The 288358-nt window shown below is 45.2% G+C and overlaps 3 protein-coding genes across 3 annotated transcripts; 2 read left to right on the forward strand and 1 right to left on the reverse strand.

Annotated features, from left to right (window-relative positions):
* The first annotated feature begins 48320 nt into the window (after window positions 1-48320).
* On the forward strand, window positions 48321-84308 carry LOC149445065 (vomeronasal type-2 receptor 26-like). The gene is made up of 6 exons (XM_089654242.1): window positions 48321-48580; window positions 55072-55363; window positions 59962-60744; window positions 64811-65044; window positions 69739-69862; window positions 83121-84308. The coding sequence occupies exons 1-6, from the start codon at window positions 48321-48323 to the stop codon at window positions 84017-84019; spliced, it is 2592 nt and encodes an 863-aa protein (XP_089510368.1). The 3' UTR covers window positions 84020-84308.
* Window positions 84309-85369: 1061 nt separating this feature from the next.
* Window positions 85370-189437, forward strand: LOC149445066 (vomeronasal type-2 receptor 26-like). Its single transcript, XM_089654243.1, has 6 exons — window positions 85370-85412; window positions 93928-94139; window positions 101310-101418; window positions 101512-101573; window positions 186309-186432; window positions 188545-189437. Exons 1-6 carry the CDS (start codon window positions 85370-85372, stop codon window positions 189435-189437), a joined length of 1443 nt encoding a protein of 480 aa, XP_089510369.1.
* Window positions 189438-210449: 21012 nt separating this feature from the next.
* On the reverse strand, window positions 210450-211793 carry LOC149445067 (vomeronasal type-2 receptor 26-like). Its single transcript, XM_089654232.1, has one exon. It carries the CDS (start codon window positions 211791-211793, stop codon window positions 210915-210917), a length of 879 nt encoding a protein of 292 aa, XP_089510358.1. The 3' UTR covers window positions 210450-210914.
* Window positions 211794-288358: the final 76565 nt, after the last annotated feature.

The following is a 288358-nucleotide window of genomic DNA, read 5'->3' on the forward strand; positions in this document are numbered from 1 at the left end:
AGCGTGTCGGGACGGGCAGCAGAGAAGCAGAGGTCATCTGGATACTTCCACGGAGAAACAGGTCTTCTTCCAATAAAGTGGGAGGAGGCTCCGGGGGAACAAAAAGGACAGGGACAATGGAAGACAGACGACTCAGAGGCCCACATCAGATTGGAGTGCGTGGGGGTCTAGCTCATAGGGCAAGTCGGTTCGAGGTCCGTTGGGTAAACCGGGATGCTGAATGTCGACAGAGAAGAGAAAGCTGAAGATTAGGTCATCTGTCCAGGAGGAGGAGCCATTCGTATGATGTATAGATCTCCTCTGACCACGGCGTAGAGACGATCAATAGGGGGCTCACAGAAATCCACCATCCGTTAGTTGCGGAGCAGACCTCAGGGGCATTGATTCCCTTTTGGGAGGTCAGATAGTGAAATGAAAATAATGAAGGTCCACTGATCATTGCGTGGGAGAGCGAGGAATCGCCGGGACTCATGTGGAAAAATGGTATAGAAACAGGAGAACAGTAAAACTGCAGGCACCTGATAAAAAAAATGCGCATGAGTTGCAGAAGTAGATGAGGATGAGGTAGGATTAGGTCTCGTGCCGAGACTTTCTATGCGCAGGCGAGGCCGTAGGGCTAGGAGCAGCCGCAGTACCCCCTGTGGGGTGTCTTGGAGGAGTCGACGGGACTGTCCGACGTCTACGATGGGAATGGCCTTGCCAATCCATTGAGTCTTCCGCAGATCCCGTGTCCAGGGCCGGCTGCAGTCCCAAGAGACCGTACCAATCTGGCAGGTCTATCGATGGGATGTTCAAAGAGGAACAGAAAGACGGTAGATCTTCAGGGTTTCTCAAATTAAAGGTGTGAGCACCAGCCTGTACTGAGAGGCAAAAGGGAAATCTCCACCTATAGGACAGATTTCGGGAGCGAAGCGTGTCTAGTAATGGACGCAGAGCTCGCCTTTGGCGTAAGGTCATGCTGGATAAGTCCTGGTACAGTTGTATTTCCGCCCCTTTGTAAATTATATGTCTTCTGTCTCTTGCACATCTGAGGATATCCTCCTTGATTGGGAAGCTGACAATGCAGCATACAACATCCCTGGGTGGGGCCGCGTCACCCCCCCTAGGCCGGAGGGCCCTATGTACGCGCTCGATGTCAATTGGAGTTGCTGGCGGGCGGCCTAGGAGGTCATTAAAGATGGTAGTTACGGCCTTCGGAATGTCAGTGGCTTCCACGGATTCCGGCATGCCACGGATTCTGATATTGTGTCTACGGCCACGGTTGTCTAAATCCTCAATATGCTTGTAAAAATCCCGGATAGTCGAGGTGTGCGACTCTGACTGTCGCTGTAAATATACTATGGCGGTCTTAGTTTGCCTAGCGCCCAGCTCTACTTGTTCCATTCTGGACCCCATAGCGCGGATATCCTCGCGCAGGTCATTAAGGGCAGTGGTCAGTGTAGTGGTTAGTGTGACCTTAATGTCTGCAGCCACAGCCTGTAAGTCCCTTAATGAGAGGGACTGTGTGGCAGAGGAGACATCATGTTGTGGCACTGTATCCTGGCCAGCGTGTGTCTCAGAGCAGGGAGAGCAGCCTGTGTCCTCGGCTGCAGAGGGAGGGGGAGAGGGGGGCGGAGAGAGAGAGGGAGAAGGCTGCGGCCCTGTTCTCTGCTGATGGGAGCTGAACAGCTCCCTTATGTTCCTCCCAGTGGAGCTAGGGCCCCTTGGGGACCGGGACCGTGCGCCGGAGGGCATCCTGTCGGGTTTCCCCATAACGAAGGGGCACTGTCTCACCCTACTCCTCTGTGCGGTGTGGTGGATCGGTCCGGCCGGTGGGAGCTCCGGATTTAAGCAGCCATTCTCGTCGGCGGCTAGCCACGCCCCCCTTTGGTGGTATTTAATCACCTCTAGGTGTTTTATTTTTAGCACTATAAACAAAGAAAGAGCAAAACATTTAAAGAAAATAGTGATAGCACTGACTGGGAGCACTGATGGGCACTGATGGGTGGCACTGCTGGGCAGCACTGATGGGTGGCACTGATGGGGGGCACTGCTGGGCACAGGTGAGTGGCACTGCTTGACACTTGTGGGTGGCACTGCTGGGCACTGATCATCAGGGCAAAGATCATCAGTACCCTGATGATCAGTGCCGATCTGTTTTCTGTTTTCCGGTTATCGGCAGTACTTTCCTCATGCTGTGACACCGTGAGGAAAGTGCAGCAGAAAACTGGCAACTGCATTTACCCTGTGAGATGCTGCGTCATTGGACACGGCTGATCACATGGTAAAAGGCCACTGTGATTGGCCTTTTACCACATCACGTGATCAGCTGGGTCTGTAGGAGGACGTCATATGATGCCAACCCAGGACTGGACAACCGCATTGTAACCGTCATTCGGCTATAGTGCGGTTGGAAAGCGGTTAATAATGGCAGCAATGCCAAGCTGCGGGTTCTAAAGCGAGCAAAATCCTCTTGTATTAGGAGAGGTATAGTCTCCAGACAGAGAGATATCCCCCCCTCCCCCCCGGGTACAAACCATTAGTAAGAACTCATCTGGAATATGCAGTTCAGTTTTGGGCTCCAATACACAAAAAGTACATTGGGGAACTGGAGAAAGTACAGAGAAGGGCAACCAAACTGATAAGAGGCATGGAGGAGATCAGCTATGAGGGAAGATTAGAGGAACTGAATGTATTCTCTACTGAGAAGATGAGATTAAGGGGGGATATGATCTCCATGTATAATACATAAGGGGGGGATATAATCTCCATGTATAATACATAAGGGGGATATGATCTCCATGTATAATACATAAGGGGGATATGATCTCCATGTATAATACATAAGGGGGGATATGATCTCCATGTATAATACATAAGGGGGGATACGATCTCCATGTATAATACATAAGGGGGATATGATCTCCATGTATAATACATAAGGGGGGATATGATCTCCATGTATAATACATAAGGGGGGATATGATCTCCATGTATAATACATAAGGGGGATATGATCTCCATGTATTATACATAAGGGAGTTGATATGATCTCCATGTATAATACATAAGGGGGGATATGATCTCCATGTATAATACATAAGGGGGATATGATCTCCATGTATAATACATAAGGGGGATATGATCTCCATGTATAATACATAAGGGGGGATATGATCTCCATGTATAATACATAAGGGGGGATACGATCTCCATGTATAATACATAAGGGGGATATGATCTCCATGTATAATACATAAGGGGGGATATGATCTCCATGTATAATACATAAGGGGGGATATGATCTCCATGTATAATACATAAGAGGGACATGATCTCCATGTATAATACATAAGGGAGGATATGATCTCCATGTATAATACATAAGGGGGATATGGTCTCCATGTATAATACATAAGGGGGGGATATGATCTCCATGTATAATACATCAGGGGGGATATGATCTCCATGTATAATACATAAGGGGGATATGGTCTCCATGTATAATACATAAGGGGGGGATATGATCACCATGTATAATACATAAGGGGGATATGATCTCCATGTATAATACATAAGGGGGATATGATCTCCATGCATAATACATAAGGGGGGATATGATCACCATGTATAATACATCAGGGGGGATATGATCACCATGTATAATACATAAGGGGGGGGGATATGATCTCCATGTATAATACATAAGGGGGGATATGATCTCCATGTATAATACATAAGGGGGATATGATCTCCATGTATAATACATAAGGGGGGATATGATCTCCATGTATAATACATAAGGGGGATATGATCTCCATGTATAATACATAAGGGGGATATGATCACCATGTATAACACATAAGGGGGGATATGATCTCCATGTATAATACATAAGGGGGGTATGATCTCCATGTATAATACATAAGGGGGATATGCTCTCCATGTATAATACATAAGGGGGGATATGATCACCATGTATAATACATAAGGGGGATATGATCTCCATGTATAATAAATAAGAGGGGATATGATCTCCATGTATAATACATAAGGGGGGATATGATCTCCATGTATAATACATAAGGGGGGATATGATCTCCATGTATAATACATAAGGGGGATATGATCTCCATGTATAATACATAAGGGGGGATATGATCACCATGTATAATACATAAGGGGGATATGATCTCCATGTATAATATATAAGGGGGGATATGATCTCCATGTATAATAAATAAGAGGGGATATGATCTCCATGTATAATACATAAGGGGGGATATGATCTCCATGTATAATACATAAGGGGGGATATGATCTCCATGTATAATACATAAGGGGGGATATGATCACCATTAGAGATGAGCGAATCGAAGTATCCGAAGTGGAATTCGAGTCGAATATCGGAAAAATTTCGATTCGTGCCGAATCCGAAAAACAGCCTAATTCGGACGCGCGAATCGAAATTTTTCCGAAAATGGCGGCTGACATGTGCGGCGACGGAGCGGGGATGTCGGGGAAGGCGCGCAGACAAGGCGCGCTGCCCCATAATGCATTCCTCAACGACATGTGATCGCATCAGCCAATCAGCAGCCAGCCAGCCAGCACTGTGTAATGGTCGAGGTATATATAGCGGCCATTTTGGAAATCTTCATTTGCCTGCAGTCATTGAACAGAGGCAGACCGCTCTGTACTAGGGACAGGGACAGAGTTAGGGCCACAGAAACGAGAATTGGGGACAGAGAGAAGTTACTTAGGGACAGAGAACCATTACTCAGGGACACAGACTTGTTAATGAGGGCCACAGAATCGTTATTTAGGGACAAAGAAACGCTAGTTAGGGCCACAGAATTCATACTCAGGGACAGACAGAATTGTTACTCAGTGCCAGAGAATTGTTACTTAGGGCCACAGAAACGTTATTAGGGCCACAGAATTTTTACTCAGGGACAGACAGAATTGTTACTGAGTGCCAGAGAATTGTTACTCAGGGACAGACAGAATTGTTACTGAGTGCCAGAGAATTCTTACTCAGGGCCACAGAATTCATTCTCAGGGACAGACAGAATTGTTACTCAGGGACAGACAGAATTGTTACTGAGTGCCAGAGAATTGTTACTCAGGGACAGACAGAATTGTTACTGAGTGCCAGAGAATTGTTACTCAGGGACAGACAGAATTGTTACTGAGTGCCAGAGAATTGTTACTCAGGGACAGACAGAATTGTTACTGAGTGCCAGAGAATTGTTACTCTCACAGACACAAAATTGTTACTTGCACAGACACAGAATTGTTACTTGCACAGACACACAATTGTTACTCAGGGCCACTGAATTCATACTCAGGGACAGACAGAATTGTTACTGAGTGCCAGAGAATTCTTACTCAGGGCCACAGAATTCATACTCAGGGACAGACAGAATTGTTACTCAGGGACAGACAGAATTGTTACTGAGTGCCAGAGAATTGTTACTCAGGGACAGACAGAATTGTTACTGAGTGCCAGAGAATTCTTACTCAGGGACAGACAGAATTGTTACTGAGTGCCAGAGAATTGTTACTCTCACAGACACAAAATTGTTACTTGCACAGACACAGAATTGTTACTCGCACAGAGACAGAATTGTTACTCAGGGCCACAGAATTCATACTCAGGGACAGACAGAATTGTTACTGAGTGCCAGAGAATTGTTACTCAGGGACAGACAGAATTGTTACTGAGTGCCAGAGAATTGTTACTCTCACAGACACAAAATTGTTACTTGCACAGACACAGAATTGTTACTTGCACAGACACACAATTGTTACTCAGGGCCACAGAATTCATACTCAGGGACAGACAGAATTGTTACTGAGTGCCAGAGAATTCTTACTCAGGGCCACAGAATTCATACTCAGGGACAGACAGAATTGTTACTCAGGGACAGACAGAATTGTTACTGAGTGCCAGAGAATTGTTACTCAGGGACAGACAGAATTGTTACTGAGTGCCAGAGAATTGTTACTCTCACAGACACAAAATTGTTACTTGCACAGACACAGAATTGTTACTTGCACAGACACACAATTGTTACTCAGGGCCACAGAATTCATACTCAGGGACAGACAGAATTGTTACTGAGTGCCAGAGAATTGTTACTCAGGGACAGACAGAATTGTTACTGAGTGCCAGAGAATTCTTACTCAGGGCCACAGAATTCATTCTCAGGGACAGACAGAATTGTTACTCAGGGACAGACAGAATTGTTACTGAGTGCCAGAGAATTGTTACTCAGGGACAGACAGAATTGTTACTGAGTGCCAGAGAATTGTTACTCAGGGACAGACAGAATTGTTACTGAGTGCCAGAGAATTGTTACTCAGGGACAGACAGAATTGTTACTGAGTGCCAGAGAATTGTTACTCTCACAGACACAAAATTGTTACTTGCACAGACACAGAATTGTTACTTGCACAGACACACAATTGTTACTCAGGGCCACAGAATTCATACTCAGGGACAGACAGAATTGTTACTGAGTGCCAGAGAATTCTTACTCAGGGCCACAGAATTCATACTCAGGGACAGACAGAATTGTTACTCAGGGACAGACAGAATTGTTACTGAGTGCCAGAGAATTGTTACTCAGGGACAGACAGAATTGTTACTGAGTGCCAGAGAATTCTTACTCAGGGACAGACAGAATTGTTACTGAGTGCCAGAGAATTGTTACTCTCACAGACACAAAATTGTTACTTGCACAGACACAGAATTGTTACTCGCACAGAGACAGAATTGTTACTCAGGGCCACAGAATTCATACTCAGGGACAGACAGAATTGTTACTGAGTGCCAGAGAATTGTTACTCAGGGACAGACAGAATTGTTACTGAGTGCCAGAGAATTGTTACTCTCACAGACACAAAATTGTTACTTGCACAGACACAGAATTGTTACTTGCACAGACACACAATTGTTACTCAGGGCCACAGAATTCATACTCAGGGACAGACAGAATTGTTACTGAGTGCCAGAGAATTCTTACTCAGGGCCACAGAATTCATACTCAGGGACAGACAGAATTGTTACTCAGGGACAGACAGAATTGTTACTGAGTGCCAGAGAATTGTTACTCAGGGACAGACAGAATTGTTACTGAGTGCCAGAGAATTGTTACTCTCACAGACACAAAATTGTTACTTGCACAGACACAGAATTGTTACTTGCACAGACACACAATTGTTACTCAGGGCCACAGAATTCATACTCAGGGACAGACAGAATTGTTACTGAGTGCCAGAGAATTGTTACTCAGGGACAGACAGAATTGTTACTGAGTGCCAAGAATTGTTACTCTCACAGACACAAAATTGTTACTTGCACAGACACAGAATTGTTACTCGCACAGAGACAGAATTGTTACTCAGGGCCACAGAATTCATACTCAGGGACAGACAGAATTGTTACTGAGTGCCAGAGAATTGTTACTCAGGGAAGACAGAATTGTTACTGAGTGCCAGAGAATTGTTACTCAGGGACAGACAGAATTGTTACTGAGTGCCAGAGAATTGTTACTCTCACAGACACAAAATTGTTACTTGCACAGACACAGAATTGTTACTCGCACAGAGACAGAATTGTTACTCAGGGCCACAGAATTCATACTCAGGGACAGACAGAATTGTTACTGAGTGCCAGAGAATTGTTACTCAGGGACAGACAGAATTGTTACTGAGTGCCAGAGAATTGTTACTCTCACAGACACAAAATTGTTACTTGCACAGACACAGAATTGTTACTTGCACAGACACACAATTGTTACTGAGTGCCAGAGAATTGTTACTCAGGGACAGACAGAATTGTTACTGAGTGCCAGAGAATTGTTACTCAGGGACAGACAGAATTGTTACTGAGTGCCAGAGAATTGTTACTCAGGGACAGACAGAATTGTTACTGAGTGCCAGAGAATTGTTACTCGCACAGACACAAAATTGTTACTTGCACAGACACAAAATTGTTACTTGCACAGACACAGAATTGTTACTCGCGCAGACACAGAATTGTTACTCAGGGCCACAGAATTCATACTCAGGGACAGACAGAATTGTTACTGAGTGCCAGAGAATTGTTACTCAGGGACAGACAGAATTGTTACTGAGTGCCAGAGAATTGTTACTCAGGGACAGACAGAATTGTTACTGAGTGCCAGAGAATTGTTACTCAGGGACAGACAGAATTGTTACTGAGTGCCAGAGAATTGTTACTCGCACAGACACAAAATTGTTACTTGCACAGACACAGAATTGTTACTCGCACAGACACAGAATTGTTACTCGCACAGACACAGAATTGTTACTCAGGGCCACAGAATTCATACTCAGGGACAGACAGAATTGTTACTGAGTGCCAGAGAATTGTTACTCAGGGACACCTAATCGTTGAATTAAATAGTATGTCAGACAACATGCAGAGGAGTGGCAGAGGAGGCAATGTTTTAGGAGCGAGCAGACGTGGCAGCAGAGGAAGGGGTCGAGGCAGCAGTATTCGCAGCCAGAGGCCAGTGCTCCCGGTGTCATCCAGCGGTCGTGTCTCCACCGACAACCCTGCCGTCATTGATTGGTTGGCTCGGTCGTCTTCCTCTTCCCAGGTCACCTCTGACACCTACAGCCAACGGTCGGTGGGTACGTCAGACACAACCGTTAGTTGGCATGGCCCGGGACCAAGCCCACTGAAATCACGTGTCCTCTACCTGCCCCTGTCCTTTGCTGTTCCCTCACCAAGCGAAGTATCGCATGCTGTGGGCTCAGCCCCACTGTACAGTGAGGAAGAGCTAACAGAGGGCGGTCAGGAACGGGGGGAGACATCGGCCTTTTCAGCAGCCAAGCGAACAAGTACTGGCGAGGAGAGTGGCTCGGTAGCCGGTCTAGAGACAGGTCTGTCTCCTGACCCAGACGCAGCCGAGGGGGCTAGTAGTGAGGCGGAGACCCTACTTGATGATGAGGAGGTTGATCGCACTTGGCAGCCTCGTCGTCATCAGGCAATTTCTTCCGCATCATCAGGAGAAGAGGGTGGCAGCTTGGCAGCGAGCAAAACAGTCGGTGGGTTGCCCAGGAGACAGCAGCAGGGTCGCATCAGTGTCAGTGGAGCCAAACGTCCACGGAGTAGAGCACCAGCTCCACTGCAGCCTACCACCACGGCCAGTAGTGGTGCCGGTGCGCACGGAGGAAGTAGCAGTCAGCCAGTGAAGAGTAGCGGGGGCAAAGTTTCCTACTCGGTGGTGTGGCAATTTTTCCTCAAGCCGCCCGAGGAAGTAAATGTAGCCGTATGTCGACTATGTGGCCAGAAATGCAAGCGTGGCCAGGGGGCCCATGTTGGGACTACAGCGTTGCGTCAGCATATGCAGCGTCACCATTCGGTGGCCTGGGAAAACCGTGATAAACATACGGCGGTTCTGCCTGCCCCAGCCCCCGCTCCATCACCCGCTCCGTTACTTGCTCCGTCACCCGACGTCGTCAATCGCCCTCTATCAGCCAGTCAAGGCTCCAACACCTCTGCTGAGGGAGTTGTCGCTCATTGGCATCTTCCGCTCGTTCAGATGCTCCTTCTCCTGCTACTCCTCTTCTCGGATTCCGTCAACAGTCTTTCTTGGAATCCGTATCCAAGAGACAACAGTTTGCGAGCACGCACCCGACGGTGCAAAAGCTGAACGTCCTCCTGTCCAAGTTGCTGGTGCTGCAGTCCCTCCCTTTCCAACTGGTGGACTCAGCACCTTTCCGAGAAATGATGGCTTGTGCCGCGCCGCGGTGGAGAGTGCCAAGCCGTCATTTCTTTGCCCAAAAGGCAGTGCCAGCCCTGCATTCACATGTAGAAGAGATGGTGGGCCAGTCTTTGAGCATGTCGGTCTCTGCCAAAGTGCACGGCAGCGCCGACGTGTGGAGCTGTAACTACGGTCAGGGACAGTACATGTCATTTACGGCCCACTGGGTGAACGTGGTGCCGGCACAGCCGCACCAGCAACTTGGACAGGTCACGACGCTTTTGCCTCCACGTTTGCACGTCCTTGGTCCAGCAAGCATGTCCGCCTCTACCACCTCTTTTTCCGCCGTGTCCTCAGCCGCCACCCCCGTGCCAAGTCCCATTACCCGACCGGCATATCACATGTGCAGGGCGCAACGGTGTCACGCTGTGCTGCACCTGGTATGCCTTGGCGAACGTAGTCACACAGGGGAGGAACTGCTGAGTGTAATGAACAGAGAAATCGACAGATGGCTGTCTCCGCGCAAACTAAAAATCGGAACCATGTTGACTGACAACGGAAAGAACATGGTGTCTGCTCTGCGTCAAGGAAGGTTGTGCCATGCGCCATGCATGGCTCACGTGTTCAATCTGGTTGTCAAGCGGTTCCTAAAATCCACCATCCCACTGCAAGACATCCTTAAAATGTCACGTAAACTGTGCATGCATTTCAGCCATTCCTACACCGCAAAGAACACCCTCATTGAGCTGCAGCGGCAGAACGGAATTCCACAGCATCGCCTGATCTGCGACGTTGCAACAAGGTGGAATTCAACCCTACACATGTTAGACCGCCTTTACGAGCAGCGAAAGGCCATCACCGATTTCCTGATGTTACAAGCGGATAAAGGTACTCCCCTGTGTAACTTAGATGTCAGCCATTGGCAGCTCATGCGTGACACCTGCCGCTTGCTCAGGCCCTTTGAGGAGGCCACGCTATTCGTGAGTCGGCAGGACTATGGGATGAACGACGTCATTCCTCTGTTGCACGTCCTGGAACAAATGCTGTTAACAATGGCTGGTCAGGGTGCGGTAGACGTGGCGCACAGATCTCAACGCCACATGACCCCTGTGGGGGCAGGACAGGAAGAAGAGGAGGAGGTAGAGGAGGACATTTGTGCTCAGGAATTATTGAGTGAAATGGGTGGTTTTTCCACTCAGCGGACAGGAGTGGAGGAGCAGGAGCATCTGGTAGAGGAGGAGGAGGAGGAGACAGAGGACCCAGACGCACCGTGGCAGTATGCTGTGGAGATGGAGGCAGGGAGTCCCTCGCATTCCTTGGCACAAATGGCCCATAGCATGCTCGGTTGCTTGCGTAGCGACAGCCGAATAATAACCATCAGACAGAGGGATGACTTTTGGCTGTCCACCTTGTTGGACCCTCGCTACCGGTCCAAAATGGTGGCCTTTTTCACACCTGCTGAGAGGGAGGCCAAAATTACGTACTATAAAAACCACCTATGTAGTCAGTTGGTCTCTGCCTTTGTGCGCCATCGTCCATCCTCAGACACTGTGGGCCCTGTGCGCTCGCGTTCCGCTGGCATGGCAGCAGGGGAGGGGTGGGGTGGTAGGAGCAGTGGCAGCTCCACCAGCAGCGGCTGCCTCAGTCTGCAGTCGATGATGAGTAGCTTTCTTCACCAGCGCAGTGAGGAAACTACTAACCAGCCGCAGCAGCAGCAGCAGCATCAGGTGGACCTGGAGCAGGAGCTCAAACAACAGGCTTGGGCCTACTTGGACAGCACCCTGCCAACCGAGGTAGACAATCCCCTTGACTACTGGGCAACGAAACTTGACCTTTGGCCCCAACTAGCTGAATTTGCCCTTGAAAGGCTGTCATGCCCGGCCAGTAGCGTGGCATCGGAGCGCGTGTTTAGTGCGGCAGGAGGTATTGTAACTCCGCGGAGGACACGACTGTCCACCCAAAGTGTGGAGAGACTCACGTTTGTGAAAATGAATCAGGCGTGGATTAGTCTGGATTTCAAACCACCAGTTCCTGACACAACTGACTAAATCCGCCATGAATCATGCCTCAAACATGTGCCACTTTCAGGTCTCCTCACACTGCTGGTGTGTTGAATTTTTTGACATAGGGTGCTGGCAGATTACGGGCCTCCTATAGCTGCTGCCAGGCCCCTAATCTGCCATAGGCCCCTATATACCACCTCCTCCTGCTGCTGCCAGGTCCAGAGTCTCTCATGGGTCCCTGTACGGCCTCCCATTGCTGCTGTCTCCATCGCCACACTCTGCTGCCATGTGCCACTTTCAGGTCTCTTCACACTGCTGGTGTGTTAAATTTTTTGACATAGGGTGCAGGCAGATTACGGGCCTCACATAGCTGCTGCCAGGCCCCTAATCTGCCATGGGCCCCTATATACCACCTCCTCCTGCTGCTGCCAGGTCCAGAGTCTCTCATGGGTCCCTGTACGGCCTCCCATTGCTGCTGTCTCCATCGCCACACTCTGCTGCCATGTGCCACTTTCAGGTCTCTTCACACTGCTGGTGTGTTAAATTTTTTGACATAGGGTGCTGCAAGATAACGGGCCTCACATAGCTGCTGCCAGGCCCCTAATCAGCCATGGGCCCCTATACCGCCTCCTCCTGCTGCTGCCAGGTCCAGAGTCTCTCATGCCATGTGCCACTTTCAGGTCTCTTCACACTGCTGGTGTGTTAAATTTTTTGACATAGGGTGCAGGCAGATTACGGGCCTCACATAGCTGCTGCCAGGCCCCTAATCTGCCATAGGCCCCTATATACCGCCTCCTCATGCTGCTGCCAGGTCCAGAGTCTCTCATGGGTCCCTGTACGGCCTCCCATTGCTGCTTTCTCCATCGCCACACTCTGCTGCCATGTGCCACTTTCAGGTCTCTTCACACTGCTGGTGTGTTAAATTTTTTGACATAGGGTGCAGGCAGATTACGGGCCTCACATAGCTGCTGCCAGGCCCCTAATCTGCCATGGGCCCCTATATACCGCCTCCTCATGCTGCTGCCAAGTCCAGAGTCTGTCATGGTCCCTGTACGGCCTCCCATTGCTGCTGTCTCCATCGCCACACTCTGCTGCCATGTGCCACTTTCAGGTCTCTTCACACTGCTGGTGTGTTAAATTTTTTGACATAGGGTGCAGGCAGATTACGGGCCTCACATAGCTGCTGCCAGGCCCCTAATCTGCCATGGGCCCCTATATACCGCCTCCTCATGCTGCTGCCAAGTCCAGAGTCTGTCATGGTCCCTGTACGGCCTCCCATTGCTGCTGTCTCCATCGCCACACTCTGCTGCCATGTGCCACTTTCAGGTCTCTTCACACTGCTGGTGTGTTTAATTTTTTGACATAGGGTGCAGGCAGATTACGGGCCTCACATAGCTGCTGCCAGGCCCCTAATCTGCCATGGGCCCCTATATACCGCCTCCTCATGCTGCTGCCAAGTCCAGAGTCTGTCATGGTCCCTGTACGGCCTCCCATTGCTGCTGTCTCCATCGCCACACTCTGCTGCCATGTGCCACTTTCAGGTCTCTTCACACTGCTGGTGTGTTAAATTTTTTGACATAGGGTGCAGGCAGATTACGGGCCTCACATAGCTGCTGCCAGGCCCCTAATCTGCCATGGGCCCCTATATACCGCCTCCTCATGCTGCTGCCAAGTCCAGAGTCTGTCATGGTCCCTGTACGGCCTCCCATTGCTGCTGTCTCCATCGCCACACTCTGCTGCCATGTGCCACTTTCAGGTCTCTTCACACTGCTGGTGTGTTAAATTTTTTGACATAGGGTGCAGGCAGATTACGGGCCTCACATAGCTGCTGCCAGGCCCCTAATCTGCCATGGGCCCCTATATACCACCTCCTCCTGCTGCTGCCAGGTCCAGAGTCTCTCATGGGTCCCTGTACGGCCTCCCATTGCTGCTGTCTCCATCGCCACACTCTGCTGCCATGTGCCACTTTCAGGTCTCTTCACACTGCTGGTGTGTTAAATTTTTTGACATAGGGTGCTGCAAGATAACGGGCCTCACATAGCTGCTGCCAGGCCCCTAATCAGCCATGGGCCCCTATACCGCCTCCTCCTGCTGCTGCCAGGTCCAGAGTCTCTCATGCCATGTGCCACTTTCAGGTCTCTTCACACTGCTGGTGTGTTTAATTTTTTGACATAGGGTGCAGGCAGATTACGGGCCTCACATAGCTGCTGCCAGGCCCCTAATCTGCCATGGGCCCCTATATACCGCCTCCTCATGCTGCTGCCAAGTCCAGAGTCTGTCATGGTCCCTGTACGGCCTCCCATTGCTGCTGTCTCCATCGCCACACTCTGCTGCCATGTGCCACTTTCAGGTCTCTTCACACTGCTGGTGTGTTAAATTTTTTGACATAGGGTGCAGGCAGATTACGGGCCTCACATAGCTGCTGCCAGGCCCCTAATCTGCCATGGGCCCCTATATACCGCCTCCTCATGCTGCTGCCAAGTCCAGAGTCTGTCATGGTCCCTGTACGGCCTCCCATTGCTGCTGTCTCCATCGCCACACTCTGCTGCCATGTGCCACTTTCAGGTCTCTTCACACTGCTGGTGTGTTAAATTTTTTGACATAGGGTGCAGGCAGATTACGGGCCTCACATAGCTGCTGCCAGGCCCCTAATCTGCCATAGGCCCCTATATACCGCCTCCTCATGCTGCTGCCAAGTCCAGAGTCTGTCATGGTCCCTGTACGGCCTCCCATTGCTGCTGTCTCCATCGCCACACTCTGCTGCCATGTGCCACTTTCAGGTCTCTTCACACTGCTGGTGTGTTAAATTTTTTGACATAGGGTGCAGGCAGATTACGGGCCTCACATAGCTGCTGCCAGGCCCCTAATCTGCCATGGGCCCCTATATACCACCTCCTCCTGCTGCTGCCAGGTCCAGAGTCTCTCATGGGTCCCTGTACGGCCTCCCATTGCTGCTGTCTCCATCGCCACACTCTGCTGCCATGTGCCACTTTCAGGTCTCTTCACACTGCTGGTGTGTTAAATTTTTTGACATAGGGTGCTGCAAGATAACGGGCCTCACATAGCTGCTGCCAGGCCCCTAATCAGCCATGGGCCCCTATACCGCCTCCTCCTGCTGCTGCCAGGTCCAGAGTCTCTCATGCCATGTGCCACTTTCAGGTCTCTTCACACTGCTGGTGTGTTTAATTTTTTGACATAGGGTGCAGGCAGATTACGGGCCTCACATAGCTGCTGCCAGGCCCCTAATCTGCCATGGGCCCCTATATACCGCCTCCTCATGCTGCTGCCAAGTCCAGAGTCTGTCATGGTCCCTGTACGGCCTCCCATTGCTGCTGTCTCCATCGCCACACTCTGCTGCCATGTGCCACTTTCAGGTCTCTTCACACTGCTGGTGTGTTAAATTTTTTGACATAGGGTGCAGGCAGATTACGGGCCTCACATAGCTGCTGCCAGGCCCCTAATCTGCCATGGGCCCCTATATACCACCTCCTCCTGCTGCTGCCAGGTCCAGAGTCTCTCATGGGTCCCTGTACGGCCTCCCATTGCTGCTGTCTCCATCGCCACACTCTGCTGCCATGTGCCACTTTCAGGTCTCTTCACACTGCTGGTGTGTTAAATTTTTTGACATAGGGTGCTGCAAGATAACGGGCCTCACATAGCTGCTGCCAGGCCCCTAATCAGCCATGGGCCCCTATACCGCCTCCTCCTGCTGCTGCCAGGTCCAGAGTCTCTCATGCCATGTGCCACTTTCAGGTCTCTTCACACTGCTGGTGTGTTAAATTTTTTGACATAGGGTGCAGGCAGATTACGGGCCTCACATAGCTGCTGCCAGGCCCCTAATCTGCCATAGGCCCCTATATACCGCCTCCTCATGCTGCTGCCAGGTCCAGAGTCTCTCATGGGTCCCTGTACGGCCTCCCATTGCTGCTTTCTCCATCGCCACACTCTGCTGCCATGTGCCACTTTCAGGTCTCTTCACACTGCTGGTGTGTTAAATTTTTTGACATAGGGTGCAGGCAGATTACGGGCCTCACATAGCTGCTGCCAGGCCCCTAATCTGCCATGGGCCCCTATATACCGCCTCCTCATGCTGCTGCCAAGTCCAGAGTCTGTCATGGTCCCTGTACGGCCTCCCATTGCTGCTGTCTCCATCGCCACACTCTGCTGCCATGTGCCACTTTCAGGTCTCTTCACACTGCTGGTGTGTTAAATTTTTTGACATAGGGTGCAGGCAGATTACGGGCCTCACATAGCTGCTGCCAGGCCCCTAATCTGCCATGGGCCCCTATATACCGCCTCCTCATGCTGCTGCCAAGTCCAGAGTCTGTCATGGTCCCTGTACGGCCTCCCATTGCTGCTGTCTCCATCGCCACACTCTGCTGCCATGTGCCACTTTCAGGTCTCTTCACACTGCTGGTGTGTTAAATTTTTTGACATAGGGTGCAGGCAGATTACGGGCCTCACATAGCTGCTGCCAGGCCCCTAATCTGCCATGGGCCCCTATATACCGCCTCCTCATGCTGCTGCCAAGTCCAGAGTCTGTCATGGTCCCTGTACGGCCTCCCATTGCTGCTGTCTCCATCGCCACACTCTGCTGCCATGTGCCACTTTCAGGTCTCTTCACACTGCTGGTGTGTTTAATTTTTTGACATAGGGTGCAGGCAGATTACGGGCCTCACATAGCTGCTGCCAGGCCCCTAATCTGCCATGGGCCCCTATATACCGCCTCCTCATGCTGCTGCCAAGTCCAGAGTCTGTCATGGTCCCTGTACGGCCTCCCATTGCTGCTGTCTCCATCGCCACACTCTGCTGCCATGTGCCACTTTCAGGTCTCTTCACACTGCTGGTGTGTTAAATTTTTTGACATAGGGTGCAGGCAGATTACGGGCCTCACATAGCTGCTGCCAGGCCCCTAATCTGCCATGGGCCCCTATATACCGCCTCCTCATGCTGCTGCCAAGTCCAGAGTCTGTCATGGTCCCTGTACGGCCTCCCATTGCTGCTGTCTCCATCGCCACACTCTGCTGCCATGTGCCACTTTCAGGTCTCTTCACACTGCTGGTGTGTTAAATTTTTTGACATAGGGTGCAGGCAGATTACGGGCCTCACATAGCTGCTGCCAGGCCCCTAATCTGCCATGGGCCCCTATATACCACCTCCTCCTGCTGCTGCCAGGTCCAGAGTCTCTCATGGGTCCCTGTACGGCCTCCCATTGCTGCTGTCTCCATCGCCACACTCTGCTGCCATGTGCCACTTTCAGGTCTCTTCACACTGCTGGTGTGTTAAATTTTTTGACATAGGGTGCTGCAAGATAACGGGCCTCACATAGCTGCTGCCAGGCCCCTAATCAGCCATGGGCCCCTATACCGCCTCCTCCTGCTGCTGCCAGGTCCAGAGTCTCTCATGCCATGTGCCACTTTCAGGTCTCTTCACACTGCTGGTGTGTTTAATTTTTTGACATAGGGTGCAGGCAGATTACGGGCCTCACATAGCTGCTGCCAGGCCCCTAATCTGCCATGGGCCCCTATATACCGCCTCCTCATGCTGCTGCCAAGTCCAGAGTCTGTCATGGTCCCTGTACGGCCTCCCATTGCTGCTGTCTCCATCGCCACACTCTGCTGCCATGTGCCACTTTCAGGTCTCTTCACACTGCTGGTGTGTTAAATTTTTTGACATAGGGTGCAGGCAGATTACGGGCCTCACATAGCTGCTGCCAGGCCCCTAATCTGCCATGGGCCCCTATATACCGCCTCCTCATGCTGCTGCCAAGTCCAGAGTCTGTCATGGTCCCTGTACGGCCTCCCATTGCTGCTGTCTCCATCGCCACACTCTGCTGCCATGTGCCACTTTCAGGTCTCTTCACACTGCTGGTGTGTTAAATTTTTTGACATAGGGTGCAGGCAGATTACGGGCCTCACATAGCTGCTGCCAGGCCCCTAATCTGCCATAGGCCCCTATATACCGCCTCCTCATGCTGCTGCCAAGTCCAGAGTCTGTCATGGTCCCTGTACGGCCTCCCATTGCTGCTGTCTCCATCGCCACACTCTGCTGCCATGTGCCACTTTCAGGTCTCTTCACACTGCTGGTGTGTTAAATTTTTTGACATAGGGTGCAGGCAGATTACGGGCCTCACATAGCTGCTGCCAGGCCCCTAATCTGCCATGGGCCCCTATATACCACCTCCTCCTGCTGCTGCCAGGTCCAGAGTCTCTCATGGGTCCCTGTACGGCCTCCCATTGCTGCTGTCTCCATCGCCACACTCTGCTGCCATGTGCCACTTTCAGGTCTCTTCACACTGCTGGTGTGTTAAATTTTTTGACATAGGGTGCTGCAAGATAACGGGCCTCACATAGCTGCTGCCAGGCCCCTAATCAGCCATGGGCCCCTATACCGCCTCCTCCTGCTGCTGCCAGGTCCAGAGTCTCTCATGCCATGTGCCACTTTCAGGTCTCTTCACACTGCTGGTGTGTTAAATTTTTTGACATAGGGTGCAGGCAGATTACGGGCCTCACATAGCTGCTGCCAGGCCCCTAATCTGCCATGGGCCCCTATATACCGCCTCCTCATGCTGCTGCCAAGTCCAGAGTCTGTCATGGTCCCTGTACGGCCTCCCATTGCTGCTGTCTCCATCGCCACACTCTGCTGCCATGTGCCACTTTCAGGTCTCTTCACACTGCTGGTGTGTTAAATTTTTTGACATAGGGTGCAGGCAGATTACGGGCCTCACATAGCTGCTGCCAGGCCCCTAATCTGCCATGGGCCCCTATATACCGCCTCCTCATGCTGCTGCCAAGTCCAGAGTCTGTCATGGTCCCTGTACGGCCTCCCATTGCTGCTGTCTCCATCGCCACACTCTGCTGCCATGTGCCACTTTCAGGTCTCTTCACACTGCTGGTGTGTTAAATTTTTTGACATAGGGTGCAGGCAGATTACGGGCCTCACATAGCTGCTGCCAGGCCCCTAATCTGCCATAGGCCCCTATATACCGCCTCCTCATGCTGCTGCCAAGTCCAGAGTCTGTCATGGTCCCTGTACGGCCTCCCATTGCTGCTGTCTCCATCGCCACACTCTGCTGCCATGTGCCACTTTCAGGTCTCTTCACACTGCTGGTGTGTTAAATTTTTTGACATAGGGTGCTGCAAGATAACGGGCCTCACATAGCTGCTGCCAGGCCCCTAATCAGCCATGGGCCCCTATACCGCCTCCTCCTGCTGCTGCCAGGTCCAGAGTCTCTCATGCCATGTGCCACTTTCAGGTCTCTTCACACTGCTGGTGTGTTTAATTTTTTGACATAGGGTGCAGGCAGATTACGGGCCTCACATAGCTGCTGCCAGGCCCCTAATCTGCCATGGGCCCCTATATACCGCCTCCTCATGCTGCTGCCAAGTCCAGAGTCTGTCATGGTCCCTGTACGGCCTCCCATTGCTGCTGTCTCCATCGCCACACTCTGCTGCCATGTGCCACTTTCAGGTCTCTTCACACTGCTGGTGTGTTAAATTTTTTGACATAGGGTGCAGGCAGATTACGGGCCTCACATAGCTGCTGCCAGGCCCCTAATCTGCCATGGGCCCCTATATACCGCCTCCTCATGCTGCTGCCAAGTCCAGAGTCTGTCATGGTCCCTGTACGGCCTCCCATTGCTGCTGTCTCCATCGCCACACTCTGCCATGTGCCACTTTCAGGTCTCTTCACACTGCTGGTGTGTTTAATTTTTTGACATAGGGTGCAGGCAGATTACGGGCCTCACATAGCTGCTGCCAGGCCCCTAATCTGCCATAGGCCCCTATATACCGCCTCCTCATGCTGCTGCCAGGTCCAGAGTCTCTCATGGGTCCCTGTACGGCCTCCCATTGCTGCTTTCTCCATCGCCACACTCTGCCATGTGCCACTTTCAGGTCTCCTCACACACTGCTGGTGTGTTGAATTTTTTGACATAGGGTGCTGGCAGATTACGGGCCTCCCATAGCTGCTGCCAGGCCCCTAATCTGCCATGGGCCCCTATATACCGCCTCCTCATGCTGCTGCCAAGTCCAGAGTCTGTCATGGGTCCCTGTACGGCCTCCCATTGCTGCTGTCTCCATCGCCACACTCTGCCATGTGCCACTTTCAGGTCTCCTCACACACTGCTGGTGTGTAGAATTTTTTGACATAGGGTGCTGGCAGATTACGGGCCTCCCATAGCTGCTGCCAGGCCCCTAATCTGCCATGGGCCCCTATATACCGCCTCCTCATGCTGCTGCCAAGTCCAGAGTCTGTCATGGGTCCCTGTACGGCCTCCCATTGCTGCTGTCTCCATCGCCACACTCTGCCATGTGCCACTTTCAGGTCTCCTCACACTGCTGGTGTGTTGAATTTTTTGACATAGGGTGCTGGCAGATTACGGGCCTCCTATAGCTGCTGCCAGGCCCCTAATCTGCCATGGGCCCCTATATACCGCCTCCTCATGCTGCTGCCAAGTTCAGAGTCTGTCATGGGTCCCTGTACGGCCTCCCATTGCTGCTGTCTCCATCGCCACACTCTGCCATGTGCCACTTTCAGGTCTCCTCACACTGCTGGTGTGTTGAATTTTTTGACATAGGGTGCTGGCAGATTACGGGCCTCCTATAGCTGCTGCCAGGCCCCTAATCTGCCATAAGCCCCTATATACCGCCTCCTCATGCTGCTGCCAAGTCCAGAGTCTGTCATGGGTCCCTGTACGGCCTCCCATTGCTGCTGTCTCCATCGCCACACTCTGCCATGTGCCACTTTCAGGTCTCCTCACACACTGCTGGTGTGTTGAATTTTTTGACATAGGGTGCTGGCAGATTACGGGCCTCCTATAGCTGCTGCCAGGCCCCTAATCTGCCGTAGGCCCCTATATACCGCCTCCTCATGCTGCTGCCAGGTCCAGAGTCTCTCATGGGTCCCTGTACGGCCTCCCATTGCTGCTGTCTCCATCGCCACACTCTGCCATGTGCCACTTTCAGGTCTCCTCACACTGCTGGTGTGTTCCATTTTTTGTCATAGGGTGCTGGCAGATTATGGGCCTCCCATAACTGCTGCCAGGCCCCTAATCTGCCATGGGCCCCTATACCGACTCCTCATGCTGTGACGTTGCAACAAGGTGGAATTCAACCCTACATATGTTAGACCGCCTTTACGAACAGCAAAAGGCCATCACAGATTTCCTGATGTTAAAAGCAGATAAAGGTACTCCCTGTGTAACTTAGATGTCAGCCATTGGCAGCTCATGCGTGACACCTGCGCTTGCTCAGGCCCTTTGAGGAGGCCACGCTATTCGTGAGTCGGCAGGACTATGGGATGAACGACGTCATTCCTCTGTTGCACGTCCTGGAACAAATGCTGTTAACAATGGCTGGTCAGGGTGCGGTAGACGTGGCGCACAGATCTCAACGCCACATGGCCCCTGTGGGGGCAGGACTGGAAGAAGAGGAGGAGGTAGAGGAGGACATTGGTGCTCAGGAATTATTGAGTGAAATGGGTGGTTTTTCCACTCAGCGGACAGGAGTGGAGGAGCAGGAGCATCTGGTAGAGGAGGAGGAAGAGGAGACAGAGGACCTAGACGCACCGTGGCAGTATGCTGTGGAGATGGAGGCAGGGAGTCCCTCGCATTCCTTGGCACAAATGGCCCATAGCATGCTCGGTTGCTTGCGTAGCGACAGCCGAATAATAACCATCAGACAGAGGGATGACTTTTGGCTGTCCACCTTGTTGGACCCTCGCTACCGTTCAAAAATGGTGGCCTTTTTCACACCTGCTGAGAGGGAGGCCAAAATAACGTACTATAAAAAACACCTATGTAGTCAGCTGGTCTCTGCCTGTCTGCGCCAACGTCCATCCTCAGACACTGTGGGCCCTGTGCGCTCGTGTTCCGCTGCCATGGCAGCAGGGGAGGGGTGGGGTGGTAGGAGCAGTGGCAGCTCCACCAGCAGCGGCTGCCTCAGTCTGCAGTCGATGATGAGTAGCTTTCTTCACCAGCGCAGTGAGGAAACTACTAACCAGCCGCAGCAGCAGCAGCAGCATCAGGTGGACCTGGAGCAGGACCTCAAACAACAGGCTTAGGCCTACTTGGACAGCACCCTGCCAACCGAGGTAGACAATCCCCTTGACTACTGGGCAACGAAACTTGACCTTTGGCCCCAACTAGCTGAATTTGCCCTTGAAAGGCTGTCATGCCCGGCCAGTAGCGTGGCATCGGAGCGCGTGTTTAGTGCGGCAGGAGGTATTGCAACTCCGCGGAGGACACGACTGTCCACCCAAAGTGTGGAGAGACTCACGTTTGTGAAAATGAATCAGGCGTGGATTAGTCTGGATTTCAAACCACCAGTTCCTGACACAACTGACTAAATCCGCCATGAATCATGCCCCAAACATGTGCCACTTTCAGGTCTCCTCACACTGCTGGTGTGTTCCATTTTTTGTCATAGGGTGCTGGCAGATTACGGGCCTCCCATAGCTGCTGCCAGGCCCCTAATCTGCCATGGGCCCCTATACCGCCTCCTCATGCTGCTGCCAAGTCCAGAGTCTCTCATGGGTCCCTGTACGGCCTCCCATTGCTGCTGCCTCCATCGCCACACTCTGCCATGTGCCACTTTCAGGTCTCCTCACACTGCTGGTGTGTTCCATTTTTTGTCATAGGGTGCTGGCAGATTACGGGCCTCCCATAGCTGCTGCCAGGCCCCTAATCTGCCATGGGCCCCTATACCGCCTCCTCATGCTGCTGCCAGGTCCAGAGTCTCTCATGGGTCCCTGTACGGCCTCCCATTGCTGCTGTCTCCATCGCCACACTCTGCCATGTGCCACTTTCAGGTCTCCTCACACTGCTGGTGGGTTCCATTTTTTGTCATAGGGTGCTGGCAGATTACGGGCCTCCCATAGCTGCTGCCAGGCCCGTAATCTGCCATGGGCCCCCGTACCGACTCCTCATGCTGCTGCCAGGCCCGTAATCTGTCATGGGCCACTGTTGTCGCTTGTTGGCATATTCCGCTCGTTCAGATGCTCCTTCTCCTGCTACTCCTCTTCACGGATTCCGTCAGCAGTCTTTCTTGGAATCCGTTTCCAAGAGACAACAGTTTGCGAGCACGCACCCGACGGTGCAGAAGCTGAACGTCCTCCTGTCCAAGTTGCTGCTGCCAGGCTCGTAATCTGTCATGCGCCCCTGTACCGCCTCCTCATGCTGCTGCCAGGTCCAGAGTGTGTCATGGGCCCCCGTACCGACTCCTCATGCTGCTGCCAGGCCCGTAATCTGTCATGGGCCCCTGTACCGCCTCCCCATGCTGCTGCCAGGTCCAGAGTGTGTCATGGGTCCCTGTACGGCCTCCCATTGCTGCTGCCAGGCCCGTAATCTGCCATGGGCCCCTGTACCGACTCCTCATGCTGCTGCCAGGCCCGTAATCTGTCATGGGCCCCTGTACCGCCTCCTCATGCTGCTGCCAGGTCCAGAGTGTGTCATGGGTCCCTGTACGGCCTCCCATTGCTGCTGTCTCTATCGCCACACTCTGCCATGTGCCACTTTCAGGTCTCCTCACACTGCTGGTGGTTTCCATTTTTGTCATAGGGTGCTGTATGGCCTCCCATTGCTGCTGCCTCCACCGCCACACTGTGGCTCCACACTCTGGTTTTGGCCCCGTGACTGCCCAAATGAGTGAAGTGTGCGGTGATTCTAAGATCGACGGCACTCATCTGCATGTCATACTGACTGACAGTATTATTTCTCTTCCCCAGCAGACTCCAAGGGCATTTAAATTAAAGGTACAGTGTTCTGCACTAATATTAAGTCTCTCTGAAGCCTAGAAACACCCTTTTTTAAGTTAAATTCACAGCGAATTTATTCGACTCGAATCGAATATTGTCCACGAATTCGCCGAATCAGTCGAATCGAATTTTTCATTTCTTCGCTCATCTCTAATCACCATGTATAATACATAAGGGGGGGATATGATCTCCATGTATAATACATAAGGGGGGTATGATCTCCATGTATAATACATAAGAGGGGATATGATCTCCATGTATAATACATAAGGGGGATATGATCTCCATGTATAATACATAGGGGGGATATGATCTCCATGTATAATACATAAGGGGGGATATGATATCCTTGTATAATACATAAGGGGGGATATGATCACCATGTATAATACATAAGGGGGGATATGATCTCCATGTATAATACATAAGGGGGATATGGTCTCCATGTATAATACATAAGGGGGATATGATCTCCATGTATAATACATAAGGGGGGATATGATCTCCATGTATAATACATAAGGGGGGATACGATCTCCATGTATAATACATAAGGGGGATATGATCTCCATGTATAATACATAAGGGGGGATATGATCTCCATGTATAATACATAAGGGGGATATGATCTCCATGTATAATACATAAGGGGGGGTATGATCACCATGTATAATACATAAGGGGGGATATGATCTCCATGTATTATACATAAGGGGGGATATGATCTCCATGTATAATACATAAGGGGGGATATGATCTCCATGTATAATACATAAGGGGGGATATGATCTCCATGTATTATACATAAGGGGGGATACGATCTCCATGTATAATACATAAGGGGGATATGATCTCCATGTATAATACATAAGGGGGGATATGATCTCCATGTATAATACATAAGGGGGGGTATGATCACCATGTATAATACATAAGGGGGGATATGATCTCCATGTATTATACATAAGGGGGGATACGATCTCCATGTATAATACATAAGGGGGATATGATCTCCATGTATAATACATAAGGGGGGATATGATCTCCATGTATAATACATAAGGGGGGATACGATCTCCATGTATAATACATAAGGGGGATATGATCTCCATGTATAATACATAAGGGGGGATATGATCTCCATGTATAATACATAAGGGGGGATATGATCTCCATATATAATATATAAGGGGATATGATCTCCATGTATAATACATAAAGGGGGGATATGATCTCCATGTATAATAAATAAGAGGGGATATGATCTCCATGTATAATACATAAGGGGGATATGATCTCCATGTATAATACATAAGGGGGGATATGATCTCCATGTATAATATATAAGGGGGGATATGATCTCCATGTATAATACATAAGGGGGGGATATGATCTCCATGTATAATACATAAGGGGGGATATGATCACCATGTATAATACATAATTGGGGGATATGATCTCCATGTATAATACATAAGGGGGGTATGATCTCCATGTATAATACATAAGAGGGGATATGATCTCCATGTATAATACATAAGGGGGATATGATCTCCATGTATAATACATAAGGGGGGGATATGATCTCCATGTATAATACATAAGGGGGGATATGATATCCTTGTATAATACATAAGGGGGGATATGATCACCATGTATAATACATAAGGGGGGATATGATCTCCATGTATAATACATAAGGGGGATATGGTCTCCATGTATAATACATAAGGGGGGATATGATCTCTATATATAATACATAAGGGGGGATATGATCTCCATGTATAATACATAAGGGGGATATGATCTCCATGTATAATACATAAGGGGGGATATGATCTCCATGTATAATACATAAAGGGGATATGATCTCCATGTATAATACATAAGGGGGATATGATCTCCATGTATAATACATAAGGGGGGATATGATCTCCATGTATAATACATGAGGGGGATATGATCTCCATGTATAATACATAAGGGGGGATATGATCACCATGTATAATACATAAGGGGGGATATGATCTCCATGTATAATACATAAGGGGGGATATGATCTCCATGTATAATACATAAGGGGGGATATGATCTCCATGTATAATACATAAGAGGGGATATGATCTCCATGTATAATACATAAGGGGGATATGATCTCCATGTATAATACATAAGGGGGGATATGATCTCCATGTATAATACATAAGGGGGGATATGATCTCCATGTATAATACATAAGGGGGGATATGATCTCCATGTATAATACATAAGGAGGGATATGATCTCCATGTATAATACATATGGGGGGATATGATCTCCATGTATAATACATATGGGGGGATATGATCTTCATGTATAATACATAAGGGGGGATATGATCTCCATATATAATACATAAGGGGGGATATGATCTCCATGTACAATACATAAGGGGGTGATATGATCTCCATGTATAATACATATGGGGGGATATGATCTCCATGTATAATACATAAGGGGGGGGATATAATCTCCATGTATAATACATAAGGGGGGGATATGATCTCCATGTATAATACATAAGGGGGGGATATGATCTCCATGTATAATACATAAGGGGGATATGATCTCCATGTATAATACATAAGGGGGGATATGATCACCATGTATAGTACATAAGGGGGGATATGATCTCCATGTATAATACATAAGGGGGGATATGATCACCATGTATAGTACATAAGGGGGGATATGATCTCCATGTATAATACATAAGGGGGGATATCATCTCCATGTATAATACATAAGGGGGGATATGATCTCCATGTATAATACATAAGGGGGGATATGATCTCCATGTATAATACATAAGGGGGGATATGATCTCCATGTATAATACATAAGGGGGGATATGATCACCATGTATAATACATAAGGGGGGATATCATCTCCATGTATAATACATAAGGGGGGATATGATCTCCATGTATAATACATAAGGGGGGATATGATCTCCATGTATAATACATAAGGGGGGATATGATCTCCATGTATAATACATAAGGGGGATATGATCTCCATGTATAATACATAAGGGGGATATGATCTCCATGTATAATACATAAGGGGGGATATGATCTCCATGTATAATACATAAGGGGGATATGATCACCATGTATAATACAGAAGGGGGGATATGATCTCCATGTATAATACATAAGGGGGGATATGATCTCCATATATAATACATAAGGGGGTATATGATCTCCATGTATAATACATAAGGGGGGATATGATCTCCATGTATAATACATAAGGGGGGGATATGATCTCCATGTATAAATACATCAGTGGTTCATATAGGGAACTCGGTGTAGTTATTCTCCCTGAGGTCATCACAGAGGACAAGGGGGCGCTCTTGACTTCTGGAGGAAAAGAAATGTAATCTCCAAACACGGAAAGGTTTCTTCACAGTGAGAGCTGTGAGAATGTGGAATAGACTCCTTCAAGAGTTTGTTCTGGCCAGCTGAATAGATTGCTGTAGGAAAGTCTTGGATTCTTTCCTAAATGTACAGAATATAACTGGATAGAACATTTATAGGTAAAGATGATCCAGGCAATATCCAAGTTCCTCTCGGGGGATCAGGAAGGAATTTTTTTCCCCTGCAGGAGCAAATTGGGTCAATTTTTTTTCCTTCCTCTGGATCAACTATGAGTATAGGATTGTATACATTTTAATTTATTTTTTTAAACTATGTAACTTGCAACAAGCCCTGTTCTTTGGATACACCATGGAATGCACCACTTAGGAAGAGACTTCAGCCCGGGCAATTAACAGTTAAGATTATCTTTACTGAAGAGCGGCACACTTACAGGAACAGTCTTGTAAAGCAGCTTCTGACATAAAATCCTGTAAAGAGTTCTCTAAGTGCCCCATAAAGTGACTGTACCTTAGGTAGGAGGCAAGTTCGTCAAAGCAATTCTTTCAAGGCAAAAGTTCATTTCGGCAATAAATCCACAAAGGCAGTGACAATTCCTGTAGAGATCATGATTGGCAGTAATCCGTAAAGGCAATAGGTCCATAGCTGGTGGCTGAAAGTCCATAAGAGTCCTCAGGTTCTCAGCCTGCTAGGGCATCCCGACTGCCCCCCCAGATGGTGGTACAGACTGACAGAGTGACAGCCTACATCTTGGCAGTGTTTCCGCAGGTAGTTCTCCCACGGTACAGAAAAGACCCTTTTTTATGTCGCTCTGTAGAAAACTGGTGGGAAAATCTAACCAATGAATTCCTCAAATCCACCACACATCTACATTGTAACAGTTTATTTATTTATTTATTCATTTCAGGTACTTATATAGCGCCGTCAATTTTACCCAGCGCTTTACATATATATTATACATTCCCATCAATCCCTAACCCTCAATGGGCGTACAATCTAAGGTCCCTAACTTACATTCATACAATGGGGCCAATTTAGAGAGGAGCCAATTACCTACCATTATCTTTGGAGTACAGTTTCGCAGAGAAGATAGCAGGCTTGACCCAGATAGCTGAAGAGCACAGAAAAAACATCGACCCTTCTGAAGGCACCCACCTATATCGCTTTCATGTCCTAGGGGTCGGATAGCAGGAAGTAATGGAGGAGTTTTCTATAGGATACACTGGAGGCTGAGGTAAGGCCCGCTCCAGAACATAAAGAAAGCTTTAACAGAGGTACATTCAAGGTATATTAATATATAGGGGAGCTGGAATTTAGGAAAAAAGGTGAACTTAGCCTTTAAAGACAGAAACACAAGACTGAGGAAATTGTCTTAAAAGAAAAAAAAAAACCAGTCCCTTGGGGTTAATGCCAAATTCTGGGCTGCTGTTAGGTGTACCCATGCAGGGGGATCCGCTCGGCAGTGCAGGGAATAAACACCAGTTTGGCTAGGGAGGAAAGGGATGAGTAAAAAAATCTGACCTTCTTCCTCACTCCTCTGGGTAACCTGGCACAATGCAGGTATAGATACAAGGTAGGTGATGACATCAGGGAGCAGAAACTGGCTCATCGGTGATGAGAAGTGGTTTCAGGAAACCTGACACATGGAGAAAAGGAAGACTATGGAAGCCAAGCAAGCATTTAAACCATACAGTTGGGCTGTACAGTGATTGTAAAGGCTCAGATTTTTTTTTCTTTTTTTTTTAATAGACATGCTATACTTGCTCTGTCATGGTTTTGCACAGGGCAACCCCAATCCTCCTCTTCTGGAGTCCCCTGCTAAAGCTCTTGACAACCCCCCCCCCCTTACAGAGTGCCCCCAGAGCAAGCTACTTGCTATGCGGGCACTTGGAGCCAGCTCTGATAGTCTTTTGACACACAGGGTGCAGCTCAGCCCTACCCCCTCCCTTCTCACTGGCCGTGATTGACAACAGCAGGAGCCAATGGTCCCTGCTGCTGTCTCTGAGCCAATGAGGAGAGAGACACTGCTCTGGTGCACAACGCTGGATGGAGATGGGGCTTAGGTAAGTATTTGGGGGGGCGTTGGGGGGGAACTGCATTTGGAAGGCTTTTTACCTTAAAAAAATCTTCGGCCTTTAGAACCACTTTAAGTAAGTTAAGACTGCCCAGTGACACTACTATTTGGCAGCAAAATGCAGAGAGAGAAGCCACAGTGAGGAGTAGGGATGAGCTCAGGTATGTTCTGATCATGTATCCCGCCAGAAATCTGTCATTGCCAAAACATTTAGAAAAAATTATATTTTCTACTTTCTGTTATAAAACATATCCAATAGAAAAAAAAATCTAATTTCTTCATAAATTTAGGCCAAAATGCACTGTTTCATGCCTTTGGTTAAAAAAGAAAAAATCCCAAAAATGTGTATATTAATTAGTTTGTGATAAAGTTAAAGCATCTAAAAACAATTTTATATATAGTGGAATTTATGCAGCTATGAACGCTATACCGTAATGGTTTGCATGTTCTCCCTGTGCCTGCGTGGGTGTCCTCCGGGTACTCCGATTTCATCCCACACTCCAAAGACATGCTGGTAGGTTAATTGGATCCTGTCTAAATTGGCCCTAGTATGTATATGTATGAATGTGAGTTAGGGACCTTAGATTGTACACCCCTCGAAGGGTTAGGGACTGATGTGAATGTACTATATATATATATATATATATATATATACAGGGGCGGACTGACAACTCATGGAGACCCCGGGCAATAGGGGATCATGGGGCCCCTGTGTCCTTGCTCAAACTCAAAAAAGCCCATGAAAAAGGTACCAGGGGCATCTCATGGGGCCCCCTACTGACCCCAGGCCCTCAGGCAGTGACCGAGTTTCCAAATGGTCAGTCCGCCCCTTATATATATATATATATATATATACAAAGACATGCTGGTAGGTGAATTGGCCCCTGTCTAAATTGGCCTAGTATGTGTATGTATGAATGTGAGTTAGGGACCTTAGATTGTACGCTCCTTGAGGGTTAGGGACTGATGTGAATGTACAATATATATGTAAAGCACTGTGTAAATTAACGGAACTATATAAGTACCTGAAATAAATACATATATATGTGTGCAAAGCACTATGTAAATTGACATGCTATATAAGTACCTGAAATAAAAATAAATAACGGTGGCGATCACCGACTTAAAGTGGGACTGTAATAGTGTGGTGGGCAATCTGGAGCTAGCTGATGCTGGCTGAAAGGGACACTGACAGTAGCGTTGCTAGTGTGACACTAATACAGTGATCAGTGTTAATACTGTACACTGTCGCTTTACTAATGACACTTGCTGGGAAGGGGTTAACATCGAGGGGCAATCAAGGGTTTAAGTGTGTGCCTAACAACGTGTAATACAGTATGTGTAATGTGTGCTGCTTTTACTTTACTTTCTGACTGGGTTTCCTTCCTGCTTTACAGGGAGAAAAAACAGACAGATCGCTGTTCCCTGTGTTTTTGTAAACATAGAGCTCTGTGTGTGATTGGACACAGCCGGTCAGCTGATTTCAGCCAAAATCATTGGCTGAAATCAGCTGTCAAACCAGGGGCGGACTGACAACTCATGGGGCCCCCGGGCAATAGGGGATCATGGGGCCCCTGTGTCCTTGCCCAAACTCAAAAAAGCCTATGAAAAAGGTACCAGGGGCATCTCATGGGGCCCCCTATTTACCCTGGGCCCTCGGGCAGTTCCTGAATTTCCAAATGGTCAGTCTGCCCCTGTGCCGAACTCATGCCGGAAAAAGCCTGACCGTGTACATGTATGTGGCTCTGCCTGCATCTGCTGCCCCCTCGTAGTATATTTACTGTGAGCAGCCAGCAGGTGGTGAAAGAAAACTTTACAGTGAAATATGAAATCTATTGGCAGATGATCATTATAAATGCATTCTTTATTGCAAGTTTTCCATCAAAGAGAAGAAAATGAGAAGTTCAGAGAGAAAAGCAATAAAAGTCCCAACAGAAAGTTGGGGAAAGGATGAGTTCCACAATGAGATGTAGAGCCTGGAGGACGGTGTGTGCGGCACACATGGAGGACGGTGTGTGCGGTACACATGGAGGACGGTGTGTGCGGTACACATGGAGGACGGTGAGTACGGTACACATGGAGGACGGTGAGTGCGGCACACATGGAGGACGGTGAGTGCGGTACACATGGAGGACGGTGTGTGCGGTACACATGGAGGACGGTGAGTGCGGTACACATGGAGGACGGTGAGTGCGGTACACATGGAGGACGGTGAGTGCGGTACACATGGAGACATTCAATATCTACTGACTTCTACTAGAAGGAGATACAAACCCAGCCAGGAGGAGAACAGGAATTCTGGGGTCATGGAATCACAGTCTAGTATGGTCACCCATGACATCCCGGAGAGTCAGTGAAATGGAGTGTGATAAGTAGGTGCCCACTATGGGAAAGAACAGGAGATGTAGAGAAACGTACGACCGATTCATATTTCCCCGAGGTGAGCCGATGAGGAGCGTCAGGATACAATAAGGAGAACATTGGATGCACTGCTTGGGACCTTTCCAGTCTTTCACTGGTGGTGAATCAGTCATTGTTATTTAAAACCCTGGCAACCTGGAGTTTCACCTGCAGTGGATGTTTGGTGGAATGTAACAATCACAGATTTATAATCATGGCCTTACATTAGGACCGGAATTATTTACTTCTACACTGTGAATACCCTTTATTGTGACCTGAACAGTAGACCATCATACACACAAGCTATTGAATGCCAGCATACCTCCCTCCCCCCTCCCTCCTGTCAGAGATGAGACCATCTGGACGTTCAATCTGCAGGAGCCGTACATGACATGACTATCAGAGACCCCATGAAGGCCTGAAGACCAAGTATGATGGAAGCCCCGTGTATTACATGTATTGTTAATGAAACAAAGCCTGGAATCTAATAATGAGGATCAAGAAATACATTATTATTACATTATATACATTTGTACATTTTCATCAAATATTACAGTGAGAGGGAAGAGTTAGATATGTTATTTGTTGATTTATACAGAGGAGAGCAAAGATGAGAAAAAGAGACTTACCAGTCACACAAGTCATGGTATTTAGGTAAATTACGGAAATGAACCATTTTATATTTAACACCTAACACATATTTGAGGAAACGGTGAGCAGCGATCAGTCCTCCGATAATGACATCTCCCTCCTTGTAATATTCATACTCAAACATCGATACATTTTGCATTTCAAGTCTACAAGGAGATGCTGAGCTCCGGGTCAATACGACCCCATAGTATGTGATGGGGAGGATGAGGATCAGCAGGTAACAGACACAAAGGAGCGGAGACCATCTCATGTCACACAGCAGATCCTCTCAGTCACCGGCAGATCTGCCCAGGAGGAGACACAATCACCAGAACTTTATACACATCGACTGAGACCGATTTACACTACAGAACCAAGAATGGAAGAATAGAAACATCGACTGAGACCGATTTACACTACAGAACAAAGAATGGAAGAATAGAAACATCGACTGAGACCGATTTACACTACAGAACAAAGAACGAAAGAATAGAAACATCGACTGAGACCTATTTACACTACAGAACAAAGAAGGGAAGAATAGAAACATCGACTGAGACCGATTTACACTACAGAACAAAGAACGGAAGAATAGAAACATGGACTGAGACCGATTTACACTACAGAACCAAGAAGGGAAGAATAGAAACATCGACTGAGACCGATTTACACTACAGAACAAAGAATGGAAGAATAGAAACATCGACTGAGACCGATTTACACTACAGAACAAAGAACGGAAGAATAGAAACATCGACTGAGACCGATTTACACTACAGAACAAAGAAGGGAAGAATAGAAACATGGACTGAGACCGATTTACACTACAGAACAAAGAAGGGAAGAATAGAAACATGGACTGAGACCGATTTACACTACAGAACAAAGAATGGAAGAATAGAAACATGGACTGAGACCGATTTACACTACAGAACAAAGAACGGAAGAATAGAAACATCGACTGAGACCGATTTACACTACAGAACAAAGAACAAAAGAATAGTAACTTCAGTCTGTAAATATGAAATCTATATCAGAAAGTGTAACTGATCCAATAAAGTTGGTTTATTCTTATATTTCATATTTAGTACACTCTCGGTAGTTAGATATAATTATTCATTTCCAAGATATTCTTCCCTAAAGATTAGATTGTTTCTGGTAAAATATTTTTACATCACAGAGCTAAAAGTGAGAATCCAATAGAGCTGAATGAGTCACTCATGATTTGTAGGGCTCTGCCGGGGAAAATCCACAACAAAAAATGAATTAAACATCTGTATTTGTAGAGAATTACTGAACCCCATTGTACAGGATTGGGGGATCATTTCTGAAGTCTTTCTAGATGTTCATTCACTTTAATACTGGAGACTTTTACCCCTTCCTGCCCAGACTAATTTTCAGCTTTCAGTGCTCTCAAACTTTGAATGACAATTGCACGGTTATGCAACACTGTACCCAAATTAACATTTTATCATTATTTTCACACATACAGTGGAGCAAAAAAGTATTTAGTCCCCACCAATTGTACAAGTTCTCCCACTTAAAAAGATGAGAGAGGCCTGTAATTGGCATCATAGGTAGACCTCAACTATGAGAGACAAAATGAGAAAACAAATCCAGACAATCACATTGGCTGATTTGGAAAGAATTTATTTGCAAATTATGGTGGAAAATAAGTATTTGGTCAATATCAAAAGTTCATCTCAATACTTTGTTATATATCCTTTGTTGGCAATGACAGAGGTCAGACGTTTCCTGGAAGTCCTCACAAGGTTGGCACACACTGGGCTGGGCAACACGGACTTTCAACTCCCTCCAAAGGTTTTCTATGGGGATGAGATCTGGAGACTGGCTAGGCCACTCCAGGACCTTGAAATGCTTCTTACGAAGCCACTCCTTCGTTGCCCGGGCGGTATGTTTGGGATCATTGTCATGTTGGAAGACCCAGCCACGTTTCATCTTCAATGCCCTTGCTGATGGAAGGAGGTTTGCACTCAAAATCTCACGATACATGGCCCCATTCATTCTGTCCTGTACATGGATCAGTCGTCTTGGTCCCTTTGTGGAGAAACAGCCCCAAAGCATGATGTTGCCACCCCCATGCTTCACAGTAGGTATGGTGTTGTTTGGATGCAACTCAGCATTCTCTCTCCTCCAAACACAACAAGTTGTGTTTCTACCAAACAGTTCTATTTTGGTTTCATCTGACCATATGACATTCTCCCAATCTTCTTCTGGATCATCCAAATGCTCTCTAGCAAACTTCAGACGGGCCGGACATGTACTGGCTTAAGCAGGGGGACACGTCTGGCACTGCAGGATCTGAGTCCCTGGCGGCGTAGTGTGTTACTGATGGTAGCCTTTGTTACGTTGGTCCCAGCTCTCTGCAGGTCATTCACTAGGTCCCCCCCCCCCCGTGTGGTCCTGGGATTTTTGCTCACCTTTCTTGTGATCATTTTGACCCCACAGGGTGAGATCTTGCATGGAGCCCCAGATCTAGGGAGATTATCAGTGGTCTTGTATGTCTTCCATTTTCTAATTATTGCTCCCACAGTTGATTTTTTCACACCAAGCTGATTGCCTATTGCAGATTCAGTCTTCCCAGCCTGGTGCAGGTCTACAATTTTGTTTCTGGTGTCCTTCAACAGCTCTTTGGTCTTCACCATAGTGGAGTTTGGAGTGTGACTGAGGTTGTGGCCAGGTGTCTTTTATACTGATAACAAGTTCAAACAGGTGCCATTGATACAGGTAATGAGTGCAGGACAGAGGAGCCTCTTAAAGAAGAAGGTACAGGTCTGTGAGAGCCAGAAATCTTGCTTGTTTGTAGGTGACCAAATACTTATTTTCCACCATAATTTGCAAATAAATTCTTTCCAGATCAGCCAATGTGATTGTCTGGATTTGTTTTCTCATTTTGTCTCTCATAGTTGAGGTCTACCTATGATGCCAATTACAGGCCTCTCCCATCTTTGTAAGTGGGAGAACTTGCACAATTGGTGGTGACTAAATACTTTTTTGCCCCACTGTATAGGGTTTTCTTTTGGTGGCAATTAATCACCACTGTTTTTTTTAATTTTTTTGCTAAATAAATGAAAATAGACTGAGAATTTGATAAAAAAATGTGTTTTTATTCATTTCTCAAACAGCAGGACGATACAACAACAGCAAGAAACTCTACTGCACGCTGGACAGACTGCAAGCAAACACCCTGGGAAACATCTCTTACAAGACTGAGTCCCACTCCGTGTACCTTTTAATATGTCCCCTCTACTCCTCCTTTTCATATTACTTTCCTGCGTGCCCAAAATCTCACTTCTTTACCCCTCTGCTCCACCCCAAAATTTGTAAATATCACTCAGGGATGGTCTGACAACTCATGGGGCCCCCAGGCAATAGGGGATCATGGGGCCCCTGTGTCCTTGTCCACACTCAAAAAACACCCAAAAAAGCCTGTAAAAAGGTACCTGGAGAATTTCATGGGGCCCCCTACTGACTTCGGGCCCTCGGGCAGTGATCGAGTGCTCAAATGGTCAGTCCACCCCTGATCTCACCCTCACTGCTACCATCTCCCTACTACTGCTCTCATCACCTCCTGCTGACACTTCACTCTCCTGCTGACCCAAACACCAGGGCTGGAAGGCATGTACACTCGTGTACAGCCTGCTCCCATGTTACTTTCCTCACCCTTCTTCTCCTAACCTCTGGGGATATCTCCCCAAACCCTGGTCCTCCACTATCTCACCCCCACACCAGACATCCTCCTTCTCCTAACCTCTGGGGATATCTCCCCAAACCCTGGTCCTCTAGTATTTCACCCACACACCAGGTATCCTCTTTCATCCGGGAATAGCCGCAATCTCTTCAATTTAATATCAGTCCCCGTGCTCCCAAAAACCACTCTCCCTTTTTCATGTGCGTTCTGGAATGCCCGCTCTGTCTGTAATAAGCTCACCTCTGTCCATGACCTTTTTGTCTTCCGCTCCCTTAATCTACTAGCAATTACAGAAACCTGGCCCAAAGCAGCAGATTCTTCTTCCCCCGCAGCACTTTCCCATGGAAGCCTCATCTGGACCCACTCACCCACAGCCAGTGGTCGGAAAGGTGGAGGGGTTGGTTTGCTTCTATCCCCACTGAGCACCTTTCAAGTCCTCCCTAACCCTCCCTCTCTATCCTTTTCTTCTTTTGAGAGTCACTGCATCCGGCTGTTTTCTCCCATTTCTCTGAGGATTGCAGTGACCTATCGTCCTCCTGGACCGGTGTCCCGCTTTCTTGATGATTTCTCCACCTGGCTACCCTACTTTCTCTACTCCGAACTACCCACTATCATTCTTGAAGATTTAAACATCCCTATTAATGTCAACAACCCGGCTACATCCCAACTCTTCAACCTAACCTCATCTTTTGCATTAGCACAGTGTATACAGTTCTCCACTCACTGTGATGGGAATACATTAGACTTTATTTTCTCCCATCGTTGCACTCCCTACAACCTCACAAACACCCCCTTTCCTCTCTCTGATCACAATCTCATCACCTTCACAGTCTCCTCGTCTTCAAACACCTATCCCTCCAAGCAGCAAACAATTACCCACAGAAACCTTCACAACTTGAACCCTTCTCCTTTCCACTCTGCAACTGACCAACTCTATGACAGAATCTCTCCCCTGTCCTGCCCTGACCTGGCCACTGCTGTCTACAACAGTTCGCTTTCATCCACATTAGACTCGCTTGCTCCTCTAACAACGCGAAGCATCAGGCCCCGACCATTGCAACCTTGGCAGACTGACGACACGAGAAATCTTTAACGACATAGTCGTGCGCTGGAGCAATTGTGGCGTAAAGCCAAATCCCAGCAAGCATTCACCCGATATAAATCTGCTTTCTTCACATACAATTCCTCCCTTTATGCTGCCAAACAAGACGACTTTGTCACTCTCATCAATAGCTTGTCATCCAGTCCTCGTTGTCTCTTCTCTACTTTTAACTCTACTTTCTTCACCTCTACCCAGTACCTCACTCACTGCTCACGAGATTGCAAATCATTTCAAAAACAAGATTGATGCAATTCTTAGGGGCATCGCCACTGCACAGACATCCATCCCTCAACAATTTCTTCTTCTGACCTTGCTACTACCAAAGAGGTCACTAAGGTTTTCTCAGAATCTCATCTCACTATCTGCCCCCTGGATCCTGTCCCCTCACAACTACTACGGTCACCCTCTTCTTCCATCCTATGCTCCCTCACTCATATCTTTAATCTTTCCCTCTCTACTGGTGCCTTCCCCTCCCCTCTAAAGCATGCGCACATCACTCCCATACTTAAAAAGCCCTCCCTGGACCCCACCAACATGAACAACTTAAGACCCATCTCCCTGCTGCCATTTACCTCTAAACTCCTAGAACGCTTAGTCTACAATAATCTGAGCTCCCACCTCACTGACAACAACCTTCTTGACCCTTTACAGTCTGGCTTTTGCTCACTGCCCTACTAAAGCTCACTAATAATCTACTAACTGCTAAAACCAATGGCCACTACTCCGTACTCATCCCAACCAATGGCTACTACTCTGTACTTATCCCAACCAATGGCTACTACTCTGTACTTATCCCAACCAATGGCCACTACTCCACACTCTTACTACTTGACCTCTCTGTGGCTTTTGATACGGTTGACCATCCCCTCCTCCTCAAAAAAACTCCACTCTCTTGGTCTCAGAGACTCTGCTCTCTCCTGGTTCTCCTCTTATCTATCGCAGCACTCCTTCAGCACTACCTATAACTCTGCCTCCTCCTCTCCACTTCCTCTTTCTGTAGGGGTCCCTCAAGGTTCTGTCCTTGGACCTCTTCTCTTCTTTATCTACACCTCCTCCCTTGGTCACTTGATAAACTCCCATGACTTTAAGTACCATCTCTATGCTGATGACACACAAATCTATCTTTCTACTCCTCACCTCACCCCTTCAATCTCCTCTCGCATTACTAACCTACTAAGCAACATATCTGCATGGATGTCACGCCACTTCCTCAAACTCAATCTTTCCAAAACTGAGCTCTTAGTATTCCCTCCAGCCTGTGCACCCTCCCCTGACTTCTCCATCCAGATCAATAACACAATCATCATTCCCTCCCCTCATGCCAGGGTACTAGGTGTAATCCTAGACTCCCATCTGTCCTTTCACCCCCAAATCCAATCACTGTCCAAATCTTGTAGACTTCACCTCTGCAACATCTCCAAGATACACCCGTTCTTAACCTCGGAAACCACTAAGCAACTTATTCACTCCCTTGTTATATCTCGCCTTGACTATTGTAACTCCCTCCTCATTGGCCTACCGAATCGCAGGCTATCCCCTCTTCAGTCTATTATTATTATTATTATTATTATACAGTATTTATAAAGCGCCAATGGTTTGCTCAGCGCTGTACATTACAAAGGGGGACAGAACATGTGACAGAACAGTAACAATACAATGCAAAACATGAGGGGATCGAGGGCCCTGCTCTTTCAAGCTTACAATCAAGGAGGGAGGGGATAGTGGTACAGGATGAGATAGCTGTGGGGGATGGAGTGGTAGGAAGAGTGGAGGAGGTCGGCAAGTTAGCAGGGGGTAGGGTAGGCTTCCCCGAAGAGATGGGTTTTCAGGGTGCGTCTAAAGGAGAGGAGAGTAGGTGATAATCTGATGGATTGGGGCAGGGAGTTCCAGAGGATGGGTGACACCCTGGAGAAGTCTATCATGAATGCTGCTGCCAGACTTATCCACCTTCTTAACCGTTCTGTATCTGCCAATCCCTCCACTGGCCTCCACTCAGTGTCCTCCACCCCTCTCTGCCAATCCCTCCACTGGCTTCCCATTGCCCAACGGATAAAATTCAAAACATTAACAATAACGTATAAAGCCATTTATAACTCCCCAAATTACATCAACGATCTTGTCTCTAAATATCACCCAAACCGTACTCTCTGCTCCTCGCAAGACCTCCTGCTCTCTAGCTCCCTTGTCTCCTCCTCCCATGCTCGTCTCGAGGACCTTTCCAGAGCTTCCCCCATCCTCTGGAACTCTCTACCTTAATATATCAGACTATCACCTACTCTGCTCACTTTTAGGCGATCTCTGAAAACCTCTCTCTTCAGGGAAGCCTATCCTGCCCTCAGCTAATAATGGAATCTTCTACTCTTCCAACCAGTCCATCCCCCACAGTTACTACCTTTTGTACCACTAGCCCCTCCCTCCTATAATAATAATAATAATAATAATTTCTGAGAAATAATCTTTCTTCATAAATTCAGGCCAAAAGGTATTTTGCTACATGTCTTTGGTGAAAATAACACAAATCGGTGTACAGTATATTATTTAGTCTGTAGAAAAGTTATAGAGTCCACAAACTATGGTATGTAAATATACACTATATTGCCAAAAGTTTTGGGCCGCCTGCCTTCCCACACACTTGGGTCTTAGTCTGTAGGGTTCAATATTGAGTTGGCCCCGCCCTTTGCAGCTATAACAGCTTCAACTCTTCTGGGAAGGCCGTCCACAAGGTTTAGGAGGGTGTCTATGGGAAGGTTGGACCATTCTTCCAGAAGCACATTTGTCAGGTCAGGCACTGATGTCGGGGGAGGAGGCCTGGATCACAGTCTCCACTCTAATTCATCCCAAAGGTGTTCTATGGGGTTGAGTTCAGGACTATAGAAGTTACACTAACAGGTCTATAATTACTTGGTAAATATTTTGGTCCCTTTTTAAATATTGGCACCACATTGGCCTTACGCCAGTCCAGTGGTACTATGCCAGTCATTAAAGAGTCCCTAAAAATGAGAAACAATGGCTTTGAAATGACAGAGCTAAATTCTTTAAGGACCCGTGGGTGTATGCTATCCAGTCCAGGTGCTTTATTCACCTTTTTTCTGTCTAAATATTTCTGGATCATATCAATTGTGAACCAATGTAGATCATCTGGAGCTATGTCAGTACCACGCCCATTATGGACAAGAGATCCCCCATGCTCCTTTGTATATACAGAGCTGAAGAAGGGATTTAATAAATTTACCTTGTATAATATTACCCTTCATAAACGCTTTATGCTCATTACATAGGGTGCAAGTGTCTGAAATTGATGGTGCTTTAATATGAAAATATTACTAGAGGCTCTGAGAGACCACAATTTTGTTCTCAGTAATTTTGACACTCCTTGTGTTGCAAAACATTAAATACACTGGGGCACAGGTATCCTTCTCATCTACCTTTATAGTAATCACCGTCTGGTCTGACCACATTATGTTGGAAATAGTAGAGGAGGATATCCCTTTGAAAAAGCCATATATCAACCACAAACATGTTGATGCATGAATATGAGCTATATATGAGCGAATATGTCTAGGCGAAAAGAAAGTAAAGTCTCTTTCATTGTTGTGGAGGTAATGCCATACATCATATATATCATATACATCCTCCATGTGGAAAAGGGCCTTCAACAAAGGAGTATGACATTTTCCTGGAGAAGTGGTGTCTAACTGAGGGTCCATAGTGAAATGAAAGTTTCACAAATAATAAGGTTGACTATTTTAAGGGTTGCCTTTAACAGTTTGCAGAGAAAATGCAGTTGGTGGGTATTGCGTGCATAAATGTGGGTATACGGATTACCATTAATATCACAAAGTAGAATAATACACTGATTCATTGTCAAGCAGGGACTCACTTATGGTAAAGAGAACCAGTTTATTTTTTGCAGGAGCAAAGAGAAGTGCAAAATCTTCTGGATACTCTTAGGAGTGGCATGAAAGTGAGCCTCTAGGACACATACAAAGTCCACTTGGGTACTACGTGCTGTAACAAACTAGCTCATCAGAGTTGGAAGAGGAGTTCTTCTTTTTCTTGTTCTTTTCTGTTATTTGAGGTATTCCTCGATCACTCCTCACATCCCCCCTTTCCAGTCCTGAGAGGCAAACGTTATCTCCTGACAGATGGTGTAGGTCAACCGGGGTAAGACATCCCTGGTGGTGCCAGTGGTCTGGGAAAGCTGTCACCTTTCTCACCTACGTCTGATAAGGCAGCATTTCTCAGAGGGCTGGGAAGCATTGACCCAAAACGGCATAAGCCCACACATTATCAAACTGACCAGAGTAATTGCACATTCCTCAGGTCAACCATATGTTTCATGTCATGTATTATGAAGCTGTGGTTAATACAGAGTTTCCCACTGACCACTCCCAAAATGTGTAGTCAGAGCCCCCCCTTTGAGAGGGACTTTTAAGAAGAGACAAGTGAGTTAGAGCTTGTCTCACACAGAGATCTCCCAGCAACATCGTAACAAAAGGAGATCAAGAAATCACCCTGCTCTACAACTTGGATCTGCAAACCCAGGCATATGGGCAAGTGACTTAACCCTGTAATCTTCTTCCTAATTATCTCTTTGCTGTGTCTTTATATACATATATATATATTTTTGTGACATCTCTTTGTAAATATTGTATCGCACCTGTTTGACCCTTTTAGTAATAAATCTTTCTTTCTGAAAGTGTTAAACTGTTTCTAAGCGCTTATTTGCAATTCACGAATCCCTGCCTTTGAAGAGACTCTACTGTTTGGTATATCTCTGTATAACAGGTCCGTGGGCCGTGCTATATAGATCAATATTTCAATCATTATAGTGTATATTTGATAACGGGAGTTTCCCAGTCTCCAACAAAAGTGGTGGTGGCAGTAGAGGGTTAGTTGCGTAATTAACCCGACCCAGTAACAAGCGGATTTAGGCTGCAGGCACCGATTGTAGTCCATTAGCTGGGCAATCGCTGTGCTGGGTGCAGCTGAGTGTGGCCTTGTTACGCACGTCACACTGCGGTTTTAGATCGGCCAGTCCTTTGGTCACGGGTTTGGTGAGAAGGTCTGGGGTCTGACGCCGTGGGCGTGACATATTACTGTTAGTCGCGGTCGTGCGATTGTCGCATGTTGGTGGCGGCGATCGTGGATCCGTGACACGTGCCTCTTGCCAAAGACAAAAGTGCTTGGGCGCCAGGAGTTGAGACACATAATTTAGAATCCCATTTAGGTGGGGGGTTTAAATGAAAATTGGATATTCCTTTTGCATCCTGGAGCTTAAAAGAAATGAGGAGGCCTTTATGAGAAATGTCCATTAAGTGACCCAGTAGTGTGCTTTGGTATCCCTATCCAAATTGCAAAAAGTGCCTGTGAGTCAGAAAAATAGGAAAAAAAAAAGTATTTTTCTGCAATAAGGCAAAATAAATTGTTGCAAATTATTGAAGTTCAATTTGAGAAAACTTACAAACAAGAAAAGAACACAAGGAAAAACACAGTCGAACACTACAAAGGAGGATCTTAGGGAAGATCTGTATACAGTGTTTGTCACTGCAAACCAAATCACTTAGTGGGTAGTGTAGGATGGAAGCTACTCTCTTATCCAGGAAGCTTGAGATTGCTCCAAAATCTATTGTACGGAGTTCAGGATGGATGGATGGACGTTTGTGTGACACTATCTGCCAATCCAATGTCATTGATGAAGGCTTTAGTGCGTTAGAAAAGGGTGGTGAAGGATCTTGATTATACCCCAGTCGCAAAGCAGTTGGAAGCCTTAGTCCAGTGTGGTGATTGCAGATGCATTCCCATTGTGCATGATGACCAGTTTGGCTGGTTACTGCCATCTATGGAGGATCTTGTATTTTCTTAAGGCCTTGGTAATGGTCAGAAGATTCTTGCATCTTTGCAGTGCATGTTGGGAAATATCAGGATGCAATTGTAGTACAGAACATTTTTCAGTTGGTCTGCCTGGCCTGTCTGTTCAGAAAATAGAGCTTAGCGTAGTGTCACTTATAGTAGTCCCCATTCCTATAAGCCAAGAAGGTCTACTGGTACATAGCTGCCCCCAGTAATGCCATGTTTACAAGCTATCAATTACAGAAAGCTGAAGAAATGAAGACCAAGAGTTCCTGTGGTTCCAGGAGTGCAGGAACGTAGTTAGTTGGACATGCAGATGGCTCAGTTCAGGGGACATACTGAGACATAGTCAGCAAACATGTAAAAGACCGGTCCAGGAAGCAGGCAGAAATGTGGACAATAAACAGGACAGGGTCAGTAAAGGCAGCACGTAGAGGCAACGTTGCACTGAGTGGTGGTGATCAGGAACAGTGTTGCTGGTTGCACTGGTCTGGTGGCACTAAGACTGGTGTGATGGTGATCAAGAACACTTTTGCTGGATTACCCTGGCCTGGCAACACTAAGGACTAGTGTGTTACCAATCAAGGATACCGTTTCTGGCTGCAATGGTCTGGTGTGGCCTCCCTATGTTTCCTGGTGCTATTAAACACCCCCACATTTCTCCTCTGGATTGACCTCTCAATCCTGCGATGCCAGGTCTTCCCTTAACCTCTGATTGGCAAAAATCTCCAAAGAATTAGGCACCTGGCTGATGTCCCAATATGAACATGGAGCTCTACCATTCAATATGCTCTTGTTGTTGTTCCTGCTGCCATACACATTGCCTTATGCTACTTTCCACTATGAGTAGTAGTTGGAGTATTTTTCCATTTCTTGTGGTTTCTTTTGTTCAACTTCTCTTCCTGCCGGGAGTGGTTACCAGTTGTTTTGCAACATATGGGATTGAAATAACGTGCCATTTAAATCTTTGCTGGTACTACCGTTTCACTTTTTTAAGTGCCCTCAGCGTTAATTAAATTTTTTTCACCCGGTTTCCCAGGTTTATCCTCAAAACATCTAATGAAGTTGAGCAAGGCATGACGCCTGTTGATCTCAGAGCTTTGCCCTGATGATGTGGAGAAATTCACTGCTCGTTCCTGACGCTTTCTCCTCTCACCAATGCATTACTTCATCTCTGAACAAACTGAGGTGCTTTTTCTCAGAACCTTTCTCAGAACATTGACCACTTACTCCTCTCTTTGCAACCCATTTCTGCCTAAAAGTTTGAATAGTCCTATTTTAGGAACTTATCACAGGCAAGATTGGCCAATAGCTAAGCACTTTGTTGACTCATCCTCCAGACTCTTTATATCTTCGGCTTCAATTAGGGTTTATAGACTGGCTTACGAGATTTCAACTTTCATCATTTTGTAAATCCCTCTTTTCTGTGAAAGCGTTCATAGACAGGCCCGGAATGGGACACAAAATAGGCCCATGCATTTTAGACTGAGCAGTCCCAAGCTTGGGGACCTTATCCTTGGAGCCTGGTGGAGAAAGAAAGAAAAAAAGAAAGAAGACACAAGACTGCCAGGGAGTGTGGGTGGGGCAGACACAGGAGGAGGAGGGGCAGAACCAACTTTCTCTCTCTCCTCTCCCATATGTGGTGGTGTTGGAACTGTCAGTGCTGACTCTGGGTTGTGGGAGAGAGTTTATACTGACAGATCCCCCACAGCAGCCACAGGGATGGGGGAACCAAGCGGCGTTGTGGGCAGGGGCGGACTGACAGCTCATGGGGCCCCTGGGCAATAGAGGATCATGGATCCCCTGTGTCCTTGCCCAAACTCAAAAAAGCCTATGAAAAAGGTACCAGGGGCATCTCATGGGGCCCCCTACTGACCCTGGGCCCTCGGGCAGTGCCCAAGTTTCCAAATGGTCAGTCCGCCCCTGGTTGTGGGGCATGTGGGGGTGTGCGGCCGCTGTAGGAGTATACAGGAGTTCTGGGCAGCAGAAGATGGATAGGAGATGTGCCAGTCCATGCATTTCTCTCCTGGGGTGGCATAGAGGTACTGGTCCAAGCATTTCTATCCTGAAACTGCTGAATGCCTGCAGGAGGGATAGGAGGAGAAGTGGGCATTCAGTGGCTGCAGGAGTGAAATGCACAAATCGTTTCCTCTATGTGCCGCCCGGCCACCCCTCCTAATCAGGCTGCTCTTGACTTGCTACTGTCTGCCCTTCCTCGTGGCTGAAAGATTTCACCACTCCATTTTCTGCTGCCTGCCCTTCTCCCTGCACTGTGGAAGAGCAGGTAGTCTACAGCTTTGTTATATTCCCCTGCAGTTATGCCCATACTTGCCCTTACCATAATATAAAATAAATATAAAAACATACAGATATAAGGAAAAACTCAACTCAAAACTGCACATGGATTAGACCAAATCAGCAGTGCTGGAGCCACCTGCTCATGTGAAGCAACCTGGAGTGATGAATGGTGCCATTTTGGACTGATACTTGGGTGGTGCAGCTTTTACTCTGTGCTACCAGGTTCCTGGGATACCCACAACTGTCTTACATATCAATCGTTTTTTGGATTACCAGTGCATATTTTTTCTCCTTCTTTTTTGTGTCATGTTCTACAGTAGAGTAGCAGATACCCATTAGAGATGAGCGAATCGAACCAGGCGAAGTGGAATTCGATTCGAATTTCAGGAAAAATTTGATTCGCGTCGAATCCGAATATTAGCCTACTTCGGGTGCGCGAATCGGATTTTTCCCGATCAGCCGGCAAAAGTGTCCCTGCAGAGAGCTCCGCTATTTCTGACAGTTCTCTGACAGTTCCTTCACATGTACAGCAGTTGAAACATTGTATCTATTTGTTTCCATTTAGGATACAGATGTTTTTATTCGGAAACAGATACAATGTTTCAACCGCTGTAAATGTGAAAGTCAGAGAACTGTCAGAAATAGAGGAACTCTGCAGATACACTTTTTGCCAGTTTGGAATTATTCTTATTTTCATCCTACTTCTTCTTCTTCTTCTTCTTCATCCTCATCCTCAGAAGAAGAAGAAGAGGATGAGGATGAAGAAGAAGAAGAAGAAGAAGAAGAAATAGGATGAAAATAAGAAGAATTCCAAGCCGGCAAAAAGTGTATCTGCAGAGCTCCTCTAAGTGTATCTGCAGAATAGAGGAGCTCTGCAGATACACTTTTTGCCGGCTTGGAATTCTTCTTATTTTCATCCTACTTCTTCTTCTTCTTCTTCTTCCTCTTCATCCTCATCCTCTTCTTCTTCTTCTGAGGATGAGGATGAAGAAGAAGAAGAAGAAGAAGAAGAAGAAGAAGTAGGATGAAAATAAGAAGAATTCCAAGCCGGCAAAAAGTGTATCTGCAGAGCTCCTCTATTCTGCAGATACACTTAGAGGAGCTCTGCAGATACACTTTTTGCCGGCTTGGAATTCTTCTTATTTTCATCCTACTTCTTCTTCTTCTTCCTCTTCATCCTCATCCTCATCCTCTTCTTCTTCTTCTGAGGATGAGGATGAAGAAGAAGAAGAAGAAGAAGTAGGATGAAAATAAGAAGAATTCCAAGCCGGCAAAAAGTGTATCTGCAGAGCTCCGCTATTTCTGACAGTTCTCTGACATTCACTCCATACAGCGGTTGAAACATTGTATCTATTTGTTTCCATAAATGGAAACAAATAGATACAATGTTTCAACCGCTGAGCTCTGCAGATACACTTAGCGGAGCTCTGCAGATACACTTAGCGGAGCTCTGCAGATACACTTTTTGCCGGCTTGGAATTCTTCTTATTTTCATCCTACTTCTTCTTCTTCATCCTCATCCTCATCCTCAGAAGAAGAAGAAGAGGATGAGGATGAAGAAGAAGAAGAAGAAGTAGGATGAAAATAAGAAGAATTCCAAGCCGACAAAAAGTGTATCTGCAGAGCTCCGCTAAGTGTATCTGCATCCGCTATTTCTGACAGTTCTGTGACATTCCCTCCATACAGCGGTTGAAACTCCTTCTTCTCATCCTTCTCCTTCTTCTCATCCTTCTCCATCTTCTCATCCTTCTCCTTCTTCTCATCCTTCTCCTTCTCCTTCTCCTTCTTCTCATCCTTCTCCTTCTTCTCATCCTTCTTCTCATCCTTCTCCTTCTTCTCATCCTTCTTCTCATCCTTCTCCTTCTTCTCATCCTTCTCCTTCTTCTCATCCTTCTTCTCATCCTTCTCCTTCTTCTCATCCTTCTCCTTCTTCTCATCCTTCTCCTTCTCCTTCTTCTCATCCTTCTCCTTCTTCTCATCCTTCTCCTTCTTCTCATCCTTCTCCTTCTCCTTCTTCTCATCCTTCTCCTTCTTCTCATCCTTCTCCTTCTCCTTCTTCTCATCCTTCTCCTTCTCCTTCTTCTCATCCTTCTCCTTCTTCTCATCCTTCTCCTTCTCCTTCTTCTCATCCTTCTCCTTCTTCTCATCCTTCTCCTTCTCCTTCTTCTCATCCTTCTCCTTCTCCATCTTCTCATCCTTCTCCTTCTCCTTCTTCTCATCCTTCTCCTTCTCCTTCTTCTCATCCTTCTCCTTCTTCTCATCCTTCTCCTTCTCCTTCTTCTCATCCTTCTCCTTCTCCTTCTTCTCATCCTTCTCCTTCTCCTTCTTCTCATCCTTCTCCTTCTCCTTCTTCTCATCCTTCTCCTTCTTCTCATCCTTCTCCTTCTCCTTGTCCTTCCTCATCTCCAAGGGCATTTAAATTAAAGGTACAGTGTTCTGCACTAATTTAAAGGCTCTCTGAAGCCTAGAAACCCTTTTAATAAGTTAAATTCGTAGCGAATTAATTCGCATCAAATCGAATTTCTTCCTCAAATTCGGCGAATCAGCCGAATCGAATTTTTGAATAATTCGCTCATCTCTAATACCCATCCATCAATATTTTGACTCAAAGTTCAAGCCAATGCCATTATTTTCCTGTCCCTGTCCTCTGTCAGCATATGGGATGCCATAAGGCAGCAGGAAGAAAAAGGTGGAATATGATGATGATGATATGAAGAAGAAGAGTGTTGGGGTGCGGAAGGTTAGGAGGAGAAGTGTTGGGGTGCTGGCAACAGCAGGACATATAGTGGGACATTGTAAGGGAGATGCTTCACCCCTTCTCAATACAATGGAACATTCTGGTGGATCTACAGCCATCACCCCAGAGGGAAACCAAGTAGAAGAATGACTGTAGACAAGGGCCAACAATAGGTAAGCAAAGATGGGCTTCTTTTACAGGCCGTACTTAGTTTACAGGGTCACTATAAGATAACATACAATATTATATGTCATATAGAACAGTTATGGTCATTGTTATTGTAAGTGGAAGATTCATTCTGATATTATCTGGTACTATCTGTGTATTTCCATTGTATGATTCCTTCGGCATACAGAATATTTAGCACAATTCCTTGTTGAATAGAGTTTATTCTGTGTCTTGGTTTAGAGTTGTAAAAATAACATGAATAACATAAACTTATCTGCTCACAAATAAACCACCTGCACAAACAACTAAAACTAGATAGAAGACAATGTCAGTATATTCAGAACAAAGAGAGATGTATCATCCTGAACTGTATAAAAAGAGGGAGGGAAGCCAGCTGATTGTATTGACATTGCAATACACACGCTGCAGAGGTCTGCGTACCAATGGAGAAATGCGGGCTTTAATTAATGAAGAGTCCAGTGATCAGAGTTATGTTCATGGCATATGCCTACACTACATCTTCCAGATCTGTGTGATCCTCCAATGTATGACACTCTGGAGGTCAGGAATGCAGAGTCCAGCCTGTACCCTCTGTTCTACTAATGTATTTAATGAATTCCAATATTTTCAGGATGGAGATTTGATCATTGGAGGAGTTTTCACTGTGAGGTCAAAAAAAGACAATTTAGATACACCTGAAATGGAATACAGGTACGTAACTTACTTGCTTGGAAGAGAAACAGTGATCAGGGTGACAAAGAACAACAAATAGAACTTTATTTGTGTGATGGAAATATTATAAAATGTATATAATGGATATAAAATGTCTCCACATTTACATGCAAACCAAGCTGTCCATAAAGTGACCGGGGCTGGGTGACGGTGACACGACTGGTGACAGACTAGAACACTGACAGGGTGTTGGAGAAGCTGCTGGAAGAGTCTTTTCTTTAAATCTGACAATTGGGGGGATTCCTCCATCTACTCTGTCTGTATCGTGCAATCTGTTACTTTTTTTTTTTTAGTGATCAATTTAAAGTTGTCCATAGGTGATTCATTTTTTGCATTCTGACATTGGGACTCTCCAATCTCAGAATACATTGATTTCTGTACTACAAGGCCTCTGCTTTCAGAAAATATATTATGTTCTGGGGTTTCAGGTCATTTTATAACCAAAAGTGTAGATTTTATCAAGTGTCCAAAAAAATAAAACAATCGCTTTAAAAAATGTTTAATATTAAAAATTAAATTTACATTTTAAAATAAGAACATTTTTATTCCCAGAAAGAATTTTTTGTGTAAACTGATTAGTGCGCTCACACTTTAATCAGTTGTTATGTTACCATTCTTTATAGCACCACGCATACAATCTGTGCCGATTTTTGTTTTTTTATATACAAACTCCAGCACAGGGCAGAGTAGAGGGTTTCTATATTAAATCCCTGCTGTGGATCGGCCACCCAGACTGTTTGCATGTCCTTTATGGTGTATTCATATTTTAGAGGTCTTAAAGCTGAACCCCAGGCAGATATAAAAGATACAAATGAATGCAGCTCTGTATACAACCCAGGGGCGGACTGACCATTTGGAAACTCGGGCACTGCCCGAGGGCCTGGGGTCAGTAGGGGGCCCCATGAGATGCCCCTGGTTCCTTTTTCACAGGCTTTTTTGAGTTTGTGCAAGGACACAGGGGCCCCATGATCCCCTATTGCCCGGGGGCCCCATGAGTTTTCAGTCCACCCCTGAGTACATCATTACATTGGTGTAAGTGCCGACATTTTACCTGGGGAGAGACAAGACCTGTAAGTGTTTCTGAACTGCAGCAGAGAAAAATCAGGTCTCCTGTCAGACGGAGCTGTGTGGCAGAGATGTGTATTTATCAGAACCAGATGGACCGAAATACAAATTCTATGGCAGGTGTAACGGACATGTAAGATTTATTGTAACGGACATGAAAGATTTGAGTGGAAATATGGTATCATAGCCATGACAGGTTGAGTAGATTAGATTATGTCAGGCCCTTTCATTGCAAAGGTGTGTGCAGGAACAGTCTGGTCATTAAGGATGTACACTGAGCCCCTGGGCAGTAGGGAAATGAATAGAAGGTACAAACAAATTGTCTGGGATCAGATGTGTATGTATACACAATTACTCCATAGGCCTTACAGACCCAATCATCATTTAGCATTAATTAGTCTAAAGCCAGGTTCCTGGAGGTGACAACTTTTGTGTGTCAATCAGGTTATCACCTTCTGGGAAAACCAGTGACAGCAGACAGACTGTCTGCCTTTTGTGGAAAGCTCTATAAGTAATATTCACATCAAAGAAGTATGTTTAATCTCTTATAAAAGCCAAAATATTAGTTGGAGAGATATGAACAAGCTTCCTTTGTGCAGGCCATTCTGTACGCTACATTTACATATAAGAATCATATTTGTGGCTTGGGGAGAAAGCCAGGGAAATGCATGGAAGGGTTAGATGACGCGGGGGTGCGACAGTCGGATGGTGTTTGATACTGCTGCGATCGGGCTGACACGCTGGTGTCAGAAATCCAATCCCCGACTTGGTGTTCAGGCCAGTCTCGGCCCAATTGAACTTGGGCAGGTCCATACACAGTACCTCTTGTGGACAGGTCAGGACCATCTCCCCCAGGGTCAATTGGCCGAAGACTAATATCCCACCCATGTCCAAATCGCAATAAATTGAACGCACGGACATTTGGACAGGGTGATCCGTACGGAGCTCGTTCGATTGACTAGCGGATTGACGATTTCTGGCTTGCTCCAGCCGCAGGGTAAAGTGTTATTCTGTCTTTTTATTCCCTTTTATTTTATAGTAATTAGTCATTTGTGTGTCTTCTTATATCTTTTGTATTTTATGTAACTTGTTATATTTTGTACATATTTTATGCGCTGCCCACTTTGGGAAATTAAATCTTAAAATTAATTAGTGAACTTCTGTGTATTTAAGCACGTGCTCATATCTTCGGAGAGACTAGATTGGAGAGATTAGATTGGGTTATATTGTATTGTATTTTAGTGCCTTTAAAACGCTTGGTTAAGCTCATTGCCAATCTGTATGCAACTGCACTGTGAGTGGGCAGATTGCACGCAGATTGCAAAGGTAACAGATCTGCCAGACGGAGATCTGTGTGTGTGTGGTGTCTCAACAGACCGTTCTGCGGATAAACTGTTGGGTGGTGGCAGGCTACCTTTGTGGTGCGTCTGGTGTGGGCGTGTGTGGACAGTGGAAGGGTTATCATGGGTTCATGCTAGGATAGCTGAAGGGACCTTAGAAGGGTGTGTGATAACTAAACTGGTCCTCAACTCTAATCAGGGCACCAGGTTGTATGTAAGATCGTATCTGCCAGTGCGTGGTCAACCAGCTGGATTGGAGTGGAGTCTCCATCTGGTGGTGGCCAGAGGTAGTGCGGGCTGTGAAAAGGTATCACGGCTGATCTTATATACGGTTTGAGATATTTAAGTGTAAATCCCTTTATTATCCCCTCTTTACCACCCTGTTGTGGCCGCACGCGTGCGTCACGGTTAGCTAGTCGCTGTGGGCGTGGCGTGTGGTGGACACATGACAGGGTGATCGTTTAATGAATCCTTGACAGCAGGTAAAACAGCTCCCATGTATGCCTTTCATTTGTATATTCCATTATTTGCCTGGAGTTCGACTTCAACGCTGCCTCTGCCAGATCAGTTTTTGGTCACTGACATGTTAAAATGGACATTTTAGGTTTGAAAATTACTTTAAGCTCCCCAAACATGATGCAGTATATTTCTGAAAGCAAAGCGTGCTCATCCTGTTCCTCCTTGCACAAAGGAGCAGATACCGGTCCTGCGGATGGGTTAAGGACCTTCTATGGCCCTGTCCAGCTCTCCTAGAGTAACTACCTGTCTCCTGGAATCTCCTCCATGCTCTTGAGACTGTGCTGGGAGACACAACAAACCTTCTGGTAATAGGACATTTGATGTGCCATCCTGGAGGAGTTGGACTGCCTGTGCAACCTCTGTAGGGTCCAGGGATCATCTCATGCTACCAGTAGTGACACTGACCCTATCCAAATGCAAAACTAGTGAAAAACAGTCAGAAAAGATGAGTGGGGAAAAAAATAAAATATTCTTTATTATTAGAGCAGTAAAAATGTGGAACCCCCTTTTCCAGAATGTAGTACCAGCTGAGGGTGCAGCTTCAAAAACTTATGCTGGGGTGGGCCTAGACCCCCCAGATTTCAGTTGTGCCACCCCAAAGACCCTCAGCTGATGCTGTTCTGGCTCTGCCCAGTGCCCTGTCAGCAGTGACTTCTGCCCTCTGCCCTGCTGATCCCTATCCTTGGTTCAGTTGACCCCTGTACACTGCCCAGCTGATCCCTATCTTTGTCTCTGGTGACCCCCATCCACAGCTCTGCTGATCCCTGTCCTTCACTCTGCTAACCCCTGTCCTCTGCTCTGCTGACCCCTGTCCTCTGCCCTACTGAAGCCAGTTACATTGCCTAACGTTTTTCTGTACACTCCCCTGCTGAACTCCCATCCTCCACCTTGCTGATCCCTGTCCCCTGCCATGCTGATCCCTGTCCTCTACCCTGCTGACACCCTGTACACTATTGTACAAACTACTAGCTCTATCCTCTGCCCTGCTACCCCCCCATACACTGTCCTGTTGACCTCCCATCATCTGCCTCTCTGAAATTTTTTCAGACAGGCTAGATCCGTCCCTGCAGGCATCATGTGGCTTATGTCCAAAGTTAGAAAAGATATAGACAATAGGAAAAGAGCTTTTATTAAATATAAAAATGAAGGAACGCTATCATTGTTTAAACATTACAGAGAATATAACAGAATATGCAAAAAGGAAATAAAGGCGCAAAGGAAGGAAACTGGGGAGGGGGGAGGTGTAGGCAGACATACTGCAGGTGTGGAAGCTCCAGGGACATAACAATTATAATCAGCCCCGAAAAGGGTATAAGCATGAGTCAGACAATCAGGTGCATTGAACATGAGGGTGTCTCGCTCCGACCAGCGTAAAGGGTAGGAAAGAATATCTCAACAAACTTAAAAAGGTAGAGGGGCGATGTGATGAAGAAAACAATGTGGGAATGCAGGTTCGGCACAAAGTCAAGTGGAAAGGCTCATAAGGGAACGGTATTCGGAGGTCGTTTGAAATTGAGTCCAGTAAGACCAGATATGGGAAAATTTAGTTGGGTTATCTTGTGATGAAGCAATCAGCTCCTCCATCTCCGCAACTCTTCCCAGATTTGTGAGCCAATCTCGTATTGAAGGGGGGTGGGTAGATCCCCAAAGAACAAGTAGACAGAGTCTAGCCGCGTTGAGCATATGCATAGCGAGTGATTTGAAATCAAGGCATCTGGGGAGAGGGGTATAGTGGAGGAGAAATTGGGCAAAAATCGAGAGGTATAGTGGATACTGATGAGGTTATATGGTGAATCTCCTGCCAGAAGGGTTATTTAGGTAAGACCACCAGATATGGAGAAGAGAGCCATGGTGTGCTCCGAATCTCCAACATGTGTTCGGCAGAGAGGGATTATAGCGATGGTTTCTAGAGGGGGTATTATACCAGTGGGAGGCTAGTTTGTATCCATTTTCTTGCGTTGATACATTCAGTGAGCATTTGTGGGAGTATGTAAACATTTGGTCCCAGTCCGAGGAGAAGTCTATTTCCAGGTCTCTACTCCAAGCTCAGCAGGCAGGGAGTGAGTTAGGATTCCCATCGCCAACTAGGAGGAGGTAAGCTAATGAGATTAGGTGCCTCTGGGGTTCGGCTTTAGAGCAAATAGATTCAAAGATTGTAAGAGGCCGGATCCATTTGTGACGCTGTGCATGAGATTGAAGAAATTGCCTAATTTGAAGGTAAGCCCAAAAGGAGAAGGTGTAGTCCCTCATGAAACCTGCCAAAGAGGAGTAGGATTTCAGTTGGCCTTTTTGGAAAAAGTGTTCTGCTTTCATCTGGCTATGTGGCCAATGTTTGGACAGAAAGGCCTTGCATGCCTGGGGGAAATCCGGGTTTAAGCGGAGAGAGGTTAAGAAAAGGGTTAAGAGCATCCGAAATGGAGGCCAACTTGCAGGCAAATGGAAGATTTTCAGGGTAGGTCCAATCAGTGGATGTGTGAGGAGGGCTTGAGGGGTATGTTTCACCAGAAGCCAGGGGATCAATGTTATGGGGGAAGGGGAGAAAGAGTTTTCTAAATTCACCCAAGCTTTGGTGGTCGAATGAGCATTCCAATCTATGATTCTGGAAAGATGGCAAGCCCAGTTATGTCGTTGTAAGTCTGGGAGCCCAATTCCTCCTTTGGACTTGGGGAGAACCAATTGGGAAAACAAAATGCGAGGACGCTCGAAAACTCATAGACATTTACTATCTGAATAATGAATACTTATGATTCCATTGATCGTGTTTTTCTGTTGGTGCCATTATTGCTTTGCCTACCCTCTTACCTATCTTGCTCATACACTTAATTTTTATGCCTTACATGATTGTACCCTTTTGGAATGTATATTACAGATGTGCCTTGTTTCTGTTTTATATTTTACTTGATGCTGTAATGTTGTCTTTGCAGCCTATTTCATAGAAAAATAATAAAATCGTTTTTAAACATAGAAAAATAATAAAATCATTTTTAAACAAAAAAAAAAATTTGTACCAGAGCCAAAAAGTCTGGAATGTATTTCCTGGGGGACCTCATGCATTTTTTTGTGTGACATACTCCTTTAAAATCCATAAAAAGACTCAAAGGGTTTTAAAAAAAATCATTGCTCCTGACTGAATAGATTTTTTAAAATTTTTTTTTTATAGGTTCATGTTCTCCAAGGCCAAGCACCCCATGCCTACTAGCACAGAAAAAAGGCATTATTAATTTAATTGGTTTTAGCAGAGTTCACCAAATTTCTGCTGAACTGAACTCAGGGCAAGGGCACAAGTGTTCTTGATCTACAAAGGTCACATGATGCTTAATCGTCTAGTAGTGAGACTTTCATTTACAGGCCTGCTGTGTAAAACTTAGCATTTCCTCAACATTGCTTCTGCTGTTTTATATATCTCCCAGGAAGCATTGCCTAAAAGTATTTCCCTCTGTAGTTAATGTTAAGCTGATCAAATAAATAAACATTTTAAAAATATTTGATATTTATATAGAAATTGTCAACTTATTGTTTTGTTAAAAATAAAAAACTTTTTTGTAGCCCATCTCTCCAGTATTACATGAACCTCGTAGCTTTCCTTTCTGCAATTGATAACGTTAACCAGGATCCAGACATCTTACCCAACATCACTCTAGGCTTCCATCTATATGATTCATGGCTGGAACCCCGGAAAGCTGTACAGAATGTTCTGCAGATCTTATCTGGACCAAATGGGACAATTCCTAATTATTCCTGTAAAGGACATGGCGAGCTGGCTGGTGTTATTGGAGATCACTATTCATCCACTACAATCCCAATCGGCCAAATCCTCGGATTGTACAGATACACACAGGTCAGTGAAAACTACTTGTAAACTATTCTAAGTCAGCGGAGACAACAAAAACATGCCAGTCTGTGAAAGTTAAAGTGCATGTAAACTGTAACAGTTAAAGTGTTTGTAAATGCAAAGTCAGCCAAACAAATAAAAACTCACCTGGCACTATCAGTAAGGATTTTGCCCCAGTTTTCATCATTAAAATCCAATGCAATTACCTTTTTTAAGGCTTTTATCTATAGCAGGGGCCTCCAAACTTACCAAGCAAGGGGCCAGTTTACTGACCTTTAGGCTTTAGGAGGGCCAAACAGTGGCCAGTGGAAGGAGACAATGCCCTGATACACTGCCCCATCATTGGTTTTAATGGGAGGAATAATGTCCCATTGTTGATATCAATGAGATGTATAGTGCCCCATTGATGGTGTCAGTAGGAGGAATGGTGCGCCATCATTGGTGTCAGTTGTTGGAATAGAGCTCCAGGGGCCAGATAAAGGCAAGCAAAGGGCCACATCCAGCCCTGAGGCCATAGTTTGGAGACCATTGATCTATAGTCATAAGACAGCTCGGTCCCTTCTTCTTCTGCTGCTTGGAGGACTAGGAACAGAGAGTGCAGAGGACCTTCAAGAGCTGCTGCCAATTACAGTGGTGAGGATTAGGCTATAGGATAGGATCCACTGGTAATCTTATACCTTTACTCACCATCATTAGGCTTCCATTTGACTTCTTCACAAAGAGCACGGTTTAATGGAGGGGGTAGAGGTATTTGACAGTGGCTCCTCCTGTCATTACTACGCACAGCAGGGCAGAGGTCCTGTGTACCACCAGGGCCATCCAGAGTGATAAGTACCTTAGACACCTGGAGTATGTACACAAGTGGTGGCAATGCAGGACAGAGGTCCCCCCACTATCCAGGTTATTCTGAGAACAGGGTAAGTAGTAGACACCTGGAGCATGCTCACAAGTGGTGGCAACACTGCAGTTGGTAGAAAAGCCCGCAGACCATTGCCACTGCCAACAATCAGGAAAACGTGACTGGCAGGATCAACAAGTATTTTAATTAGAATTAAATATTTTAAACAAAATAGAAGGCATACAATGACAGACACATTTATTGTAGATACTTTTTTTTTTTTGGGGGGGGGGGGGTTACTGACACTTTAGCTTCTCTTATTTGGTCCATTTAAGTTTGATAAATATACCACTGAGAGCATTTTATTATATCTATACAAAAAATACCTGATTCTCCTGTGAGGACAAGTCTGGTCATTACTGTGCATGCCGCCTCAGGCTCTGGTTTTCTTGTTCAAACGTTTATTAACAGTAAAACCAATGTAACAGGGGCAGAGAGACATCATCAATATACAACAGAAATTGTACTGATAACATAATGTTAGGAATAGACAACACAATGACAGAGTCACAATAATGAGAACGAAAGAATATATCGCAAAAACAATGCAAAGTTTCTAATGATAGTAGAAAGTCGGGGGTTGTCAACGATGGATTCATATTTTCGATCAGTTAGGATAATGACTCACTGGTACGTTGTGGAAAAAAAAGGGGGCTTTAGAGGAGGGTAGAAGAGGGGGTAGGTGAGGACAAGGGGGAGAAAGAGGGTGACAGCAGTGACTCCATGAGCGGTAAGGAGGAGCATGGTAACAGCATGGGCATCATATAGGGTGGGCCAAGAACAATGTCCAAGGCACTCTGTACGAAAATCAAGGAAAAAGAAGGGATTCGTCAAAATTAGGTGGGAGAAAACATTCTACCCAGGGGCTCCAAACATTCAAGAATTTAGGGATCGTGTCAAGAATCGTGGCTTCCACCTTTGCGTGTATCATAGCTTGCGTTATTCTAGATTTAACAGCTGTGATGTTTAAGCTGGGGGATTTCCAGGATTTCGCTATGACCTGCTTGGCCGCCGTAGTGACATGCAGAAGAAGTTTGAATTCTGAATTGGTAATACCCGGAGGGCGTTGATTGAGTAGGGCTGTGGCTGGATTGGGTTGTAACTTGGTGGCTCTGAGTGCGGATAATATATGGAAGATTTCAATCCAGAAAGCTTGAGTGACTGGACAATCCCACCATATGTGGAAATGTGTACCTAGGTCCGTACAGCCTCTAAAACAATTGGGTGAGTAGTTAGGAGTATACTTTGCAATTCTCGCTGGGACCAAATACCATCGCGTTAAAACTTTAGAATTGGTTTCCAGTGCAACAACGTTCTGAGATGACGATTTTGTATTGGCCCAAATGTGTTCCCACTCTGAAAGGTCTAATTGCCTACATAAGTCTGTTTCCCATCTACGGGTGTATGGAGGAAGGGGTGTTGTGACCGTAGTTGTGAGGTGGGAGTATAAGCACGAGATGAGGCCCCGTCCGTGTGGGTCTTTGCAACATGCCCGTTCGAAGGGAGACATGGTGCTGGGTTGGCCCTTTGTCGTAGCGTAGGGGGCATAGAAGTGACGTAGTTGTAAGTATTTAAATATTTCGGAAGCAGGGAGGCTATAAGTTTCCTGTAGCGAGGCAAAGGATTTAAACTTATTTCTCTGTAGGAAGTGGTGTGTACGGATCAGGTTAGCAGCGGTCCATGCTTTAAATGAGAGGGGCGTCTGCCAGGCCGGGGGAAAGGCTGGGTTTCGAAGGAACGAGAGCAGGGGGTTGTGAGGAGATTGAAGGAGATAGCGAGTTTTTAGTTTATCCCATAATGATAGGAAGTGGGAGGTGATGGGATTTGTTATTGAGCGGCGATCCACTGGCCTTAACCAGAGTAAGTTAGCTGTAGAAAGGGGATCACTCTCAACCGCTTCAAGAACCACCCATTGGGGAATTTCGAAAGTCGCGTGATATTTTGGAAGCTGTGCTAAGTGCGCTGCTTGATAATATTTACCAATATCGGGGAGGCCTAGACCTCCATTAAGCAGGCTCTGGTTTTCCAGGCTCTTGCTGCTAAAAGATGATTGCTGCTAAAAGGTCTCATTTGCCTGTTTTAAAAAATCCTTTGAAGAATAATTGAAGGTCTATGTTTGTGGATTACTTTGATCTGTCTTTACTGATTGTTCTGGAATACAAAGGCCTCTTAAGTGAATGAGACCCACCATTTTTAAATGATATAGTGTTAAATGCCTCATTATGTATCTTCAAACCTCTTTATCACCACACTTCCCCCCTTTTACAATAGGTAGAATGGGGTGTTCTGTAGTCCAGACAAACCTTGCATTCTACATATACAAGACTGCACTAAATATAATAGACTCAATGGCATTTACAGGTTTCCAAACAACTGTAAAATACTTTCCTTACCAATTCTCACCTCTGTAACTCTATTCCACATCCCACTTGACAGCTTTTCAATTAGCAAAGCTCCCCCTGCCTAAAAAAATCTGTTGATTGGAGTACTGAGCTGGGGTGGAGGTGGCAGAGACATGGACCACTGAATGGTGCATTGAGTAGTTGTCCAGGTCTGCACAATTCTGCCAACACAGAGCATAAAAGGAGGCTTCAACTGGGCTTCAAGCTGAATGGAAAACAAAGAGGTATTAGAGCTTGTACTGCTTTTACTGGGCTCCCTGATTCATTTTTTATACACTGTTCGCTTTTAAAATTATAAATATAAAGTACATCTTCATACACATGTACTGAGAGACACATGTAGACTAAGCTGGCCTCTTTCTGAAAATACTGGTAAATTGGCTTTTCTGGCTGGCCAGAATCAGTGATCCAGAGCAAGCAAATCACAAGAAATGTCAGGTCGCAGGCAGGTCCCATGATTTGCATAGTTTTTCTGGTGTTGTATAATTAACCTGAGTGGAAAGCCTGTCCCCTGCCAGCCTGCAGAAGGGTCTCTGTTCTCTGTATGAAAGCAATGGTCTCTCTGCAGAGGTCCAAAATGCCCACTGATAAGTCTGAACTATAGCTAATAATATATAATACCCTTGCTGATTGGAGAGCTATAGATCTGACCAGGGGCGGACTGACAACTCATGGGGCCCCTGGGCAATAGGGGATCATGGGGCCCCTGTGTCCTTGCCCAAACTCAAAAAAGCCTATGAAAAAGGTACCAGGGGCATCTCATGGGGCCCCCTACTGACCCGAGTTTCCAAATGGTCAGTCCGCCCCTGGATCTGACACTGCAAATACAATACACCCCTTCTGGGGCCAGTCTATAGCTTCAACTCAGAGAGCAAAGATCCTTCTCTACAGCATGGTGGCTGGGGGCAGGCATTTCTGCTCAGGCTCTGGCTGAATTTTATATAGAAAAAAAAGTAAGCCCCGGTTCACATCAATGTGACTTGTCATGCGACTTGTGAGTTCAAAGTTGCATCCCTCGTCCCATATTGGAACCATTCTAATCACTGCGACTCAAAAAAATTTTCCTGCACTCTTTTCTTGTGACTTCATTGCGGCCATCATTCATTCAAGTGGCAGCAAGCTGCAATGAAGTCACACATCATAGTCGGGCTTCTAAGTCGCACAACTTTAATCTGAAAGATCAGTTGTATTTTTAAATATTTGTACAGTGCGGTCTCTAAAGATAATTCCAATGGCAGCTGGGTATGAATGTAATCTGGAAGTATAGTCACATTATAGTTATTTATTAATCCTCCTCTTTGTAGATCAGCTATGGAGCCACCGATCGTTCATTAAGTGACAGACGGCTTTACCCGCATGTATTCAGGACCGTTCAGAATGATAATGTCCATTATTTAGCAATTTCCAAACTAGTGAAATATTTTGGCTGGAATTGGGTTGGAATACTTTTATCAGACAATGATAGCGGGGAGAATGAAGTGCAAATTCTGAAAAAACATTTGGCTTCCCAGGAGATTTGTGTGGCTTTTGAAAATAGAATGACTGAGGATCCTGCTACATATTATCAATGGAAGGAGACGCTTAGTAAAGTACCTTGTAAAGTTTTAATATTTTGTGGCTCCTTCACAAATGCTGCCTTTCAATACCTCCTTGCCTACTCTAGTATCAATGAAAACAATATGATTATCCTTCCCCCAGGCTGGACTTCAGATGAACTCAGGATGATAACACTATTCATCAGTTTTATAACAAGTTTGTCTTTAAAGTTTTTTGATCCACCAATTCTTAGAGATGAAATTGTGTTTGATGACGATCTATTGTCAAGGCATTCACAAACTAGTCTGCTGATGGATGATCTGACCATTTCATTGTACAACATGACATCAACTCAAAATGGAAACAATATTTATTTCCAAAATATTACAAGTTTTATACGTAGTTTCTTAATTTTCTTTCCTACAAAAATTGACAGAAGGATGCTTCACAGGGAACATGTACGAATGTATACTGCATTAGAAGCTATGGCTGAAGCTATACAGTTTTTGAACAAGTTTAATCACAGTTTTAATATTAACAGATTTAGTCAGGTAAAACAGTGTAGTGCTACAATTTCTCAATTATTTCATTGAATTTTTATATATAAACATAAGAAGGTTTTTTTAAGAATACATTGACCACACATTTCATTAACATTATTATACAGGATTTATATGGTGCCAACAGTTTGCTCAGCGCTTTACAATATAACGGGTGACAATACAGCAACAGTACAGTTAAATACAAGAGGGTTAGGAGGGCCCTGGGAGCTTACAATCTAAGAGGGAGGGGCTGGGGGTACAACAGGTAATAACTGTGGATGATGAACTGATAGGAGAAGTAGAAGATTCTGTTTCTAGCTGAAGGCAGGATAGGCTTCCCTGAAGAGATAGGTTTTCAGAGATCGCCCAAAAGTGGGAAGAGTAGGTGATAGATGGATATATTGGGGGTAGAGAGTTCCAGAGGATGGGTGAGGCTCTTGAAAAGTCCTGTAGAAAAGCATTAGGAGGAGATAAGGGAGCTGGAGAGCAGTAGGTCATGGGAGGAGCAGACAGGATGGTTTGGGTGATGTTTGGAGACAAGATTGGTTATGTAATTTAGGGCAGAGTTGTAAATGGCTTTATATGTTATTGTTAACTTTTTGAATTTTATTTGTTGGGCAATGGGAAGCCAGTGGACGGATTGGCAGAGAGGGGTGGAGGACACTGAGTAAAAATACTGCTTGAGGTAAGACTTGTCTCATGGTCTTACCTCAGTTATATTCTGCAATATTGGGGTTTTGGAACTCACTTCTTAACCTGGATCCCTTCTCTATAACCCCTCAGCTAGTGTTTGTTATTTGGATCACAAATCGGCCCTTTTCACAATATCTCAAGGCACCTGCCAAGGATGTCCGCTTTCACCATTACTCTTCACCCTAGCTATTGAACCTCTAGCCGTTTTGATCAGAGCGGATCCTGATATACGTGGACTTGAGATCGGTGGGTCTCACCACAAACTTTGTCTTTTCGTGGACGATATACTCCTTTTTTTGACTTCTCCACTGACCTCCGCCCCCACCTTACTCCGGCTTTTACAAGACTTTGTTAACATCTCCGGCCTTCAAGTTAACCCCCAAAAGTCGACGGTACTGAATATCTTCCTCTCCCCTCAGCAAATCTTGCATTTACAACAGGTTCCGCCATTTTTGTGGTCCCACCAGTCTATCCCCTATCTAGGCATTAAACTGACAGCTGACCTATCGGGCTTATATTCCACCAACTATTTACCAATGCTCACCCATCTTACTGGCCTTTTGCATAAATGGTCTTCATTGCCGCTGGCATGGATGGAAAGAATCACAGTGGTTAAAATGTCCATCTTGCCTAAGATACTATACCTATTTAGAGTCCTTCCCATCCCTGTCCCAGCACACTTTCTTTGCATTCTACAATGGAGTACCTACGCATATATCTGGGGTCCTATTCGCCCTCAAGTACCTTGTTTTACCATTCACAAGACCAAATTAATGGGTGGTCTAGGCCTCCTAGACTTTGCCAAATATTATCAAGCCGTGCATCTTGCGCAACTTCCGAAATATCATGCGAGACATGAGATTCCACAGTAGGTTGTTCTCAAATCAGTTTAGTGTGATCCTCTCTCAGTAGCCAACCTACCATGGCTTTGACCACCTGACTGTTGGGCACTCCAGAATCCGGTAACATCCCACTATATTTCCCTTTGGGACAGAATCAAATCCCGCTATCCCATCCAATTGCCGCACAACCCTCTTCTCTCAAACCTTCGGAACCTGGCCTTCCTTCCAGCCTGGTCTTCTCAACGTTCTTTCGTACATTGGTCCTCAGCAAACCTTATTTGAGCCCATCACTTTCTGACTAGCACTAGTATCAAGTCTTTCCCCTCCCTTCGTGAATAGCATTCTTTACCAGCGTCGGAAATCTTTATACCTCCAACTGAAGCACTTCTATACTCCTTTATCTACTAATTCGCGCTCCGTCAGCTCCATGACCTTCTTCAAAAATGCATGCAGGAAAGACCCACACAGGCAGGGCCTCATTTCTGCTCTCTACACTCTATTACTGAATTATCCCGGCTCTTCATATGTCGCTAAGTGGGAAAAGGATCTGGGATCCCAGCTGAGCTCTGACGATTGGGACCAAATCCTCCTCACAGAACATGGTAGCCGTTGAGACCAACTACAAGGTTCTGACTCAATGGTCCCTACTCTCGACAAGGATTGATAAATAGACCCCGGGTTACTCTCCAGACTATTTTCATGGCTGTGCGATGGTAGGAACATATCTCCATATCTCCATATTTGTTGTCCTGCCCAGCCATTTAAGTTTTTTGGGTTGAAATCTTCTGCATGCTATCTGCTCTTTTTTGCACAATCACTGTCGCCTACCCCAGCCATTGCCTTACTAAACCTGCAACCCTCCTTGATATCCAAGTCCCTATTCAAACTTCTTTTACAAGTCACTATAGCTGCCAAACAAATTGTAGCTAAATCTTGGAAATATCCTTCTCTGTGCGTTCCTGCAGTTTGGAACAAGGTGACATGCTAAAGTGGAAGCGACCATTACAGACACTGTCCCTAAATTCTTGTAAGTTTGGACCCCCTGGGTGGAACACTTCCTTCCTCTGAACTTTAATGAATAATTTCTCCTCCCCTAATAATCCCCTACTTCACCTATTGGTAGTCCAGTCCCAAGCCCCCCCCATTATTCTGGAAGTCACATGTTCTATCCTCTCCCCTCTCCTTGCTCGTCTTCTCTTACTCTAACCGTTCATTCTATTCCAATCCTCTCTTTTTGACTTCCGAGGAATCCGCTCTCAAGTCCTAGGAGCTCCACTCATTTGTTTACATATAATAATGCCTTGCTCCTTTTACAGTATAGTGCTTGAAACCCCAATAAAAAGTTTGAACAAGGAAAAGTCCTGGGTTCTTTCTTGGATACACAGAATATAATTGGATATAATATTTATAGGGAAAGTTGATCCAGGGAATATCCTCTCGGGGGATCAGGAATATTGCCTCTCGGGGGATCAGGAAGGAATTTTTTTCCCTGCAAGAGCAAATTGGATCGTGATTTGCTGGGTTTTTTTGCCTTCCTCTGGATCTACTGTTGGTGTAGGATTATAACTTTTATTTTTTTTTAATGGTTGAACTGGATGGACTTTTGTCTTTTTTCAGCCAGACTAACTATGTAACTATGTAACAAAAATAAAAGCTGATCAATGTAAGCACCACTGCCAGTGTAAAATGGTTTGTCCCATCACTGTAATTCAAACATCTGCAACAGAGCTTGTTCTTTTGAAAAACAACAGACTTACTGGCCACATCACCAGATGAAAATAGAAGAAAGCCTAAAAAAGAAGGCTAATGCAGCCATCACATCTAGGAATTGGTAAGCTGACATCCATTCATCAGGGTATTCTGATATTTTCACATCTCCTCCCAAGATGCAGGTCACTTCTTGCACTAGGGCTGAGGGCTCTGACCTGAGGCAGGGTGTGGTGATGTTCTCAGGAAGCTATGTACAACACCCTGCCGGTCCCTCCCACTAGCCATGATTTGTCTGCATTGCATAGGGATGCACAGGGACCCAGCGATGACATCAATGAGTCCGAAATAATGTATATAATATAAACAGAAAGATTTTAGTTACAAAAAATAAATAACATGTATCTAAAGGAGGATACAGAAACAAGGTAAAAGCAACATACTGTATAAAGAGTTTATGTTTCAATATTTTTATTAAATTTTTCAGAGAAAAAACAGGGAAGTGCGATATGTTTCATTCATACAGTATTACATTAGACGATATATATAGTTAAACATTTTTGTTGTTCCACCCAATGGTAGGTGGAGGTGTAGATCTTGTTTAGCAATATCATCAGATGTATTCATATATAGGTATGATGAACCTTGGTGGGGAGTTGGGTTGTTAGGGGGGTTTTGGTGGGGGAGGAGAGGATTGGAGGAGGAGGGATATAACTGGGTAATTGAAGAAATACCAGTCTTGGTTTGGGCGGTAATTCAACTAATAAAGTGTCATCATGTATAAAGAGTATAAACGTCCATGTTAACTTGTTTGAGGTTTTTCTTTCCTCCAGTTGTATAAATATGTGAAACAACTAAAAAATCCATTTAAGACGGCAGACAGAATGACCTTATTTGATGAAAATGGTGAATTTCCTTTCCACTACAAGATAGTAAATTGGATGAAGTCTGTCCGCCATCTTAGATTAAGGTCTACGGATGTTGGTTTCTACACACCATGGGCTAAAGAGGAGGACCAATTTCACATTGACCCCAACAACATAACATGGAGCGCAGCCAATAATACGGTGAGGAGGAGCACATGTGATTGTAATGTACAGCGCTGAGTGAACTATTGGCGCTTTATAAATACTGTATAATAATAATAATAATAATAATAATAATGAGACAATCACTTTTCATGACATTGGCCACCGATTGTACAGTTTCCACCACAAATGCATAACAATTACAGTCAAGCAGTTCCGTAGTGCTACCCGTGAAATTTATTTTTCTAAATATGATATTAGCCTTATCTGCCCTTCACATATCAGTATAAATACCACAGAAATTAAACAAGAAAATAAAATATTTTTTAGAGATTATTTCTTACTTATACTCCTGGATCAGGGGCTGACTGACCATTTGGAAACTCGGGCACTGCCCGAGGGCCCGGGGTCAGTAGGGGGCCCCATGAGATGTCCCTGGTACCTTTATCATAGGCTTTTTTGAGTTTGGGCAAGGACACAGGGGCCCCATGATCACCTATTGCCCGGGGGCCCCATGAGTTGTCAGTCCACCCCTGTCCTGGACTATGGGGTTCTCTATGAACAATGACTTCTGTCCTCCAGGATGGATGAAATGATTAAAAGTGTATCCAACCATAAGAGTGTTTTCTCTGTAAATATACCATTGGAAGCATTTTGTTATACCTGCTAAGGCAAGGCTGACACCATTCATTTTTTTTTTAATTGAAATATTTTTTTGTCTGACAATTACTCAGACATGCAACACTGTACCCAAATTCAATTACTATTATTTTTTGAGACATATTTTTCATGGGGGGTGTAAATGAAAAAATAGCAAAGTTTTGAAAAACTTTTATAATATTTTGCAAATAAATAATTTTTTTTCATAAATTTACGAAAATGCATTCTGCTACATTTTTTTGGTAAAAATAACACAAATCAGTGTATATTTTTTAGTCTGTGTGAAAGTTATAGAGTCTACAATCTAAGGTATACAGTATATACAGAGCATCCAGAAAGTATTCACAGCGCTTAACTTTTGCAACATTTTGTTATGTTCCGGCCTTATTCCAAAATGGATTCAATTATTTTTTTCCTCAACATTCTACAAACAATACCCCATAATGACAAGAAAGAAGTTAGTTTTGAAATCTTTGCAATTTATTAAAAAAAAAAAACCCATGTACATAAGTATTCACAGCCCCCCCCCCCCATGTACATAAGTATTCCCAGCCCCCCCATGTACATAAGTATTCACAGCCCCCCCCCCCATGTACATACGTATTCCCAGCCCCCCCCCCCCATGTACATAAGTAATCCCAGCCTTTGCTCAATAATTTGTTGAAGCCCTTTCAGCCTCAAGTCATTCTGAGTATGATGCTACAAGCTTGGCACATCTATTTTTGGGCAATTTCTCCCATTCTTTGCAGTACGTCTCAGTCTCCATCAGGTTGGATTGGGAGCATTGGTGCACAACCATTTTCAGATCTTTCCTGAGATGTTCATCAGGTTCAAGTCTGGGCTCTGGCTGCGCCACTCCAGGACATTCACAGAGTCGGTCCGTAGCCACTCCTTTGTTATGTTGGCTGTATGCTTAGGGTCTTTGTCCTGTTGTAAAATGAACCGCTGCCCCAGTCTAAGGACCAGAGCGCTCTGGAACAGGTTTTCATCAAGGATGTCTCTGTACATTGCTGCATTCATCTTTCATTCGATCCTGACTAGTCTCCCAGTTCCTGTCACTGAAAGCCATCCCCACGGCACAATGCTGCCATCGCCATGCTTCACTGTAGGGATGGTATTGGCCAGGTGGTGAGCAGTGCCTAGTTTCCTCCAGACATGACGCTTGGCATTCAGGCCAAAAAGTTCAATCTTTGTTTCATCAGACCAGAGAGTTTTGTTTCTTATAGTCTGAGAGTCCCTCAGGTGCCTTTTGGCAAACTCCAGGCAGGCTGCCATTTGCCTTTTACTGAGGAGTGGCTTCCGTCTGGTCACTCTACCATACAGACCTGATTGGTGGAGTGCTGCAGAGATGGTTGTTCTTCTGGAAGATTCTCCTCTCTCCACAGAGAAATGCTGGAGCTCTTTCAGAGTGACCATCGGGGGCTTGGTTACCTGCCTGGGTAAGGCCCTTCTCCCTCCACCGCTCATTTTGGCCGGGCGGTCCGCTCTAGGCAGATTCCCGGTGGCTCACAATTTCTTCCATTTATGGATGATGGAGGCCACTGTGCTCATTGGGACCTTCAATGCTGCAGAAATGTTTCTGTACCCTTCCCCTGATCTGTGCCTTGATACAATCCTGTCTTGGAGGTCTACGGACAATTCCTTGGACTTCATGGCTTGGTTTGCGCTCTGACATGCACTGTGACTTGTGGGACCTTCTATAGACAGGTTTATGCCTTTCCTAATCATGTCTAATCCACTGAATGTCCCACAGGTGGACTCCAATCAACTGAATGTCCCACAGGTGGACTCCAATCAACTGAATGTCCCACAGGTGGACTCCAATCCACTGAATGTCCCACAGGTGGACTCCAATCCACTGAATGTCCCACAGGTGGACTCCAATCCACTGAATGTCCCACAGGTGGACTCCAATCAACTGAATGTCCCACAGGTGGACTCCAATCCACTGAATGTCCCACAGGTGGACTCCAATCAAGTTGTGGAAACATTTCAAGGATGATCAGTGGGAACAGGATGCACCAGAGCTCAATTTTGAGTGTCATGGCAAAGGCTGTGAATACTTATGTACATGTGATTTTATTTAATTTTTTTATATTTAATAAATTGCAAAGATTTAAAAATGAACTTCTTTCACGTTGTCATTATGGATTATTGTCTGTAGAATGTTAAAGAAAAAATTATCTTGATCCATTTTGGAATAAGGCTGTAACATAACAAAATGTGGCAAAAGTTAAGCGCTGGGAATACTTTCTGGATGCTCTGTATCTGAAAATCAATTCTGATGTACTGACAGCCTATTTCTTGAAAAAATGCCAGGACAGTACAAATATCCCACAAACAAGCCTTTTTTGGAAAGCAGACATACAAAGCTATTTAATAAGAGGTATGGTGAGTTTTTTGTAGTTGTCTTTTTTTTGTCACAGTTTTTGGGAAAATGAAGAAAAATTTTAATTGTTTTAATTACATACTGTCATCAGAGCAGTACAGCGTTATCATATGACTGATGTGGCAGTGATCAGGCATACTGATTGGTGACAGTATATAAACAATTTAATAAATAAATAGAGAGAGATTTTTAAAAAATGTTTTCCTTCTTTCACAATTATTTTTTTCTTTGTACAATTTTTTCATTATATACTGTGACCAAAACATAACAGTGATACATAACTACTCTAGGGAGGTGATTTTTTTACATGTCATGTCAGTCATGATCTCTGCTATAAGCAGTCATTTGTGATAGCTGTGATCGTCCACAGCTATCATATGGTACAAGGCACTGTAATTTACCCTGTCTGTACCATGTTATCACTGTGACCATTTACAGAGATCATCACAATAGTACACAATGAATACCTATAAATGAAAGCCAATTATTGTGTACATTTGACATGTACCGGCCAAGTACAATAATCTGTTTTCACAGCGGGTGACAGATTGAGCAATGCAACTGCTAGAGTGCACAGGAGGTGAGTGACTGGTGGCCAGTCTTTTGGCTATAGACCAGGTGAGAGGTATTTAAAGTGCATGTAAACTCAAAATCATTTTTTTTTCAGTATGTTTGTCATCATGTGTCACTATATTCAAGTTTCATAATCATTTCATTTTTGTGAATCATAGTTACAAAGTCACATAGTTGCATAGTTAGTCTGGCTGAAAAAAGACAAAAACCCATCCAGTTCAACCATTAAAAAAATACGTTTTAATCCTCCACCCACAGTTGATCCAGAGGAAGGCAAAAAACCCAGCAAAGAATGATCCAATTTGCTCCTGCAGGCCCCCAGAAAATTCCTTCCTGATCCCCCGAGAGGCAATCGAATATTCCCTGGATAAACTTTCCCTATAAATGTTATATCCAGTTATATTCTGTGTATCCAAGAAAGAATCCAGGACTTTCCTACAGCAATCCACTGAGCTGGCCACAACCAACTCTTGAGAGAGTCTATTCCACATTCTCACAGCTCTTACTGTGAAGAAACCTTTTTGTGTTTGAAGATTAAATCTCTTTTCCTCCAGACGTAAAGAGCGCCCCCTTGTCCTCTGTGATGACCTCAGGGGGAATAACTACACCGAGTTCATACTTTTAAGCTTTTTACCCAGAGATCATGCCAGTACAGGGGCAGACTGACCATTTGGAAACGAGGGCCCAGGGTCAGTAGGGGGCCCCATGAGATGCCCCTGGTACCTTTTTCATAGGCTTTTTTGAGTTTGCGCAAGGCCACAGGGGCCCCATGATCCCCTATTGCCCGGGGCCCCATGAGTTGTCAGTCTGCCCCTGTGCCAGTAGCAGCACCTCCTGTAGCAGCCTACCATGAGTCCTCCTCCAGGGTGAGGCACTGGCTTAGTGTTGTCAGCCTGAAACAGGAAGTCTTGTTCCTGGCAGGATCTCCAGACTGTACACAGAGAGACAAGATGGCGGCTCTACTGAGAAATAGATTTGGGGATTGTATGCACTTTAAAGTGCAATGGAAGCCAATGGATAAGGAAATAAAGTACCATTTGGCCACACACTCTTATTGAACCTCCAATGGTATGTAACACAAGTAGACTTCATTTCTTTCACTTTCTTTTAGAAGCTGGAATCTCGGTGTGTGGACGCTTGTTTGCCCGGATACAGAAAAAAGCCAAAATCTTCAATGCACTCTTGCTGCTATGACTGTGCCCCATGTTCAGAAGGGCAAATATCCAATAAGACAGGTATATCTTATCTTACATATACAGTTTTATTTATGAATGGTTTTTAACTTTACATTGAAAGTCACAGATGTGGAAAAGCTGTAACTATTTAATACATACAGGACCGTGCATAAGTTATAGGCAGGTGCGAAGAAATGCTATAAAGTAGGAATGCTTTCAAAAATGCATATTTTATTTGTTTTGTTTTTTATCAAGTTACAAAATGCAAAGTGAACGAACAGGAAAGAAAGATGAATCAAATCGATATTTGGTGTGACTACCCTTTGGCTTCAAGCCAGGATCAATTCAATTCATCAAGCTCATTTGAAGAAGCAGAAAGAAACGGGCAATGTTGGGGACTGTAGACGTAATGGTCGGCCAAGATGAAAGACACATCATGCTTACTTCCATTCAATGTTAGAGGATGTCCAGCAGTGTCATCAGCACAGAATTGGTGGAAACCAGTAGGACCCAGGTACACTCGTCTACTGTCCGGAGAAGTGTGGCCAGAAGTATTCTTCATGGGAGAATTGCAGCCAAAAAGCCAGACCTCCAACATGGGAACAAAGCTAAACGACTCAACTATGTACAAAAACATAGGAAAAAAGCTGCAATATGGCAGCAGGTGCTTTAGACCGATGAGTGAAAATGTGAAATATCTGGCTGTAGCAGGAGGAAGTTTGTTCGCTTAAAGGCTGGAGAACGGTACAATAACAAGTGTCTGCAGGCAACTGTGAAGCATGGTAGAGGTTCCTTGCAAATGTGGGGCTGCATTTTTGCAAATGGAGTTGAAGATTTGGTCAGATCAGTGGTGTCCTCAACCTTAAGGAATGCAGACAGATACTTATCCATCATGCCATACCATCAGGGAGGCGTGTGATTGGCCCCACATATATTCTGCAACAAGACAATGACCCCAAACATACAGCCAATGTCATTAAGAACTATCTTCAGTGTAAAGAAGATCAAGGAGTCCTGGAAGTGATGGTTTGGCCCCCATAGAGCCCTGATCTCAACATATCAAGTCTGCCTGAGATTACATGAAGAGACAGAAGGATTTGAGGCAGTTTACATCCACAGAAGACCTGTGGTTAGTTCTCCAAGATGTTTGAAAAAACCTACCTGCCAAGTTCCTTATAAAATTGTGTGCAAGTGTCCCTAGAAGAATTGATGCTGTATTGAACGCAACGGGTAGTCACACCAAATATTGCCTTGATTTGGATTTCTCTTCTGTTCATTTACTTTCCTTTTTATTTTAATTAATAAAATAAACTATTAACACTTCTATTTCGGATAGTATTCCTCATTTACAGCATTTTTTCACAACTGCCGAAAGCATTTGCACTGTACTTTATATATATATATATATATATCTCATCAGGAATACGTGAACTGTCAAAGGTGAGTACTCTCCTGCAACTCACTTCCTCAGTCTCTTACTGGATTTCCTGACCCACATATATCAAAATGGGTCTAATAAAGCTTCACCGCACCCCCATCTCTGAGTCCTCTGTTCCTTCCAATAGTGCTTTCACTTCAGTGTTTCCACATCTTCCACAGAAACAATTGAGTTCTGTCCGTGATACTTTTTTTATTTGCACTAACATACAATTTTGAGGACAAGCTTTCGGGGTCTGTCCCATTCTTCAGGTCCAAGCAGTACTAAAACAAAGATTTAGCAGAATGTTAGAAGAGATGTGGGGGATGGGAAAAAAAAAGAGAACAGAGATAAGACACAGCAAAAGCAAAGTCTGGGGGGGGGGGACAACACTCACAGAGGCAGTCATGCTTGAGGTGATAGTCATAAAACTGTTGGATAATGACTGAGGAATCCCATGTCCAAATTAAGGCTGTTATCTCTTGTGTCATATAGAATTATCATTCTTAGTTCAAAAGATTTTCTTTCCTGAATGCATTTGAAATTTCCTTTGCTCATCCTGTTCTTCCTTGCACAAAGGAGCAGATACTGGTCCTGCTGATGGGATAAGGACCTTCTATGGACCTGTCCAGCTCTCCTAGAGTAACTGCCTGTCTCCTGGAATCTCCTCCATGCTCTTGAGACTGTGCTGGGAGGCACAGCAAACCTTCTGGTAATGGCACGTTTGATGTGCCATCCTGGAAGACTTGGACTGCCTGTGCAACCTCTGTAGGGTCCAGGTATGGCCTCATGCTACCAGTAGTGACACTGACTCTAGCCAAATGCAAAACTAGTGAAGAACAGTCAGAAAAGGGATACAAATGTCAGTGGCCTCCACCTGTAAAGCCATTCTTGTTTTGGGGGTCATCTCATTGTTGCCCATCTAGTGCACCTGTTGTTAATGTCATTAACACCAAAGCAGCTGAAACTGATGAACAACCCCCTCTGCGACCTACCTGACCAGATCCATATCCCAGGAGTTTCATTGACTTGATGCTAGACTCTGATTACAAAGTCTTCCTTTAATTTTTTTGAGCCGTGTATATTTGTATGTACACTCACCAGTCACTGTATTAGGTATACCTTGCTCTTATTGGGTTGGACCCCCTTTTGCCTTTAGAACTGCCCTAATTCTTCATGGCATAGATTCAACAAGATGTTGGAAACATTCCTCAGAGATTTGGGTCCATAATGACATGATAGCATTGTTAAATTGTTGCAGACTTGTCGGCTGCACATCCATGATGCAAATCTCCCATTCCACCACATCCCAAAAGTGCTGAGATATGGTGACTGTGGAGACCACTGTATACATCATGTTCAAAAAATCAGTTTGAGATGATTTGAGCTTTGTGACATGGTGCTTTATCTTGCTGGAAGTAGCCATCAGAAGATGGGGACACTGTAATTACAGTATAAAGGGATGGACATGGTCAGCAACAATACTCAGGTAGGCTGTGGCGTTTGGTACTTGTGGGCTCAAAGTGTGCCAAGAAAATATCCCTCACACCATTATACCACCAGCCTTAACCATTGATACAAGGCAGGATGGATCCATGCTTTCATGTTGTTTACCCCAATTTCTGACCCCACCATCTGAATGTCACAGCTAAAATCCAGACTCATCAGACCAGTCCAATTTTGGTGAGCTTGTGGGAATTATAGCCTCTGTTTCCTGTTCTTAGCTGACCCGGTGTAGTCTTCTGCTGATTTAGCCCATCTGATTCAAGATTCGATGTGTTATGCATTCAGAGATGGTATTCTGCATACCTTGGTTGTAACGAGCGATTATTTGAGTTACTGTTGCCTTTTTATCATCTCGAACCAGTCTTCCCATTCTCCTCTGACCTCTGACCTCAACAAGGCATTTTCATCCACATAACTGCCACTTAGATATTTTCTCTTTTTTGGACCATTCTCTGTAAACCCTAGATGTGGTTGTGCGTGAAAATCCCAGTAGATCAGCAGTTTTTGAAATATTCAGACCAGCCTATCTGGCACCAACAACTATGCCATGTTCAAAGTCACTTAAATCCCCTTTCTTACACACTCTGATGCTCGGCTTGAACTTCAGCAAGTCATCTTCACCACATCTAGATGCCTAAATGCATTGAGTTGCTGCCATGTGATTGGCTGATTTGAAATTTGTGTTAAACAATTGAACAGGTGGGCCTAATAAAGAAGCCAGTGAGTGTATATCTATACCATACTCTAGTGGTGCAGATTATACCATGTGGGAGGGTGTAATACTACTCGTAGCCTACAAGTTTTTGGACTCTTGAGGGAAACCCTCATGTATACAGAGATAGAGTTCAGACTAACTACAGAAAGTTCACTTGGCTCTTATCAGGTTAAGATCCTAGCACTGAGATTTAGAGCTTTCAGTAAAGTCCATAAAATATATGTAAGATATCTTTTAACCCCCCTGGCGGTATTCCCGAGTGTAGCTCGGGGTAAAGTTTCAGCACCACAAGCGGTAACCCCCCCTGAGCTACACTCGGTAATACCCTGCAGAGCTGCTCCGAGATCTCTTCTGCACTCACCTTGTCTTGCGCTCCTGTGATGTCCCCCCTGCAGCGTCCCAGGAAATGTCCTCCGGCAGATTTCGGCATCTGTCTTCTGGGTTCCGGTCCCTGCGGACGTATGGGATGTACTGGGGACGGAACTGGCGGGAAATTTGAAAACTGTAAAAGGGACATTCACTAAATTTACTAAAATCTGATAGTATTCCATTCCTGTATCAAACCATTTCACATACATTTTGTCCCGAGTGCTTTGTCCGGCGCCCTGTCTGCATTTTTACTGTTCTTTCTGCCTGGAAACTGAGAAACGTCCATGGCGTCCAAAAAGCGTCCCTTTAGGTCAGACGCGGTTTTAGACCGGCTAGAGAACAGCGATAGTAAATCAGAATTGAGTGATAATGATTCGTGGGGGAAATTCCTCATCAGATACTGAAAACGATTCTGCGACTGAGCTCAGCGATGTGCCAACTTGGCGCTATATTTCACATTTCAGTGTTTTTGGTTTGATTATATTATTGAATTAACCTCCTTGGCGGTATTCCCGAGTGTAGCTCGGGGTAACATTTCAGTACCAAGAGCGGTGACCCCGAGCTACACTCGGGAATACCATGCGGCACTGCTCCGGCATGTATTCCTCACTTACCTTGTCCTTCGCTCCCACGATGTGTCCCCTGCAGCATCCCCGGCCATCTCCTCCGGCCGATGCCGGCATCCGGCTTCTGTGTCCTGTCCCTGTGACGTCGGGACGTACGGGCGCCGCCGCCGCCCGTGGCGGGAAATTTAAAAATTTTAAAAAATGTCATTTTTTTTTTTACATTTTACATAGTAAAACATTGCTGTCTCAACCAATTTCACATACATTTTGTCCCGAGTGCTTTGTCCTGCGCCCTGCCTGCATTTTGACTGTTCTTTCTGCCTGGAAACTTAGAAACGTCCATGGCGTCCAAAAAGCGTCCCTTTAGGTCAGACGCGGTTTTAGACCGGCTAGAGAACAGCGATAGTAAATCAGAACCACTTGCAGAATTGAGTGATAATGATTGGTGGGGGAAATTCCTCATCAGACACTGAAAACGATTCTGCGACTGAGCTCAGTGATGTGTGAACTTATTGTGGCGCTATATTTCAAATTTCAGTGTTTTTGGTTTGATTATATTATTGAATTAAATGTATTATTATTATATTATTATTTTTTGTGATTATTTATTATATTATAATTTATGATTTCGTGTTTCAAATTTTAACATACCCGGGATGTTTACTAGACTCTTGTTCGGACAGATTTCAGTGAGTTATTCCTAAAAATTACAGCCTACAATAAAAAAACTACATTATTCCATGGAAAAAAATGGTACCGCTTTCAGCACCAAAAATCGGAAAGAATCATACCGCCAGGGAGGTTAAATGTATTATTATATTATTATTTTTTATGATTATTTATTAAATTATATATTATGATTTTGTGTTTAAAATTGTATCCTACCCGGGATGTTTACTAAGCTCTTGTTCCGACAGATTTTACTGAGTTATTCCTAAGAATTACAGGCCTACAATAAAAAAAAATACATATTTCCATGCAAAAAAATGTACTGCTTTGAGCACAGAAATATGGACATAATCAGACCGCTAGGGAGGCTACAGCTGAAAAGTAACTTCCCCCAAAAAAACCCTCCTCTGCCCCTCCCTACAAAGTCCTCCCCAGGATTTTTTAATTAAACACCTTATACTTGACTTTCTTGTTGCAGTCCTCAGGCTGGTGATTTCACCTTCTCTTCTTCAGCGAAAGCTGTGAATGGTTCCTCCACAGGGACCAAAATGCTCTCATAACACTAAGCCCAGGATTACTATGCACACAGGCTGCCCTATATCGTCCTCTCAGATGGATTTCCATTATCAGTGAACGTATCTTCCAAGGTTTGATCACAGGGGGTTTGTTGAGTCCTGCATGAGTTTCCATGAATTCCACAAACTTAAACTCAATATTGGACCTCATTGAAGTCTGGGGGGGGGGGGGGGGGAATCTTGATACTACATTCTGCCTAATTTCAAAGATAATAGGTTAATATCTTGTGAAAAAATGGCATGGGTGGTTGGCTAACAAACCAAAAATAAATAAATAAATAAATCCATGAGAGATGCTTTAAAGCTGTATGTGATATAATGAAACACTGTAGATTTACTGGACATTTCCAGCAGCACCATATTCTGCATTAGGTCTCATTCAGGAGGTCTGTTAGTGCCATCCTCCAGGCTGAGCCTTTGGCAGCAGCGTGTGCTTCCACTTTAACCCCTCGCCTACCAGGCACTTATACCCCCTTATTTACCAGGCCAATTTTCAGCTTTCAGCGCTGCCGCACTTTGATTGACAATTGTGCGGTCATGCAACATTGTACCCATATGAAATTTTGATCATTTTTTTCTCACAAATAGAGCTTTCTTTTGGTGGTATTTAATTGCCACTGGGCACTTTACTTTTTGCGCTATAAATAAAAAAAGTGCAAAAAGTTTGAAAAAAAAAAAAATTTCTTTGTTTCTATTATGCTTGAGGTGATTGTAGCCGTATTAGTGCATTTGCAACAGAAACAATTGAGTTCTGTCCGTGATACTTTTTTTATTTGCACTAACATACAATTTTGAAGACAAGCTTTCGGGGTATGTCCCCTTCTTCAAAGTCCAAGCAGTACTATACAAATCACAAAGTTTAAGCAGAATGTTAGAAGGGATTGAGAAAAAAAAAAAAAAAAAAAAGGGCTACAGATAAGATACATCAAAAGCGAGGGGGGGATACAACACTCACACAGAGGGGGTCAAGTTTTAGCTAATAGATGGTCATAAAGCTGTTGGATAATGGTTGAGGAATCCCATGTCCAAATTAAGACCGTTATCTTGTGGGGGGTGATGAAGATTTTTTTTTTTTACACTGATTGCTTTTTTTTACACTGATTGCATAAAGGCTGCAAAATCAATAATTTCTCCTTCTCTCTGGCTGCATTCTTGCACTCATTGAGAAGTACTGAGTGAGCTGTGATTGGTCACAGCTTGTCACATGGTACAAGTCTGTTGTGAATAGTCTTGTACCATGTGACCTCTGTGATCATTCACAGATTTCACACGTAGGAAGCAATGATGTCACACGTGACATCTTGCTTACTACTTTGCATGTGATCACTGATTGGCCAATCAGTGATCACATGATCGGGACCTTGTACAGAGGTCCCGTCCGATGATCAGTGTTTCACTGTGTCCGGAGGACACAGCGGGCACCGGATCGCGGTGCTACGCACTCCCAGGGAGCGCGCACAAGCAGGGTGCGAGGAGGCCGTTTGTAAACGGCCACCCGACCCTGCAGTGCCACCGTCCGGCCGTTTATATGCAACGGCCGGTCAGGAAGTGGTTAAACATTCTGAAAAAAAGCTATGGGGGGTCCCCCCCTATCCATACCAGGGCCTTTGGGTATACTACCTCATAGGGCTACTCCATACTCATTCACATAGGGAAAGGCTGAGATCTGGGGGTCCCCTCATTAAAAGGGTTTCCAGATTCTTATAAGTCACCCCCCTGCACCCCCACTGCCACCAGACCAGGGTTGTAGGGAAGAAGCCCTTGTTCTCATTTACACGGGGGACTACACCCAAACACCCCCCCCCATATTGAGGGCACGCGGCCTGATATGGTTTGGGGGGCTTGCTCACACCCCCCACTTGCCTGGTCTGCGGGCTGCAAGCTCAGATAAAGATCTGGTATGGATTTTGGAGGGGACCCCCACAATTTTATTTAGTTTGGCATGAAGTTCCCCTTAAACTCCATATCAGATCTCAAGAGCTTGGTATGGATTGGGGGGGCCCACACCATTTTTTTCTCGATTTTGAATTGCAGGCTATGGTTTTGTTTATATTCATAATTCATTGGAGAATGAATATATGAAATTAAACTGAATGAATTTCAATGAAATGTGTTACTATTTCATTCAGAGATTTGGATACATCTGAAATTCCGAATAACTAAACATTATTCCGAATTTTTATTCGGACCCAAACAAATGTCTAATAAACATTAGAGTGCATTATTTGAAAGACAATAGGCGCAGATATTGTTCAGTGTCTGGACAAGATGTAAGAAGTTTGGCAAGGTTACAATGTACAGTTGCAAGAAAAAGTATGTGAACCCCCCCTCCCTATCCTTCTCCTCCTTCGAGGCCCACTGTGTCCGACTATTCTCCCCAACCCCCCTGAAGATTGCTGTGATATACCGGCCTCCTGGATCCATACCCCGCTTCCTGGAAGACTTCTCCTCCTGGCTACCCTTCTTCCTCTCCTCTGAGCTACCCACCATCATTCTTGGGGATTTCAACATCCCTGTCAACCTTGACAACCCAGACACAGCCCGTCTCCTCCACTTAACCTCCTCCTTTGCACTTGCACAGTGCATACAATCCACCACCCACTCCGACGGGAATATCCTTGATCTTGTCTTCTCCAACCGCTGTGCTCCCCACAACCTCACTAACACCCCCTTCCCTCTCTCTGACCACAACCTGATCACCTTCTCTATCTCCTCGTCCTCCAACGCCTACCCCTCCAAATGCCACACTACTACCAGCCGTAACCTCCGCAACCTTAACCCTGCCCCCCTCCACTCTGCAGCTGATCAACTCCACGACCGCATCCTCCCCCTGTCCTGCCCCGACTTGGCTATGACTGCCTACAACAACGCGCTGTCAGCAGCCCTTGACTCACTAGCGCCTTTAACCACACGCAACATCAGACTCCGACCGCTCCAGCCCTGGCAGACTGATCACACCAAAACCCTCAAACGACGCAGTCGTGCCCTGGAACGACTATGGCGCAAAACAAAATCCCAACAAGCTTTCACCTGCTACAAATCTGCCTTCCGCACCTACACCTCCTCCCTCCACGCAGCCAAACAAGCCTACTTCCTGACCCTCATCAAGGCCCTCTCCTCCAATCCTCGCCGACTCTTCTCCACCTTCAACTCTCTACTCTCTCCACCCCCACCTCCACCCAGCACCTCAATCACCGCCCTTGAGATTGCCAATCACTTAAAAAACAAGATTGACACAATTCGCAAGGACATTGCCGCAACTCACACGCCCTCTCAACCCGTCCCCTCTCACACAGCTACCCCCTCATCCCCCCTCCCCCTCGACATTACCCGCAGGGACTTCGTCACTGCTCAAACTCCCTCCAACCCCGTTCCCCCTCACTCTGCTACCCCCTCATCACCCCTCTCCCACGGCCCCACCACTGCTCTGACCTCCACTCCCACCCCACCCTACATTCCTCATACTGAAGCTCCCCCAACACTCCACACCTTTGACCTTACTACCATCGAGGAAGTCTCCAAGATCCTCTCTGATGCCCGCCTCACCACCTGCCCCCTCGACCCTATCCCCTCACAATTCCTACGACCTCCCTCCCCCTCCATCCTACGCTCCCTCACCCACATCTTTAATCTCTCCCTCTCCTCCGGCACTTTCCCCTCCCCACTGAAGCATGCACACATCATCCCCATACTTAAAAAGCCCTCCCTGGACCCCAATGACCCGAACAACCTCAGACCCATCTCCCTGCTCCCACTTACATCTAAACTCCTCGAGCGTCTCATCTACACCCGCCTATGCTCTCACCTCAACGACAACAACCTCCTCGATCCCCTACAGTCTGGCTTCCGCCCCCTACACTCCACCGAAACTGCCTTACTCAAACTCTCCAACGACCTTCTAACCGCCAAAGCTAATGGCCACTATTCAGTGCTCCTACTCCTTGACCTCTCTGCGGCCTTCGACACAGTTGACCACCCCCTCCTCCTCAAAATACTACACTCCCTCGGCCTCAGAGATTCTGCTCTCTCCTGGCTCTCATCCTACCTGTCACAACGCTCTTTCAGCGTTACCTATAATGCTACCACCTCCCCCTCACTCCCCCTCTCTGTTGGGGTCCCTCAAGGCTCTGTCCTTGGGCCCCTTCTCTTCTCCATCTACACCTCCTCCCTTGGCCAACTCATACACTCTCACGGCTTCAACTACCACCTCTATGCCGACGACACACAAATCTATCTCTCAACCCCCCACCTCACCCCCTCGGTCTCTGCCCAAATCACACACCTACTGAGCGACATATCAGATTGGATGTCGCTCCACTTCCTTAAACTGAATCTCTCCAAAACCGAGCTCCTTGTCTTCCCCCCAGCCCGAACCCCACCCCCCATTGACTTCTACATCACATCCAACAACGCCAATATCAAACCTGCTCTGCAGGCCAGAGTACTTGGTGTCATTCTGGACTCCAACCTATCCTTCCAGCCCCAAGTCCAATCTTTAACAAACTCGTGCAGACTCCACCTCCGCAACATCGCCAAAATCCGCACGTTCCTAACCCCAGAAACCACTAAACAGCTCATCCACTCCCTCATCATATCACGACTCGACTACTGCAACTCCCTCCTCACTGGCCTGCCTCGCCGCTGGCTATCCCCGCTTCAGTCGATCCTGAATACGGCTGCCAGACTCATTCACCTTTCCAACCGCTCCATTTCCGCCACCCTCCTCTGCCAATCCCTCCACTGGCTTCCGATTGCGCAACGGATCAAATTTAAAATCCTAACACTGACGTACAAAGCTGTCCACCATACTGCCCTGAACTACATCACTGACCTAATATCCAAGTACCGCCCAGCACGCACACTCCGCTCCTCACAAGACCTCCTTCTCTCTAGTTCCCTGGTCTCCTCCTCCCATGCCCGCCTCCAGGACTTCTCCAGGGTGTCACCCATCCTCTGGAACTCCCTGCCCCAACCCATCAGATTATCACCTACTCTCCTCTCCTTTAGGCGCACCCTGAAAACCCATCTCTTCAGGGAAGCCTACCCCACCCCCTGCTAACTTACCGACCTCCTCCACTCTTCCTACCACTCCATCCCCCACAGCTATCTCCTCCTGTACCACTGCCCCATCCCTTCTAGATTGTAAGCTCGAAAGAGCAGGGCCCTCGATCCCCTCATGTTTTGCATTGTATTGGTATTGTTCTGTCACATGTTCTGTCCCCCTTTGTAATGTACAGCGCTGAGTGAACTATTGGCGCTTTATAAATACTGTATAATAATAATAACTGGTTGACCCTCCTTTGGCAGCAATAACCTCAACCAAACGTTTCCTGTAGTTGCAGATCAGACCTGCACAACGATCTGGAGTCATTTTGGACCACTCCTCTTCACAAAACTGTTTCAGTGCAGCAATATTCTTGGGATGTCTGGTGTGAATCGCTCTCTTAAGGTCATGCCACAGCATTTCAATGGGGTTGAGGTCAGGACTCTGACTGGGCCACTCCAGAAGGCGTATTCTGTGCTGTTGCAGCCATTGTTTTGTTGAATTACTTGTATGCTTTGGGTCATTGTCCTGTTGCATCACCCATCCTCTGCAGAGCTTCAGTTGGCGGACAGATGGTCGTACGTTTTCCTGCAAAATGTCTTGATAAACTCTGGAATTAATTTTCCCATCAATGACAACAATCCGTCCAGGCCCTGAGGCAGCAAAGCAGCCCCAAACCATGATGCTCCCTCCGCCATGTTTCACAGTGGGGATGAGGTTTTGATGTTGGTGTGCTGTGCCTTTTTTTCTCCACACATAGTGTTGTGTGTTCTTCCCAAACAACTCAATCTTGGTTTTATCTGTCCACAGTATATTTTGCCAGTAGTGCTGTGGAACATCCAGGTGCTCTTTTGCAAACTTCAAACGTGCTGCAATATTCTTTTTGGACAGCAATGGCTTCCTCCGTGGTGTCCTCCCATGTACTCCATTCTTGTTTAATGTTTTCCTTATTGTAGATGTGTCAACAAAAATGTTAGCATGTGCCAGAGATTTCTGTAGGTCTTTAGCTGACACTCTGGGATTCTTCTTTACCTCATGCAGCATTCTGCGCTGTGCTCTTGCAGTCATTTTTACAGGACGACCACGCCTAGGGAGAGTAACAACAGTGCTAAACTTTCTCCATTTGTAGACAGTCTGTCTTACCGTGGACACATGAACATCAAGGCTTTTGGAGATACTTTTGTAACCCTTTCCAGCTTCATGCAAGTCAACAATTCTTGATCGTAGGTCTTCTGAGAGCTCTTTTCTGCGAGGCATGGTTCACATCAGACAGTGCTTCTTGAAACCAGTAAACCCAAAACAGGTGTGTGTTTTTTAAGGGCAGGACAGCTGTCAGCAACACATCCAATATCATCACACTGATTGGAGTCAAGGTTGGCTCACTCCTGGCTCCAATTAGCTCTGGGAGAAGTCATTAAGCTAGGGCCTCACATACTTTTTCCTCCCTGCACTGTGAATGTTTACATGTTATGTGCAATTAAACCATGGCAACATCTAATGTTTGTGTAGTATTATGTTCAGCAGACTGTGTTCTTCTATTGTTGTGACTTAGATGACGTTCAGAGCACATTTTATGCCCAATTCATGCAAAACTCCACATAATCCCAAGGGGTTCACATACTTTTTCTTGCAACTGTAAGTGGAAGATTGTATTTGGAAATAAGGTAGATTGTATCTTGAAATAAATATTTGAGTTTATTGCTGATACAAATAGCCACAAACATTGTACAATGGCTCAACAACTTGGTAAGGGTGCAATGTAAAAGGGAGAGATGAAATAGTTTTTATAGTTTATCAAGAAACAATGAAATGTGTTATTTGAGATTACAATAACAGCAAATATTGCTCAGTGGCTGGGCAGTATGAAGCAATGTAAAAGGGGAAGATGAGTTTTTTTATCTTGAAATACACTTTAGAGAGTATTATTTGAAAGACAACATCCACAAATATTGCACAGTTACTGGATAATATGTAAACTTCTTGGTTAGGCTGCAATGTAAAAGGAAGAGACATGACTGGTTTTATCATGAAAAAAATTAAAGGGTACTATTTGAGATACAATAGCCAAAAAATGATGTACAGTGGCTGGACAGTATGTAAGCAGTTTGGTAAGGCTGCAATGTAGAATGAGAGGTGAGGCAGGTATTATATGAAAATAAACATTACAGTTATTTTTTGAGATTACAAATGAATTCATTATGTATGGATTCCATAGATTTTTCCCTCATGAGGTGCACCAACATTCCGGGTATATTGAGTGATCAAGATGAAAAAGAATACAAAACATATGGGACTTTATCATTATTAGTATATTTGTTTATCCACAAGTTTCAAGTACTGAAAAACACCGGTACATGTACAGTATGTACACATCACATTCCCACTGCTCCTCTACAAATGACTGTTTAATTAATAAGAATAAAAATTAATCTACGTTATATCTATTGCTCTTGACAGACAGTGAGAACTGTGTATATTGCCCAGAGGAAGAATGGCCCAATGAGAAGAAGGATCAATGTATTCCAAAATTCCTTGAATTCCTTTCCTACAATGATGGCATTTCTAAAGTATTCCTAACAGTTTCTGGGTTACTCTGCACTGTGACTGTTTCAATAAAGGGGATTTTTATCACCTATCGGAACACCCCCATCGTCAAAGCTAATAACAGAAATCTGAGTTTTGTTCTCCTTGTCTCCATCTTGTTGAGCTTCCTCTGTGTGTTCTTGTTCCTTGGCCAGCCACTGGATATCACCTGTATACTCCGTGTCATGACATTTGGAGTCATCTTCTCCATAGCCATCTCCTCTCTTCTTGCTAAAACAATCATTGTTTACATCGCTTTCAGAGCCACCAAACCTGGCAGCTACTGGAGGAAATGGATTGGAACCAAACTGGCCAATTCCATAGTATCCGTGTGTTCATCCATTCAAGTAATAATATGTCTCATTTGGATGTCCTCCTCTCACCCTTATAAGGAAATGGACACTCACTCTTATCAGGACAAGATCGTCATTCAGTGTAATGAAGGGTCTGTTATCGGGTTCTACTCTGTGTTGGGTTATATGGGGTTTCTGGCAGCTGTGAGTTTTGTTCTGGCTTTCATGGTGAGGACATTACCGGACAGTTTTAATGAGGCCAAATACATCACCTTCAGCATGCTGGTGTTCTGCAGTGTCTGGATTAGCATGATCCCGGCCTATCTGAGCACCAGAGGGAAATACATGGTGGCTGTGGAGATATTCGCTATATTGGCCTCAAGCGCTGGACTTCTAAGCTGTATATTTTTTCCAAAATGTTTCATTATCCTATTTAAACCTGAATTGAATACACAATTACATTTACATGATAGAAAATAGACAAGAGGAACTACTCTTAGGGATCTATTTATAAATGTTTTCACACAAGATTCAAATAGCTTGAACCCAAGTCTAATGAGATTCAAGTGTAAAATGTTAATCATGGGTGAAAGTTGTGTGAATCTAGTGTGATTGTTAAAAATACTCAGGTAGGGAGATAGTGATGAAATCTGGGGCTGGTAGTGGGTGATGGTTTTGTGTTCAAATTAATGTTATTGTTATGTTGGTGTAGTCCCTGAAGGACATCTAATAGCAAGTAGGCAGCTTCTGCAAATGAGGGAGTTACTAAAATCACTCGGAGTTTTGTATTCAAAACCCTGATATAAAAATTGGAGAGCCGTACTTAATTGTTTGAGTCAAAAATGAAGTTTATTCCATAAGTTTACTGGGTAATAATTGCTTAATATGTGTGTGTCCACACTGGAGCACATCTAATTCATTAGATACATCTGAGTCACTCGATTGCTGACCCAATATTTTGTGAAGCCTTGGTGGTGGATGCCTGAAATCCACTGGTTGTTTTATCCATTTAATATGTTAAATAAACCTCATTTCGAACTCAAACTATTAGTGTGGCACAATATCCAGATTTTTGAACAAACCTTATAGTGTCCTTCTGTCAAAGTTCTCCTCACTTTGGGTAATGAAAGGGGGAGGAGACTGCTCAGGAATTTTGGGCTGTGTGAGAAAAAAAAAAAAGGAAAAATGTGGTGAGGCAACATAGAGCCGCCTGGAGCCCGGGGCGGGGAGGGGGTGCCGCTCTTTTCCCACTCCTCTCCTTAGAGCAGCTGTCTCTGCTATTGCCCATACTGAACCCTAAGTGTCATTTCATTCAAAAACATTAGATTTAGGAATGTTCATTCAATGTTCTAGTAGTTAATTGGGTCAAATCAACATTTGTTTTTGACTGTAGTGATAGAAAAAAAATCTAAGAAACAAGATGGACAGGGGTGGACTGACAACTCATGGGGCCCCTGGGTAATAGGGGATCATGGGGCCCCTGTGTCCTTGCCCAAACTCAAAAAAGCCTATGAAAAAGGTACCACCAGGGGCATGTCATGGGGCCCCCTACTGACCCCGGGCCCTCGGGCAGTGTCCGAGTTTCCAAATGGTCAGTCCACCCCTGGGATGGACAGATGTGGTTTTTGTTTTCAAAATCAAATATTAAAAGGAAACATATTTCAAAGTTCTTTGGAGTGACATTTGTCAAGTTTCTGATGGCAGTATCACATTTACTGACAAGGTTTCATACAAATGTTTGTATAAAAAAAATCTATCATTGTATAGCCAGCTTAAAGCATACTGTAAGTTCACCTTCCCACATCATAACTACAACTTCCATCAGCCAATATGGCTGACAGCTTGTACTTCTCAATGAATGACCAGGATGTTGGTAAGTGCTCTAATAGTTCATTATTATTAGTAGTATTATAAGGGACTTATATAGTGCCGGTGTGCGCAGCGCTTTACAATATAAAGGGAGACAGTACAGCTACAATACAATCAAAACAGGAGGATTAAGAGGGCCTTACTCATAAGAGCTTACAATCTAATAGGGTGGGGCAAGTAGTACAAAAGGTTATAACTGTGAGGGGTCAGCTGATGGAAGTGATAAATGTCTATTCGGAGGCGTGATAGGCTTCTTGGAACAGATGAGCTAAAGGCTGGAACTCACTACCCCAATCCATCAGACTGTCACCTTCCCTCCTCACCTTCAGGCGCTCCCTGAAAACCCACCTCTTCAGGGAAGCCTACCCCACCCTCACCTAACTGCTGCTCTCCTTCATTCCTCCTACCACTCCATCCCCCACAGCCACTTCCTCCTGTACCTCTACCCCCTCCCTCCTAGATTGTAAGCTCGAAAGAGTAGGGCCCTATAACCCCTCGTGTGCTGTTTGTTGTTGCTGTAATGTTTCATGTATTGTCCCCCCCTCTATTGTACAGCGCTGAGCAAACCCTTTGGCGCTATATAAACTCGATGTAATGTAATGTAAAGGCAACCAGAGTAGGGGCTCCCTGAACAGATTGAGGTAGAGAGCTCCAGAGGATGGAATAGGCTCTGGAAAAGTCCTGGAGACAAGCATGGGAGGAGGAGACAAGGGAGCTTGAGAGCAGGAGATTATAAAAGGAGCAGAGAGGACGGTTTGGGTGATACTTAGAGACAAAATTGGTGATGCAGCTCGGGGTGGAGTTGTGGATGGCTTTGTATGTTGTTAGTATTTTGAATTTAATTAATTGGGCAATGGGAAGCCAGTGGAGGGATTGGCAGAGAGCGGTGGCAGACACTGAGTGGTTGGTAAGGTAGATGATCCTGGCAGCAGCATTCACAATACACTGAAGAGGCCTATGAAGAGGTAGAACTAGGAGAAGGGAGTTCATTGATTCTCCAACTGTAATCCAGTAACTGCCTGCCAGTATGAAGTACAGGCAGACAGCTACACAGAGTCTGCAAGAGTCCTGATCAATATACAACATTATGCATTCCTGCTTAGGGGCTGCTCTGTACTTCTTTTAATTTGTAATAAAATGATCCTCAGATTTCCAACGAATGTTAAAAGATGAAAGGATTACAGATAGGTTATGCCAGGTCCTGTTGTGAGATGGGAAAACAGCTCTCATTGTTTGAACACTGTTTGTGTGCAGTAAATGATGGTGTGGAGTAAATTGATGTTTTGACTGACATTCTGTGGTTTAGCCACAAGATGTCACTGTTTTTCTAACACAGGCTCAGAAGGCATAGATTTTTGTATATTCATGAAGAGGTGGGGTTTTCACACAGAGTTGGGGTTTTTAGTAAATAGGAAGAGGAGACTGCAGCCATGTTTTGGACCATGCTGAATGCAGGAGCCATGTTTTGGACGATGCTGAATGCAGGGGCTGTGTGAGCTGAGAATCTGATGACATCCAGGTGTGAAAGCATCCCTCACTAACCAAAGATTGCTGCCAGGAAGGCTGATGAGAAGCAACATTTGTTCTGTTCAGAGTCACCAGCGTATGCAAAGCAGACCTGGGTCGGTAAGATCGTGCACACACCTCCTTTCAGTGTTGGGGCTAGAGACTGAGTCCAGGCCGATAGTTAGTTAGTTAGGGTCTCTGTTTGTGTCAGGCCACAAGTGTTGTTACTGATTATTGGAAGGACTCCACCACTTAAAGTGACATTTCACATTGGAGAGCTGATAAAATCCTACAAACTCAAGCCAGACTGGCATTTTGCTCAGAAGGAATACTCAGGCACGTGCTACAGGACCAGTTATGGGGGGGGGGGGAATACTGTAGATTTGTGTAAGATTGTAAGCTGTTGTGCTGCACCGCAGGCTAGCCCATACCGTACACCCATACACTGATTCCTGCTCTGTAGGGTAATAACAGGTAAGGTGTGGCAGCTTAGTTGTGCCCCCAGTAGGTAAATTACTACACCTTCTACCTTCATCCATCAGGAGGCGCCGTGCTGTGCAGCACAAGGGTCTCAGCCTTTGGGCTGGGTGTTGTAAATTTATTGTATATTCCCAGCATTTGGGGTTGTGTTTATTTGCCAGATCTAAGTAAAATTCTGTTGTGGCAAAAGCTGGTGTTGGGGTTGCTTTCCTCGTTTGTGACTTCACTGTATCCTGGGGAGCCCACCCCGGTACACGGCTTACACTGTCAAGAGCTGCAAGCTTACCTTTTAGCTAACCTGTGCTTCTCCACAGCATGGTATATAGTTATCTGCCCATATTCATCTTCTCCCCCCTTACCTGTCACTGCTGGGAATGGTACTTCCAGGTATTGGGGGAGGTACTCTCTTTTCTCCCATGTGACAACACTAGAGCTCGGTGATTGGTTGCTCAGGCATCTAGCACTGTCACTTGGGGCCATAGAGAGATGCCCTGAGCTTTTAGGAATGAGTCCGGTTGTGTAGCCAGGGGGTTCTCCTTCCTCTTATCTGGAGGATGAACAACTAGCAGTGATCCAACAATAAGCATCCATGTCCACAGAATCTTACATTTCCAGAGGCTCATTGCTTCATTTTAATATGTAAGGATATATATTTCCAATCACAGGAGATTATATATTCACATGTGTGCACCACCCTTCCCCCACATCAATCACATGCAATGTAATATCTCTGGGAAAATGTTTAAATTGTTGGAACAGGACCATCCAAGCCAGGTATCTGAGCCTTACACCAGGTCAGGTTCTTCTGGTGCGATGTATGTGTATCTATCAAAATGTCAACCGCTTGACCCCCAGAGGATTCATCCCCCTTCCTGACCTGCCATTTTTTACCCCAATGAAATTTACATCCTTTTTTTCCACAAATATAGCTGTCTTTTGATGGTATTTGATTACCTGTGTGTTTTTATTTTTTGTGCTGTAAAAAAAAAAAAAGTGACAATTTTGACAAAAAAAAATTATATTTTTAATTTTTTGCTATTAAACATGTCCAGTAAAAAAATGTAAAAATCCAATTTCATCATAAATTTTGGCCAAAATGTATTCTGCTCTGTGTCTTTGCTAAAAGAAATCCCAATACGTGTAAATGAATTGGTTTACATGAAAGTTATAGCGTCTACAAATGGCGGTATACAGTATATACTGGGTATTCTTTTTATATACTAGTAATGGCATTAATCAGTGACTTATAGTGGGACTGCGGGACTGTGGTGGGCATTCTGAGACTAGGTGGAACTGACTTGGTGCCACTGACATCCTCAGTGACACCAATACAGTGATCAGTGCTAATAAAAAGCACTGACACTGTACTAATGGCACTGGGCAGGAAGGGGTTATCATGTGGGGTGAGATTACAGGGGCGGACTGATATCTCATGGGGCCCCCGGGCAATAGGGGATCATGGGACCCCTGTGTCCTTGCCCAAACTAAAAAAAGCCTATGAAAAAGGTACCAGGGGCATCTCATGGGGCCCCCTACCGACCCCGGGCCCTCGGGCACTGCCTGAGTTTCCAAATGGTCAATCCGCCCCTGGGTGAAAAAAGGGTTAACTGTGTGCTGTTTCACAGTATGCTGTGTGTGTGCTGCACTGTAAGCACACTACTTTGTATGGCTGTGCTATCCAGAACCATACAAATCAGTGTGCAGGAGCTGACAGGGGAGAGAACTGTATTGTTTACATACATGGATAAGTGGAAAGTCAGCGAGCACTTTTAGGACAAAAAAAAGCAGCTGTACACTGACAGGAAACCATAAAACCTTCAAAGCAACATATATAAAATAGTGCAGCGCTAACAAATCATATGATAAATAGTGTATTAATATGGGTCAATAAAATGATCAATAAATAACAATCATAAAATATTAAGAGTCCGTAATCACAGTCCTAATATCCAAATACCACCCAAACCATACTCTCCGCACCTCACATGACCTCCTACTCTTTAATTCCCTGGTCTCCTCCTCCCATGCCCATCTCCAGGACTTCTCCATGGCTTCCCCCATCCTCTGGAACTCCCTACCCCAATCCATCAGACTATCACCTACTCTCCTATCCTTTAGGCGCTCTGTAAGTCAGGGCCAGAGGCTTCCCAGGTGCTGCCCTGGTAGGTAAGAGTAATGTCCCTGTATTTAGGGATGACCCCCAGACTCACAGTTGTGAGAAAGTTCAAGGGTTAATTACAGAGCCACAAGCTCATTATGTGAAAAATATGACAATGCAATCTCCTATAGGATCTCACACTGCAAGGCTCTGTCACTGTGGAAATGGGTTTGAAAAGGACACCGGACTCTCTGACAGTCAGTTTGAAAGGCTCAAGAAAATGTTTTGCTTGCAGAGAAAGCTATGTCCCCTCTCACACAGCTACCCCCTCACTCATCCCTCCTCCCCCTCGACATAACCCGCAGGGACTTCGTCGCTGCTCAAACTCCCTCCAACCCCGTTCCCCCTCACCCAGCTACCCCCTCATCACCCCTCTCCCACGGCCCCACCACTGCTCTGACCTCCACTTCCACCCCACCCTACATTCGTTATACTAAAGCTCCCCCAACACTCCGCACCTTTGACCTTACTACCATCGAGGAAGTCTCCAAGATCCTCTCTGAGGCCCGCCTCACCACCTGCCCCCTCGACCCTATCCCCTCACAACTCCTACGACCTCCCTCCCCCTCCATCCTACGCTCCCTCACCCACATCTTCAATCTCTCCCTCTCCTCCGGCACTTTCCCCTCCCCTCTGAAACATGCACACATCACCCCCATACTTAAAAAGCCCTCCCTGGACCCCAATGACCCGAACAACCTCAGACCCATCTCCCTGCCCTCATTTACATCTAAACTCCTCGAGCGCCTAGTCTACACCCGTCTATGCTCTCACCTCAACGACAACAACCTCCTCGATCCCCTACAGTCCGGCTTCCGTCCCCTACACTCCACCGAAACTGCCTTACTCAAACTCACCGCCAAAGCAAATGGCCGCTGTTCAGTGCTCCTACTCCTTGACCTCTCCGCTGCCTTCGACACAGTCGACCACCCCCTCCTCCTCAAAAAACTACACTCCTTCGGCCTCAGAGATTCTGCTCTCTCCTGGCTCTCATCCTACTTGTCACAACGCTCTTTCAGCGTTACCTATAATGCTACCACCTCCCCCTCACTCCCCCTCTCTGTTGGGGTTCCTCAATGCTCTGTCCTCGGGCCCCTTCTCTTCTCCATCTACACCTCCTCCCTTGGCCAACTCATACACTCTCACGGCTTCAACTATCACCTCTATGCCAACAACACACAAATCTATCTCTCAACCCCCCACCTCACCCCCTCGGTCTCCGCCCGAATCACACACCTACTGAGCGACATATCAGACTGGATGTCTCTCCACTTCCTTAAACTGAACCTCTCCAAAACCGAGTTTCTTGTCTTCCCCCCAGCCCGCACACCACCCCCCATTGACTTCTCCATCACATCCAACAACGCCACCATCAAACCCGCCCCGCAGGCCAGAGTACTTGGTGTCATTCTGGACTCCAACCTATCCTTCCAGCCCTAAATCCAATCTTTAAAAAACTCGTGCAGACTCCACCTCCGCAACATCGCCAAAATCTGCACGTTCCTAACCCCAGAAACCACTAAACAGCTCATCCACTCCCTCATCATATCACGACTCGACTACTGCAACTCCCTCGTCACTGGCCTGCCTCGCTGCTGGTTATCTCCGCTTCAAACGATCCTGAATATGGCTGCCAGACTCATTCACCTTTCCAACCACTCCGTTTCCGCCACCCCCCTCTGCCAATCCCTCCACTGGCCTCCATTCAGTGTCCTCCACCCCCCTCTGCCAATCCCTCCACTGGCCTCCACTCAGTGTCCTCCACCCCCCTCTGCCAATCCCTCCACTGGCTTCCGATTGCGCAACGGATCAAATTCAAAATCCTAACACTGACGTACAAAGCCATCCACCATACTGCCCCGAACTACATCACCGACCTAATATCCAAGTACCACCCAACACGCACTCTCCGCTCCTCACAAGACCTCCTTCTCTCTAGTTCCCTGGTCTCCTCCTCCCATGCCCACCTCCAGGACTTCTCCAGGGTGTCACCCATCCTCTGGAACTCCCTGCCCCAACCCATCAGATTATCACCTACTCTCCTCTCCTTTAGGCGCACCCTGAAAACCCACCTCTTCAGGGAAGCCTACCCCACCCCCTGCAAACTTGCCGACCTCCTCCACTCTTCCTACCACTCCATCTCCCACAGCTATCTCCTCCTGTGCCCATATCCCCTCCCTCCTAGATTGTAAGCTCGAAAGAGCAGGGCCCTCGATCCCCTCATGTTTTGCATTGTATTGTTATTGTTCTGTCACATGTTCTGTCCCCCTTTGTAATGTACAGCGCTGAGCGAACTATTGGCGCTTTATAAATACTGTATAATAATAATAATAATAATAATGTTTTGAGCTTTACCTGGATTTGGTAAGTCTGAATTGGGGCTGTAAGCTTGAAAATTCCAAAGAGTATTGGGTGGGATGGAGTCTTCAGTCTGGGTTTTTCAGACGTTCTTCAGAGTTTGTGTCCAGGTGCACACACTCGTTATAAGGCAGATCTGAGCATAGCTCCAAAGTGGTGGAGATGGAATAGCAGTTGCTATTGCTTCAGCCTGAAGGCAGAGCCTTCTCAGGAGAGATGGAAGCTCCTGGTGTTGACTACAACCCTTGTGATGAAGATTCTGGGCTCAAAGACTGGGAAAGTCTGGTCAGCTATGAAAGTCTATGGTCTGGGAGGCTGAGGAAGCTGCAGGGGTCAGTGAGTCCAAGGAGCTGGAGGGAATCCGTGAGTCTCCGGAGGAAGCAAGCTGAGGTACAGAGAAAGCTCTGTGAAGTTGCCATGAGGGGCCTGAACTGCATGGAGCTGTCACCTAGGCTGAGAGAGCCTGAATAGTCAGTGGTCTGAGAGACCAAACGGAGCAGAGGTCTTGCTAACCAGAGAGCCAAGTGGCTCTGTATTTTCACTGTGTATTACTTTGAGTGAAGTTGAAACCCCTGAGTGGGAAACCTTGTGTCAAAAGGACTTTTCTGTTACTGTTTAACCTCCTTGGCGGTATGATTCTTTCCGATTTTTTGTGCTGAAAGCGGTACCATTTTTTTGCATAGAAATATATAGTTTTTTATTGTAGGTCTGTAATTTTTAGGACTAACTCACTGAAATCTATCCGAACAAGAGTCTAGTAAACATCCCGGGGAAGATAAAACTTGAAACACGAAATCATAAATTATAATTTAATAAATAATCATAAAAAATATTAATATAACAATAATAAATTTAATTCAATAATATAATCAAACCAAAAACACTGAATTTTGAAATACAGAGGCAAATTCGCACATCGCTGAGCAAAGTCGCAAAATCGTTTTCAGTGTCTGATGAAGAATTTCCCCCACGAATCATTATCACTCAATTCTGCAAGTGGTTCTGATTTACTATCGCTGTTCTAAAACCGCTTTTGACGTAAAGGGACACTTTTTGGACGCCATGCACTTTTCTAAGTTTCCAGGCAGAAAGAACATTCAAAATGCAGGCAGGGCGCCGGACAAAGCAGTAGGGACAAAATGTATGTGAAATGCAGTGAAACAGCAAGGACAGCAAAAATGAAATTTTTAAAAAATTTCAAATTTCCCACCGGTTCCGGCACCCGTACGTCCCGACGTCACAGGGACCGGAACACAGAAGCTGGATGCCGGCATCAGCCGGAGGAGATGGACGGGGACGCTGCAGGGGACACATCGTGGGAGCGAAGGACAAGGTAAGTGCTGCAGGGAACCCCAGAGTAACGCCGCATGGTAAGTCCGAGTGTAGCTCGGGGTTACCGCTCTTGGTACTGAAATTTTACCCCGAGCTACACTCGGGAATACCGCCAGGGAGGTTAATAAAAGTGGGCTACCAGGCCCTTAAATTGAGTTCCTGTTTGGCATAAACTCACTTGAAACGCATCTGTCACTGAGCTAAGCATCCTCCATATTACAAGGCAATGCTGTAATGACTGAAATGTGTCAAGCATTTGATGTGCAGCAAAAAGGTACTTTTATTGTGGTAAGACAGAACCCCTCAGGAGGGATTTTAATTGTCTGTTGATCTCCAAAAAGCCTTTGATTCCGTTTCCTATCATACTTATTTACTTTGTAGTAACGATGGGGAATGTGATCACTTTTTTTAAGAATTCTGAGAGCACTTTATTCAAACCCCCTAGCCCATATTTGATTGCAAGGCTATCAATTGTGCCTGTTAGAGGTAAGAGACAAGGGTGTCTGCTATCCCCCTAGTTTTTGTGGTCACAATAGAGACTTTAGCAAAAGCCATTAGGTCACACTCTGATATCCATAGGGTTTGGTGTGCTTCTCAAATCCATAAACATACGCTATTTGCAGATAATCTTTTTTTTTGACGCTGCTGGTTATCTCAATGCCTAATATTTTTTGATTGTTACTAGAATTCAGAAAGCTTCCTGGTCTACATGTGAACATGTGTAAATCTGTGGCTCCGAATGGTAATATTCCCGCCTTGCTTGTTGATCGCCTGAAAGAACATTTCTCCTTCATGTGGAGTGACTCTTTTATTCCATATCTGGGTATCCACCTCACCTCCAGCATGAAATCTTTGTATAAATGTAATTATAAGTGGATCTACAACAATGGTTACAGTGTAATATATCCTGGTTGAGCAGGGATAACATAATTAAAATGACGTTGATGCCTCGCCTGCTTTATTTTTTAGCTCCCTCTCGTTACCTGTTAACTGGGCACAGTTGTTCCAATTTCAAGCCAAGATTATTCAAAACTTTTGGAGCCATGAGGGCCACCATCTGGATAAACGTATTCTATATATGAGCAATAAGTATAAAAGGCTAAAAACAAAACCTATGTGGCTCAGGGCCAAAGTTTTTTTCTAAAAAAAAGCACTGGGGCGAGCATTACACTGTCAACCACAGTCCTTTGGCTAATCAGAGTGATCACATGAGTTTACTAACTTCTGGTGACTCATACAAGACTAAGGGGTTAAACTGCAATAAAAAAAAAAACACTCCTTGCTGACTGGTATTTGCTTTTGCATTGGTACATCTGGATTCTACAGTCAACACCAAATATTCTCCGAATCATTGTTGGGGCCCTGGAGATAGGGTAGTGGTCTTTGTTCCTCAATCATTAGAAAAAGGTACTTTGTAACAGGTGATGGGGATGCTGTCCTCCTTGGCAAGGTCTCCCATTGTATGTGGTCTGGTATAGGAAGCAGGGGCTGCATGCTGTCCTCCCTGGCAAGGTCTCCCATTGTATGTGGTCTGGTATAGGAAGCAGGGGCTGCATGCTGTCCTCCCTGGCAAGGTCTCCCATTGTATGTGGTCTGGTCTGGTATAGGAAGCAGGGGCTGCATGCTGTCCTCCCTTTCCTTGAAACCAGGATGCATGACTGGATAAGGGTCTAGTTGGAGAATTAATGGGGACCCCACTCATTTTTTTCTTTTAGGGCAACTGCAGTGTGTAAGTCAAGCTAACTGTAAGTCAGAAAAACAAACGTACAAACGAGCGCTAAAATCAAACTGCTGTAGCACCAAAAAGGCAACCAAATAACCTCCAAAAACCATATAATAGTAACAGGTGCAGCGTTAAATATCCAGCAATAAAGTGCACATTAAAAACTCAAAATAAAACTCATAATATCATTCAAGATGAAATGTGCAAATATTACGGTGCTAATAAAGTAAAGTGCTGGTAACGAGTAAAGAGCCGTACGCCGTGATGTCACGCCACCAGAGCCTTGAGCAGGTCCGGCGACCATCTTTGTTTTCTGATGGTCAGTGTGTTAATACTTGCTTTTAAACCGATTTGAATCTTTTTTACCCATGTGGATGGCACTATTTAATAAATCCTTTTCTTTGGCTCTATATTATTATTATTATTATTATTATACAGTATTTACATAGAAAGGTTTGCTCAGCGCTGTACATTATAGTGGGGGACAGTACATGAGACAATACAGTAACAATACAATACACGAGGGGTTCGAGGGCCCTGCTCTTTCGAGCTTACAATCTAGGAGGGAGGGGATAGTGGTACAGGAGGAAGTGGCTGTGGGGGATGGAGTGGTAGGAAGAGTGGAGGAGATTGGCTGTTAGGTGAGGGTGGGGTAGGCTTCCCTGAAGAGATGGGTTTTCAGGGTGCGCCTAAAGGTGAGGAGGGTAGGTGACAGTCTGATGGATTGGGGTAGGGAGTTCCAGAGGATGGGGGAAGTCCTGGAGAAGTCTTGCAGTCGGGCGTGGGAGGTGGAGACCAGGGAGCTAGAAAGTAGGAGGTCTTGTGAGGAGCGAAGATTATGGGTTGGGTGGTATTTGGGTATCAGGTCAGTGAGGTAGTTTGGGGCAGCATTATGAATGGCTTTGTATGTCTGTGTTAATAGTTTGAATTTAATGCGTTGGGCAATCGGGAGCCAGTGGAGGGAATGACAGAGGGGGAGTGACAGAAGGGGAGCGGTTGGTGAGGTGGATGAGTCTGGCCGCTATATGAGCTAAAAAACCCACAGAGCCCATCACGGAGGATGGCTGCAGTACTGCATGTGACCCAGAGGAAAGGGATTCCTGACCAGGCTGTGTTCATCCTTAAAGGGACCTCCGGCTGACCACACTATGTACTTATACATGTGTATTGTAAATGCGCATCTGGTGAGTGCGTAATTTTACTATATCCCTGGCACATCACCGAATGATCATATTTGGCACAAGGAATACCACTTTAAGATCACGTTTACCAGGACTTTCACCTATTTGCCACTATTTCTGGACATTGTTTTGTCACTTGTTTACTATTAGATTGAATATTTTCTCGTTACCAGCACTTTACTTTATTAGCACTGTAATATTTGCACATTACAAGCTAACTGTAAGCCTGGGTTCACATATATGCTGTGCGGTATATTGCATGTGATTCTCACAGCAACCACACCGCATTCCTGTACAGATCACATGCGGCGATGTGCGGTGCAATCGGAACTGTACATTTTGTATGGCTCTAATCGCACCGCACCCACACCAAAAACTTGCAGAACCCTTTTTTGGGTCTGCACTAGAATCGGACCGCATGGGTATTCACACCTATGCGATCCGATTTTGCACATCCCACCGCATTTTGCAGACCGCTTTCAAGGTGTTGTTAACTTAACATACACACCCGCAGCAATTCGTATGAACGGGGGACGATTCTGATGCCTTGTGTAATTCGCACTGAAAACGCTGCAATTTCCGCACCGCATCAGTGTGAACCCGGGCTGAAAGAAAAAAAATCCACAGCCAAATATGTAGTGCAAGTGTGTGCATGAAAACTGTACTGTTCCATAATACTACTTACATCAAGGTATTCCCCCAAGCATGTCATTTGAATGATTTGTGCATATTGTACAGCTCATGCATACATATTTGTGCTATAGAAAAAATTAAACCTGCACTTGGATTAATACACAAATTGCAAAAAAAAAAAAATATAAGTGAAAATATAAACAAAAAAGCTGCTCGCATAAAAGGCAATATACAAATTATATTTTTACTGTTTATAATTTGTGTATTTGTGCTATACACTAGCTGATGTATGATAGACACTCATTTGTTGCCTTTTTTCTCTGACACCATAATGTACAGGATTTTTTTCTGTCATGCCATTTAGCTTAGTGCATGTACAAAAAAGCCAGTCACATTTTTTAATAATTTATTTCTTTGAATTAATCCTAGGTAAAGTGTTTATCTGCGTTATGTTCTGTACATTACAGGGGCAAAAGGCACAAATGCAGCAATAATTGGATTTTCAACGCCAGTAGCAAACTAGGGCTGTAATGTACACATTGGACACTGCACAATCTTATAAATTATTTGCATAATGCTAGGTATTAAAATAATAATATTATTTTGTATTTTATTACTATTCACCTAAACTAGATGGGTGAATGAAGTGTTAAAGTGAAGGAGACATAGTAAGACTTGTATGATGACAGTCAGTATTGGAAAGCAGATGGTGATTAGAGATGAGCGAATCGAACTTGGCGAAGTGGAATTCGTTTCGAATATTAGGAAAAATTCGATTCGCACCGAATCCGAATTTTAGCAAACTTCGGGTGCACGAATCAAATTTTCCCCGATCAGCCGGCAAAAAGTGTCACTGCAGAGAGCTCCGCTATTACTGACAGTTCTCTGACAGTTCTGACAGTTCATTTACAGCGGTTGAAACATTGTATCTATTTGTTTCCATTTAGGATACAGATGTTTTTATTCGGAAATAAATAGATACAATGTTTCAACCGCTGTAAATGTGAAGGAACTGTCAGAGAACTGTCAGAAATAGCGGAGCTCTCTGCAGATACACTTTTTGATGTACTGGAATTCTTCTTCTTTTCATTCTTCTTCTTCTTTTCATTCTTCTTCTTCTTCTTCTTCTTTTCATTCTTCTTCTTCTTCTTTTCATTCTTCTTCTTCTTCTTTTCATTCTTCTTTTCATTCTTCTTCTTCTTCTTTTCATTCTTCTTCTTCTTCTTTTCATTCTTCTTCTTCTTCTTCTTTTCATTCTTCTTCTTCTTCTTTTCATTCTTCTTTTCATTCTTCTCATTCCTCTTTTCATTCTTCTTTTCATTCTTCTTCTCATTCTTCTTTTCATTCTTCTTCTTCTTCTTTTCATTCTTCTTCTTTTCATTCTTCTTCTTCTTCTTTTCATTCTTCTTTTCATTCTTCTTCTTCTTCTTTTCATTCTTCTTCTTCTTTTCATTCTTCTTTTCATTCTTCTTCTTCTTTTCATTCTTCTTTTCATTCTTCTTCTTCTTCTTCTTTTCATTCTTCTTTTCATTCTTCTTCTTCGTCTTTTCATTCTTCTTCTTCTTTTCATTCTTCTTTTCATTCTTCTTCTTCTTCTTCTTTTCATTCTTCTTCTTCTTTTCATTCTTCTTTTCATTCTTCTTCTTCTTCTTTTCATTCTTCTTCTTCTTCTTTTCATTCTTCTTCTTCTTTTCATTCTTCTTCTTCTTCTTCTTTTCCTTCTTCTTCTTCTTCTTTTCATTCTTCTTTTCATTCTTCTTTTCATTCTTCTTTTCATTCTTCTTTTCATTCTTCTTCTTCTTTTCATTCTTCTTCTTTTCATTCTTCTTTTCATTCTTCTTCTTCTTCTTTTCATTCTTCTTCTTCTTCTTTTCATTCTTCTTTTCATTCTTCTTTTCATTCTTCTTCTTCTTCTTTTCATTCTTCTTTTCATTCTTCTTTTCATTCTTCTTCTTCTTCTTTTCATTCTTCTTTTCATTCTTCTTCTTCTTCTTTTCATTCTTCTTCTTCTTCTTCTTTTCATTCTTCTTCTTCTTCTTCTTTTCATTCTTCTTTTCATTCTTCTTCTTCTTCTTTTCATTCTTCTTCTTCTTCTTTTCATTCTTCTTCTTCTTCTTTTCATTCTTCTTCTTCTTTTCATTCTTCATCTTCTTCTTTTCATTCTTCTTCTTCTTTTCATTCTTCATCTTCTTCTTTTCATTCTTCTTTTCATTCTTCTTCTTCTTCTTCTTTTCATTCTTCTTCTTCTTCTTTTTATTCTTCTTCTTCTTTTCATTCTTCTTTTCATTCTTCTTCTTCTTTTCATTCTTCTTCTTCTTCTTTTCATTCTTCTTTTCATTCTTCTTCTTCTTCTTCTTTTCATTCTTCTTCTTCTTCTTCTTCTTTTCATTCTTCTTCTTCTTTTCATTCTTCATCTTCTTCTTTTCATTCTTCTTTTCATTCTTCTTCTTCTTCTTTTCATTCTTCTTCTTCTTCTTCTTTTTATTCTTCTTTTCATTCTTCTTTTTATTCTTCTTCTTCTTTTCATTCTTCTTTTCATTCTTCTTCTTTTCATTCTTCTTTTCATTCTTCTTCTTCTTCTTCTTCTTTTCATTCTTCTTCTTCTTCTTTTCATTCTTCTTCTTCTTCTTCTTCTTCGTCGTGCCCCGTGACTGCCCAAATGAGTGAAGTGTGCGGTGATTCTAAGATCGACGGCACTCATCTGCATGTCATACTGACTGACAGTATTATTTCTCTTCCCCAGCAGACTCCAAGGGCATTTAAATTAAAGGTACAGTGTTCTGCACTAATATAAAGGCTCTCTGAAGCCTAGAAACCCTTTTAATAAGTTAAATTCGCAGCGAATAAATTTGCATCGAATCAAATTTCTCCCGCAAATTCGGCGAATCAGCCGAATCGAATTTTTGAATAATTCGCTCATCTCTAATGGTGATCAGTAAATTCAGCGTCTGTTTCCTGGGGGAATCCGGCAGAAACTTTCATCCAATAAACTATCAGGTTTGTTGTTTGGCGACTCTTTTGTTGTATTGTGAATGGCGCGGTCCCACCACTGTAATCATGTGTGGGTCTTGTGGGGTCTCCAGAGCCCGCTCAGCTCAGGTGTCGGCACACAGAAGGTTTACAATCCCTCTAATAATGAAGAATGATGTCACCGGCTTTACTATTCTCTACAATCTGCTGCCATGTGTGAAATATTGTCATCATCTGGTCACCGGCCTCCAGAATAGGACCTATCAGGGGAATCCAACACAACAGGGAGATGAAAGATTTTACTGTATAAGACACAAGAAATACAAAAGTCTAAATGTGTCTCCAAACTGACTTCAGTGATCAGCTGATGAATATTAAATTCAGATTGTACAGAAACTTCCATCCAATAGAACAAACTCCGGCTGTCCCTGTAGATGATGTCTAATAATACTTTACTAAAGAACTGCTTTCCAGTACGAGCGATACATGAAATAAAAGTTATAAAGTTTAGTAGTTTCTTTTGCTGGATTTTCAGTATATATTGTATTTTAAATTCACACGTGAATATAAAAATTAAAATAAAAATTAAATTGTTTCCAGCATGTCAAATATTTAAAAACTGTATATTATAATTATGAACAATTTATAAAATAATTTAACATTATTAATAATTTATGATTAAAATGTACTGTTAATAATAATAATAATAATAACTACAAAATAATAGTGATGGGCTTGATGTTCAAGTCGAAATGGTAAGGATGTTCAGTGGGCTTTTCGCCCGCTGCAACCCAGAATGCACTGCGCTTTGGCAGTGCATTGGGATTGACCAAAGCAATGCACCTGACCACAGATCAGGTGCAATGCTTTGTCCAATCACAGCACAGTTGGGTGGAGTTAATGGCAACGTCACCTCTAGCTCCACCCATGATAATGTGATAAAATCAAAATCGTCAAAATATGCCAGGATAAAATATAAATGCCTGATATATGTGAATACTAGTCATTTTACGATATTAAGCAATAATGTCAGAGTATAGGGCACTATACGGAAAATTGAAAAATTGGAACCACAATAATAAGCAGGAGGATAATGCAACATAAAGTCAACTGTTATCTATGAAGCAGTTGATATCCACTTTAATGTTCAGGCCAGAGGGGGTCAAAGTCTTCATGTCATATATCCATCTGGTCTCCATCTGTGAGACCAGCCTTTTCTTACTATTACCCCTCCAGTGGCTCTGAACTAAGTCAATGCTCATGAATTTTAAACAGGATGGGTCTCTCTTGTGGTGGTATCTAAAGTGCTTTGAAAGTGAAGGGTCCTTAAAACCCTTTTTAATATTATTGACATGTTCCCTAAATCGGTCCCGAAGCCTCCTTGTGGTGCGGCCGATGTACTGCAACCGGCAAGGGCATTCTAAAATATATACTGCGTACCGACTGTTGCAAGTTATAAATGTCGAGATATCAAATTTAATCCCAGTTTTGGAAGATCGAAATGATTTTACTTTTTTTAATGGGTTCTTGCTTTGTCTGCATATTATGCATTTTTTGCAGGGAAAGAAGCCTTTCAAGCTGGAAAACAACGTGGTATTAGGGGGCGGATCAATGATATTCGGAGAAATTCTGCTCCTTAGTGTTGGTGCCTTTCTGAACACAATCTCCGGTTTGTCTGGAAGGGCCTTTGAAAAGATGGGATCTGCTCTAAGGACATCCCAATTTTTCTTTATGATGTTACGTATTACTTTGTGCTCTATAGAGAAGGATGTAATGAAAGGACAAAACATCCCATCTTTTTGTCTCGTCGTATTAGACAACATGGTATCTCTATTAAGGGTAGCCACAAAGTTTAATTCTGTCAGGGCTCCGGGTATGACCAGAGATGTGTGGACTGACACAGGGAAACGCAGGCTTCAGGTATAGAGTAAACAAGACAATTTATTAAAAGACTAAACAACACAAATGCAGTGCAAGGTAAACATAACACAGTGCAAACAACCCAACCTCCAACGGATAACCATATATACAATCAAACGTAGTCGGGAAGGCCGGGTCGGTAGCAAACGGGCAAACAGGGTACCAGGAGCGAGTGGAAGAGTGGTCAGGAATAGCCGAGGTTAGGACAGGCGGAGTTTGTTCAGAGTCAGGATCAAAGCAGAATCAGGATCAGGCAGGAAGCAGACAGGATGCAGGTACAGGGGCTCATGGGAAACATACACCAAGGCCCTGATCACAGGCCTGGTCCTGCTTAAATACACCTCCTGCAATCAGCCTCAGGTGATGGCCTGATTGCAGGAGTGAGATTCTGGCTGCTGAGAGCACCCACTGGCCAGCCTTGGTACTGCAGCCCACAAGGCAGGTGAGTCCCACCACCATTGGTGAGTCCATTCCTGACAAATTCTTTGTCTAATGTCTCCTCTTTATCTCCTTTTTCTAGGAACCGTTGTTTTAAGATATTTGCTTTCTCATGATATGTAGTAATCTTTGCACAGTTCCTCTTTACCCTCATGAACTGGCCTTTAGGTATCCCCGCTAACCATGAGGGGTGGTGGCAACTGTCAACTGGGATATAACTATTTCTATCAGTTGTCTTAAAGAAGGCTTCTGAGATGAGGTATCCTCCTTTATTGACTAGAGTTATATCCAAAAAGTTGATTTTGATGGTACTATAGTTAAATGTTAATTTGATATAATGGTTGTTGTTATTTAATGTGCCAAAAAAGTTAATCAGGGCTTCCTCTTCTCCTTGCTAGAGGAGGAATATATCGTCTATATACCGTTTTATAGAAGAGGTGCTCTGGCCATTCTCTGGAGTATATTAAGTCTTCCTCCCACCTGGCCATAAAGAGGTTGGCCAGGCTGGGAGCAAATTTTGCTCCCATCGCGAAGCCTCTGGTTTGCAAGTAGAATTTCCTATTGAACCAGAAATAGTTTTTTGCATCGCGAAGTCCAAAAGTTCCAGTACAAAAGATTTATGTGCTGCCGAGATGTTATCGGTAGTGTTAAGATAATACTCGACAGCTAACATTCCGTCTTCATGATTAATGTTGCTATAGAGGGAGGAGACATCTGCAGTAACTAAACAAGTTACATATTGTGGATCCCAAGTGAGGGTGCTGGTCTCGTTTAACACCTGCTTAGTGTCCTTGATATACGATGGAGTGGTTTGCTATGAGGGACACACAAAGAAGAGGAGGAACCAAGACCACCAGTGGGGGACCCAAGAAGAGGAGGATTGGGGCCGGTCTGTGCAATACCAGTGCACACAGCAGGTGAGTATAACATGTGTAGCACGCTCCTAGTTGCACTAGGTGGAGCTAGATCCCTAATGTTTAGACAGGAGCTGAATAGCATCTCAGGTGCAATAGCCCGAAGGGTAAAATTCAGGTCAGGCTAAGAGATTCTGCAGGCCAGCACCTCTGGAATTTCCCCCTGCTCTCAGGCTTTCAGAAGAGGGCCTTGGAGGCAGCGGGTGGATCTAAGGAATGGTAGGCTGCACCTTTGAGGGACCTCAGCCAATCCCCAATAGGAGGCTTGGCAAGGGGCTGGACTCCCTTAAGAGGTGTTAGAGTCTACCCAGTAGCAGGAGACTGGTGGTGGGAGAGGAGTGAGAATCAGGAAGATGTGAGGCTGGAGGAAGAAGACTGCCAGGAGACCTGCTGGGTTGGGGACTGTCTATGAGCCTGGAGCTGGAAAGGAGGTAACATCAGGACTCATTAGTCATCCCCCACAAACAGCTCATATTCAACCCAACCTCACTATCTCCATATACCACAAACTGCTCGTATTCAACCCAACCTCACTATCTCCATACACCACAAACTGCTCGTATTCAACCCAACCTCACTATCTCCATACACCACAAACTGCTCGTATTCAACCCAACCTCACTATCTCCATACACCACAAACTGCTCGTATTCAACCCAACCTCACTATCTCCATCCACCACAAGGTGCTCATTTTCAACCCAACCTCACTATCTCCATCCACCACAAGGTGCTCATTTTCAACCCAACCTCACTATCTCCACCCTCCACAAACTGCTCATATTTGAACCAACCTCACCATCTCCATCCACTACATGCTGCTCATATTCAACCGAACCTCACCATCTCCATTCACTACAGGCTGCTCATATTCAACCCAACCTTACCTTTTCCATCCACTACATGCTGCTCATATTCAACCCAAGCTCACCATCTCCACCCACAACACGCTGCTAATATTCAACCCAATCTCACCATCTGCATACACCACAAGCTGCTCATATTCAACCAACCTCAACATCTCCACCCAATCACAGCTGTTCAAATTCAACCCAACCTCACCATCTCCACCTACCCCAAGATGCTCATTTTCAACCCAACCTCATCATCTCCATCCACCACAAGCTGCTCTGACCAAGAAGTACAGTATGTCACTATAAAATATAATACTAATGCAATAAAGAGGGCCAAAGAAGAGTTATTGTATCTCTCTTTTTATTTAACATTGTTTATTGAGAAATTTGAGCTCCAGTATTTATTCTATTGGATCAGACTACACAGGCCAACCTTCTCTCCTCACCTCCATCATTGAACCTTGGCCCCCCCATGACCCTTTCACCAACTGGCCGTTTTATCTTCCTTGGACCACTTTTAGTTGGTCCTGACCACTGCAGACCTTGAACATTCCACAAGAGCTGCAGTTTTGGAGTTGCTCTGACCCAATCATCTAGACATTACAATGTGGCCCATGTCAGAGTCCCCTCAAATCCTTACAATTGCCCATTTTTCTGCTGTCAACACATCAGCTTCAGGGACAAAGTGCTCACTTGCTGCCTAATATACTTAATTTCAGGTGTCATTGTAAAGAGATCATCCATGTTATTCTGTCAGTGGTCAGAATTAGAGATGAGCGAAGTATTCAAAAATTCGATTCGGCTGATTCGGCGAATTCGAGGAATAAATTCGATTCGATGCGAATATATTCGCTGCGAATTTAACTTATAAAAAGGGTGTTTCTAGGCTTCAGAGAGCCTTTATATTAGTGCAGAACACTGTACCTTTAATTTAAATGCCCTTGGAGTCTGCTGGGGAAGAGAAATAATACTGTCAGTCAGTATGACATGCAGATGAGTGCCGTCGATCTTAGAATCACCGCACACTTCACTCATTTGGGCAGTCACGGGGCCAAAACCAGAGTGTGGAGCCACAGTGTGGCGGTGGAGGCAGCAGCAATGGGAGGCCATACAGCACCCTATGACAAAATGGAACCCACCAGCAGTGTGAGGAGACCTGAAAGTGGCACATGGCAGAGTGTGGCGATGGAGACAGCAGCAATGGGAGGCCGTACAGGGACCCATGACACACTCTGGACCTGGCAGCAGCATGAGGAGGCGGTACAGGGGCCCATGGCAGATTACGGGCCTGGCAGCAGCATGAGGAGTCGGTACGGGGGCCCATGGCAGATTAGGGGCCTGGCAGCAGCAATGGGAGGCCCGTAATCTGCCAGCACCCTATGACAAAATGGAACCCACCAGCAGTGTGAGGAGACCTGAAAGTGGCACATGGCAGAGTGTGGCGATGGAGACAGCAGCAATGGGAGGCCGTACAGGGACCCATGAGACACTCTGGACCTGGCAGCAGCATGAGGAGGCGGTACAGGGGCCCATGGCAGATTACGGGCCTGGCAGCAGCAATGGGAGGCCCGTAATCTGCCAGCACCCTATGACAAAATGGAACCCACCAGCAGTGTGAGGAGACCTGAAAGTGGCACATGGCAGAGTGTGGCGATGGAGACAGCAGCAATGGGAGGCCGTACAGGGACCCATGAGACACTCTGGACCTGGCAGCAGCATGAGGAGGCGGTACAGGGGCCCATGACAGATTACGGGCCTGGCAGCAGCATGAGGAGTCGGTACGGGGCCCATGGCAGATTACGGGCCTGGCAGCAGCAATGGGAGGCCCGTAATCTGCCAGCACCCTATGACAAAATGGAACCCACCAGCAGTGTGAGGAGACCTGAAAGTGGCACATGGCAGAGTGTGGCGATGGAGACAGCAGCAATGGGAGGCCGTACAGGGACCCATGAGACACTCTGGACCTGGCAGCAGCATGAGGAGGCGGTACAGGGGCCCATGGCAGATTACGGGCCTGGCAGCAGCAATGGGAGGCCCATAATCTGCCAGCACCCTATGACAAAATGGAACCCACCAGCAGTGTGAGGAGACCTGAAAGTGGCACATGGCAGAGTGTGGCGATGGAGACAGCAGCAATGGGAGGCCGTACAGAGACCCATGAGACACTCTGGACCTGGCAGCAGCATGAGGAGGCGGTACAGGGGCCCATGGCAGATTATGGGCCTGGCAGCAGCAATGGGAGGCCCGTAATCTGCCAGCACCCTATGACAAAATGGAACCCACCAGCAGTGTGAGGAGACCTGAAAGTGGCACATGGCAGAGTGTGGCGATGGAGACAGCAGCAATGGGAGGCCGTACAGGGACCCATGACACACTCTGGACCTGGCAGCAGCATGAGGAGGCGGTACAGGGGCCCATGGCAGATTACGGGCCTGGCAGCAGCAATGGGAGGCCCGTAATCTGCCAGCACCCTATGACAAAATGGAACCCACCAGCAGTGTGAGGAGACCTGAAAGTGGCACATGGCAGAGTGTGGCGATGGAGACAGCAGCAATGGGAGGCCGTACAGGGACCCATGACACACTCTGGACCTGGCAGCAGCATGAGGAGGCGGTACAGGGGCCCATGGCAGATTACGGGCCTGGCAGCAGCAATGGGAGGCCCGTAATCTGCCAGCACCCTATGACAAAATGGAACCCACCAGCAGTGTGAGGAGACCTGAAAGTGGCACATGGCAGAGTGTGGCGATGGAGACAGCAGCAATGGGAGGCCGTACAGGGACCCATGACACACTCTGGACCTGGCAGCAGCATGAGGAGGCGGTACAGGGGCCCATGACAGATTACGGGCCTGGCAGCAGCATGAGGAGTCGGTACGGGGGCCCATGGCAGATTACGGGCCTGGCAGCAGCAATGGGAGGCCCGTAATCTGCCAGCACCCTATGACAAAATGGAACCCACCAGCAGTGTGAGGAGACCTGAAAGTGGCACATGGCAGAGTGTGGCGATGGAGACAGCAGCAATGGGAGGCCGTACAGGGACCCATGACACACTCTGGACCTGGCAGCAGCATGAGGAGGCGGTACAGGGGCCCATGGCAGATTACGGGCCTGGCAGCAGCAATGGGAGGCCCGTAATCTGCCAGCACCCTATGACAAAATGGAACCCACCAGCAGTGTGAGGAGACCTGAAAGTGGCACATGGCAGAGTGTGGCGATGGAGACAGCAGCAATGGGAGGCCGTACAGGGACCCATGACACACTCTGGACCTGGCAGCAGCATGAGGAGGCGGTACAGGGGCCCATGGCAGATTACGGGCCTAGGAGCAGCATGAGGAGTCGGTACGGGGGCCCATGGCAGATTAGGGGCCTGGCAGCAGCAATGGGAGGCCCGTAATCTGCCAGCACCCTATGACAAAATGGAACCCACCAGCAGTGTGAGGAGACCTGAAAGTGGCACATGGCAGAGTGTGGCGATGGAGACAGCAGCAATGGGAGGCCGTACAGGGACCCATGACACACTCTGGACCTGGCAGCAGCAAGAGGAGGCGGTACAGGGGCCCATGGCAGAGTGGCGAAGCGTAAGCAGCTTAAATTGAAGGCCATACAGAGGCCTATGTTAAAAATAACATGTTTGGGGCATGATTCATGGCGGATTTAGTCAGTTGTGTCAGGAACTGGTGGTTTGAAATCCAGACTAATCCACGCCTGATTCATTTTCACAAACGTGAGTCTCTCCACACTTTGGGTGGACAGTCGTGTCCTCCGAGGAGTTACAATACCTCCTGCCGCACTAAACACGTGCTCCGATGCCACGCTACTGGCCGGGCATGACAGCCTTTCAAGGGCAAATTCAGCTAGTTGGGGCCAAAGGTCAAGTTTCGTTGCCCAGTAGTCAAGGGGATTGTCTACCTCGGTTGGCAGGGTGCTGTCCAAGTAGGCCCAAGCCTGTTGTTTGAGGTCCTGCTCCAGGTCCACCTGATGCTGCTGCTGCTGCGGCTGGTTAGTATTTTCTTCACTGCGCTGGTGAAGAAAGCTACTCATCATCGACTGCAGACTGAGGCAGCCGCTGCTGGTGGAGCTGCCACTGCTCCTACCACCCCAGTCCCTCCCCTGCTGCCATGGCAGCGGAACACGAGTGCACAGGTCCCACAGTGTCTGAGGATGGACGTTGGCGCAGAAAGGCAGAGACCAACTGACTACATAGGTGGTTTTTATAGTACGTTATTTTGGCCTCCCTCTCAGCAGGTGTGAAAAAGGCCACCATTTTTGAACGGTAGCGAGGGTCCAACAAGGTGGACAGCCAAAAGTCATCCCTCTGTCTGATGGTTATTATTCGGCTGTCGCTACGCAAGCAACCGAGCATGCTATGGGCCATTTGTGCCAAGGAATGCGAGGGACTCCCTGCCTCCATCTCCACAGCATACTGCCACGGTGCGTCTGGGTCCTCTGTCTCCTCCTCCTCCTCTACCAGATGCTCCTGCTCCTCCACTCCTGTCCGCTGAGTGGAAAAACCACCCATTTCACTCAATAATTCCTGAGCACCAATGTCCTCCTCTACCTCCTCCTCTTCTTCCTGTCCTGCCCCCACAGGGGTCATGTGGCGTTGAGATCTGTGCGCCACGTCTACCGCACCCTGACCAGCCATTGTTAACAGCATTTGTTCCAGGACGTGCAACAGAGGAATGACGTTGTTCATCCCATAGTCCTGCCGACTCACGAATTGCGTGGCCTCCTCAAAGGGCCTGAGCAAGCGGCAGGTGTCACGCATGAGCTGCCAATGGCTGACATCTAAGTTACACAGGGGAGTACCTTTATCCGCTTGTAACATCAGGAAATTGGTGATGGCCTTTCGCTGTTCGTAAAGGCGGTCTAACATATGTAGGGTTGAATTCCACCTTGTTGCAACGTCGCAGATCAGGCGATGCTGTGGAATTCCGTTCTGCCACTGCAGCTCAAGGAGGGTGTGCTTTGCGGTGTAGGAATGGCTGAAATGCATGCAAAGTTTACGTGACATTTTAAGGATGTCTTGCAGTGGGATGGTGGATTTTAGGAACCGCTTGGCAACCAGATTGAACACGTGAGCCATGCATGGCGCATGGCACAACCTTCCTTGACGCAGAGCAGACACCATGTTCTTTCCGTTGTCGGTCAACATGGTTCCGATTTTCAGTTTGCGCGGAGACAGCCATCTGTCGATTTCTCTGTTTATTACACTCAGAAGTTCCTCCCCTGTGTGACTACGTTTGCCAAGGCATACCAGGTGCAGCACAGCGTGACACCGTTGCGCCCTGCACATGTGATATGTCGGTCGGGTAATGGGACTTGGCACGGGGGTGGCGGCTGAGGACACGGCGGAAGAAGAGGTGGTAGAGGCGGACATCTTTGCTGGACCAAGGACGTGCAAACGTGGAGGCAAAAGCGGCGTGACCTGTCCAAGTTGCTGGTGCGGCTGTGCCGGCACCACGTTCACCCAGTGGGCCGTAAATGACATGTACTGTCCCTGACCGTAGTTATAGCTCCACACGTCGGCGCTGCCGTGCACTTTGGCAGAGACCGACATGCTCAAAGACTGGCCCACCATCTCTTCTACATGTGAATGCAGGGCTGGCACTGCCTTTTTGGCGAAGAAATGCCGGCTTGGCACTCTCCACCGCGGCACGGCACAAGCCATCATTTCTCGGAAAGGTGCTGAGTCCACCACTTGGAAAGGGAGGGACTGCAGCACCAGCAACTTGCCAGGAGGACGTTCAGCTTCTGCACCGTCGGGTGCGTGCTCGCAAACTGTTGTCTCTTGGAAACGGATTCCAAGAAAGACTGCTGACGGAATCGTGAAGAGGAGTAGCAGGAGAAGGAGCATCTGAATGAGCGGAAGATGCCAACGAGCGACAACTCCCCTCAGCAGAGGTGTTGGAGCCTTGACTGGCTGATAGTGGGCGATTGACGTCGGGTGATGGAGCAAGTAACGGAGCGGGTGATGGAGCGGGGGCTGGGGCAGGCAGAACCGCCGTATCTTTATCATGGTTTTCCCAGGCCACCGAATGGCGACGCTGCATATGCTGACGCAACGCTGTAGTCCCAACATGGGCCCCCTGGCCACGCTTGACTTTCTGGCCACATAGTCGACATACGGCTACGTTTACTTCCTCGGGCGGCTTGACGAAAAATTGCCACACCGCCGAGTAGGAAACTTTGCCCCCGCTACTCCTCACTGGCTGACTGCTACTTCCTCCGTGCACACCGCCACCACTACTGGCCGTGGTGGTAGGCTGCAGTGGAGCTGGTGCTCTACTCCGTGGCCATTTGGCTCCACTGACACTGCTGCGACCCTGCTGCCTCCTGGGCAACCCACCAACTGTTTTGCTCGCTGCCAAGCTGGCACCCTCTTCTCCTGATGATGCGGAAGCAATAGCCTGATGACGACGAGGCTGCCAAGTGCGATCAGCCTCATCATCATCAATTAGGGTCTCCGCCTCACTACTAGCCCACTCGGCTGCGTGTGGGTCAGGAGACAGACCTGTCTCTAGACCGGCTACCGAGCCACTCTCCTCGCCAGTACTTCTTCGCCTGGCTGCTGAAGAGGCGGATGTCTCCCCCCGTTCCTGACCGCCCTCTGTTAGCTCTTCCTCACTGTACAGTGGGGCTGAGCCCACAGCATGCGATACTTCGCTTGGTGAGGGAACACCAAAGGACAGGGGCAGTTAGAGGACACGTGATTTCAGTGGGCTTGCTCCCGGGCCATGCCAACTAACGGTTGTGTCTGACATACCCACCGACCGTTGGCTGTAGGTGTCAGAGGTGACCTGGGAAGAGGAAGACTACCGAGCCAACCAATCGATGACGGCAGGGTTGTCGGTGGAGACACGACCGCTGGATGACACCGGGAGCACTGGCCTCTGGCTGCAACTAGTGCTGCCTCGACCCCTTCCTCTGCTGCCACGTCTGCTCGCTCCTGAAACATTGCCTCCTCTGCCACTCCTCTGCGTGTTGTCTGACATACTCTTTAATTCAACGATTCTGTGTCCCTGAGTAACGATTCTGTGTTCCCTGAGTAACAGTTCTGTGTCCCTGAGTAACAGTTCTGTGTCCCTGAGTAACAATTTTGTGTCCCTGAGTAACAATTCTGTGTCCCTGAGTAACAATTCTGTGTCCCTGAGTAACGATTCTGTGTCCCTCAGTAACAATTCTGTGTCCCTCAGTAACAATTCTGTGTCTGTCCCTGAGTAACAATTCTGTGCCCCTCAGTAACAATTCTGTGTCCTTCAGTAACAATTCTGTGTCCCTCAGTAACAATTCTGTGTCTGTCCCTGAGTAACAGTTCTGTGTCCCTGAGTAACAGTTCTGTGTCCCTGAGTAACAATTCTGTGTCCCTGAGTAACAGTTCTGTGTCCCTGAGTAACAATTCTGTGTCCCTGAGTAACAATTCTGTGTCCCTCAGTAACAATTCTGTGTCCCTGAGTAACAATTCTGTGTCCCTCAGTAACAATTCTGTGTCTGTCCCTCAGTAACAATTCTGTGTCCCTGAGTAACAATTCTGTGTCCCTGAGTAACAATTCTGTGTCCCTCAGTAACAATTCTGTGTCCCTCAGTAACAATTCTGTGTCCCTCAGTAACAATTCTGTGTCTGTCCCTGAGTAACAATTCTGTGTCCCTGAGTAACAGTTCTGTGTCCCTGAGTAACAGTTCTGTGTCCCTGAGTAACAGTTCTTTGTCCCTCAGTAACAATTCTGTGTCTGTCCCTGAGTAACAATTCTGTGTCCCTCAGTAACAATTCTGTGTCCCTCAGTAACAATTCTGTGTCCCTCAGTAACAATTCTGTGTCTGTCCCTGAGTAACAGTTCTGTGTCCCTGAGTAACAGTTCTGTGTCCCTCAGTAACAATTCTGTGTCTGTCCCTGAGTAACAATTCTGTGTCCCTCAGTAACAATTCTGTGTCCCTCAGTAACAATTCTGTGTCCCTCAGTAACAATTCTGTGTCTGTCCCTGAGTAACAGTTCTGTGTCCCTGAGTAACAGTTCTGTGTCCCTGAGTAACGATTCTGTGTCCCTAAAGTATCTGTGGCCCTAACTCTGTCCCTAATACAGAGAGGTCTGTCTCTCTTGAATGACCGGAGGCAAATGGAGAATTGTAAGATGGCCGTAATTTATAGCTCCACCATTACACAGTGCTGGCTGGCTGGCTGCTGATTGGCTAATGCGATCACATGTCATGAATGAATGCATTATGGGTCAGCGCGCCTTGTCTGCGCGCCTTCCCAGACATCCCCGCTCCGTCGCCACACATGTCACCGCCATTTTTGGAAAAATTTTGTGTGCTGATTGTTCAGCAGCAGAGGGAGATCTTGCCCACATGATGCGGCTGCAGATGGAATCTGCCCGTGGAACGCACGCCGCTGTGGCGTGGCAGCAAATGCGCATGCACAGACCATCTCGCGCCTGCGCACCAGGACGGCATCAGCGTGATCACAATGGCACATATCCTATGGCCATTGCGCGCACAGCAGGCAGCGCTGCTCAATCACCACAGGTTTCCAGTCTCTCCATCCCCCACTCACTGCTGCCCGATCAGGTGCACACCAAAGGGTTGTATGTGTATGTGTCTCCAGACTTCCCACATACAACGAATCGGTGCAAATGCCAACCCCTCTAGCTACAATCCCACCATCAACTCTCTACATGAAGAGCACTTTTCTAAAGTATACATGCATATATATGTGTGTCTCCACAACAATACCTGAGCACATGCACATGGATATATTAGATCATTAAATAATTAATTTAAAAGTGTATTAAAAAAATATACACATATATATATATATATATATAATATAAAAAATATATAAAAGAATATATATATATATATATATTAACAATATAATAATAATGGTAAAAATAGTAAAACCAGTATAAATGCACACCAATGCACACACCTATCCAATGGCGCGCAATGGCCATTGGATATGTGCCATTGTGATCACGCTGATGCCGTCCTAGTGCGCAGGCGCGAGATGGTCTGTGCATGCGCATTTGCTGCCACGCCACAGCGGCGTGCGTTCCACGGGCAGATTCCATCTGCAGCCGCATCATGTGGGCAAGATCTCCCTCTGCTGCTGAACAATCAGCACACACCATTAGCAACACAGGTAATGCGGATTCATTTGGAACATACTGTGTCCCCCCTACCATCCTTAGGTGCTATCCCTTTGCTGGATCACATGAATGCACTTCCATACAAATTCCTCCTCCTACAGTTATGTTCAATTGTATTTTTATAGCAACATTGCTCTTCCTTAAATTGTTACCATTGATCTTACCATTTGTAGCAAAATACTTTGGCTGCATTGTCCACCTTGTGGGAACAATCCTGAAATCATTGGCCATGAATGGTTCATCTAACTGTGTGAGTTCCTCTCTTTTTCTATATTTTATGCATTTTGACCGTCAGTGTAATGACAATAATAATAACAATATAATAATAAAAAAATTTTAATTAGTTAATGAATTTTTTAAACTTTATAACTTCTATTCATGCATTTACAAGCTGCATTTATTAGTGAATGAACTTTTTAGCATTTTTTAGCATTATTTGATTCCTTATATGTATATACATTGTATTTCTATATGGTTCTATGTAAACTTTGATGATTACTTATTGCATTTGTTTGACACCCGGGCCCCTCCTCCCTGCCCAGGACAGCCCAACCCATGGGGGGAGGGCCCTATTTCAGTCTGGAGGCATAAATGGGAACACACACTCTCAGTCCAGTCAGCTCTGAGGAAGAAGGCATGTCCTTCGAAACGCGTCAGCTGTACTGAGTGGCTTCCTCCATGATGGGATTCGCATTGGCATCTTGCCTCTAAAGTCCCTTTGAGGACTTACATGCCTGTTTTTATTCGCTGTTTGTGAGTACCATTCTTTTACTAAATAAATTATGGTTACTGAGGTAATGCGCAAGGTTGGTGCGCTTCTTTTTGTTGTTCTTCTTCACAGTTTTGTTTGGGCTTCCCCAGCCTTGGTGTGGAGCTGCACGACCTTGTCTATTCCGGTGGTTCCTTCCTTTTTGGAGTTTGATTCCATCTACTCACCACCGGTCTGGGTCCCGGAGCGCAGGAGATATCGCATTTGGTTCATTGTCACAGAAATAATTAAGTGACCAGAGACATTGGGGTCACTAGTATGCATGGAAGCACTGGGGTCACAGAAAACAATGAGTTGGCTGGAGACACTGGAGTCATATAGGTAATGGAGATACTGGGAGGCATAGAAGCACTGAGGTCACTGTAATGATCAGGAATGCTGGTATAACAGAGGGTGTTGGGGTTGCTGAAGTGCAGAGGAGCTCTGGGGTCACAGAAATGCACAGGATAGCTGGGGTCATTGGAGCCACTGGGGTCATTAGAGTACACAGGAGTTCTGGGGTTACTGGATGTACAGGCGTTATTAACATGCACAGCAACTCTGGGGTCACAGGAGACACTGGGACCACTGGAGTGCACAAGGGACATGGGGTAACCTGAGGCAAAGATAGGCTCAGTCTCTGCATAGCAACTTATTGCTCAAACCTCAAGTCATGTGGTGCTTTACTATTTGATGACAGTGCAAATCACGAGAACTGTCACCTGATTGGTTACAGCACCAGCACTCTGAAGGAAACCCAAAAGTGCTGGTGATAGAGTGTCTGAGGGGAGACAATGTGTTGGACCACGGAACAGCTGTTACTCCCACAAAGGGAGGAAACACAGAAAGACTGGTCTAATAATTGGAGATGGAGGACTTTAACTCTTTGGCTTTAGGAGATGGCTGTGGGGGTGTGGGAGGGATTGCAAAGGAACATGAGAAGTTTTTTTATTTAAAGTGGATTATTAATTCCAATAAAAATCTGCATAAACGGCACCAAAGTTTAAAATAGACATTTTACAGCAAAATCAATTTGGTCAAAATCACTACAATCATCTCTTGTTCTTGGGTGAATAGGCAAATGAGCCACATTTTTACTCTGATCTTGGATATATGGAAACATAATAAATAGATCAATAAAAAGTCTCCTTTCCCCCCTTTTAACACGATACCTTTGGCAAAGCTAATAATGAGGAGCATGGTGGATTGACCTACTGGAGTGGGAGAATCCATATTTACAAACAAGCGCATATAGACCAATTCTTCATTGAGAAGGTCATGGCTGTCTGGTGAGTTCTCTGTGGTGGTGGTGGTACACGCAGGTGGAGTGGAAACAGGGGTGTATTTACCACAAGGCAACCAAGGCATTTGCCAAGGGTGGCATATTTCAGGGGGGGCAGAAGTATTTTTCAATGGGCAGAGCCGTCCTCCAAAAGGATAGGAAGAAGGGACACACACAGCACGGGGACCAGGTGGGATCTGAGAGAGGCTACGGGCTGCTTGATGGTGTATGCAGAGCCTGACTCTTGTTTCTGGGGATATCCAAAGTTGTGAAGGTGAGTGTTTTATCTCTTGCCGGGGTGGGGTTGCCAGTGTATGGGGGGCGGTGGTAGTGGAAAGCTCTCTCAGGTGAGGTTGGGGCTGGGGTGTTGTTGGTCAACGTCAGGCTCTCTTCATGAGGGTGTTGGTTGGTGTCAGGGTCTCTCCGTGGGGAGGGGAGCCAATTTTTGAGTTGCCTAGGGCAGCACAAAACCTAAATACGCCAAGAAGGAGGTGGGAGGTTTTGCATGAAGCGCTTTATTTTACAGAAATTTAAATTTTTTCACTCAGTTGTAGAACTGTTGCACTTTATGGATGATGGACTCATTTATAGAAGATATATGGACTTTCTAATAAATGTTATTTTGTTATAGTAAGAAGAATCACATGTGGACATTTGTTGGTTTGCATTTTATTTACGGGAATCACATGTGGACATTTGTTGGTTTGCATTTTATTTACGGGAATCACATGTGGACATTTGTTGGTTTGCATTTTATTTACGGGAATCACATGTGGACATTTGTTGGTTTGCATTTTCTTTACGGGAGTCACATGTGGACATTTGTTGGTTTGCATTTTATTTACGGGAGTCACATGCGGACATTTGTTGGTTCGCATTTTATTTATGGGAATCACATGTGGACATTTGTTGGTTTGCATTTTATTTACAGGAATCACATGTGGAGATTTGTTGGTCTGCATTTTATTTACGGGAATGACATGTGGATATTTTTTGGTTTGCATTTTTTTAATGATGTAAGCGTTGTATATTGTGGTTTATATTAATTACTGCTCATATTGTGCATATTACAGCAGCTATTGTGTATTAGGGGGGTTCATACAGCGCAGGTGTTTTGGTTTTATATATAATACATAGGTCACTTCTAATATGTATCTGTTCCAGGCTGAGTAGAAAGGGTTAGAACTTCATTCAGGTCTTAGTGATGTCCGTGTTCCTGATGGGGACAATTTCATGTCTTAATGATAATGTTGACTAGGAAAAGTAATCACTCCTACAATGACACAGACAGCAATGGCAACGTATTGTATGACAGAGTACACAAGGGTGACATGTTTTAGTGCTTTGTCCCTGATGGACTAATTCACACCACATCCTATTCCAATAAGTATCGTTTATTCATTCATTTTGTGGAATAAGTAAATTGGAGGTGACTCTTTTAAACTGCTGAAAGGTCTGCAGAAGTAATCCACCAATCCCATACAATGGGGAGCTACGGGGTTCAGTAATTCTCAACAAATACAGATATTTAATTAATATGCCATATTCGACCTCATAAACTTCTTTAATGCCATAGTAACTCATTTTTCTGATTTTTCCATTTTTTGTTATGGATTTTTCCCAGCAAAGCAAGGATGGGGTCTAGAAACCTGAATTATGAGCGACTCATTCACCTCTATTGAACATTCACTTTCCATCTGTGATGTTAAAATATTTTTATTTGAAAAAAACAAAATCATTTTTTAACCTCCTTGGCGGTATTCCCGAGTGTAGCTCGGGGTAACATTTCAGTACCAAAAGCGGTAACCCCGAGCTACACTCGGGAATACCATGCGGCACTGCTCCGGCAAGTGTTCTTCACTTACCTTACCCTGCGCTCCCACGATGTGTCCCCTGCAGCGTCCCCGGCCATCTCCTTCGGCCGATGCCGGCATCCGGCTTCTGTGTCCTGTCCCTGTGACGGCGGGAAATTTAAAAATTTTAAAAAATGTCATTTTTTTTTTTACATTTTACATAGTAAAACATTGCTGTCTCAACCAATTTCACATACATTTTGTCCCGAGTGCTTTGTCCGGCGCCCTGCCTGCATTTTGTCTGTTCTTTCTGCCTGGAAACTGAGAAATGTCCATGGCGTCCAAAAAGTGTCCCTTTAGGTCAAAAGCGGTTTAGATCAGCTAGAGAACAGCGATAGTAAATCAGAACCACTTGCAGAATTGAGTGATAATGATTCGTGGGGGAAATTTGTCATCAGACACTGAAAACGATTTTGCGACTGAGCTCAGCAATGTGCGAACTTGGCGCTCTATTTCACATTTCAGTGTTTTTGGTTTGATTATATTATTGAATTAAATTTTTTATTATTTTTATATTATTTTTATGATTATTTATTAAATTATAATTTATGATTTTGTGTTTCAAATTTTATCATACCCGGGATGTTTACTAGACTCTTGTTCGGACAGATTTCAGTGAGTTTTTCCTAAAAATTACAGCCTACAATAAAAAAAATACATATTTCCATGCAAAAAAATGGTACCGCTTTCAGCACCAAAAATCTGAAATAATCATACTGCCAGGGAGGTTAAGGAACTAAAAACTACTGAAAGTGTATTGAATTTGAAAGAAAATAATAAAACACTTTTTTTTTTAAAGAAGTTTTATTGTCATATGCACAAATATACATAACATAAGAGTTCTTAAGACACAGTACCATGTAGAGGAATCTTACAAAAAGAGAGAAAAAAAAGCAATATTTCCACAAGTATTATTCAATCATAACATGACAGCCAAGAAAACAACTTTATTAGATCAGTTACAGTTTTTAATATAGATTTTGTATTTTTCGGACTGAAGTTACTATTCTTCAGTTCTTTGTTCTGTAGTGTAAATCGGTCTCAGTCGATGTGTATAAAGTTCTGGTGATTGTGTCTCCTCCTGGGCAGATCTGCCGGTGACTGAGAGGATCTGCTGTGTGCCATGAGATGTTCTCTGCTCTTCTGTGTCTGTTACCTGCTCATCCTCATCCTTCCCATCACATTCTATGGAGAAGTATTGGCCTTGAGCTCAGCACCTCGTTGTAGACTTGATATGTTAAAGCCAGCATGGGAGTATGAATATTACCAGGAGGGAGACGTCATTATCGGAGGATTACTCTCTGCTCATATTATGACCATATGTCAGAAAAATATAAAAGATGGAAGTGTTGCTCCACCTGGCAAACCTATAAGCTTTAATTTTTGTGACCGGTAAGTTTCTTTTTTCATCCTTGCTTCCTCTGTACGACTCAACAAAGAGAATACATAATTATTCAATGTCACTGTAATATTTTATGAAAACTTCCAAATGTATATTCTGCTGACCTACAGTTGTGTTCAAAATAATAGCAGTGTGATGAAAAAAGTGAATAAAGCTGAAAATCCTTCTAATAGCTTTTATTTCCATCCACACAAATGCATTGGGAACACGACACATTCTATTCCAAATCACAACATGAAGAAAAATACATCAAATTTGTGTTGTTCCTCTAAAAAAATGGAAGAAAAGTGAATATTAGACGGTTCAAAAAAATCGCAGTGTTTGTATTCTTCTTTACAAACTGAAACATTCACTATATAAACTGAGAAATGTTGGAAGATTTTGCTTTCCTTTGAATGACTTCATGAATATTTGGTTGTAGTCGCACTGTTTCTGAGAACTGCTGTACATCTGTGTTGCATGGAGTCCCCCAACTTCTGGCCCCTGTGATCAGGTATTCCAGCCCAGGATGATTGGACGACATTCCACAGTTCTTCTCTATTTCTTGGTTTTGCCTCAGAAACGGCATTTTTGATGTCACCCCACAAGTTTTCTATTGGATGAAGATCCGGGGATTGGGCTGGCCACTCCATAACGTCCATCTTGTTGGTCTGGAACCAAGATGTTGCACGTTTACTGGTGTGTTTGGGGTCGTTGTCTTGTTGGAACACCCATTTCAAGGGCATTTCCTCTTCAGCATAAGGCAGCATGACCTCTTCAAGTATTCTGATGTATTCAAACTGATCCATGATCCCTGGTATGCGATAAATAGGCCCAACACCGTAGTATGAGAAACATCCCCATATCATGATGCTTGCACCACCATGCTTCACGGTCTTCACAGTGTACTGTGGCTTGAATTCAGTGTTTGGGGGTCGTCTGACAAACTGTCTCCGGCCACTAGACCCAAAAAGAACAATCTTACTTTCATCAGTCGACAAAATGTTGCGCCATTTCTCTTTAGGCCGGTCAATGTGCTCTTTGGCAGATTGTAGCCTCTTCAGCACACGTCTTTTTCCCAACAGTGGGACTTTGCGGGGGCTTCTTGCAGATAGCTTGGCTTCACATCGGCGTCTCCTAATTGTAACAGTCCTCACAGGGAACGTCACACCTTCTTTCATCTTCCTGGAGCTGATTGTTGGCTGAGTCCGCGCCATTTTGGCTATTCTTCTATTCATTTCAATGGAAGTTTTTCGCTTTCTTCCACGTCTTTCAGGTTTTGGTTGCCATTTTAAAGCATTTGCGATCATTTTAGCTGAGCAGCCGATCATTTTCTGCACTTCTTTATATGTTTTCCCCTCTCCAATCAACTTTTTAATCAAGGTACGCTGTTCTTCTGAACAATGTCTGGAACGACCCATTTTCCTCAGAATTTCAGAGAGAAATGCACTGTAACCAGCATGTCCAACATTTGCTGCCTTCCTTCCTTAAATAAGGGCAATCATTGCCACCTGTTTTTCAAAGAATGAATGACGTCACTAATAGAACTCCACACTGCTATTATTTTGAACACGCCCCTTTCAATGAGTGATTCAATGACACAGAATCAGCAGCATGTCATGACTGTTGGGTCTGTTGGATTTCTATGACTCTACTGCACCTGCTAGGAAATTATTTGCCATGTAGAAATATCATTTCTACCAAAAACAGTGATTGATCCGGTTAGTGATGTCTGACTGCTATTATTTTGAACACGACTGTATGTATCTTCATTGTTAGATTACAGTCTTTGTTTCACTAATACAAATTTAATACATATGGTTGCCATCATATTTTGTCTTCAGGCCGCCATGTTGGGATTTCAAATAAATATCCGTGTCATTTCCTTATAGACAGTACCTGCAGATTGAAAATCCAAATTCCATAACCGGATCTAGGGAAGTGCAGGGGCGGGCTATGACCCCCAGATTTTAGTTGTGCCCCACCCAAAGCCAACTCTAACCTGCCACTATACTGCCCTCACCTGCCACTTTACTGCCCTCACCTGCCACTATATTACCCTAACCTGCCACTATACTGCCCTAACCTGCCACTATACTGCCCTTACCTGGTTCTATACAACCCTAACCTGCCACTATACTACCCTAACCTGCCACTATATTGCCCTAACCTGCCACTATACTGCTCTAAACTGCCATTATACTACCCTAACATACTACCATACTACCCTAACCTGCCACTATATTGCCCTAACCTGCCACTATACTACCCTAATCTGCCACTATACTATCCTAACCTGTCACTATACTGCCCCGACCTGTCACTATACTGCCCCGACCTGCCACTATACTGCCCTAACCTGTCACTATACTGCCCCGACCTGTCACTATACTGCCCCGACCTGCCACTATACTGCCCTAACCTGTCACTATACTGCCCCGACCTGCCACTATACTGCCCCAACCTGACACTATACTATCCTAACCTGTCACTATACTGCCCTAACCTGTCACTATACTGCCCTAACCTGCCACTATACTGCCCTAACCTGTCACTATACTGCCATAACCTGCCTCTATACTGCCCTAACCTGCCACTATACTACCCTAACCCGCTACTATACTGCCCTAACCTGCCACTATACTGCTCTAACCTGCCTCTATACTATCCTAACCTGTCACTATACTGCCCTAACCTGCCTCTATACTATCCTAACCTGCCACTATACTACCCTAACCTGCCTCTATACTATCCTAACCTGTCACTATACTGCCCTAACCTGCCACTATACTGCCCTAACCTGCCACTATACTGCCCTAACCTGCCTCTATACTATCCTAACCTGCCACTATACAGCCCTAACCTGCCTCTATACTATCCTAACCTGTCACTATACTGCCCTAACCTGCCTCTATACTGCCCTAACCTGCCACTATACAGCCCTAACCTGCCTCTATACTATCCTAACCTGTCACTATACTGCCCTAACCTGCCTCTATACTATCCTAACCTGCCACTATACAGCCCTAACCTGCCACTATACTGCCCTAACCTGCCACTATACTGCCCTAACCTGCCTCTATACTACCCACATTATATTGCCACTATGCTGCCCTAAATTGGCAGAAAACCACCCCAATCGGATACTTTATTGCCCTAGTTTGACATTGTACTGTCCTTGACTGACACTATATTGATCTCAGTTATGCATTGTGTTGGGAGGAGGAGCTCTGCTGCCTGTGCCCAGGCTGTGTGCAGTACAGGGATGGAGGGTAGGAGCTGTGCCCCTGTCCTCAGCCCTGCCAGCAGTGACCCCTGTCCTCTTCCCTACTGACATCGCAGCTACTGCCCCCCTGACATTTATTATTGCACCCCCACATTGGACAGGCTAATTCCAGCCCTGAATGGTTCACTATCTGCCAGGAGAGAGAGAGGGAGGTGTGCTGTCATGCAATGGCTTGTTGGTATGAATCCTAATTCCAAATGCAAATAGCACACTTGAAAAGAACTCTGGACCTTTTATCTGCTCATTGTAATTGGGATAATGAGGGAATAACACACACCTAGCCATGGAGCAGCTGAGAAGCCAATTGTCCCATTACTTTTGGTCCCTTAACAAGTGGTAGGCACATATGCAAACTGTTGTAATTCCTACACCGTTCACCTGATTTGGATGTAAATACCCTCAAATTAAAGCTGACAGTCTGCAGTTAAAGCACATCTTGTTCCTTTCATTTCAAATCCATTGTTGTGGTGTATAGAGCCAAAAATGTTAGAATTGTGTCCATGTCCCAATATTTATGGACCTGACTGTATTTGCAACACATCTTCATGATGACCACAACCCCGAAAGCATTGATCATTGCAGGCAGGGTTCTCCTGGGCTAAATGAGCCGGGACCCAATACCAATGAAACAATACTTTGTATGCCACCTCCAACGTGGTTGTATTAAAGGAACATTTAGCTATAAATGACCAGGCACTTTTCCAGTCCTCCAGATCCACAACTGCCCCCAGGTCGCTCTCCCACTGAGCGACATATGAGAGAGGCATATGAGTACACATTGAGCACCTATTCAAACATGCATGAAGTAGGTAAATAAGGCCTGGGGCGCCCGGACACTGTTGGCAAAGCTGTTCAAAAGCAGATTTCTGAGATGGGAAAGTGGAAGGGCCCCGCAGTGAGGTCAGCCAATGCCGCAATTGGAGGTAGCAGAAAAATTCCGCCTGAGGGACATCTGTGACTCCAGAAGAGAATTCCAGGTGGGGAAGAACCGAGAAGTCAAAAAGTGTTGCACCTGTGAAAAACGATTGGCCACTCACCAAGAACATGCCCTTGGTTGATCCAAACCCGGCAGGATGAGAGGATTGTTAATAATTGGGAGCAAAGGTAGAAAAGGTGACATAAAGGCACTGGAGTAGCATACTGAGTCCCACACTTGTAGGTCCTGGAGCAAAATCGGACTCAGTGTCATAGGGGGTAGGGCAGGGGGGGAGCCACAGAAGCGTCAATGTTGCAATAGGGGCAAAATGTAAGCAACATTTCCATGTTTAAGGTATACCATTAGCATTTTACTGTCTACATTACATATTTACCCCAACTCCTTTTAAATTTAAATTGTTATTGTTCTCTATAAAACAAATGTGTGTTAATTCTGATGGAACTGATGGAACTGTGGGCTTTGCCAAAACTATAGTCTTAGGAGGAATCATTTTGCATAGTTTAAATCCTCTCAATATCCTGCAGTGTTGACCTCGACGAGTACAAAAGCATCTTGACAATGATCTTTGCTGTCAATGAGATAAATAAGAACCCCGATCTTCTGCCCAATGTCACCCTGGGCTATCATATATTCAGTACTTGTACTGATGCAATTAAAACTTTGGGATATGCCATGAAGATATTGTCTAGAAAAAAGGAAGCTCCTAACTATTACTGTAAGGGACATGGAGAAGTGGCCGGTTTTATTGGTGACAGTACTTTCCATACAAGTCATGCGTTGGCTCAGTTACTTAGTCTGTATCGGTATACACAGGTAAATGATCCCTTCAATATATTATGTATGTAATATTGTGTACAATAGATGGCTTAGTATAGTCTAGGTGGGATTTGTTTGTAGCTTTATCAATCTAGAGGAGATGAAGGTCAAAATGAGCAGAAACCTATTTATATATTTAGGGGGCCCAGAACATTGTAACTTGAGGAAATGATCCATTGCCCATCTAGGCCGGTTCTAGCCTTTCTGATCTGGGGTGCAGTAAAGAGAGCCAGGAGGTCATACTGCCAACTGGTGCATGGGAGCTCCAGTGCATTCTCCAGCTGAGAATCAGCAAACTGGGAGCTTGTATTAGCATCTGGATCAGGGGCAGCAGAGCCTGCTTTGCAAGCTAAAAAAAAGATATACTTGTAATGTAATTTTACAAAGACAATGAACTATGTAACATTAGCCAAGCAAAGTACACTAGCACATGTTTACAGACTTTCTGTCTCTCCAAAGTCCACACCTCCTTTTTTCCTGGCTCTCTAAAGTCCATTCCCCCATCCCCTTTTTTCTGTCTCTCTAATGTCCAGCTACCCTACCCCCTTTTTTTTATGTCTTTCCAAAGTCCACCCCCCCCTCCAACCCTGATTTTTTTTTCTGTCTCCCCACAGTCCAGCCCACCGTTTTTTTTATGTTCTGAAAGTTCAGCCTCATTTTCATATCTCTCCAAATTCCAGTCCCCTTTCTTCCTGTTTTTCTGCCTTTTCAAAGTCCATCCCTAATTTTTCTATCCCCACTCATTCCAGTTCCCTTCTCCTCATTTTCCTGTCTCTATAAAGTCTAAGCAGCCTCCCACCTACACCATTTGTCTGTCTCTCCAAAGTCCACCCCCCCCACCCCCCTTTTTTCTGTCTTCAAAGTTCAGACACCCTACCCTCTTTTTTCTGTTTCTTCAAAGTCCAGCCTCCATTTCCCTCCTTTTTTTCTGTTTCTCCAAAGTTCAGCCCCCATCCCTATTTTTGTCTCATCAAAGTCCAGCACCATAACCCATTTTTTTCTGTCTTTCCAAATTCCAGCCCTCCCAGCCCCTTTTTTTCTGTCTCTCCAAAGTCCAGCCCCCACCTCCCTTTTTTATGTCTTTCCAAAGCTCAGCCCCCCACCCTCCTTTTTCTATCTTTGCAAAGTCCCCCCACTGCCCCCTTTTTTTTCCTTTTTTCCAAAGTCCAGCCCTTACCTCGCTTTTTTATGTCTTTCCAAAGCTTATCCCCCCACCCTTCTTCTTCCTAACTCTGCAAAGCCCCTCCAATGCTCCTTTTTTTCTTTCTTTCCAAAGTCCAGCCCCCACCTCGCTTTTTTATATCTTTTCAAAGCTTAGCCCCCCCACCCTTCTTCTTTCTAACTCTGCAAAGTTCCTCCAATGCTCCTTTTTTTCTTTCTTTCCAAAGTCCAGCCCCCACCTCGCTTTTTTATATCTTTTCAAAGCTTAGCCCCCCCACCCTTCTTCTTTCTAACTCTGCAAAGCCCCTCCAATGCTCCTTTTTTTTCTTTCTTTCCAAAGTCCAGCCCCCCACCCTCCAATTTTTTCTGTCTCTCCAAAGTCCAACCCCCATCCCCTCTTTTTTCCATCTCTCCAAAGTCCAGCCCCACACTCTCCTTTTTTCTATTTATCCAAAGTCCAGCGTGCCATTTTTCTATCACCTTAAAATCCACACCCCCCCCCCCCCCCTTACACACACACTTTCTAATCTCCCAAAATTCCAATCCTCCTTCTCCATGCTTTCCTATATAGTCCAGCCCCCATTTTTCTATCCCCATAAATTTCAGTCCCCCTTCTTCTCATTATTCTGTCTCTATGAAGTCCAATCAGCCCCTCCCCCCCTACCATTTTTCTGTCTCTTCAAAAGTCCAGACCCCCATTTTGCTATCCCTGTAAATTCCAGTACCCCTTTGCCTTGTTTTTCTGTCTCTCCAATGTCCACCCCCTTCCAATGTTTTTGTCTCTCTAAAGCCCAGTCCCAAAGGTTTCTTCCTCCCCAAATCCCAGTTGTCTTCACCCTTGTTTTTCTGTCTCTCCAATGTCCAGCCCAACCCTTACCCCTGGTTTTGTCTCCAAAGTCCTGTCACCGCCTGTCAACTGCCTCCTGAAAATTGTTCCAATATTGCTTGCTCTTCAGAGGGCACAGCACATGTGAACAAGCTCTACTAGTATTTTTATACGAAAAAGATGTAGATATTTTCTTTGTTTCTGTAACATCCCCTATGATTAATTTTGTATGTGCAGTACAAAGAGGTCACAATCACTGAAAGGGTTAACACAGCACAGTAGTCCACAGTGTGATTATCTGCAATAAACAGTTTGAAGGGAGGGAGTCATCTGCTTTAATTTATCTGTTTCCAGTTCTGTATATAGCAGGAAAAGTAGGAGAGGAGGGAGTTTGTTTCACAATCCGGGTGTCAAGGCACAGTGCTGGAGGAGGAGCCTACTGTGTAAATCACTGCACATTTCAGCCCCGGAAAGTAGATCTTGGCTGCCATTGTTATTGCTGGTAGGGAGGCAGGCAATGCTTATGGATAGTCATCTTTCCAAATATTCCTCTTTATTAAATCGAGTAAGGTGTACAAATAGAATGGCTTTCATGTTTCGGTAATAAGTCATAATCATAGCCATATGGCCATAATTAAGGCTGATTGCCGAAACGCGTACGCAGCTTACTCATTTTAATAAAGATGAATATTTGGGAAGACAAGTAGTCAGCTCTTCAAATCATTATTCTCAAGCTGTGACCATGTTGGGAACACATGTAGAGCTAGAGCACCGACAGTCTACGGAATAAAGTTGCAAGAAAAAGTATGTGAACCCCTTGGGATTACGTGGAGTTTTGCATGAATTAGGCATAAAATGTGCTCTGAACGTCATGTAAGTCACAACAATAGAAGAACACAGTCTGCTGAACATAATACTACACAAACATTAGATGTTACCATGGTTTAATTGCACATAACATGGAAACATTCACAGTGCAGGGAGGAAAAAGTATGTGAGGCCCTAGCTTAATGACTTCTCTCAGAGCTAATTGGAGCCAGGAGTGAGCCAACCTTGACTCCAATCAGTGTGATGATATTGGATGTGTTGCTGACAGCTGTCCTTCCCTTAAAAAACACACACCTGGTTTAGGTTTACTGGTTTCAAGAAGCACTGTCTGATGTGAACCATGCCTCGCAGAAAAGAGCTCTCAGAAGACCTACAATCAAGAATTGTTGACTTGCATGAAGCTGGAAAGGGTTACAAAAGTATCTTCAAAAGCCTTGATGTTCATGTGTCCACAGTAAGACAGACTGTCTACAAATGGAGAAAGTTTAGCACTGTTGCTACTCTCCCTAGGAGAGGTCGTCCTGTAAAAATGACTGCAAGAGCACAGCGCAGAATGCTGCATGAGGTAAAGAAGAATCCCAGAGTGTCAGCTAAAGACCTACAGAAATCTCTGGCACATGCTAACATTTTTGTTGACACATCTACAATAAGGAAACATTAAACAAGAATGGAGCACATGGGAGGACACCACGGAGGAAGCCATTGCTGTCCAAAAAGAAGATTGCAGCACAGTTTTAAGAAAAAAAATTTTGAGAAAAAAATGTTTTTGAAAAATATATTTTCTCATTTCTGTCATAAAAAATATCCAAAAAAACTAAACTTATGTCATAACTTTAGTCCAAAATGTATTCTGCTACATGTTTTTGGTTAAAAAAAATCCCAATAAGTGTATATTTATTGTTTTGTGTGAAAGTTATAGCGTCTATAAACTATGGTATAGATAATGGAATTTACAGCTTTTACTTTCTGACTGCCCATCACATTTCTTGAGGTGCTAAAATACCAGGATAGTACAAACACCCCCAAATGACCCCTTTTCAGAAAGTAGACACCCTAAGCTATCTGCTGAGAGGCATATTGAGTCCATGAAAGATTTTTTTTTTTCCCACAAGTTTCTAGAAAATGACAAAAACATTTTTTTTTTACACAAAGTTGTCATTTAAATTATATATTTTTCACACAAGCCATGGGAATATGTGGAATTACACCCCAAAATACATTCTGCTACTTCTACCAAGTATGGGGGTACCACATGTGTGAGACTTTTTGGGAGCTTAGCCACATACAGGAGCCTGAAATCCAATGACCACTTTGAAAGCCTGAACGTGTGTAACTTCCTCATTTCTTTTTTTTTTTACTATGTTTTTTTTTTTTTCCCCCAAAAAAAGTTTATTGAGGAAGTGCATAATGATAAAAAAGAAATGCAAATGATGCTCAGATAGGACATTTGGCAATGCGTACCATGAAAAAGTAAGAAGATTCTTGCAAAGAAAAACATATGAAACATTGTTGTACCAATCAATCACGGGGTAAAGTTTGTAATACTCAGGCGTTATAGTAATGTGGATGGGAATGCTATCGCATTGAACCTCCTATGTGTGTAATTCTCACTGCGGCGCTGCAAAGGGAGGGAGGTTAGATGCAGCACAACTGTTGAAGACGAGGCTAGAGTCTTACGGGAATGGAGCTGCCTGTAAGCAAGCTTAGATTGTCGTGAGGGTCGTTCATGTAAGTAGAGAAGGTATGATATTAGCATGCCTAATGTTCTCTAGAGAGGACCCAGTAGTTAACTGGGCGTGTAACAAGAAGGAAAGAAGAGAGAAAAGGAGAAAAAGAGGGGGGGGGGGAGAGAAAAAAAGAGAGAGAAAAAAAAAGGGGGGGGGGGGAGAACAAATGGGGTTTGTATTATCGTCAATACCAAGGGTCTTAAATGGGTGGATTTAAGCATTAGTCTATCAACCAGAGCAGGTAGGTGGGGATAAAACCCTGAAGGGGAGAAAGTTGCCTACCGTATGATCTAGTGTAATGGAGTAGCACTCACTGGAGAGTTGAATTCAATCAGGTGGGTTGGTCCATAAGGGACTGGTACAGTGGGGATCGAAAGTTTGGGCACCCCAGCTAAAAATTTGTATTAATGTGCATAAAGAAGCCAAGGAAAGATGGAAAAATCTCCAAAAGGCATCAAATTACAGATTAGACATTCTTATAATATGTCAACAAAAGTTAGATTTTATTTCCATCATTTACAAATTTTTAGCTGGGGTGCCCAAACTTTCGATCCCCACTGTATGTAGGGGAAGTTTTAAGTGAGTCCAGCAGGCCCAGATGTGGGGGAATCAAGTGCAGTCGCAATCAGTTCTTCCATTTCCGCAATTTTACCCACACGGGTCAGCCATTCGCGTATGGAGGGAGGGCGAGTGGGGCCCCAAAGAGCGGGAAGACAGAGTCTGGCTACGTTGACCATATGCATGGATAGAGATTTGAAGTATTGTCCCCTGGGAATGGAGGAATGATGGAGAAGAAACTGAGCTGGAGACAGCTAGGGCCAAGGTGGTCACAGACACTACAAGCCTGTGGACCTACTGCCAGAATGGTTGGATGCACGGACAGGACCACCAAATATGGAGAAAGGATCCATCTGAAGTCCCACATCTCCAACTGCTGTTGGGGAAGGATGGGTGGAAATGAGAGATTCTCGACGGGGTTTGGTACCATCTCGAAGCCAATTTATAGCCGTTTTCCTGAGTCGAGACATTGAGGGAGCATTTATGGATATACATGAATAATAGGTCCCAGTCGGAATCTGACAGACTGTCTTCCAGGTCTCTGTTCCATGCAGGGCAGGAGGGTAAAGAGTTGTAAGCCCTGCTCTCAACGAGGAGGGGGTAAATCTCCAAGATCAAATGTTTGCACGATTCAGCTTTAGAGCATAGAGATTCAAAAGGAGTGAGGGGACGAGTCCACTTATCTGCAGATAGGCCCAGAAAGGAAAATCACGGATATCCAGGCTCTCAAGCAGTTCGTGGAACGGTTTCACTTTGCCTTTGCGGATAAAGTGTTTACCCAAAATCTGGTCATGTGGCCAATGTTCAGATAGGAATGCTTTGTACATACCATTCTGGTCTCCAATCAGCTATATGATCAGCTGGCAGAAACACAGGCTGCATTCTCAGGTTGCCCTGATGGCATGGTACTGCCTGAGAAGGCCGTGGAAGGCAGTGGGGGAGGGGGAATTCTCTTCTGCTGCTTGTAAAAGCAATCCTGCAGCTAATTAGCCACTAGGATTGCTTTTACATGCAAGCTGATCGCCGGCTGAAAAAACAATACCAGGATGATGCCTGCAGCTGTAGGCATCATCCTGGTATAACCATTCAAAGTCTAGTGATGTACCAGTACCTCGGTTTACGAATTGAATTAGTTATGCAAGACATTTCATATAGCGGAAAATTTGTAAACCGAAACACTGTTTCCCATAGGAATGCATTGAAAACCAATTAAACGCTACTAAAATACCGCATGAGTTATTGTATTAACTCATGCAGTACTTTAGTAGTGACAACCATGTGTTAATGTTTCATCTGTCAGCGGGGTTCCTCACTGACAGATGAATGTAAAAGAATTGCTGACAATTGAAAAAAAAAATTTTAATTGCAGGCAATTCACTCAGCTGTCAGGTGCCAGTTTTTAAATGTAATTACCTTTTTTTTCCCCTTCACTATATAGTAGTTCAGAAATTCAGCAGTTACTTTCCCCCTCCAGCTGAAAGAGAGAACGTTTCTTTTAGTTTATTTCCCCAAGTTAAAAGATACAATGTTTCCCTTCAGTTTCTTAAAAGATACAAAGTATCTTTAGCTCTGGGAAACTGACAGCTAATGTTGTGAGCTATACTGAAGAAAAAAATAAAAGATGGCAATTGCATTTAAAAATCAGCACGGACATACACTTGGTATTGTGAAAAAATAAACTGAGGCATTATTTTCAATGGATTTTCATTCGTAAAACTGAAAATTACGTTAACAGAGGCATTCGTAAACCGAGGTATTACTGTATATGCTATGTTCTTTTTTTTGTATGCAGCCTGTGGACTGAATGAAAAAAAGAGAAGAAATCTGCCAGAAAAAGTGTGTGGTATGCCCACCATTAGAATATACTGCCCTGCATCCACCCACTTCTAATGGTGGGCACACATTAGGTCACACTTTGCCACAAGTGCCAGTTCAATGATTGTACAAATGTCTAAATAGTGGCACGCTTGAATAAAAATTGTCCACGTATAAGTAGTACCCCATATGAAGAAGGATGACACCAAGTCCCAAACCATCTTGCGATGGCTCCCCATGTAGTCTGGGCATCTGGGGGTCTCCACGTGACTATCTTTTCCCTCGTAAATCCGAACAATACTTGTGCTCACCACCGCACCAGCTTGTACTGCACTTATGGGACTTGCCACGTCACCAAGTCATACTGCAGTGCTGGTATTATTATTATTATTATTATACAGGATTTATATAGTGCCAACAGTTTGCTCAGCATTTTACAATATACCGGGAGACAATACAGCAACAATACAGTTCAATACAAGAGGGATAGGAGGGCCCTGATCCTGGGAGCTTATAATCTAAGAGGTATGTAAAAGACCAGGATGTACTAGACCGCTGGTACTCGCCAGTTCACCAAAAGGTAGCGTGGCACTAGTACTGGCACTCTGCTGCATATGAGAGTCATCAAAATGTACCGACAAGTTCTAACAGAGATCAGGCCTGATTCTGCCAACACTGCGGTTTTGTGTGCAATAGATCAAGTGACAGTGACCTACTGACACTGCACTTGCTGGGGGAGAAGGGGGGGTAAGCGTAGGGGCTAAACGCAGGTGCTGGCAGGTGCCGGGGCTGATCCCGCTAACGCTGCATTTTTGGGGACGCTATACTAATGTGAACGCTGGTATAGTGCTGATCTGATCAAAGATATTGATCCGTTCAGTCACTATACTAGCAATGGAGGTTCATTGTGTATGAGCGTGTTCCTGGCAAGCAAGGGGTTAAATGTGATGACTGGTGTACTGACGGGCAATCTGACGCTATCAGGGAGGGGCATGAAAACCACGGGAGCTCCAATCACGTATATATATACACATGTGATTTTGCGCACCTGTGCCACCTTGTAGCAGTATTTCTGCTATAGGGCGGTCAGGAAGCAGTTACATTAACTGCGTTACTTTAACTGACAATTGCGCGGTCATACAACGCTGCACCAAAATTAAATTTACATCTTTTTTTCCCCACAAATTGAGCTTTCTTTTGATGGTATCTAATCGCCTGTGCGTTTTTTATTTTTCGCGCTATAAAAAAACCTGACAATTTTGAGAAAATAAAGTATTTTGGACTTTTTGCTATAAAACATGTCCAGTAAAAAAAATTAAAAATCAAATTTTGTCATAAATTTGAGCCAAAATTTATTCTGCTTTGTGTCTTCGCTAAAAAAATCCCAATATGTGTAAAGTAGTTAAAGTTATAGTGTCTACAAATGGCGGTATAGGTACTGGATTTTTAATTTTTTTTTTATACTAATAATGACGGCGATCAGCGACTTATGGCAGGACTGAGGTGGACATTCTGACACTGGGGGGGAACTGACTTGGGGTCACTGACATCCCCAGTGACACCAATACAGTGATCAGTGCAAAAAAAAAAAAACACTGACACTGTACTAATGGCACAGGGGAGGAAGGGGTAAATTTTTTTAGGCAATCAAAGGGTTAACTGTGTGAGGAGAGTGTTTTACTAGTGGGCGGGGGGGTGTACTTCACTGTTGTATGCTGTCCCGGAAATCTAATCTCTGCTCTCCGTGACAGTGAGCTGGGAACTGACATTGAAAACAATGCAGTTGTGCTCTGTGTCACGGGTAATGACCGGCCGGGACCCGGTGATTGACACCTGCGGCCGCAATCGGCGGCACGGGTAGGGCGGTCGCCAGGGGTGTATTTACCACAAAGCAAACAAGGCATTTGCCTAAGGCGTCATTTTTCGGGGGGGGGGGGGCAGCACCACCCCTGAAGAAGGGACAGAAGAAGGGACACACACAGAATGGGGACCAGGTGGGATCTGAGAGAGGCTGCGGGCTGCTTGATGGTGTATGCAGAGCCTGAATCTCATTCCAGGGGATGTCTGGATCTGTGAAGGTAAGTGTCTTTCTATCTCTCGCTGGTGATTGGTGGCCGGTGTATGGAGGGTGGTGGTAGTGGAAGGCTCTCTCGGGTGGGGGGAGGTGTGCTGGCTGGTGTCAGGCTCTCTCTGCAGGGGGGGGGAGGTTGGTGCAGCCAATGTTTGTGTTGCCTAGGGCAGCACAGAACCTAAATACACCACTGGCGATCATGTGCCTCGCGCGCTCCCCCTACCTGTTTTGCAAACTGACGTTTTAAAACGTGATTTTGCGCAGTGGTGCCGCCTCGTTGCCGTATATGTACAGTGGGTGGTCGGCAACCGGTTAATCTGGATATCCCCTAGATAACACAAATCGATCACAGAACGAAGGAAGTCCCCTTTTGGACTAGCATAGAGGCAGCTGATTGTGACCCCATGGCCATTGACAACCTAATCTGGCTAGCTCCTAAAGATTACAAATCGATCACTAATCCTACTACACTCCATAAACTGACACTATGGGACAGATTGAACCGTACCGGTTGCAATCCCCACACAACCCGCCTCTGTCCTTGTTATGTCTCCCATCTTTTTATCCTGCTCAAGTAGCTCCTGTTTCCTTTTTCCACTGGATCTCATTAGGTATCAAGAGTTTGTATCACCTTGCTTTGAACTCCGCACTTTACTCATTCGCCTCACTGCAGTTGAACCGGATATCGTATGTACTCTCCAGCGCCTCAGGATATGCACAGCCAAAAGGGAAGTCAAGGGTACCAGGACAGGGACAACCAAAGGAAATGCTTCAGGGGTGCAGCCCCCCTCAGACGGGGAAATCAGCCACTGGATAGAGAGAAAACAGGAGGAGCACACCCCTAGTGCATTATCCAAGGATTATTGTAAGGAGTGAAAGAATAATAAAAACAGACTCACAGATGAAGCGTGTATCTAAAAAGCATAGAAAATGACAATGGCCACAACGGCGGGCGAGGTGTTCTCACTGTCAGTGCGGTAAAATTACTGACGCGTTTCGGGGACGAATCCCTTTCCTCAGCGCTAATGACCAGCCTCTGATGCAGATGTATGATGAATGGAAAGTGGGAGCCTTGCTGGTGATGCAGCAGTTGAGAACTCCCGAATTCTGAGATATTTTATTCTCTAAATCTCACATTTCTCCTCAGCCTATGTTGGAAACCAAACTGATCTGCAATCCCAAACTATGTTTGGACACATTTGTATCTCAGATCCCTGAGCCCTGGAATTAATTTCCACATTCTATGCATATCTGACTATGCCACCTACCTGTGTTACCTCTATATGCACATTGTTGTGCAGACCTTAGCATCCAGCTGGACCCAGATGACTAGGCTGACATATGCCACTCTACTAAGTTCTCTACAGTAAATATATTGGCACTGGAAGTAAACTATAAGGTGCTTGCCAGATGGTTCTTTTTACTCCAAAAATATTTTTATTAGAAAGTAAGGTATAGCAGTATACATACAAATACGGATCACAGTCCGAACATAGACATATCATGTAGCATCCCGTTTCGCAAACGGGCCATGGGTTTAATGGAAGTACACATCTGGATGAAATATATCCTTAACCTCCCTGGCGGTCTGATTATTTCAGATTTTTGGTGCTGAAAGCGGTACATTATTTTGCATGGAAATATGTATTTTTTTTTATTGTAGGCCTGTAATTCTTAGGAATAACTCACTGAAATCTGTCTGAACAAGAGTCTAGTAAACATCCCGGGGATGATAAAACTTGAAACACAAAATCATAAATTATAATTTAATAAATAATCATAAAAAATAATAATATAATAATAATAAATTTAATTCAATAATATAATCAAACCAAAAACACTGAAATGTGAAATATAGCGCCAAGTTCGCACATCGCTGAGCTCAGTCGCAGAATCGTTTTCAGTGTCTGATGAGGAATTTCCCCCACCAATCATTATCACTCAATTCTGCAAGTGGTTCTGATTTACTATCGCTGTTCTCTAGCCGGTCTAAAACCGCTTTTGACATAAAGGGACACTTTTTGGACGCCATGGACGTTTCTCAGTTTCCAGGCAGAAAGAACAGTAACAATGCAGGCAGGGCGCCGGACAAAGCACTCGGGACAAAATGTATGTGAAATGTTTTGAAACAGGAATGTTTTACTATGTAATAATCATTTAAAAAAAAATTATTATTTTTTTAAATTTCAAATTTGCCACCGGTTCCGGCGCCCGTACGTCCCGACGTCACAGGGACCGGAACACGGAAGCCGGATGCCGGCATCGGCTGGAGGAGATTGCAGGGGACGCATCGCGGGAGCGAAGGACAAGGTAAGTGCTGCAGGGACCCCCTGAGCAACGCCGCATGGTAAGCCCGAGTGTAGCTTGGGGGGGTTACCGCTTTTGGTACTGAAACTTTACCCCGAGCTACTCTTGGGAATACCGCCAGAGGGGTTAATGGCAAACCAGTAGATACAAAGAGTATAGTAGATAAATCGAAATGGGTATAAGGAGTACTGCCCTATGTACTGGTGAGCCCTTATGTTGGCCGAATGTGAAGTGTTGGGTAATGCTAGCACAGGATGACTTATATGACAAAATTTGTGTGTCCATTTCGGGAGTGTTTGAGCCATGTGAAAGAGATTAAATGCCATACTTGTTGGGAATATATGAATAATGAAGGCGTATAAAAAGCTTGAGATAAAGAAAAGTCAGAAAGAAGAATAGCTAGAGAAAGAGATGGAAATGTAGAGTGAGGCAGTGTGGTGGTGGGGGGGGGGGGGGGGTAAGAAGAGAAAAGGGAAAAAAAGGGGGGGGGATAGGGGGAATGGGTAGGGAGTAAAGGGGATGTTAAAGTGGATAGTTGTGGATAAAATAATTCACATCATTTTGTACGAGCCAACAAGACAGTCATATAGTTTAGGATGCAATACATGCAAGATCAGTCAAAAAGGCAGCACGTGAGTCAAGAATCCGAAATACAGACCACGATGCCAAGTCTCAGCCCATCCATACAGTTGCAAGAAAAAGTATGTGAACCCCTTGGGATTACGTGGAGTTTTGCATGAATTGGGCATAAAATGTGCTCTGAACGTCATCTAAGTCACAACAATAGAAGAACACAGTCTGCTGAACATAATACTACACAAACATTAGATGTTGCCATGGTTTAATTGCACATAACATGTAAACATTCACAGTGCAGGGAGGAAAAAGTATGTGAACCTTTGGACTTAATAACTGGTTGACCCTCCTTTGGCAGCAATAACCTCAACCAAACGTTTCCTGTAGTTGCAGATCAGACCTGCACAACGATCTGGAGTCATTTTGGACCACTCCTCTTCACAAAACTGTTTCAGTGTAGCAATATTCTTGGGATGTCTGGTGTGAATCGCTCTCTTAAGGTCATGCCACAGCATTTCAATCAGGTTGAGGTCAGGACTCTGACTGGGCCACTCCAGAAGGCGTATTCTGTGCTGTTGCAGCCATTGTTTTGTTGAATTACTTGTATGCTTTGGGTCATTGTCCTGTTGCATCACCCATCCTCTGCGGAGCTTCAGTTGGCGGACAGATGGTCGTACGTTTTCCTGCAAAATGTCTTGATAAACTCTGGAATTCATTTTCCCATCAATGACAACAATCCGTCCAGGCCCTGAGGCAGCAAAGCAGCCCCAAACCATGATGCTCCCTCCGCCATGTTTCACAGTGGGGATGAGGTTTTGATGTTGGTGTGCTGCGCTTTTTTTTCTCCACACATAGTGTTGTGTGTTCTTCCCAAACAACTCAATCTTGGTTTCATCTGTCCACAGTATATTTTGCCAGTAGTGCTGTGGAACATCCAAGTGCTCTTTTGCAAACTTCAAACGTGCTGCAATCTTCTTTTTGGACAGCAATGGCTTCCTCCGTGGTGTCCTCCCATGTACTCCATTCTTGTTTAATGTTTTCCTTATTGTAGATGTGTCAACGAAAATGTTAGAATGTGCCAGAGATTTCTGTAGGTCTTTAGCTGACACTCTGGGATTCTTCTTTACCTCATGCAGCATTCTGCGCTGTGCTCTTGCAGTCATTTTTACAGGACGACCACGCCTAGGGAGAGTAGCAACAGTGCTAAACTTTCTCCATTTGTAGACAGTCTGTCTTACCATGGACACATGAACATCAAGGCTTTTGGAGATACTTTTGTAACCCTTTCCAGCTTCATGCAAGTCAACAATTCTTGATGGTAGGTCTTCTGAGAGCTCTTTTCTGCGAGGCATGGTTCACATCAGACAGTGCTTCTTGAAACCAGTAAACCCAAAACAGGTGTGTGTTTTTTAAGGGCAGGACAGCTGTCAGCAACACATCCAATATCATCACACTGATTGGAGTCAAGGTTGGCTCACTCCTGGCTCCAATCAGCTCTGGGAGAAGTCATTAAGCTAGGGCCTCACATACTTTTTCCTCCCTGCACTGTGAATGTTTACATGTTATGTGCAATTAAACCATGGCAACATCTAATGTTTGTGTAGTATTATGTTCAGCAGACTGTTCTTCTATTGTTGTGACTTAGATGACATTCAGAGCACATTTTATGCCCAATTCATGCAAAACTCCACGTAATCCCAAGGGGTTCACACACTTTTTCTTGCAACTGTATATGCACCAAATGCATCTTCAGACGACATTCTCTAATACAGCATAGTCTAATCATTCAGTCAGGGGTATAGGCTGTTCATGAACTAAGAGGCGATAGGTAGTGGTGGTTTTGAAATGGCTCCAACAAGCCCAAGTCTTCCTGAATCTCTCGGGATGTTCTTTTGCTACAGAAATCAATTCCTCCATTTCCTCTGTTTTGTTGATGCCAGATTGTTCTTAGTCTCTGCAAAGGTTGCTAAAATCCTCCCAACATACTCCCCATATTGCTCTCAGTGTTGCACAGATACAGGAACCCATATGCATATCTGGTGATCTTGCCCTGTTGTGAAATCTTTCTGGACTGAGGTGTTTAGTACGCTGTCTATACTTGCTATTGTGACTCTGGCATCAGATCCTGCTTTAGCGCTTCTCAACAAAAGGCCTCCTGAAATAACTCTTTCACAGTTTCATGTATTATTATACATCACCACCACCTCAAAACAAACCATAACCAAGGTATGGACAATGCCCAAACTGTGTCTCCTTGAGGTGAAGCATATGATAATGCAATCCACTCTGCTTGACCTGGTACCTAGTCATATGGACATTTGGCAACTATGGATGGACATCTTTTTACCATGGAATTTGGTGACTGCTGGAACCCTAACTATACCAGCTCTAATATGACTCTAATGTGTGAAGGAGCACCTCTGATGTGTGATGGGAAGTCCTGATGTGTAAGGGGGGCTCTGACATGTGATAGGGACTCTTATGTGTAAGGGGAGACGCTGATGTGAAGGGGGGCATATGAGAGCCATCATGACTCTGATCTTGCCCTGCTGAGTGTAGAAAGAGATGAGTTGATATTATGGTAAAACCATCTCTGGGTGTCAGATGTTTGGACAGGGGTGCAATTTCAATGCTTGCCATAGGATCTTCTGTCCGTGTTTGTGTCTTTTTATATATTCCATTCTACACAATGTCTATATTTCTATAATAACAACTCATTTAATTATTTCACAACATATTATCTAGGTCAGTTTTCGACCCACCGACCCACACCTAAGCGATAGAAAAATGTATCCAACTTTCTTCCGTATGACACCAGATGATCGGGTCCGTTTTGCATCCATCGTAAAACTTTTACAGCATTTTGGGTGGAACTGGGTTGGAGTATTAACAACATGGGATGGCAGTGGTGATGATGAGTCCAGAGAACTGAGTAAGATGATGAGCCAACATGGGATCTGCACAGATTATGTCCTTCAACTCCCTGCTCTGGCTAAAGATCTTACTCGGGTAATAAAGACTGTTAGTGAATCAGCAGCTAAAGTCATCGTAGTATGTGGAACCTACACAACAAACTTTTTTAGTTTTATTTTACGTATACCCTCTGTAATACAAACAATCACATTCATTTTCCCACCGCCATGGAGTAGACTAGGAAGTATCGAAAATTCGTTCCATCCATTAATCAACTGCAGCTTTGTTTTTCTTTGGCAGCAAGAAAAAACACCAAACTTTGAGCGTTATGCTGATGGTGTCAACTTCTCCAGCTGCTTACATGACCCAATACTGCAAGATGTGGGGCTGTGTGACTATTACTGCCTTTCCCCAAACACAGTCAAAAACTTCCATTTACAATCATTTCATCGCTTTTCTGCAAAACTTTGTAGAGATGTAAAAAATGTTTCAATCGTATTTAATGCTTATTCAGCAATTCTCTCCTATGCCTACAAGACTGTACATGTTCTGGCTCATGCTCTACATGGAATGTACATGAATACACATATATCTGAACAAAATGGATTCCAGCACAGAGTAAGTTGGATAATAAGTGTTTATATTACTATGAACCTATCCTAAATTATATAATAATTATGTGACAGAAAAACTCAGGCGCTGAGATGGACAGCTATCTTCACCCCCTTCCGTCCCATTTCCTGGGTAATCGGGAAAACTGCTATCACCCACATTTTTGTTTCAAATATAAATGATCAAATATTATGGTTTTTTCTGCCTTTATTTAATGTTTTTATATATGCTACATTCCAGAATCATATACAGTTGTGTTCAAAATAATATCAGTGTGTTGAAAAAAGTGAATAAAGCTGAAAATCCTTCTAATTGCTTTTATTTCCATCCACACAAATGCATTGGGAACACGACACATTCTATTCCAAATCACAACATGAAGAAAAATACATCAAATTTGTGTTGTTCCTCTAAAAAAATGGAAGAAAGTGAATATTAGACGGTTCAAAAAAATGGCCGTGTTTGTATTCTTCTTTACAAACTCAAACATTCACTATATAAACTGAGAAATGTTTGAAGATTTTGCTTTCCTTTGAATGACTTCATGAATATTTGGTTGTAGTCGCACTGTTTCTGAGAACTGCTGTACATCTGTGTTGCATGGAGTCCCCCAACTTCTGGCCCCTGTGATCAGGTATTCCAGCCCAGGATGATTGGACCACATTCCACAGTTCTTCTCTATTTCTTGGTTTTGCCTCAGAAACTGCATTTTTGATGTCACCCCACAGGTTTTCTATTGGATGAAGATCCGGGGATTGGGCTGGCCACTACATAGCGTCCATCTTGTTGGTCTGGAACCAAGATGTTGCACGTTTACTGGTGTGTTTGGGGTCGTTGTCTTGTTGGAACACCCATTTCAAGGGCATTTCCTCTTCAGCATAAGGCAGCATGACCTCTTCAAGTATTCTGATGTATTCAAACTGATCCATGATCCCTGGTATGCGATAAATAGGCCCAACACCGTAGTATGAGAAACATCCCTATATCATGATGCTTGCACCACCATGCTTCACTGTCTTCACAGTGTACTGTGGCTTGAATTCAGTGTTTGGGGGTCGTCTGACAAACTGTCAATGCCCACTAGACCCAAAAAGAACAATCTTACTTTCATCAGTCCACAAAATGTTGCGCCATTTCTCTTTAGGCCAGTCAATGTGCTCTTTGGCAGATTGTAACCTCTTCAGCACGTCTTTTTCCCAACAGTGGGACTTTGCGGGGACTTCTTGCAGACAGCTTGGCTTCACATCGGCGTCTTCTAATTGTAACAGTCCTCACAGGGAACGTCACACCTTCTTTCATCTTCCTGGAGCTGATTGTTGGCTGAGTCCGCCCCATGTTGGATATTCTTCCATCCATTCCAATGGTAGTTTTTCGCTTTCTTCCACGTCTTTCAGGTTTTGGTTGTCATTTTAAAGCATTTGCCATCATTTTAGCTGAGCAGCCGATCATTTTCTGCACTTCTTTATATGTTTTCCCCTCTCCAATCAACTTTTTAATCAAGGTACGCTGTTCTTCTGAACAATGTCTGGAACGACCCATTTTCCTCAGAATTTCAGAGAGAAATGCACTGTAACCAGCATGTACAACATTTGCTGCCTTCCTTCCTTAAATAAGGGCAATAATTGCCACCTGTTTATCAAAGAATGAATGACGTCACTAATAAAACTCCACACGGCTATTATTGTGAACACGCCCCTTTCAATGAGTGATTCAATGACACAGAATCAGCAGCATGCATGTCATGACTGTTGGGTCTGTTGGATTTCTATTACTCTACTACACCTGCTAGGAAATTATTTGCCATGTAGAAATATCATTTCTACCAAAAACAGTGATTGATCCGGTTAGTGATGTCTGACTGCTAGTATTTTGAACACAACTGTGTGTATATATATATATATATTTGCATATGCTTATGTTTATATACATGCCTGGTTAACCCCTCGCCCTCCAGAGGATTTACCCCCCTTCCTGACCAGGCCATTTTTTGCGCTACATCGCTGTGTTACGTTAACTGAAAATTGTGCAGTCATGCAACTCTATACCCAAATGAAATTTATGTCCTTTTTTTCCACAAATAGAGCTTTTTTTGGTGGTATTTGATCATCTTTGCGGTTTTTTTTTTTTTTTGCGCTATAAAACTAAAACAATTTTGAGAAAAAAAACTATATTTTTGAATTTTTGCTATTAAACATGTCCAGTGAAAAAATTTAAAAATCAAATGTTGTCATGAATTTAAGCCAAAATGTCTTTGCTAAAAAAAAAATCCTAATATGTTTAAATTAATTGGTTTACGTCAAAGTTATAGCATTTACAAATTGAGGTATATATACTGGAATTTTTTTATTTTCAATAGTAGTGGCGGCGATCAGCGACTTATAGCGGAACTGCGGCGAGCATTCCGACACTGGGGGGGGGAACAGACTTGGGGTCACTGACATCCCCAGTAACACCAATACAGTGATCAGTACTAATAAAAAGCACTGACACTGTACTAATGAAACTGGGCAGAAAGGGGTTAACATGAGGGACCATTAAAGGGTTAACTGTGTGCAGTGTGCCATTTCACAGTAAGATGTGTGTGTGCTTTCAAATGTAAGCACACTGCTTTGCATGGCTGTGCTATGTAGAGACATACAAAGCAGTGTGCAGGAGATGACAGGGGAGAGAACTGTATTGTTTACATATGCTGTAGTTCTCTCCCCCGTTGGTAATACTCAGCGATCACCGGGTGCAGGCAAGTACTCACCGGCCGGGCCCGGTGACTGACAGCCGAGGCTGTGAATAGCGGCACAGGTAAGGCGCGTCTGCGTCCCCTACCCGGAAATCCTAAATCACATATATATACGTGATTTTGCGCACCCATGCCTCCCTGTAGCAGTATTTCTGCTATAGGGTGTCAGGACAGTGGTTAAAGTTTTTCTACAATATATAAACAAAAGAAACATAGCACAAAAGATCTAAGTGTCTATCCAAAGTGTGTCTCTTTATAGATTTTGAACATCTTGATGTAGCGGTACACCAGAAATGGCCGCTGCTGATGATAGTCAAAAGCGCAGTAACTGTACATTTCCAGCACTGATAATGAGGATGACCAGAGTTCCCCCTACAAGCACACAGAGCACAGTCCAGGCGTACTGACACAAACACAAGTCCAGGGGATCTCCTTTTGTGGTTTTATGTTAGGTAACTTGGATGGGGTGTAGGGTATTACAGGATACTCTAGAACCCCTAAGAGAAAGAAGAGGAAGCACTTCTTTGAGAACTGTTCTTCTGCTCAGCTCAGGATACAGTCTTTCTGTAAGAGACTAATAGAGGCCAGAGGTATGTACTCCTCAAGAGATGAACTAGTTGACCCAGCTTTCAAGGACAGTCCTCACATGAGAAGTCAGGTGACTAAAGTATGTAACTCTCAGGAGAGGAACTACTTAGCTCAAAAGTCTTTCCACAAAACTTGATGGGACTGGTCAGTATGTACATCTCAGGAGAGGAACTATGAGGTCCAGCAATCATAGTACTACATGGTCACTAAGATCTTGCAAGAAATCCGCACTCACAAGACCAGGGGAGCAGTTGTGCCCATTCAGGGTCTTCCAGATGCCTGCCAGTGAGGATATGCAGATTACCTTTTTTAGGTGCAGCCTCAGGGTGTTCAATACCCTCTCAGTTATAGGCCCCTAACACTCTGCCCCCCCCCCTTCCAAATCCAGGATCTTGATAAAAAGACACTTGAGACAGAAGAACAGTTGAAGGTAGGGGGTACCACCCCCCACCTAAATAGGTGGGATCCTTTGGCCAGGAAGACACTGCTGTGTCACAGCTCCGGCTATTTATAAGCTTCCCATCCACTGTCTGGGCACAACTCCCCAGGGACTGCCTGCAGCACCATAAATATTCATGCTGCCCATTTGCCTTGATCCTTTCCTATGTTCCAGAATTTTCTGGAAGGCAGGGGAGAGCAAAACAACCTACAGCCTGTGAAACCAAGAACAGCCAAAAGGAATTAACCAATGCTCCACAGATTACACAGAAGCCAAAATAACTAAATTTGCCTAAGCAGGGGGGCGCTACATTGATTATGTTATATACGGTATAAGGTTTCTTCTCTCTACTGCCCATAAAGGTGGAACATGTCACAGGGGGAGGTGCACAGGTTGGAACAACAGAGTGTCTTTGGTTGACCAATAAAGTTTTTAAAGTGATGTCATCAGTGTTCCACCATGTGCATTCTTTGAGCCAGTGCAATCTGGTAATTGGGAACACAGAAAAGCATGCCACCAGCATAGATCTGCTTATCAACCTGGGCTCTACAGGGAAACATACATTTGGTAGTTAATAAAATAGCCACCAATGCTATTTTATGGAAGACAACTTCAGCGTTTTCAATACAGAGTAGAACTTAACCTCCACTCCTCTCCTGTACAGACTGCCCTCTGTCATACCCCCACACTCCTCTCCTGTACATACTGTCCTCTGTCATACCCTCTACACTCCTCTCCTGTACATACTGTCCTCTGTCATACCCTCCACACTCCTCTCCTGTACATACTGCCCTCTGTCATACCCTCCACACTCCTCTCCTGTACATACTGTCCTCTGTCATACCCTCCACACTCCTCTCCTGTACATACTGCCCTCTGTCATACCCTCCACACTCCTCTCCTGTACATACCGCCCTCTGTCATACCCTCCACACTCCTCTCCTGTACATACTGCCCTCTGTCATACCCTCCACACTCCTCTCCTGTACATACTGTACTCTGTCATACCCTCCACACTCCTCTCCTGTACATACTGCCCTGTCATACCCTCCACACTCCTCTCCTGTACATACTGCCCTCTGTCATACCCTCCACACTCCTCTCCTGTACATACTGCCCTCTGTCATACCCTCCACACTCCTCTCCTGTACATACTGCCCTCTGTCATACCCTCCACACTCCTCTCCTGTACATACTGCCCTCTGTCATACCCTCCACACTCCTCTCCTGTACATACTGTCCTCTGTCATACCCTCCACACTCCTCTCCTGTACATACTGCCCTCTGTCATACCCTCCACACTCCTCTCCTGTACATACTGCCCTCTGTCATACCCTCCACACTCCTCTCCTGTACATACTGTCCTCTGTCATACCCTCCACACTCCTCTCCTGTACATACTGCCCTCTGTCATACCCTCCACACTCCTCTCCTGTACATACCGCCCTCTGTCATACCCTCCACACTCCTCTCCTGTACATACCGCCCTGTCATACCCTCCACACTCCTCTCCTGTACATACTGCCCTCTGTTATACCATCCACACCCCTCTCCTGTACATACTGCCCTCTGTCATACCCTCCACACTCCTCTCCTGTACATACTGCCCTCTGTCATACCCTCCACACTCCTCTCCTGTACATACTGCCTCTGTCATACCCTCCACACTCCTCTCCTGTACATACTGCCCTCTGTCATACCCTCCACACTCCTCTCCTGTACATACTGCCCTCTGTCATACCCTCCACACTCCTCTCCTGTACATATTGCCCTCTGTCATACCCTCCACGCGGGGCACGTGACGTGGTGACGTAGTGACGCTCTTCCGGAAGTGCGGTGGCGGCCATCTTTGATCCTGGTACACGCGGTTGTGCCTTCCTGGAATCCTCATGGGGTTTTGAGGTATTGGAAACCTACCATAGGCGATCTGTTCCCCCTCGGGAGTGGGATGGTGTGGATACTTACACACTTTTGAGGAGAGGCAGGATTGTGGATAAATCGTTTTGGTGTGGAAGCTGATTTCATCTTATTTGAATGTAAGTTGCTATAATAAAATGCTATGAGTTTTTATGACACATACTGATCCCTGGTCTGTTTATGAGGTCTGTGGGAAGTGGCTGGAAAGGCTGAAGGAATATAAAAGGTTGGAAATAAGTACTCAGACCCTTGATACTATTCAGAGGGTAATTATGCACTTCCTTTATTGGTATGCAGTGGATTGATTCCTAAGGCAGAGGGATTTCTCTTCACGGTTGCGGTGGCACGTCATTTTTGTTTGCATGAAACACGTGTGGCACGTTTTGTATACCCCTCTTTTTGAGATAATACACATGTTGGGTTTTTTTCTTTGAGGTATATGAAGATTTGGTTTGAAGTATATCACAAAGAAGGTTTGAAGATATGAAGAACTGAGAAATTACAGATAAAGATTGTTTTTCTATGAAGTAATATTTTTGGGACTTTATTTTGGACTTTGGTTTTTTGATTTATATATTTTTTTTTATTTTTTGGTTTTGGACTTTATTTGTTTACACTAATATTTATTAGAGGGTAAATCAAGTTTACTGAAAGATTTATTTGGTGATATTTGTACTTCAGGGGAAGGATTGTGAAAGTGACTTGGTGGGGTATCCTACTTTAAGAAGCATAGTGCTATACGTAGAATATTGATGCCACCAGCATAGTTCTGCTTATCAACCTGGGCTCTACAGTGAAACATAGATTTGGTAGTTAATAAAATAGCCACCAATGCTATTTTATGGAAGACAACTGCAGCGTTTTCAATACAGAGTAGAACTTAACCTCCACTCCTCTCCTGTACATACTGCCCTCTGTCATACCCTCCACACTCCTCTCCTGTACATACTGCCCTCTGTCATACCCTCCACACTCCTCTCCTGTACATACTGCCCTCTGTCATACCCTCCACACTCCTCTCCTGTACATACTTCCCCCTGTCATACCCTCCACACTCCTCTCCTGTACATACTGCCCCCTGTCATACCCTCCACACTCCTCTTCTGTAAATACTGCCCTCTGTCATACCCTCCACACTCCTCTCCTGTACATACTGCCTCTGTCATACCCTCCACACTCCTCTCCTGTACATACCGCCCTCTGTCATACCCTCCACACTCCTCTCCTGTACATACTGCCCCCTGTCATACCCTCCACACTCCTCTCCTGTACATACTGCCCCCTGTCATACCCTCCACACTCCTCTTCTGTAAATACTGCCCTCAGTCATACCCTCCACACTCCTCTCCTGTACATACTGCCCTCTGTCATACCCTCCACACTCCTCTCCTGTACATACTGCCCTCTGTCATACTCTCCACACTCCCCTCATGTACATACTGCCCACTGTCATACCCTCCACACTCCTCTCCTGTACATACTGCCCTCTGTCACACCCTCCACACTCCTCTCCTGTACATACTGCCCTCTGTCATACCCTCCACACTCCTCTCCTGTACATACTGCCCTCTGTCATACCCTCCACACTCCTCTCCTGTACATACTGCCCTCTGTCACACCCTCCACACTCCTCTCCTGTACATACTGCCCTCTGTCACACCCTCCACACTCCTCTCCTGTACATACTGCCCTCTGTCATACCCTCCACACTCCTCTCCTGTACATACTGCCCTCTGTCATACCCTCCACACTCCTCTCCTGTACATACTGCCCTCTGTCATACCCTCCACACTCCCCTCCTGTACATACTGCCCTCTGTCACACCCTCCACACTCCTCTCCTGAACATACCCCCCTCTGTCATACCCTCCACACTCCTCTCCTGTACATACTGCCCTCTGTCACACCCTCCACACTCCTCTCCTGTACATACTGCCCTCTGTCATATCCTCCACACTCCTCTCCTGTACATACTGCCCTCTGTCATACCCTCCACACTCCTCTCCTGTACATACTGTCCTCTGTCATACCCTCCACACTCCTCTCCTGTACATATTGCCCTCTGTCATACCCTCCACGCGGGGCACGTGACGTGGTGACGTAGTGACGCTCTTCCGGAAGTGCGGTGGCGGCCATCTTTGATCCTGGTACACGCGGTTGTGCCTTCCTGGAATCCTCATGGGGTTTTGAGGTATTGGAAACCTACCATAGGCGATCTGTTCCCCCTCGGTAGTGGGATGGTGTGGACACTCCTCTCCTGTACATACCGCCCTCTGTCATACCCCCACACTCCTCTCCTGTACATACTGTCCTCTGTCATACCCTCCACACTCCTCTCCTGTACATACCGTCCTCTGTCATACCCTCCACACTCCTCTCCTGTACATACCGCCCTCTCTCATACCCTCCACACTCCTCTCCTGTACATACCGCCCTCTGTCATACCCTCCACACTCCTCTCCTGTACATACCGCCCTCTGTCATACCCTCCACACTCCTCTCCTGTACATACTGCCCTCTGTCATACCCTCCACACTCCTCTCCTGTACATACTGCCCTCTGTCACACCCTCCACACTCCTCTCCTGTACATACTGCCCTCTGTTATACTCTCCACACTCCCCTCATGTACATACTGCCCACTGTCATACCCTCCACACTCCTCTCCTGTACATACTGCCCTCTGTCACACCCTCCACACTCCTCTCCTGTACATACTGCCCTCTGTCATACCCTCCACACTCCTCTCCTGTACATACTGCCCTCTGTCATATCCTCCATACTCCTCTCCTGTACATACTGCCCTCTGTCATACCCTCCACACTCCTCTCCTGTACATATTGCCCTCTGTCATACCCTCCACGCGGGGCACGTGACGTGGTGACGTAGTGACGCTCTTCCGGAAGTGCGGTGGCGGCCATCTTTGATCCTGGTACACGCGGTTGTGCCTTCCTGGAATCCTCATGGGGTTTTGAGGTATTGGAAACCTACCATAGGCGATCTGTTCCCCCTCGGGAGTGGGATGGTGTGGATACTTACACACTTTTGAGGAGAGGCAGGATTGTGGATAAATCGTTTTGGTGTGGAAGCTGATTTCATCTTATTTGAATGTAAGTTGCTATAATAAAATGCTATGAGTTTTTATGACACATACTGATCCCTGGTCTGTTTATGAGGTCTGTGGGAAGTGGCTGGAAAGGCTGAAGGAATATAAAAGGTTGGAAATAAGTACTCAGACCCTTGATACTATTCAGAGGGTAATTATGCACTTCCTTTATTGGTATGCAGTGGATTGATTCCTAAGGCAGAGGGATTTCTCTTCACGGTTGCGGTGGCACGTCATTTTTGTTTGCATGAAACACGTGTGGCACGTTTTGTATACCCCTCTTTTTGAGATAATACACATGTTGGGTTTTTTTCTTTGAGGTATATGAAGATTTGGTTTGAAGTATATCACAAAGAAGGTTTGAAGATACGAAGAACTGAGAAATTACAGATAAAGATTGTTTTTCTATGAAGTAAGATTTTTGGGACTTTATTTTGGACTTTGGTTTTTTGATTTATATATTTTTTTTGATTTTTTTGATTTTTTTGGTTTTGGACTTTATTTGTTTACACTAATATTTATTAGAGGGTAAATCAAGTTTACTGAAAGATTTATTTGGTGATATTTGTACTTCAGGGGAAGGATTGTGAAAGTGACTTGGTGGGGTATCCTACTTTAAGAAGCATAGTGCTATACGTAGAATATTGATGCCACCAGCATAGTTCTGCTTATCAACCTGGGCTCTACAGTGAAACATAGATTTGGTAGTTAATAAAATAGCCACCAATGCTATTTTATGGAAGACAACTGCAGCGTTTTCAATACAGAGTAGAACTTAACCTCCACTCCTCTCCTGTACATACTGCCCTCTGTCATACCCTCCACACTCCTCTCCTGTACATACTGCCCTCTGTCATATCCTCCACACTCCTCTCCTGTACATACTGCCCTCTGTCATACCCTCCACACTCCTCTCCTGTACATACTGCCCTCTGTCATACCCTCCACACTCCCCTCCTGTACATACTGCCATCTGTCATACCCTCCACACTCCTCTCCTGTACATACTGCCCTCTGTCATACCCTCCACACTCCTCTCCTGTACATACTGCCCCCTGTCATACCCTCCACACTCCTCTTCTGTAAATACTGCCCTCTGTCATACCCTCCACACTCCTCTCCTGTACATACTGCCATCTGTCATACCTTCCACACTCCTCTCCTGTACATACTGCCATCTGTCATACCTTCCACACTCCTCTCCTGTACATACTGCTCTATGTCATACCTTCCACACTCCTCTCCTGTACATACTGGCCTCTGTCATACCCTCCACACTCCTCTCCTGTACATACTGCCCCCTGTCATACCCTCCACACTCCTCTTCTGTACATACTGCCCTCTGTCATACCCTCCACACTCCTCTCCTGCACATATTGCCCTCTGTCATACCCTACAAACTCCTCTCCTGTACATACCGCCCTCTGTCATATCCTCCACACTCCTTTCCTGCACATACTGTCCTCTGTCACAGACTCCACACTCCTCTTCTGTACATACTGCCCTTTGTCATACCTTCCACACTCCTCTCCTGTACATACTGCCATCTGTCATATCCTCCACACTCCTCTCCTGTTAATACTGCCCACTGTCACACCCTCCACACTCCTCTCCTGTTAATACTGCCCACTGTCATATCCTCCATACTCTTCTCTTGTACATACTGCCCACTGTCATACCCTCTATAATACTCTCCTGTACATACTGTCCTCTGTCATACCCTACAAACTCCTCTCCTGTACATACCGCCCTCTGTCACACCCTCCACACTCCTTTCCTGCACATACTGTCCTCTGTCACAGACTCCACACTCCTCTTCTGTACATACTGCCCTCTGTCATATCCTCCACACTCCTCTCCTGTACATACTGCTCTCTGTCATACCTTCCACACTCCTCTCCTGTACATACTGCCATCTGTCATACCTTCCACACTCCTCTCCTGTACATACTGCCATCTGTCATACCTTCCACACTCCTCTCCTGTACATACTGCCATCTGTCATACCTTCCACACTCCTCTCCTGTACATACTGCCATCTGTCATACCTTCCACACTCCTCTCCTGTACATACTGCTCTCTGTCATACCTTCCACACTCCTCTCCTGTACATACTGCTTTCTGTCATACCTTCCACACTCCTCTCCTGTACATACTGCCCTCTGTCATACCTTCCACACTCTTCTCCTGTACATACTGCTCTATGTCATACCTTCCACACTCCTCTCCTGTACATACTGCTCTCTGTCATACCTTCCACACTCCTCTCCTGTACATACTGCCCTCTGTCATATCCTCCACACTCCTCTCCTGTTAATACTGCCCACTGTCACACCCTCCACACTCCTCTCCTGTTAATACTGCCCACTGTCATATCCTCTATACTCTTCTCTTGTACATACTGCCCACTGTCATACCCTCTATACTCCTCTTCTGTACATACTGTCCTCTGTCATACCCTCCACACTCCTCTCCTGTACATTCTGCCCTCTGTCATACCCTCCACACTCCTCTCCTGTACATACTGTCCTTTGTCATACCCTCCACACTCCTCTCCTGTACATACTGTCCTCTGTCATACCCTCCACACTCCTCCCCTGTACATTCTGCCCTCTGTCATACCCTCCACACTCCTCTCCTGTACATACTGCCCTCTGTCATACCCTCCACACTCCTCTCCTGCACATGCTGTCCTCTGTCATACCCTCCACACTCCTCTCCTGCACATATTGCCCTCTGTCATACCCTCCACACTCCTCTCCTGTACATGCTGCCCTCTGTCACACCTGCCACACTCCTCTCCTGTACATACTGCCCTCTGTCACACCCTCCACACTCCTCTCCTGTACATACTGCCCTCTGTCACACTCTCCACACTCCTCTCCTGTGCATACTGATCACTGTCATACCCTCCACACTCCTCTCCTGTGCATACTGTCCTCTGTCATACCCTCCACACTCCTCTCCTGTACATACTGCCCTCTGTCATACCCTCCACACTCCTCTCCTGTACATACTATCCTCTTTCATACCCTCCACACTCCTCTCCTGTACATACTATCCTCTGTCATACCCTCCACACTCCTCTCCTGTACATACTATCCTCTGTCATACCCTCCACACTCCTCTCCTGTACATAATGCCCTCTGTCATATACCATCTCTCACGTCCAGAAAAAATATATTTCTCTTCCCTGTTTCTTAACCACAGCATACAATCTCCAGTTCCCCCTCCAGATTCTCCTCACTGTGTATCCACATCCCAGTACATTGAACAGTGTTCATGACTTCCCACAGACATTGCTCATTGAGCCTGTACACAAAATCCAGAGGTTCAGCACCAGTCTCTGCATCATTCCCCATCTCTGCAGAGAAAGTTCAGCACCAGTCTCTGCCTCATTCCCCATCTCTGCAGAGAAGGTTCAGCACCAACACTGCCTCATACCCCATCTCTGCAGAGAAGGATCAGCACCAGTCTCTGCCTCATTCCCCGTCTCTGCAGAGAAGGATCAGCACCAGTCTCTGCCTCATTCCCCATCTCTGCAGAGAAGGTTCAGCACCAACACTGCCTCATTCCCCATCTCTGCAGAGAAGGATCAGCACCAACTCTGCCTCATTCCTGTCTCTGAAGAAAAGGTTCAGCACCAACTCTGCCTCATTCCTGTCTCTGCAGAAAAGGATAAGCACCAACACTGCCTCATTTCCCATCTCTGCAAAGAAGGTTGAGCACCAACACTGCCTCATTCCCCATCTCTGCAGAAAAGGATAAGCACCAACTCTGCCTCATTCCTGTCTCTGAAGAAAAGGTTCAGCACCAACTCTGCCTCATTCCTGTCTCTGCAGAAAAGGATAAGCACCAACACTGCCTCATTCCCCATCTCTGCAAAGAAGGTTGAGCACCAACACTGCCTCCTTCCCGATCTCTGCAGAGAAGGTTCAGCACCAACACTGCCTCATTCCCCATCTTTGCAGAAAAGGTTCAGCACCAGTCTCTGTCTCATTCCCCATCTCTGCAGAGAAGGTTCAGCACCAGTCTCTGCCTCATTCCCCATCTCTGCAGAGAAGGTTGAGCACCAACACTGCCTCATTCCCCATCTCTGCAGAGAAGGTTGAGCACCAACACTGCCTCATTCCCCATCTCTGCAAAGAAGGTTCAGCACCAACACTGCCTCATTCCCCATCTCTGCAGAGAAGGTTCAGCACCATCACTGCCTCATTCCCCATTTCTGCAGAGAAGGTTCAGCACCAACACTGTCTCATTCCCCATCTCTGCAGAGAAGGTTGAGCACCAACACTGCCTCATTCCCCATCTCTGCAGAAAAGGTTCAGCACCATCACTGCCGCATTCCCCATCTCTGCAGAGAACGTTGAGCACCAGTCTCTGCCTCATTCCCCATCTCTGCAGAGAAGGTTGAGCACCAACACTGCCTCATTCCCCATCTCTGCAGAGAAGGTTGAGCACCAACACTGCCTCATTCCCCATCTCTGCAAAGAAGGTTGAGCACCAACACTGCCTCATTCCCCATCTCTGCAGAGAAGGTTCAGCACCATCACTGCCACATTCCCCATCTCTGCAGAAAAGGTTCAGCATCAGTCTCTGCCTCATTCCCCATCTCTGCAGAGAACGTTGAGCACCAGTCTCTGCCTCATTCCCCATCTCTGCAGAGAAGGTTGAGCACCAACACTGCCTCATTCCCCATCTCTGCAGAGAAGGTTGAGCACCAACACTGCCTCATTCCCCATCTCTGCAGAGAAGGTTGAGCACCAACACTGCCTCATTCCCCATCTCTGCAAAGAAGGTTGAGCACCAACACTGCCTCATTCCCCATCTCTGCAGAGAAGGTTCAGCACCATCACTGCCACATTCCCCATCTCTGCAGAAAAGGTTCAGCATCAGTCTCTGCCTCATTCCCCGTCTCTGCAGAGAAGGTTCAGCACCATCACTGCCGCATTCCCCAGCTCTGCAGAGAAGGTTGAGCACCAACACTGCCTCATTCCCCATATCTGCAGAGAAGGTTGAGCACCAACAATGCCTCATTCCCCATCTCTGCAGAGAAGGTTCAGCACCATCACTGCCGCTTTCCCCATCTCTGCAGAAAAGGTTTAGCACCAGTCTCTGCCTCATTCCCCGTCTCTGCAGAGAAGGTTCAGCACCGACACTGCCTCATTCCCCATCTCTGCAGAGAAGGTTGAGCACCAACACTGCCTCATTCCCCATCTCTGCAGAGAAGGTTCAGCGCCATCACTGCCGCATTCCCCAAATCTGCAGAAAAGGTTTAGCACCAGTCTCTGCCTCATTCCCCGTCTCTGCAGAGAAGGTTCAGCACCAACACTGCCTCATTCCCCATCTCTGCAAAGAAGGTTGAGCACCAGTCTCTGCCTCGTTCCCCATCTCTGCAGAGAAGGTTCAGCACCAACACTGCCTCATTCCCCATCTCTGCAGAAAAGGTTCAGCACCAGTCTCTGCCTCATTCCCCATCTCTGCAGAGAACGTTGAGCACCAGTCTCTGCCTCATTCCCCATCTCTGCAGAGAAGGTTGAGCACCAACACTGCCTCATTCCCCATCTCTGCAGAGAAGGTTGAGCACCAACACTGCCTCATTCCCCATCTCTGCAGAGAAGGTTGAGCACCAACACTGCCTCATTCCCCATCTCTGCAAAGAAGGTTGAGCACCAACACTGCCTCATTCCCCATCTCTCCAGAGAAGGTTCAGCACCATCACTGCCACATTCCCCATCTCTGCAGAAAAGGTTCAGCATCAGTCTCTGCCTCATTCCCCGTCTCTGCAGAGAAGGTTCAGCACCAACACTGCCTCATTCCCCATCTCTGCAGAGAAGGTTGAGCACCAACACTGCCTCATTCCCCATCTCTGCAGAGAAGGTTCTGCACCATCACTGCCACATTCCCCATCTCTGCAGAAAAGGTTCAGCATCAGTCTCTGCCTCATTCCCCGTCTCTGCAGAGAAGGTTCAGCACCATCACTGCCGCATTCCCCATCTCTGCAGAGAAGGTTGAGCACCAACACTGCCTCATTCCCCATCTCTGCAGAGAAGGTTGAGCACCAACAATGCCTCATTCCCCATCTCTGCAGAGAAGGTTCAGCACCATCACTGCCGCATTCCCCATCTCTGCAAAGAAGGTTCAGCACCATCACTGCCGCATTCCCCATCTCTGCAGAAAAGGTTTAGCACCAGTCTCTGCCTCATTCCCCGTCTCTGCAGAGAAGGTTCAGCACCAACACTGCCTCATTCCCCATCTCTGCAGAGAAGGTTGAGCACCAACACTGCCTCATTCCCCATCTCTGCAGAGAAGGTTCAGCGCCATCACTGCCGCATTCCCCATCTCTGCAGAAAAGGTTTAGTACCAGTCTCTGCCTCATTCCCCGTCTCTGCAGAGAAGGTTCAGCACCAACACTGCCTCATTCCCCATCTCTGCAAAGAAGGTTGAGCACCAACACTGCCTTATTCCCCATTTCTGCAGAGAAGGTTGAGCACCAACATTGCCTCATTCCCCATCTCTGCAAAGAAGGTTCAGCACCAGTCTCTGCCTCATTCCCCATCTCTGCAGAGAAGGTTGAGCACCAACACTGCCTCATTCACCATCTCTGCAGAGAAGGTTGAGCACCAACACTGCCTCATTCCCCATCTCTGCAAAGAAGGTTCAGCACCAACACTGCCTCATTCCCCATCTCTGCAGAGAAGGTTCAGCACCATCACTGCCTCATTCCCCATCTCTGCAGAGAAGGTTCAGCACCAACACTGCCTCATTCCCCATCTCTGCAGAAAAGGTTCAGCACCATCACTGCCGCATTCCCCATCTCTGCAGAGAACGTTGAGCACCAGTCTCTGCCTCATTCCCCATCTCTGCAGAGAAGGTTGAGCACCAACACTGCCTCATTCCCCATCTCTGCAGAAAAGGATCAGCACCAGTCTCTGCCTCATTCCCCATCTCTGCAGAAAAGGTTCAGCACCAGTCTCTGCCTCATTCCCCATCTCTGCAGAAAAGGTTCAGCACCAGTCTCTGCCTCATTCCCCATCTCTGCAGAGAACGTTGAGCACCAGTCTCTGCCTCATTCCCCATCTCTGCAGAGAAGGTTGAGCACCAACACTGCCTCATTCCCCATCTCTGCAGAGAAGGTTGAGCACCAACACTGCCTCATTCCCCATCTCTGCAGAGAAGGTTGAGCACCAACACTGCCTCATTCCCCATCTCTGCAAAGAAGGTTGAGCACCAACACTGCCTCATTCCCCATCTCTGCAGAGAAGGTTCAGCACCATCACTGCCACATTCCCCATCTCTGCAGAAAAGGTTCAGCATCAGTCTCTGCCTCATTCCCCGTCTCTGCAGAGAAGGTTCAGCACCAACACTGCCTCATTCCCCATCTCTGCAGAGAAGGTTGAGCACCAACACTGCCTCATTCCCCATCTCTGCAGAGAAGGTTCAGCACCAACACTGCCTCATTCCCCATCTCTGCAGATAAGGTTCAGCACCATCACTGCCACATTCCCCATCTCTGCAGAAAAGGTTCAGCATCAGTCTCTGCCTCATTCCCCGTCTCTGCAGAGAAGGTTCAGCACCATCACTGCCGCATTCCCCAGCTCTGCAGAGAAGGTTGAGCACCAACACTGCCTCATTCCCCATATCTGCAGAGAAGGTTGAGCACCAACAATGCCTCATTCCCCATCTCTGCAGAGAAGGTTCAGCACCATCACTGCCGCTTTCCCCATCTCTGCAGAAAAGGTTTAGCACCAGTCTCTGCCTCATTCCCCGTCTCTGCAGAGAAGGTTCAGCACCAACACTGCCTCATTCCCCATCTCTGCAGAGAATGTTGAGCACCAACACTGCCTCATTCCCCATCTCTGCAGAGAAGGTTCAGCGCCATCACTGCCGCATTCCCCATATCTGCAGAAAAGGTTTAGCACCAGTCTCTGCCTCATTCCCCGTCTCTGCAGAGAAGGTTCAGCACCAACACTGCCTCATTCCCCATCTCTGCAAAGAAGGTTGAGCACCAACACTGCCTTATTCCCCATTTCTGCAGAGAAGGTTGAGCACCAACACTGCCTCATTCCCCATCTCTGCAAAGAAGGTTCAGCACCAGTCTCTGCCTCATTCCCCATCTCTGCAGAGAAGGTTCAGCACCAGTCTCTGCCTCATTCCCCATCTCTGCAGAGAAGGTTCAGCACCAGTCTCTGCCACATTCCCCATCTCTGCAGAAAAGGTTCAGCATCAGTCTCTGCCTCATTCCCCGTCTCTGCAGAGAAGGTTCAGCACCATCACTGCCGCATTCCCCATCTCTGCAGAGAAGGTTGAGCACCAACATTGCCTCATTCCCCATCTCTGCAGAGAAGGTTGAGCACCAACAATGCCTCATTCCCCATCTCTGCAGAGAAGGTTCAGCACCATCACTGCCGAATTCCCCATCTCTGCAGAAAAGGTTTAGCACCAGTCTCTGCCTCATTCCCCGTCTCTGCAGAGAAGGATCAGCACCAACACTGCCTCATTCCCCATCTCTGCAGAGAAGGTTGAGCACCAACACTGCCTCATTCCCCATCTCTGCAGAGAAGGTTCAGCGCCATCACTGCCGCATTCCCCATCTCTGCAGAAAAGGTTTAGCACCAGTCTCTGCCTCATTCCCCGTCTCTGCAGAGAAGGTTCAGCACCAACACTGCCTCATTCCCCATCTCTGCAAAGAAGGTTGAGCACCAACACTGCCTTATTCCCCATTTCTGCAGAGAAGGTTGAGCACCAACACTGCCTCATTCCCCATCTCTGCAAAGAAGGTTCAGCACCAACACTGCCTCATTCCCCATCTCTGCAGAGAAGGTTCAGCACCATCACTGCCTCAGTCCCCATCTCTGCAGAGAAGGTTCAGCACCAACACTGCCTCATTCCCCATCTCTGCAGAAAAGGTTCAGCACCATCACTGCCTCATTCCCCATCTCTGCAGAGAACGTTGAGCACCAGTCTCTGCCTCATTCCCCATCTCTGCAGAGAAGGTTCAGCACCAACACTGCCTCATTCCCCATCTCTGCAGAAAAGGTTCAGCACCAGTCTCTGCCTCATTCCCCATCTCTGCAGAGAACGTTGAGCACCAGTCTCTGCCTCATTCCCCATCTCTGCAGAGAAGGTTGAGCACCAACACTGCCTCATTCCCCATCTCTGCAGAGAAGGTTGAGCACCAACACTGCCTCATTCCCCATCTCTGCAAAGAAGGTTGAGCACCAACACTGCCTCATTCCCCATCTCTGCAAAGAAGGTTCAGCACCAGTCTCTGCCTCATTCCCCATCTCTGCAGAGAAGGTTCAGCACCAACACTGCCTCATTCCCCATCTCTGCAAAGAAGGTTGAGCACCAACACTGCCTTATTCCCCATTTCTGCAGAGAAGGTTGAGCACCAACACTGCCTCATTCCCCATCTCTGCAAAGAAGGTTCAGCACCAACACTGCCTCATTCCCCATCTCTGCAGAGAAGGTTCAGCACCATCACTGCCTCATTCCCCATCTCTGCAGAGAAGGTTCAGCACCAACACTGCCTCATTCCCCATCTCTGCAGAAAAGGTTCAGCACCATCACTGCCTCATTCCCCATCTCTGCAGAGAACGTTGAGCACCAGTCTCTGCCTCATTCCCCATCTCTGCAGAGAAGGTTCAGCACCAACACTGCCTCATTCCCCATCTCTGCAGAAAAGGTTCAGCACCAGTCTCTGCCTCATTCCCCATCTCTGCAGAGAACGTTGAGCACCAGTCTCTGCCTCATTCCCCATCTCTGCAGAGAAGGTTGAGCACCAACACTGCCTCATTCCCCATCTCTGCAGAGAAGGTTGAGCACCAACACTGCCTCATTCCCCATCTCTGCAGAGAAGGTTGAGCACCAACACTGCCTCATTCCCCATCTCTGCAAAGAAGGTTGAGCACCAACACTGCCTCATTCCCCATCTCTGCAGAGAAGGTTCAGCACCATCACTGCCACATTCCCCATCTCTGCAGAAAAGGTTCAGCATCAGTCTCTGCCTCATTCCCCGTCTCTGCAGAGAAGGTTCAGCACCAACACTGCCTCATTCCCCATCTCTGCAGAGAAGGTTGAGCACCAACACTGCCTCATTCCCCATCTCTGCAAAGAAGGTTGAGCACCAACACTGCCTCATTCCCCATCTCTGCAGAGAAGGTTCAGCACCATCACTGCCACATTCCCCATCTCTGCAGAAAAGGTTCAGCATCAGTCTCTGCCTCATTCCCCGTCTCTGCAGAGAAGGTTCAGCACCAACACTGCCTCATTCCCCATCTCTGCAGAGAAGGTTGAGCACCAACACTGCCTCATTCCCCATCTCTGCAGATAAGGTTCAGCACCATCACTGCCACATTCCCCATCTCTGCAGAAAAGGTTCAGCATCAGTCTCTGCCTCATTCCCCGTCTCTGCAGAGAAGGTTCAGCACCATCACTGCCGCATTCCCCTTCTCTGCAGAGAAGGTTGAGCACCAACACTGCCTCATTCCCCATCTCTGCAGAGAAGGTTGAGCACCAACAATGCCTCATTCCCCATCTCTGCAGAGAAGGTTCAGCACCATCACTGCCGCATTCCCCATCTCTGCAGAAAAGGTTTAGCACCAGTCTCTGCCTCATTCCCCATCTCTGCAGAGAAGGTTCAGCACCAACACTGCCTCATTCCCCATCTCTGCAGAGAAGGTTGAGCACCAACACTGCCTCATTCCCCATCTCTGCAGAGAAGGTTTAGCACCATCACTGCCGCATTCCCCATCTCTGCAGAAAAGGTTTAGCACCAGTCTCTGCCTCATTCCCCATCTCTGCAGAGAAGGTTCAGCACCAACACTGCCTCATTCCCCATCTCTGCAGAGAAGGTTGAGCACCAACACTGCCTCATTCCCCGTCTCTGCAGAGAAGGTTGAGCACCAACACTGCCTCATTCCCCATCTCTGCAAAGAAGGTTGAGCACCAACACTGCCTTTTTCCCCATTTCTGCAGAGAAGGTTGAGCACCAACACTGCCTCATTCCCCATCTCTGCAAAGAAGGTTCAGCACCAGTCTCTGCCTCATTCCCCATCTCTGCAGAGAAGGTTCAGCACCAGTCTCTGCCTCATTCCCCATCTCTGCAGAGAAGGTTCAGCACCAACACTGCCTCATTCCCCATCTCTGCAGAGAAGGTTCAGCACCAGTCTCTGCCTCATTCCCCATCTCTGCAGAAAAGGATCAGCACCAACTCTGCCTCATTCCTGTCTCTGAAGAAAAGGTTCAGCACCAACTCTGCCTCATTCCTGTCTCTGCAGAAAAGGATCAGCACCAACACTGCCTCATTCCCCATCTCTGCAAAGTAGGTTCAGCACCAACACTGCCTCATTCCCCATCTCTGCAGAGAAGGTTCAGCACCAACACTGCCTCATTCCCCATCTCTGCAGAGAAGGTTGAGCACCAACACTGCCTCATTCCCCATCTCTGCAGAGAAGGTTCAGCACCAACACTGCCCCATTCCCCATCTCTGCAGAGAAGGTTCAGCACCAACACTGCCTCATTCCCCATCTCTGCAGAAAAGGTTCAGCACCAGTCTCTGTCTCATTCCCCATCTCTGCAGAGAAGGTTCAGCACCAGTCTCTGCCTCATTCCCCATCTCTGCAGAGAAGGTTGAGCACCAACACTGCCTCATTCCCCATCTCTGCAGAGAAGGTTGAGCACCAACACTGCCTCATTCCCCATCTCTGCAAAGAAGGTTCAGCACCAACACTGCCTCATTCCCCATCTCTGCAGAGAAGGTTCAGCACCATCACTGCCTCATTCCCCATCTCTGCAGAGAAGGTTCAGCACCAACACTGCCTCATTCCCCATCTCTGCAGAGAAGGTTCAGCACTAGTCTCTGCCTCATTCCCTATCTCTGCAGAGAACGTTGAGCACCAGTCTCTGCCTCATTCCCCATCTCTGCAGAGAAGGTTGAGCACCAACACTGCCTCATTCCCCATCTCTGCAGAGAAGGTTGAGCACCAACACTGCCTCATTCCCCATCTCTGCAAAGAAGGTTGAGCACCAACACTGCCTCATTCCCCATCTCTGCAGAGAAGGTTCAGCACCATCACTGCCACATTCCCCATCTCTGCAGAAAAGGTTCAGCACCATCACTGCCGCATTCCCCATCTCTGCAGAGAAGGTTCAGCACCATCACTGCCGCATTCCCCATCTCTGCAGAAAAGGTTTAGCACCAGTCTCTGCCTCATTCCTCGTCTCTGCAGAGAAGGTTCAGCACCAACACTGCCTCATTCCCCATCTCTGCAAAGAAGGTTGAGCACCAACACTGCCTTATTCCCCATTTCTGCAGAGAAGGTTCAGCACCAACACTGCCTCATTCCCCATCTCTGCAAAGAAGGTTCAGCACCAACACTGCCTCATTCCCCATCTCTGCAGAGAAGGTTCAGCACCATCACTGCCGCATTCCCCATCTCTGCAGAAAAGGTTCAGCACCAACACTGCCTCATTCCCCATCTCTGCAGAGAAGGTTCAGCACCAACACTGCCTCATTCCCCATCTCTGCAAAGAAGGTTGAGCACCAACACTGCCTTATTCCCCATTTCTGCAGAGAAGGTTGAGCACCAACACTGCCTCATTCCCCATCTCTGCAAAGAAGGTTCAGCACCAACACTGCCTCATTCCCCATCTCTGCAGAGAAGGTTCAGCACCATCACTGCCGCATTCCCCATCTCTGCAGAAAAGGTTCAGCACCAGTCTCTGCCTCATTCCCCATCTCTGCAGAGAAGGTTCAGCACCAACACTGCCTCATTCCCCATCTCTGCAAAGAAGGTTCAGCACCAACACTGCCGCATTCCCCATCTCTGGAGAAAAGGTTGAGCACCAACACTGCCTCATTCCCCATCTCTGCAGAGAAGGTTCAGCACCATCACTGCCGCATTCCCCATCTCTGCAGAGAAGGTTGAGCACCAACACTGCCTCATTCCCCATCTCTGCAGAGAAGGTTGAGCACCAACACTGCCTCATTCCCCATCTCTGCAGAGAAGGTTCAGCACCATCACTGCCGCATTCCCTATCTCTGCAGAAAAGGTTCAGCACCAGTCTCTGCCACATTCCCCATCTCTGCAGAGAAGGTTCAGCACCAACACTGCCTCATTCCCCATCTCTGCAGAGAAGGTTCAGCACCAACACTGCCTCATTCCCCATCTCTGCAAAGAAGGTTGAGCACCAACACTGCCTCATTCCCCATCTCTGCAGAGAAGGTTCAGCACCATCACTGCCGCATTCCCCATCTCTGCAGAAAAGGTTCAGCACCAGTCTCTGCCTCATTCCCCATCTCTGCAGAGAAGGTTGAGCACCAACACTGCCTCATTCCCCATCTCTGCAGAAAAGGTTCAGCACCAGTTTCTGCCTCATTCCCCGTCTCTGCAGAGAAGGTTGAGCACCAACACTGCCTCATTCCCCATCTCTGCAGAGACCATTTCTTATTGCTTTTCTGTGGATGACGTTTTGTTCTATCTAGTCAATCTCACTATATTCTTCCTGCTTGATCAGGAGAAATATGCGATGTGTACATTGCTTTACTTCCAGGTTTGGCTCTCACTTTTCTCAACTACTGAAGTGGCCTCATTAGCTTGAATGAAGAGCGGGTGAGACATCAGAGGTCTAAAAGACACATAATGCCTCATTAGCCCTTTTCCACCCAGCCCTGGTGTCCCTTCATCTCTTCTCATCCAGGAATAGATGGTTGCATGGGAGCTTTGTTGATGTGGGAAGGCGTATATATATGGCCCTCTGCATTTGTCGCTTGTGCGTAGTGGCACACTCTAGGATAGCTGTTGTCCGGAAAAAAAAATCACCCCACAAACAGTAAAATTTCACTTTACTGCTGTATCTATTGGTCAGAGAAACTGACTGCTGCACTGATGATACTGTATGCCAGAGAAGCAGCCAGTGTCTCTGATCAATGGCCACAAAAGTACACTGTCTTCATAGTGACACTGCACTGTTCTGGTGACATTATGTAAAGTATACATACAGTATGTATACTGTATATATAATACACTCTATTGCCAAAACTATTGGTCGGCCGGCCTTCCCACGTACATGACCTTTAATGGCTTCCCAGTCTTAGTCCGTAGGGTTCAATATTGAGTTGGCCCCGCCCTTTCCACACACATGAACATTAATGGCCCCCCAGTCTTAGTCCCTAGGGTTCAGTATTGAGTTGGCCCCGCCCTTTCAGCTATAACAGCTTCAACTCTTCTGGGAAGGCCGTCCACAAGGTTTAGGAGGGTGTCTATGGGAAGGTTGGACCATTCTTCCAGAAGCACATTTGTCAGGTCAGGCACTGATGTCGGGGGAGGAGGCCTGGATCACAGTCTCCACTCTAATTCATCCCAAAGGTGTTCTATGGGGTTGAGGTCAGAACTCTGTGCAGGACAGTCAGGTTCCTCCACCCCAAACTGGCTCCTCCATGTCTTTATGGACCTTGCTTTGTGCACTGGTGTGCAGTCATGTTGGAACAGGAAGGTGCCATCCCAAAACTCTTCCCACAAAGTTGGGAGCGTGAAATTGTCCAAAATGTCTTGGTATGCTGACGCAGGCTAGTCAACTTCCTCCACCCAAACTCACTCATCCATGTCTTTATGGACCTTGCTTTGACCTAGAGCTGTGTTTTTCAACCTTTTTCCAGTCGAGGCGCCCTTGAAAAGTATTTTCAGTCACGATGCAGTGTGGTGTGGTGTTGGCACTTTTTACGTGGTTAAAACAGGTGGTGAGGAGGCAACATATTGCCTCTTTACCACCTATCAAATGCCTCTGGAAAGTGATTTGAGCATGGATTGCTTTTCAGAGAAGCAGCAGTCTTGCTGCTATTACAAACAAGTCCTAAAAAAGCAGTGCTGAAAGGACAGGAATAGGGGATCAAGATTAAAAGTAACATACATACACACGCACATATAAAAACAAACATACACATTAAAGCACACATACATACAAACACATGTACATACACACATACATACACACACACACACACACACGTACACACACAAACACATATACACACACATACAGGCACATGTACACACACACATACACATGAACACACAAATACACACACAGAAAAATGTATACACACATATACATATGTACACACACGTATGCACATACATGCACATGTACACACACAGACACATGCACGTGCACATGCACACACATGTAGACACACACATATACACATACATGTACACACACACATATGTACACACATAGACACATACACACACATGTATACACATACACATGTACACACACAGACACATGCGTGTACACACACACACATGTATACAGACACATACACATGTACACACATATACACATGCACACACAAACACACATAGATACACATATACACATACATGTACACACACAGATGCATATACACACATGTACACACACAGACACATGCACACACACATGCACATGCACACACACATGCATACAGACACATACACATGTACACACACACATATACACATGCACACACAAACACACATAGATACACATATACACATACATGTACACACACAGATGCATATACACACATGCACACACACATGTGCGCGCACACACACATGCATACAGACACATACACATGGACACACACAGGCACATGTGCACGCACACACATGCATACAAACACATACACATGTACACACACACACATACAACCCTATGAAAAGTTACAGTGCTTATGCCACATGCTGAGACTAAAGCTTTAGTACTTAAGGCATGTCAAGCCTGGAGGTGTCTCACCTGACCCAGCTAAGGTGTAAGTTGTCCAGGACTAGCACCCTCCAGGAACTGTCACAGAGCTGTGCTTCTTGGGTCTGGCATGGTAATACAGGCGGATCATCTCTCGCTGTGCCCAGGTAGATGCCTCCCTTGTGGACACAGCACACAGCTGGATCTTCACCTTCTATACAGACCCAATGGCACGAATCCCAACAACAGGTCTTTGAGGCACTAAAGCAGAGACTGGCCTTGGCTCCTCTTTTGGACTACATGGAATACAGCTTGCCTTTCCTGGGTGTATACGGATGGGAGCCTAAAGGGTCTGGGGGCTGCCCTGGCCCAAGTGCATAATGGCCAAGAGAGAATGTTTGCCTACACCAGTCAGAGCCTATGACCCACCAAAAAGAATCCTCACAACTACAGCTCATTCAAGCTCAAGTTACTTGCCTTAGTCTGGCCATCACATGAAGTTCTCTGAATACCTCACGGGGCCGACATTGACGTTTTCACAAACAACAACCCCCTTGCCTACCTGGAAATTGATAAGTTGGAGGCCTTAGAACAGAGGTGGGTGGCCAGCCTGGAACAGTTTAAACTCAAAAAACACTATCGGCCAGGGAAGCTTAATGGACACACCAATGCCCTGTCCCTGTTCCTGATGGAGCACCCAGGAGAGGAAATGGATTCTAATTGGGAGGATGTAGAAATTGCCCTTGTCAGGGACCATCACGATGCATGGGTCTACACAGGCGTAGGTGTCTGCCAAAGACGTGTAGGTGGCAGGGCACTAGGACCCAGGCGCACCCGTCGTCTTGACAGTACTGGGCAGGCACTAGGACCTAGGCTGCGCCTGTCAGGTGCAGGGCAGGCTATTTAAACCTGCCCTGTACAAACACTTGTTGCTGAATGGTCTTTGTATGCTGTTACCTGTGTTGTGAACATCTTGATCTGGATTGTTTGACCTTGCTGCCTTCTCCTGTCCTGACCCTTGGCCTGCCTGACTCTGCTCCTGGATGTTCCCCTTTAAATCTGATCTTTTGGTATTGACCCTGCGTGTGACCCGACTATACTTTGCCTACATTTTTGTACCTCACCGACCCGCTAGTTACCGACCCGGCCTGTATGACTCTGATTTAGCTCATCGATCCATCCATCCCGCAGGGATCACTAGGCTCCCTCACATCAGACTCTTAGCCCCCTGGAGCTCCTGTCAGACTCCTCTACCCCTGTTGGAGATACCTAGCAGCTGCGACCTGGTACCGGAGCGCTCCAAGTCCATCCCCACCATCAGGGGCCCTGGTGAACAAGTGCTCCAGTGCTTAGACTCCGCACTCTGGGGAGGCTGTGCCAGGAGATTGATAGAGGTGCTGTCAGGCGGTCAGTTACAGCCCTGTGCTGCCCATGCCAGCCACTTTATGCACCATTGAGGAACAAGACAGAGAGCCACCAACCAACCTGCTGAACTGTAAGCTGAGAGAATTGGTTGCTGATACAATAGAAATATCCAGACCTGATACAGCTACAATGCTACCTTTCTCTGAAATACAATCCCACCTCCTGAGATTGCCAGAAGTTGTCCCCTGTAGCTTGGGCTATTCTGAGACAGTCAGACCATCTGGAATCGAAGATGTGACAGATTGCCTGACACCGTGACTGGGTATCGCCACCAAAATACAGCTTCCTCCACTCTAGAACCAGAATATAGCAATTTCAGCCCAAATTACCACACAGGACAATTATATCAGGTTGGGAATGTAGATAGCAAATTTACTCCAAGCATCAAACAGCACTAATGTTGGAGCAAAACAGAACTGACTGTATTAAGAAACCACAGAATATTTATACACTAAAACACATCAGGAGAAAATTAAATCACATAAACAATCAAACTCAAGAGAACGATGAGTTCCTTTCTGGCACCTAACAGTCTGAACTCTGGAGGTTGCTAACCATTTTCAGGCTGTCCACATGCAATGTACTGCATCCAGCGACACCAGCAAGACCAGCAATGTACCCGTACATCGCTGTTTGTTTCCTGCTCTGGAGTGAGTGTGCATGCACGTGCCCCACTGACCCCCGCTGTCATTCGCTGTAGGAAATGCATGTCAACGGGTCTTGTCCAATGATTAAGGCTGGGGCTCTGCAGATCTCCTACAGTGAATGGAGAATCAGAGCTGTGCCTGTATTTGTAAATACAGTGGGGCAAAAAAGTATTTAGTCACCACCAATTGTGCAAGTTCTCCCACTTACAAAGATGAGAGAGGCCTGTAATTGGCATCATAGGGAGACCTCAACTATGAGAGACAAAATGAGAAAACAAATCTAGACAATCACATTGGCTGATGAGGAAAGAATTTATTTGCAAATTATGGTGGAAAATAAGTATTTGGTCAATATGAAAAGTTCATCTCAATACTTTGTTATATATCCTTTGTTGGCAATGACAGAGGTCAGACGTTTCCTGGAAGTCTTCACAAGGTTGGCACACACTGTTGCTGGTATGTTGGCCCATCCTCCATGCAGATCTCCTCTAGAGCAGTGATGTTTTGGGGCTGTCGCTGGGCAACACGGACTTTCAACTCCCTCCAAAGGTTTTCTATGGGGTTGAGATCTGGAGACTGGCTAGGCCACTCCAGGACCTTGAAATGCTTCTTACGAAGCCACTCCTTCATTGCCCGGGTGGTATGTTTGGGATCATTGTCATGTTGGAAGACCCAGCCACGTTTCATCTTCAATGCCCTTGCTGATGGAAGGAGGTTTGCACTCAAAATCTCAAGATACATGGCCCCATTCATTCTGTCCTGTACATGGATCAGTCGTCCTGGTCCCTTTGCGGAGAAACAGCCCCAAAGCATGATGTTGCCACCCCCATGCTTCACAGTAGGTATGGTGTTCTTTGGATGCAACTCAGCATTCTCTCTCCTCCAAACACGATGAGTTGTGTTTCTACCAAACAGTTCTATTTTGGTTTCATCTGACCATATGACATTCTCCCAATCCTCTTCTGGATCATCCAAATGCTCTCTAGCAAACTTCAGACGGGCCTGGACATGTACTGGCTTAAGCAGGGGGACACGTCTGGCACTGCAGGATCTGAGTCCCTGGCGGCGTAGTGTGTTACTGATGGTAGCCTTTGTTACGTTGGTCCCAGCTCTCTGCAGGTCATTCACTAGGTCCCCCCATGTGGTCCTGGGATTTTTGCTCACCGTTCTTGTGATCATTTTGACCCCACGGGGTGAGATCTTGCGTGGAGCCCCAGATCGAGGGAGATTATCAGTGGTCTTGTATGTCTTCCATTTTCTAATTATTGCTCCCACAGTTGATTTGTTCACACCAAGCTGCTTGCCTATTGCAGATTCAGTCTTCCCAGCCTGGTGCAGGTCTACAATTTTGTTTCTGGTGTCCTTCGACAGCTCTTTGGTCTTCACCATAGTGGAGTTTGGAGTGTGACTGTTTGAGGTTGTGGACAGGTGTCTTTTATACTGATAACAAGTTCAAACAGGTGCCATTGATACAGGTAATGAGTGCAGGACAGAGGAGCCTCTTAAAGAAGAAGGTACAGGTCTGTGAGAGCCAGAAATCTTGCTTGTTTGTAGGTGACCAAATACTTATTTTCCACCATAATTTGCAATTAAATTATTTCCAGATCAGCCAATGTGATTGTCTGGATTTGTTTTCTCATTTTGTCTCTCATAGTTGAGGTCTACCTATGATGCCAATTACAGGCCTCTCTCATCTTTGTAAGTGGGAGAACTTGCACAATTGGTGGGGACTAAATATTTTTTTGCCCCACTGTATAGGCACAGGATCTAACTGGATCTTCTCTCCCTGGAACCAGAGTCGCCTATCGTTAGATTGCCCGCACACTATCACACTCACGCTATAGGTCGCTGATCACCATCATTACTAGTATATTGTTTGTACTGAACAGTATTTTGATCACAAACAGAACTATACCAGTGCCCCCTTAGTATAGTGTCCCCAAAAACGCAGTGTTAGCAGGATCAGCCCCATTCACTGCCAGCACTTACGTTTAGTCCTTCCTCCCCCCCGCCCCTTAAAAAAAAGTGCAGTATCAGTGTAATTTCTGATCACTGTCACCTGTAATACATTGCACACAAAACCACAGTGTTATTCAAATCAGGCCTGATCTCTGCTAGCACTAGTAGGTGAATTTTATTTTATTTCAAGCAGACACCTCAACAGGTGCTCTTTTTCCGTGAGTCACACTAGGTACCTGTAAATTTAGAGCCCAAAATGTCCCAAAAAAGGTACAATAGCAAAGAGGCCTACAGGATTCTGAGCATGTCAGATGAGAGTGAAGTGGAAGCCTCACTGACAGAACCCACCTGAGAATATGAATCTGTAGAAAGCAGCGACACCCCGTCAGGTACCTCGGATGATGGAGAAGAGGTCCCTGTTAAGATCAGGCATACCTGAGTCCATGAAGCAGAAGTGCTAGAAACACATGACTTGTCTCATATGCAGCAGAGTGCCAGTACTAGTGCTGCAGTACCTTTTGGTGAACTGGCGAGCATCGGCGGCCTAGTATATCCTGTTTTTTATTTCATACCAGCACTGCAGTATCACTTGGTGACATGACGAGTCCCTTAAGTGCAGTACAAGCTGGTGCGGGGACTAGCACAAGTAGTGTTCCGTAGCCACCAAGAATTTGCACCCAGGCTCGTAGAACCCATAGTGTCCTTCCAGACGTGCTTGCAAATCCCGATTGGCAGCCCACAGATTCTGAAGCACCCGTACTTCCCCCATTCACTGCCCAACCCGGAATTCAGGTGGAAACAGCTAATTTAAGTACTCCCCTTGATTTTATGGAGCTGTTTTTCACAGAAGATTTGTACAATTTGATTGTGGGCCAAAGCAATTTATACACACAACAATATATCATTACCAACCCAAATTCAGCTCTTACCAGACCATTTGCATAGAAACCGATTACAGTTTCTGAATTTAAAACTTTTTTGGGCCTAACCCGCAACATGGGCATTACAAGAATGAGTTGCGGTCGTATTGGTCCACAGACCCGATTCATCATATGCCCGTGTTCTCTGCTGTCATGGCCAAGCATAGTTATGAGACAATAATGCACTTCATGCATTTCAGTAATAACACACTCTGTTGTCGTCAGAATGACCCTGAACATGACAGCTCTACAAAATAAACCACCTCAATGAGACATTTTCAGATGTGTATACGCCCCACCAAAACATCTGCGTGGATGAGTCCCTCTTTCACTTTACTGGCCACCTTGCATTCAAACAGTACCTCCCCAGAAAGTGTGCCAGGTATGGGGTCAAATTGTATAAGCTCTGTGAGAGGGACACAGGCTATACATATAATTTTAGAGTTTATTTTAGGGTTAATGAGGAATTATGAGGCAAGAGACAATAAAGTAGAGCCCCACCCATTGCCCAGACTACATGGGGATCAGTGGCAAGATACTATGGGACTTGGTGTTGTCTTTGTTATGAAAGGGGTACCACTTATACGTGAACAATTTCTGTACATGTGTGCCACTATTTAGACATCTGTACAATCTTGCAATTGGCACATGTGGCACCATGCGACCTAATCCCCGGGGCTTCCCCCACTGGCTTGTAAACAGCCAACTTAGAAAAGGGGAGAATGCCTGCTCAAGAAATGATGACTTGCGCTTAGTGAAGTGGAAGGAAAAGTGGGATGTTTTTGTCCTGTCTTCTATTCAAGCAGACATGACCATCCAAATTTCCACAGCATCTGGCATTGTTGAGAAACCCCCCTGTGTCCATGTTCCGTACGTCGCTTTGCTCTTCTGGGTTTAGAACACGCATGTGCGCGCTCCCCCTGCTTACCCCCGCTGTCATTCATTGTAGGAGGTGTATATCAGCAGGTCTCAGCCAGTGATTTTGGCCGGGACTCTGAAGATCTCCTACAACGAATGGAGATGCAGAGCTGTGCCTGTATTTGTAAATACAGGCACAGGATCTAGCTGGTTCTTCTCTCCCTTGAACCTTTTTGTTCCAGAGAGAGAAGAAATACATCACACATGCGTAAAAGCAGCACACTGCACTCACACACGTTAGATAGAGACATTTTAACCCCTTGATTACCACATTTAACCTTTTGATTGCCCCCTGCCACCCTGCCAGTGCCATTAGTACAGTGTCAGTGTACAGTATTTTTTACTGATCACTGTACTAGTGCCACTAGTGACGTCAGATAGTGTCAGGGTCAGTTAGCTTCCCTCCCAGCCAGGGTCAGCTAGTGCTAGATTGCCCGCACACTATCGCACTTACGCTATAGGTCGCTGATCACCGTCATTACTGGTATAGTGTTTGTATGGATCAATATATTGATCACGAACAAAACTATACCAGTGCCCCCTTAGTATTAGTGTCCCCAAAAATGCAGTGTTAGCAGGATCATCCCCGTTCCCTGCTAGCACTAGCATTTAGCCCCAAAGCTCCTCCCCACCCCTAACAAGAAGTGCAGTGTCAGAATAATTTCTGATCACTGTCATCTGTAATACATTGTACACAAAACCACAGTGTTCACAGAATCAGGCCTGATCTGTGTTAGCACTTACTGGTAATTTTTTTTGTAGCGGTTCAAGCAGTCCCTGACAGTCAGGTGCTCTTTTTCCCGAGAGTCGCACTAGGTACCTGTAAATTTAGAGTCCAAAATGTCCAACGAAAGGTACACTAGTGACGAGGCCTACAGGATTCTGAGCATGTCAGGTGAGAGTGAAGGTGAAGACTCACTGACACAATCAGCCTCAAAATACGAACCTGTAGACAGCAGTGGCACCCTGACAGGTAGCTCAGATGATGGAGAAGAGGTCCCTGCTAAGATCAGGCGTACCCGATCCTATGAAGCTGAAGTGCTAGGACTGCATGACTTGTCTCATATGCAGCAGAGTGCCAGTACTAGTGCCACACTACCTGTTGTTGAACTGGCGAGCACCAGCAGCCTAGTACATCCTGGTCTTTCACATACCAGCACTGCAGTATTACTTGGTGGCGTGGTGAGTCTCATAAGTGCAGTACAAGCTGGTGAGGTGGTGAGCACAAGTAGTCTCCCACAGCCACCAAGAATTCACACACAGGCCTGTAGAGCCCCTAGTGTCCTTCCGGATGTGCTTGCAAATCCTGATTGGCAGCCCACAGATTCTGAAGCACCCGTACTTCCCCCAAGCACTGCCCAACCCGGAATTCAAGTGGAAACAGCAAATGTAACTACTCCCCTTGATTTTATGGAGCTGTTTTTCACAGAAGATTTGTACAATTTGATTGTGGGCCAAAGCAATTTATATGCTCAACAATATATCGCTGCAAACACAAATTCAAACCTTGCCAGACTGTTCGCATGGAAACCCATTACGGTTTCCAAATTTAACCCTTAACATGGACATTACAAAAAAGAATGAGTTGCAGTTGTATTGGTCATATATTCATCATATATGTGTTCTCTGCTGCCATGACCAGGCATAGATATGAGATGAAAATGTGCTTCATTCAACTCAGTGATAACACACTCTGTCATCCTCAGGGTGACCATGAACATGACAGGCTCTACAAAATTTGGCCCCTCATAAACCACCTCTCTGAGAAATTTGCAGATGTGTATACGCCCCAGCAAAACATCTGCATGAATGAGTCCCTCATTCACTTTACTGGCCGCCTTGCATTCAAACAGTACATCCCCAGCAAGCATGCCAGATATGGGGTCAAATTGTATAAGCTCTGTGAAAGAGCCACAGGCTATACGTACAAATGTAGGGTTTATGAGGGAAGAGACAGTGAAATAGAGCCCCTGACTGACCAGACTACATGGGGAGCAGTGGCAAGATAGTTTGGAACTTGGTGTCATGTTTGTTACACAAGCGGTACCACTTATACGTGGACAATTTGTATACAAGTGTGCCACTATTTAGATATTTGTACAATCTTGGAACTGGCTCATGTGGCACATTGCGGCCTAATCACCGGGGCTTCCCCCAATGGCTTGTAAATACCTGACTTAGAAAGGGGGAGAAAGCCTGCTTGAGAAATGATGAATTGCTCGCAGTGAAGTGGAAGGACAAATGGGATGTTTTCGTCCTGTCTTCCATTCACGCAGATGCGACAGTCCAAATTAACACGGTATCTGGCGTTGTTGTGAAGCCCCTCTGTGCCCATGACTATAACCTTAACATGGGAGGGGTGGACTTTAATGGCCAAATGATGAATCTGTACCTAGTTTCCTGGAAAGCTCGACACTGCTACACAAAGGTGTCTTTTTTTATTTCCATTGTCTATACATAACACTTTTGTAATTTACAATGCAACTGGACGAAGTGGATCCTTCCTAAATTCCAGGAAGAGATCATTACGGTGCTTTTGTATCCAGAAGGTGCTGTGGCCCAATCCTCAAATCCAGATGCAGTTAGCCGGCTGCATGAGAGGCATTTTCCAGATGTCCTCTCTGGTACCCCAACCCAAAGGTCACACCAAAGAAGATGTGTCTGTAGCAGATATGGAATAAGATGCAACACCTGCTTTTTTGTGCCTCCTGTCCTGGCCAGCCTGGTCTCTGCCTTAAGGACTGCTTCCGTCGCTACCATACACTATTAATATAGGGTACAGCGTGGCACAGTTCAGGGCACATATTTACACAGGGTCTCAAAAGATAGACAGTCAGGGAACTGACTATCACATTTTGAGAGACCCTACAATCTGTTTTAAAAAGTAAAATTTAAAAAATAAATAAATAGTTCATGTCCAAAAAAAAATAAAAAATTTAAAAAAATGAAAATATAGTTCTTTTGTTGTTGTCGTTGTTGTTGCTGTTCTAGTTATGATTTTACTGTTTTAGTGTTACTCTTTTATTGTTAACCATTGCTGTTTTCTTTGCAGGAATGTCATTCAGCTGCAGCACCGAGCTGTTTATTCTGACAGAAACAGGAAATTGCTTTCAGAATATACATAAATCAGTGTGGGCAGAGCTGTTGGATGAGATTTTTCATCCACAGTTAAAAAAAAGAGCATATATATGCTGGAGCATGAGGGCCTGGGGTGGCCAGTGGGTAGATAGCCCCAATGCTTCGGCATATATATTTTATAATATTTTTTGCCACATTTCATGTGTGCCCACCATTAGAAGTGGGTGGATACAGGGAGGTATATTCTAATGGTGGGCATACCACACACTTTTTCTGGCAGAGATTTCTTCTCTTTTATTTATGTATCCGGTGGACACAGCCGGTGACAGATTGCACCGGTGTGTGGTCATATGATATTCTCCCAGGATAATAGGGTTCCTGCTCTGCAGTCCTATTACAATAGCCTGGACGGGAAGAAGTTAATAACAATCAATACCAATCACTCCATATGACACATTCTCTGTCTTCTGCTTATCTCTCTTAGAGTAATAGGCTGAGTGTAATAGACAAGAAAACTGCAACTGTTGATTATTATTAATATTATTACTCAGGATTAAATAGTGCCAACAGTTTGTGCATTACTTTACAAAATGAAGGCAGACATTATAGTTACAATACAATTTGGTACAAAAGGAATCAGAGGGTCCTACTCGTTAGAGGGTTTTCAGGGATCGTCTAAAGGTGGATAGATTAGGGGATAGTCATTCAGATTGGGGTAGGGAATTCCATAGAATGGGAGAAGCTCAGGAGACGTCTTGGAGGTGAGCATGGGAGAAGGTGACACAGGAACTAGAGAGCAGGGGGTCTTGGAAGGACTGAAGAGAGTGGTTTGGTTGTTTTTTTGAGACCAGGTTAGTAATGTAGATGGGGCCAAGTTGTGAATGCCTTTGTAAGTTGTTGATAGTACCTTAAATTTTTTTTGTTGGGTGAGTGGGAGCCAGTGCAGGGATTGTCAGAGTAGGATGGCAGACACTGGATGCTTGGCAAGATGAATGAGTCTGGCAGCAGCATTCATGATGGACTGAAGGGGGGATAGTCTATGTAAAGGTAAACCAATGAGGAGGAAGTTGCAGTAGTCGAGTCGAGAGATAACCAGGGAGTGAATTAGAAGCTGTAGAAGTTGTAGTGTCATTGGTTAAGAAGGGGTGTATTCTGGAGATGTTGTGGAGGTTGAAGCAGCATGATTTGGACAGGGATTGGATGTGGGCCTGAAAGATAGTTCAGAATCCAGGGTTACACCTAGCACCCTGGCATGCGGGGATGGGTTAATATTTGTGCCATCAATCTTGACCAAGAAAACAGGGGAAGGGGCACTTGGGGGTGGAAATATTATGAGATCAGTTTAACTGGAAGGTGGTGGTGCTGCACTGCGGACGGTATGGTTGTCTCTGAGCTGGTTGGTTGCGGCTGGAGGCCTAGTGTATATGGTTGTCCGCAGGTGCATTTCGGATCGTTTGGGGGTGCCTTCGAAGACCAACAACAATTCTTTGGGTTTCTGTTATAAGGAATGGTTGGTGTATTGTAACTTGAGTTGTTAATAAAAGGCCATGTTGGCCATTTACTCCAAAATTGGTGTCATATTTTTGTAAGTAAAATTGGTTAAGGGGAAGGGGCTTGGTGCGGATCGGTAATGGTGGTAATGGGGAAGTGGACGAGCCTATCTCTGGTGCAATAGTCATGATTTTGTGATAAAAAGGACATGGACAGAGCTGGGTTTGTTACAGACAGAGCGGGCATTCCAAAGGGCACAGGAAAAGGGGAGTGGTTCTAGGAAGAAGAGGAACAGAAACCAGATTGTATGAAGTGTGGCCGCTATTAGATTCTCCTGAATATATACATACAGATCTGTCCAATCTGAAAATAAAATGAATGATTTATGATTCTCTGGATTATTAGGTCTCTTTTCATACCAGAGAGATGTACATGGAAACATTTCAGGAGAATCAAAAAGTGAAGCATAAGTGATTCACCCGATTCATTCATTTCTATTCACATTTGAAGACGACCTACCCGCTTGAATGTACAGTAACTCCATTACTGCTTGTATTTTGTAAGCAGAATATATTTTCAGAACTCTTATAATTATATATAGTAATGTGTGTATTTCTGTCTTGTCTATGAAAAGCTGCACAAATATATGAGAAATGTTCATTACACTGACTCACACAAAAGTGAGGTCTACTTTAACAAAAAAGGAGAAGTTCCAACAAATCTTCATTTAGAAATCTGGATTGCTTCAAGTGTTTCACATCCTAGCAAACTTTATAGCATCCCAGTTGCCACTATTGAAAGCCCAGACTTTGTGCTTGAAGACTTTCTCGATATGAGTCATCCCGTCTTCTGGAAGAGAGGCAAAGTAAGAAAGTTTTGATTGTTTTCTGTTTATATTGTTTGCCAAAGAAGTTCATAATTAGGATGTACAGGGGTTTGCTTGTTTTTTTTTAAGATGTACTAGCAAAAGTGTCTGTTCATGAAAGGGGTAATTCTTGGAGTTGGTGAAGGTTCTTTGTGACGGAGGAAAGGCAGGACAGAACACACAGAGTGGATGGCAGACGCACAAAGCTTTATTGAGACAAACAGATGGCAGTCCTTCAATACGGGGGTGGCAGAGAGGGTGGATTTGCCACTAAATGGTAACGAGGGGGCCCCACCCACTTATAGTCCACTAGGAGAGCCAAGGGGGTGTCCCTGTAACAGGGGTAGTCCGACACAGGAGAGGGATGCGAGGAGTCACCACCGCAACAGTTCAGGTAACACAGTGGGGAAGCAGGTACTCACGGATCCAACAGGGTGCCTGGTCTCCCAGGGGTAGAAGCAGAACGCAGGTACCTGTGGAGTCCAGATCAGGAGGGTGGCCTCTGGCTCTGGCAGACGGGCTGCGGTAATCTCTCCCCCTTCTGTGGGGTCTCTGGCAAAAAACAGGCAGGCTGGGATAGTCTCTCCCCCTTCTGTGGGGTCTCTCGCAATCGCAGGTAGGCTTTTTCTGGTTGTCTCTTCCCTCCTGTGGGGTCTCCGTGAGGCTGGGGAGTAGACTTGCAGAGTCTATTCACAAAGGTCTCACCGAAGCTTGAGATCCTTTGCTGACTCCACACCGGAATGAATACGGAGCTCCCAGCATTCCACCTCTTAAACTGCGGCAGGATGCTCCCCGGTCGCCTTGGCAACCGAGAGGGGGAAGGGAACACTAGACCCCAGGGAGAATCAGGCTGGTGACAGGGACAGCCTGGGAGCAGGGATGATGTCTGCACAGATGAAAAGCAAGTTGGGAGGTGTGCAGAGAGCTCCCAGCCAGCTGGCCGGGAGGGAGGGGGCCCAGAGTAATTTGATTAGGCCATTTGGCCCAGTGACACAGGGGAGAATTGGAACAATACAGAGCAGGACACTGAGGGCATGTGATACAAGGCATTAATAAGGGGATCAATAATTGGCAGGCTCCCATACTTAATTGCAGTAATTTTCTGCATGTGGATTTCTTCTAAAATATTTATTTTCAGAATATACAGAATTTCAGAATATACAGAGCTCCTAGAGGTGTAACCTGTAATAATGGTGATCCATCTAATGTGACCAATCAGGAACATTTCTGATAGTTGGTGACAGTTTATATACAGTGACAACAGTAGGTATTACAGTGGAGAGATATTATTAGGGATGACAGTTGGTAACGCATTGTATTCAGTGACATCAGTCAATATGACAGTTGATGGAAGATTCTAAGATTCAGTGACTGAAGTCATTATGGGATATATTTATATAAAGTTACACAACCACAGGTGAGAGCTGACCTGTCATGAACTTAGTGCCACCAGCAGTAGAAGACCTCAGGATATTCATGTGCAGAATATGGAGCTATAGGAAGATCAGTGACAGAACAGCCTCAGAGAAGATCAAGCTGGACAAAGCTAGAGGAGGAGGACTGCACATGTGTTACCCTCCCTTTCCTGGTCACTCTGATTGAATGCCGGGTTAAAGATCTATTATGATTTTGTTTTATAGGCGGAGGGGGCATTCCATTTTTTCTTGTTTTTTTTTTTTTTAAAGAAAAGGACGTTTTATTTACAGAAAAATGTGTGTACACAAAAAATGTGCCATTAAAAATGGCATTAGCCCAACCTTAAAATTCATACTAGACCCTTATCTAGGTATGCAGCCTGGGCATACATGAAAGGTGATGTAATGGCCATGCAGCCTTTCTCCTAAACTTTACCAGACTACATATGATCCCATTAGCATGGCACCCTGTCATCATGTCCGGGGAGCAGGGACCACATATTACCCCTTTACCCATTCACGTAAGTCCTTATTTTAAAGGAAGCATCCAAATTCTAAAAAGGCTACCCTGCCCATAGACCCCTGCTTCCACTGGGCCAGGAATGTAGGGAATAGACCATTTTCCTCATCAACATGGGGATAAGGTCCTTTTTCAGAGGTTCCTCCTAGGAAAGTTCTCTCCCCTGTGTTGGGTCATGTGTTCTGGTATGGTTCCAGAGGGAGGCACATGCTCATTTCCCTGGATAGCCAGGTTTCATGCTTTAACAAGGGTCTGGTGTGAATATTAGGGAGACCCCAAACCATTTTTTTTGTTTGCATTCGGTCCCCACTTGAAATTTAGAACAGATCCTCATTAAGGGATGTTTACTTTTTAACAAAAAACAATAAATGAAAATTTTTTTGCAGGTAAAAAAATGTGCATTTATTTTTGCTTGTGGAGCCTCTAAAGCATTGCACCAGTGATCAGCAGATTGCTGGTGCCATGCAGGTCTCTCCGTACATCTCGCGCAGGCAAGCTGTGGTAGCTCATTGAAAACGACAATCTGACAGCCACAAGGGCTACTGGAACTTGTAGTCTTCCCATTCACAGAATATTGTGAATGAGTGATGTGGCTGGGTGGGTGGAGCTCCGCACGGCCCCACTAGCTGTCACAACAGGGATGGGTGGGTGGGGGGGCGGTCCAATTGTAACATGTTAAACCCTGAATATGTCTGTTCTTTTGTAACATGTTACACCCTGAATATGTCTGTTCTTTTGTAACATGTTACAAAAGGTAAACGTACTGTATCCTTTAAGGAAAAGGGCTCTAGCACAAATTTTGGAGGGACTCCATGCTTCTTTTTTTTTTCATTTCTGCTGTAGGTTGTACTACAGCAAAATACATTTGCAATAAAGAATATGCTATTGCTTTCTTTTGCCAGTAAAATACATTTTCCTGACAGATTGTTTGTTTTTGTAAAAAAAAAAAAAAATGGCACCATTGCTCACGCAGGTTTAGGACATCCCCCAAGAAGTTTTCTTAAAGCAATTGTGCATTATTAATGTTTTAGTTTGAGGATTATTAAAAGTCCCTTACCTCTTAGTCAGAACTGATATTAAAGTGTTACTAAACCCACAACAGTAAAATCAGTCTGTATATGTGTTTTGCCTCAAAACAAAGTGTTTTTAACACATCTACAATCGCTCACTAATACACAGATTAGGCTTAATAAGTATGAAAGCAAAACATGATTTATTGAATAAGTTCTGTTAGTATAATAACATAAGAATTGTCAGAATTGCAAATCATATTTAGATGGTATTATAGCAAGAATAAAGCATCAATGGATATTGTAGCATCACCCGTTGCTCAACGATTGGGGGACTCCAGCAATCAGCAAGGGGAAATCCAAGAAATCACCGCAAGGCACATCTGCAGCTCTTCAGCAAGTCTCAAATTCCCTTAAAAATCCCCCTTCTTTTATGTACATGATTTACAAAATCGTTATCTACTGTCATGCGCAGTACACTCTGATTATGCAACTATCATGTATTGTCCTACGCACTATCTATATCCGGCGCATGCACAGTTACTTGTCTTGATGGCATGCACATCTTGTGACTATTAGCCTTGACTGGTTTCAACTGCACATCTTGTGACTATGAGTCATAGATCTAGCCTTGACTGATTTTAACAATGTCTTTGACTTATTATTCTGAACTCTAGCTACTTCTCTACTGAATATTCTACAAATAGTGACTTCTTTCTTTAATGAACAAGAATAGATAAACTTGGCCAATGAATGACTTTATGCTTCGCCTGTTAAGACACATCCTTAACTGAAATGTTTTCACCTTCCTCTACTTCAGCTACCTCCAGTTGCAGGTTGTTGCCCCATCGTATGCCAATCTGTAACTGAGGCAATAGGAAGGGACCTGTTTTCCAACAAGGCCTTGTCTATGTACCTGTGCCACATGCTTTCATAGCACAGGTACACAGATGACATCCTCATAGTCTGGACAGGCAGAATTATTTTTTGGCAAGTCTTGGATAACAATGACTACAACTTAAAATTCACAAGTAAAGGTAGTAATGAAATAATTTCAATTCTTGACGTTGAGATCCTAGTGATAATTTCAAAAAGAAACAGCAGACAATACCACCCTAGGAGACGACAGTGCTCATCCGAAGGCCTTAACATTAAGCATGCCATATGGTCAATACCTGAGACTAAAAAGAAATTGTAGGAGAAACTCTAACTTCTGAATGTAAGCTGCAGTACTCAGGAATCGAATGTTGTTCCACGCATATAGTAGGAAATCCCTAAAAATGGCTCAGAAAGGAAAGGCATAGATTTAATATCAATCTCATATCAACACATACAGTTGTGTTCAAAATAATAGAAGTGTGTTGAAAAAAGTGAATAAAGCTGAAAATCCTTCTAATAGCTTTTATTTCCATCCACACAAATGCATTGGGAACACGACACATTCTATTCCAAATCAAAACATGAAGAAAAATACATCAAATTTGTGTTGTTCCTCTAAAAAAATGGAAGAAAAGTGAATATTAGACGGTTCAAAAAAATGGCCGTGTTTGTATTCTTCTTTACAAACTCAAACATTCACTATATAAACTGAGAAATGTTTGAAGATTTTGCTTTCCTTTGAATGACTTCATGAATATTTGGTTGTAGTCGCACTGTTTCTGAGAACTGCTGTACATCTGTGTTGCATGGAGTCACCCAACTTCTGGCCCCTGTGATCAGGTATTCCAGTCCAGGATGATTGGACCACATTCCACAGTTCTTCTCTATTTCTTGGTTTTGCCTCAGAAACGGCATTTTTGATGTCACCCCACAAGTTTTCTATTGGATGAAGATCCGGGGATTGGGCTGGCCACTCCATAACGTCCACCTTGTTGGTCTGGAACCAAGATGTTGCACGTTTACTGGTGTGTTTGGGGTCGTTGTCTTGTTGGAACACCCATTTCAAGGGCATTTCCTCTTCAGCATAAGGCAGCATGACCTCTTCAAGTATTCTGATGTATTCAAACTGATCCATGATCCCTGGTATGCGATAAATAGGCCCAACACCGTAGTATGAGAAACATCCCCATATCATGATGCTTGCACCACCATGCTTCACTGTCTTCACAGTGTACTGTGGCTTGAATTCAGTGTTTGGGGGTCATCTGACAAACTGTCTCCGCCCACTAGACCCAAAAAGAACAATCTTACTTCCATCAGTCCACAAAATGTTGCGCCATTTCTCTTTAGGCCGGTCAATGTGCTCTTTGGCAGATTGTAACCTATTCAGCACGTCTTTTCTCCAACAGTGGGACTTTGCGGGGACTTCTTGCAGATAGCTTGGCTTCACATCGGCGTCTTCTAATTGTAACAGTCCTCACAGGGAACGTCACACCTTCTTTCATCTTCCTGGAGCTGATTGTTGGCTGAGCCCGCCCCATTTTGGCTAATCTCCTATCCATTCCAATGGTAGTTTTTCGCTTTCTTCCGCGTCTTTCAGGTTTTGGTTGCCATTTTAAAGCATTTGCCATCGTTTTAGCTGAGCAGCCGATCATTTTCTGCACTTCTTTATATGTTTTCCCCTCTCCAATCAACTTTTTCATCAAGGTACGCTGTTCTTCTGAACAATGTCTGGAACGACCCATTTTCCTCAGAATTTCAGAGAGAAATGCACTGTAACCAGCATGTCCAACATTTGCTGCCTTCCTTCCTTAAATAAGGGCAATAATTGCCACCTGTTTTTCAAAGAATGAATGACCTCACTAATAGAACTCCACACTGCTATTATTTTGAACACGCCCCTTTCAATGAGTGATTCAATGACACAGAATCAGCAGCATGCATGTCATGACTGTTGGGTCTGTTGGATTTCTATGACTCTACTACACCTGCTAGGAAATTATTTGCCATGTAGAAATATCATTTCTACCAAAAACAGTGATTGATCCAGTTAGTGATGTCTGACTGCTATTATTTTGAACACAACTGTACCTGTTAGCTGACATTGGGCTCTGCAAGGTCCCCGGCATCCATGCAGAAGTCTGACCTGTGGCTGGCTCAGCCTCTCAGTGCACTGCTGAGAGCCTGAGCCAGCCATCCCTGCCCCCTTCAAAGCTCGGCACTCCAGTGGACACTGGAAGGGCAGAGGAGAGCTCCAGGGACTGTCAGTCACAGTTTTCTGTTCACTGACGACAAAAACCTGAACGATCAGTTGTCATGTGATTGTTCGGATCTCGGTCTTAGAGGTGGTGGGAGACAGCAAAAGCTCGGATCAATACTGCTTCCACCTAGGTAAGTATAAATATTTGTTGTTTTTTTAAACCCTCACCTCTCTTTTAGCCCGGGTTCACACTGATGTGGTGCGGAATTCACAGCGTTTTCTGTGCAAATTCCGCACCACATTAAAATCGCACCCCGTTCACGCAAACCACTGCAGGTGTATATGTTAAGTTAACAACACCCTGAAATCAATCTGCAAAATGTGGTGCAATGTGCAGAATCGGATCGCCTGGGTGTGAATACTGTGGCAGTACGGTATCCTGCCACGGTGGAAATCATGATGGAGACCCAGGATTCTCAACTATACAGGTTGAGGGGCTCCAGGCAGATCTCATAATGCAGAGGAAACTGGTTTATCAGTTTCCTCTTTGGTTTATAAAGCCTGTTTTGGGACCTGTAGCCTGGAGATTTCTTAGAGATTTGGGAGGGATGAAATCTCCAATCCTGGGCCCATATTTTGGGAGCAGCCAGCGTGCTGATTGCACAGGTGTGTGCAGGCCTTTTTGTGGAGGCCAGGCCATGATTCTGGGCTCCACCCGGGCAGACAGGAGTCAGGAGGGCTCCACCCCGGCAAACAGAGTCAGGAGGGCTCCAGCCTGGCAGACGGGAGGTCTCTGCCTTGGAGGCAGGTGGAAGCCAGACTAGCTGTGTGCTAGTGGCCATAATTTGGGAAGAGTCTGCAGGAGACAGACATAGAGTGGTATCCCTGAGAGAGCCAGAAGGCTGAGTATTATTTAATTTGTGTGATGGTGGATACCCCTGCGTGGGAACCTCTTATGTTACGGGACATTCTTTAAATAAAAGTGGGCAAAAAGACCCTTAAAAAATAAGCGAGTTGCCGTGTGCTTTGAAGAAGCTCTACCACTTGAAGCGAGTTCCCACAATACCCATGCGGTCCGATTCTAGTGCGGCCCAAAAAAAGGGTCTTGCATCTTTTTGGTGTGGATGCGGTGCAAAAATGTTTGGCTCCAATTGCATTGCACACAATTCGCATGTGATTTCCACAGGAGTGCTGTGCGGTTCCTGAGCGATTCACATGCGAAATACCGCACCGCATATGTGGGAACCCAGCCTCAAAGATTTATTAGACTCAGAAAATAGAGAGCGCCCTTTACAACTGTTCAGGGTAACTCTCTTCCATCTAGTCATTTTTTCCATTATATGCATTTCCATTTTTTCCATTATATAAGCGAGTGCCTTTCTTTTAAGATACACTAAGAGTGGAAAACAAAGTTTCCATCTATGTTGGCAGTTTGCTCAACCCCCTTTGCTGTAAAAAAAAAAACCCTTTTATACATAACTCTCTGAGACAATATCAGATGACTAAAAATTAAGCACCTAAAATTGTGATAGACCCAACCAGGTCAAGGGCTTGTGGAGGGGACTAGGGGCTAGCCTTCTACCCACTGATTATGACCCATGGAGAGAGCAGATCATTTTTTAACAATGGAAACCAATGTGATGAATGCGGAGAGTGAGGAGCTTGAATTAACCTCATGCTGCCCAGCCACTGTACATATACGGCGGCAGGGCGGCACTCACAGGCAAAACCACGTTTTAAAACGCGTGTTTTGTAAACAAACAGGGGGCGCGCGCGAGGCGCGCCACCGTCCTATTTGTCCCGCGGATCACCGCCACAGATGTCAGTCGTCGGGTCACAGCCGCTCCTTAGCGGCTATGTTCCGGCGATCGGCGGCAAACAGTGACATAGAGCACAGCTGCAGTAGCTGTGCTGTCTGTCACTTCCCTGTCAGCTCGAGGATGAGCTGATCAAGAAAGAACAGTTTCTCTTTCTCGATCAGCCTTGTCCTGCCCAGTACACACCCCCACCCCTAGTAAAACACTCCCCTCACTCCTATAACCCTTCCCTGCAAAATAAAGTTAACCCCTTCCACCCCAGTGCCATTAGTACAGTGTCAGGTTTTTTTTTTTGCACTGTATTAGTGTTTTTGGGGATGTCAGAATGTCCGCCGTAGTCCCGCCATAAGTCGCTGGTCGCTGCCATAAGTCCCTGATCGCCGCCATAATTAGCTGATCGCCGCCATTATTAGTATAAAAAAAACCCTAAAAATCCCAGTATCTTTCCCGCCATTTGTAAACGCTATAACTTTCACGTAAACCAATTAATTTACACGTATTGGGATTTTTCAGCAGACATGTCGCAGAATGCATTTTGGCTGAAATTTATAACTAAATTTGATTTTTGCATTTTTTTTTTACTGGACATGTTTTATAGCAAAAAGTCCAAAATATTGTTTTTTTTCCCTCAAAATTGTCAGCCTTTTTTTTTTATAGCTCAAAAAATAAAAACCGCACAGGCGATCAAATACCACCGAAAGAAAGCTCAATTTGTGGGGAAAAAAAGGATGTAAATTTCATTTATGTACCATATTGCATGACCGCGCAATTGTCCGTTAAACTAGCGCAACGCTGTATAGCAGAAAAATGGCGTAAACTGCAGTATCTATGCCATAGTTTGTAGACGCTATCACACAAAGCAATCAGTATACACTTATTGGGATTTTTTTTACCAAAAACATGGAGCAGAATACATTTTGGCCTAAATTTATAACCAACTTTGAGTTTACTATATATTTTTTATAGCTGAAAATAAAAAATATTGTTTTTTTTTCAAAATTTTTGGCATTTTTTTGTTTATAGCGTGAAAAATAAAAAGCGCACAGGTGATCAAATTACACCGAAAGAAAGCTCTATTCGTGTGAAAAAAAAGACGCAAATTTTGTTTGGGTGCAGCATTGCATGACCGCGCAATTATCAGTTGAATTAGTGCAGCGCCTCGTAGCAAAAAGAGGCGTGGTCATTAAGGGGGGTAAATCCTCAGGAGCTCAAGTGGTTAATTCTCTGAGTAATTCTCTGAGTAAAGACAATACAGCTTCCCTTCTGGAGTGGATGGAAAGGTGTAATATTAATCTTGTACAGGTTAATGGTCAGAGGAAGTATGGGGCCCTCCTGCAGACTGGGTTGGTGAACCTCTTCCACTTGGGACAGAAATATTTATGAACAAACCAAAAAACCACGATGTGCCTCGCTTCACTTCAAAAGTAATATGTGTATCCAATCACTAATACTGTATTTCTAATGCATATCCAAATATATAAATGAATAAAAATAAAAATACATACAATTGTGCATCCAGTTATATATCAAAATAAATGAAAAAGTGAATAAACCAATGATGATTTTCAGCAACAGTGTCCATATGATTGTTATAAGCCAGTGGTGTCCAAACTATGGCTTGAGGGCCAGATGCGGCCCTTTGTTTGTGTTTATACGGCCCTTGGGGACTATTCTTCCATCAACAATGGGGCATAATTCCTGCCACCAACACAAATGATGGGACACTATTCCTCCCACTAATATTAATGATGCAACAGTATTCCTCCCACTGAAACCAACAATTGGGCAGTATTCCTCCCACTGGCTCCAACAATGCGGCACTAGATCTTCAACTGATACCAATGATTGGGCATTATTTATGCCACTAATACCAACAATGGGCTTTACTCCTCCTCCTACTGACCACCAACCCTAAGGTAATGTTTATTCTTATTGATGCTGGGTCAGGGCCATTTTCTACCCCTGCTGGCCCAATCCGGCCCCCTGAAAGTCTGAAGGACAGTAAACTGGCCCTATATTTGAAAAGTTTGGTGACCTCTGTTATAAGCAGTCAAAAGAAAAATCCATATATGAGTTTCTTCAAATGTGCAGACTTTGCTTTAGCGAATAATAGCCCGTGCTTCTTAAAAAGTATTTAGTGTGAATAACTTGCATAAATGTGCTCCCCCACCTTTGTGATCTCACCTCAAATATATGACCAAACCGTTAAGTAAGGTCATATAACGCTTGTGTCCCTTTAAATGGACCAAAGTATAGATGGGATGGTATCCTGCTGGAGCTTTTACGAAGTGGCATCAGCAAGTCATCTTTACCATGTCTAGATGCCTAAATGCATTGAGTTACTGCTATGTGACTGGCTGATAGCAATTTGTGTTACCATGCAAGTGAACAAGCGTACCTAATAAAGTGGCCGATGAGTGTATATACAGGTGAAACTCAAAAAATGAGAATATGGTGCAAAAGTTCTAAGATTTATTTCAGTGCAGCAACTTAAAAGGTGAAACTAATATATGAGACTCATTCCATGCAAAGCAAGATAGTTCAAGCCGTGATTTGTCATCATTGTGATGATTATGGCTTACAGCTCATGAAAACCCCAAATCCACAATCTCAGAAAATGAGAATATTCCATGCAATCAATAAAACACGGATTGTACATAGAACAATATCGGACCTCTGAAAAGTAGAAGCTGCATATGTCCTCAGTACTTGGTTTGGGCCCCTTTTGCAGCAATTACTGCCTCAATGCGGCGTGGCATGGAAGCTATCAGCCTGTGGCACTGCTGAGGTGTTATGGAAGACCAGGATGCTTCAATAGCGGCCTTCAGCTCTTCTGCATTGTTCGGTCTCATTTCTCTCATCTTTCTCTTGGCAATGCCCCATAGATTCTCTATGGGGTTCAGGTCAGGCAAGTTTGCTGGCCAATCAAGCACAGTAATCCCACGGTCATTGAACCAGGTTTTGGTGCTTTTGGCAGTGTGGGCGGTGCCAAGTCCTGCTGGAACATGAAGTCAGCATCCCCATAAAGCTTGTCTGCGGAAGGAAGCATGAAGTGCTCCAAAATCTCCTGTTAGATGGCTGCGTTGACCCTGGACTTAATGAAGCACAGTGGACCAACACCAGCAGATGACATGGCTCCCCAAATCAACACTGACTGTGGAAACTTCACACTGGACTTCAAGCATCTTGCAGTGTGTGCCTCTCCATTCTTCCTCCATACTCGGGGTCCTTGGGCCTCTCCATTCTTCCTCCATACTCGGGGTCCTTGTGCCTCTCCATTCTTCCTCCATACTCGGGGTCCTTGGGCCTCTCCATTCTTCCTCCATACTCGGGGTCCTTGTGCCTCTCCATTCTTCCTCCATACTCGGGGTCCTTGGGCCTCTCCATTCTTCCTTCATACTCGGGGTCCTTGTGCCTCTCCATTCTTCCTCCATACTCGGGGTCCTTGGGCCTCTCCATTCTTCCTCCATACTCGGGGTCCTTGTGCCTCTCCATTCTTCCTCCATACTCGGGGTCCTTGTGCCTCTCCATTCTTCCTCCATACTCGGGGTCCTTGGGCCTCTCCATTCTTCCTCCATTCTCGGGGTCCTTGTGCCTCTCCATTCTTCCTCCATACTCGGGGCCCTTGGGCCTCTCCATTCTTCCTCCATACTCGGGGTCCTATCCTATACTATCTTGCTTTGCATGTAATGAGTCTATCTCATATATTAGTTTCACCTTTTAAGTTGCTGCACTGAAATAAATGAACTTTTGCACCATATTCTAATTTTTCGAGTTTCACCTGTATATTTAATGTGATTTGAAAAGTAGTTCAGCCATGTTGAAATCATATTGTGTTTTATATGTCTTCCATTTTATAGAGAATTGTCTGTGTTTAACTATGCTAAGTTAACTACAACTACTATTTCTAATAATAATATCTGATTTCAGATTCTGGTATCTCGATGCTCAGATCCCTGTGTACCCGGCAACAGAAAAAAGTTTGGATCTTCAATTCATAAATGCTGCTATGACTGTGCCCCGTGTCCGGAAGGAGAGATATCCAACATTTCTGGTAATGTTTGTATTTGTTACTAAGTCACTGGAGGACTGGGAAAAAGGTACCCCTGTAGTTAACCTCCCTAGCGGTCTGATTATGTCCATATTTCTGTGCTCAAAGCGGTACATTTTTTTGCATGGAAATATGTATTTTTTTTATTGTAGGCCTGTAATTTTTAGGAATAACTCACTGAAATCTGTCCGAACAAGGGTCTAGTAAACATCCCGGGTAGGATAAAACTTGAAACACCAAATCACAAATTATAATATAATAAATAATCATAAAAAATAATAATATAATAATAATAAATGTAATTCAATAATATAATCAAACCAAAAACACTGAAATGTGAAATAGAGCGCCAAGTTCGCACATTGCTGAGCTCAGTCGCAGAATCGTTTTCAGTGTCTGATGAGGAATTTCCCCCACCAATCATTATCACTCAATTCTGCAAGTGGTTCTGATTTACTATCGCTGTTCTCTAGCCGGTCTAAAACCGCTTTTGACCTAAAGGGACGCTTTTTGGACGCCATGGACGTTTCTCAGTTTCCAGGCAGAAAGAACAGTAAAAATGCAGGCAGGGCGCCGGACAAAGCACTCGGGACAAAATGTATGTGAAATGGTTTGATACAGGAATGTTATACTATGTGATTTTAGTGTATTGAGTGAATGTAAAATTTTTACATTTTTTAATTTCCCGCTGGTTCTGTCCCCCGTACATCCTGACACTCGCAGGGAACGGAACCTGAAAGATGGATGCCGGCATCGGCCAGAGGACATGGCCGGGAGGACATCGCGGGAGCGCAGGACAAGGTAAGTGCTGGAGAGATCCCAGCGTAATGCTGCAGAGTATTCCCAAGTGTAGTTTGGGGTTACTGCTTCTGGTACTGAAAGTTAACCCCCAAGCTACACTCAGAAATACTGCCAGGGAGGTTAAAGTCGAAAAAAGGAAAAATATGCTGTCCTTTTCCATTTACTTTTCCTGGAACTTTGTGAACTTGGAGGTAGGTGGATGTAAATGGCAGCACAGTGGCTAGGTGGTTAGCACTTCCACCTAGCAGCACTAGGGTTGTTGGTTTGAATCCCAACCACAGTACTACCTGCCTGTAGTTTGCATGTTCTCTCTCCACACCTGTGCCTGTGTGGGTTTGCTCCCATGCTCCAAAGACATGGTTACTTGCATTGCTCTCCCTGTCTACAGTAGGTAAATTTAGTTGGGCTCTTGCTGCAGCTAGAGGAGCCAGGGATAATATGTTTAGAGTTAAGTTAGCAGAGCTCAAAGGACTGAATCTCTGTCACCTCCCCCTGGCTTTTAGATGCTCCTGGAGAGTTCAAGAACTTAGAGGGTGAATGAGAAGAGATGAGTCCTGTATATTTATTTATGGAGGTTCCAATCCCTTGGTGAGGACATCCCAGAAGGTGGAGAGACAGCCATAAGTATTCTGGAACCTGGCCATATGGGGCAGAGTTCAGGATCCAGTGGCCTGGGAGGAAACCACTGGGGGGCTCCGCCTTCAGGCAGAAGGAGCCAGAATAAAGGAGCCAGAGTGGAAGAGAGATAGCAGAAGCTGAGGGAACCTTTCACCCTTTCAGCCTCAGCTAAGCTTAGCTAAGTCACATTGGGAGCCACCGGGAGCTGTCCAGCAGAAGATCTGTTGAGCAGTCACCGCATGACCTACAAGATCTACACAGGGGACTAAGTGAGTAGATTCAATTCTACACCCCAGAGCCTATAGAGGAGAATCATCCTGGTGCCATACCCACCTGGCTATTTACAAGGGACAGCTTAGAGCTATTCAAGCTATCAAAGCTATCCTACACTTCAGCTTGGGGATTCTAGTGGGGGGCCAGGTGCTTTGGCATTATTTTGAGGAGAACACAGTGAACAATAACCATTGTGTTCTCCCAGCATCGACAGCTCGCTGCTCCCCCCTCTCCCCCCACTGACTGTGTTGATGGGGGAATCAAGTGGTTTTCTTTCCTGCAACCCCTATAAGAAAATCACCTTACTCACCCACATTGCTCTGATGGAGATATAATTACTAGCCATGAGACAACACAAGACAATTTGTTTTCTCAGAAGCTCTGACTCCGATGCTCATTGTATTTGTATTGTTCTTCCTGCAGACAGTGAAAACTGCATGAAATGTCCTGATGAAGAATGGCCAAATGAGAAGAAGGATCGGTGTGTGCCAAGAGTGGTGGAATTTCTCTCCTACACTGATGACACCATTGTTGCAGTATTTTCATCCGTCTCCATATTCTCTTGTCTTTTGACTGGTTTAATATTGGGGATATTTATACGTTACCAGGACACCGCCATTGTTAAAGCTAATAACCGGAACCTGAGCTATCTTCTCCTGGTCTCCATCATGCTGAGCTTCCTCTGTGTCTTCTTGTTCCTCGGCCATCCAGTAGATGTAACCTGCATGCTGCGTGTCACCTCTTTTGGTGTCATCTTCTCAGTTGCCGTCTCTTCTCTACTTGCCAAAAGTATCATGGTGTGTATTGCTTTTAAAGCCACCAAGCCTGGGAGTCCCTGGAGGAAATGGATGGGAACCAAGCTGCCCAATTGTATTATTTGTGTCTTCTCACTGGTTCAAGTAATAATCTGTGTCACTTGGTTGTCTATTTCTCCCCCCTTCCAGGATCAGGACACTCACTCTTATCAGGGGAAGATCATCATTCAGTGTAATGAGGGTTCAGCTATCGGCTTCTACTCTGTCCTGGGATATATGGGGCTTCTGGCAGCTGTGAGCTTCATTATAGCTTTTATAGCCAGGACATTACCGGACAGTTTTAATGAGGCCAAGTACATCACCTTCAGCATGCTGGTGTTCTGCAGTGTCTGGATTGCCATGATCCCGGCCTATCTGAGCACCAGAGGGAAATACATGGTGGCTGTGGAGGTCTTTGCTATAATGGCCTCAAGTTCTGGACTTCTTGGCTGTATATTCTTCCCAAAATGTTACATAATTATGTTCAGACCTGACCTGAATACAAAGACAGTTATCCGCTAATATGTGAGGAGCAACACTGGGTTACCATTAGTTATAGCTTTATCTCTATTATTGCTAATTGTAGTATTTTGTTAGTGTATTAAAAAATATGCTGTTACATTTAAACATTTAATACTTACTTATCTGGTGGATGGTGAGTCTAATTTTTGCCCTCTTGAAGGTCTATGGACACCGCTGGTCTCTGATACTTTGGGTTTGTTGGAAACCTTGGTGTGGTTGTTCATTATACTGGCTGCTAAATCACTATAGAACAATGTAGTCACTTAGTGAGGAGAAACCACAGTGACCAGAGTGCAAAGTATCCAAAACATCCTAAAGTGTCAGATACCAGAGCCACACATTGCTCTTCAAGAGAGGGAATGTTTAACTCACCACCTTCTGGATAATCCCCTGTTAGACTTAAGGGTTTTCTGGAAATCTTTCAAGCTGGTACACTTGAGAAGCTCCTCTCTGCCAGGGAACACAATCAATAAACACTCTTTAGAAAACCCACCCAACTCCTCATCCTCAGTTGCAATAAAAATAATCTCTTGCACCCATACACAAGTGGAACACATTATACAGTATCTTATTTACAACAAAGTTCTCCACCACTGCTGGGCTGGAAGTAAGCGTACTGTCCTGGAAGATTTCCAGAAACACAACTACCAGTAAGTCCACCTAGGGATTATCATTTTCCAGGACAGCACACTTGAGAGGAGAATCAAGTAACACTGTCCTGCCTTAGGGAACCATTGCTTGCAGGATTTTCCAGCAGAAGACTATATCCTACTGTGACAATATCTCCACTCTGTAGTGCTTCATAAAGGTATCTTCGCTGGATAAGGTGTCTGTGCTGTGAATTTGTTCCTAGGAAGCCCCTGCTTTTTCTGCCCAGAATGTTGCCAGAGCCCTTGTAGAATAAGCCTTCAGATCTGCCAGTAACGGCGTACTTGCATTTTCTTATGCTAAAGCAATGGTTTGCCTGATCCATGTGGATACGGATGTCTTTGAAGCCTGTAGCCCTTTCCTAGGTCCACTATACAAAATGAGCAGATAGCTGTAAGGCTTTAACTCTTTTTAAGTCATTTAGGAGACACTGCCTAACACACAAGCAAAGGAAGCCCCTCTCCTTTTCATTCTTGGGATTGCTACAAAATGGGTGAAGAATACCTTCCTGTGATCTCTGTCATCAAACACTAGCAGAGACAAATACACCACCTCATCAAGATTCATCCTTCCCAGCAACAATAAGCCAAGATGGCTTCCCTGTGCAGCCACTTCTGGTCAGGATTGGCCTTGGTGTAATGTCAAGGCTCCGGGTATGACCAGAAGTGTGTGGACTGACACAGGGAAACACAGACTTCAGATATGGTATAAACAATATAATTTATTTAAGACTAAACAATACATAAACGCAGTGCAAGACTAAACATAAACACAGTGCAAACAAACCAAACCAAAACCCCCAACAGATAACAAAAGAACAATACTAAGCGTAGTCGGGCAGGTCGGGTCGGTAGCAAACGGGCAGGCAAGGTACAAAGGAGCAGGCAGAGCGTAGTCAGACGGGCCGGGTCAGGAACAATCAGGCAGACAAGGTACAAAGGAGCAGACTGGAGAGTGGTCAGGAATAGCAGAGGTCAGGACAAGCGGAGTTCAATCAGAGTCAGGGATCAAGCAGGATCAGACAGGAAGCAGGTACAGGATCTTGGGAAACATACACCAAGGCCCAGATCACAGGCCTGGCCATTCCTTATATGCACCTTCTGCAATCAGCCTCAGGTGTTTTGGCTGACTGCAGGAGTGAGCCTCTGGTTGCTGAGAGCACCCGCTGGCCAGTCCTGGTACTGCAACCCACAAGGCAGGTGAGTCCCACCCCTATTGGTGAGTCCATTCCTGACAATCTCAATGGGGAAAAATCTCCTGCTAGATTTCTATACTAATATGGACTGGATAATGTGTTAGGAACATAAGTGTCAGGAATGGACTTGCCAATAGTGGTGGGACTCACCTGCCTTGTGGGCTGCAGTACCAGGGCTGGCCAGCGGGTGCTCTCAACAACCAGAGGTTCACTTTGGCAATTAGCCATCACCTGGGGCTGATTGCAGGTGGTGTATTTAAGGGATGGCCAGACCTGCAGTCTGTGCCTTGGTGTGTGGTTTTCCATGGGCCCCTGTATCTTGTAACCTGCATTCCTGTTCCTGTTTCTGCCTGACTTGTTGCCGACCCTGCCTGATCCTGACCTCTGCTGACTTCTCCTGTTTGATCCCTGGCTTGTGACCCTGACCATTCTCTGCCTGACCCCCTGTACCTACCTGTCCATTAGTTGCTGTACCCGGCTTGTGACCTGACTACTCTCCGTCTGCTCCTCCTGTACCTACCTGCCCGATAGTTATCGACCCGGCCTGCCTGACTACGTTGTGCTCTATATGTGTATGTACCTGTGTATCTATATCAGTTTAGGTTTGGGTTTGTTTCACCTTGTTGCATGTATTTGTGTTAGCTTGGGGGTTGGTGCACTGCGTTTATGTTTGTATTGTTAGTCTTAATAAATTGTCTTATTTATACCATATCTGAAGCCTACGTTTCCCTGTGTCAGTACACACACCTCTGGTCACACCCGCATCCCTGACAGTAAGGATGCCCCATCGTTTGATGGAAATGAAAATGATCGACCTACAGAGGACTGAATTTAAATACACCCAGAAAATCAAAGTGAAAAAATGATGCAGCAGGTGATTCCATTTTGCTGAAATGTCATTGCAGCAACTCAGAATGGTACTCAGTAGTTTTTATGGCCCCCATGTGCTTGTATACATGCCTGACAACGTCGGGGGAGGCTCCTAATGAGACCATGGATGGTGTCCTGGGGTATATCCTCCCAGATCTGGACCAGGGCATCACTGAGCTCCTGGACAGTCTGAAGTGCAACTTGGTGGTGTCAGATCGACCAAAACATGATAACCCAGAGATGTTCTATTGGATTTAGGTCAGGCGAGCATGGGGGCCATTCAATGGTATCAAGTCTTTCATCCTGCAGGAACTGCCTGCATACTCTGGCCACATGAGGCCAGGCATTGCTGTGCAACAGCAGGAACCCAGTGCCCCCCCTGAACCAACATAGGGTCTGACAAGGGGTCCAAGGATTTCATCCCAATACCTAATGGCAGTCAGGGGGCCATTGTTTAGCCTGTAGATGTTTGTGCATAACTCCATGGATATGCCTCCCCAGACCATCACTGACCCACCAGCAAAATGGTCATGCTGAACGTTTATAGGCAGCAAAACATCCTCCATGACTTCTCCAGACCCTTTCACATCTGTCACATGTGCTCAGGATGAACCTGCTCTCATCTGTGAAAAGGGCACCAGTGGCGGACCTGCCAATTCTGGTGTTCAATGGCAAATGCCAATGGAGCTCTGTGGTGTTGGCCAGTAAGCACAGGGCTCACTAGAGGAAATCAGACCCTCTGGCCACTCTCATGAAGTCTGTTTCTGATTGTTTGGTCAAAGACATTCACACCAGTGGCCTGCTGAAGGTCATTTTGTAGGGCTCTGGCAGGGCTCATTCTGTTCCTCCTTGCACAAAGGAGCAGATAATGGTCCTGCTGATGGGTTAAAGACCTTCTACGACCTGCCCAGCTCTCCTAGAGTAACTGTCTGTCTCCTGGAATCTCCTCTATGCCCTTGAGACTGTGCTGCATTCTCTGGCCACATGGGGCGTGGCATTGTTGTGCACCAGGAGCAACCCAGTGCGCCCCTCTGAACCAGCGTACCCACTGGCAGTGGCACGTACTGATGTGCCATCCTGGAGGAGTTGGACTGCTTGTGCAACCTCTGTAGGGTCCAGGCAAGGCCTCATGCTACCAGTACTGACATTGACCCTAGCCAAATGCAAAACTCGTGAAAAACAGTCAGAAAAGATGAGTAGGGAAAAAAAATGTCATTGACCTCCACCTGTAAAACCATTCCTGTTTTGGGGGTCATCTCATTGTTGCCCATCTAGTGCACCTGTTGTTAATTTAATTAACACCGAAGCAGCTGAAACTGATTAACAACCTCCTCTGCTGCTCAACTGACCAGATCCATATCCCAGGAGTTTACTTGACTTGATGCTAGACTCGGATTAAAAAGTGTTCCTTTCATTTTTTGAGCAGTGTATTTATCTGATATTGGTGGCTTTTTGAGTCTTAATATTTGCTGCCAAATATATATTAGTGCTTCATATTTACTGTTATAATCATTTTTTATTGTGTAATATTTTTAGAAATGTATGTACAATTGCTTGATTGTAGGAGCTTTATTAAATATGATATTTTATTAACATTACATATTCCCAGATCTCAAGTAGTTTGTATTCTTGTCTTTTTTTTTTTCCTACTCTAAAAGCTTCATATTCCAGTCCATCAGTAATAAATACCAGCATTGTTCTTTATAAACCTGACACTCTCCCAGCCTTCAGCTAAGACTAGAAGTCAGTGCCAGGGGGCTGTGCTGATGTCAGTGACAATGATGTTGGGAGAAAAATAATTCATCGGAGTCCATCAGAGACTCGGCCATGTTGTCTTCAGATATCTACTTAGAATATACCCCAATCCATCAGACTATCACCCACTCACCTTTAGGCGCACCCTAAAAACCCACCTCTTCAGGGAAACCTACCCCACCCCCTGCTGACTTCCAATCTCCTCCACTCTTCCTACCACTCTATCCCCCACAGCTATCTCCTCCTGTGCCACCATCCCCTCCCTCCTAGATTGTAAGCTCCAAGGAGCAGGGCCCTCAATTCCCTCGTGTATCACATTGTATTGTTATTGTTCTGTCACATGTTCTGTCTTCCATTATAATGTACAGCGCCGAGCAAACTGTTGGCGCTATATAAATACTGTATAATAATAATATTGTGGTTTTTGGCTTTGCATGTGACCCCCTGCACATTTTACACTCAAAACTCTGCTCACCACTGTAATATGGCAATGAGGAATTAAACTATTTAACCACTTCCAGTCCGGACACTTTCCCCCCCTTCCAGTCCGGACACTTTCCCCCCCTTCCAGTCCGGACATTTTCCCCCCCTTCCAGTCCGGACACTTTCACCCCTTCCAGTCCGGACACTTTCACCCCCTTCCAGTCCGGACACTTTCACCCCCTTCCAGTCCGGACACTTTCCCCCCTTCCAGTCTGGACACTTTTCCCCCCTTCCAGTCCGGACACTTTCACCCCCTTCCAGTCCGGACATTTTCCCCCCCTTCCAGTCCGGACACTTTCACCCCTTCCAGTCCGGACACTTTCACCCCCTTCCAGTCCGGACACTTTCACCCCCTTCCAGTCCGGACACTTTCCCCCCTTCCAGTCTGGACACTTTTCCCCCCTTCCAGTCCGGACACTTTCACCCCCTTCCAGTCCGGACGCTTTCCCCCCCTTCCAGTCCGGACACTTTCCCCCCCTTCCAGTCCGGACGCTTTCACCCCCTTCCAGTCCGGACACTCTCCCCCCTTCCAGTCCGGACACTTTCACCCCCTTCCAGTCCGGACACTTTCCCCCCTTCCAGTCCGGACACTTTCACCCCCCTTCCAGTCCGGACACTTTCCCCCCCTTCCAGTCCGGACACTTTCCCCCCCCCTCCAGTCTGGACACTTTCACCCCCTTCCAGTCCGGACACTTCCCCCCCCCCCTTCCAGTCCGGACACTTTCCCCCCCTTCCAGTCTGGACACTTTCCCCCCCCTTCCAGTCCAGACACTTTCACCCCCTTCCAGTCTGGACACCTTCCCCCCCTTCCAGTCTGGACACTTTTACCCCCTTCCAGTCCGGACACTTTCACCCTCTTCCTGCCCAGGCCAATTTTCAGCTTTCAGTGCTATCACACTTTGAATGACAATTGCGCAGTCATGAAACACTGTACCCATATGAATTTTTTATCATTTTTTTGAGACAGATAAAACTATATTTTGGTGGTATTTATTCACCACTGGGATTTATATATATATATATATATATATATATATATTTTTTTTTTTTTTTTTTTTTTTTTTGCTATATAAATGAAAGTCCAAAAATTTTGAAAAAAAGTGTTTTTCTTATAAACTTTTGCAAATAAATAATCTTTCTTCATAAATCTTGGCCAAAATGTATTCAATTATCTTTTTAGTAAAAAAAAAATAACCCAAATTAGTTTATAACCAGAAATTATAATTTTTCTAAAATGTATTTTTACCTTTTTATTTTTTTTTTGTATTATTATTTATGTTTTTTTTCTCAACATGCTGTCACTCTAGCAGTACAGTGTCACCATAGTGACACTGTACTACTTGTGGGGGGTGATGAAGATTTTTTTTTTTTGTTTTACACTGATTCCTTCTACACCCATAAAGGCTATGAAAACAATTATTATTTTATTATTATAATACATGATTTATATATTATTATTATACAGGATTTATAGCACCAACAGTTTGCTCAGCGCTTTACAATATAACGGGAGACAATACAGAACAATACAGTTCAATACAAGAGGGATAGGAGGGCCCTGATCCTGGGAGCTTACAATCTAAGATATAGTATTAAAATGACTGCTAATAAATACAAGAGCCCCTTTCAACTATCCTACACCTGTTCTTGTGGCAAAAAATGGACCCTCATTATCCTAGATTTTTTTTATAGAAAGAAAGACGAGACTGTGAACAGAAGTAAAATGTCATTTATAGTAACAGCATACAAAAAAACAATAAAATGCACATAAAAAGGCAACAGGTTCAAATAACACCAACTGAAATCAAGTAAAATAGCCTAACTATACTGTCATGGCCAAAAATATTGGCACCCCTCCATTTCTGTCATAGCGCCAACAGTTTGCTCAGCGCTTTACAATATAACGGGAGACAACACAGCAACAATACAGTTCAATACAAGAGGGATAGGAGGGCCCTGATCCTGGGAGCTTACAATCTAGGAGGGAGGAGCTAGTGGTAAAAAAGTTAGTGACTGTGGGGGATGGGCTGGTTGGAAAAGTAGAAGATTCTATTATTAGCTGAGGACAGGATAGGCTTCCCTGAAGAGCTAGGTTTTCAGAGATCACCTAAAAGTGAGCAGAGTAGGCTATAGTCTGATAAATTGGGGTAGAGAATTCCAGAGGATGGGGAAGCTCTGGAGAAGTCCTGGAGACAAGCATGGGAGGAGGAGACAAGGGAGCTAGAGAGTAGGAGGTCTTACGAGGAGTGGAGAGTACGGTTTGGGTGATATTTGGAGACAAGTTTGGATATGTAATTTGGGGTAGAGTTATAAATGGCTTTATACGTTATTGTTAATGTTTTGAATTGTATCTGTTGAGTAATGGGAAGCCAGTGGAGGGATTGGCAGAGAGGGGTGGAGGACACTGAGTGGAGACCAGTGGAGGGAGTGGCAGAGAAGGGTGGCAGATACAGAATGGTTAGTAAGGTGGATGAGTCTGGCAGCAGCATTCATGATAGACTGAAGAGGGGATAGCCTGTGGTGAGATCGGCCAATGAGGAGGGAGTTACAATAGTCAAGGCGAGATATAACAAGGGAGTGAATAAGTCGCTTAGTGGTTTCCAAGGTCAGGAACGGGTGTATCTTGGAGATGTTGCGGAGGTGAAGTCTACAAGATTTGGACAGTGATTGGATTTGGGGGTGAAAGGACAGATGGGAGTCTAGGATTACACCTAGTACCCTGGCATGAGGGGAGGGACTGATGGTTGTATTATTGATTGTGATGGAGAAGTCAGGGGAGGGGGCACGGGCTGGGGGGAATACTAAGAGCTCAGTTTTGGAAAGATTGAGTTTGAGGAAATGGAGTGACATCCATGCCGATATGTCACTTAGTAGGTTAGTAATGTGAGAGGAGACTGAAGGGGTGAGGTGAGGGGTAGACAGATAGATTTGCGTGTCATCAGCATAGAGATGGTACTTGAAGCCATGGGAGTTTATCAAGTGACCAAGGGAGGAGGTGTAGATGGAGAAGAGAAGGGGTCCAAGGACAGAACCTTGAGGGACCCCTACAGAAAGAGGAAGTGAAGAGGAGGAGGCAGCGTTATAGGTAACGTTGAAGGAGCACTGTGATAGGTAGGAGGAGAACCAGGAGAGAGCAGAGTCTCAGAGGCCAAGAGAGTGGAGTTTTTTGAGGAGGAGGGGATGGTCAACCGTATCAAAAGCCGCAGAGAGGTCAAGTAGTAAGAGTATGGAGTAGTGGCCATTGGTTGGGATGAGTACGGAGTAGTGGCCATTGGTTTTAGCAGTTAGTAAATCATTAATGAGTTTTAGTAGGGCAGTTTCAGTGGAGTGTAGTGAGCAAAAGCCAGAGTGTAGAGGGTCAAGAAGGTTGTTGTCGGTGAGGTAGGAGCTCAGGCGATTGTAGACTAAGCGTTCTAGTAGTTTAGAGGTAAATGGCAGCAGGGAGAGGGGTCTTAAGTTGTTCAGGTTGGTGGGGTCCAGGGAGGGCTTTTTAAGTATGGTTGTGATGTGTGAGTGCTTTAGAGGGGAGGGGAAGGCATCGTTAGAGAGGGAGAGATTAAAGATGTGAGTTAGGGAGCGTAGGATGGAAGAAGAGGGTGACCGTAGTAGTTGTGAGGGGACAGGATCCAGGGGGCAGATGGTGAGATGGGCTTCTGAGAAAACCTTAGTGACCTCTTCGGTAGTAGCGAGGTCAAAAGAGGAAAGTGTTGAGGGAGGTTTAGTATAAGGTATGCTAAATGGGATGGATGTCTGTGCAGTGGAGATGCCACTACGAATTGCATCAATCTTGTTTTTGAAATGATTTGCAATTTCATTAGCAGTGAGTGAGGTACTGGGTGGAGGTGGAAAAAGTAGAGAGTTAAAAGTAGAGAAGAGACGATGAGGACTGGATGACAAGCTATTGATGAGAGTGACAAAGTAGGGTTGTTTGGCAGCATGGAGGGTGGAATTCTATGATAAGAAAGTAGATTTATATCGGGTGAATGCATGGTGAGATTTGGTGTTACGCCACAATCGCTCCGGCACACGACTATGTCGTTTAAGATTTCTGGTGTCATCAATCTGCCAAGGTTGTAACTGTCGGGGCCTGATGCTTCATGTTGTTAGAAGAGCAAGCGAGTCTAATGTGGATGAAAGCGAACTGTTGTAGACAGCAGTGGCCAGGTCAGGGCAGGACAGGGGAGAGATTCTGTCATAGAGTTGCTCAGTTGCAGAGTGGAAAGGAGCAGGGTTCAAGTTGTGAAGGTTTCTGTGGGTAATTGTTTGCTGCTTGGAGGGATAGGTGTTTGAAGACGAGGAGACTGTGAAGGTGATGAGATTGTGATCAGAGAGAGGAAAGGGGGTGTTTGTGAGGTTGTAGGGAGTACAAAGATGGTAGAAAATAAAGTCTAATGTATTCCCATCAGAGTGAGTGGAGGACTGTATACACTGTGCTAATGCAAAAGATGAGGTTAGGTTGAAGAGTTGGGATGTAGCCGGGTTGTTGACATTAATGAGGATGTTAAAATCTTTGATAATGAAAGTGGGTAGTTCCGAGGAGAGAAAGTAGGGTAGCCAGGCAGAGATGTCATCAATTAAGCAGGACACTGGTCCAGGAGGCCGATAGATCACTGCAATCCTCAGAGAAATGGGAGAAAACAGCCGGATGCAGTGAGTCTCGGAAGAAGAGAAGGATAGAGAGGGAGGGTTAGGGAGGACTTGAAAGGTGCTCAGTGGGGATAGAAGCAAACCAACTCCACCACCTTTCCGACCAATGGGTCTGGGTGAGCGGGTCCAGAGAAGGCCTCCATAGGAAAGTGCTGCAGTAGAAGAAGAATCTGCTGCTTGAAGCCAGGTTTCTGTAATTGCTAGTAGGTTAAGGGAGTGGGAGACAAAAAGGTCATGGACAGAGGTGAGCTTATTACAGACAGAGCGGGCATTCCAGAGTGCACATGAAAAAGGGAGGGTGGTTTTTGGGAGTACGGGGACTGATATTAAATTGAGGGGATTGCGGCTATTCCTGGAGGAAAGAGGGTGCCTAGTGGGTGAGTGAGATACTGGAGGACCAGGGTTTGGGGAGATATCCCCAGAGGTTAGAAGAAGAAGAAGGATGAGGGAAGTAAGGTGGGAGCGGGATGTATATGAGTGTACATGCCTTCCAGTCCTGGTGTTTGGGTCAGCAGGAGAGTAAAGTATCAGAAGGAGGTGATGAGAGCAGTAGTAGGGAGATGGTAGCAGTCAAAACATGTTGTAAAATAAAATGAATAATAATTAAATAAAATAATTAAAAAAATACAACAAATAATGTACTGGAGGGGTTTTGTGATTTATAAGTGCACATAATATAGAATGATTCTCTCTCCATCTATAAGGCTGGCCATACATGGGTCAAAATTCTAACCGATTTTTCGTCTGAAAATCAGACCTAAGAATTATCGTCCAATTTCCATTCTGTTAGTGGTTCAATGGCACCGGCTGATTTTTGTGGTTCTTCCCCTTTTTGGTGATTGGGCATGTTGGAAAATTTGTGAAAAAACTACTGATTTTCAACTCAATGATGGTCAAATCGTACGATCGTTTTTCCGAAAAGTATATGCGCATGAGCCGTGACCTGGAAGAAACAGAAGTTTCTGCCTGTTATATGCGATGAACTTTATGACTCGGTCGGCCAATTTTCAAAATCATTGATGGCACCATCGGATTACCGAACGAACAATGTTTTCAATTTTCGGATGAAAAATTTGAACCATGTATGGCCTGCATAAGACCCAAGACCTTGTTTTTATCAATTGAACTCATTTGGCTCTCATGCCCAGGGGCATATCTGCTGTGAGGCAAACAAGGCGTTTGCCTAGGGCGGCATTTTTCAGGGGGGCAGCACCGCCCCCAGGCAGAAGGGACAAGGGACCAGGGCTTGGCAGGTTAGGAGAGCTTGGCATGGCGTGGGCGGGAGGCAGGGTTTAGGCAGGGGGCTCAGCAAGTCTTGAGCAGGTAAGGATGCCATCCTGAGTTAATGGTAAGCTGGCTGTCTGACCCTCTATGTGCCTCCCACTGACATCGTTAGGATCTGGTAGGAAGCCCAGACCTGTACTGACCATCGCAGCTATGCTCCACCCACCCGGCCTCTCTGCAGCCAGCTGGCTGTCTATTCCATTCACTGCATAAGGCCGGAGGGCGGAGACTAGAGGTCAGCTGACCTTGAAGAGGGGGTGCAGGAGAGGAGACCATCGCTGCATGTCAGGTATCAGTGGATCCGCTGACACCATGGACCCTAGATAAGTGCTCCATTACTTGTCAGAGTCTCTCTCTCTCTGCCCCCCTCTCTCTCTTTTCCCCCCTCTCGCTCTCTTCCCCCTCTCTCTCTTCTTCCCCCTCTCACTCTCTTCCCCCTCTCTCTCTGCCCCTCTCTCCCCCCTATCTCTCTTCCCCCCTCTCTCTCTCTCCCCCCTCTCTCTCTTCCCCTCTCTCCCCCCTCTCTCGTCCCCTCTCTCTCTCCCCCCCTCTCCCCCTCTTTCTCTCTTCTCCCCCCTCTCTTCCTCCCTCTCTCTCTGTTCCCCCCTCTCTCTGTTCTGTTCCCCCCGCTCTCTTCTTCCCCCCTCTCTCTCCCCCCCTCTCTCTCTCCTCCCCCCTCTCTCCCCCCTCTCTTCTCCCCCCTCTGTCTCCTCCCCCATCTCTCTCCTCCCTCCCTCTCTCTTCTTCCCTCATCTCTCTCCCCCCCCTCTCTTCCCCCCTCTCTCTCTCTTCCCCCTTTCTCTTTATTCCCCCCTCTCTCTTCTCCCCCTTCTCTTTTCTTCCCCCCTCTCTTATTCCCCCCTCTGTCTTATTCCCCCTCTCTATCTCCTCCCCCTCTCTTCTCCCCATCTCTCTCTCTCCTCCCCCTCTCTCTTCTCCTCCTCTCTCTCTATTCTATGTCTCCTCCTCCCTCTCTCTCTCCCCCTTCTCCCTCTCTCTCCACCATTTCCCCCTCTATCTCCCTCTCTCTCTCCCCCTTCTCCCTCTCTCTCCACCATTTCCCCCTCTATCTCCCTCTCTCTCTCCTCCCTATCTCTCTTTTACCCCCCTCTCTCTTCTCCCCCCTCTCTCTCCCCCTTTCTCTTTTCCTCTCTCTCTCTCTCTCTCTTCTCCCTCTCTTCTTCTCTCTCTCTCTTCTCCTCTCTCTTGAGACCCTGATGTCTCACGTTTCTTGACTTCTGAATTATTGTTATGTAGCACTGCCCCTTGGGACAAGCTGGAATATATTATGGGTCCTGCGCTCAATAGATCCAACCCTAAGCAAACCCAATCCCTCTGGCACAACTGGTAATGAATAGCAAATACCCCGCCAAGAAATTTGCTGACACAGGGTTAAATAAAACAAGAACAATTTTATGGAGAATGAAATGCAGTGTAGAGGGGTGGGGTTCCCCTTTCAACTTCAAAACTTACTTTTCTTCTTTTATGCAATGCAGTAAATTTGGTCTGCCACTAGAGGGCTTCACAGCCAAGAGTCTCCGGATGGCAGAGTCGCACTTTAAGCAGAATACAACTGATATCAAACAAATAAACTTACTTATGCTCTATCAATGAAATGTATTACCCACATCGGGGTATGATTCTGCTTCTGAGGGGCGTTAGCCAAAAATCACCTCAGAGTCAGAACAGAATGCAATAAAGAGGTACCTCTAATAAAGCTACTAAGCCAGATTCCCCCACTTCAGTCCTTGTAACGGTGGAGCTCTAGTTGGTGCACGTTTAGTCCTTACAATGAAGTAAATAGCAGCTGAAGGCTTCTTTGGAGTTTCAGCTGGTGTGGGTTACATCAGATTTCACTAGGTTTCTGGGCTGAGAGGGTCCAACCTCAGTGTCTAAAGGCAACACAAAGCACCCCAAGACCAGGGGCAGTCGCAGGATGCAATCTCCCAGTATGTGTCAGTCCCCGGGGCAGACTGTCTCAATTACACTGGTGGTGAGGGGCAAAGCAGGCAGGGGGATCTGTGACTTGCACAGGGCCCTGGATGGGTGAGATCCCAGCAGTGGGGTGCGGATGTCCCAGTCTATATGCAAGGTGTGAATGGTGTGTCTTACTCTCTCCAGGGGGACAGCTCACCAGACTCTGAACACACAGCAGGGTCCCTCTATCCACGCTGAGTGCTGTAGTGCCTCCTCCTCTGCTTGGACGGGCTCCACATGTCCCTGTCTTTTCTCCAGCCTCGTGTCTCTCCCCTCTCCCCTTCACTTCCTGCTTCCTCCCCCTCCCAGCGTTCTTTGCTGTGTAGTGGAAGAGTCATCAACTTGGCAGAATGCCCAGGTTTCACAAATAGGGGAGAGAGAGGAAGGACTGACTGCTGAACATGTGATTCCTTCTGAATCCTCTTGTACAAGGAGCCTGCTACAGTTAGACTGTCTGACTAGTGTTATACAACAGTTCAATAACAGCAAGCAGAACAGGGGGAATACATTGTAACATGACAACATGGGGGACATTTCAGGGGGGAGGGGAATACATTGTAACATGACAACATGGGGGACATTTCAGGGGGGAGGGGAATACATTGTAACATGACAACATGGGGGACATTTCAGGGGGGAATACATTGTAACATGACAACATGGGGGACATTTCAGGGGGGAGGGGAATACATTGTAACATGACAACATGGGGGACATTTCAGGGGGGGAGGGGAATACATTGTAACATGACAACATGGGGGACATTTCAGGGGGGAGGGGAATACATTGTAACATGACAACATGGGGGACATTTCAGGGGGGAGGGGAATACATTGTAACATGACAACATGGGGGACATTTCAGGGGGGAGGGGAATACATTGTAACATGACAACATGGGGGACATTTCGGGGGGGGGGGAGGGGAATACATTGTAACATGACAACATGGGGGACTTTTCTGGGGGGATACATTGTAACATGACAACATGGGGGACATTTCAGGGAGGGGGTAAATTGTAACATGACAACATGGGGGACATTTCAGGCAGGGGGTACATTGTAACATGACAACATGAGGGACATTTCAGGGAGGGGGATGCATTGTAACATGACAACATGGGGGACATTTCAGGGGGGAGGGAATACACTGTAACATGACAACATGGGGGACATTTCAGGGAGGGGGATACATTGTTACATGACAACATGGGGACTTTTTCAAGGCTCTGTGTATAATGTTTAGAGGGGTTTAACTAATTTTCAGGCTTAAAATGTGCATTTTAACAAGTGTGCAAAAAAATTAAAAAAACAAAATAAAAAAAGGTTATTGCAGCAAAAACTGTGAAAGGTGATCCTACAGAAGAAATGGTTCACATTTGCAGGATGAACATATGAATGATATATTATGGAAGTATGATGTGATTGATGAGGAAATTGTCAGGCGGTGTGAGGTGATGTGATGTCACAGAGTACGGACTTCACAAGGAATCTCATTTCTCTTCTATTTTATTCAATGAAATTTCTTTTTTATATCCTGAGCATTATAGGTGTACCTGGAGTCATTAAATTGTCGTAACGTGGAGATGTGGATTTCCAGAATTGGCAGTACACCAGGGGTCTCCAAACTTTCTAGACAAAGGGCAGTTTACTGTCTTTCAGACTGTGTGTGTGTGTGTGTGGGGGGGGGGGGGGGGGGAAGGTCCCGATGTGTGGAAAAAACAATGCCCTATCTTTGGTTTCAGAGGGAGGAATTGTGCCCCATCAGTGTGGTCATTGGGCCTCAATATTGGTGTAATTGGGAGGAATTGTGCCCCTTCATTGGTGTCAGAGGGAGGAATTGTGCACCATCAGTGGAGTCATTGGGAGCCATTGTAGGTTTCAGTGGGAGGAATTGTGCCCCATCATTGGTGTCAGAGGGAGGATTTGTACACCATCATTGGTTTCATTGGAAAGAATTGTGCCCCATCAGTGGGGTCATTGGGCCCCATTGTTGTGTCATTGGGAGGAATTGTGCACCATCATTGGTGTGAAAGGGAGGAATTGTGCACCATCATTGGAGTCTGAGGGAGGAATTGTGCACCATCAATGGGGTCATTGGGCCTCATTGTTGATTTCAGTGAGAGGAATTGTGCCCCATCATTGGTGTCAAAGGGAGGAATTGTGCCCCATAACTGGTGTCAGAGGGAGGAATTGTGCACCATCAATGGGGTCATTGTGCCCCATTCTTGGTGTCATTGGGAGGAATTGTGCCCCATCACTGGTGTCAGAGGGAGGAATTGTGCACATCAGTGGGGTCATTGGGTCCCATTATTGGTGTCATTGGGAGGAATTCTGCCCCATCATTGGTGTCAGAGGCAGGAATTGTGCATCATAAATGGGGTCATTGGGCCCCATTGTTACTGTCATTGGGAGGAATTGTGCCTCATCATTGGTGTTAGAGGGAGGCATTGTGCACCATCAGTGGGGTCATTGAGCCTCATTGTTGGTTTCAGTGAGAGTAATTGTGCCCCATCATTAGTGTCAGAGGGAGGAATTGTGCCCCATCATTGGTGTCAGAGGGAGGAATTGTGCACCATCAGTGGGGTCATTGGGCCCAATTATTGGTGTCATTGGGAGGAATTGTGCCTTATCTTTGGTGTCAGAGGGAGGAATTGTGCACCATCAGTGGGGTCATTGAGCCTCATTGTTGGTTTCAGTGTGAAAAATTGTGCCCCATCATTGGTGTCAGAGGGAGGAATTGTGCACCATCAGTGGGGTCATTGGGCCCCATTGTAGGTGTCATTGGGAGGAATTGGGCCCCATCATTGGTGTCAGTGGAAGGAATTGTGCCCTATCAGTGGAGTATTTTGGCCCCATTGGTGTCATTGGGAGAAATTGTGCCCCATCGCTGGTGTCAGTGTGGGGAATTACACCCCATTGTTGGTATTGGCAGGCACAATAGTGCCCCTCGGGCCTCAGTTTGGAGACCACCGTAATACACGATCACATGACAAAGTCCAGACTGATATGATAACAGTTTCCACTGACAGACATGACATGATATTACAAAGTTCATCAGACTATACTGTAACTTCGTCTGACAAGACATGGAATGGCGTGGAGTTAGGGGAAAGGTTCCTAATGACACGTCAGCCGTACATTACATAGACATGTTATAATAATAAAAGATACAACTAATGAAGTTATAATTTCATAAATTCTCTCTCAATCCCTCCATGACATTCAGTAAGGGTTTACATCGACTTTACCAGACCTGCCAGTCCCCACAAGCCCTACACTCATTTTTCTTGGCCCTACTATGGGCACAAAGGACAACTTGATTTCTGCTTGTTGCACATGATGTAGCCTCCCTAGCGGTCTGATTATGTCAGTATTTCTGTGCTCAAAGCGGTACATTTTTTTGCATGGAAATATGTATTTTTTTTATTGTAGGCTGTCATTTTTAGGAATAACTCACTGAAATCTGTCCGAACAAGAGTCTAGTAAACATACCGGGTAGGATAAAACTTGAAACACCAAATCACAAATTATAATATAATAAATGATCATAAAAAATAATAATATAATAATAATAAAAAACGTAATTCAATAATATAATCAAACCAAAAACACTGAAATGTGAAATATAGCGCCAAGTTCGCACATCGCTGAGCTCAGTCGCAGAATCGTTTTCAGTGTCTGATGACAAATTTCCCCCACGAATCATTATCACTCAATTCTGCAAGTGGTTCTGATTTACTATCGCTGTTCTCTAGCCGGTCTAAAACCGCGTCTGACCTAAAGGGACGCTTTTTGGACTCCATGGACGTTTCTCAGTTTCCAGGCAGAAAGAACAGTAAAAATGCAGGCAGGGCGCCGGACAAGGCACTCGGGACAAAATGTATGTGAAATGGTTTGATACAGGAATGTTATACTATGTGATTTTAGTGTATTTAGTGAATGTCACTTTTTGACATTTTCAAATTTCCTGCCAGTTCCGTCCCCCATATGTCCCGACGTCGCAGGGACCAGAACCCAGAAGACAGATGCCGGCATCCGCTGGAGGAGATGGCCGGGGATACTGCAGGGGGGAAATCGCGGGAGCCCAGGACAAGGTAAGTGCAGAAGAGATCCCGGAGCAACGCTGCAGTGTATTCCCGAGTGTAGCTCGGGTTTACCTCTTGTGGCGCTGAAACTTTACCCCGAGCTACACTCGGGAATACCGCCAGGGGGGTTAAGGGTGTTTGATCATATTGCAGATTCTTTGGCACTTTTATGGCGGGATGAGTTTTTGTATGTTAAATCGTTGGAGTTCTATGTATTCATCTTACACTGTTTGCCAATTTTTTATTTATTCATTTTTGCTTAACCCCTTCCAGTCCGGACACTTTCACCCCCTTCCAGTCCGGACACTTTCACCCCATTGCAGTCCGGACACTTTCCCCCTCTTCCAGTCCGGACACTTTCCCCCCCTTCCAGTCCGGACACTTTCACCCCCTTCCAGTCCAGACACTTTCACCCCCTTCCAGTCCGGACTTTTTCACCCCCTTCCAGTCCGGACACTTTCACCCCCTTCCAGTCCGGACACTTTCCCCCCCTTCCAGTCCGGACACTTTCCCCCCCTTCCAGTCCGGACGCTTTCACCCCCTTCCAGTCCGGACACTTTCCCCCCTTCCAGTCCGGACACTTTCACCCCCTTCCAGTCCGGACACTTTCCCCCCTTCCAGTCCGGACACTTTCACCCCCCTTCCAGTCCGGACACTTTCCCCCCCTTCCAGTCCGGACACTTTCCCCCCCCTTCCAGTCCGGACACTTTCCCCCCCTTCCAGTCCGGACACTTTTACCCCCTTCCTGTCCAGGCCAATTTTCAGCTTTCAGCGCTATCACACTGTAGTGGATTGTGATAGACAGTCCACGTTCTATTAGATGATCAGTAAAATGACAATTTTATAGTCTTGCTACTCTCTGCTTCTTGCTCTTTAAATTCCTTACTCTCTTAAGTAAACAATCAGATATAGGTTGACAGAACAATGATGATAATTAAGATGGCGCCTTCATCCGGAGTCTCACGCTTGGTGACTCATTAGAAGAAAAGTATCTTTTAATGTAAACAACCCCCCATAAAAGGGAATGAGTCATTTTGGGGACAATGATTGGAAGATATCAACACGGATGGAAGAACACACAGAAACCTAGTGGACTTTTCACCCAATCAATGTATATGCTTCGCCTGCATCATGAGACCTATAAATGTTACTGTTAGTTCCTCAATAAAATAGAATTTTAGGAAGTTGACAAACTGCAAACAGTGTCAGTGTCTTACATCCACGTGCACGTAATTCTATATCAATTTAGCTCACTGGTAGATCACGGTAAATAGTCTGTAGGTGACCCAGTCCAAAACATTTTGGCGCCCAACGTGGGGCACTTTGTTTATGCTTGGTTGCACGAGGGGGGTTGGGTGCTCCCTTAAATAATGGATCTGAGAGGATATGCAGTGGCATTATGGCCTTGGCAAGGGTACATTCCCCTCTCCATTTCCCTGTCAGTCGGGTCCTAATCTTCTGATCACCACAGATCCAGAATATATCCCCCAATGATATGACCTGGTTCTGGGTTAGATCCGACCGGGCTGTACTATAAGCAGCGCAGAATCCCTTTGTGAAATTCCCCAGGAACCTTCCTCCTCCCTCGTAGTTGGCATAGCAGGTATAATTACCGGGATATATCGTTAAAACATTTGGGGCCTTTTCGTCTCCTCGGGTTAGGGGGTAACACTTCTTCCAGTCCTCACATAAAGACTGGTTCGTAGAGATGTTAGTATACAGGCTTAAGACACACTCCTCTATGGAATCTGGTAGGGTTAGTGGCACCGTCCCTAGATGTGGTCTGGCATGTCCACACAGATAGCAGTTGGACTTATTATGCGAGTTTGCGTTGTATCTCATCCATTCTAACCACAGATTAGTGTCTGAGAGGCCGGTTTCTACTGCTATGGTATCTTCGTATGTAGGGTTTGCTATGGCCACCATCTCTGCCAACGTTTTGATCTTTGGCATAAGTGGGTTGGCCATAGCAAACCCTACATACTAAGATACAGGCTTTCGGGTTCACCTTAGGGTCCCCGGGAGGGTACCCGGGAGGGAAGTAAAACAAAATGGGACAGAAACTTACGAAGCCAGAGAACAGTTTGTTTGCTTGTGAGTTGGTGGAGCAGAGAGAGGGAGGAGAATACGCAAAACACCAAAACAACACTTTGAATGACAATTTCGCGGTCATACAACACTGAACCCATATGAATGTTTTATCTTTTTTTTGAGACAGATAAAACTTTATTATGGTGGTATTTATTCACCACTGGGATTTTTAATTTTTTTGCTATATAAATGAAAAAGTCCAAACATTTTGAAAAAAAGTGTTTTTTTGTAACATTTTGCAAATAAATAATATTTCTTCATACATCTTGGCCAAAATGTATTCAGCTATCTTTTTAGTAAAAAATAATAACCCAAATTAGATTATAAACAAAAATTATAATTTAAAAAAAAAATTATTTTACATTTTAATTTAATTTTTTTGTTTTTATTATTATTATTATTTATGTTTTTTTTTTAACATGCTGTCACCCTAGCATTACAGTGTCACCAGAGTGACACTGTACTACCTGTTGTCAGCGCTGGTGGTAGTGAGCTCTTGATAGTCAACTTGGGGTTCCCCGGGGCTCAGAGTCTAAGCCCCAGCCTGCTTCTTCACCAGAGCCCCTGATGGTGGGGATGGACTTGTAGCAAGCTGGGACCAGGTCGCGGTCCCCAGGTATGCCCAGCTGAGGATGAGGAGACCGCTTGCAGGAGCAGAGTACAATGGGAGGAGACAAACATAAATCCGAGGTCAGGACGGTCAGACAATAATCACAGTCAGAGAACGAAACTGGGGTCGGTACACAAGTAGTCTATGCAGGATACAGGCAATAGCAACACACAGGAGCTCTGACAACTAGGAAGTTGCTCAGGCAAAGTAGCCAACACTGAGCATGTCTTATATAGACAGGCAAACAAGGAGGCAGGACAGGAAGTGATGGAAGGGAAGGAAATAAAACCCAGAGGACAGCAGATGACGCCCATAGGTGAGCACAGATAAGCACACATGTGAAAGGGATCAGGAACAGCACTGCAGCAAGGAGGTTAGAATACACAAACAAGAAACTGCAGGCTAACTTGTGACACTTGGGGTTGATGAAGATTTTTTTTTTATTTTACACTGATTGCTTTTACACCCATAAAGGCTGTAAAATCAATCATTTCTCCTTCTCTCTGGCTGCATTCTTGCAGCCATTAAGAAATACTGTATGAGCTGTGATTGGTCACAGCTTGTCACACGGTACAAGGCTGTTGTGAATGGCCATGATCATTCACAGATTTCACAAGTAGTAAGCAAAGATGTCAGAAGTGACATCTTGCTTACTACTATTCATGTGATCACTGATTGGCCAATCAGTGATCACATGATCGGGACCTCACACAGAGGTCCCGAACAGCAATCAGATTGTGGTGCCATGCGCTCCCAGGGAGTGCACACAGGCAGTGAATGCGCAGGCAGTTTATAAACGGCCACCCACTCCTGCATTGCTCCCGTCCGGCCGTTTATGTACATGGGCAGGACGGGAAGAGTTTGAAGAGTGATTATATTTGAGGAATATTGATTAATACTTTAGAATTTTTTATGGGGGGGGTATTTTTTTTTATTCAGCGTTGTTTTCAGTGTGTATGGTTTGGATGCTAATAGGAAGGGACGTGGGGGATTGTCACATCTTATTTTTTTTAGTTTTTTTCTTTGACACGTCGGACCAGGAGATAGCAGTGATTGCAGACCCTTATCTAGTTCAAAATACCCATCTAGTTCAAAATACACGAAGCTTCTTGATTGTTGTAATTCTGATGTTTAATGTCTTCTGCAGAATAAAACCTCTGATTGATCAATGAACTCCTGGAACCTGTTTTTTTTTTTTTTTTTAAATATATACTGCATTTTGATATCAGGATCTGGCAAGGTCAGCTTATCACTTACAATGTGAACTTACTGAGTACATGATCTCGTCAACTTTAACTGATATTAAAAATAATTTTAGAATATGCCATACAAACTGTATTTATTAATATAGCTGAATACATCCACATACAATATAATTACAGTGACCCTGACACTATGAAAATGACATTACAATCAGCCGATAAAAGAATAAGTTTAAGATTTATCTTTCGGGAAGGCGGTGAGTGAAATCTTCCCTCTCTTGAGGAGTGATGGGTGTCTCTGGTATCGGACATATTAGGAAGTTTTGGATTCTTCTCCCTCCCGGTCACCGTGGTTCCTCCTCATTACGTGACTACTTGGTTCTATAGTAATGTAATGTCCGGAGGGAGGAACCACTACATCAAGTAGGGGACAAGCATTCCAACAAACCCAAAGTATCTGATACCATCGGGGTCCAGAGCAAAAATTAGACTCACCAGACACTGGAGAAGTAAGTATTAAATATTTATATTTCATAATGTTCATTCTCAATATTCTAGGAAAATACTAAAATGTACAATAAAATAGATAATTCTTTAACTACAGGTAAGCCAGTGTTGCTCCTCACATATTAGCGGATAAATGTCTTTGTATTCAGGTCAGGTCTGAACAGAATTATGTAACATTTTGGGAAGAATATACAGCCAAGAAGTCCAGAACTTGATGCCATTATAGCAAAGACCTCCACAGCCACCATGTATTTCCCTCTGGTGCTCAGATAGGCCGGGATCATGGCAATCCAGACACTGCAGAACACCAGCATGCTGAAGGTGATGTACTTGGCCTCATTAAAACTGTCCGGTAATGTCCTGGCTATAAAAGCTATAATGAAGCTCACAGCTGCCAGAAGCCCCATATATCCCAGGACAGAGTAGAAGCCAATAACTGAACCCTCATTACACTGAATGATGATCTTCCCCTGATAAGAGTGAGTGTCCTGATCCTGGAAGGGGGGAGAAATAGACAACCAAGTGACACAGATTATGACTTGGACCAGTGAGAAGACACAAATGATAAAATTGGGCAGTTTGGTTCCCATCCATTTCCTCCAGGGACTCCCAGGTTTGGTGGCTTTAAAAGCAATACACACCATGATACTTTTGGCAAGTAGAGAAGAGACGGCAACTGAGAAGATGACACCAAAAGAGGTGACACGCAGCATGCAGGTTACATCTACTGGATGGCCGAGGAACAAGAAGACACAGAGGAAGCTCAGCATGATGGAGACCAGGAGAAGATAGCTCAGGTTCCGGTTATTAGCTTTAACAATGGGGGTGTCCCGGTAATGTATAAATATCCCCAATATTAAACCAGTCAGAAGACAACAGAGGATGGAGACGGCTGAAAATACTGCAACAATGGTGTCATCACTGTAGGAGAGAAATTCCATCAGTTTTGGAACACACTGATCCTTCTTCTCATTTGGCCATTCATCATCAGCACATTTCATACAATTTTCACGGTCTGCAGGAAGAACAATACAAACACAATGAGCATCGGGGTCAGAGCTTCTGAGGAAATTAATTGTCTTGTGTTGTCTCACAGCTAGGAATGGGATTTCCATCAGAGGATTGTGGGAGAGGGAAAGAAAATATAATAATATTATTATTATTATACAGGATTTATATAGAGCCAACACTTTGTGCCGCACTATACAACATGAGGGCAAACAGTACAGTTACAGTACAATTGAATACAGAAGGAATCAGAGGGCACTGATTGCTAGAGCTTACAGTCTAAAAGGGGAAGGTCAAGTGATACAAAAAGGTAATAACGGTGGGGGGGTGAGCTGATGGAGAAAATACAAGTACAGTTGTTGAAGCACTCTTTCAGTTGTGTTAGCTGTCCAAGAGGCCCTGGAACGGTGCAGGGCTGCAGGCTGGGGAAAGTTCCTGCTGGCATTGGATTAGGCCAAAGCTTTTGATCAACTCAATCATGAGTACCTATGGCTGCTTCTTGGAAAGTATGGCCTGGAGGGGGGCTTTATCGATTGGCTAAAGACATTATACAGAAGGGCTGAAAGTTTCATGCTTGTAAATGGTTGAATTGCACGGCCCTTTGGGATGGCTCAGGTGTGCATCAGAGGTGTCCTTTGGGTCCTCTGCTATACGCGTTCGCAATCGATCCCTTCATTCAGAGATTAGAGAGCAGACCGTTGTGTAGAGTTCCTTTGGGCATTCCTGGGGAGCATCCTCTGAGGGTCGTGGCCTATGCTTATGATATGTCTGTTTTTATCTCTGGGGCACAGGAGGTGGAGGAGGTGGTCTCAGTGATGGAACAGTATGCGGAGGCTTCTGGCTCAAAGATCACTCAGGATAAGAGTGAGGTTTTCTGGATGGGAGAGGAAGGCGAAGGCTTTACCCTTCCGGACACCTTCCCAGAGCCCCAGCAGGAAATTAAAGTTTTAGGTATCAGATTTGGTCCCGGTGATTATTTCCTTGCAAATTGGGTAAGCAGGCTACAAGATGCCGATGCCAAAGTTGCCAGCTGGAAGGATTGGAAACTTTCTTACAGGGAAAGGATTGACCTGATTAAAACTTACTTGATCCCGGTATTTCTGTATGTCAGCTTTGTCTGTTTTGCCAGTGTCTCTCTATGTGAGGATCTACAGTTGTTTCTTTCAGCTGTTATGGGGGAACAGTATGAACCTCATTAAGAGGTCTGTAACCTACCTTCCCAGGGTTATGTTGCCCCCTGCCTGAAAATGTTTAGTCAGCGGCGAGTGATGATGGAGGAAATTAGGTCTCTTCCTAGGAAGGCCCTAGAGGGGAGGGTTGCTGAATCTGCCATTAGCGAGCCATTGGCCTTGAGGAATTGCCCAGGCCCTGTTATGAATGAGGGTCTGCGTTTGATGAATCTGGAGAGAATCCCTTTAAAGTTTTGGGATTCGGCTTGGCTCTCATTCCATGGCAGACTCTTTGTGAAGGGCAACCTGAAGTGTCACTCTGCGGAGAACCGTGGTTGTCCAAGAGTGGAGTGTGGTGCGGTGGAGGAGACGATGGACCATTTCTTGCTTCAGTACCCCTTAAATATAGAAGTCTACAAGCGGGTGGGTGTGGCTTTGGATATCCCTTTCCTTTCCCACTTGAGTTATGCAGAGTGGTCTTACGGAGAATTTCAAACTCACCGGGACTTTGATTTTGAGACACTTTTTCTAGTTAGCTTAAGGTGATTGTAGCCGTATTAGTGCATTTGCGACAGAAACAATTGAGTACTGTCCGTGATACTGGTTTTTATTTGCACTAACATACAATTTTGAGGACACTTTGTGATTTGTAATAGTACTGTTTGGACTTTGAAGAAGGGGACATACCCCGAAAGCTTGTCCTCAAAATTGTATGTTAGTGCAAATAAAAAAAGTATCAAGGACAGTACTCAATTGTTTCTAGTTAGCTTAGTAGTCTGTTATTACATGTGGAATGCACGGTGTCAGGTTTCCCTTCCCAAAAAAGTCCTTCCCGTTGAGGTGGTGGTGCACAACATTCTGGGTGAGGTTGGGAAGATTCGGGGTCTTGAGAAGGACAGGTGGCGGCCGGAAGCCTGGACAAAGGCATGGAGGAATGGGAGGTCCCTGTAACTGCTGTCTTTCAGTCTCTGGGGGCGTGGCTTCTCTTTTTGTCCTTTCATGTTCCCTTTTTGTAAGAATTTTGAAAAAAGGCTGCATGCATGGGACAAATGTTTCATTGTTTCTTAGCCTGAGGGGGGGTTTAGGTGATGGTTGGGTTTGCTGAGATACATTATAAAGATGATAATAATAATAATATTAAAATATGATTGGTTCTGTTTTATTTTTATTCCAACAAGAAGCTGTTTATTGTTTACTATGCTGAAGTAAGCTGTTTTTGTCATGTACTTGATTGGAGACTGAAATGACGAGGCCGGCCTCACTTATGTCACTAGCCCTGACCCCACTGGAAGTGGAACAGAGGGAGTCTAGGGATCAGGGGGACAAGAGCGCCTGCAGATGTTGTTTGCAGCTCTTTCAGCTGCAGACTTTGGAAGACTGATGAACCTCCGATTCAGGAACAGTAATGATATGCAGAGCTGGTATGGTGAGTCGCCAGGTGTGCACCAGAGCAAGGCAGGAAGCTGGGATGGGAGACAGGAGCAATGTCATAGGAATAGCCGGGTCATCAACGGGTGGACAGCGAGGTACCGAATCATAAGCAAGCCAAAGTCAGGAGCAGAGCCGAAGTCAGGAACCAGTATCAAGCAGGAGAGTAATCAAGAGTCCGGTCAGGAACAAACCGGGTCAGCAACAAGGAAATCACACAGGAACGAGCAGGAAACGGGGAACAGCTGAAGACCAGTCAGCACTCAGCACAGGCAGAGGCACCTTTTAAATAGTCCGTCTGGCGCCAATCTTCACTGTGCATGTGCACGTACACGTGCGTGTGCGTGATCGGGCATTTCTGTGCTCATGTGCACTTCTATTCGCCAATCGTCTCACTGGGATTCCCTTAAGTTTTAGTTCAAATAAATATATATATATTTATATTTTATTTATTCTGTATATATGTAAATATGTTTTTATTATGTTTGTAAGATTTTTAATAAACAAAACTTTACAGTTGTTAGGCAGAGGCAGGACAGGCATCTCTGAAGCCTGAGGGATTGCCTAAAAGTGGACAAAGTAAGAGACAGTCGGACAGACTACGGTATGGAGTTCCATAGGATGGGAGAGGCTCAGGAGAAGTCCTGGAGGTGAGCATGGCTGGAGGTGACAAGGGAACTAGAAAACAGGAGGTCTTAGGAGGAACAAAGAGAGTGATTTGGTTGGTATTTTGAGACCAGGTTAGTAATAGCTGGGGGCAGAGTTGTGGATGGCTTTGTAAGTTGTTAGTATTTTGAATTCATTTTGTTGGGTGAGTGGCAGCCAATGAAGGGATTGGCAGAGAGGGGTGGCAGACATTGAATGGAGACCAGTGGAGGGATTGTCAGAGAGGGGTGGCAGACATTGAACGGTTGATAAGGTGGATGAGCCTGGCAGCAGTATTCATGATGGACTGGAGGCGAGTTAGCCTATGTAAGGGCAGGCCAATGAGGATGGAGTTGTAGTAGTCAAGGTGAGAGATAACCAGGGAGTGAATTATGAGTTTTGTGGTGCCATTTGTTATGAAGGGGTGTATTTTGGGGATGTTGCAAAAGTTGACACAGCAAGCTTTGGAAAGTGATTGGATGTGAGGCCGAAAAGATAATTCAGAGTCCAGGATTACACCTATAACTCTGGAATGTGGGGACAGGTTGGTGTTTGTGCCACTGATCTTTAGAGAGAAGTCAGGGGAAGGGGCACGTGGGGAGGAAGTATTAAGATCTCGGTTTGGATAGATTGAATTTGAAGAAGTGAAGAGACATCCAGACTGGTCACTTGGTTGTAGAACAGGAGTTTGGAGGATTGGCAGATGGGCTCTGTGATTAGCCCTTCTGATCACATGATGGCTGTGTCCAACATCCAAGCAGCACAGACAGACAGACAGACAGACAGACAGACAGATAGATAGATACAGTGAAGGAAATGTGTATTTGCTCCCCTGCTGATGTTGAATGTTTGCCCACTCACAAAGAAATGATCGGTCTAAAAATCGAATGGTAGGTGTATTGTAACAGAATAGCAACACAAAATTCAGCAGAAATGCATCTAACAAATAATGACTGATCTGCATGCTCATGAGGGAAATAAGGATTTGATCCCCTATCATTCAGCAGGATTTCTGGCTACCAGGTGTCTTTCATATAGGTAACAAGCTGAGATTAGAAGCAGTCTCTTAAAGGGAGTGCTGCTAATCTCATTTTGTTATCTGTATAAAAGACACCTGTCCACAGGAGCAATCAAACCATCAGATTCCAAACTCTCCACCATGGCAAAGATCAAAGAGCTGTCCATAGATGTCAGGGACAAGATTGTAGACCTACACAAGGCTGGACTGGGCTACCAAACTATGGCCAAGCAGCTTGGTGAGAAGGTGACAACAGTTGGTGCAATCTTTCACAACTGGAAGAAACACAAAACAACTGTCAGTCTCCCTAGGTCTGGTGCACCATGCAAGATCTCACCTTGTGGAGTGTCAATGATCATGAGAACAGTGAGGAATCATCCCAGAACTACACGTGAGGATCTTGTCAATGATCTCCAGGAAGCTGGGACCACAGTCACCAAGAAAACAATTGGTAACACACTATGCCAGGGGCGGACTGACAACTAATGGGGCCCCCGGGCAATAGGGGATCATGGGGCCCCTGTGTCCTTGCCCAAACTCAAAGCACACCTAAAAAAGCCTATAAAAAAGGTACCAGGGGCATTTTATGGGGCCCCTTACTGACCCTGGGCCCTCGGGCAGTGCCCGAGTGCTCGAATGGTCAGTCCGCCCCTGTACTACGCCGACAAGGATTGAAATCCTGCAGTGCCCACAAGGTCCCTCTGCTCAAGAAAGCACATGTCCAGGCTCGTCTGAAGTTTGCCACTAAACATCTGAATGATTCAGAGAAGGAATGGTTGAAAGTTCTGTGGTCAGATGAGACCAAAATCAAGCTCTTTGGCATCAACTTGACTCACCATGTTTGGAGGAGGAGGAATGCTGCCTATGACCCCAAGAACACCATCCCAACTGTGAAACATGGTGGTGGAAACATTCTGCTTTGGGGGTGTTTTTCTGCTAAGGGGACAGGACAACTGCACCGCATCAAAGGGACGGTGGACGGGGCAATGTACCATCAAATCTTGGGTGAGAGCCTTCTTCCCTCAGCCAGGGCATTGAAAATGGGTCATGGATGGGTGTTCCAGCATGACAATGACCCAAAACACACGGCCAAGGCAACAAAGGAGTGACTCAAGAAGAAGCACATTAAGGTCCTGGAGTAGCTTAGGCAGTCTCCAGACCTTCATCCGATTGAAAATCTGTGGAGGGAGCTGAAAGTTCGAGTTGCCAAACATCAGCCACCAAACCTTAATGACTTGGAGAGGATCTGCCAAGAGGAGTGGGCCAAAATCCCTCCTGAGATGTGTGCGAACCTGGGGGCCAACTCCAGGAAACGTCTGACCTCTGTGATTGCCAACAAGGGACATGCCACCAAGTACTAAGTCATGTTTTGTGAAGGGGATCAAATCCTTATTTCCGTCATGAACATGCAGATCAGTCATCATTTGTTAGACGCATTTCTGCTGATTTTTTTTTTGCTATTCTGTCTCTCAGTGTTACAATACACTGAACATTCGATATTTAGACTGATCATTTCTTTGTGAGCGGGCAAACATTTAACAACAGCAGGGGAGCAAATACTTCTTTCCTTCACTGTAGATAGATGATAGATAGATAGATAGATAGATAGATAGATAGATAATAGATAGATAGATAGATAGATAGATAGATAATAGATAGATAGATAGATAGATAGATAGATAGATAGATAGATAATAGATAGATAGATAGATAGATAGATAGATAGATAATAGATAGATAGATGGAGAGATAGATAGATAGATAATAGATAATAGATAGATAATAGATAGATAGATAGATAGATAATAGATAGATAGATAGATAGCTAGATAGATAGATAGATAGATAGATAGATAGATAGATAGATAGATAGATAGATAGATAGACAACAGGGATGGACTGACCATTTGGAAACTCGGGACCGGGGTCAGTAGGGGGCCCCTTGAGATGCCCCTAGTTCCCTTTTCATAGGTTTTTTTGAGTTTGGGCAAGGACACAGGAGCCCCATGATCCCCTATTGCCCGGGGGCCCCATGAGTTGTCAGTCTGCCCCTGATAGACAGATAGATAGATATCACACAGTTGAACTCCTATGTAGTGACAGCTCATTGGCAAATGTTGAAAAAAAATGTATGGAAAAGTGTTGAACACCCTATTTTCCACATAAAGTATCACCCAATCACTCCAAAGCCAACAATATGTGTTCATAAACAGTGTCAGCATAAAAACATAAAACAACAGTGCGCCAATCAATAATTTTTTTATTTATTATCCTATTATTGCTCTTTATATATAAGGGGGGCTGTCAGGTTTTTTCCCATTTATTCACATAAGGTATATTTTTTCACAGATTGTGGAGTTCTTAAATGATTGAGTTTGCATTGTGGCACTTTATTGATTCACTGTTATTTTGTTTCAGGTACTTATATAGTACCATCAATTTATACAGCACTTTACATATATACTGTACATTCACATCAGTCCCTAACCCTCAAGGGGTGTACAATCTAAGGTCCCTAACTCACATCCATACATACACACACTAGGGACAATTTAGACAGGAGCCAATTCATCTACCAGCATGTCTTTGGAGTGTGGAAGGTAACCCACAAAGGCACAGGGAAAACATGCAAACTCCAGGCAGGTGGTGCTGTAGGTGGTATTTGAACCAATGACCGTGTTACTGCCAGGTGGAAGTGCTAACCATTTAGCCACTGTCCATATTATCCATTCCTCTGAGTGTGAACACTTTTTGGTGCTTGCTGCAACCCCTAGTATAGTTATTTTAGGAATTAGTACTTGGTAGCGCACTTGAGATTTTTTTGGTTGTATTTGAAAGAAAAAAAATATGTTGGGGTCATAAGGACATGATAAAGAAAAAAAAAGAAATGCACAAGAAATTTTCTACAGGCAGAAAAATGATAATGGGGAGTTTCAATTTAAATTTTCTGAAAATCTTAAAAATGAATTTCTCTTATTGGTTATCTGTTATACTGTACAGAGTTCCATGGATTGTAAGGTTGAACAAAGACACCAGTCCATTCAGTTCAACCTGTGTTAGTCCTCCTGCACACGGGACGTTTTTACAGCGGCTCTTTTTGGCTTTTGACTTTTCTTTCTACAGCCAGTAAACCCCCCAGCATGTTCTCCTAAAAAAAGCTCCCATAGTGTAGTAAATCAAATACTTTATTACAGGACACAAAGAAAACCTATTCACATGTATAAAACAGGTCTGCAGGACCCAAACAGGCAATCACTGTATAAACAGTACAGGGTGTATGAGCTTGGGAGTACTAAGATAGCGCCTGTCGTCAGTACCGGAATGACGTCACCACGCTTCCGTCCTACATGTTACGTCACGAGTCATGTGACTTCATCTTTTTTCTGATCCTTTCTCGTCAGGATATTGGAGGAGGAGGAGAGTTAAAGTTACACACCTTTAAGGCCATCAAAGTTACTGCTGGACATATATGCCATGGAGAGGAGCCCTGGTTAGTCTTACCACTGAGATCCATCCGGTCTGAGATCATCAACCTTTGTTTATGCTTTGTGACCCCTTGTGGATCACAGTGCACCGTAGCTGGTGAAGGATTGCCTATTTGTTAGGGTCACTGTTGCTTCACGGCTTGTGCTGAACCTTCAGTTTGTGGTTTTTGGGACTATTTCTTCTATGTCACATTGACATTTAGGTTTTCAATTTTTTTTTCATGCATTTGTTTATCCAATGATCACTTATTTTACTTGATGATTTTAGTGCATCTATTTTATCTGCTATTTTCGGTCACAACTTATCTTTGTTGCTACTTGTTACACTTATTGTTGCTTTTACATCTGATGTTATAGTTTTTTTTATATAGGTTGTTCCCTTAGCACATTATTTATATGTTTTATATGCTGAGTGTTCACTCACTTTATGAATAAGTAGCGCAGCACCTCTATATACTTTTTTTTCCACATGTTAACCCCTTCCTGCCCGGTGCCATTAGTACAGTGTTAGTGCTTTTTATTAGCACTGATCACTGTATTGGTGTCACTGGGGATGTGACACCAAGTCAGTTCCCCCCCAGTGTCAGGATGTACATCACTGATTGCCGCCATTACTAGTAAAAAAAAAAAAAAAAATCCCAGTATATATACCACAATTTGTAAACACTGTAACTGTTATATAAACCAATTAATTTACACGTATTGGAATTTTCTTTTTAGCAAAGACACGGAGCAGGATACATTTTGGCTTAAATTTATGACGAAATGTATTTTTTTAATTCTTTTTAAAGGACATGTTTAACCATTTCCAGTCTGGCCCATGTATATAAGTGGAATATACTGTATATCTATCTATCTATCGATCTATCTATCTATCTATCTATCTATCGATCGATCTATCTATCTATCTATCTATCTATCTATCTATCTATCTATCTATCTATCTATATATATCTATATATAGATAGATAGATAGATAATAGATAGATAGATAATAGATAGATAGATAATAGATAGATAATAGATAGATAGATAATAGATAGATAGATAGATAGATAGATAGATAGATAGATAGATAGATAGATAGATAGATATTTTGGAATATATCAAATATGGCCAAAATTTTAATATTTCAAATATATGTCAATATGCTTGGGAAGAATATTTTTAAAATATATTTCAAATATATGTTTCTTCCTTGTGGGCCCACTTACAACTCCAGACCATTCAGAAGGTACGCTGTTTATCACCACCCTCTGGACGTGTTCCTGTTACCAGTTTTCTTTCTAATTTCATCCCCTATCATGGAAGCCAACGTACCTCAATTAAGCATTTATGAGGTACTGTGTCACTGGAAGTTCAACATGGCACCTCATGGCAAAGAACTCTCTGAGGATCTGAAAAAAAGAATTGTTGCTCTACATAAAGATGGCCTAGGCTATAAGAAGATTGCCAAGACCCTGAAACTGAGCTGCAGCATGGTGGCCAAGACCACACAGCGGTGTAACAGGACAGGTTCCACTCAGAACAGGCCTCACTATGATTGACCAAAGTAGTTGAGTGCACGTGCTCAACGTCATATCCAGAGGTTGTCTTTTGGAAATAGATGTATGAGTGCTGCCAGCATTGCTGCAGAGGGTGAAGGGGTCAGCCTGTCGGTGCTCAGACCATATGCCGCACACTGCATCAAATTGCTCTGCATGGCTGTTGTCCCAGAAGGAAGCCTCTTCTAAAGATGATGCACAAGAAAGCCCACAAACAGTTTGCTGAAGACAAGCAGACTAAGGACATGGATTACTGGAACCATGTCCTGTGGTCTGATGACACCAAGATCAACTGATTGGGTTCAGATGGTGTCAAGCGTGTGTGGCGGCAACCAGGTGAGGAGTACAAAGACAAGTGTGTCTTGCCTACAGTCAAGCATGGTGGTGGGAGTGTCATGGTCTGGGGCTGCATGAGTGCTGCCGGCACTGGGGAGCTACAGATCATTGAGGGAACCATGAATGCCAACATGTACTGTAACACACTGAAGCAGAGCATGATCCCCTCCATTCGGAGACTGGGCCGCAGGGCAGTATTCCAACATAACGACCCCAAACACACCTCCAAGATGACCACTGCCTTGCTAAAGAATCTGAGGGTGAAGGTGATGGACTGGCCAAGCATGTCTCCAGACCTAAACCTTATTGAGCATCTGTGGGGCATCCTCAAATGGAAGGTGGAGGAGCGAAAGATCTCCAACATCCACCAGCTACGTGATGTCCTCATGGAGGAGTGGAAGAGGACTCCAGTGGCAACCTGTGAAGCTCTGGTGACCTCCATGCCCAAGAGGGCTAAGGCAGTGCTGGAAAATAATGGTGACCACACAAAATATTGACACTTTGGGCCCAATTTGGACATTTTCACTTTGTACTCACTTTTGTTGCCACGCTTTAGACATTAATGGCGGTGTGTTGAATTATTTTGAGGGGACAGCAAATTTACATGTTATAGAAGCTGTACACTGACTACGTCACATTGTAGAAAAGTGTCATTTCTTCAGTGTTGTCACATGAAAAGAGAGAATCAAATATTTACAGAAATGTGAGGGGTGGAGTCACTTCTGGAATATACTCTATATATACTGTATGTTGAAATTTGTTTTTATTACAAAATATATGAAAAATATTTAAAAAATGCATTTCAAATATACTGTATGTACATTTTTGAATGCAAATCTGAAGAATATATTTTAAAAAATATATTTTTTTAAAATATATTCTTCAGATTTTTTTAACATGTAAAAAAGTCATGTTAACATATATTTTTACATATATTTGTAAACGCATTCCAAAAATGTAGATTTGTGTTTTTTACCCCACCCTCTTGTGACATCATGACAGTATATAAGAAATGTCATCATGGGCGCAGCTGTCAGATGGCAGGAGCTGGAGTGGAGAGCAGAGCGAGGTTTTTTTTCTCTTTTGTTGGGTAGCGGTGGGATTGATGTTGGATCTACTTCAGGGGACAATTTTTAAATTTTTAATAAAGGACACTTGTCAAAGACTGTCTCCTGTCTTTTTTTTACAATACTCTTTTTTTGTGAATAGGTAGCTGTACCATGTACCCCATACTAATTCCCATAGAAGGGGGGGTCGGAATCTTGGGGCCCCCTTGTTAAAGGGGGATTCCATATTCCAATAAGCCCTCCACCCACAGACCCCCACAACCACAGGCCACGGTTATAGAAAAGAGGCCCTTGTCCCCATCAACATGGGGACAAGGTGTTTTGGGGGTGATCCCCCTGCCCCAAAGTACCCCCCCATGTTGAGGGCATGTAGCCTGGTATGGTTCAGGAGGGGGGGCACTCGCTCGTGCTGACAGGGCTATGGAGAGAAGCCCTACAGTACGAGCAAGAGCATGTGGAAAGAATCTTGCTACCCTGGAGGAGAGATACTGGCTCCATCGGGACTTTCGGATGCCCTTCCTTGGTAAGCAGCTCCAACAGGAATGGGTAACTTGACTGGAGCATCTGGTCAGCGCCAAGATAATGTAGGAAAAAGGATACTGAGTGCTTCATAGGTACATTACCCAAGTTTTCCATGACTGGAGGATGATATGCCCCTGAAGGGCTATGATTTTGATGGTCCAGGACTATTATTTCGGATGTACAGCCACATAGCAGAGGTATGCATGCTTAGATAAGGGTCTGGTAAGCATTTGGGGGGACCCCCACGCCATTTTTAATAAAAGTTTAGCACGTGGGTTTCCCTCAAAATCTATACAAGACCTGAAGGGCTTGGTATGAATGGGATGGGGGATCCCATGTCGTTTTAAAAAAAAAATTAATAATTGTCAGTCAATGCCGACAATACTTTTTACATTCAGCTGACAGCAGGGAACCCCACTGACAGCTGAAACATCAATTTTTTTTTTTTTCATCTGCCTCTTGAGGATTGACCAGAAGTTCTCAATGGAATTAAGGTCTGGTTAGTTTCCTGGCCATGGACCCAAAATTTTGATGTTTTGTTCCCCAAGTCACTTAGTTATCACTTTTGCCTTATGGCAAGGTGCTCCATCATGCTGGAAAACAAATTGTTCCTCATCAAACTGTCCTTGGATGGTTGGAAGAAGTTGCTCTCGGAGGAAGTTTTTGGACCATTCTTTATTCATGGCTGTGTTCTTAGGCAGAATTGTGAGTGAGCCCACTCACTTGGCTGAGAAGCGACCCCACACATGAATGGTCTCTGGATGCTTTACTTTTGGCACGACACGGGACTAATTGGTAGAGCTCACCTTTACTCCTCCGAACAAGGTTTTTTTTAGGATGCCCCAAACAATCGGAAAGGGAATTCATTATAGGAAATTACTTTCCCCCACTCACCAGCAGTCCAATCCCTGGACCTTTTGCAGAATATCAGTCTGTCCCTGATTTTTCCTGGAGAGAAGTGGCTTCTTTGCCGCCCTTCTTGACACCAGACCATCTTTCAAAAGTCTTCGCCTCACTGTGCGTGCTGATGCATCACACCTGCCTGATGCCATTCCTTAACAAGTCCTGCACCGGTGGTGCCCCGATCCCGCATCTGAATCAACTTTAGGAGATGGTCCTGGCGCTTGCTGGACTTTCTGGGGCGCCCTGAAGCCTTCTTCACAACAATTGATCCTCTCTCCTTGAAAATCTTGATGATCTGATATATGGTTGATTTAGGCGCAGTCGTAGTAGCAGCAATGTCCACGCCTGTGAATACCTTTTTGTGCAAATCAATGATGAACGCAAGTGTTTCCTTGCAGGTAAATTCATATTTGGATCACTCAAAACTTTTGGCCAGGTCTGTAAATCTGTTAGTGGATCTAAAACTCCCCTCTCCCAGACTGACAATGCTGTTGTCCAGGGGTGCCCCCATTGCTCCTCCATCCAGAGTGGGGACACCCTAAGACTGGAAGAGTGTTACTGGCCAGATCACTAGGAGAAAAAAAAATGAATGCAGCCGCCACATTTGGGGCTCAGTAAGGTGCAATATATTACATTTTTGGGTTTATGTATACTTTAAGGACATGCATGCTCGGTAATGTGCCAGTATAACACTTCCATTTCTTACATCTCATAGAGATCACAGGACTCCCCTGACAATGTCTGCATCTGATTTTCTCTTCAAAAGGATGGATCCATCATTGTGCAGACATCATACAGGGTCACCATCTACTTCCTGGACTGAGAGATGACGCAGTCATGTAGATCCTGGAGTCCACCAGTTCTTGGCTGGGTTCTTGGAGGCCTGATCAGCTGATCAGACCCTGCTGTAGACTCTGACTTGCTAAGTAGTTACAATGTACAGTCTGATCACTGGGGGAGGGGAGACTGAATAAATGCTTCCTCCTCCTTCTACAAAGTTACAATGTACAGTCTGATCACTGGGGGAGGGGAGACTGAGGAGATGACTCCTCCTCCTTCTACAAAGCTACAATATACAGTCTGATTACTGGGGGAGGGGAGACTGAGGAAATGACTGCTCCTCCTTCTACAAAGTTACAATATACGGTCTAATCACTGGGGGAGGGAGACTAAAGAAATGCCTCCTCCTTCTACAAAGTTACAATGTACAGTCTGATCACTGGGGGAGGGGAGACTGAGGAAATGCTTCCTTCTCCTTCTACAAAGCTACAATGTACAGTCTGATCACTGGGGAGGGAAGGCTGTGGAAATGCTTCCTCCTGCCTGTAGCAGATAGATGGCATCATCTTAGCCTAGGGAAAGTCACCGACTGGGGCTTAAGAATAACTTTTTAATCATAATCATGGAACTTTAGAAAAAAACTTTACTGTTGCAGCATGCCGTGACAGGAATTGACTCATTCAGACTTGTAAGGCTAGGATAGGTCCACTTTAATTATACCCTGCAAAAATACCTTCTGATACTGTCAGAGAAAATTAGTATAGAGGAGGGATTCAGTAGTTTTGTAGCAGTAGTAATAGTGGTAGCAGTGGTAATAGTATTAGTAGAAGTAGCAAAATACAACTGGGCAGGGCTGACACCATTTCTTTTGATTTTAGTCAATGAGCTCCTGTGTGTTGTCAGTCCGCAGCAGAACTCAGAGCTGAATGCATTTTTGGTGGGAACAACGGGTATATTTGCGCACTTGCAGGGACTATAAAGTGATAAAACATGGGGGAAATGTGTACACATTGCAAAGATGGACTTCATTTTTTCCCCTGAAATACACTTTAGCTACAGCAGTACCTTCTGCCCAGGCCAACAATAATTTACTAACAAATACAGACTGTACCGGAAATGTCGGATATCTCTCCTTCTGGACACAGGACACACTCATAGCAGCATTTATGTATGGAAGATCCAAACTTTTTTCTGCTGCCAAGTGAACAGGGATCTGAGCATCGAGATATCGGAACCTGAAATCAGATATTATTATTATTATTATTATTATGTAAAGATACATCATGTCAGCCAGGGGTTAGCATTGGCAACTATCATCTTGGCTAAAGTATTCATCTTGGATTAAGTATTGAGCATTGCACTTCGGCTCTGCACCTCAGCGAATGCACAAAGCCAGAAGCAGACAACTTCAAATACTAATCAGACTACAGGTGACCTGTTTCCCCATCCAGCTCTTTTAGCTCTTACCCAGTCTGCTTCTTCATCCCACCGCTCTGTAACATGCACCCCCTACTCCTCCTTCTCACAGTTGTGTCCTCTCTCTTCAAACTTCCTCTCCTTCGCCCTCCTTTTCCACCCCACAGTTTATATATATCACCCTCACTCCTTTCTTCACCTTACTACTGTACTCATCAAATCTTGCTAATTCTGAACCCACACACTAATAAAACCTCCAGGACATTGGAACCTGTCCCTCCATATAAGTCATACTCCCATATTACCTCCCTCACCTTTCTGCATCGCCTAACATCTGGAGACATTCCTGCAAATCCTGGGCCACCATCTTTTTCCTTTGATCAACACACCCGCACCCCCTATCCTCTAACAGTGGCCGCAATCCACACAGTCTAGTTACTGTTCCTCCTCTTCTTCCTAGAACCAGCCTCCCCTTTTCCTGTGCCCCCTGGAATGCCCGCTCTGTCTATAACAAACTCACCTCTGCCCATGACCTTTGTATCACAAACTCCTTTAACTTGCTTGCATTTACGGAATTTCCTGCCCTCTCCCATGGTGGTCTCTTCTGCACTCACTCTCCCAGGCATAGTGGACGGAAAGGAGGGGGAGTTGGAATCCTCCTATCCCCTCAAAGCACTTTTCAGGTCCTTCATTCACCTCCCTCTCTGTCCCTCTCCTCATTTAAAGTTCACTCTATTTGTCTATCCTCTCCACTTTCTTTAGGATTTGCTGTGATCTACTGACCTCCTAGACTGGTATCAAGCTTCCTTGATGATTTCTCTGCTTGGTTGCATTACTTTCTCTCTTCTGAAATTCCCACTATTATTCTTGGTGACTTCAATGTCCCTGTTAATCTGAACACTCCTGCTACCTCTAAATGTCTGAGCTTAACCACTTTTTTGACCTAAAACAATGGAAGCATGCTTCTACTCACTCCAATGATAACTGCCTCAACCTTCTATTCTCCTACCTATGCACTTCTTGCAACCTCACTAACTTTCCTCTTCCTCTCTCTGATCACTCCCTTATTAGCCTCTCTATCTCTTTGGCTTCCTCCTCCTTGTCTTCCAACTACCAAACAGTTACCCATAGAAACCTTTGTTATCTTAACCGTTCTCTTAATTTTTTGGCAACAGATTGTCCCTATGACAAAATCTCAGCCCTGTCCTGCCCCAGCCTGGCCACTTCTGTATACAACAGTTCACTGTCATCCACCCTGGACACATTGGCCCCCCTCACTACACACAGAATTAGGCCCCAACCGCTACAGCCCTGGCAAACAGACAATACCAGATGCCTCAAAAAATGTAGCAATGCTCGAGAGTTTATGACGTAAGACTAAGACCCAGCAAGACTTTGACCAATATAATCTGCCATTCAAAAACACAATTCTTGTCTCCACACTGCCAAACAGACCTATTTTATCACTTTCATTAACACCCTCTGTCACGTACCTGATGGGAGACTGAGTTGACGAGGTTGGCCCAACTTGTGTCCCTAGCTCTGACCCCACTGAGGTTGGAACAGGGGGAGTCTAGGGACCAGGGGGACAAGAGCGCCAGGAGTTGTTGCTTGTGGCTCTTGCAGATGATGGCCTTTGTAGACTTAGTATCTACTGATTTAGGGCACAGTAGCAATAGAGCAGGTAGGTACTGTGGATTGCCAGATGTGCAGCAGAGCAGGGTAGGTAGCCAGGAACAGGACTGAAGCAGGGTCAGACAAGCCAGGGTCATAAACAGTCGGGCAGCGCAGTACCGAATCAGAAAAGAAAGCCAAGGTCAGGAACCAGGAGCAGGAATGCAATCGGAGTTGGGTCAGCAACTAGCCAGGTCAGCAACAAAGGGACTGTCAGGAACTAGCAGGACACGTGGGGGGGGGGGAGTTGAAAGACCAGTCAGCACTGAATCAGCACCGAAGTGCTCTTTAAATAGCCCGCCCAGTGCCGACAGGCGCGCCTGGGTCCTAGTGCGTGCCTGGCGCCGTCCTTGGTGACAGGTGCGCCTGGGTCCTAGTGCCCGCATGCCTGTATGCCTTGTCGGAATCCTGCACAGGCGCAGATTCATGCGTTGCGGCAATCTTCTCGTTCCCTGATACCCTCTCATGCAATCCCCGTCAACTCTTTTCTACCTTTAACTCTCTACTTCTTCCTTCTTTACCTCCACCCACTAACACACTCATTGCCCAGGAGATCGCTAATCACTTCAAAAAGAAGATTGATACAATTTGTGATGAGATCTCCACTGTACAGATATCTCCCTCACCCTACACTCCTTCTCCACCCACACAATCTATACGTCCCTTGTTCAACCTAGCTACTATAGAGCCCACTTAACTACCTCGCCCCTGGAGCCTGTTCCCTTGCAAAAACTATGGTCCCCCTCTGGCTGTATCCTTCATTCTTTAACTCATATCTTCAATCTCTCCCTTTCTACTGGCATCTTCCCCAACTCTTTAAAACATGCGCTAGTTACTCTCATACTTAAAAAGGCCTCACTGGACGCCACCAATCTTAGCAATCTAAGACCCATCTCTTTACTCCCTTTTGCTTCCAAACTCCTTGAACGTCTAGTCTACAACCAGCTGAGCTGCCACCTTAGTGAGAATAACGTTCTCAATCTCTTTTAGTTTGGATTTCGCCGACAACACTTCACAGAAACTGCTCTCCTCAAACTCACAAACGACTTACTAACCGCTAAAACCAATGGTCACTATTCCGTACTCTTGCTCTTGCACCTCTCTGCTGTCTTGGACACAGTTGACCACCCCCTCCTCCTCAAAAAACTCTATTTACTTGGTCTCTGTGACTGTACTCTCCATTGGTTCGAATCTTACCTATCTTTGTAAAGCGCTGCGCAAACTGTTGGCGCTATATAAATCCTGTATAATATTAATAATTATAATAATATCCCATGAGGTGATACAAAGTAAATGTTACACAATGAGGTTTTGGTTTCTCTACCATCAGTTCAAGGTGAATTCTTCAGGCTTATGATCCATTCAGGGGGGAAATATTTTTTGGGTTTTCTTCCATTTTGGGTGTATATTCATCTCATTTGTACGGTGGCCTCTATTTTAGGTTAAATTACTATTTTGAATTCAAGACTATCCTATAAAAATAGAGGGTTTTGGTTTCAGGATTGGTGTTTTGGAGTTTTCAGAATAATAACAACAACTTACAAAGCCATCCACAACTCTTTCCCAGTTACATCACCAACCTGGTCTCAAAATATCAACCAAACCGCTCTCTTCGATCTTCCCAAGATCTTCCGCTCTCTAGTTCCCATGTCACCTCCTCCCATGCTCCCCTCCAGGACTTCTCCCGAGCTTCTCCCATCCTATGGAACTCCCTACCCTAATCTGTCTATCTCCTAATCTATCCACCTTTGTACAATCCCTGAAAACCTCTCTCTTTAAAGAAGCCTATCCTGCTTCTAACTAGTAAACTTCCTTTCATTTCCTCCATCAGCTCATCCCCCCCCAACAGCTATTACCTTTTGTATCACTCAACCCTTCCTCCTAGATTGTAAACTATAATGAGCTGAGCCCGTTTGGAAGTGCAAGGGCACTTTGTTATAATCCCACTAACAGTTGAGCGTGGAATATTTAGTAGCCAGGAAATGTCACGGATGGACTTATTGCACAGGTGCCCAACTATCACGGGGCCACGCTTGGAGTCACTGAGCTCCTGAGAGCGACCCATTCTTTCACCAATGTTTGAAGAAGCAGTCTGCATGCCTAGGGGCTTGATTGTATACACCTGTGTCCATGGAGGTGAACCCAATAATTTGGAGGGGGGTCCCAATATGTTAAAATGAAACTACAAAATACCTATAAAGCCTAATTATGAGCATCCTCCGCAAACAATACAAACAGAAATCAATCAAGTGATGTCATACTTTGCCTTTTTTCCAGAAGATGGGATTACTCATATTGGAAAGCATTTCAGGCACAAAGTTGGGTCCTATCATGGAAATTCGACTAAAGTTATAATATGTATTGTTAACTAAAATCCAGCTTTCTAAAACAAGATCGGTTGGAACTTCTCTTCTCTCATTGAAGTAGATCTTTCGTCCAGATGGTTCCGTGTAATGAAGATTCCTCACATATTTGTGCAGCTTTTCATGGAAGACAGAAATACACACATTACCATATTACCATATCACAGATGTAAAGGATACATTCACCTTTTGTAAAATGTACCAGCACCGGCCCCCGCTCCCCCTGACCCCCCATTTTAACAACTAGCAGGGGATCCTCTCTCTGTGCTAGCTGTCACTATTTAAGAAAAAGTGACTGTGCCCACCCAGTCGTCTCATTCATTGACAGTATCCTGTGAATGAGGAGACTACAAGTCCCAACAGCCTTAGCAGCTGATGGCTTGTAGTCCTCAATGAACTATCACGGTGCTGTTGAGCTCTGTGGTGGTTCATTGATTCTTCCTGTCAGTGCCTATCTGCCTTCCTGTATGAGGTACAAGGAGAGAAATACACTGAAGAGTCTGCAGGAGCCCTGCATGGAATCAGCAATCTATTGATCGTGGGTGCAATGCTTTCCAGGTTCCTAGTAAAAGAAATAATAAATGCACTTTTTTTTTTACCTGCAAAAAGATGTGCAATTATTTTTTAAAACAAAGGTGAACGTATCCTTTAACTTTCTACTGAACAAATTCAAACTTGTCAATTCTACTAGTGGAACAAAAACAAGACTATGGGACAACAACTGTTGTCAGGAAGTACGGGGAGAGGTTCATAACCTCCAAATCTCCCCCTGATGTACTGCTTTTTCTTGGTTATGAGGTTGTCCATGGTCACAGTACATTTTACTGCATTTCCCAGTCCTTTCTCCTTTTTTTTTGTTAAATATGATCTCTTTAACCACCACGTTGCATATAAACGGCCGGACGGTGGCAGTACAGGGTCGGGTGGCCGTTTATGAACGGCCTCCCCGCACCCTGCTTGTGCGCGCTCCCTGGGAGCGCGCAGCACCGCGATCCGGTGCCCGCTGTGTCCTCCGGACACAGTGAAACACCGATCGTCGGACGGGACCTCTGTGTGAGGTCCCGATCATGTGATCACTGATTGGCCAATCAGTGATCACATGCAAAGTAGTAAGCAAGATGTCACTTGTGACATCATTGCTTACTACGTGTGAAATCTGTGAATGATCACAGAGGTCACATGGTACAGGGCTATTCACAACAGCCTTGTACCATGTGACAAGCTGTGACCAATCACAGCTCACTCTGTATTTCTCAATGAGTGCAGGAATGCACACAGAGAGAAAGAGAAATGATTGCTTTTACATCCTATATGGGTGTAAAAGCAATCATTGTAAAAAAAAAAAAAAAAAATCTTCATCACCCCCCACAAGTAGTACAGTGTCACCATGGTGACACTGTACTGCTAGGGTGACAGTATGAAAAAAATAAATAAATAAATAAAAAGTAATAATATAAAAAAATAAAATATAAATGTAAAAAAAAATGTTTAAAAATTATAATTTTTGGTTATAAACTAATTTGTTTTTGTTTTTTTTTTTTACTAAAAAGATAACGAAATACATTTTGGCAAAGATTTATGATGAAATATTATTTATTTGCAAAATTTTATAAAAAAAAACACTTTTGTTCAAAATTTTTGGACTTTTTCATTTACATAGCAAAAAAAATAAAAATCCCAGCAGTGAAGAAATACCACCAAAATAAAGCTTTATCTGTCGCAAAAAAAATGGTAAAAAATTAATTTGGGTACAGTGTTGCATGACTGCGCAATTGTCATTCAAAGTGTGATAGCGCTGAAAGCTGAAAATTGCCCTGGTCAGAGAGGGGGTAAAAGTGTCCGGTCTGGAAGTGGTTAAAAAAGTGGTCGATGACTTGGGAATTGCACCCTGGGCACCCTGGGCATCAATAAAGAAAGGTCAAAATGTACACATTTTCAATCAAGGACAAATTAGAAGAGTGTGATTGTGAACCCATAGCAAGAGGTGTAGAAGTGTGAGTAGATTCAAGTGATTCCTTGTTATCATAGACCGGAGACATCCTTTTCTGTTTAGCATGAGGATTTTGAAAAAACAATCTCTGAATTCTCCATTCATCTTTCTATATACATAATCTTGCTCCCTGGTCTCCTCCTCACACGCACGTCTGCAAGACTTCTCCAGGTCCTCCCCCATCCTCTGGAACTCACTACCCCAATCCATCAGACTGTCACCTTCCCTCCTCACCTTCAGGCGCTCCCTGAAAACCCACCTCTTCAGGGAAGCCTACCCCACCCTCACCTAACTGCTGCTCTCCTTCATTCCTCCTACCACTCCATCCCCCACAGCCACTTCCTCCTGTACCACTACCCCCTCCCTCCCAGATTGTAAGCTCGAAAGAGTAGGGCCCTCTTACCCCTCGTGTGCTGTTCGTAGCTGCTGTAATGTTTCATGTATTGTCCCCCCCTCTATTGTACAGCGCTGAGCAAACCCTTTGGCGCTATATAAACTCAATGTAATGTAATAATAATGTAATAATCTCCCAGAAGTGAGCCCCCCCTCACATTTGTGTAAATATTTGATTCTCTCTTTTCATGTGACAACACTGAAGAAATGACACTTTGCTACAATATGACGTAGTCGGTGTACAGCTTCTATAACATGTAAATTTGCTGTCCCCTCAAAATAACTCAACACACCGCCATTAATGTCTAAACCGCTGGCAACAAAAGGGAGTCCACCCCTAAGTGACAAGGTCCACATTGGGCCCAATTAGCCAATTTCCCTCCCCGCTGTCATGTGACTCATTAGTGTTACAAGGTCTCAGGTGTGAATGGGGTGCAGGTGTGTTACATTTGGTGTTATCGCTCTCACTCACTCATACTGGTCACTGGAAGTTCAACATGGCACCTCATGGCAAAGAACTCTCTGAGGATCTGAAGAAAAGAATTGTTGCTCTACATAAAGATGGCCCCTAGGCTATAAGAATATTGGCAAGACCCTGAAACTGAGCACTAAGTGACAAAGTCCAAATTGGGCCCAATTAGCCAAATTCCCTGCCCGCTGTCATGTGACTCGTTAGTGTTACAAGGTCTCAGATGTGAATGGGGAGCGGGTGTGTTACATTTGGTGTTATCGCTCTCACTCTCTTATACTGGTCACTGGAAGTTCAACATAGCACCTCATGGCAAAGAACTCTCTGAGGATCTGAAAAAAAAAAATTGTTGTTCTACATAAAGATGGCCTAGGCTATAAGAAGATTGGCAAGACCCTGAAACTGAGCTGCAGCAGGGTGGCCAAGACCATACAGCGGTGTAACAGGACAGGTTCCACTCAGAACAGGCCTCACCATGGTCCACCAAAGAAGTTGAGGGTTGTACTCACTTCTGTGAGATACTGTATATAAGCTTGTAGAATTGGTAATCTACAGTATGCACCATTTTTAACCACTTCAATACTGTACCCTCCCCCCCCCCCCCTCCTGCCCAGGCCAATTTTCAGCTTTCAGCGCTCTCACACTTTGAAGACAATTACTCAGTCATGCAGCTCTGTACCTAAACTAAATTTTTATAATTTTGTTGAGACAGACTGAGATTTCTTTTGGTCATATTTAATCACCACTTTTTTTTTTTTTTAACTTGTTTAAGCAAAATAAGACTATCAATGTTGAAAATAATGTTTTTCTTTTTTATTAAAAAAAAAAGGAGCAAATAAGTAGCTTTTGTTTATAAATGTAGGTCAACATTTATACTGCTACATTTCTTTGGTAAAAATAACCCAAATTAGTGCAAATTATTAGGTCTGTGTGCAGGGGCGGACTTACAACTCATGGGGCCCTCGGGCAATAGGGGATCATGGGGCCCCTGTGTCCTTGCCCAAACTCAAAAAGCCTATGAAAAAGGGACCAGGGGCATCTCATGGGGCCCCCTACTGACCCCTGGCCCTTGGGCAGTGCCTTAGTTTCCAAATGGTCAATCCGCCCCTGTCTGTGTGAAAGTTATAGAATCTACGAGCTATGGAACATGTCACTGAAAATTGATCAGTCCTGATATACTGACTTCTATCTCACTTCTTGAGGCCCTGACATACCAGGACAGTACAAATACCCCCAAATGACTCCTTTTATGGAAAGTAGACAGTCCAAGGTATTTAGTAACTGGCATGCTGAGTTTTTTGAAGCTGCAATTTTTTCCTTGGGTAAATTAAGCAATTTTTTTGCAGAAAATTGTCACATTAACAAGTTATTTCTCGCACATGGCATAGGCATACTTACAATTACACCCCAAAACACATTCTACTACTCCTCCTGAGTATGGGGATACCACATGTGTGAGACTTTTTCACAGCCTGGCCAGATACAGAGGCCCAACATCCATGGAGCACCTTCAGAAGTTCTAGTGGCATAAATTACACATTTCATTTCCTGACTACCTTTCACATTTTTGATGGCCTTGGAGCACCAGGACAATGGGATTACCCACAAAAAAAACAATTTTGGAAAGCAAACACCCGAATGCATATTCTATGAGGCATAATGAGTCTTTTAATTGTAATTTTTTCCCACAAGTTTTTGGAAAATGTGGAAAGAAAATGAAAATAGTTTTTTTCACACAAAGTTGTCATTGTATAAGATATCTGTAAAAAAAACAGCATGGACATACCAAGAATTACACCCCAAAGTACATTTTGCTACAATATCACACGCGTGAGACTTTTTCACTGCCTAGCTGAGCAAAGGGTAAACAAAAGATTGTCCGCAGAGGGGAACTTTGGTCAAGGAAGCAGGCAGAGAAATCCAGGCAGCAGACAGGAACATAGGAGAATGGTTCATAAAAAGTCCTGGGTCAGTACAGGCAGCAGGCAGAGACATTAAGAATTAAAAAACCCAGAGAAAACCAGAAAATGGATTACTCTACTCAAAACGCTGCTCTGAAGCCCTTGACATATAGGAGACCCCTGTGTCACTTGAATCCCACTGCTGCAATAGCAGGGAAAAAAAACAATTCAAGTAGCAGGCAAAAAATTTGGTCGATTCACAGGCCGAGGCCAGTGCAGGTGGAAAGCAGAAACGTGGTTGATAAACAATCCAGACAGCAGGCTGAGGCATTGTCAATAAACAGGCCAGGGTCAGTTCAGATGGAAGGCAGAAATGTGGTTTAGGAATAGTGTTGGTCTTGATTGTCGAGCTGAAGATAAGTTTGACTCGAACATTGGGTGTTCGAGTGTTTGGCCAACACACGAACAATAAGGGCTTTTGGCGGGCTGTTCGCCCATCACACCCCACAATGCAATGCGCTCTCATAGTGCATTGTGAATGGCCAAAGCAGTGCACCCAACCACAGGCCAGGTGCAAGGCTTTAGCCAATCACAGCTCAATGCACCGTGAGAGCCATGATTGGTCAAAGTCTTGGTGACTTTTGGCTAAGTCCACAATCCACACTATATTAGGTTGCTTACACAGCAGCCTTGTGTAATGTGTTGGTGGAGTTAAGTGAAAGTACACGGCTCAAAACAATGAAAGGAAGACTTTGTAATCAGAGTATAACATCAAGTCAATGAAACTCCTGGGATATTGATCTGGTCAGGTAAGTAGCAGAGGGGGTTGGTAATCAGTTTCAGCTGCTTTGGTGTTAATGAAATTACCAACAGGTGCACTAGATGGGCAACAATGAGACAATCCCCAAAACAGGAAAGGTTTTACAGGTGGAGGTCACTGACATGTTTTCCCTACTCATCTTTTCTGACTGTTTTTCAATAGATTTGCATTTGACTAGGGTCAGTGTTGCTACGGCAGTCCTCAGGCAGTCCAACTCCTCCAGGATGGCGCATCAATACGTGCCAGCGCCAGAAGGTTTGCTGTGTCTCCCAGCACAGTCTCAGGAGCATGGAGGAGATTTCAGGAGACAAGCAGTTACTCTAGGAGAGCTGGACAGGGCCGTAGAGGGTCCTTAACCCATCAGCAGGACCGGTATCTGCTCTTTTCTGCAAGGAGGAACAGGATGAGCCCTGCCAGAGTCCTACTAAATGACCTCCAACAGGCCACTGCTGTAAATGTATCTAACCAAACAATCAGAAACAGACTTTGTGAGGGTGGCCTGAAGGCCTGACTTCTTTTAGTGGACCATGTGCTCACTTACCAGACGTAAAGAGTGCCCCCCTTGGTGGTGATAATATCCCCTCTTATGTATTATACATGGAGATCATATCCCCCCTTATGTATTATACACGGAGATCATATCCCCCCTTATGTATTATACATGGTGATCATATCCCCCCTTATGTATTATACATGGAGATCATATCCCCCTTTATGTATTATACATGGAGATCATATCCCCCCTTATGTATTATACATGGTGATCATATCCCCCCTTATGTATTATACATGGAGATCATATCCCCCCTTATGTATTATACATGAAGATCATATCCCCCCTTATGTATTATACATGGAGGTCATATCCCCCCTTATGTGTTATACATGGAGATCATATCCCTCCCTTATGTATTATACATGGAGATCATATCCTCCCTTATGTATTATACATGGAGGTCATATCCCCCCTTATGTATTATACATGGAGATCATATCCCCCCTTATGCATTATACATGGAGATCATATCCCCCCTTATGTATTATACATGGAGATCATATCCCCTCTTATGTATTATACATGGAGATCATATCCCCCCTTATGTATTATACATGGAAATCATATCCCCCCTTATGTATTATACATGGTGATCATATCCCCCCTTATGTATTATACATGGAGATCATATCCCCCCTTATGTATTATACACGGAGATCATATCCCCCCTTATGTATTATACACGGAGATCATATCCCCCCTTATGTATTATACACGGATATCATATCCCCTCTTATGTATTATACACGGTGAATTTATCCCCTCTTATGTATTATACACGGATATCATATCCCCTCTTATGTATTATACACGGTGATCATACCCCCCCTTATTTATTATACATGGTGATCATATCCCCCCTTATGTATTATACATGGAGATCATATCCCCTCTTATGTATTATACATGGAGATCATATCCCTCCTTATGTATTATACATGGAGATCATATCCCCCCCTTATGTATTATACATGGAGATCATATCCCCCCTTATGTATTATACATGGAGATCATATCCCCCCTTATGTATTATACATGAATATCATATCCCCCTTATCTATTATACATGGAGATCATATCCCCCTTATGTATTATACATGGAGATCATATCCCCTCTTATGTATTATACATAGAGATCATATCCCCCTTATGTATTATACATGAATATCATATCCCCCCTTATGTATTATACATGGAGATCATATCCCCCCTTATGTATTATACATGGAAATCATATCCCCCCTTATGTATTATACATGGAGATCATATCCCCCCTTATGTATTATACATGGAGATCATATCCCCCCTTATGTATTATACATGAATATCATATCCCCCTTATCTATTATACATGGAGATCATATCCCCCTTATGTATTATACATGGAGATCATATCCCCTCTTATGTATTATACATAGAGATCATATCCCCCTTATGTATTATACATGAATATCATATCCCCCCTTATGTATTATACATGGAGATCATATCCCCCCTTATGTATTATACATGGAAATCATATCCCCCCTTATGTATTATACATGGAGATCATATCCCCCCTTATGTATTATACATGGAGATCATATCCCCCCTTATGTATTATACATGGTGATCATATCCCCCTTATGTATTATACATGGAGATCATATCCCCCCTTATGTATTATACATGGAGATCATACCCCCCCTTATGTATTATACATGGTGATCATATCCCCACCTTATGTATTATACATAGAGATCATATCCCCCCTTATGTATTATACATGGATATCATATCCCCCTTATGTATTATACATGGAGATCATATCCCCCCTTATGTATTATACATTGATATCATATCCCCCCTTATGTATTATACATGGAGATCATATCCCCCCTTATGTATTATACATGGAGATCATATCCCCCTTGTGTATTATATATGGAGATCATATCCCCCTTATGTATTATGCATGGAGATCATATCCCCCCTTATGTATTATATATGGAGATCATATCCCCCCTTATGTATTATACATGGGGATCATATCCCCCTTATGTATTATACATGGAGATCATATCCCCCCTTATGTATTATACATGGAGATCATATCCCCCCTTATGTATTATACATGGAGATCATATCCCCCCTTATGTATTTATACATGGAGATCATATCCCCCTTATGTATTATACATGGAGATCATATCCCCCCTTATGTATTATACATGGTGATCATATCCCCCCTTATGTATTATACATGGAGATCATATCCCCCCTTATGTATTATACATGCAGATCATATCCCCCCCTTATGTATTATACATGGAGAACATATCCCCCCTTATGTATTATACAAGGATATCATATCCCCCCTTATGTATTATACATGGAGATCATATCCCCCTTATGTATTATACATGGAGATCATATCCCCCCTTATGTATTATACATGGAGATCATATCCCCCCCTTATGTATTATACATGGAGATCATATCCCCCCTTAATCTCCTCTTCTCAAGAGAGAATAAATTCAGTTCCTCTAATCTTTCCTCATAGCTGATCTCCTCCATGCCTCGTATCAGTTTAGTTGCCCTTTTCTGTACTTTCTCCAGTTCCCCAATGTTCTTTTTGTGAATTGGAGCCAAAACCGAACTGCATATTCCAGATGAGGTATTACTAATGATTTGTACGGGGGGGGGGGGGAATTATATCTCTCTCTCTGGAGTCTATTGCATGCCATTATTAAGCCTGTGATCTACCAGAACCCCCAGATCCTTCTCCACCATTGACCCCCCCAAGTTGTACCCCCCCTAGTATGTATGATACATGCATATTCTTAGCCCCCAAGTGCAGAACCTTACATTTATCAACATTAAACCTCATTGGCCCCATAGTCCCCCAATTACACAGAGCATTGAGGTCGGCTTTTAAGTTGGAGACATCCTGTAAGGATGTTATTCCCCGGCACAGCTTGGTGTCATCTGCAAAGACTGAAATGGGATTTATAATCCCCGACCCTATATTGTTTATAAATATATTATAAAGTAAGGGTCCCAACACTGAACCTTGGGGTACCCCACTGACACCCCTAGACCATTCAGAGTATGAATCATTAACCACTACTCTCTATGATCTTTTTGCCAGTTTTCTATCCATTTACATACAGACTTTTCTAAGCCCGTAGGCTTTACCTTACACATTAGCCGTGTGTGGGAAACTGTGTCAAACGCTTTTGCAAAATCCAAGTATACTACGTCCACCGCCACCCCTCTGTCCAAGTATACCACATCCACCGCCACCCCTCTGTCCAAGTATACCACATCCACAGCCACCCCTCTGTCCAAGTATACCACATCTACCACCACCCCTCTGTCCAAGTATACCACATCCACCGCCACCCCTCTGTCCAAGTATACTACGTCCACCGCCACCCCTCTGTCCAAGTATACCACATCCACCGCCACCCCTCTGTCCAAGTATACCACGTCCACAGCCACCCCTCTGTCCAAGTATACCACATCTACCACCACCCCTCTGTCCAAGTATACCACGTCCACCGCCACCCCTCTCTCCAATTATACCACATCCACCCCGCTCTCCAAGGTTTTGCTCACCATCTCATAAAAAGAAATAAGATTTGTTTGACAACTTCTGTCTTTCATGAATCCAGGCTGTCTGTTACTTAAAATGTTTTTTTTCCAGCCAGAACTCATCTATGTGGTCTTTTATTAAACTCTCCAGTATCTTCCCAACTATAGAAGTTACACTAACAGTTCTATAATTACTTGGTAAAGATTTTGACCCCTTTTTAAATATTGGCCCCTCATTGGCCTTACACCAATCCAGCGGTACTATGCCAGTCATTAAAGAGTCCCTAAAAATTAGAAACAATGGCTTTGAAATGACAGAGCTCACTTATTTAAGGCCCCCGTGCGAGTATGCCATCCGGTCCAGGGGCTTTATTCACCTTTATTCTGTCTAAATATTTCTGGATCATATCAATTGTGAGCCAATGTGGATCATCTGGAGCTTTGTCAGTACCATCCCCCATTATGGACAAGAACCCCCCCATGTTCCTTTGTATACACGGAGGTGAAGAAGGGATTTCATACATTTGCCTTCTCTTTGTCCCCAGTCACCCCCTTTAGATTTTGTAAAGGGCCTACATGCTCGGACCGAACCTTTTTACTATTAATATATTTGAAGAATTTTTGGGGGTTGGTCCTGCTATCTTTTGCAATCTGTCGTTCACTTTCACTTTTTGTGGCCTTTATTTCCTTTTTGCATATTCTGTTATATTATTTGTAATGTTTAAACAATGATAGCGTTCCTTCATTTTTATATAGTTAATAAAAGCTCTTTTCTTATTATCTTTAGCTTTTTTAACTTTGGCCGTAAGCCACATAGGTTTGATTTTTATCCTTTTAAACTTGTTGCCCATGGAAATATATTTTGCAGTGTGGTCACATATAGTCTTTTTGAAGAACTCCCATTTCTGTGTTGTGTTCATCAATGCCAATATTCCCTCCTTGTCTAGTCTTGGAGAGCAGCTCTCAGCTTTGGAAAATTAGCTCTCTTGAAATTGACCGTTTTTATTTTTCCCGTATGTGCTTGCTGTTTACAGCTAACCATAAATTAAATCATGTTATGGTCATTGCTACTCAGATGTTCTTTTATATGGACAATCGTAATAAGCTCTGCATGGTTTGAGATTACCAGGTCCAGCAAAGCATCATTCCTAGTTGGGGCTTCTATGAACTGTACCATACAATTGTCCTGTAGTAGGTTTAAACATTTTTGCCCTTTAACTGTTCCTGCAGTGCCATTACTCCAGTCAATTTCTGGGTAGTTAAATCCCCATTATTATCACTGTCCCAGCCTTTGAAGCCCTTTTGATCTGTGCAAGGAGCTGAGTCTCCACCTCCTCATTAACACTGGGAGGCCTATAACAAACACCAATGATTAACTTTGTAGTACGCACCCCCATGTGCACTTCCACCCATAATACTTCAACCTCATCACACTCTCCGTCAACTAGGTCCTCTTTCACACTCGCTCTGAGATCACTTCTCACATAGAGACAGACACCACCACCTTTCCTATTTACTCTGTCTCTCCAAAAGAGAAAATAGCCAGGAATATTAATGGCCCAGTCATGTGAAGAATGAAGCCAAGATTCAGCAATACCAATTCAATAATAGTTCTCTTCATGCACCAAACCTTCCAACTCACCTACTTTGCTTGGCAGACTTCTGGCATTGGTGAATGAACACTTTAATGCATTGACACCTTGTTCACACGTATTTTGCATATTTTTTATTTTCATGCAAATTGTACCAATTCCACTGGTTGTTTGCAACATGGGAACCTTCTTATCATCTGCCATAGCTTACCCATCTTTCCCCATTCCACCCACCAATAAGTTCTGACTCCTGTCTGATCTGTCTACCTCATTATAATCTAATTCTCTCTCCTCCCTCGATCCTAGTTTAGAACATTTTCACAGATGAGAGCAGGTTCCCCCTCACAGATGAGAGCAGGTTCCTCCTGAGCACATGTGACAGATATTAAAGGGTCTGGAGAAGTCATGGAGAACATTATGCTGCCTGTAACATCGTTCAGCATGACCGTTTTTGGTGGTGGGTCAGTGATGGTCTGGGGAGGCATATCCATGGAGGGACACACAGACCTCTGCAGGCTAGACAATGGCACCCTGACTGCCATTAGGTATCGGGATGAAATCCTTTGACCCATTGTCAGACCCTATGCTGGTGCAGTGGGTCCTGGGTTCCTCCTGGTGAACGGTAATATATGTCCTGATGTGGCGAGAGTGTGCAGGCAGTTCCTGGAGGAGGAAGGAATTGATACCATTAAATGGCCCCCCATGCTCGCCTGACCTACATCCAAAAGAACACCTCTGGGATATTGTGTTTCGGTCCATCTGACACCGCCAGGTTGCACCTCATACTGTCCAGGAGCTCAGTGATGCCCTTGTCCAGATCTGGGAGGAAATATCCCAGGACACCATCCATCATCTCATTATGAGTCTGCCCCAAAGTTGTCAGGCATGCATACAAGCACGTGGGGGCCATACAAACTACTGAGTACCATTTTGAATTGCTGCAATGACATTTCAGCAAAATGTATATATACAACCTTTTTGTGAATTACAAAAATAAATAAATACAATAAATAAATTAATTTTAAACATATAATGTGCAACAAAGTCCCACTAATCCAAAAAGATGTCCAAAAAGAAGTCCAAAATAGTGTCCACAAATATCCCAAGGTCCTCCCTTCAGACGAAGTCCGGAAGTGACGAAATGCGTTAGGTGAGTGACGTCACGACGCACGTACGTAGACCGGAAGTGTCGCCACGGCCATTTTGTTGGTTTTCAACACATGGTTTTCTATGGTGTTTGGTTGGAAAAGTCTGAAACCATGTCTGGAGCTGATAATTTTAAATCTAAATGTAAGTGATGAATAAAAAGTTATCCCTATGCTTGGAATATTAGTCCTGAGACCCTTTTTATCTCTCTGAGGACCTTGGAAAAAATATCTTGGAAGATAAGGTGGAGGAATACTTTTCCATAGTATTGTCTGAGCATTTTCAATACTCATAGAGGGTAATAGTATTTAGTACTACTGTGTGCTGGTTGATGGTAGCCACTGATTTGCAGGGACCACAGAGTGCTCACAGTTTGATGTGTGTGATTATATGCACTATAAGAAAATAATAATTTTTTTTTTTTTTGCACAAAAAGCTTTTTTGAAGTGTATTTTGGTTGCACGGGGTGATTATTGTTATTTTTATTATTATTGAGGTAATGCACTAGATATTTTCATATTTTTATTTTGAGGTGCGTTTTGGATGAAATAGCAGCCAATCCTTTCAGTGGATGAAAAGAGTGAATAAACATGGGATATTTGTGGACACTATTTTGGACTTCTTTTTGGACATTTTTTTGGATTAGTGGGACTTTGTTGCACATTATATGTTTAAAATTAATTAATTTATTTTTGTAATTCACAAAAAGGTTGTATATATATTATTGCACTTTCTAGGGAGAAAGTATTGACTTTTTGAGGTTTATAAGGGTATACATTGATTGAAAAATTTCAGCAAAATGGACTCGCCTGCTGCTAGTGGATCACCTCACAGAAGGAATGGGACACTAGCAACAGCTAGGGCGCTCCTCCAACAGCAGCAACCATTCCTCACCAAAGGAATCGCCTTTTACCAGCCTGGTGAAATTGAGCTTCAGACAATCCTCCAGCCATGTGTATGCAAGTGTGCAGCATACAGGGGACACCTCACAGAACAATACCAAGGAGTTTATTGAGCCCACAGATGTTTTCGCTACCTCAGGGCAACCTATTATTGATATAACCCTGAAAGACAATGATAGTATCTTTGAGAGGTTCCCTGCATAGAGACATGATGTCCTTTGTCACATAAATTAAATCAGAAGTACCTGTTATTGGAGAGAGAGTTAACCATGTAGAAAACAAGATGGGGGAGTTTGCTGTGTCCCACAACGAGCTAGTAGATGCACATAACAATGCAGAAGAGGAGATAAAACAACTCAAACTGAAATTAACAGATCTTGAAGATAGGTCTGGCAGGAACAGCGTACAATTCAGGGATAGCTAAAACAGTCCCTCCTGCTGACCTTTGCCAGTGCATTCAGCATTTCATCACTATACTGCTGCCTGACACCCCTGAGAGAGAGGTAGAGGTTGATCATGCACACTGACTGCACAGGCCATCCCACCTATCGGGCAACATAGCCAGAGATGTGATGGCTAGAATACACATCTATCACATGAAGGATAACCTGATGCAACTGGCTAGAAAGTCCTTTCCTCTACCTGAGCCCTAGACTCTCTGCCACCCCTAACCACACGCATCATCAAACCTAGGCCGCTCCAACCATGGCAGAATGACAGCACTAAATGTCTCAAACGTCGCAGTCGCGCACTGGAGAGACTGTGGCGCAAAACCAGGTCCCCTCATGCATTCTCCCTCTACAAATCTGCCTTCCTCACTTACACCTCCTCCCTCCATGCCGCCAAGCAGGCCTACTTTGTTAACCTGATCAACACCCTCTCCTCCTGCCCTTGCCGACTCTTCTCCACCTTCAACTCCCTGCTCTCTCCCCCCCTCCTCCACTCAGTACCTCACTCACCGCCCACGAGATTGCCACCCATTTCCACAACAAGATTGACGCTATCCGTAAGGACATTGTCAACTCGCAATCTACCTCCCCACCTAGCCTCCCCACCCCCGTCACCCCTTCTTCTCCCCCCTCCTCTGCCCTCACAACCGCACTGCCCCCCACCTCTCCCAAGGCCCCGCCCACCATAATTCCCCCTGCACTGCACTCCCTCAGCCCTGTCACCACTGAGGAAGTCACCAAGGTCCTCTCAGAAGCCCGCCTCACTACCTGCCCCCTGGACCCTATCCCCTCTCAACTCCTCCGGTCACCCCCCTCTTCCCTCATCCGCTCCCTCACCCACATCTTCAATCTCTCCCTCTCTACTGGTGCATTCCCCTCCCCCCTAAAGCCCGCGCATATCTCCCCCATCCTCAAAAAGCCCTCCCTGGATCCCGCGGACCCCAACAACCTCAGACCCATCTCCTCCACCTCACCTCCAAGCTCCTTGAGCGCTTAGTCTACGATCGCCTAAGCGCCCACCTTACTGATAATAACCTCCTTGACCCACTACAGTCTGGCTTCCGTCCCCTACACTCCACTGAAACTGCCCTCCTCAAAATCACTAACGACCTACTAAACTCCAAAGCCAAGGGCGACTACTCTGTCCTCCTTCTCCTGGACCTCTCCGCGGCCTTCGAAACAGTTGACCACCCCCTCCTCCTTATTAAACTACTCTCCCTTGGCATCAGAGATACCGCTCTCTCCTGGTTCTCATCTTACCTATCCCGACGCTCCTTCAGCGTCACCTACAATGGTGCCACCTTCCCCTCTCTTTTGGGGTCCCCCAAGGCTCTGTCCTTGGACCCCTTCTCTTCTCCATCTACACCTCCTCCCTGGGCAAACTCATACACTCCCACGGCTTCAACTATCACCTCTACGCTGACGACACTCAAATTTACCTCTCCACCCCTCTCCTTACCCCCACTATCTCCTCCCGCATCACTCACCTCCTAAACGACATCTCAGACTGGATGTCGCTACATTTCCTCAAGCTTAACCTCTCCAAAACCAAGCTCCTCGTCTTTCCCCCTCCCCGCGCCCCCCATCCTATCCATCATCACCAACAACACCACCATCATTCCCGCCCTGCAAGCCAAAGTCCTTGGCGTCATTCTTGACTCGAACCTCTCCTTCCAACCTCATGTCAAATCACTTACAAACACATGCAAGCTCCACCTCCGCAACATTGCCAAGATACATACCTTCCTTACCCCAGACACCACTAAACTACTCGTACACTCCCTGATTATCTCACACCTTGACTACTGCAACTCCCTCCTCACCAGCCTACCCCAGTGCAGGCTCTCCCCGCTCCAGACCATCCTGAACTTAGTGGCTAGACTCATCCACCTCACCAACAGCTCCACCTCTGCCACCCCCCTCTGCCTATCCCTCCACTGGCTCCCGATTGCCCAACACATCAAATTTAAACTTCTAACCCTGACCTACAAAGCCGTTCACAACACTGCCCCTGACTACCTCACCAACCTGATCCCCAAGTACCGCCCTACCCGTACCCTTCGCTCCTCACTGGACCTCCTTCTATCCTGCTCCCTGGTCTCCTCCTCCCACGCACGACTACAAGACTTCTCCAGGTCCTCCCCCATCCTCTAGAAACTCACTGCCCCAATCCATCAGACTGTCGCCTTCCCTCCTCACATTCAGGCGCTCCCTGAAAACCCATCTCTTCAGGAAAGCCTACCCCACTCTCACCTAACCGCCATTCTCCATCATTCCTCCCACCACTTCATTCCCCTCAGCCACTTCCTACTGTACCATTACCCCCTCCCTCCTAGATTGTAAGCTCGAAAGAGTAGGGCCCTCTTACCCCTCGTACGTTGTTTGTTATTGTTGTACTGTGCCATGTATTGTCCCCCCTATATTGTACAGCACCGAGCAAACCCTTTGGCGCTATATAAACTCGATGTAATAATAATAAACATGGCAAAACGCCGCTAAACGCTAATTCAAAAATGCTAAAAAAAAAGCTGAAAAACTCAAGTTTTTAACGTGACTTTACACAGCTAACGTTACCAGTGTTATCAATACGTCCCATGTGCATGGAGCCTCACACATGCCAATGCTGTTTATGCTGTTTAACCAAGTCATACTGAAGTGTGCTACAAACCTCTGACTGGTTTACTACAATCCGTGTGTGAATTCATTTTCTGGTGGCAAATTCTGTCAGCTAAGAGTGTACTGTGGTGTCAGCAAGGGTTGGGCTTTCAGAGAGGGGTTCAGATCCAAAGGGAACCCAAAAACTATTCAGCAACTCCTAAGTGGGTATTGCTACAGAAAATATGAATGTGAACTATTTGAATGTGTCTCTTAACATGACATAAACAAAACAATTAGTAAAATATCATCAATTCTTTCCCCCAAAAAAAACATTTATTAAGCTATGTTTATAACCTGTACAGTGAAATCAAAGATTTTTAGTGATTGCAATTTTGCTGAATGCCCAGGAAATGAGAAGAAGGGCGGAGATAGCCATTCATTCACATAATTATTATATAATATAGGATCATAGTAATAAAAACACTTATTACTCAACTTACTCTGTGCTGGAATCTGTTTGCTTCAGATATATTTTTCTTCATGTACATCCAGTGTAGAGCATGGGCCAGAACATATACAGCCCTGTATGCATAGAAGGGTAGAGTTGTATAACCAATAAATGTCTTCAGAAAATATTTGCCATCTCTACAAGGTTTCAAAGAAATGTTACAGAATGTTTGGAAATATTCATTTTTGTGTGGGTTTGGGGAAAGGCAGTGAAACATAAAAATCCAAATATCTTCCAGTATTGGGTCAGTTAAGCATTTGTAGAAATTGACACCAAGATCAGAATTATGTAACTCTACGTATATTTTTTGTGCCCACAGAAATATGAAGCTGCAGTTGATTGCTGTTACGTCCTCATAGCGTCCATTGCTTACCTTACTCCATGAAGGTGGGAAGATAAATGTGATATTTTCAAAAGCAGAGGGTATATATTGAGAAAAATAATAAAAATACACTGTGAAAGTTTCACACGCTATGACAACCTTGGCTTTTGATTTACTAATAACCATCAATCCTTCAGTACCATATGCAACATATTTGTTAAATTTAATGACATAATCTACGCAGATCCCATGTTGGCTCAATGTCTTACTCAGTTCTTCGGCCTCCTCATCACTGCTGCCATCTCCTGATGTTATTATTCCAACCCAATTCCACCCAAAATACTGCAAACATTTTATAATCGCTGCATGATGGATCCGATTGTCTGGTGTCATACGGAATAAAGTTGGATACATTTTTCCATCACTGAGACGAGGGTCAGTGACTCGATAGCCGATCTGGATGATATGTTGGGAAATGTTTTAATGGGATGTTATTATTCAGAAAATGAAAATATGAAAATATTAAATAATTAATCAATAACAGCTGCTCACCCCAGGGCTGCTCTAAAACAATAAGACCGCCCTGATATACAGTACACTGCATTTCATTTGTTTATATAGAACATACAGCTTTTCTTCTGCTGGTCCAACGCAATGTCCATATAATTCTCCTCAGTTAATACAGATACGGCACAAGGAATGCATGTAGGCCATAAAACAAAAGTGGAAGAGATGAAGTTCATAGATCTAGTGCAATAAAAGTTTATTAGTAATAAAATCATACGCTCAGTATGCACTGACCAGGTAGAGGGGTGCTTTGTACACGGCCTCTGTGGCTAGGAGTGGGGCAAAACAGCGGGGCCAACAATGGTACTAGATCTCACAGTCCTCCTCCTCCACCTCCTGCTTTCAGAACAGGTAAAGTTTGCTGCATGCCATCATCTTGTCTGTAGTGGCTCCCCCAGAAAAGTACCTACAATCCTAGTTAGTGTTCCACCCACTTCCTGGTTTTCTAGGCAATGTGTTTTGGGGGCAGATCCCTATTTTCAAACCTGAAGGAGTGCTTAAAGGTCAGTTAACTTTTTTAGATGAAAATGCAGGGAAGAGGCCCTTGTACTCATCAACTTGTGCTATTCCATATCAAGGGTATGTCAGGGGTATATTTACTACAATGCAAACAAGGCATTTGCCTAGGGTGGCATTTTTCAGGGGGGCAGCGCCGCCCCCTGAAAGGGATGGGAGAAGGGACACAAGCAGCACGGGGACCAGGTGGGATCTGAGAGAGGCTGCGGGCTGCTTGATGGTGTATGTAGAGCCCAACTCTTGTTCCTGGGGATGTTCGGAGCTGTGAAGATGAGTGTCTTCTCTCTCATGGGGGGAAGGGGGGTGTGGTTGCCAGTGTATGGGGGGAGGTGGTAGTGGAAGGCTCTCTCAGGTGGGGGTGGGGGGCACTGGGGTATTCTTGGTCAATGTCAGGCTCTCTTCGTTGGGGAAGGGGGTGTTGGTCAGTGTCAGGGTCTCTCTGTGGGGGGGGGGCTGATTTTTGTATTGCCCAGGGCAGCACAAAACCTAAATATACCATTGGGGTATGTGGCCCACTATTATTCTGGTCTTTCCTGACCCTCCAGGCTGTGTGCTCAGGTTAGACTCTGGTATAGAGTTCAGTTGGGTCCCCACAACATTTTTTGCAAGGGGTTCCCCCTTAAACTCCATACCAGAGTCTGTTATGGATTTTGTGGAGGAAGCCTTGCCATTTCCTATTGCTTTTTGCTCCACCTTCATATCCATACCAAAGTGTATTGACTCTTTGGGGACCCAACACTGTTTTTTCATGGAATGCAATCATGTAGTTGTAGTATACAAACCATAACAAGAGATATGAACCCTCAGCACCCCAACACCATACATTCACAGCAGAAGTAAAGATAGTACCACACAATTTCATGAGCGGTTAACCAAACAATAAACCGATGGTGTATCATGATAGTTAAATGATAAGTAAAAAAAAAGAACAGCTACAAAAGGGGGGGGGGGGGGTACAGCATGGAAGGACCATGATTTTCTTAATCATTTTCCCGGGAAGAGAATGCGGGCGGTAAAACTGAACACCCACATAAAGGGAAAGACAGGAAACCTAGAACACTATAATAACATACAACAGCAGTAAATCATGGTGACCTAAATCCAATAGTGCAATATTATCCAACACTTTTAATAGTATAAAACCAACCTCCTTAAACACACACTCACAATATACACAGAAATGGAAAGCATTTGTTATATCAGAGAACTCAGCTCTGTATCCAACGTCTCACCAGCCTGCCAGCACTCAAGATGGAGATAGTGCAGTCACGTGATCCAGACACGTGCGTCAGCGTGCGTGATGACGTCACTGGTTAGCCACACCCTAACGCGTTTCGTCCAATGACTTCTTCTGAGGGAGTGGTAAGCTGTACATGGAGGGCACTCTTATAGAGCCTCCTCCATCCTAATTGGCCCAATCAAATACCACCTGAAGGTGTATTGTTGTCACTAGGCGGAATTTAATCTATGAACACCTAGATCACTTACTCGCAATAGCACCATCTTGTGTACAAAAATCATTACAGCATCAATACATATTATAATATTAAACAATATATGGGTGAAATTATACATACACATTTAAAAAGTATATATAAAAAACAATAACACCCAGAAAAATTCCAAATAAAATAATTAAAATAATACATAAAATAAACCATAAATATATAATATATATATATATATATATATATATATATAAAAATAAAAAAATTAAAGAATATATATACATCAAGCATCACTAATGGAGCAATTCAAGTCTAGTTCAACATTAAATCCCTTAGAAGATAAAGCTTCGGTCAAATAAATCCATTTTGTTTCGCATTTTGATAGTTCCCTTATCCTATTAGAACCCCTCCAAGCTTTAGGAATAGATTCAATAGCCCAAAATTTAATATTAGTTGGATCACAGTTATGATGTTTCTTAAAATGTAAAGATACACTGTGGTACTTATATCCCTTACTAATATTTCTTAAATGTTCAAGTATTCTAACTTTAAGTTGTCTCTTAGTCCTCCCAATGTAAATATGGCCACAAGGACATTCTAGACCAGGGGTGGGCAAACTTTTTGACTTGAGGGCCGCAATGGGTTCATATATTGGACCCGGGGGCCGGACCAAGAGTAGATGAATGATGTGTATGTGTCAGCCATAGTAAGTATAGTAATATTCCCCCATAGTAAGCATAATAATTAATCCCCCATATAGTAATTCATCCCCCATAGTAATTAATCCCCCATATAGTAATTCATCCCTCATAGTAATTCATCCCCCATATAGTAATTCATCCCCCATAGTAATTCATCCCCCATAGTAATTCATCCCCCATAGTAATTCATCCCCCATATAGTAATTCATCCCCCATATAGTAATTCATCCCCCATATAGTAATTCATCCCCCATATAGTAATTCCTCCCCCATATAGTAATTCATCCCCCATAGTAATTCATCCCCCATATAGTAATTCATCCCCCATAGTAATTCATCCCCCATAGTAATTCATCCCCCATAGTAATTCATCCCCCATATAGTAATTCATCCCCCATATAGTAATTCATCCCCCATATAGTAATTCATCCCCCATAGTAATTCATCCCCCATATAGTAATTCATCCCCCATAGTAATTCATCCCCCATATAGTAATTCATCCCCCATATAGTAATTCATCCCCCATAGTAATTCATCCCCCATATAGTAATTCATCCCCCATAGTAATTCATCCCCTATAGTAATTCATCCCCCATATAGTAATTCATTCCCCATATTAAGTCCCCAAGTCCCCCTGTGTCAATTCACTTACCTTTGCTCCGCGCGTTCCTCTCGCCGTGTTCCCGCGCCGTTCCGGTGTAGCATGACAATCTGTCTCCTATGAGGATCTGTCCCCCTTGACGTATCTACGCATGTGTCAGTTTCAGGCATTAGCAGCCGATCAGCGATCTCCGGCACATGCGCAGATACGTCGAGGGGGACAGATCCTCATAGGAGACAGATTTTCATGCTACACCGGTCTTCAGGGCGGACTGTGAGAGGAGCCCAGCTCCGCGGGCCAGATTAAAAGGTCCGCCGGGCAGTATACGCCGTAGTTTGCCCATTGCTGTTCTAGACCATACACTACATGGGTGGAGTCACAGGTTAAAAAAGAAGAAATATCAAATTCCGTATGATTGGAATTTGAAGTGAATCTGACCAACCCCTTAAATTTATGTTTAACCAAACTACATCTCCTACATGAATAGAAGCCTTTTTTATCTATATAATATATTGAAGTGGTCACTTACCTGTGTATACCGATACAGACTAAGTAACTGGGCTATTGCGTAACTTGTATGGAAAGTACTGTCACCAATAAAACCGGCCACTTCTCCAAGTCCCCTACAGTAATAGTTGGGAGCTTCCTTCTCTCCGGACAATATCTTCATGGCATATCCCAAAGTTTTCATTGGATCAGAACAAGTACTAAATATACGATATCCCAGGGTAACATTGGGCAGAAGATCGGGGTTCCTGTTAATTTCATTAACAACTAATTTCATCAGCAAAATGCTTCTGTACTCTTCAATGTCAAAGCTGTGGGATATTGAGAGGATTTCAAACTACACATAATGGTTTCTTCTGAGATTGCAGTTTTTTTTTTTCTATAAAGTTTATTAATAAACTGAGAGCATACAATAAGTACAGGTAATACAAGGTATCAGTTGGAAATACATCAGGAGGTAATACACACACAGCAAACAAAAAGATACCTAGCAATACATAAACAAATAATCAGACGTAGGTCATCCCAAAGAAAAGAAAACGGGAAAAATGAGGACATGCGAGCGCAGGAACATTAAAGGCATATCTGGTCTCAAGCCCTTATTCAGCATATTGGAATCACAGCACTGGCAGGGTCCATGATATATAACCTCAGTTACCGAGCAGCAGCAAAGAGCGGGGCCAGCGAGTCAAAGGTATGTATTGGAAATGTATATGGATAAGGATATGGCCTTGTACTTTTGATGAAACTGAGGTAACCCACTACAGGTTGCCAGCACGTGGGTAACGGGTTCGGGAAAGGAGAAATGTAAAAGTAAAACATATGTGCAGCTGGATTGCAGATAAGGAGTAGGGCTCCTATGAGTAGAGAAGTGTACCAAAATAGAAAGGGGAGAATGAAAGCTAAACTCTGAGTAAGAAAGCAGGGAAATGGGGATTAAAAATTTAAGAATAAGCCTGAAAAAGAAGGGAAGAGAGGAGAAGAAGAAAAAGAAAAAAAAAAGGGGGGTGGGGAGGGAGGGAGATGGGGGGTTGGGGAAGGGTCGAACGGGGAGGAGGTGTGGAGGAGTAGGAGGATAGGGAAGTCACCTTTACTCAAGACTCCCAGGACATGAGAGATACGCGCAACCCTGGCAGAGAAGCGAGCTGGGGACAGTTCCAGTCGTAGCAGGGTGCCAAGCATAGCTTGCTCCAGGCAGTACAGGACATCAAGACAAAGGACCTCAATCACAACCTTGAAAAAACAGAGCCGATATATCGCCAGAAACACTACGGGGTATCAGAGAGATTCAGAATCAATCAGCAAGGCCCATGAAAGAATGATATTCGGGGGTCGTTCGGAAATTAATCCAACAGGACCACGTATGAAAAAATTTAGTAGGGTTATCCAGAAAAGAAGCAATCACCTCTTCCATTTCAGCAATTCTGTTCAAGCGTATGAACCAATCTCGCACTGTTGGGGGGTGAACAGACCCCCATAGAACCGGTAAGCAGAGTTTAGCCGCGTTAAGCATATGCATAGCCAGAGATTTGAAATATAGACGTTTGGGAAGCGGAGTGTGGTGGAGGAGGAGTTGGACTGGAAAGAACTCAATATCAAGAGTAGACACTGAAGAAGTAATCTGATGTACCTCCTGCCAAAAGGGCTGAACCATAGGGCATTCCCACCAGATATGAAGAAGAGATCAAACAGGAGCCCCACATCTCCAACAATTACTAGGTCTGGATGGATTAAAATGATGGATTCTAGAAGGTGTATTGTACCAACGTGTCGCCAACTTGTATCCGTTTTCTTGTGCTGAAACATTCAAGGAGCACTTATGAAAAAAGGTAAAGATTTGGTCCCAATCAGAGGAAGAAAAGTCAATGCTTAAGTCTCTTTAACAAGCTTTGAAGTGAATCAGAGGTTCTGTTACCAAGAAGAAGCAGATAGGTAAATGATACTAAATGCCTCCGTGGTTCAGCCTTTGAACAGAGTGACTCAAAGGAGGTGAGGGGGCGGACCCATTTATGGCGATATGCAGGAGAGAGAAGAAAATGTCTGATTTGAAGATAGGCCCAAAAGGGAAAGGTGAGATCATCCATAGTACTTGCCAGGGAAGAACAAGACTTCAGCTGACCATTGTGAAAAAAGTGGTTCGCCAATACTTGACTGTGTGGCCAATGTGCTGATGGAAAGGACTTATGCATACCGGAAGGGAAGTCCGGATTGAGGCGAAGAGAAGTTAGTGGGTTGGGAGCATCAAAAATGGAGGCCGATTTACAGGCAAAGCGAAAGGTTTTAAGGGAAGGACCAATTATTGGATGTAAGAGGAGGTCTTGAGGAATGTGTTTGGTCAGAAGCCACGGGATCGATGCCAAGGGGGAAGTGGAACAAGAGTGTTCCAGTTGGACCCACGCTTTGGTGGTAAAGTGAATATTCCAAACGATTATCCTAGTAAGAAGGCAGGCCCAATGGTAAAGTTGCAGGTCAGGTAATCCAATCCCCCCTTTGGATTTGGGGAGCACAAGTTGGGAGAAGGAAATACGTGGCCGTTTATGATTCCAAAGAAAAAGAGAGCACATTCTTCTGCATGAAACAAAAAAGGCGGGTGGTAAATGGATAGGTAAGGTTTGAAATAGAGGAGGAGTGGGAGGATATTCATCTTTAGTATAGCAGCCCTACCAAACCAGAAGCATGGGTGATGCCACCTAGTTAGGTCTGCTCGGATGGCACCAAGGGTTGGAAGAAAGTTTTTGACATAATGATCAGAGAGGATACTCGTAAGTTGTATTCCCAAATAGGTAAGGGAGTCCCTTTCCCATTGAAACGAGAACTGTGACTGACAAAAGGAAACCAGGTCTGGAGGAAGAGTAATGTTTAAAGCATAAGATTTGGAATTAATAATTTTGAGGTTCGAGATACAGTGGGGCAAAAAAGTTTTTAGTCAGCCACCAATTGTGCAAGTTCTCCCACTTACAAAGATGAGAGAGGCCTGTAATTGGCATCATAGGTAGACCTCAACTATTAGAGACAAAATGAGAAAACAAATCCAGACAATCACATTGGCTGATTTGGAAAGAATTTATTTGCAGATTATGGTGGAAAATAAGTATTTGGTCAATATGAAAAGTTAATCTCAATACCTTGTTATATATCTTTTGTTGGCAATGACAAAGGTCAAACGTTTCCTGTAAGTTTTCACAAGGTTGGCATACACTGTTGCTGGTATGTTGGCCCATCCTCCATGCAGATCTCCTCTAGAGCAGTGATGTTTTGGGTCTGTCGCTGGGCAACACGGACTTTCAACTCCCTCCAAAGGTTTTCTATGGGGTTGAGATCTGGAGACTGGCTAGGCCACTCCAGGACCTTGAAATGCTTCTTACGAAGCCACTCCTTCGTTGCCCGGGCGGTATGTTTGGGATCATTGTCATGTTGGAAGACCCAGCCACGTTTCATCTTCAATGCCCTTGCTGATGGAAGGAGGTTTGCACTCAAAATCTCACGATACATGGCCCCATTCATTCTGTCCTGTACATGGATCAGTTGTCCTGGTCCTTTTGCGGAGAAACAGCCCCAAAGCATGATGTTGCCACCCCCATGCTTCACAGTAGGTATGGTGTTCTTTGGATGCAACTCAGCATTCTCTCTCCCCCAAACACAACGAGTTGTGTTTCTACCAAACAGTTCTATTTTGGTTTCATCTGACCATATGACATTCTCCCAATCCTCTTCTGGATCATCCAAATGCTCTCTAGCAAACTTCAGACGGGCCGGACATGTACTGGCTTAAGCAGGGGGACACGTCTGGCACTGCAGGATCTGAGTCCCTGGCGGTGTAGTGTGTTACTGATGGTAGCCTTTGTTACGTTGGTCCCAGCTCTCTGCAGGTCCTTCACTAGGTCCCCCCCCCCCCCCGTGTGGTCCTGGGATTTTTTCTCACCGTTCTTATGATCATTTTGACCCCACGGGGTGGGATCTTGCGTGGAGCCCCAGATCGAGGGAGATTATCAGTGGTCTTGTATGTCTTCCATTTTCTAATTATTGCTCCCACAGTTTGTTTTTTAAAAAATGTGTTTTCATGGGGAGTAGTGAACGTAATAATGCTTTGAGGGCAACATTGAAAAGGTAAAATTCCTTTAAATAACATGTCTGGGAGATGCCACCATATTATCCTGCCTTTGAAGTATCGAATCTGTACGGGCAGCTCTACTTCTATCAGTATGCAAATGGCCAGGTATTCCCTTCATGTATATCAGACCTTTATTCTAGATGTGAAGTTTCCCTAAAATTACATATCTGACGCTATCATTGATGATGAGGATCTGGTGTAGATGTCGAGGGGGGCTTGAAAAAAATAACACCAATTCCATAACAGACCTTTTACATCTGGTATAAATTTGATGGAGAGCCCCACATAAAATAAAACACAAAAAAAAGCATTAGATCTGCCACAAATCAATACCAGCTCTTTATCTGAGCATGGCAGGTATGAAATGGGGGGATGAATGTGCATCTGCCCTCTGAACCATACCAGACCACATGCCCTCAATTTGTGGTAATACATCTCCGGGTGGATCCCCCTGGCAAAGCAACTCCTCCTCATATTGGTGAGGACAAGGGCTTTTTTCCCACCATCCTGGCCCACTGGTTGACGTGGGGGTCTGCAGGTAAGGGGCATATTGGTAAATGGAAGCCCTCTTTAAAAATAACGGCACCCCAAGATACTACTGCCCCCAAGTGAATGAGTAAGGCATACATAGTATTCCTTTCTCATTCATGAACAAGAAAAAAATCAATAATAAATAAGTACACATTTTGACAAGTTCCATATTACAAAATAAAGTCCCCCAAAAAATGGCCCACAATGTAAATTCATCATCAAATACATCGTTCAGTGATGCAGATCCTCATCAGTCAAAATGAATGATGCCCATTGACTTGCTGAAATAAAAAAAAATCAGATGACCATTGGAACAATCCACTCCTGATGACTGTTCCTGGTGCAAATGACAGCCCCCGGTCGCTGGCAGGGAATGTAGACAAGTGGTGGGGTCTCCTGGGTGATGTCACTGACCAACAATGAACATGACCATATTTGGTAAATGACATCACGGGGATTCCATAACCAAACTGGCAGCTTCTCCCTACTGTCCTGTTCTCCATTTCTCAGAATCCAAGTGCAGTTTGATATACAGGCATACTTTAGTTTATGAATGTAATTTTTGGTTTACAAATGAAAATCCATTTAACATAATGGCTCGGTTTACAAACTTTTTTCATAATATGAACGGATTAATTGATTTCAGTGCCATTTTTTTTAATCATGTCCCTGTACAGTATTTATGCCTTTAAAGTGCACTTTATGAAGAGTTTTGAACAGATAAGACTTTTGTTTACTTTTTTTTTAGCTCCGGAATGGATTATTTGGTTTTCAATGCATTTACAAATTTTTTTTAATCACTTGCTAACTGCAGATAGCCGAATGACGGCTTTACTGAGGGTGGCCAGTTCTGGGTGGATGTCATATGGGGGTTTATTTACTAAAGCTGGAGAGTCCAAAATCAGACTCCCTTCTGCATAGAAACCAATCAGCTTCTAACCTCAGCTTGTTCAATGAAGCTTTGGCAATGAAACCTGGAAGCTGATTGATTTCTATGCAGAAGGGAGTCTGATTTTGCACTCTCCAGCTTTAGTAAATAAACCCCATGATGTCTTCCCAGAACACGCTTTCCTGTGCACCCCTGGGGGCGCGCACCCGGTGATCTCCATGATCTCTGGACACAGCTGATCACGTGGTATGGTAAAAGGCCAATTACAGTGATCTTTTACCACATGGTCAGCCATGTCCAATGACACGCTGATCACCGGGAAATGCAATTGCCGGTTATCAACTGCACTTTCCTCACGGTGTCACAGCATGAGGAAAGTACTACTGAGAACTGGCAGCTGTCAAAGGGGAAATCAGCACCGATCATCAGGGCACTGATGATCAGTGCCCAGCAGTGCTGCCCACAAGTGCCCAGCAGTGCCACCCACCTGTGTCCATCAGTGCCCAGCAGTGCCACCCACCTGTGCCCCTCAGTGCCCACCAGTGCCACCCACCACTTCCCATAAGTGCAGCCCAGCAGTGCCACCCATCAGTTCCCAGCAATGCCACCAGTCAGTGCTATCAGTCAGTGCCACCAGTCAGTGCCCAACAGTCCCGCCAGTCAGTGCCAGCTCATCAGTGCCGCCTATCAGTGCCCATCAGTGCAGCCCATCACCACTGCCTCATCAGTGCCACCTATCAGTGCCCATCAGTGTCGCCTATCAGTGCAGCGTCATCAACACACATCAGTGAAGGAGAAAAATTACCTGTTTGCAAAATTCTATAATAGAAACAAAGAAATTTTTTGCTTTTTTTTGTTTATAGCGCAAAAAATAAAACACCCAGAGGATATTAAATACCACCAAATGAAAGCTCTATTTGTGTGAAAAAAATTATAAACATTTCACATGGGTTCAGTGTTGCATGACCGCGCAATTGTCATTCAAAGTGTGACAGTGCTGAAAGCTGAAAATTGGCCTGGACAGGAAGGGGGTAGAAGTGTTCGATAGGCGAGGGGTTAATAATGTCCCTTTATGCCTGTAAAGTGCACTCTATAAAGAGTTTTGGACAGATAAGACTTTTTTTACTTTTTTCTGACCTCCGGAACGGATTCATTGGTTTTCAATGCATTCCAATGGGAAACGGCGTTTTGGTTTCCATTTTTGCAATACGAAAAGTCCCACAGAACAAAATAAAATCGTAAACCGAGGTACGCCTGAATCATTGCCTTCCTCACTAGAGCCTAGATGTTTTTTGGGGGAGGGGGGATACATGTGTAATGTGTGATGTGATATGAAGTGTTTTTGTTTATACTGTTCACTAATTGATGATCAGAAACAGGTGATTACTGGGCTTTTCGGATCGTTAGTGGGTTAATAGGTCGGCTGTTTTCGGTATTTTGGCAGATTTTTTTATCGGTAAAGTTTGAAAAAAATCGGCCAATTTTGCCGATCGGCCGATTTTCACGGCAATGATGGGCAAATCGACCAATCTTTCTACCGATAAAAAATCTGCGCATGAGCCGTGACCTGCAAGAGGAAGACAAAAAGAAGAAGAAGAGGAAGGTGAGGAAGAAGAAGAAGAGGAAGAAGAAGAGGAGGAAGAGGAAGAAGAAGAGGAAGAAGAAGAGGAAGAAGAGGAAGAAGAAGAAGAAGCAGAAGAAGAAGAAGAAGAAGAAGAAGAAGAGGATGATGAATAAGAAGAGGATGAAGAAGAAGAGGAAGAGGAAGTGGAAGAAGAATAAGAAGAAGAGGAAGAGGATGAAGAAGAGGAAGAAGAAGAGGATGAAGAAGAAGAAGAGGATGAAGAAGAAGAAGAGCAAGAAAAAGAAGTAGAAGAAGAGGATGAAGAAGAAGAAGAAGAGCAAGAAGAAGAAGAGGAAGAAGAGGAAGAAGAAGAAGAGGAAGAAGAGGAGGAAGAAGAAGAAGTAGAAGAAGAGGAAGAAGAAGAAGAGGATGAAGAAGAGCAAGAAGAAGAAGAGGAAGAAGAGGAGGAAAAAGAAGAAGAAGTAGAAGAAGAGGAAGAAGAAGAGGAAGAAGAAGAAGAGGATGAAGAAGAAGAAGAGGATGAAGAAGAAGAGGAAGAGGAAGAAGAAGAAGAAGAGGATGAAGAAGAAGAGGATGAAGAAGAAGAATTCCAGTCTGGCAAAAAGTGTCCCTGCAGAGAGCTCCGCTATTTCTTTGACAGTTCTTTTTCATTTATAGTGGCTGCAACATTGTATCTATTTGTTTCAGAATAAAAACATCTGTATCCGAAATGGATACAAATAGATACAATGTTGCAGCCGCTATAAATGTCAGAGAACTGTCAAAGAAATAGCAGAGCTCTCTGCAGGGACACTTTTTGCCAGCTGTTGACGGGATGAAAATCGGCCAATTTTTTTCACCATTCCTGGTAACGTCGGCCGATTGAACGACCGGTTTTTCATTTTTGTAAAGAAAATCAGATGTTTTTTTCCCCATCTATGTCCTGCATAAGGCTGGCCATACACTTTACAATTTTCTGTCCAATTTTCTTTAGATTTACCTTCAACTGTGTAGTGCAAGGGCCCGCCTAATTGGATACGATTGAAAGTGTTGTTTAGGTTTGACCTCATATTATATGGTTTTTGGTAAATCTAGAGCAATTTTCTAAAGAAAATTCTACAGTGTATGGCCAGCCTAAGGACAAAAAGACTCCATCCTCACAAAATAAAAAAGGACCTTTCTGAAAATAGGAATTGCCCTCTGTCCTCAAATCACACAAAAGCATAAATAAGTAGAAAAAGAAAAAAAAAAGAAAGGACCCTAATGAACATTGAACAAAAAAGCTACAAGTTTAACCTATTGATGAGGACAAGAGTCTCTTCCCTACAACCCTGGCCTGGTGGTTTTAGGGGTTTGTGATCTGGGGTATTATAAGAATCTGAAACCACTTTTATTAATAAAGGGCCCCAAGATACTGCTCCCCCACCTGAATGAGTATGGGGTACATAGCTCCCCCAGTCCTTCACAAAAAGAGGACAATGTAACCTAGAAATAAAGACACCAAGCATTTTACACGTTCTTTATTAAAAAGATAAATTTCCCCAAAATGTTCCCTGTTGTATTTCCTCATCAATCATGATTCCCGCTGACTCATTGAAAAGAAAACCCGACAGACCCGGCACAGAAGATGGATCCTGATGCTACTCCTCACTAAATAACAGCTCCCTGGCCTTTCATCAGCTGTATGAGGGAATAAGCAGGAAGAGTGGTCACATCATTGATGAAATATGGTCCTGGCACGGGCATGTAGGACAATGTTCTGGTAATGTCAACCATTCCTAGGGAAGTGGCAGAAGCCAGCACCCTCTGCTTCCTTAGGAACCATTGACAGTAGGAAACTGTCATATATACAAGCTGTAGAACTACAACTTCCATTTATGACCCTTGGCTCCTGTAGAACAGGGGGCCAACCAGGCAAACGTTTGGTCCATATCTAGATTTGAACCAAACTATTAGCTCATCCCTAGTGACAGCATATGGTGAGCACGAGGAAACCCTAAGGGCCATATTTATAAAGCAGTACGTATGACTTTCATAAACGTTCACTGTTGGTGAATCAGTCACTGTCATTTAAAACACTGTGAATATTCACCTGCAGTTAATATTTGTTGAATGTCAGATTCACTCCTTTATACAAATACAGTACCCATAAGTTTTCACCAGGCTGATCTATTGTTATGCTGTGAATAGCTTTTATTGTGAACAGCCCTGGATAGTAGGAGATCACACACAAACTATTAAATGATATCACACCTTCCTCCCCCACTCCTGGCAGAAACAGAACAGAATGGATTTTCAGTTTGCAGGTTCTTCCTATAGGAAGTGACATGACTATTTATCAGAAATCCCAGCATGGATGGAAGACAAAATATTATGAAAGCCAAATGTATAAATTGTTCTGTATATTGCAGAAACACAGACAGTAATTTAATGATGAGAACATACACTCACCGGACACTTTATTAGGCACACCTGTTCAATGGCTCAAAACTTCTGATCTGTTGGGATTTTCATGCACAATCATCTCTAGTGGTAACAGAGAATGGTCCAAAAAAGAAAAAATATCCAGTGAGTGGCAGTTGTGTGAAGGAAAATGCTTTGTTGATGTCAGAGGTCAGGGGAGAATGGGCAGACTGGCTGCAGATGATAGAAAGGCAACAGTAACTCATGTCAATATGGACCAAAATCTCTGAGGAATGTTTCCAACACCTTGTGGAATCTATGCCATGAAGAATGAAGGCAGTTCTGAAGGAAAAAGGGGGTCCAACCCGGTACTAGCAAGGTGGACCTACTAAAGTGGCCAGTGAGTGTATATAAAAACAACAGAAACATTTGTATATGTTCATAAAATATTACAGTGAAAATGAAGAATGATATTTCTCTTTGTTGGGTTATACAGAAAGATGATAAAAAGAGACTTACTAGCCACACATGGAAAAGCTTACAGGGGAACCCGGCCAACCAAACAATCTCTTATTTAAAGTTGTATCACAAATGCTCTCCAAGTGAGCAGAGATCAATCCTCCGATAATGACATCTCCCTCCTTGTAATATTCATACTCAAACAATGGCATTACCATGTTAAGTCTACAGAGGGGTGATGTTTTCCAGTTCAATATTCTTCCATAGGACGTGATGGGAAGGATGAGGATCAGCAGGAAACAGACACAGAACACCGCAAACCAATTCATGGCACAGCAGATCCTCTCAGTCACCGGCAGATCTGCCCAGGAGGAAACACAACCACCTGAACTTTATACACATCGACTGAGACTGATTTACACTACAGAACAAAGAACGGAAAAATAATAACATCGACTGAGACCGATTTACACTACAGGACCAAGAATGGAATAATAGAAACATCGACTGAGACCGATTTACACTACAGAACAAAGAATGGAAGAATAGAAACATCGACTGAGACCGATTTACACTACAGAACAAAGAACGGAAGAATAGAAACATCGACTGAGACCGATTTACACTACAGAACAAAGAACGGAAGAATAGAAACATCGACTGAGACTGATTTACACTACAGAACAAAGAACGGAAGAATAGAAACATCAACTGAGACTGATTTACATTACAGAACCAAGAATGGAAAAATAGAAACTTCGATCTGAAAATACAAAGTATATATCAGGCAGTGTAGCTGATCTCAGAAAGTTGGTTTATTCTTTATTCCATATTCAGTACACTTTCAGTAGTTCAGCATTATATTTATTCATTTTCAAGATATTCTTCTGTAAAAATATATGTATTTTTGTTAATATGATATTTAATATGTCCAATAGGTGTGAATATGGTAAGTTAATTTACCCATCATTTCTAATCCTGCAGGACTGCTCAAATATCACCTTTAACAGTTCTTCACACTACTTCTGAGATACCAATTTGAACATTTTGAATTGCTCTCTATACCAATCTACATCCTAAACTGATTCTCTCTGAAACATCATCCTCCTATTGATGACCCTACACTACAATTGTCCCTAAAATAGGGGGACTCTACTAAATATTCCAGCAGATTAATATCTGCACATCTCTCACTAGTGGGTATACGTAAAGTGAGAATAAAGTCTTTTTCTTTTCCTAATAACACGTCTATACTTACCTGCTGTGTGTAATGGTTTTTCACAGAGCAGCCTTGATCTTAATCTTTTCGGGTCCCTCGCCAGCTTTACTGGCAACTCCCTCCTGCTGAGTGCCCCTAGAGCAAGTAGCTTGAGTGAAAGTCCCCGGACAGACAAGGCTCTCGTGGACATTGCTGGAGATATTGACATTGAGAGGGGGCTTAGGTAAGTAATGGTGGGGGGGGGGGGATGGTGTTGATGCTGGACACAGAAGGTTTTTTTAGAATGCACAAATAAAAACCCTTAAGCCTTTAGAACCACTTTTCCAGCTTTTCTCTGGTGGTTGAACAGACATAAAATATATCCACAGACTAATATTTGATAGAGTTAAATAATTTTAGTACCTCCAAGAACACTGGCAACTTCCTGCCTCCAAATCCTCTTGTAGCACTGTCCCTTTAGGAGCTGCTGAAGATTTGGGTTCCCCTATAGTCCTGGACAGCCAGGCAACACACATTTCCTTTCAGACTCGCACTCCAGAGATGGTGGACAATCCTTGAATTTGTTTGTTTTGGATTTTATTAGGGGTAAAGAACTTGAATGGGGTTGAGGGATGCATGGGATGCCCAAGGAACTGTAAACTGAGGGCCACATCCTTACAACTATGTACAAATCCACAAAGGATTTTTTCTCTTCTAGGAGAGCTCTTCAGCTTCTCCTAGTATACCAATCCAAAGCCCAGATAGTCCTCTTTTATCCAGCAATCTGGAGGAATACCTGAGCAAGGGGATCCAGTGGCTGCTATGGTAACAGTTAACAGTCCCGGGTACAGAGCAAGTCAGGTTTCCCAACCAAATGCTCCTTCCCCTTGTCTTGCCCAGGGGGTGCAGGATTACTCACTCACTCCTTTTCCTGTGAGCTGGTGGGTTGGTAGCTGCTTTCTGGCCTTCTGCTGGGCTGGCTCCTTCCCTAGCTTCACAGGTGGTTTTTGTGTGATCCTCCTTTCCATGCTTCCTGCCTGTAGGTAGGACCCTTCCCACTGGACCCTCTCCCAGGCTCTTGCAGCTCCTCCTCTCACTCCATCTTCCACACAAACTCTCCCTCCTGCTGAGCAGGTTCAACCATGCTTAAAGGTAGTCCCAACATCATGGCAAGCCTCCTGCCTAAGGATTGGTCGGGATCCCTTAAGCATGAAGATCAGCCCCTCACCCCTGCCCACTGAGTTTTAGAGACTTCTCCAAGTCTCTAGATCAGGTGAAGGTATCAGAGAGCTGATTTGCAGACCTCTGATCTGAACTAGACCCCTCTGACTATCTCCCAGGCAGCTACTCAGCCTCTCTATCTGCAAAAATAATTAACTAGCTCCCCCCTAGCTACCTAAGAGTGTGTTACACTCTTGATTAACCCATATATCAGATTTTCTCTATACCCTTCTCAGCAGTTACCGGATGTGTCCTATTCTCCTGACCCTCCCCTTTGAAAATATATGTAAGAATGCCCCACATTCCAGTGACCTGATTTATCTTTTGTACTCAGCCTTGATTTGCCCTACAGAAGTTTCTAAACCTCAATATGTCCTCTTATGGGAACTTCATTTGGGAGAATCACTAGATAAAGTATCTCTGAATGGAGTAAGATTTGGTCGGCAATGGACCATTGTTCCAATAATGTCTTAGCTCAGGAAAATGTCTGTAAGATATTATTTCACTGGTATATGGCTCCTGCTTTACTGGCCAAATTTACACCATCTTTTTCTCCTCTGTGCTTTCATGATTGCAACCCTCCTCATACATTATATCATATGCGGTGGCAATGCCCCATCATTCAACCACTCTGAAGGCACGCTTTTACTCTGATTAATATTCTTTTTAAAAAAACCTCGCCCTCCAGGAGGTTACTTTTGTCTCTTACTACACGCCTAATCGTTTTCAGCATAAATTCTTTTTGCATCTTTGCACCATTGTTTCCCGACACTCCAAGGGTCTTCTTCTTGTTTTGGGAGATTCAAATGTTACCTTGGATTCTACATTGGATAGGCACTGCGCACGGGGGATGGTCCATTCTCACGACTTAGTGCTGGAGGAACGTATGCGCTCTCTCTTGCGGATGGCGGGGCTGGCGGACGTCTGGAGGGAACTTCAACCAACTGAACGCGACTTTACATTCTATTCCAATCCTCATGACAGTTTCTGTAGAATTGACCATATATTCATGCATGTTCAGCATCTTCCCTTGGTTCGGCGGATAACTATTCCCTCCTCACCCTGGTCGGACCATGATCCCTTGGTCCTCCTCCTGGCCCTTTTTGGGTCAGGACGGCGCCCTTTTCATTGGCGCATCAATGACTCTTTATTGACCACTCAGACTACCTGCCAACAAATAGAATTTTTCTTACGAACATATTTTGCGGAAAACGGGGTCGGTCTCTTCGGCTGTGCCCCTATGGGAGGCGCATAAGTCCATGGTGCGGGGTCATGTTATGCAGCTGGCGGCGGTACAGAAATGGGAGTGGGAGCGCCGACTTTTGGAGCTTCATTCTCTTCTGGCCTCTGCAGATGCGCTTCGGAAATTATCTCCATCCGCTGCCCATAAACGCGCTCAGGACGTTCTGGCGTCAGAGTTGGACCTACTTGCCTCTTCAGAGGTGGAACGGGCCCTGCGTTGGACCAAACACAAAATTTATTCCTGTGCTAATAAGCCGGGCCCGATGCTGGCCAGCTCAATTCTGTGGGGAAACCCCACAAACCGATTCGACTGCGACTTCCTACAGGTGGTTGTACTTCTAATCTCCAGCAGATTGTTTCCCGTTTCTCGGACTTCCTTTTGCGCCTCTACGCTAAACCAGATACCTTCCCCATGGCTCAAGCAGAGGCATTCTTTCAAGATCTCCGACTTCCTGGGTTATCCGAGGCAGCACAGGTGGCCCTCAACGCCGATGTCACCCTACCGGAAGTGCTCCAAGCTATCAAATCTTTACAGTCTACCGCAGCCCCAGGTCCCGACGGCTTTTCCGGTCTATATTATAAGAAATTTTCAACCCTGTTGGCGCCCTTTTTGGCTGACTATTTTAATGAGTTACGACAGGGCTCCTTGCCCTCTCCAGATGCGCTTAGAGTGCATATCGCCATGATTCCTAAGACGACCGATGATGTACAGGAACCGCAAGCCTTCCGGCCCATTTCTCTTCTTAATGAAGACCTGATGATACTGGGCAAGATCCTTAGTTTTCGCATCAACAAATATTTGCGTAGCCTGGTCCACAGGGACCAGGTAGGGTTTGTCCCTGGGAGGCAGGCGGGTGATAATGTTCGTAAGGTGGTCCATCTTATACATTTTCTGCAACAGCGGAGAATCCCGGAATTTTTACTGTCTTTAGACATATATAAAGCCTTTGATTCCCTGTCCTGGGAATATCTGCGGTTTGCGCTGTCTCGTTGGGGTTTTGGGGATTCTATTCTTTCCAGGATTCAAGCCTTGTATTCTTCCCCTTCGGCCTCTGTTAAATACGCTGGGTATTTTTCAGATCCTTTTCCTATTGGGCGAGGGACGAGACAGGGTTGCCCCCTGTCCCCAGCGTTCTTTGTCTTGGTGCTTGAGCCGCTGGCTTTAGCGCTTCGGACCGATTGCAATGTATCGGGGGTTCCTTACGCGGGACAAGAATTCAAGCTGAACCTTTTTGCGGATGATGCCCTCCTGACTCTTACCAACCCCCTGACGATGCTTCCTAATTTGCAACAGGTTCTTGAGCGCTTCTCCTTGATTTCAGGTTTCCGTATCAACTTTGATAAGACTGTCGCCCTCAATATTACTTTGGCTTCAGATTTGGTTTCGCGCCTACAATCCCACTTCCCTTACAAATGGGCTTCCTCTTCTCTTGAATACTTAGGCATTCGCTTGACCCCTACTTATGACTCCTTGTTTGCTGCGAATTATTATCCATTGCTTAGCTCTCTATCCTCTCTTATGCATTCTTGGCAATTTCCGCACCTGTCTTGGATAGGACGGGTTAATTCGGTGAAAATGACCATCTTGCCAAAATTGTTGTATTATTTTCGCACCCTCCCAGTGCGGGTTCCCCCTCATTTTCTTTGTTTGCTTTAGGCAAAATTTATGCGTTTTATCTGGGCCAATAAGCACCCCAGAGTATCCAGAAATACTTTTCTCCAGGGTGGTCTTGGGGTGTCCAATGTAACCAAGTATTATCAGGTGAGCCAGATTGCCCCGCTGTCTATGTTGCATGCCTCTTCCGACGTCCCCCTTTGGGTCCTGTTGGAACTACCTAATTGTGCCCCTATCGCAACGTCGACGATTCTATGGCTTCCCCCTGCCCTGCGCTCTACGGCACTGAGTCCGATGTTACTTCATGGCTTACAAGTCTGGGACTCGGTACGTTACTCTGTTGGCCTGATGTCACCTTTTTTGCCTTTGCTCCCAATTATTAACAACCCTCTTTTCCCACCGGGTTTGGATCATCCGGGGGCGTTTTTCTGGTGGGTGACTAATGGTTTTTCGCAGGTGCGACACTTTTTGATTTCTCGGTCCTTTCCCACCTGGAACTCTCTTCAGGAATCGCGGAATGTCCCCCCGGCGGAATTCTTTCGATACCTTCAATTGCGGCACTGGCTGCTCTTGCTGCGGGGCACTTCTTCTTTCCCGTACCAGAAATCTGCCTTTGAACAGCTTTGCCAACAGCGTCCGGGCGCTCCGGGCCTTATATCCCTTCTTTATGCAGCTCTGAACAGACGCTCGTCGCATACTTCTCTTTCATATGTTGTTCAGTGGGAGCGCGACCTGGGAGTGGCTGTGGATCCAGAGGACTGGAATAAGGCTTGGTCATTCATAGCTAAATGCTCATTTAATACGACCACGCAGGAGGCAGCCTATAAGGTATTGTTTCGGTGGTATTGGCTTACGGCTCGGTTGGCCCGGGCTAACCCTGCCTGTAGTGATCAATGTTTTCAAGGTTGTGGCCATCGTGGAGATGTCTTGCACATCTGGTGGTCATGCCTGAGACTGTTTTGTTTTTGCTCTCATGTGTTTGGCTTCCTTTTCACCTTGTTCCATCTCTCCATACGCCGGGATGCTCGGTATGTCTTGCTTCATTGCCCCATACTGGGCCTCTTGGCTCACCAGCAGAAGTTGGCTTCTTATTTGTTTTTATCGGCCACTAGAACAATTGCCCAGGCCTGGAAGAGTCCGTTTGTCCCTCTTCAGGCGGTGCGGGATCGTATGACTACTATGATGCTCAACAAGCAGATGTCGAATATCCGCAACGACTCCCACCGTAAATTTTTGAAAATATGGGAGCCGTGGTTGCAATACGTAATGGCGTTCGATATTGGCGCTCTTGGACCCCTGCTTTTTGCCCCCCCCCCCTTTTTTTTTCCCCTTTCTCTCTCTCTCTGTTTTTGGTGTGACTGGACAGCTGCCTTTAGTTGTTAGAGTCAGTTTCATTAATGTTTTGTTCCTTATGTGCCATTGATAGCCCCTGCGTGGGCGTACCTTTTGCCCTGTTGGCGTTAGAGCACTGTTTTCTTTTTATTTTGCTTTTTTTTTTCTGTGCAATTGATAGCCCCTGTGTGGGCGAGTTTTATTGCCTCTGTTTTATAATGTTTAAAAAATGAATAAAAACCATTGGAATACAAAAAAACCTTGCCCTGTACTCCATGGGATGCTCTTTTTTACAGGCCAGTTTCTTTTTTTTCTAAATCAGAATGGAAATTATTATCCTATATATTGCTACATGCCAGGTCATTGCAAAAGCTTGTAGGGAACCATGTTTGAATTTTTGAGACGTGAAACAAAGTATCATGGGAAACATGATTCACAAAAAGCTAACTTCTATACTCAATGATACGCGCTCAGAATCCCTTAAATTATGGGCATCCTTGATACAATATAACAATGTTATTGATCTTGATTACTACTTACTTTTTATTTAAATCCTTAGTAACTGAGGGTAAAACAAATGTTAATGCCTGAACACAATTTTGCAATTTTGACATGTGTTACCACACACTATATTTGTATATAATTTGTTGTTTGTACCTGTAGTACGGCACAGAAACAATAGCGTTCGTTTTGGTTTTTTTATCCTACCTAAAGCACACTGACACTGAAACTGACACTGATACTAATTTCAAAAATGCTTTCTTTAATCTTGCCCAAAATTTACTGACCACAACCTTTGTTCCTGACCTTTAATCATGACTTTTGACCCTGCCATTGACCTTTCACCTCTAATTGACTAACATTAACCCTGGCAATAACCTAGATCTAACCTTGATCTAGCTATATTTTTCTTTATTTTTTTAAATTATTATTATTATTATAATACAGTATTTATAAAGCGCCAATAGTTTGCTCAGCGCTGTACATTACAAAGGGGGACAGAACATTTGACAGAACAATACCAATACAATGCAAAACATGAGGGGATTGAGGGCCCTGCTCTTTCAAGGTTACAATCTAGGAGGGAGGGGATGGTGGCACAGGAGGAGATAGCTGTGGGGGATGGGGTGGTAGGAAGAGTGGAGGAGGTCGGCAGGTTAGCAGGGGGTGGGGTAGGCTTCCCTGAAGAGATGGGTTTTCAGGGAGCGCCTAAAGGAGAGGAGAGTAGGTGATAATCTGATGGGTTGGGGAAGGGAGTTCCAGAGGATGGGTGACACCCTGGAGAAGTCCTGGAGGCAGGCATGGGAGGAGGAGACCAGGGAACTAGAGAGAAGGAGGTCTTGTGAGGAGCGGAGTGTGCGTGCTGGGCGGTACTTGGATATTAGGTCGGTGATGTAGTTCGAGGCAGTATGGTGGACAGATTTGTACGTCAGTGTTAGGATTTTGAATTTGATCCGTTGCGCAATCGGAAGCCAGTGGAGGGATTGGCAGAGGGGGGTGGCGGAGATGGAGTGGTTGGAAAGGTGAATGAGTCTGGCAGCCATATTCAGGATGGACTGAAGCGGGGATAGCCAGCGGCGAGGCAGGCCAGTGAGGAGGGAGTTGCAGTAGTCGAGTCGTGATATGATGAGGGAGTGGATGAGCTGTTTAGTGGTTTCTGGGGTTAGGAACGTGCGTATTTTGGCGATGTTGCGGAGGTGGAGTCTGCATGAGTTTGTTAAAGATTGGACTTGGGGCTGGAAGGATAGGTTGGAGTCCAGAATGACACCAAGTACTCTGGCCTGCGGGGCGGGTTTGATAGTGGCGTTGTTGGATGTGACGGAGAAGTCAATGGGGGATGGTGTCCGGGCTGGGGGGAAGACTAGGAGCTCGGTTTTGGAGAGGTTCAGTTTAAGGAAGTGAAGCGACATCCAATCTGATATGTCGCTCAGTAGGTGTGTGATCCGGGCAGAGACCGAGGGGATGAGGTGGGGGGGTTGAGAGATAGATTTGTGTCTTGTCGGCATAGAGGTGGTAGTTGAAGCCGTGAGAGTGTATGAGTTGGCCAAGGGAGGAGGTGTAGATGGAGAAGAGAAGGGGCCCGAGGACAGAGCCTAGAGGGACCCCAACAGAGAGGGGGAGTGAGGGGGAGGTGGTAGCATTATAGGTAACGCTGAAAGAGCGTTGTGACAGGTAGGATGAGAGCCAGGAGAGAGCAGAATCTCTGAAGCCGAGGGAGTGTAGTTTTTTGAGGAGGAGGGGGTGGTCGACTGTGTCGAAGGCCGCAGAGAGGTCAAGGAGTAGGAGCACTGAATAGTGGCCATTAGCTTTGGCGGTTAGCAGGTCGTTGGAGAGTTTGAGTAAGGCAGTTTCGGTGGAGTGTAGGGGACGGAAGCCGGACTGTAGGGGATCGAGGAGGTTGTTGTCGTTGAGGTGAGAGCTTAGGCAGGTGTAGACTAGGCGCTCGAGGAGTTTAGATGTAAATGGGAGCAGGGAGATGGGTCTGAGGTTGTTCGGGTCATTGGGGTCCAGGGAGGGCTTTTTAAGTATGGGGGTGATGTGTGCATGTTTCAGAGGGGAGGGGAAAGTGCCGGAGGAGAGGGAGAGATTAAAGATGTGGGTGAGGGAGCGTAGGATGGAGGGGGAGGGAGGTCGTAGGAGTTGTGAGGGGATAGGGTCGAGGGGGCAGGTGGTGAGGCAGGCATCAGAGAGGATCTTGGAGACTTCCTCAATGGTAGTAAGAACAAAGGTGCGGAGGGTTGGGGGGGCTTCAGTATGAGGAATGTAGGGTGGGGTGAAAGTGGGGTCAGACCAGTGGTGGGGCCATGGGAGAGGGGTGATGAGGGGGTAGTTGAGTGAGGGGGAACGGGGTTGGAGGGAGTTTGAGCAGCGACGAAGTCCCTGCGGGTTATGTCGAGGGAGAGGGGGGATGAGGGGGTAGCTGTGTGAGAGGGGACGGGTTGAGAGGGCGTGTGAGTTGCGGCGATGTCCTTGCGAATTGTGTCAATCTTGTTTTTGAAGTGATTGGCAATCTCAAGGGCAGTGAGTGAGGTGCTGGGTGGAGGTGGGGGTGGCGAGAGTAGAGAGTTGAAGGTGGAGAAGAGTTGGCGAGGATTGGAGGAGAGGGCCTTGATGAGGGTCAGGAAGTAGGCTTGTTTGGCTGCTGGAGGGAGGAGGTGTAGGTGTGGAAGGCAGATTTGTAGCGGGTGAAGGCTTGTAGGGATTTGGTTTTGCGCCATAGTCGCTCCAGGGCACGACTGTGTCGTTTGAGGGTTTTGGTGTGATCAGTCTGTCAGGGCTGGAGCGGTCGGGGTCTGATGTTGCGTATGGTTAAAGGCGCTAGTGAGTCAAGGGCTGTTGACAGCGCGTTGTTGTACGCAGTAATAGCCAAGTCAGGGCAGGACAGGGGGAGGATGCTGTCATGGAGTTGATCAGCTGCAGAGTAGAGGGGGGCAGGGTTAAGGTTGCGGAGGTTACGGCTGGTAGTAGTGTGACATTTGGAGGGGTAGGCGTTGGAGGACGAGGAGATAGAGAAGGTGATCAGGTTGTGGTCAGAGAGAGGAAAGGGGGTGTTAGTGAGGTTGTGGGGAGCGCAGCGGTCGGAGAAGACGAGATCAAGGATATTACCGTCGGAGTGGGTGGTGGATTGTATGCACTGTGCAAGTGCAAAGGAGGAGGTTAAGTGGAGGAGATGGGATGTGTCTGGGTTGTCGAAGTTGACAGGGATGTTGAAATCCCCAAGGATGATGGTGGGTAGCTCAGAGGAGAAGAAGAAGGGTAGCCAGGAGGAGAAGTCATCCAGGAAGCGGGATATGGATCCAGAAGGCCGGTAGATCACAGCAATCTTCAGGGGGGTTGGGGAGGATAGTCTGACGCAGTGGGCCTCGAAGGAGGAGAAGGATAGGGAGGGGGGGTTTGGGAGGACTCAGAAGGTGCTCTGCGGTGACAGGAGCAGACCAACTCCACCACCTTTACACCAAACCACCTTTAAAATATATACATTTTAATTTTTTCTTTCTTAAATTTCCAAAACTTGTAGCAACAAATGAGATCTACAAAATACTCCCCATGCCTCTCAGCAAATGCATTGAAGTATCTACTTTCCAAAAAATGGGTCATTTGGGGGGTTTTGTACTATCTTGGCATTTCAAGGACTCTGAAACTGTGATAGGTAGTCAGGAAGTGTAATGATGAAATATGCCCTTTAAAAGCCTGAAAGTGCTTCTTGGATTTTTCGGGGATTTGTATGTAGCTAGCCTGCCATGTTATTCCACATATACCCATGACATGTATGAGCAATATATCAATTAACAGACAACTTTGTGTAAAAAAAATGTATTTTCCAAAGACTTGTGGCAAAAAATAAAATCTTCCATGAACTCAACGTGCCTTTCAGCAAATAGCTTAGGGTGTCTACTTTCCGAAAAGGGATCATTGGGGGGGGGGGGGGGGGGATTGTGCTATCCTGCCATTTTATGCCCAACACTAGAATTTTCTGCCAAACATCACCCACTCTTCTAACCACTTGAAGAATAAGTCTTTTGGACAATAGAAAAAAACATTTTTTTTGCTAGAATGTTTAACCCCAAACATTATATATATTTTTAAAGCAGAGGCACTAGGCAATAAAATGATGGGTGTTTTTATGTTTTTATTTTTTTATGTCACACACCATTTGCACAGAGGTTTTTCAAACACAAATGTTTTGGAAAATAATTGTTTTTTAAATTTTAATGCACAAAAACACAATATATTGGTGGATTATTTAGCACACCAAAAAAGAAACAGAAGGAAAGAGAATTTGGGTTGGAGGTGATGTACTGCTCGGCATATAAATTGCTTTGGCCCACAATTGATTGATATAGATCTTCTGTGAAAACAGCTAAAAAAAAATATCAAAGGAGTAGTTAAATTTGCTTTTTACACTTGAATTCCGGGTTGGGCAGTGGATGCAGAGGTGGCCTGTGTTTTTTAATTCCTGGTGGCTGTGGAATGCTACTTGTGCTAGCCACCTCACCAGCTTGTACTGTACTTATGGGACTTGCCATGTCACCAAGCAATACTGCAGTGCTGGTGTGTAAAAGACCAGGATGTACTAGGCTGCTGGTGCTCGCCAGTTCACCAAAAGGTAGTGCAACACTAGTATTGGCACTCTGCTGCATATGCAAATCATTGTGGAATTCTAGCATCTCAGCAACCTGGGCACAGGGTCGGGTATGCCGGACCTTAGCAGGGACCCTTTCCATCGTCTGAGCTATCTGTCAGGGTACCGCTGCTCTCTACAGGTTCATATTCTGAGCTTGGTTTTGTCATTGATGACTCCTCTGACATATTCAGAATCCTGTAGACTCCTTCACTAGTGTACCTTTCTTTGGACATTTTGTCCACTAAATTTACAGATATCTAGTGCAAATTACAGGAAAAAGAGCACCTGGCTGTCAGGGACTGCTTGAACCTCTACAAAAAATTACTTGATAGTGCTAGCAGAGATCAGACCCCATCTTGCTTACGGTTCTGTGTGCAATGTCTCAGAAGTGACAGTGATCTACTGATGCTGCACTTGTTGGGGGGGGGGGGCGCAGGGGCTAAACACAGGTGCTAGTAGGTGTTGGAGCTGATACTGCTAACAATGTATTTTTGGGGGCACTACACTAAGGGAACACTAATATTGTTCTGATCTGATCAAAGATACTGATCGGTTTAGACACTATACTAGTAATGGAGGTTTATAGTATGTCTGTGAGAGTGTTCTTGGCAATCAAAGGGTTAACTGTGATGGTGAATATGTGGCGGGCAATCTGATGCTATCTGGGAGGAATGCTAACTGTTGCTAACACTATCTGAAGTCGCCCATGACACTAATATATTGATCAGTAAAACAATGTACTAATGACACTTGTTACAGGGCAGTGAAAGGGTTATTTGGAGGCGATCAGGGGATTAAAATGTGCTTATCTGTGTTTAAACTGTGTATGTGTGCTGCTTTTACTCACAGTGATTCCAGGAGAGAAGATTGCACCATTTCCTGTGCCTGTGGGTACAGGAACGGGCTGATCTGTGATTTGGTAGAACCGATCAGCAGGTCCAGGTCAAAAATCATTGGCCTGGACCTTATGACTGATCGGTGCTGTGCTGGATCACAGCACCACTGGGCAAGCGGGTGCACCTTTGCCCCAGGTACATGCAGAGAGCGTGAATAACATATATACATGTGATTTTGCACAGAGTGACCACCCTGTAGCAGTAAAGCTTCATGGGGCTGTCAGCAAAGGGTGAAACCAAATGAAATTCTTGTACCAGAAATTATCCTTTAACCAGTAACACCACCAAACTACTCAGCCTCACCACTACTATGTCTCACCTCAGCTACTGCAACTCCTCATTAGCCTACCTCTACACTGGCTTAGTATAGGACTAACATTTTGAGGCTGGTGTGAACATAGAACCTGGGTTTATTGCATCCCATTCCTTCTAATATCCCTCACACATACTATATATACCATATATTCCAAATTTACTGCAAGAATTTGTCGATTTTTTTAAGATCAACAGTGAGGGAGGAGATGTTCTTCTCAATGCATTTTGTGGATTACATCTACCACTTCCTCAGGAAATTGACAGGACATACACTATATTGCCAAAAGTATTGGGCTGCCTGCCTTTATACGCTTATCAACTTTATTGGCCTCCCAGTCTTAGTCCGTAGGGTTCAATATTGAGTTGGCCCCGCCCTTTCCACGCACATGACCTTTAATGGCCTCCAGTCTTAGTCTGTAGGGTTCATTATAGAGTTGGCCCCGCCCTTTGCAGCTATAACAGCTTCAACTCTTCTGGGAAGGCCGTCCACAAGGTTTAGGAGGGTGTCTATGGGAAGGTTGGACCATTCTTCCAGAAGCACATTTATCAAGTCAGGCACTGATGTCGGGGGAGGAGGCCTGGCTCAGTCTCTGCTCTAATTCATCCCAAAGGTGTTCTATGGGGTTGAGGTCAGGACTCTGTGCAGGCCAGTCAAGTTCCTCCACCCCAAACTGGCTCCTCCATGTCTTTATGGACCTTGGTTTGTGCACTGGTGTGCAGTCATGTTGGAACAGGAGAAGGCCATCCCCAAACTGTTCTTACAAAGTTGGGGGCATGAAATGATCCAAAATGTCTTGGTATGCTGACACCTTAAGAGTTCCCTTCACTGGAACTAGGGGGCCAAGCCCAACCCCTGAAAAAAGAAACCCAAACCATAATCCCCCCTCCACCAAATTTTACACTTGGCTCAATGCAGCCAGGCAAGTACCTTACTCCTGGCAACCGCCAAACCCAGACACTTCCATTAGATTGCCAGAGAAGCGTGATTTATCACTCCAGTGAACACGTCTCTACTTCTCTAGAGTCCAGTGGCGACGTGCTTTACACCACAACATCCAATGCTTTGCACTGCACTTGGTGATGGAAGGCTTGGATGCAGCTGCTCGGCCATGGAAACCCATTCCATGAAGCTCTCTACGCACTGTTGTTGTGCTCATCTGAAGGCCACACCAACTTTGGAGGTCTTTAGCTATTGACTCTGCAGACAGCTGGTGACTTCTGCGCACTGTGCGCTTCAGCATGCGCTGACCCCGCCCTGTCATGTGACGTGGCCTACCACTTGGTGGCTGAGTGGCTGTTGTTCCCAGTTGCTTCCACTTTGTTATAATCCCACTAACAGTTGAGCGTGGCATATTTAGGACAAGGAAATGTCACGGATTGCCCAGGTGTCCACCTATCACGGGACCACGGTTGGAGTCACTGAGCTCCTGAGAGCGACCCATACTTTCACCAATGTTTGTAGAAGCAGTCTGCATGCCTAGGGGCTTGATTGTATACACCTGTGGCCATGGAGGGGATTGGAACACCTGAATCCAATGATTTGGAGGGCGGGCCCAATACTTTTGGCGATACAGTGTATATCTATAAACACCAAAATGGACAATATAAATTTATGATCTCAGTCTCTGCCAACCCCCTCTGATCCCTCTACTGGCTTTTGATCACTGAGCCATCCATAAATCTCAAAATCAACAAAACTATCCCCTCGCTCTTCCAAGGTCTTCTGCTCTCTATCTCAATCACCATTTTTTCCCATGTTCACTCCTGAGATTTCTCCAGAGCCTCTCCCATCCATTGGAATTCCCTACCCGGCCTGTGCAACTCCTCCTACTGCTACTCTGTCAGCCTTTAGGCAATCCCTGAAAACTCATCTCTTCAGGCATCTTTGTTTGCCTAACAACCAAACTTTTACTTTCTACCACTTATTTGCAGACATTTTGTATCATGTGCCTTTCCTTCATAGAGGACGATCTCCTGAGCAGAAATCTCCTAACTCTCTTGTTTTGAATTGTATTGTAATGTATCCCATTATTTAGAAGAAAAAAAAACTGCACAAACTATTGGTGCTGTATAAAGCCTGTATAATAATCAGGTTTACAAAAGTTAAAAAGTGAGCGCTAATCAGTTCAGCAGCTGTACACTCAAGGCAACCAGTAAAACCTCAATAAATAATATCAAAGAAAATAGTGCAGCGCTTAATCAATAGTCCTCAGTTATTCCCGATCAGTGGATGTTCCTCAGTACAGAATGTAAGAAATGCCCACTCACCGGAACCACACTTGATACAGTGCAGTATATAATAGTTATTCCCTGGTGTCACTGGAAGTATGCATCTGGTGCAGCCCTTGGAAGAGTATCCCTCTATAGATCAGACAGGTCCAGGGTCACAGCAAATAAGGCTCCGACACAGAGTTCCCCTTAAAGGATGTGTAGGTGTTACTCTTGCAGCAGATAGAACCTCCCACTCTGGATGGAATCGGAGTAACACAGCTTCTGAAAAAAAGGGGGTTCATCCCTAGAAGGAAATGGCCGCCGGAGCTCCACGATGCTCCGACGGCGTGACGTCAACGGCGCGAGCAGGCTCCTCCTTACGCATTACGTGCCACGCACATCGTCAGAGGGAGAGCCGGTTACGAACCCCCTTTTTTTCAGAAGCTGTGTTACTCCGATTCCATCCAGAGTGGGAGGTTCTATCTGCTGCAAGAGTAACACCTACACATCCTTTAAGGGGAACTCTGTGTCGGAGCCTTATTTGCTGTGACCCTGGACCTGTCTGATCTATAGAGGGATACTCTTCCAAGGGCTGCACCAGATGCATACTTCCAGTGACACCAGGGAATAACTATTATATACTGCACTGTATCAAGTGTGGTTCCGGTGAGTGGGCATTTCTTACATTCCGTACTGAGGAACATCCACTGATCGGGAATAACTAAGGACTATTGATTAAGCGCTGCACTATTTTCTTTGATATTATAATAATCAGGTTTGCTCTGCCATTGGCACCCCCAGATTGTCAATCTGACACAATCATCTTGCTCCCCTTCAGTTTAGAAATTTGTTTTGTTTTCAACACTTCGAGCCCCATTCATTTTACTCTGCTGTGAAATGACAACATGGATTACCACGACCTCACGTAACCTTCTCACAATCTGTTTAATCAACTGTTTAGTTTTCATTCCAGACATTTTGGTAAAGAAGTTCTATCCATAAATCTCTAAGAGATGGAGATTTAACCCCTCATCCTCCGGAGGATCCCCCCTCCCCCTTCCTGACCAGGCCATTTTTTGCGATACGCGCTACGTTACTTTAACCGACAATTGAGCGGTCATGCAGTGCTGTACCCAAAAGAAATGTATGTCCTTTTCCCCCACAAACAGAGCTTTCTTTTGAGTGGTATTGATCGCCTGGGTGTTTTTTAGTTTTTGCACTATAAACAAAAAAAGACCAACAATTTTGAGAAAAAAATATATTTTTGACTTTTTGCTATTAAACATGTCCAGTGAAAAAATGTAAATACTTCAATTTCGTCATAAATTTAGGCCAAAGTGTATTCTGCTCCGTGTCTTCGCTAAAAACAAAAATCCCAATCTGTGTAAATTAATTGGTTTCCGTGAAAGTTATAGAGTTTACAAATGGCGGTATTTTAAAAAAAAATTATACTAGTAATGGAGGCCATCAGCGACTTATAGCGGGACTGCGGAGAGCATTCTGACACTGGGGGGAACTGACTTGGTGTCACTAACATCCCCAGTGACACCAATACAGTGATCAGTGCTAATAAAAAGAACTGACACTGTACTAATGGCACTGGGCAGGAAGGGGTTAATATGTGGGGCGATCAAAGGGTTAACTGTGTGCTGTTTTACTGTGTAAGCACAATGATTTGTATTGCTCTGCTATGGTGCTGACAGGGGAGAGATCTGTATTGTTTACATACAGATCTTTTCCCCGTCAGTAATACTTGGTGATCGCCAGGTGACGGTGGGGAATCACCTGCCAGGACCCGGTGATCGACAGCTGAAACAGCCAATGGTGGCACGGCTAGGTCACACATGTGTAAATGCAAAATCACATATATATGTACATGATTTTGCGCAGCCCTGCTACCCTGTAGCAGTATTTCTGGTATAGGGTGGCGGGCAAGCAGTTAATAGTGAGACATGTTTTATTACCCTAGGTTCACATCTGTGGTGCTGCTGGGGATCCGCATAAACATCCGTGCAGCCGCACCACCCGCACCACCCGCACAGAGAATTGCAAACCCATGGGCGGGTGCCATTAATTCTAATGGCATGCCAGCCGCACTGGAAAACACAACCGTACTGGGAACCGAGGTCCCTGTGCAGGCTGCATTTTCAAAAAACAGCGCAGGGACTTCTTCACTGCGTGTCACAGGCACAGGAGTCCATTCAACTGAATGGGCTCTCGTGTCGGTGCAAAACGCGGCCCGCACGGCCGCATAGGTGTGAACCGGGGGTACTTGGCCTGAAATGTAAAGAAAGGCTACTGAACAGTCTCTAAGATCATGAAACAAGGACAAGTTGATGGCTCACCATGTTTTCATTTCACAGCAGATATGAATGATTGGGTTAGGTTGATAAACATTAAAAACCTCCATAACTTAAAAAAAAAAAGAAATAAAATAAAAATGATTAAAACATAATTTTATGTGCTTGAATTTTATATCCTTTGTACATTTTTGCTGTATTTTTATAGTTTGAGTGGTTTTTATTAAGTAGCAAATATCTAAATAACAAGTTGGAAAGTTAGACACAGTAGCACATTCATGAACCCAGGATTAAAACGCCAATGGTACTATTCCTTCAATCTCGCTATGTTAAAAAATATCAGAATTGCAAATAAACGCCAAAAATATTTTAAAAATTACAAAGAGTATTTGTAATACAAAAAAATGATTATTGATAGTCAGGGTGGGTCTGAGAAAAGGGAACACTGGTTAGTTTTCTGAAGATCTTGTCCAACTGTTTTGAGGTATTTATTTTTGTGTTTTTCTAATCACAATTTGTGTGATCATGTGTGCTGTGATGAAAAAAAAGTGTAGAGGTCTTTTTCTTGTGTTTTTAAGGTTTTTAATCTGAAGTAATGTGTGTTGATCTGTATTATTATTATTATTAGTATTATTATTATTATACAGTGTTTATATAGCGCCAAAAGGTTTGCTCAGCGCTGTACATTATAGTGGGGGACAGAACATGAGACAATACAGTAACAATACAATACACGAGGGGTTCGAGGGCCCCGCTCTTTCGAGCTTACAATCTAGGAGGGAGAGGGTAGAGGTACAGGAGGAAGTGGCTGTGGGGGATGGAGTGGTAGGAGGAGATTGGCTGTTAGGTGAGGGTGGGGTAGGCTTCCCTGAAGAGATGGGTTTTCAGGGTGCGCCTAAAGGTGAGGAGGGTAGGTGACAGTCTGATGGATTGGGGTAGTGAGTTCCAGAGGATGGGGGAAGTCCTGGAGAAGTCCTGCAGTCGGGCGTGGGAGGTGGAGACCAGGGAGCTAGAAAGTAGAAAGTCTTGTGAGGAGCGAAGATTACGGGTAGGTTGGTATTTGGATATCAGGTCGGTGAGGTAGTTTGGGGCAGCGTTATGAATGGCTTTGTATGTCTGTGTTAGTAGTTTGAATTTAATGCATTGGGCAATCGGAAGCCAGTGGAGGGAATGACAGAGGGGGGTGGAGGACACTGAGTGGAGGCCAGTGGAGGGAATGACAGAGGGGGGTGGAGGACACTGAGTGGAGGTCAGTGGAGGGAATGACAGAGGGGGGTGGCAGAAGCAGAACAGTTGGTAAGGTGGATGAGTCTGGCCGCTGAGTTCAGGATAGACTGAAGCAGGGATAGTCTGTGATGAGGTAGGCTGGTGAGGAGGGAGTTGCAGTAGTCCAGGCGTGAGATAATAAGGGAGTGAACGAGTTGTTTAGTAGTGTCTGGGGTTAGGAACGAACATATTTTGGAGATGTTGCGGAGGTGGAGCCTGCATGAGTTTGCCAATGATTGAACATGAGGTTGGAAGGACAGGTTTGAGTCTAGAGTGACACCTAGGACTTTGGCTTGTGGGGTGGGACTTATGGTGGCGTTGTTGATCATGATGGAGAGGGTGGGGGGGAGGGGGGCACGGGCTGGGGGAAAAATCAGGAGCTCGGTATTACTGTATGTACGGCACCTTATGGGGGTCACAAAATCAGCGATGACTGGATCTTCAACACCAACAGCAAACTAGGACAGCAATGTACACAATGTACAATCACATCAATTATTTGTTTCATGGTAGTTATAAAACTCTGTATCAATAAATATTATTATCAGTAACCGGCTTTACTATTCTGCTGCCATGTGTGAAATATTGTCATCATCTGGTCACCGGCCTCCAGAATAGGACCTATCAGGGGAACCCAACACAACAGGGAGATGAAAGATTTTCCTGTATTAGACACAAGAAATACAACATTCTAAATGTGACTTCAGTGATGAGGTGAAGAAGAGTAAATTCAGATTCCATCCCCTGAGAGATCAGACAGAAACTTCCATCCAATAGAACAAACTCCGGCTGTTCCCTGAAGAAGATGTCTAATAATACTTTACTACAGAACTGCTTTCCAGTACGAGCGATGCTGAGAAATGAAAGTTATAAAGTTTAGTAGTTTATTTTGCTGGATAATCAGTATATATTGTATTTAAAATTCGGATGAAAAAATAAAAGGAACACTTTGTAATCTTAGTCTAGCATCAAGTAAGTTAAACTCCTGGGATATGGATCTGATCAGTTAAATAGCAGAGGGGGTTGTTCATCAGTTTCAGCTGCTTTGGTGTTAATGAAATGAACAACTGGTGCACTAGATGGGCAATAATGAGAGGACCCCCAAAACAGGAATGGTTTTACAGGTGAAGGCCACTGACATTTTTTCCCTACTCATCTTTTCTGTTTTTCACTAGTTTTGCATTTGGCTAGGGTCAGTGTCACTACTGGTAACATGAGGCCATACCTGGACCCTACAGAGGTTGCACAGGCAGTCCAACTTCTCCAGGATGGCACATCAATACGTGCCATTGCCAGAAGGTTTGCTGTGTTTCCCAGCACAGTCTCAAGAGCATGGAGGAGATTCCAGGAGACAGGTAGTTACTCTAGGAGAGCTGGACAGGGCTGTAGAAGGTCCTTAACCCATCAGCAGGACCAGTATCTGCTCCTTTGTGCAAGAAGGAACAGGATGAGTACTGCCAGAGCCCTACAAAATGACCCCCAGCAGGCCACTGGTGTGAATGTCTCTGACCAAAGCATCAGGAACAGACTTCTTGAGGGTGACCTGAGGGCCCGACATCCTCTAGTAGGCCCTGTGCTCACTGCCCAGCACCATAGAGGTGGATTGGCATTTGCCATTGAACACCAGAATTGGCAGGTCCAACACTGGCAACCTGTGCTTTTCACAGATGAGAGCAGGTTCACCCTGAGCACATGTGACAGACGTGAAAGGGTCTGGAGAAGCCGTGGAGAATGTTCTGCTGCCTGTAACATGGTTCAGCATGACCGTATTGGTGGTGGGTCAGTGATGGTCTGGGGAGGCATATCCATGGAGGGACGCACAGACCTCTACAGGCTACACAATGGCACCCTGACTGCCATTAGGTATCGGGATGAAATCCTTGGACCCATTGTCAGACCCTATGCTGGTGCAGTGGCTCCTGGGTTCCTCCTGGTGCAGTGAGTCCCAGGTTCCTCCTGGTGCAGTGGGTCCTCAAAGGCACTATGCAGCAATCCATCTTCAAATTCTTGAATGTAGCCATTAATTGGGCTTAGCACTCTGCTCTGCCCTCTTCCTGTGTATCTAATCTGTGCTTACGTTGAGAATTGAAGTCTGGCAGTCTGCTAAGTAACTCATAGAAGGTGGATCAGAATAAAAGTACTTCTGCTGGAAACATTGAGGATTAATTAATCCACAGTGTTTGCACCTACAGAGATGACTAGGAGCTTATCTACACATCCTGAGCCCATTCACTAGACTTAAGTAGGTATAGGCCATCTGACATTCTGCTGAACATTGACACATTTTGAATGTAACTTTGTGAAAGAGGAAAGGAAGGAATCAAGCAGCATAATGATATATAGGTAGAAATGTTTACAGAAACAATATTCAGAAATGCAAGTTCATCAGGAAATTCCATTCAGCAGATATGCTATATAGACAAACATTTGTAGTCACCTGAACATCACACCTAAAAAGGGCTGATTGGGCATCCTGTTTCAAAATGACGGTCTTTAATATAGAATTGCCCCCCCATCTTTGTGTTTATACCTGTCTTCACTTTTATAGGAAGATTGTTCACAAGATTAGGAAAGTTTCTGTGGGATTTTGTGCCCATTCAACCAAAAGAACCTTAGTGAGGTAAAGTACTGATGTTGGATGAGAGGACCTGACCCACAATCAGGCTGAAGTAAAGTCAACACCAAACTTTTCAAACCATGTCTTTCTGGAACTGGATATGTACTCAGGGTGACAGTCATGCTGGAACAGAAAAAGTTGAAAGAATACATGACTGATGGACATGCAGAATATCGAGGCTAATACTTACCCCTAATCCATAAAAACCACCACCACCCCTCAACCTTCCCCACTTAAATAAACACGCGACTCTCTTTTGGTGTAAAACCGGCCATAGCAGCCATTTATTTAACATATCTCTAACATAACACTTCTTACAATACACTCAAATAATAACTGACAGTAATAATCCCAACCGGGTCAAAGGTCTTCGAAGGCACCATTACTCACATCCAAAACTCAGCTGTATCTGACACCCAATGAAAAGGCCCCCAGCTGCTACTACACAGCCTCGGGGACAATACTACAGTTACGTAGCCCCAGATACAACCAATGAACTCCCACATTACCAACGTGACCTTATAATTGGGAAGGAACACCCATACCTATGATGGGCCCAACCCACAATCTACCAAATTGTCACTCCAGCACCGCCTTCAAAGACTCATCGACCCCTGCCACACGAGTGAACCCTTACACTCGTGTAGCCCGCCAAACCCGAAACCCCGCTGTATACCATCCTGGAGGCCCACGGACCACAAGTCAATGCCAACAGCATTGAGATGCACGCCAACCCCACGCAAATACTTCCAGGAATCCTCCTCCAACTCATGGTGACGGACTGCTAGGCCACCATTCCGCACAAAAAAAGTGCCACCTCCCTATGCACCGTTATCCGAGCCCGGGTCAAGCCAACAAAGCCTGGCCTCCCCCCTATCAAAAACCAAGTGCCAACCCTCTTAGCCCCCCAAAGGACGTAAGAATGGCCCAGGAGCCACACCAAACAGACATCAGAACCTGCAAAGAAAACATAGAAGGGAGGAAGGAGGTAGAACACCCCCAACAATGCCCCACAACACAAAACAAAACACAAGCTGAAGATGCCGGTTCCTGGCTCCAGAGCCTGGGCAGCGCATGGGGGTGACGTCATCACCCGCTGCAGCCCCGGATCTCTGAGCCACCAAGCCCCGCCCACCGCGGGCTCGCTGGGCTGCCAAGGAAGGTCCAGCAGCCACCATCCTGGCCTCCTGAGCGGCAGCATTCACCCGAGCCCACTGCAATGTCAGGGATCTGGATCCTCTTCTCCCTGGGGCATGGTCCCAGCCCCCCAGAGGCCGACTGGCATGACCCGCACTTCTCCCACGCAGGGCCGCCACCGCTGCAGGCCAGAGCCCACAGGGCCAGCCGCATGGTCCCGAGAAGAAGGTGAGTTGGCAGGGGATGAGTAGTCATGGTTGTGCTCCCGCCAGGGTTCCGCCAGCGATGAGGATTACTCCCAGCCCCCCCCACCAGGAAAAGCAGGCTGATGCTTCACTGGCAGGGCCTGAGGGTCCCCTAAGGGGCTCCCAATGCGGCACCGGTGGCACAGACCGCCGAGCACGTGTGCGCCCAAGAGAGGGGCCTGGTGACATGGGCCTGGGTCCTTGCAGCATTTCTGACAGCCTCTCACGCAGCCACCCCAAGCTATTTGCTACCGCCGCTGCCCGCAATTGGGATAGCATCCCATCCAAGTCACTCAGGGCCTAGTGTTTTCTGTGCAGGTATCAAAGAAGGATGAAGAAACCACCCCCGTGCTGCCACAAGCTCCGACTGACCTCCGACAAGACCCAACCCACCTCCTAATCCTGGCAAGACCACCCCTCAAGGTTGCGTACACCAATCAGGTGAGTAACCACCCCCTTACTTCCTGCATATACTCCCACCCAAATATACGCTCCGCCTCATCTGCACACCCCAGTCATGCTGGCCCTCCCTTTTAGCTTTGCTCAGTCCAGGCCCTGACTATTGTAATACCAAAGTTAATGGAGGTATATACATTTGTGGGTATCACTTTAAATATCAAGTAATGTCCAATAACCAAAAAACCTTTACTGAAAAAACAATGTGAACAGTATGTTCACGGGAGAAAAAGCGGTTACATAAAGGACAATGCGATACACATAACTGTAGTCATTAAATACTTTTATTAGCAAAATAGCAATATGAAACAATTGAATAAAGACTTCAGGATTGCCATCAACTCAATCAATGACAATACAATACAAACTAAAAACAAAAAATAAAAAAGAGAGAGACATCATGGCCAGGCCAAGTACAAAAATATGCTGTGAAGGCAATGACTCAAAGGTCTTCTGCCTTGACAGCAAAACACATTGGGGTGCACCACCAGGATAAGGATATGTGTGTATATAGTTGGTATACACGCTACTCTCCAGTGCAGAACCTCTACAAACAGTGTTTTTTCTGGAGGCAGGGCTCTGCCATTGAGAGTTCTGACATGGCGGCTGCCACATGGACTCCCAGCATAGAACTGTTCATCCAAGCAAAGGTCACTTCACTTCCAACTGATGGAGCAGGTGGTGAGTTGCACACCTCACTCACACCTGGAGGATATGGTGTGCTTACCCGAAGGCAGGGCTCTACCTATAGGAGTTTTGATATGGCACCTGCCAAACAGACTCCTCATAAGGAATTATCCATCCCAGGAAGGGTGACTATACTTTTCTTTATTAAGTTGGTGGTGAGTTGTACATCCAATCTATATGTGGATGATACGGCACTTTATACCTAAGGACACCACTACGCTATATCTACTGATCCTTTGTGGACCCCACATGACTATAACTGTATGTTATATAGTGAAGTTACATACATCGATTTCAGCAATCTGCCAAGGGGGCCATATACAATTTCGGCTGAGTCCAGTGCCTTATCTGCCGCCACTTAGAGATACGTGTGTGCATACTGACTCTATTCATTAACATCCATTACCAGGAACGTATTTACCTAGTGACCTCTCCATAAGTTGGGTTTCATATTCTGTGACAGTATCAGATTACACCTGTTCCAGCATGACATCTCCCATTGTTTTTATAACACTAATAATGTATACCAACCAGGGACGGACTGACCATTTGGAAACTCGGGCACTGCCCGAGGGCCTGGGGTCAGTAGGGGGCCCCATGAGATGCCCCTGGTACCTTTTTTCATAGGCTTTTTTTAGTTTGGGCAAGGACACAGGGGCCCCATGATCCCCTATTGCCCGGGGGCCCCATGAGTTGTCAGTCCCCCCCTGATACCAACTATATATACTGTACATATATCCTTATCCCGGTGGTGCACCCCGATGTGTTTTGCTCTCAAGGCAGAAGACCTTTGAGTCGTTGCCTTCACAGCATGTTTTTGTACTTGGCCTAGCCATGAAGTCTCTCTCTTTTTTACTTTTTTGTTTTAAGGCTGTATTGTACTGTCATTGATTGAGGTGACGGCTATCATGCAGTCTTTACTCAATTGTTTCATATTGCTATTTTGCTAATAAAAGCATTTAATGACTACAGTTATGTGTATCGCATTGTCCTTTATGTAACCTCTTTTTCTCCAGTGAACATACTGTTCACATAGTTTTTTTTCTGAAAGAAAATAATTGCCTGCAAATACTGTAGAGCAGGGTGTTAAAACTAATTTCATCTTGGGCCACATCAGCAGTATGGTTGCCTTCCAAGGGTCGGTTGTATCTGGAGTGCGCTAAGTACAGAGTGCAGTGTTCAGGAGTGCATTACGTAGAGAAAGCAGAGTTCAGGATTACACTACGTACAGAGTGCAGTGTTCAGGAGTGAGATATGTACAGAGTGTAGAGTTCAGGAGTGAGATATGTACAGAGTGTAGAGTTCAGGAGTGAGATATGTACAGAGTGTAGAGTTCAGGAGTGAGATATGTACAGAGTGTAGAGTTCAGGAGTGGGATATGTACAGAGTGTAGAGTTCAGGAGTGAGATACGTACAGAGTGTAGAGTTCAGGAGTGAGATATGTACAGAGTGTAGAGTTCAGGAGTGAGATACGTACAGAGTGTAGAGTTCAGGAGTGAGATACGTACAGAGTGTAGAGTTCAGGAGTGAGATATGTACAGAGTGTAGAGTTCAGGAGTGAGATATGTACAGAGTGTAAAGTTCAGGAGTGAGATATGTACAGAGTGTAAAGTTCAGGAGTGTGATATGTACAGAGTGTAGAGTTCAGGCACCTGGCTGTCACGTAGAAGAGGGAAGGACAGCTCCAGAAAGTGGGAGCGGGTACCTTTCAAATTCAGGTACCCGCTCCCCCTCCCTCCCCAAAGGTCCGCAGTCTCTGGTCATCTCCTGTACTGTGTCCGCAGTCTCTGGTCATCTCCTGTAAAATGTCCGCAGTCTCTGGTCATCCCCTGTACTGTGTCCGCAGTCTCTGGTCATCTCCTGTACTATGTCCGCAGTCTCTGGTCATCTCCTGTACTGTGTCCGCAGTCTCTGGTCATCTCCTGTACTATGTCCGCAGTCTCTGGTCATCTCCTGTACTGTGTCTGCAGTCTCTGGTCATCTCCTGTACTATGTCTGCAGTCTCTGGTCATCTCCTGTACTGTGTCCGCAGTCTCTGGTCACCTCTCTAGCCATCTCCTGTACTATGTCCGCAGTCTCTGGTCATCTCCTGTACTGTGTCTGCAGTCTCTGGTCATCTCCTGTACTATGTCCGCAGTCTCTGGTCATCTCCTGTACTGTGTCCGCAGTCTCTGGTCATCTCCTGTACTGTCCGCAGTCTCTGGTCATCTCCTGTACTATGTCCTCAGTCTCTGGTCATCTCCTGTACTGTGTCTGCAGTCTCTGGTCATCTCCTGTACTATGTCCGCAGTCTCTGGTCATCTCCTGTACTGTGTCCGCAGTCTCTGGTCATCTCCTGTACTGTCCGCAGTCTCTGGTCATCTCCTGTACTATGTCCTCAGTCTCTGGTCATCTCCTGTACTGTGTCCGCAGTCTCTGGTCATCCCCTGTACTGTGTCCGCAGTCTCTGGTCATCCCCTGTACTGTGTCCGTAGTCTCTGGTCATCTCCTGTACTATGTCCTCAGTCTCTGGTCATCTCCTGTACTATGTCCTCAGTCTCTGGTCATCTCCTGTACTGTGTCCGCAGTCTCTGGTCATCCCCTGTACTGTGTCCGCAGTCTCTGGTCATCCCCTGTACTGTGTCCGTAGTCTCTGGTCATCTCCTGTACTATGTCCGCAGTCTCTGGTCATCTCCTGTACTATGTCCTCAGTCTCTGGTCATCTCCTGTACTGTGTCCGCAGTCTCTGGTCATCCCCTGTACTGTGTCCGCAGTCTCTGGTCATCTCCTGTAATATGTCCGCAGTCTCTTGTCATCTCCTCTACTGTGTCTGCAGTCTCTGGTCAT

Source organism: Staurois parvus, unplaced genomic scaffold (assembly GCF_062004578.1).
Source record: "Staurois parvus isolate SC_StPar_1 unplaced genomic scaffold, SC_StPar_1.0 ptg000747l, whole genome shotgun sequence".
Classification (NCBI taxonomy): domain Eukaryota; kingdom Metazoa; phylum Chordata; class Amphibia; order Anura; family Ranidae; genus Staurois; species Staurois parvus.

What these genes read in the sequence shown, in the direction of transcription:
- LOC149445065 (XM_089654242.1), top strand. Translation starts at nt 48,321, where the DNA reads ATGCGGGCTTTAATTAATGAAGAGTCCAGTGATCAGAGTTATGTTCAT. An exon ending in GGAGCGCAGCCAATAATACG is followed by an intron (nt 65,045 to 69,738) that starts GTGAGGAGGAGC and finishes ACTTTCTTTTAG; the next exon opens with AAGCTGGAATCTCGGTGTGT. An exon ending in GCAAATATCCAATAAGACAG is followed by an intron (nt 69,863 to 83,120) that starts GTATATCTTATC and finishes TGCTCTTGACAG; the next exon opens with ACAGTGAGAACTGTGTATAT.
- LOC149445066 (XM_089654243.1), top strand. Translation starts at nt 85,370, where the DNA reads ATGGCTGACAGCTTGTACTTCTCAATGAATGACCAGGATGTTG. An exon ending in AATGAATGACCAGGATGTTG is followed by an intron (nt 85,413 to 93,927) that starts GTAAGTGCTCTA and finishes GATTGTTACTAG; the next exon opens with AATTCAGAAAGCTTCCTGGT. An exon ending in TCTACAACAATGGTTACAGT is followed by an intron (nt 94,140 to 101,309) that starts GTAATATATCCT and finishes CATTTTTTGCAG; the next exon opens with GGAAAGAAGCCTTTCAAGCT.
- LOC149445067 (XM_089654232.1), bottom strand. Translation starts at nt 211,793, where the DNA reads ATGAAATGTGCTGATGATGAATGGCCAAATGAGAAGAAGGATCAGTGT.